The sequence below is a fragment of the Myotis yumanensis genome, unplaced genomic scaffold (genome assembly GCF_028538775.1).
Source record: "Myotis yumanensis isolate MYYU_CA2020_CCGP unplaced genomic scaffold, mMyoYum1.0.hap1 SCAF_22, whole genome shotgun sequence".
In the NCBI taxonomy this organism is placed as follows: Eukaryota; Metazoa; Chordata; class Mammalia; order Chiroptera; family Vespertilionidae; genus Myotis; species Myotis yumanensis.
The window spans coordinates 3851856-4130206 of NW_027223773.1; the positions used below are offsets into that span (position 1 = coordinate 3851856).

Genomic DNA, 278351 nt, shown 5'->3' on the forward strand with positions numbered 1-278351 from the left:
GCCACCCCAGCCTGGCCTGGGGCTCGCCCTGCGCACCCCTGCGTGGCCGTGGCCTGGACCGAGGAAAGAAGACAGATCCACCCAGGGCTGTGGCTTGAGACCAGCCTGCCCCCGACAGGAACTTCTTGTCCCGGGATCCCACCCCCGGAGCTTCCAGGACGAGCCGTGGGCTGGATTCTCGCGTCCGATGAGGATTCGGTGATTCCGAGGGCGCGGCCACACTTGCAGGTAGAGTCGCTGCGTTTCCCGGGCCTTAAAATGAGGCCAGAAAGAGGCACCGGTTCAAACGTTCAGTTTCTGGGGTCCAAGCGCAGGTTCCCGGCCCCTCTCATTCTCAGACGCAGAAGGAGCGGCTGCAGGTGCAGGCCCGGCCCACGCCTGCGCCCTCTGGGCTGCTCCTCTGCGGGGAGCCTTCTATTCTCCGCCGGCTCCGGGGGTCTAGAGGTGACGGGCAGCCCACACCCGCTCCTGCCTGGCCCGGGGTCTGGGCCGGGCTGTGTGATGCTCTGGGGGTGACAGGAGCTGCCACAGGCACCTGCCTGCCCGGACCCTGCTTCCCCAGCCCTTTCCCAGCTGCGGCCAGGGTCAGGGCCTCAGCGCAGCCGCTGGGGTGGGTGACCCATCCCACCTGCATTTTGCTTCTGGGCCTTTTGGTTTTTGGTTGTTTAATTGATTCCAGAGAGGAAGGGAGAGGGAGAGAGAGATAAACATCCATGATGAGAGAGAATCATGGATCTGCTGCCTCCTGCACGCCCCACACTGGGGATGGAGCCCGCAACCCGGGCATGTGCCCTTGACCGGGAATCGAACCCTGACCTCCTGGGTCTCAGGTAAACATTCAACCACCGAGCCACACCGGCCGGGCCCGACTCAGGACATTTCTAAAGAGCCAGGCCGGCTTCAGAAATCCCCTCGGGCCTCAGTGGGCATTTCAGAGCCCCCGGGAGGCTTCTGAGAGCAACCTGCCCCTCTGCGGGTTCCTGCAGTCGGGGCCCGCCCACAGGTGTAGACCCTACACACCCTTCTGGGAAGAACCCAGCCTGCGGCGAGGTCAAGGTCAAGCAGTTGGAGGAAGCGGAGGCCACGATGGGATGCGAGAGCCGGACCACCCTCCGGCCAGCTCACGGTAGGACCCCATCATCACTGTGGGCAGGTGACCCCTGATCAGCCACTGGCCCACGGTGGCCGTGCGATCATTAAACATGTCTTTGTTGGGGAACTAACTAATGTATCCGCAGAAGAAATGCCTTACGTCGAATCATGATTTAAGTGTTTGACAAATATGGGGGTTGGGGGGACGTAGAAATTACAGGAACCATGGAATTGAAGCTTTGAGGAAAGATCATAAGAGGTCAGTAGTGACTCATCCATGAAAGGTTCGGAATGAAAGCCGGTGGCATAGGAAGTGGCCGTCACCCCCGTAGCTGCGGGGCACGGGCAGATGAGAACCTGGTCCAGGTGTTAGTCATAAGAATGGTGGGTTCCAGCCCAGCCGGCGTGGAGTATATTAAAAAAACAAAAAAACCCAGCAGTGCGGGCGGGCGGGTGGCAGGCGTCTGTGAAACTCATAGGCCAGTGGTTCTCAACCTTCTGGCCCTTTAAATACAGTTCCTCCTGTTGTGACCCAACCATGAAATTATTTTCGTTGCTACTTCATCACTGTCATGTTGCTACTGTGATGAATCGTCATGTAAATATCTGATATGCAGGATGGTCTTAGGCGACCCCTGTGCAAGGGTCGTTCGACTGCCAAAGGGGCCGCGACCCACAGGTTGAGAACTGCTGTCATAGGCACTAACGTTTGGGTCAGGACGTGGAGGCTCCCCCTCCCTCTGGACGAGCGTGTGGACTTGGACCCGCAGAGACGACAAACCCCTGTGTGGACAGGAGCGTCTGTGACCGGGGCTTCCTGCTCCGTCCCTCTCTCTGCCACGGGCGCCGCTCTCAGAAGGAACCCCAGGACCACACGAGGGAGGCATAGGCCTCGCTGGGTTTTCAGGGCAGAGTGCGGACCCCAGAGGGGCCCGGAGCCCCAGGCAGTTCCTCTCTGGTGGCAGGAGCTCCTCTCTGGAGGGGTAGCAGGAGTCGGCGAGGGGAGGGTTGGGAGGCCTTGGGACGAAGACTGCGGAGGACAGACGTCCAGGGGAACGGAACCGCCGCAGCCTCGCCGGAAGCCGGCGCCCGGGACCTGGCGGCCAACCTTCTGCCACACGGGCCCTGCCAGACGGAGCAGCAGGCACAGCCACCCAGGCAGAAGACAGGCCGGTGAGCAGGAAGGGCAGGTGCCAGATGGCAGAGCCGAGCAGAGGCCCAGCCAGCACCAGCTGTGTGCCAACTGTCAGCAGAGGCCAAGGAGCACCAGGCTCCTCCGGTGTCCCGGGCCGGTGCCCCGCGTCTGCCCTGGCGAGCCCGGAAGGTTCAGCACGGGGAGCACTGCCCAGCCCGCGTGGCTCAGCGGTTGAGCGTCACCCTATACACCAGGAGGTCACGGTTCGATTCCCACTTGTGGGCTGGATCCCCAGTGTGGGGCGTGCGTGCAGGAGGCAGCCGATCCATGATTCTCTCTGCCCACTGCGGTTTCTAGCTCTCTCCCCCTCTTCCTTCCTCTCTGAAGTTAAAATATATACCTGTCCTGGGGGCATAGACATGAGTTCACAGTCCAGGACATCCTGGCCATGGGACCTTGAGCCAATGACGGGGGCTTTACTGCTCTAAGCAGGGGCTGTCGGGGACAAATGAAGTCACGTGTGCCGAGAGGATTTGCAGAACGCACGTGTAAATCTATGCCCACAGCCGTGCTCTGATGCCCCACCCGCCGCCTCCACGGCTGGAGGTCAGAGTTCACCTTGAACATGAACAACCTGGGCCCACTTAAAGCGGCTGGCCGGCCCTCAGCTGTGGCTCATGCGGAGGAGCAGCCCGGAGTGACCTTGCCTCTAACCTTTCGAAAGACGGCAGCAATTCAGCTTTTGTACAAATTTTTTATTTTTAATCGTTGATAACTAATTTTAAAAAGAGGCTGTTCAGGCCAACATGCTGGATGCCAGGGTGCCTGCCCAGGGGCCCCCACGCCCAGCAACTCTCATGCTGGCCACGGGATCTCTACGAGTTAAGGCAATAGCTACCCGGGCCCCACTGGCCCAAAGACAGGCATGAGCCAAAGTCTGCAGAATTGACAGAAAACATGGTTTAATATTGAACCGGCCAATCCGGCGAGATGGGGAGCGTGTGCCAAAGACCAGGTGACACGGGACAGACTCACAAGACACCGGGTTAGGAGCTCAGGGTGTGCGGGGAGCTGGCTGGTCGGGGCAGGAGGAGGGTAATCACTTGTTTCTTCGGGTCTGAGGACAGCGCTGAGGTCTGTCCCGGGGCCCCTCCGTCCAGTCTCACGGGGAGTAGCCAGGGGGTCGGTCCACCTTAGGGCTCAGGAGCTGAAACCCAACTGGGGCCAAGTCGTTACCTTCAGCTGCCAGCGGTCCCGGCCTGTGAGCATGAGTCAGGCCCGGCTGCTGCCTGCTGCTGCCTTGGGGGTTGATGACAATATAAATATAAATGTACATGTAAATGTAAAATAAGTGTAAGTGTAAAGCGAGCAGGGGGTCCTGGACGATTCCCTGTGGATACTGATGAGTCCATCCCTAGACTGGGCACCCTAGTCGGAGAGCCTTGCGCGCTGTCGGGGAGGGAGACGTCTCGGGGGTGAGAGGAGGTGAGGATCAGCTGTCCTAAAAGACAGAAGGGAAGACAAGGGAGGCGCTAGCCCAGTGGTTCTCAACCTCCTGGCCCTTTCAATACAGTTCCTCATGTGGTGACCCAACCATCAAACTATTTTCGTTGCCACTTCATCACTGTCATGTTGCTACTGTGATGAATCGTCATGGAAATATCTGATCTGCAGGATGGTCTTAGGCGACCCCTGTGAAAGGGTCGTTCGACCGCCAAAGGGGTCGCGACCCACAGGTTGAGAACTGCTGCGCTAGAGGCTGGAGCATCTACTCTCTAAACTCCTCCCACCTGGTTCCTGCTGCCACCTGCTTCGGGCAGACAGGGGTTTCTCCTGCTCAGCTCATTGGCTCACGGTCGAAGGCGGTTTCCTTTTGGAGGAACAGATGCTTCCAGAATGGATGCTACACAGACACGGCCTCCGGGGGGGATGGCCTTGATGGTCACGTTTGAAATCAAAAAGGACAGAAAAGATCTGAGCCCCGGCTGAGGGATGAGTGGAGGGGACAAGCATCCCAATTAACCAGCCTTCTCCAGGGCTGTTAGGGATCCCTCTGCCCCCTCCCTCTCCCCCATTCTCCCCTTCCTCCCCCTCCCCCTCCCCCCCCCACCTCCCCTCTTCCTTCCCTCCCTCCTGCTCGACCCTTAAGGGACAGTCACTGTTCGCAAGCCCAGCGTTAGGTGTGGCAACACCTTCCTTTTTGAAATGATGGTCTCGATATAGCCTGACTTATATAGATGCCGGCAAAATGATCCGTATGGAATACACAGTCACCAACCCAAGCCGGCAGCCAAAACGGGGAGACTGAAAACAACCCCCACACGAGAGAACAAGCGAATTCTGCAGAAGAAGAGGTGAATGAAATGGAGATGAGAAGTTTACCTGATAGAGAGCTCAGAATCATGATGGTAAAACAGCATGAGAAAAGATACAGTAACAATGAGAAAAGAGCCATCGGAAATAAAGAATGACATGGCACGAATAAAGAACGCATTGGGCCCGGCCGACGTGGCTCAGTGGTTGAGCCTCAACCTACGAACCAGGAGGTCACGGTTTGATTCCCGGTCAAGGGCACATGCCCGGGTTGCGGGCTCCATCCCCAGTTGGGGACATGCAGGAGGCAGCCGACCCATGATCCTCTCTCATCATGGATGTTGCTCTCTCTCCCTCTCCCTTCCTCTTTGAAACCAGTAAAAATAAAATTTTTTTTTTAAAAGACCACATTGGAAGGAATACACAGCAGATTGGAGGAAGCGGAGGATCAGATCAGGGAATTACAACTATTCACATGTCCCCAAATAGGAAGACGGCAATCTGTGACCCAATGAGCAATCCTGCCAACGTCGGGAACTTTCCAAGAAGCTGGTTTCCTGCACAGGCCGCGGGAGGAGAGCATTTGCAGCATTTATGTGAGCCCCTGGAGAAATCAGTCAGCTTTTCTGTGGGGGGAAACGATGTAGATCCTGGGAAACACACACCATAACAGTTTATGTCTTATTTAGCGGCAGCAAGGAGGCCCCCCAGGCCCCCCGACGGATCCTGGGGGGCTCTGGCTTCGGGCCTTGAAGGGGGTAGGAGACTCATCTCAGCCATCAGCGTGACACTTGCCCCCTTCCCTGCGGGATCGCTTCCTTTTGGCTTCGGGGACTTTGCGATCGCGGCTGTCAAAACACTCTGCAAAATTTAGTGCCGCCGAAACTCTGCGGAGAGATGCTGATTGCTGAGAGCAGGGAGCTGTCTGTGTGTGCGCGGCCTGACACGCGGGCACAGGCGGCCGCCCCTCTCTTTGTCCCTAAAGGCGCCTCTTTCCTTCCGGTTGTGTTTACGTGTGTACAGGCCGGAGAGAGAGCTATTAGGGCTGTAAATTGTGCCCGGTACTGAGATGAACAGCGATAAAAATGGTGCGCGAGGGAGTCAGGGGCCTGGGGTACCCATCTCTGTGGGGTTCCTACGCCAACGGCAGATTTCAGGGCTGTGTTGACATTGATCAGCCTGTAGCCACGAGGTCTGCGCTCCCACCAGGCAAGACGGAAGGTTCGTCCCAGCATCCAGTGCCCCACGCAGGCTGCCCTCACCCCGCCGGGCGTCGCAGGAAACAGTGTCAGGCGTGGCTCAGTGGTTGAGCGTCCACCTAGGAACCAGGAGGTCAGGGTTCGATTCCCGGTCAAGGGCACATGCCCGGGTTGCGGGCTCGATCCCCAGGGTGGGGTGTGCAGGAGGCAGCTGATCCATGAGTCTCTCTCTCATCATGCATGTTTCTATCTATCCCTCTCTCTCCCTTCCTCGCTGACATCAATAAAAATATATTTGAAAAATAAATAAAAATAATAAAAAAGAATCGCCCTCAGTGGATATCAGATGACAAAGCAACGCCTTTCTCTGCTTCCTCTACCTCTCTCTTCCGGTCCCCAAGGGCGGAATGCAGGCAGAGGCAGGCCAGAAAGCACTGAGGTTCCCCCCCCCCCCCCCACCCCCCGGCTTCCCTCCCTCACCCCGCTGTCAGCAGGGACAAGAAATGAAATCAGGAAATGCTCGCCGACAGGCATTCTCTCTGTGAGCCAGGCTCGTCTAACTAAACAGCTGGCTGAGGCAGTCACCCACGTCTCCTACGGTGGCGTTGAAATTTAAGCTAAATCCTGGTGCTTGAGGGATTGAGGGAGAGAGAGCTTTATATAAAAAAATACATATATTTTTTTTATTGATTTCAGAGAGGAAGAGAGAGAGAGAGGAGAGAGAGAGAAACATCAATGATGAGAACCATTGATCAGCTGCCACCTACACACCCCACACTGGGGATCGAGCCCACAACCCGGGCATGTGCCCTTGACCGGGAATCGAACTGTGACCTCCTGGTTCATAAGTTGATGCTCAACCACTGAGCCACGCCGGCCAGGCAGCCCCACCTCCTGATGCTAACGGCTGGCGTGTAAGTGAAATACCACTTTCGTGTCCTCTGGCCTTCGAGGACCCAGTGCTCGTTGACCTACAAGCTCTCCGAGGACTCCAGGCCAGAGGAGGCCTGGGAAGTGAAAATTACAAACCCAGCACATCCCATTCCGCCCGGCCGCCAGCGTGGAGCGCAGGCCCTCTCCCTGCCGTGTTAATAACCGAATGTGAAATATTTAAATGGCTGCGAATTGCATCAATTAAAATTGTTCCCATTCCAAGTGAGCTCAGATGGCTTGCATGCTTTGACCCAACGTCTTTTTTGTGTTTGAGATGCTTTCTTCATTAAAAAGTGTGCTATGATCAGAAGCGTGAGGAAATGGAACATAGATGTTCCTTAAAGTGAAAAGTAAATTTAAAAAAAGGGTGAGGTAGATTCTTTTTTAAATTTTTTAAAAAAATATGTTTTTATTGATTTCAGAGAGGAAGGGAGAGGGAGAGAGAGAGAAACATCAGTGATGAGAGAGAATCATGGATCGGCTGCCTCCTGCACGCTCCCCACTGGGGATCGAGCCCACAACCCGGGCATGTGCCCTGACCGGGAATCGAACCGTGATCTCCTGGTTCATAGGTCAACGCTCAACCACTGAGCCATGCCAGCCGAGCAGGTAAGATGTAGACTTTCTAACATGCACCAGCTTCTTAGGGGTGTTGGGAAGAGTAAGTGAATAAATATCGTGAACACTTAGAACACGTAGGACAGTGCCCAGCACGTAGTAAGTGCCGTGTTACCTATCACGCCTGCCCTTTCAGAATTTGCTTTCTGGGCAGATAAATACAGGACACGCAGAGGGAAAGGTAACTACTGGTGACATGTGATAAATGCCAAAGGACTCCAGTGGCCAGAAATACCGTGGGACCACAGAGAAAGGGGCGATCGCTGTGGCCTGGGCGTTTAAGAAGGACCCTCGCTAAGCTCCCTTTAAGCTCGAGTCTTGAGGCATGAACACTCGGTGGCCCCACTTTTGGGGACAATTGATTGGGTTGTAATCCTCTCTTGAGACCTTGGATTCTAAGGCACCTGCCTGACACTTGTGATCCCTTTAGATATGATTATTTTTAAATATATATTTTTTATTGATTTCAGAGAGAGCAAGGGAGAGGGGGAGAGAGAGAGAGAGAAACATCAGTGATGAGAGAGAATCATGGACCGGCTGCCTCCTGCACGCCCCACACTGGGGATCGAGCCCCCAACCCAGGCACGTGCCCTGACTGGGAATCGAACCGGGACCTCCTGGTTCATAAGTCCATGCTCAACCACTGAGCCACACCGGCCGGGTGATCCCTTTAGCTATTAAAACGAGGTTGACCAGATAGCCCCTCTCAGAGCGGCGGCGGCAGCAGCTCATCCCTTTCCTCATCATCATCACCATCATCATCATCACCACCACCATCATCATCACCACCCACAGAGCCTGAGAGGCAAGGTCCCATGGATAACGTTGCTTAGATGGAGATTTTAAACCTGTTTGTTTCCAGCTCCAGGTGGGATGGAGGAGAGCCCTTTGGAGAGGAAGGTGACCTCTTCCTGACTCACAGCTTGCCTGGCGGTCTGACAGTTCGGGTTGTGTTGTCACAACGCCCAGGATGCATTGGTGTTGGCTTTTGCGGAACAGGTGAGCTCTCTCCACCAGGAAAGGACCAAGATAGAAGATGATGGCTGGAAGGCGGGCCCTCAAGCATGCGCGCAATCCCATGTGGAACTGTGGGGTCTCCTCGCCTCCAGCCCCGTCCTGATCGCCTCTCCCTGGCTCTGGACAGGACCCCCCTTCCCCTGCAGCTCCCTCCCGTCTGGGATTCCCATACCAGATGCCCGGCCAGAGGCTGGCCGGGGCCACATCTTCTGAATTCCCTTCTGTTGTAAGTAGAGTCGACCTCCGCTGCTGGCTTCCTGGGCGTGGTGGCGGTCTGAGTCCACACGGGGGTGATTGGTGAGGCGCTGAGGACCGTCCCTTTGCCGTTGGGACACAAGAGCCGCGGGAGAGTCCCTGGAAGGCGCTGTGTGATGGTGGCAGCTTTGCGAAGGATGGCTTATTAACTCTGCCACGGGCATGCAGACACCCACCCATGGAGGTGCACAGGTGAGGATATATATATATATATATATGTATTGTCTACATGTGAAATGTTCTGTGAAGGCATCAGATGAGGTGGTACCTCCAAGAGCAAGGGAAAGATTGGCCCTTATTATGGGCTGTTTCCATGGTAGCTGACTCCCCCCAGGCACTACCCTAATGACGAGTTATTACTTTTCAGCAGAGACGAGTTGTAGGGAACCGATTAATAACATAACGGGCCTGGCAAAACAACAGGTTAATTTTTCTTTCTTTCGTTCTCCGATGGGAACACACACTGATATTATGTGATCATTTATCTCCACGGCTGACTCACTCCGTGAGCTCGTTCTTCACGGAGTTAACAGAGGAAGGGAAAAGGAGGGTATATGGACCCTCAGGCAAAATATACGAGTAGGTGGCAGTGTGACCGGACAATCCATGGGCCCGTGTTACCTGTCTCGACTTGAGCCAATGCAGCAGAGACAGGGTTGGGTCCTAGATGAGCGTTTATTCCAGTCCTGCCGGCAGCGTGGGAGAGCGGCAGGGCACCCACAAACATCTGCTCTGCCCCCCACCATCAGCCAGCTGCTTACATAGGGTAGGAGGACGAAGATGACATGGGGAAGTAGGCAAAAGGATTATGCTGAATGGGTGGTTTACAGTAATGGGGGCTGGAGATTTGCAAAGGCCTGTGGGTGTGCAAAGGCGGGGGATCTCCAAAGGGCTGGCGGCTCTGGTGTCTGCAACGAGGTTGTCGATCTTTCCGTGATCACAAGCAGCGCCCGGATGGGGAGGAGGGGCTGCATGTCCGGGTGAGCGCCCAGCCCACAGGCTACTCCCAGCCAGGTTAGGCTGTGCCTTCTCCAATCAGAACAACGCCATCGCGGCCAACAGAGCGTGATGCCTGTTCCTTGCCGTCCTAGCTGGTCCCCAACAGGCTAGTTCTGCCCCATCAGCATCTCAGATGCTGCCCTGAGAACCAGGGTTGTAAGCAGCGAAGTCCCTTTTAGAAACGCCACACCGAGCGCCCAGCTGCTCTCAGGGCCTGGCCTGGCCCTGCCTGTGGGGCAGAGGTGGGGACGGAGGTTACTACAGACCGGAGCCCAGGCAAGACCATGGCTGCTGCACAGCTAAGACGCTGATGGGATTCTCTCTGAGGAATTAGGGGTACACTTAGTGCAGTGATGGCGAACCTTTTGAGCTCGGCGTGTCAGCATTTTGAAAAACCCTAACTTAACTCTGGTGCCGTGTCACATAGAGAACTTTTTTGATATTTGTAACCATAGTAAAACAAAGACTTATATTTTTGATATTTATTTTATATATTTAAATGACATTTAACAAAGAAAAATCAACCAAAAAAAAAAATGAGTTCACGTGTCACTTCTGACACGCGTGTCATAGGTTCGCCATCACTGATTTAGTAGCTTAAGGGGTTAAATCCCCAGATTTCTTGGTGTTTCCACATTCCTAGGATTCCTTCCTCTCCCTCCTTCAGAATCCCACTCCCCAGGCACGTCTTGACAGAGGAAAGACGTCTAACTTAAACATCATCAACCCAGAAAAATAATCGGGAGATCGATTCCACATGTGTATGTGGGGATAAAACTGTTTTAATTCCCCAAATGTATACAAATCATTTTATCATCTTTGAAGTGAAGATTTTTCGGGCCACATATTCAGTAGGTATAAAGACTGTATAAGGGCCCGGCGTGGCTCAGTGGTTGAGCATCAGTCTGTGAACCAGGAGGTCAGGGTTCGATTCCCGGTCAGGGCACATGCCCGGGTTGCGGGCTCCATCCCCAGTAGGGGGGGTGCAGCAGGAGGCAGTGGATCAATGGTTCTCTCTCATCATTGATGTTTCTCTCTCTCTCTCTCTCTCTTCTCTGAAATCAATTAAATATATGTGTGTGTGTGTGTGTGTGTGTAACAAATGGCAGATAAAATTATAATAACTATTTTCCATCTGCCCCAGCACTGCTCATACGTGGAGATTGAAAATCAAGCAAATGGAAGCCTGTCATTATTTTCTTAGTTACCAACGACGTATCTTCCAAAGTGGTCATGTATATATGTTATGCAGCTGATAAAGTCGGAGAGTAGAGAATGTCAAATTCTATTAGTAGGTTTGTTAATATCGTAATCCAAGTCAGTTTAAAGTTCAAAAGTGAACCAATAGAGACTTTTGTCAACAAGTACTGTTTTCATTGGACCAAAGGATGTTCACGATTTTATTAAAATGGAACGGAGGGTTGTTTTTATAACAGCCTGTAAAGGAAGACGTGCCAAGGTAAGTGATGTAGAAATCGCTTCAAGGAGATCATAGAAAAGAAAGAGTAGTGACATGTGAGGGAGAAGGGAAGGGAGGGATGTGTTTACAGTAGCGAGAAGCACAGCTATTTTTTATGGAGCTGTAATGGACATAGATCACATTAGCTTCAGGTGTACAGCACGATTCACTATGATTTCTCACGCACTGATAAGGGATTACCTCGGTAAGTCTAGTATCATCCGTCATCACAAATAGTTACACTTCTGTGTGTGTGATGAGAACTGTCAAGATTTACTCTCTCAGTAACTTTCAAGTATATAATACAGTATTGATAACTGTACTCACCATGTTGTACATCACATTCCAGGACTTACGTTATAACTGGAAATCTGTACTTTTTAAAAAATATATTTTATTGATTTTTTACAGAGAGGAAGGGAGAGAGTTAGAAACATCGATGAGAGAGAAACATCGATCAGCTGCCTCCTGCACACCCCCTACTGGGGATGTGCCCACAACCGAGGTACATGCCCTTGACCGGAATCAAACCTGGGACCCTTCAGTCCGCAGGCCGACGCTCTATCCACTGAGCCAAACCGGCCAGGGCTGTACTTTTTGACCATATTTACCCACTCATCTACCCGCCTCTTCCTGTCTCTGGCAGCCACTAATCTATTCTCTGTATCTATGAGCTCAGAATTTTTGTTTGCTTTGTAGACTCCACCTATGAGTGAGATCCTGTGATATTTGTCTTTCTGTCTGACTTATTTCACTTAGCATAAGGCCCTCAAAGGCCATCCGTTCATGTTATCGCAAATGCCCTCGAACGGTTAAGGCAGACGGGGTCGCCTTCTCAGTTTACCTGGGACATATCCTGCAATGGGAGTCATGTGTCCCCGGAAATGCTCATTCCTGGGCGAACCAGGACTATTATCCTAAGTGAAATAGGAATAAGGTCACCTGACAATTAGATCAGAGAGGGGGTAGCTGGGGTTTGGGAGTGACAGGGTGGAAATAGTTACCCTGGCCGGCCGGTGTGGCTCAGTGGTTGAGCATCGACCTGTGAACCAGGAGGTCACGGTTCGATTCCCGGTCAGGGCACATACCCGGGTGGCGGGCTCGATCCCCAGGGTGGGGCGTGCAGGAGGCAGCCGATCCATGATTCTCTCTCATCATTGCTGTTTCTCTCTCTCTCTCTCCCTCTCCCTTCCTCTCTGAGATCAATAAAAATATAGTAAAAAAATCATTTTCCTGGCCACGGCCCTGGGACGCGCCACGGGCTGAGCCGCACAAGCCACCCGATTCCAGGCTCGCAGGAAAGAAGGCAGAGGGGTGATTTTTCATCACAGTTTCTGCAGAAAACAATCAGTGATGATAGAAAATCTTTAGCCACAAAGGCTCAGGGAAGACAGAGGAATCCGACTCGTGTCCCCAAAGAAATAAAACAGCTTTTGCCGATAGGTAACGGAAAGAGAAACATTCACACCGTTGCCCACACCACCCACCCTATCTCCGCCGCTCATCACAAGTCTCTGGTCGGTGAGCTTTATGGAAAGAGGTTGAGGAGATAAGATCGTTTCGGGGGGGAACCTTCCACGGAGAATTACTGGCCGTCCGTTAGTGTCTCTGCTGGCCTCGCTGCGACTGTAAACTGCTCCCTTGCTAAGGGCCCTTCGGACAAAGGAGCCCAGATTCTGTCCTCACGGTGCCTGGCTCCCGCTCCGACGATAAGTCATGTCAAGATAAGGAAATCCTGTCTCTTTCAAGTTGAAAAGCTGTGATTAAGCATGTCATTCGGGGGCTACATGAAAAGGTTTTCCAATAATCGGTTACCCCAAATAAGCCGAATTAGCGCCGGATACCTGCAGGGAGACAAACAGATGTTGGAGACAAGGGAGAAACAAGGCTGGAAATACCGCAAACATTTAAGTGCTTAAAAAAAATGTGCATTTGACTTGCGAGTGAGGGAGGGAGAGATATATGTTTATTTTTATTTTTTTAATGATAGCCTGATATTGCTTTGATAGGGCAGACTCTTTCCACATAACATAGACATGAGCGCTGTGAAATTATTTGCAAGTCTTCGAGGGAAACTATGAGATAGATCTGTGCTAATCAGGGCGTGTGACTCGCACAGAAACAGCATCTTGAAATCCTCAAAGCCTCAGATTAGAAGGCACAGGTAAGCTGTGTCCTGTCGGGGGAGGTGTGAAGGAGAAAGGAGAACTGAACCCATTTAGAGTCACAATGATTATTGGTAATTTTTTTTTGTTAATCCTCGCCCGAGGATATTTTCCCATTGATTTTTAGGGAGAGTGGAGGAGAGAGGGAAAGACAGCATCGATGGGTTGCCTCCTGCACGCACCCTGACCAGGGCCCAGGCCGGGAGGAGCCTGCAACCAAGGTATGTGCCCTTGACCAGAATCGAACCCGGGACCCTTTGGTCCACAGGCTGACGCGCTATCCATTGGGCAAAACTGGCCAGGGTGGGAACTCAGCCCATTTAGAGTCACGATTATTTTGTAGCACGTTCCCCCTGTCCTTCCTGCTGCTCTTCGCGGTGGGATATGGGGGTCTCCCTGGTGTGATGCCCTCACCGCGGCTCCAGCCCGGGCCCTGGCAGGGATGGGACTCGGGGTCCCTCCAGCCTCCGCCACGTGTGGGGTCTGCTGCCAAGTCACAGCCCTGGGTGGGCAGCTCCGTCCTGAGCCCGATCTCCGGACCCCACCATGGATGGAGCCCCGCCCTGCCCCGAGGGGCCAGCCTAGTTCTCCACCTGGTCCCCTGTTGGGATGTGGGGCACCCCGCGCCCATGGTGAGGGCTGTCTCTTGTCCACAGAGGTTTCCTCCTCCTGTTTCTGGGATGGCCGTGTGCTTCTAAGTGGGTTTTTAATCTCTTTCATCTGTGTTGGGGGGAAAGGGAAGTGACAGCCTGGGCTCCCTCCAGCATCTGGAAGCTGCTGTCTAGTTGGCTTTCTCAGAAGAGGCACTGAAGACCGACAGGCTGTCCTCCTTGTCTCCGTACACTCCCACAAAGCGCCCTGGCCAGTTTGCCCAGTGGATAGAGCGTCGGCCTGCGGACTGAAGGGTCCCGGGTTGTGGGCTCGATCTCCAGTGTGGGGCGTGCAGGAGGCAGCTGATCAAGGATTCTCTCTCATTATGGATGTTTCTCTCTCTCCCTCTCTTCTCCTCTCTGAAATCAATAAAAATATATATTTCTTAAAAAGAGGGTTAAAGCAAAAGTTCTTTTCTTAAAAACACGAAATAAAACATGAAAATAAAACCACATACCCAGCAAAGCTGGGTCATAACAGCAGTGGCACCGCCTAAATGGAAAAGGGTGCAGGGGGTCTGATGGACGCCTCCTGCGGAGCCCTGGGTGGCAGGCCGGGCCCAGAGGCTGGCGACCCGCCCTCCTCCCCCGTGTTTACCTGGTAGCCACCCACGACTGTCCCACGTCCCAGCCACACGACCACTCACGCCCTCTGAGAGGCGTCCCCGGTGTCTGCCCAGCCCTGGCCGTGAGCTGTGTTGCTTCACTGGGTCGCAGAGCCAGCTCGCGGGGCGGTTGGAAAAACCATGCCGAGCTCACTCCAAACCAACGCCCGCCCTGCAAGTTGGTGCAGGGACCGCTGGCCCTGCCGTGGGCGGGGGCGCCGAGAACCCGGCGGAGACGATGCATGACGCGTCTCCTCAAACGGGAAACATCTGTCAGAGGCATCGTCCGAGGGCAGGGTCGTTGGACGCCATTTACGGTTCGCAGGAGGGAGGTCTCCCCTGACAGCCACCTGCCCCAGGCCCTTTGCACTGGCTCTGTGCACCAGAGAGCTGGCTCCATCCCCCAGAGCAGCGGTCGGCAAACTGCGGCCCCTTGAGTGTGGCTCTTCACAAAACACCACGTGCGGGCACGCACGTCCAGTGCGATTGAAACTTCTCGGCCACACTCAAGGGGCCAAAGAGCCGCATGTGGCTCTCGAGTCGACCACTGCCCCAGAGAGAAGGGAGGCAAGCCGTGAACCCCCAAGCTGGCCTGTGGCGGTCAGGGCTGTCACTGGGTCTCTCTGGACAGTCTGTGGCAGGGACTCGCATGCCCAGTGCCAGGCGGTGCCCACCTGTGCCATCACACACAACAGGAAAGCACATGGCCTACCGTGTCGCCTGTGATCCTCACGATACGTTCGCGGCCTGCCGTTGACGCACTCCCCGTGGCTCAGGTGCGGGCGCCAGAGCTGAAATAAACAGGCTCCGTGAGCAGAGGGACCAGCCTGGGGAGGAAGGAGGAACCCCGAAAACAGAAGGCATGCCAAGCCACAGGGAAGGCGTGCTCTCATTAGTGTCTGATTTCGGCTGAGGGTGAGGCCCACGCAACGTCGCTCCGACACACGGATGCAGGGCCCTTCAAAGGCCCCGGCTTGGGATCGCGCCAGCTCAGCACCCCCGGTTCGATTCCGGGTCAGGGCACGTGTCCAGGTTTGGGGCTCGATCCCCAGTGTGGGACGTGCAGGAGGCAGCTGATCCATGGTTCTCTCTCATCATTGATGTTTCTTTCTCTCCCTTCCTCTCTGAAATCAATAAAAATATTTAAAAATATATATATTTTTATTGATTTCAGAGAGGAAAGGAGAGGGGGAGAGAGAGAGAAACATCAATGATGAGAGAGAACCATGGATCAGTGGCCTCCTGCACATCCCCTACTGGGGATTGAGCCCCAGCAACTCAGGCATGTGCCCTTGACTGGAATCGAACCCAGGACCCTTCAGTCCACCGGCCAATGCTCTATTCACTGAGCCAAACCGGCCAGGACAATAAAAATATATTTTGAAAAAACCATACACACACCAGACTTGGAGGAAAAAGAAGAGACAATATAAAAACAAAAATGAGCCCTAACCGGTTTGGCTCAGTGGATAGAGCGTCGGCCTGCGGACTGAAAGGTCCCAGGTTCGATTCCGGTCAAGGGCATGTACCTTGGTTGCGGGCACATCCCCAGTGGGGAGTGTGCAGGAGGCAGCTGATCGATGTTTCTCTCTCATCGATGTTTCTAACTCTCTATCCCTCTCCCTTCCTCTCTGGAAAAAATCAATAAGATATATTAAAAAAACAACAACAAAAACAACAACAACAAAAAAAAACAAAAATGAGAAATGAAGGTTCCTTTTCTTTGCTCAGGAATGAGTTAATCGCAGACCGTTGGAGTCACGTTTAGTGGCTAAGAAACGGAAGAAGCAAAGGGCGTGGGAGATGGGGAAGGAAAATGAAAATTAAGGGAGAGCAGTAAGGCTGATAAAGGGTTGGCTGAAAAAAAAAAAAAAAAAAAAGCCTGGATGGAGGGGAATTTGGGGCAGGAAGCACGGAAATGGGCATGTCTCCAGCAACCCAGCCCTGGGAAATGCTACTGGGCAGCAAACAAATGAGATTATTGTGTTTTTATTTTGCCGCAATATGCAAATGACTCCATTTAGCCGCTAACAGGTCGTTATCGAATTCTGAGAAATCCCTGCGTAAAATGTAATATTTTTGTGACAGGATTGTCAGCGGTGCCAGATTGCTTTTCTATTTCGGTTGAGCTTTTATCGGAGCCTCGTCTCCGTCACCGACGCCCAGGTTCCCGGGGACGGCTTTCCTGTAATTTTTGTGTAAGCGAGAAATAACAACGTACTTAGAGATGTGAGAAATGTGTTAACCTCCCCATTATTTTTCGGTGGCCCGAGAGAATTGGTGGGTGGGCCGTGGTGGGGGGATGTCATTATTTCTCGTGATGAATTCTTATCTGTGCTAATATCCCAGAAAGCCCACATATCTGTTATGAACCCCATCTGTTTGTGTGGCTCCCGTCTCCGTAGCCCCTGCCTCGAACCCTTCCGCTTTGAGAAGCGTTTGGCGTAACTGACAAAGACTTTGAAGGCCCCATGGACAAAGGACTGTGAAATCACACTGTCTACGACATATTGCTCCTCCTCGCTGGTCTCATTCCAGCCATCGTTAATAAAGGAACCCGAAATCTCGGTTGCCTACCATCTCTACCACGACTCGGTCAAAATGGAATTATGTTTCCTGAATTCCATATATTTCTCTTAAAAAAAAATTTTTTTTTATTGATTTCTGAGACAAAGGGAGAGGGAGGGAGAGAGAGAAACATCAATGATGAGAGAGCATCATGGACCGGCTGCCTCCTGCACGCCCCCCACTGGGGATGGAGCCCGCAACCCGGGCATGTGCCCCGACTGGGAATCGAATCATGACCTCCTGGTTCATAGGTGGATGCTTAACCATTGAACCACACCAGCTGGGCTCTTTCTTCCATGTTAAAGGTCAATGTTATCTCCCTGAATGGCACTGGTTTCATAACAGACTAAAGTCAAGCTCGATGAACACAGGGATTTTACGAAGCCGGGGCAGAACCGGGCTCGCCTTTGCTGGGACGGGAGCCCAATGGGATGCAGGTCCCAGTTCAACTCAAACGAAAGAGCCACAACAACTTCCTTTTTGGTGTCAGTATACGGGGCAGGGTTGGGGGCACACGGACGCTGAAATGACCCATCGTCGATCTGAAACTCGAGGTTCGCCTGGCAACCTGCTTGTTCTTATTTTTGCTCAGTCGGGCAGCTGGGCCTGGCCGCCGGGGCAGGGAGCACAGGGGAGACGCCCTGCCGGGCCCACCCCCAGCCGCGCGGGTGGCCCTTGCACCTTACTCCGCCCGGCGGTGCTTCCCCTCATCCACTGAGCAATGGGACAGGGTGGGCAGGTGGCCGCGGGCGCAGACACGTCCAGGATTTGTTTTCAAAACAAACCAGTCATGAAGGAGGAGGCGTGAGGCCGGACACACCCGTATTGGAGGAAGGATAGGAGGCAAATGAGTCCACGTGATTCTAAGGTCGTGATCAGTCCCAGGTGCCTCTCGGCTAAGGAGCCCCTGAGGCCTCCAAGACCAGCACCCCCTCCCTCGTCGGGGGGAGCGGCGGGGGCTTTCCAAGGAGTCTTCCTCACAAGGCAAACCTTGAACTTACTGAACTGGTGCCCAGGGGACAGGCCTTGTCTCTGTCTGTCTGCAGGGAGAGGAGCTCATTTAAAAAATATATATGTTTTTATTGATTTCCGAGAGAAAGGGAGAGGGAAAGCATCCATGATGAGAGAGAATCATGACCAGCTGCCTCCTGCACGCCCCGCACTGGGGATCGAGCCTGCAACCCGGGCATGTGCCCTGACTGGGAATCGAACCCGGGACCCTTCAGTCCGCAGGCCCACGCTCTAGCCACTGAGCCAAGCCGGCTAGGGCTCAAAGGGTCTCTTAGGGGATGAAATGGTTCTTGCGCAGTTGGCAATAGCCTCACAACTTGACAACACAAAGGACGAACCTTAACGAACTCAAATTAAAAAAGGAAATGTCGGGAGAGAGATTAAAAATGGCGGTGGGGTAAGGGGAAGCTGCACAGACACGGTCCCGGGTCCAAACTGGAGTGACAAACACACACTCACAGAACCCCCGCCCTGAACAACCCACGGAGGACTCTCCGGAGAGAACCCGGTCCCCGAGGATGGACAGTGGCCGCCACTACGGATAGAGACCTCTCCTTTTCAGAGGAGAAACCAACGCTTTCTTTAACGGATGCGCGTTGAGAGAGTAAATAAGGTGCTGAAGGCAGGGGCCAGACTCAAGGATTTCCAGGGATTCATTTCCTAATAAAAAGCCAAGACTCAGCCCGGCCGGCCGGCGTGACTCAGACCTATGAACCAGGAGGTCACGGTTCGATTCCTGATCAGGGCACAGGCCCGGGTTGCGGGCTCCATCCCCAGTGGAGGGTGTGCAGGAGGCAGCCAATCCATGAGTCTCTCTCATCATGGATGTTTCTATCTCTCTCTCCCTCTCCCTTCCTCTCTGAAATCAATAAAAAATATATATATTTTAAAAAGCTAAGACTAATTGCTCAACTTATTCCTGAAAAGACTTGGGTATGAGGGAGGGGTGCTGTGCTGTACATTCACTGCTTACAAACACTTTCTTCTCAAAGAATTTTGTCTCTCACTGTCTCCTCTAGGCAGCCGCCACCCCCACCCGCACCTACTACCTTCAGAGGAGTCATAGAGCTCAGCTCCGGGCTGCCTACCCGCACCCTGAGCCCTCCGTCCAGCCTCCCCTCCCCAGCGCACACTGTGGAGGGGCAGCTGATCTCGGGGGTTCCCGACAGATACCAGGAAAGTGCCCCTCCCCCCCCCGTCCCATCCAACAGAATGACACCTGAGGTTGGGGGCGGGTTGGAAACACTACAAAAAATCCAGGAATTCCGACGGTTCCCCACTTTGCTATTCTTTCTGAAACCCCTCCCACTCAGATCGGGGGCCAAGCGCTGTTTCTGCGGCCCGTAGCCCGGCGGGCGCGGGGATGATGAATGGTTCGGTGCCAGGACACGAGACAAGGAGGACAATGCGGGCGCACACAGCCCGCGGTGATTTATGGGGCTCCTCTCTCGGGGCCTTCTCTCTCCTCCCAACACCGTTTCCACTTCTCACTTGTCTGCAGTCACCGTTCCCACCCTGAGCGCTTGGTTCCACTCCTACCTTGGCAAAGTTTGTTTTATAAGAAACAACTTTCCCTCGCCCGGCCGGCCGGCGTGGCTCAGGGGTTGAGCGTCGACCTATGAACCAGGAGGTCATAGTTTGATTCCCGGTCAGAGGCACAGGCCCGGGCTGCCGGCTCAATCCCCAGTGGGGCGTGCAGGAGGCAGCTGATCCATGATTCTCTCATCGAGCTGTCTCACTGGCAATTGGGCTCAGCCACGGAGCCACGGAGCCACGCCGGGTGGGGCGGAGGCACCTGGATGCAGGGAAGGGGCCGTCTCATCAGGGAAACCTGTGTCCTCCAGGCTCAGCGGGGACGCGCCCAGGGGCAGGCAGGGCGAAGGCCAAGAGTGGGGACCACCTGGGCGAGTGCCAGGAACAGCCGGAAGTCACCATCCCTCCCCTGCCCCCCCAGAGCCACGCAGACCACACCTCCATCTCCCCAGGAAGGAGGCAGGCTGGCCCCGGAGACAGCTCCGGGAGCGGGGAGCCACCTGGCACCCCACATGCTCTGATCCGTGTTCAAGGGGCAGCGCTGGTCCCCTGCCTCCCGGGCCATCACCGCGGCCGTCCCCCATCTGTCTGCACCTTAGAAACGGCGACGAATCAAGCCCAAAAGATGAATGCCGTGGGCCTGGGTATTTATAGATGCGCCTTCCATGGAGATCCAGCAGGGGGTCAATCTGCCAGAACCCGTATTTAATATCTCCCAGGAACACCCCACCGACTCACCTGGCAGGCCCGGAAAAGGGGGTCGCTTGTCAGAGGAGCCCCACGCCTCGCAGACCATCGTCACCGCCCTAGACAGCAGCAATCCGTTTCCCTTTTGTGGATAAACACGGTGCGTGGAATAGGAGCCATGCCCTGGCCGGTGTGGCTCAGTGGATAGAGCGCCAGCCTGCGAACCAAAGGGTCCCAGGTTCGATTCTGGTCCAGGGCACGTACCTCGGCGGCAGGCTCCTCCCCGGCCCGGGCCCTGAAGCGTGTGCAGGAGGCCACCCATCGATGTGTTTCTCTCACATCCATATTTCTCTCTGTCTTTCCCTCTGTCTCCCACTCTCCCTAAAAATCAATGGAAAAAACCCGCGGGTGAGGATTTAAAAAAAAAAAAAAAAAGGAAAATGAGCCGAGACATCGCGAGGAGCCACACGCCTGCTGGTAATAACAGGGCTCCATTCCTCTATTTGTCATCTGCCCGGATCTGTCTACCTCGGTAGCTGGCACCGCTCCTGGGCTCTTAACAAGAGCGCTTGTAGGGCAGAGGGAGGAGGCAGAGGGAGGAGGCGAGTCACAGGGCGAGTAAAGGAAGCCGCCGAAAGCCAAGTCCCTCCTGGCCCGCTGGGAGGACACGGCACCCGGCCCCGGGGGAAGGTACTGGCTCTCTGATGTGCCTTGTCCCCGAGTAACCGGACTGAGATTTCCTGGGCCCTTTCCGCTTCCGGACCTTCGAGCCCAGTGACTGGCTGATCCGATTGTAGGGATGGGGAGGCGTTATTCCACCTCGTTGAGCGCAGCTGTCTGGCGTTGGCCGGCCATTTTCTCCAACAACGAGCAGCTGGTTCCCAATGAGAACATTCCAGAAGCTGGCTAGTGGCTTTCTGGGAGCAGGTGCACTATGTTTTTTTAAAATATATTTTTTGTTGATTTCAGAGAGAAAGGAAGAGGGAGAGGGAGATAGAAACATCACTGATGAGCAAGAATCACGGATCGGCTGCCTCCTGCACGCCCCACACTGGGGATCGAGCCCGTAACCCGGGCATGTGCCCTGACCGGGAATTGAACCGTGACCTCCTGGTTCCTAGGTCGATGCTCAACCACTGAGCCACACCAGCTGGGCCTGAGTCTCTATTTTTATCTCTAAAATGAGAAAACTTGAGTAGATGAGTGGTTTTAATTTTTTTTTTTAGACACAGAACTCTTTCATTAATAAAACGTTTGCCCCAAAAGGATATTAGTTTCGAATGAGACCCAAACTGAAGCCCCCAAAGCAAATTAGCACGATAATCCGACCAATTCCTAGTGGCTGTCTGGGACGGAACAGAGAGACGAATTCTGTGGCGCGAGAGACATCTATGATGAATTAGCGATGTCTGCCGGGGCGCAGAGGGCAGGCGGGCCTCCCGTCGAGTGCCGTCCTGTCTGGAAGGTAAATATGATGAACAGATGATTGCAGAAGGGTCCTGGGTTTGATTCCAGTCAAAGGCATGTACCTTGGTTGTGGGCACATCCCCAGTAGGCAGTGTGCAGGAGGCAGCTGATCGATGTTTCTCTCTCATCGATGTTTATAACTCTCTATCCCACTCCCTTCCTCTCTGTAAAAAATCAATAAAATATATTTTTTAAAAAAAGAAATAAAAAGACAAAATCCCTATATTTCTCTATTCCCCCCTCCCACTCCCCCCCACTTTGAACGGAAGCATTGTTATCGCTGTTCACAACAAAATGCTTATTGGACAGCTGGTATGTGTGGGCGCTCCGGGCACAGTGATGGACGGGAGCCACATCCTCAAGCCGGAGGGAGGTCTCCTCCCACTAAGGGTCCAGCATCTGCGATCAAACCCGGACAGATTCCCACGGCCCTGCCAGTGCCCGGGAGGCGGTCTCCACACCCCGAGAAGGGCTCAGAGCGGGTTCCCAGGCGGGATGCTGCAGTCAGGAGCTCGCTCGGCAGCGCCCATGGCTGGCTCGGCTGTTTGCAGAGTTGCCTTGGAAAGCTGTCTGGGCGGCTGGTTCTGCCCAGAGCTGCCTGGTGGAGAAATGCCCTGCCCGTGCCTGAGCAGCGTCCTCCTGCCCAGGGCACAGGCAGCCTGCAGAGAGGAGGGAGGGAGGGAGGGGCCCGCCCGGAGCTCAGGCCTCACCCAGGGCCTGCTGCTCCCTGAACCCGAGTCAAGTATGACGTCTAAGGCCTGGGAGCTGTAACGTCCCAGTGGCTCAAGTCAAAAAGATTCCTTCTTGTGCCCGGCCGGTGTGGCTCAGTGGTTGAGCATTGACTTATGAACCAGGAGGTCACGGTTCGATTCCCGGTCGGGGCACATGGTGGGGTTACAGGCTCCATCCCCAGTGTGGGGCGTGCAGGAGGCAGCCAATCCATGATTCTCATCATTGATGTTTCTCTCTCTCTCCCTCTCTGAAATCAATAATAATAAAAAAAGATTCCTTCTTGCTTTCGGCCCAGGCCCAGCCCTTGAGTGACAGCGGGTGGGGCAGCTCGCCTGGCAGGCGATCCCCCATTCCCAGGACCTCCAGGCCGGACCTGGTTGGGGGGGGGGATGGGACAGTATTTGCATAGTTGCTCTTTTAGATGTTTCCCACCGCTCCCCGCTTTACCCAGGGAGCTGGTTTACAGAACAAATAGCAACGGGTCTGGCCCGTGAGGTGGGGCAGGCGATGGAGGAGGAGGTCTGGGCTGGGATCCTAACTCACAGGATTACCCTGGAGGCGCCGGTGGCCTGTTGTCAGGCTGTTTGATGGAGCCCGAGACGCTGTTGCTAAGTGGTCCGCCACGCGGATCTTCACCCCCTCCTCCCGCCTCTGCCTCCACGCAGGGGTGTCAGCGGGGAGGAGGCCGTTCTCATGACCCTGAGCCCTGGGAGTTGGCCCGCCAGCTGGGGGTGAGCACCAGGCGGGGCGGCGGCGGGAAGTGGGAGTTGGGGAGCTCCATCCCTGCTCCCACTTTGTTTCCGGGGCTCCGGTTTCCTTCCTGATGATCTGCTCATTCCTCAGTGTCCCCAACCCTGGGGCTTGCCTCCCTGTCTCCTGGACCTCCTCTTTGGGGGCTCAGGGTTTGCCTCTTGGGGACACATCTCCTGGGCACTGAGCCCCGCTGTCCGCTGGGTGTTGCAGGCACCAGGCTGTGACCAATTCTTTTAAAATATATATATATTTCTTTATTGATGTCAGAGAGGAAGGGAGAGGGAGAGAGAAACATCCACGATGAGAGAGAATCATGGATTGGCTGCCTCCTGCACGCCCCACACTGGGGATAGAGCCTGCAACCTGGGCGTGTGCCCTGACCGGGAATCGAACCGGGACCTCCCGGTTCGCAGGTCACTGAGCCACGGGGCCGGGCCCTTTTCCCCTGTGGCAGCATTTTCTTGCCCCTGGTTCCCAGGCTCCTTCTTCCCCTGCTCCCTGGCGTCGGGTGTGTGAGCGCATCCAGCCTCGCGCTCCGACCAGCTGCCGCCTCTCAGAGCTGTGAACACGCAGGGCCTGGAGCAAACATCTCAGAGCCGCTCTGCCTCTTCTCTGCATTAATTACCAAATTAATCATTCTTCAGAGGCCTCCGTCTCCCGCTGGTCCCCCCGCCGCTCGCCGCGGCCTCCTGAGCAGAGCTTCCTGGGATGACGTCGCTTCTCTCCGAATCGGCCGCCATCCATCACCGCCTGGCCGCCCTTTAGCATCCAGAGGGCACTTCGGTGTGTTCGCTACTTCCCTGCACTGGGTCCCACAAGTCTCTGTGTTTGGGGAGATGAAGCTGTCTGGTGTCTCGGTGCTAATTGACCTCAAGTTCCCACAGATGGACTCATTCAGTCCCATCCCTGCCCTGTTCTTTTTAAAAATTTGATTTCAGAGAGGAAGGGAGAGAAATAGAAACATCAATGCTGACAGAGAATCATGGATCGGCTGCCTCCTGCACGCCCCACACTGGGGATGGAGCCCGCAACCTGGGCCTGTGCCCTGACTGGGAATTGAACTGTGACCTCCGGGTTCATAGGTCGACGCTCAATCATTGAGCCACCCTGGCTGGGCTGTGTCCTCTAATTCTTGATACGGTTTCTGCTCTCAAAACGGGGAGAACCCTGCACCGTGCCGTGGTCCCCTTCCCGCTGTGGCCCGTGCTCTGCCTCCTTTCTGACTTACGTTCGATTCGAAGTTATGGTTTACCCCTTCCTGGTGCTTTTTCAAATCCCTACAATTTTGTTACTTGTGTTTTCTTGTAAGAACACCACATTCTTTACTGATATAAGATTTTAATTAAACACACACACACACACACACACACAAAAGGTAAATACTTACCTGGAGCCTCAGTTTACCAAGCTGTAAAATGGGGATCCCACTGTCCGTGAGGACACCGTTAGGGTTACATGAGGTGGACGGAAGTGCAGGGAGCAGTGTCTGGCGCGGGGCAGCTGTAGTAGGAACCCGTCACTGAGCAGCATTCAACGGAGACCCCACGAGCCCGAAAGACACTCACAGCCACTCCTGTTGACCTCCCATCTGCATTCACCCGACAACACCGCTGCTTGTGTGGACTCTTTCAAACGTTTATTAAAAAAGCAAAATGGACGTTCATCTCGAAAGGAACCGTTAAAAACCAGAAAGCAATACGAAGGTCGTCTCTAGCAGCATCCGGTGGTGAGCCTGCGGCCTGGTGTCCGGCCGGCCGGGCGAGCCCCGCGCCTCCGAGCCTGGCGGCCTCCCGCACACCCTCTCAGGGCGCGGGCCACACCGCGTCCATAAAATTAACAAGTTCGGGTTAAATAAGCTTAAATAAGGGTGTTAAATACAGGACACTTCATCGAAGCCTCTGTACAAAGACGAGGGGGCCTGGTCCGCGTGGCCGCCGGCCCAGCGCGCGGGAGGTTCTGGCACATGGGCAGGCGCCCGCTGCCCGCGCCTGAGCTAAGGTCGGGGTGACTACCGAGCGAGCCGTTTACAAGGCGGCCGCCTCTTTTGATAAAAACCTCAGAACACTGCCAAGACCCAGGCACCGTTTGCTCCTGCAGATAAATGAGCCTCAGTAACTGCGTCCGAGCGAGTGTTCAGCATCAAGCGCACTTGACGCGGCTCCCCAGCACCCGGCCGCGCCTGTCTTATTGCTATGAGAGTGGCTGTGCGGATAAAACGACTGTACATCCAAAAAAATAGACCACCTTTCCATAGAGTATACGTCTGAGTATCTGCTCCGGGCTTACCCGGCCGTCTACAGCCCGGACTACGGGAGTCTTTAACATCTTAGCAGGTCACCTGGCACCCAGGAGGCTAGACTATATACACAGACCACGTGGTAGCGTCTACAGGGAACGTCTAAGCTGACACCAGGGTTACATTCATCTCGACACGAGTACATTCATCTTCACACCCGCCTGCCCGCTCGCGACGGCCGCGGAGAGAGCCCGGGCCCTCTGTTGGGGCGCGAGGGCCCCTCCTGGACAGGACGGCGGGGACGGCAGCACCGGCTGGAGGCACGGCTAAGCCCCCGCGTCTGCCTGCGACGACCCAGACCCCGGGCGTGTCCCGTGGCCCCTGGAGGGGGGACGGGCTAGGACTTCTTGTCGATGGTGCTGAAGAACCACTCGGTGAAGGTGCGCAGCTGGGCGGCGGCCGTCTGCGACTCCTCCTGCAGCCGCCGGTTGTCCTGGCGCAGGTGCCGCACCTCGGCCTGCAGGACCGCCTTGTCCTGCTTCTCCTGCGGGAGAGACACCGTCAGGCCGCCCGTCCGAGCCGCCGCACCCGCCCTGCCCCTTACTCTTCACTCTTTTTTTATTTTAAACAATTACCTTTTTTTAAAAAAATTGATTTCAGACAGGAAGGGAGAGGGAAAGGGAGAGAAACATCAATGATAAGAGAGGATCATGGATCGGCTGCCTCCTGCACGCCCCACACTGGGGATGGAGCCCGCAACCCGGGCATGTGCCCTGACTGGGAATGGAACTGTGACCTCCTGGTTCATAGGTAGACGCTCAACCACGGAGGTTAAAGCAAGTCCCCTGGACGAAGGCACAGCTGAGCGAACGTCCTCCCAGCACCAAGGTCGGTGCTAATGCGGCTGCTGACCCGGGCATGTCTGTAATCAAGCAAGCACGCCGGCCTCTCCCTGTGCCTACAGCTCTCCCTCACAGCACAGTCCCCGAATGACCTTCATAATGACCTTCCAAGGTTGCCATTAAAAACTAGCAATAGCAGAGTTTTAGAAGAATCACTGGAGTTTCTAATACACAGCGACAAGCATGTACAAGGCAGGCGCAGTCCTGGCTGCGGGGTGACGGGCCCCAGGTGGAGAAGGCTCCCCCCCTCGCAGATGACAGCAGCCAGCGTTTCTAACGGGACCTAACCTGACGGCTAAATCGGCAGCAGCCACGCAAACTGTGGGGACAGAGCTGGGGGGACCCGACGACGGCGGCCTCCTCAGGACACGCCCACCCCTGGCACGGCCCGCCCCGCCCATCCGCTTCCTGACCCTCCGGCCCCTGTACCACCCGCCCCAGGCCCCCCTCACCCCGAGGAGGCTTTGGTTAGAGCTGACTCTCCGTGAGGCCCCATCTGCCACCCCGTCCTCCCCTTCCAGTCACTGCAGGAGACCCAGCTCCTGTCACTCATCATGGGACCCTCCTCCCAACACACTCAGGGCTCCTGCGTCCTCCCCTGCCCTAAGACCCTCCAGCCCCTTTACTGTGACCCCTGGAGCTCATACTCTGGCCTGAACCTTCTAAACGCTGAGGGTCATTCCTGGAAATTTCCTTCATCTTCATGCAAATGAACCCTAGGACACTGCTTCCCCAGGTGTGGTCCCCAAAGCAGAGCCCGGAGGTGGGGCAGGGACACTTGGGGGCCCTGGGTGCAGCCTCACTCTGTGGGGGGGGCGGGGGGCTGCACGTGCTGTCGCGGACACCTCAGTACCTTCCTAATGCTTCGAGCTCCCACTCCCGACCACCACCTCTTCTTTAAAAAATATAATCCCTCCGTATCCCCTCCTCCAACAACCCAGTCCTTATCTGACACACCCACCTGCCTTCCCTTCCCTGCCCGTCACCCCGTGGGCCGTCTGTCCTCACCGCCTGGACGCGGTCCCTCCCTTTAACCCTCATCCCACGCTCACCCCGCGCCCTGCTTCTCGCGCCCCGTCTCAGTCTCCTGTCTGGACCCTGAGCTGGCTGAGCCGACGCTCCTCCATCTGCACCCGCTCCACCCTCTGCACCCGCGGCTGGTGGGGATCAGAGCCTTTCTCCCCAGCCCCGGACACTGTGTGCGGAGAGGCCTGATCAGGGACTGAGAGCCATGAGAGCGAGCGCCCAGGCATTACCTTGCGGAGGTCAGTCTGCAGCTGCCGCAGGACCAGCTCCAGCTGGTTCACCTTGCCCGTCAGCGTGGCCGGGGACGGCTCCCTGGCAGAGAGGACAGAGTTAGAGACCCCGCCCGCCCCGAGTCAGGCACCGCTCAGGGCGCTGCCCGTTGCTCCCTCTGCCAGCAGTTCTCAACCTGTGGGTCGCAAACAATGAAAATATACCCTGCATATCTAGCTGCCCTGGGTGTGAGGGACGGGGTGGCACCGTGGCAGGGGCTCCAGCTGCCCTGGGTCTGAGGGACAGGGTGGCACCGTGGCAGGGGCTCCTGCTGCCCTGGGTGTGAGGGATGGGGTGGCACCGTGGCAGGGGCTCCTGCTGCCCTGGGTGTGAGGGAGGGGATGGCACCGTGGCAGGGGCTCCTGCTGCCCTGGGTGTGAGGGATGGGGTGGCACCGTGGCAGGGGCTCCTGCTGCCCTGGGTGTGAGGGAGGGGATGGCACCGTGGCAGGGGCTCCTGCTGCCCTGGGTGTGAGGGATGGGGTGGCACCGTGGCAGGGGCTCCTGCTGCCCTGGGTGTGAGGGATGGGGTGGCACCGTGGCAGGGGCTCCTGCTGCCCTGGGTGTGAGGGAGGGGATGGCACCGTGGCAGGGGCTCCTGCTGCCCTGGGTGTGAGGGAGGGGATGGCACCGTGGCAGGGGCTCCTGCTGCCCTGGGTGTGAGGGATGGGGTGGCACCGTGGCAGGGGCTCCTGCTGCCCTGGGTGTGAGGGATGGGGTGGCACCGTGGCAGGGGCTCCTGCTGCCCTGGGTGTGAGGGATGGGGTGGCACCGTGGCAGGGGCTCCTGCTGCCCTGGGTGTGAGGGAGGGGGTGGCACCGTGGCAGGGGCTCCTGCTGCCCTGGGTGTGAGGGAGGGGGTGGCACCATGGCAGGGGCTCCTGCTGCCCTGGGTGTGAGGGATGGGGTGGCACCATGGCAGGGGCTCCTGCTGCCCTGGGTGTGAGGGACGGGGTGGCACCGTGGCAGGGGCTCCTGCTGCCCTGGGTGTGAGGGACGGGGTGGCACCATGGCAGGGGCTCCTGCTGCCCTGGGTGTGAGGGACAGGGTGGCACCGTGGCAGGGGCTCCTGCTGCCCTGGGTGTGAGGGACGGGGTGGCACCATGGCAGGGGCTCCTGCTGCCCTGGGTGTGAGGGAGGGGATGGCACCGTGGCAGGGGCTCCTGCTGCCCTGGGTGTGAGGGAGGGGGGTGGCACCGTGGCAGGGGCTCCTGCTGCCCTGGGTGTGAGGGAGGGGATGGCACCGTGGCAGGGGCTCCTGCTGCCCTGGGTGTGAGGGAGGGGGTGGCCCTGTGGCCGGGGCTCTAGCTGCCTGCAGTTATCGGATCCCCGCTGATCACTGGGCTGGGACAGCGGGGGCGGGGCCCGCGGACTCACATACCCCGTGGCGTCCAGGAACTCTTGGCCGCCGGGCTCCACGCACAGAGGCAGCTCCGGGGCGCCCTCCAGGCCCTGCGCGCGCTGCATGTCCGTCAGGGTGCAGAAGGCGGCCACCCTCTGGTCTGGGAGGGACGGAGGGAGGGGGTTAGCTATAGCCCCACCGTTCTGTGTGGAAAGGAACTTAAAACCTCCCTTCACCCCAATCAGTTCACAAAACAAAGCAAACAAACTCAGGCAAGCTGACCACCAGGAAGCACTTGGACCGGCTGCACAGCCCATGCACACAGCCCGACGCCAGCAGGCACAGGCGGAGCCGACGGCTTCCGCTTTCCGCACCCGACAGATGCCGACGGCGCTGGACCCAGGACCCAGGGGACCACGCTTCTCAGCCCCCAGCCCCGAGAGCACCGCGGGGCGCAGCCAGGCCCCGTCACCCAGGCGGCCCGGCCCTCGACGGGCCCATGCAGACGTGCACACGGGGATGCAAGGACAGGTCACAGACGCCCGGGGCCCGCCCCGCCAGTCACCTAGGTAGGGCGCGTGGTGATAGAGCAGCGCGAGCTCCTCGTCCGCGTCCAGGCCTGAAATAAGATCCAGAGTTTCCCCGTGAGGAGGCCGCTCCGCCTCTGGGCCCTGAGCCTCGGGCCCCCGTCAGGTCCCAGCGACAGGGGCTGCGAGGTACAGCCGTGTGCACGCACGTGTGTGCATGTGTGCGTGTGTGCGTGTGTGTGTGCACGCCTACGGTACATGTGCATGCTCTGCTACGCCGGGACTAGCTGAGAGCTGGCCTCATGCAGTGCCCAACAGTGTGGTCAGGGCACACATTTCACAGAAGCTCCTGGGTTTGCCTACATACCCGTCCATGGCCCTGGCCAGTGCTGCAGAGTGGTTAGAGCGCCGGCCTGCGGACTGAAGAGTCCCGGGTTCGTTCCGGTCAAGGGCACGTACCTCAGTTGCAGGCTTGATCCCCGGCTCCGGCTGGGGTGCCTGCGGGAGGCAACCAGTTGATGTGTCTCTCTCACATCGATGTTTCTCTTCCACTCTTTCTAGAAAAATAAAGTAAAATGACTCGCTCCGTTCAGGCAGAGGCAGCGGTGGTGACGGATGAGCTGCGTCATCTCCCCAGGAACCCACGGAGGGAGAGGCGAGGGCGCGGCCGCCACCTGGCCAGCAGCACCACCTGTCTCGCCTGGGCCCAGGCCCACTTCTCTTCTGGGCACCAGCAGCTTCCCAGTCAGCGATGCCACCAGGCAGGAAGGCGAACACAACATCCTCCTGCACTGGCGCCCGCTGGCCCAGCTCGGGGGGCTGAGCACCGGCCCGGAGGTGCTGACGGCAGGTCCTGCTTCCCAGCAAGGTGAGTGCAAGTCCCCCGCCCACCCCGCCTCTGTCCTCGGTGCCAGCAGGCGCGCGCCTGGACAGCGGGCATTGGCGACACGGCAGGTGTGGGAGGCGGCGGCGGCGGCGTTTTCAGGATGTGATTAATGGCTGAGAAATGGCACCGGGGTCCCCGTCGGGTGGGCTCTGCGCTTAATTGATCCCAGGTCTCTCTCTGGCTGCGGGACGCGTCTTCTAATGAGCTACCTGCCTGCCTGGCTTAGGGGGGGCACGCACTTCACTTCCCGCTAATTGGGAAGGATGGTGGAGGCGGAGGCCGCCAGGGGCACAGGAGGGAGAAGGGGCTGGGGGTGCCCATGGAGGCCAGGCCTCCCGGGATCTGTGCTGAGAGGAAGGAGGGACGGGTCTCGCAGGCCTCCAGCCTCGCATCCGCTTCCTGCGTCACACCTGGGGCAGGCGCGCAGCTGCCCTGCAGCCAACACTCCCCGTCTTCTAGGAGGTGGCCGCATTGTGACCAGACTTCCCGGACCACGCTGGTCCCAGGCGGGCTTGTGCCCAGGATGAAATACGTCGTGATGGGGTCCGGATGAACAGCTTCATGTGGGCACTGCCCACTTCCACACGGGACAGGAGCGCCAGCAGAGGCGGGCGGGCACCTGGGGGTGGGCAGGGTCTGGCTGCCTAACGTCTTGGCGTCCGTCTTTCTCGTACGTGAGGCTGATGGTCCAGCCTAAACATCCGAGTGACGATGTCTTCGCTGACTTCATCTGTGTTCACCTTCATTTACACAAGAGCCACGTCCCTGCCATGAACAGCCTGGCTCTGGCGCCACCACACCTCCCCCGGGAGAGCGGGGCTGCGGGAGCCGCGGGAGCCGGAGCCAGAGCTCGGCCGGCCACCAGCCTCACAGGGAGGCTCCCCTTTGGGTCTGAAAGGCTGGGGAGGTTGAAAGCAAACAGAATGGGACCTGACTGGGCACAGGCACCGAGCCGCTCTGTGAAGTAGCTCATCCCAGCGCAGCTCCCAGCGGAGGCTGCACCCCCAGCTGACTTCCGCGCCGGGAACACTCAGGAACGGAGCAATGACTGACACGGAACCAAAGGGCACAGACACAACTGTGAGGAGAGAGAGGCGTGGGGGGACGGAGTCCCCTGGACAGCTTGTAGGACACAGGGACAACCGCCCGCACTACACACACACACACACACACACACTACACATACACACACACCACACACACCCACACCACACGCTACACACACACACCCACACACCACACACACCACACTACACATACACACACACTACACCCACACACACCACACACACACCACACATACACACACACTACACCCACACACCACACAAACATATGCACACCCACACCACACGCTACACACACTACACATGCACACACCACACCCACACCACACGCTATACACACTACACATACACATACCACACATGCACACACTACACCCACACTACACACATACCACACACTACACCCACACCACACCCACACCACACGCTATACACACTACACACACACACTACACACACAGTCAGCAGGCAATTCCACAGCCACCGAGAGCTGAGGTGGCGAAGCAGTTGCCGGACCCAGCGGGGCTCAGGCGCTGCGGGGAGCAGGCAAGGCGAGCCTGGACCCGAGGGAGGAGTGTGCTAACAACTTGTCACTCACACCCCAGGGACCCGAGACCCCTCTCCCACCACCAGCTTGTAACTGCACCTTTCAAGCCTGTTTTCATTCAAAACAGCTCATCCCTTCAACCGATGCTCAGGACACACCTGCGTCCTCTTGTGACCTCACTGAGCAGGACTTCACATCCTTCACACCTTACATCTGTCCACCCGACAAAAACCAACGGGCTCCCCGAGGGTGACAGGTGATGACTGTGTCGTGGGACACAGTCCGCCGGGTGCATTTAGGACTTTGGACGGGCAAAGGGCCATGTCTCGCCCCCACCAGACAAAAGAACCGCGTGCATAAAACAGACCTGAACTGCTCACAGGACGCGGGCCAGGAGGCCCGGGCCCCACGGGAGGAGCGCAGGGCAGGGCAGGGGACGCACCTTCCCTCTTAGATCGGGAAGGCGGCCTTAGCCGTTAGACGGTAGCTCCCATGGTAGAGTGTGGTCATGTACTCACTTATTCATCACATTGTAATGATGCTGTGCAGCATTTCTCTACTGGAAGCTGTTTTTTTTTCCTTCCTTTGCATAATTTCCAGTAAGCAAGTTTTCAGGAATTAATTAGGTTTCTGGTCAAAGGGTGGGTACATTTTTTTGTCATCTTGCCTGAACCGAAACATGAATCATTTTGTAATCTTTGTAACGACACGGGCGGCGGGCATTCTTCATAGCTTCCCGGAGCAGCTGAATCATTTCGATGTTCGAAAGGTGTGAGCTGGCGGCTCCTGAGCGCGGACACTGACACGTGCGGTTGAACGTTTCTCGAGGAGTTACTCATTCTTCTTCTGTGGACTGCGCGTGCACGCACCTAGACCAGTGGTTTTCTATGTTCTAGATATGGAAGCATATCCATACATATTTATTTACTTCCAAAATGTACTCCTTTCTTCTTTGCTTGCTTTAATGTCAAGGATTCCAGTACACAATTACAGGACGTCGTCTCAAATGATACCTTTGGTTTCTGGGTTTATCCTGTTTTCCTATTAATTATTATGGAGCTATTTGGAATAGAGTAGATTTCTTTGATAAGCTTTGAAGGTATCTCGCAAATCTTTTTATTAGAAACTAGAGGCCTGATGCATGAAATCTGTGCAAGGGGCTCGGCCTTCACAGCCCCATATGTTACAGTAACATTGAAAACTTATAGTAACCTTTAAAATTTTCCAAATGGTTGAAGCTTTGTGCTTGAGTTTAGCTTCTATTTTCCTTACTTAGGCCTCTCCCCATGGCCTTGAGCTCAGAAACAAGGTATAGGAACGCCGAGGCGTGTGGCCTCAGTGAGGCTGATCCGTGGGGGAGGCACGTCTGCTCGGGGTGCAGCTGGACTTCTGGGTCCCGATCTCAACCCAATGGGTAAGGAAATGGAGGTCAAAGAGGAAAACGAACCTGCCCAGTCACAGCCGGTGCCTGACCTGGGACTCGGGGCGGGGCCCTGTGCCCATCTAGTGACTCGGGCTCTCCAAGGAGGGGTCATTAGCCACAGCGCCAGCCCCTCCCGCTCAGTTCCATCCTCACAGATGTGTGAGTGTCCACAACGTTAGCCCAGACCCCCCGGGAACAGAGGCGGTCCCCACGTTGCCGCCCCGGAGGCCGCGAGTCCTTACCTTCAAACGCCCGAGCGGCGTCCACGAGGTGGGACCAGTCCAGCCCCGTGCCCGCGTCCGGGAGGGGCATCAGGCCGGGGTCTGCGCACTTGGACTTATCCGACAGGGACCCGTCAGAGAACCAGAACTCGTCTAAACGAAACAAACCCAGAGTCAGGCAGGTCGCAGCTCGGGGCACGCCCGCCCCGTCGAGGGGCCGAGGCAACTTCTTGTTGAAGATCTCCCCACCCTCCCCGCAACCCCCAAAGACACAGCTGGACAATCAGGGGCCTGCAGAAACGTCCCGACCTCCAGACTCGCTCAGAGGTCAGCAGCAGAGACCTGGTGCAGGGGCCTGGCACTGAGCCTCGCACAGATGGGCACCTCACGGAGGTTTCTCCCGGGGCAGCTTTGCTGGGTGCCTCCCCCGAGCTCACCAGGACCAGCTCCTGCTTTCGTCTCTCTAACCGGGGAGTTTAAAAGCGTCCTGGAGTTGCCTAAGCTGATCACCACAAATCTAGCCGCCCGGGGTGCAGCCACTTTGAAAGGCAGGGAGACGCACTGCGTGTCCCTTAGCAACAGGCCAGGAGGAGAAGGGACAGCATTCTGCCTGCAGGGCAGGTCCTGGGATCGGTCTCCCTTTATCTGCACAAACTGGCCTTTGATGTTTAAACTTCTCCTAAAACTCTCACCGCAGGACTGAGTGGTACTAATGGAGGCCGGGGGCCAGGTGCCCGTGGTCAGGGAGGGAAGGGCACCCTGTCCTTTTGGTGTCACTGGTTACTGGCCTGGGAACCGTGCGCCCGAATGGCCACCGAAGAGGTTTTATCCTGAAACCCCCCGGCAACGGGCGCCGAGGCCCTGCCCGCCGGACGGAACCACCTGCCCGCCCGGCTTTGCTTTCACATCTCCAACCTGATGCACCCGCCTCAGTGACTTCGCAGGAAACGCACACGAGTCCTGGCATGAATTGCCCGAAACCCGCTGGCGAGGTATCTGTCTCCGAGGTTAGATTAGGATCTTGATCTCCGGAGAGCAAAGATCCCGAACAGGTTCAAGGCTGGAGCATTGAAAAGCTAAAAATACCTGCCCCGGAGGCCGGGGCTGTAACAGCTCCGCCTGGAGGTGCGGGGGGAGGCCTTCCGATCGCACTGGGGGACCAGACCCTAACTCCAAACCGGGGACCAGACCCGGACGAGTCACCACTAGCGAAAGGTTCTCTCTGAAGATCAGACGCTGCCTGGGAAGGCACACGTTTTAAAGTAGAAAAGGCCCGGCTGGTGTGGCTCAGTGGTTGAGCGTCAACCTATGAACCAGGAGGTCAGGGTTCGATTCCCGGTCAGGGCACATGCCCGGGTTGCGGCTCCATCCCCAGCAGGGGGCGTGCAGGGCATATAGCTGGGTTGTGGGTTGGATTCCCATTTGGGGCACGTACAGGAGGCAACTGCAACTGATCGATGTTTCTCTCTCTCTCTCTCTCTCTCTCTCTCAAGATATCTTCGAGTGAGGATTTAAAAAACAGATTTAATACAGGTTTTCAAGTTTTCTTCAAAATGGATAGCACTGTATTGCTTAACTTTTTTACAGTGTCCACTCTGGGGATTTTATCATATTATAAAGAAGCAAACACACCAGCAAATGCTACAGAGGAGATCATCCTCATGAGAAGATCATCCGAGGGCCCGTCGAGGCCCCGGGTCCGAGCCCCCCAGCCCCCACTCACTGCGCAGGCTGCCCAGGCCGGGTGCGGGCTGCGTGCGGGGCGGCAGGGTGCTGCGCTGGGGCGGGGTGCTGCTGAACAGGATGTCGCTGGGCAGGGCGTGGTCCAGGGCGGAGCTGCGGGAGCTGGCGAGGGAGGCGCCCCTCCGGTGCCCGCACATGCTCTCGTCCGAGAGGGTGCGGTACAGCGACCGGCGCGGGGACAGGTTCCCGTAGAAGGAGAACTAGGGTTCAAACACAGGGCGGGAGGACACAGACGTCAGGCAGCTGGAAGCACAGACTGAGGGGACAGTAAGTGGGGTCACAGCGCGGAGCCAGCCCGGGGTCGCCCCCCACACGTGGGTCCCTGGGGCAAAGGCAGGAGGCCTCCAGGCTCTATGGGATTTGCGTGCAGGAGGCAGCTGATCGATGATTCTCTCTCATCTTGGATGTTTCTATCTCTCTCCCTCTCCCTTCCTCTCTGAAATCAATAAAAATATTTTTTTTAAAAACCACTGGCACAAAGTCATTTTGTGAGATAGTGCCGTGCATTAGACACGCACAGCTTTCTCACTCTGAAACGCTAAATGGGGCCTCCCTGACCTCGGTAGTGGAGGGGCTGTCATTTCAGGCAAGATATCTGAGCCCACAAGGAACGCTTGGCTTGATGCTAATCAGAAACGACTCCATGTTGATATCAGGCCAATTCTGTGCCAATCAGCAGCCGGTGAAGTTCAATCTAATCTAAACGGTGATACACGGATTGTGAACGCTCGCCTCCCAGGCCACGCAACAGGCTACGAGAAATGGACAGGCTACGCCGTCCACCTGATAGTATCACTCGCAGGAGACAGCCACAGTGGCTGAAAACTTAATCTCAGTCGTCGATCATCACCAGCGGTAAAGGGACCATTACCATGACTGTGCATTAAAGCACAGATAGGGTAAGGAAAGTTCTTCCTAAAGAAGCAAGTAGTCAAATATTAAAAAAAAAGTAAAAATAAAAATAAATAAAATCTGGATTTCCAGCTACTTCAGCACACTGACCCACACTCCTTTGACATGAACAGCAAGAGCCAGAATGTTTGCATGAAATAAATATAGAAATGCTACTGACATGTGTGGATGCAGCCAGGCGGCTAAAAATACCCCTATTGTACGTGTCCCCTCAGTTGTCAGTCCGTCCCACTGAGGCACCGGCTGAATGTGTGACTAGAGTTAAATTTACACCATGAAAAGGAGGTGGTCCGCCTCAGAGGAAAAGCCCACACGTGTCAAGGAGACGTTCATGCCTATTAATAGAAAAGGGACTGGACTGTGCGTACGGCAGTCTGCACCAGCTCACGGCCCCGCATAAGCGACTGGACGCAAGTTAGAAAGAAAAGGCTCAGCCCGGCCGGCGTGGCTCAGTGGTTGAGCGTCGACCTGTGAACCAGGAGGTCTGGGTTCGATTCCCAGTCAGGGCACAGGCCCGGGTTGCAGGCTGGATCCCCAGTAGAGGGTGTGCAGGAGGCAGCCGATCCATGATTCTTTCCCATCATGGATGTTTCTACCTCTTCCTCCCTCTCCCTTTCTCTCTGAAATCAATAAAAATGTGTGTTATTTTTAAAAATCACTGGTACGAAGTCACGTAGCGGAGGTTGTCGGAGCCGGGATCTGAGGCCGGGCCCTCGGATTCCAGGCCCCCTGTCCGTGCGGGAAGCTGCCCTTCCCAGCCTCCAGGCTCGCTCTGCTCACTGACAGAGCAAACGGGGAATGGCCAGCCGTGCCCGGAGCTGCTGGTAGGATGGTGAGAGGTAACGCACTTGGAAGCACTCTGGGCATCCCCAAGTCTCCAACGTAGAGTTCCCTTTTGTTTCTAGAAACTCAGCCCCCCAGAGCCGCTGACCTTTCTCCTCCCCTCCTCCGCGAAGGGGCTGTCGGGGAGCATCAGCTTCACAAAGTCCTCCTTGGACAGAACGTGCTGAGTCTCCGAGCCGGCTTCTCCCGCCGCCGTCGGGTGCTGAGCTGCCGGGGACATGAGCTCCATCTCGGCGAACAGCCTGTCGGTGCAAAGGAGAGGGAGGTGAGAAGCGGTGCCCAGCCGTCTGCAAAGCGCCCGCAGCAGCCGTGAGAATGGACATCCCGTAACCAGACTCAACCACTACGCACGCACCACGCACGGCCCTGGACCGCTCAGTCCCATGGCGTCTGCTGCATCCGCTCCGTACCCCCCCGTCTGTGTGTGAAAGGAGTCAACTGCACAGTCAGACTCCTGCATAATTCAGAGACGAATCCCATCCCCAAGCCCCGAATGAGAAGAAACGCAGCCAGCTTTTACAGGAAGGCTGCGCTTCTCCTCCCCTGCCCGGCCGGTGTGGATCAGTGGTGAGCACCAACCTATGCTTCCCGGTCAGGGCACAGGCCCAGGTTGCGGGCTCCATCCCCTGAGTGGGGCGTGCAGGAGGCGGCCAATCGATCGATGATTCTCTCTCATCACTGATGTTTCCATGTCTCTCTCCCTCTCCCTTCCTCTCCGAAATAAATAAAAATGTTTAAAAAAAAAATAAAATAAGGTTGCGCTTCTCCTTCCCTAATCTGTGTCAGAAAACACAGTTTCAATCGTTCACCTGAGATCCTCGTGCTCCTGGGAGGACACACACCCCTGTGCTTCCCAGAGACCCGAGCCAGCCGGCCACACCCCGGATCTCGGGGACGCAGGGAGGGCCCCGGGAGCCCGGAGTTTGGGAGTAATCAATCCTGGCGCGTGCCAAGCAGGTTTTATCACCAGCCATTCCGCAGAGCTGCCGGAATAACTAAGGCAGCTGTCTCCCTTCATTATCAGCACATAAAAATGCATTTATGCGCAACAAAAGGCTGTCGGGCTGAGTTACTGCCTCAGCTCTTTTCCAGGAAGAAAGTCCTGTTTGAAGAGGTTTGCTCTGGAGACGCCATCTGAGCAACACAACCCCCTGCGGACAGAGTGAATGAATGGGGTCAGCGAGGCGACCGTCAGCCCCAGGACCGGAGACGTCACTCCGGGAGGCCAGGGTCGTGTCACGGGGACGAGGAGTTCCAACGCGAGGCGCCGTCAGTGTGACCGCTCCCTGGGAAATGATCGGATGAGAGACTCACAGACTCGCTCGGTGGAACAGCGATGCCTCTGGGAATCTCTAGGCTTTGGCTCGGTTCCGAGGTGCTCGGGGGGGTCCTGCAGCCTCGGACCCTGGAGCCTCAGCCACACGGACGTGAGCAGACAGCGGTGTGAAAAGCAGCTGTTAAAACGTTTGAAACGTGTTTGGAGACGTGGTTGGCCTGGGGGGTGGCCGGGCATGAGAAAGGGGCCACAAGACGCGCCCTGGCTTGGGGGGCTCTGCACGAAGCCACAGAGGGACCCACGGGGGTGTGATGATGAGGCTTCTGGGCAGCGCCCAGCTTCTGACCGGGACGTGGCGCTGGGAGGCGCTCCGGGCGCCAGGCCCAGGTGCCGCCAGTACCTGCCGAGTGAACATCTAACACCTAGACGGGCGGCCCTTGAACAGCACAAGGGTCAGGGGCGCCGAACCTCCACGCAGTCAAAAATCATGCATAACTTTTGACTCTGCCCCCAATTTACTAAGATCCTACTGTTGACTTAATTAGGTAAGCAACGAAGGTTTTGTAGGTTATATGTATTCCATGTTGTTTTCTTAGAGTGAAGTAAGCTAGGGAAAAGAAAATGTTACTAAGGAAATCGTAAGAGAAAATACGAGTCTGATACTGTACACATTTATTGAAAACATCTGCGTAGAGTGGACACGCACAGCTCCAACCCATATTGTCCAGGGTCAACTGTAACGCCTAATAAAATGCGCTATTCTAGTTTTCCTTCGTGCTGGCATGAAAATCAACAGCCTCTCCTGCTAAATTAGGAATTTTACTAAAACTGCCAGGTGATGCGACAGTAAACGTGCCCCCCAGGGGCTTACTTCGTGGCCATGACTAGAGGTGAGCACGGCGGATGCTCCGGAGGGGCCGGTCTGGGGTGTGCACATGCACGTGTGTTTGTTCATGTGTGTGCATGTGTGTGTGTGTGTGTGTGTGCGTGTGCATGTGCAGGGCTACAGATGAACAGTCCTCCCTCCCTGCCCCCCAAACCTAACCACTGAAGGGAAGTCACAGTCCTGCTGAAACTGGGTCACGTGAACAGCAACTCTAACGAACGCACTCGGACTCTGTGGGAACTCAAATTGTCCTTGAACTTGTTTATTCCCAGAGTCGATGCTGATGCCACCGACAGCGTATCACCGAGACGCCTCCACTGCGGGCAGCTTTTTGACTAGAAGTACAGAGAGCAGGGATTGCTTTTAAATTTATATGTAAAAATCAAGGAAAGAAAAGACTTTTAAAGAGAAATATAAATGCCGACATTTAGAGAGTTTTACAAAGATGTTTCTAGATTGTTCTTTTTTGTTCTTTAAAATATATTTTTATTAATTTCAGAGAGGAAGGGAGAGGGAGAGAGAGATGGAAACGTCAACGATGAGAGAGCATCACTGATGGGCTGCCTCCTGCACGCCCCACACTGAGGATCGAGCCTGAAACTGGGCATGTGCCCTGACCGGGAATCGAACCGGGACCTCCTGGTTTCTAGGTCGATGCTCAACCACTGAGCCACGCCGCTCGGGCTCGATTATTCTCTTTTTAGAAAATACATTCTGTTGGGGGGATACATGCGCTCAGCCCCGGCTGCCTGGAGGGGACCCGTGGTCACCTTACCCTGGACACTCAGGCACCTCGGCCTCCTCGGGCGGGGGGCTGCCTTCCGACTTCTTCCAGCCGATGACGTACTTGCTCACGGCCCCTTGGCGGTGGTAGGCCTTGGACATGGACCCGGGCACCGGCGGGCCGCCGCTGTGAGCCACGATGTAGACTTTGGACGTGTCCAGGGACCCGGTGCTTTTGGAACAGTGAGCGGAAGGGCTGCCTGAGTGGTGTGAGCCGCTGAGGAGAGGACAGACAAAAGGTGCCATGGAACTGGAGCTCAGGGCGCTGGCGCGTCCCCGGGCTCACAGCCGCCCGCTGCCGAAGCCTCCGTCTACGTCTGCGGCCTGTTTTCCTGTTCCATGTCCCTTGCGTGCGTGCAGCACCCTCCTGCCCCAGGCACGCAGCTTGTACTGGAGCATCCTTGGCCGGGGGGGGGGGGGGGGGGGGGGGTCGGGCGCTCTGACACGTCCCTGCCTCCCGCTGCTCGCAGAGGCGGACAGGCTGTGAACTCGGGACATGCCTGGTCTTGCTCTCAGAGGTGGGCAGGAGTGAGCACAAACACGTGGCTTGTTCGTGTGTAAATCTCACAATTCGAGACATATCTCACCTGCACCCTGTTCCTCTTTCAGGCTCCACCCCACCCCACCCCACAGGGGAGGCGCGGGGCCCAGGTGACCTCGCAGGTGAGGCGCCCGGGGCCCAGGTGACCTCGCAGGTGAGGCGCCTGGGGCCCAGGTGACCTCGCAGGTGAGGCGCCCGGGGCCCAGGTGACCTCGCAGGTGAGGCGCCTGGGGCCCAGGTGACCTCGCAGGTGCGGGCAGCGGGGCAGCAGGCACTCACCTGGAGTGAGAGGAGATCTCGCTGAGGTCGCCCGTGCTGCCGTCGGCGGCGCCACTGGTGGGGGCGGGCGCATAGCCGTGGACCGCGTACAGCTTCGCCTGCTCGTCCTCGGGCCCCGAGATGTCTCCGGAGCCTGCCCACGGCTCGGCCCGGCTGTGGATCATGGACCTGCTGCCCGGCAGGTGCCCGGGGCCCAGGCCCGCGGGGGGCAGGCAGGGCGCCGTGTCGATGCCGCTGTCAGTGGACGCCCCCTTCAGGTAGGTCAGGCCCAGCAGCTCGGGGTCCAGGTCCCCGGAGCCAAAGTGCTTGTCGTCGCTGGTGCTGGAGGCGCTGCTGGACAGCGTGGTGCTGCTCGAGGGGCTGGGGCAGCCCTTGTCCGCCATCTGCAGGGAGAGGAGTGAGGGTGTCGGGGAGCACGGGCTGAGCATCGCCACAGTGGGCACACACGCATCCTTGCGCCTGAGCCCAGCCAGGCTCCCAGTGCGCAAGGCTCGGCATTTAGCAATAAAGGACATTTTATTATTTTATTATTTATTTATTTATTGTTAATCCTCACCCGAGGGTACTTTTCCATTGATTTTTAGAGAGAGTGGGAGAGAGAGGGAAAGACAGAGGGAAACATGGATGTGAGAGAAACACATCGATTGGTTGCCTCCTGCAGTTGCCTCCGGAGCAGTAGGAACCGGACAGCATGGGAGGATGAGTGACAGGAGGAGAGTGGGCTTTTATCGAGAAAGTGCCTCGATGACAAATCACAGCGCCAGCCTGGGTCTGGGCGGGAGGGCGGGGGTGAGCCTCAGCGGGACGCTGCTGTCACTGCCCCGCCTGTGCTGAGACGCGGGGATCACAGGGTTAACTGGGGGCCCCCTGAGACCGTCTAGAGCAGTGGTTGCTAACCTTTCGGACCTCATGGACCACCGTTGGGGACCGCTGGTCTAGAGTGTAAGGGATGCTGTGGTCACAGGCAAGTGGAGGGCCGAGCGAGCTAACGGGGCAGGTGCTCTGTGGGGGAAGCTGTGGGGTCCCTGGGAGACAGAACAGAGCGATGTCCCTGTCTGTCTGGCGTGGCCACGCAGGCACCTTGCACAGCTGGGAACACAAGCAAGACCTGGGCACCGGCCAAGGGCTGACCCTGCAACGTGGTCTGTCACTCACAGCCATCGATCCCTCAGCGAATCCGATGTTTCTGTCACACAGCGATGCCCTCATGACTACGCCACCCGCCTCCCTCTGCTGAGACCGCTCAGACCTGGAGGTGGGATCAAGCGGCTACCGCAGAGCTGCCCAGACAAGGTCAGCCAAGGTCAGGCTCGGCCGAGGGAGGACGGTCCCATGTGCTAACGCTCAGCAACAGAGCTCGCCAATGACAGGGAGGGAGGAGGAAAGACAACTCAAGCCAGGAGCTGATCAAATTTCTACACCTTCCAGCTTTATAAAATAAGCTACTTCAGCGCTAGCCGGTTTGGCTCAGTGGATAGAGCCTCGGCCTGCAGACCAAAGGGTCCCAGGTTCAATTCCGGTCAAGGGCATGTACCTCGGTTGTAGGCTCCTTCCCAGCCCGGGCTCTGGCCGGGGTGCAAGAGGCAACCAATTGATGTGTTTCTCTCACATCAATGTTTCTATCTTTCCCTCTCTCTCCCACTTTCCCTAAAAATCAATGGGAAAATATCCCCCAGTGAGGATTAAAAAAAAAAAGCTACTTTAAGGCGGCCTTTCTTGGCAACAACCAACAATTCATGTTTTCGCCTTTAACTGGAAGTGTTCCCGGAACTAGTCACCTGTAAGCTCAGCCTCAGGGCCGGGCAGACAGTGAATGAAACCCGCTGTCATCCTGACCCATCGGGGCTGGCCCCACTGACCGACCGACCGGTGACCAGCGGCGGCAGGGCGCCCGACCACACGGCTGCACAGACCCTGTCAGTCCGGTGCCCACAGTGGAGACACCTCACAGGTCACGAGAGGAACACGATTTAGTGACTATCAGCGCTGGGTCGCAGGGTCAGAGGCTGACGGTGCCCTCGTGGCCTTGCCCGGAACGACTGTGACCTTTCTTCGAGGTTCTTCATGAATCAAGGAGAGAAAAAAACCTTGACTTTTATTTATTTTTTCACCTCGGCTCTGAGAGGCCTGCAGGGTCAAGGGCACGCCGTGGAGAAGCCCTGGCAACTAGCTAATGTGACGTGCGCAGAGGCGTCTGCGAGGCTGCACGCGACCCGTGTGCGGAGGAGGACTCAGGCGGGGGAGGACTCACGTGGGACCGCTTGCTGGGAGACTCCTTGCAGCTCCCGTCCTTCTGCAGGCCTCGGTCCTTGTAGGAGCCCAGGGCTTTGGAGGGTGGGCCGTGCCATTTGGTTTCTGTCACATGGAGAGAGAAGAGCTGAGCACCCGATTTCTGGCGTTAACAGAAGAGCCAAGAACACAGGAGCCCAGCACGTTCTGGTAAAAGTGAACAGGATGGTGGTTCTAGGACTTTCTGGTCTTACCAGCGGACATGCCCCAGGGGTGGCAGGACACGCGCCATAAAGGCAATGGTCCGGCCCGGCCGGCATGGCTCAGTAGTTGAGCGTTGCCCTATGAACCAGGAGGTCAGGGTTCGATTCCCGGTCAGGGCACATGCCCACCCAGGTTGTGGGCTCGGTCCCCAGTGTGGGGTGTGCAGGAGGCAGCTGATCCATGATTCTCTCTCATCATTGATGTTTTGATCTCTCTCTCCCTCTCCTTTCCTTTCTGAGATCAATAAAAAAAAATATATATTTTAAATTGTATATAAAAAAAAATAAAGGCAATGGTCCATTTCCATAGGCACCACCAGCCTGACCCGGCCCGATGACCTCGGAGATCGAGCTGACACCCACCAGCCGTGTGCAGAATAAGCGAGGGGGTTGGGGGGACCGGAGCTCCTCATTACCTGGGTGCCTGCCTCCGTCCATGGCGTCCTCCCGGTCCCTGGCTCCTTCACACTCCATAGGGCCCGGGCCCTGGTGCTCGAGCAGCAGGGGGGACTGGCACCTGGAGAGCGCACAGAGCTGAGCCGCCATCGCCACGTTCCCAGGCGCCCTGGAGCTCACCCGACCTGCGGGCACCTGGGCACCAGGTGAGCCCACGCTGCAAGAGTGGTCCTCAGCCCACTCGGGAGGCAGCCGTCCACTGCTCTCTACCAGGAGGCAGGCAAAGGGTGTCGAAGGCGGGCCCTGCCTGCTCTGCAATGTGAGGGGACATTTCCTAGGGCCCTGCCCAGAGAGCCCCCAATTCCCTCATGTCCACCTGCTCACAAAGACCTTATTATAAGAAAAAGCAGCCCAGCCAGTGGGCCTCAGGGGTGAGCGTCGACCTAGGAACCAGGAGGTCAGGGTTCGATTCCTGGTCAGGGCACATGCCTGGGTTGCAGGCTTAATCCCCAGTGTAGGGCGTGCAGGAGGCAGCTGATCCATGTTTCTCTTTCATCATTGGTGTTTCTCTCTCTCTCTCTCTCCCTCTCCCTTCCTCTCTGGAATCAATAAAAATACATTAAAGAAAGAAAAAGCAGGCAAGCTCGGAACACAGACAAATGAGCACTAGCTGCCTAGATAGAAACCAGGAGCCTCTGGCTGGACAGGCTCAGCAGGGCCCGCCTGACATCTTCACACGCCCTGAGGGCTGTGTATGCCGCAGCCCCTGAAACAGGCTCCCCCGGCTCCCGGGCCCTCCTGGGCCCTCCCAGGCCCTCCCCAGGCTCCTTGGCCCTCCCAGACCCTCCCTATGCGTACTAGCTCCTTCCAGGCCCTCCCCAGGCGCCCCAGCTCCTCCCAGGCCCTCCCCAGGCCACCCCCCCACCCCCAGGCCCAGCGGAGGGTGGAGATGGGCATACCCGTCGTAGCCCACTTGCGGTCTCCAGGGCCCACTCCCACCGGGTCCGGGGTCGCTGGAGGAAGACTGGTTGCTGGGCGAACTTCTGAAACGGGGACCAGAACCATTAGCTGGGCACCGAGGTCTCTGTGCAGCCAGCACCTGGCCGGGCTCGCTTTCCCAACGAGCCCACTGTCACAGGGAAGGAGTACATGTGGCAGGTGGGGCAGGGTCAGTGGTGGGCACAGAGCGAGACCTCGGGTGCTCACGGCTGGCGCTGCGTCACAGGAGAGACGTGGCCGGAGCATGTAACGTCGCCATGCAGACCATGTTCCCGTGACACATGGAAACACAGCCATGCGGCCCCAGAGGCCGGCGTTATGGACACATCACCACGACCGGGTGTGTGAGACCTCACACGAGACACATTTTGGTTCTGTATCTGGTTCTGTGCAGAGAGAAAACCCTAAACTCCACAAAAGTAATTTTAAATTCACCTCACTTTGCTTAAAAGGAGGAAAGCCAGGAAAAGCTCACGATGTGGGGCCCTCCTAACACACCGCCACGGGGAAGATGGGGTTCATCCCTGACGGGGCAGCCTTGTTTCTACTCAGCGCGGCTCGCATGGACCTAGAGCAGCGGTTCTCAACCTTCCTAATGCTGCGACCCTTTAATACGCCGGGTACTCGTATGTACTCGTATGTGGGCGTATCTGCATGTGGGCGGACCCGCCTGGAGACAGATAGAGGAGCGGTGTCTCGGTTCCTAAGACCATCGAAAATATGTGTTTTCCGCCAAAACCGGTTTGGCTCAGTGGATTGAGCGTCGGCCTGCGGACTGAAAGGTCCCAGGTTCGATTCCGGTCAAGGGCATGTACCTGGGTTGCGGGCACATCCCCAGTAGGAGATGTGCAGGAGGCAGCTGATCGATGTTTCTCTCTTATCGATGTTTCTGACTCTCTATCTCTCTCCCTTCATCTCTGTAAAAAATCAATAAAATATATTTAAAAAAAAAAAAAAAAAAAAAAAAAAAAAAAAAAAAGAAAATATGTGTTTTCCGATGGTCTTAGGTGACCCCTGTGAAAGGGTCGTTCGGCCTCCAAAGGGGCCGCGACCCACAGGTTGAGAACCGCTGACCTAGAGGGTCTGAGCTGACCCGGAGGACCTCGGAGGGAGGGGTGAGCGGGGCCCTGGTGGTGGAATCTGTGATTAGGACCCTCATTTTTCTCCTATTTATTTTTCAACTACAGTTGGCATACGGTATTATATTAGTTTCAGGTGTACAGCAGTGATTGGCCTTATGTACTTTACAAGGGGATGCCCTGAGGTTCCCAGGATGCACCTGGCACCGTGCACAGTCCCTACAATACTGCAGACTCTGTCCCCTACGCTGCAAGTTACGTCCCGTGACTGTCTTACACTCAGTCCCTCGCAAGGACCAGCGTGTCACCTGCTCCATCGCAGGGCCAGGGCCAGGGGGCTCCCGCATCCCTGCACCCCAGGCCTGCCCCAGCCCTGCCTGCCCACCTGTCCGAACAAGCCGATGCAGAACCCTGCAGCCCCATGGGAAGGCCCCCCACGGCCTGGCTGTGCCCGACGGGACACTGCGGCCATCGGAGGTGGTACCTGGTGCCGTCAGGCAGCTTGCGGTCGAAGGAGGTGCTGCGTGGAATGGCGGCCTGCGCCTGCGGGAGCAGCTGCTGGCACGGCAGCCGGTCGGGCGTGCCGGGGGCGGGCGAGGCTCTGGGCAGGGGCTGCAGGGCCGGGGTGGGCACCCGGTGCCACGTGGTGTTCCTCCGGAAGGGGGTCTTGTACTCGCAGGGGGTGCCCTCGCTGTCCAGCTTGTACTCCACCATGGGGATGCGGCAGAGCTCGGAGCAGCCCCTGCGGGGCGAGGGGAGAGAGAGAGAGAGAGACACTCAGGCATCGGCTTGGCTTCCTCGCAGCCCCGTGAGCTCGTCGGGCCCACAGACCAGAGGCAGGGCCATTGCATCCGAGAAGCAAGTCGCGGGGGTTCAGGGGACCCCGGGCTGCCGCTGCCTGAACGGGGCGGGTCAGGGAGTTTTCCGTGGAACCCACCAAGGTTAAAGGTCGCGGAGTCACATTCTGAACGGAAGGAACGTGAACCTTGCATCTGGGGAACGAAAGGGCCCCTGGCATCGCTTGTCTGGGTTTCCAGTTTATTAGGTTTTAGTGTACGAGGAAGAATAAACAAAGAGAAGACAGATGGCTGAGTGGTGCGGGCACTTAATTTATGCTCAGACTGGAGTCCTTAGTAAGTGGCTGTAATTTAGCTGGAGTCTTGGAGGAAGAAGGCGCTGTCAGTGCAGAGTCGGGAGGAGTGGGTGAGAGGAGCTACAGGGACTGCAGTGCGTGCGGCTGGAGGGGGCCAGGCTGGGATAATATTCCGTTTCCAGCCTCTGCACAGCCATATGCAAATGATTTTTAAATTTAAAAAACTGGCATTCTTCGGCCCTAATAAAAATCAGCTATTCTCAAAAGAAGGGCTTTTTATTTAAAAAAATTTTAAAAAAATTGTTATTGATTTTTATAAAGAGAGGAAGGGGGGAGGGGGAGAGAGAGAGAGAGAGAGAGAAACATCAATGTGAGAGTGGAAAGTCAGATAGGCTGCCTCTTCCAGGTCCCCTACCGGGGATCGAGCCCACAACCTTTTGGTGCACAGGACGAAGTCCAACCAACTGAGCCACATGGGCCAGGGCCAAAGAAGGGCTTTATTTTTAAATCTAAATTCATTTCGTTATAATGTGACACTTTTACAGCAACTACTCTTATAAACCGAGTATTTCCTTTTTTATTTCTGTGACTGAGACATCATAAAAATACTACTAATTATAATATGTCATCAAGCCTGGTCAACCTTAGTTCTGCTCCATATGTATGAGAAATTCCTTGAAAAAATGGGAAGATGCCTGGCTGGCGTGGCTCAGTGGTTGAGCGTTGAACTATGAACCAGGAGGTCAGGGTTCTGGCTTCCCCCACGGTTTTCAGTTTTCTTGCGGGGGGGCCGGGGGCGGGGGGGACACTCGGAGACAATAGACAAGGCTGCAGGGTGGCTTACAAGGAAGCTCTATAACAAATGAATATGTCATCTACTTAGGCTCCCAATTAGCATGCGAGATAGACATCAATAAACACTCAGCTGCAGGGTTAGAAATAAATGTGATTGTTAACTCTGGGGCCTCGAGCCAGCAACTGTCTGAGTCTAATGTGTCTGAGTGTATCCTGCGAGGCAAGCCATCTTGTCGACCGGGGTCACAGCAAATGTGCTGGTTGAAGATGCAACGCGACAGGACTGTGAGAATGACACGCAGCTCCACTGGCTAGAGCCCTCAGAGGATCTTACGTTCACTGCTTCGCTCTGACAACCTGCCCGGCCAGCGTGGCTCAGCGGTTGAGCATTGACCTAGGAGCTAGGAGGTCACAGTTCGATTCCTGGTCAGGGCACATGCCTGGGCTGCAGGCTCGATCCCCAGTGGGGGGCGTGCAGGAGGCAGCCAATCCATGATTCTCTCTCCTCATTGATGTTTCTCTCTCTCTCTCCCTCTCCCTTCCTCTCTGAAATCAATAGAAATATATTTTTTAAAAAAACACCCCAATACGTGCACTCACTCCCGGGACACGCGTGCATCCTCCTACCACAGGAAGCAGCTCCCACCCGCGCATCCTTGGGCCACAGCTGCTGCCGCTTCTGGCAAGGCCAGTGCCCAGGGGTGTCCGTTCCGCCTCACAGCTGACAGCACCCACACTCGCTGCCAACCCAGCACAGCACCCGGGCCCCTGAACCTCAGACACCCAGCGCGAGATGCCGGCAAGAAGGCAACAGGCTGCCCCCGAGGCCCATTCCCGGGCGGTGGCATCTCGTTTCCTGGGAGAACCTCCATTCACCATCACTAACTTGAGCGCTTGCAGGAGAGGCTGTGGGCGCCCCCTCGGAGCCTGACCCAGGACGGCCCTGCGGGCCCAGGGAGCTGAGCAGTTTCCTCTCCCCTCCCAGCAGGCCGCTCCACACCAACCACCTGCTCTCCATGAAGGAGAGTTTGCGCTCAGGACCCAACCCAGACCCGCCATGTGTGGCCCAGAAATGGAACAGCCTCTTGGAGTTCTTCTTTACATAGATTCCTATTGATTTCAGAGAGGAAGGGAGAGGGAGAGAGACAGAAACATCCATGATGAGAGAGAATCGTGGATCAGCTGCCTCCTGCACACCCCACACTGGGGATCGAGCCCGCCACCCGGGCATGTGCCCTGACCGGGAATCGAACCGTGACCTCCTGGTTCAAAGGTTGATGCTCAACCACTGAGCCACGCCGGCCAGCCAAGGCTTATTCTTTAAAAAAAAAATAAAGAAACAAAAGGCATTTGAACAAATTAGCAGGGCCTGGACCGCACGGCCACAGCCTGACCACGTAATTACCACTTGCGTCTGCTGCATTCTGAGGGGCCCGCTGGTTTCACTTCACTTGGCTGCATCGCAGAGACTCTTGAACGAAACCCAGCAATCAGAGGGCAGGCCTACAACACTCTTCAATGCCACCCGATTCCAACCCGCCACCCACCTCGTCCAGCCCTTGACCGAGTCCCACAGACACCACGGCACTGCCACTCCCACTGATGACTGAGGTGCTGCAGCTCCAATTCTCAGAGAAGGCTCAGAGAGGGCGGACAGGTGACACAGCTCATCAGAGACAGGCTCACCCTCGGACCTGGGGCCTCTGACTCCTGGCTATGTGCCCTTTCCAAAACCCGTGGCCACCTCCTTAGGAAACCACCAAAGAGCCCAGCCAGTATGGCTCAGTGGTTGAGCCCCCGGCCTGTGAACCACGGTTCGATTCCAGGTCAAGGGCACATGCGCAGGTTGTGGGCTCGATCCCCGGTAGGGGGCGTGCAGGAGGCAGCCGATCCGTGCTTCTCTCTCATCATTGATGTTTCTATCTCTCCCTCTCCCTTCCTCTCTGAAATCAATAAAAATATAGTTTTTAAAAAAGAGAGAAAACCACCAAAGAACAGGTTATGTGGCCCACGTGTGCCGTGTTTTCCACTAGGAGCTAAAAAAAAATAAAAAAATCTTGGAAACAAAGGCGGACAGATCCCTGGGAAGAACTGCCTGCTTCTTCTCCATTATTCACTTTGTGAAAGAATCCCTCCTACCCCTGGGGGTTAAGGCAATGGCTGATATTTTAATAGTTCTTTACATCTGTTATGCTAATAGCCTGCTAATAGCTAAATGACTCTTCCCAAGTCATCCAACAAGGTGACAGGGGGAATTGAAGCTCAGTCACTAGACTCTCCAGCTCTTTCTTCCTGATGCATAAAAACATCAAAAGCCTGTAACAGGGAGATACCACACAGGGCGGCTCCCCGGGAAGACTGGGGCGGTGTCGTGCTGGAAGGAGGCACTAAATGAAAGACTAACTCACTTTCCTACAAATGCCCTTGATTCAGACATAGAAAGACAGCGAGACTAGAGACCAGCGGTTCTCAACCTGTGGGTCGTGACCCCTTTGGGCGTCGGACGACCCTTTCACAGGGGTCGCCTAAGACCATCGGAAAACACATCTATAACGACATATTGTTTTTGTGATTCATCACTATGCTTTCATGATGTTCAATTTTTAACAATGAAATTGGGGGTCACCACAACCTGAGGAACTGTATTAAAGGGTCGCGGCATTAGGAAGGTTGAGAACCACTGCTATAGATAGAAAAAGAGACATCAGCCCTGGGCGGTGGCTCAGGTGGTGCGAGTGTAGTCCCATCCAACAGAAGGTTGTGGGTTCGGTTCCTGGTCAGGGCGCATACCCAGGTTGTGGGTTCGATCCCTGGACGGGGCACGTGCAGGAGGCAACCGATCGATGTTTCTCACATCGACGTTTCACTCTCTCACTCTCTCTCTAAAAATCAATCCATCTCCTCTGGTGAGGATAAGAAAAAAGAGAGACATCAGACCATAAACCCTTTGAATAAGGACTTGAACCGAAGGTGTCAGATGAAAGCAGCAATCGGCTGCCTGGATGTGAATAGCTCCTCAGCCTCCAGCCCTTCCTTCCTCACCAAGCACACGGGCCGACTGGTCTGCCCACTGGGCGGTACCCAGCACAGCATTTGACTCAAAGGCTCAGCAAGTTCTCCACGAAGCCAGCCATGCCCTTTTCTCCCCGAGAAAGCCCGAGAGCAGGAATAACATTTCATTGTGTGCGATCCTTCAGAGTTCACACAGGAGCTTCTCCACAGCCGTCTGATGCCTGAGCTATGAGGAAGGCATCCCCATCAGGAGAGCTCCGCTGGCTGTCCGTCCTCACGGCGTGGGGAACCTGTCAAGCTGGAGACAGCTCTACTTGCCCAGCTAACAGAGAGCCCGAGCTTTGCTGTCACCCCCTGCGTCCTTGTCCCAGGGTCAGTGACAGGACAACATCCTCCACTGCAGAACAGCGTGGACACGGAGACGCGGAGCACGCTTTCTGCGCAAGGGGAGACACGCTGTCCGGCAGTTGGTTGTTGCTACGGTTGGAGAAAAATGTTTAAGCAGCGAAAACATGAATGGGAAGTCCTGTACTGGAGAACGCTAGGGAGACAAACAGGAGCCCCTAAGAGTCAAGATTAGGTCTGTCCTATCTAGTGGGATAAGCCCAGACCCAGCAGTTTCTGGCACAAACTCTTTAAGAGCGTGAATGAGTGAATGAGTGAGTAAATGTGAGGCAAGCTACCTAACATTCCTTCTGTAACCCAATGCGCTTACCTCAAGCAGCGAGAGAACATTCTATACATTCCTTTGCAGGGACTCAGAAGGGTGAGTGTAGTTCAGTTACTTTGAGAACCTAAGTTCTGTTTGTTTGTTGTTTTTTCAGGGGCTATAAGACAACACTAAACGTAACTAATTTTTCTTCCCCATACGAATAAATTGAACCTCTAATCTAAAACCTCACTTTAGTCCAGCCCGGCCGGCGTGGCCCAGTGGTTGAACGTCAACCTATGAACCAGGAGGTCGTGGTTCGATTCCCGGTCGGGGTACATGCCCGGGTTGTGGACTGGATCCCCAGTGTGGGGCGTGCAGGAGGCAGCCGATCCATGATTCTCTCTCAGCATGGATGTTTCTATCTCTCTCTTCCTCTCCCTTCCTCTCGGAAGTCAATAAAGATATATTAAAACGTAATCATGCCCTAGCTGGTTTGGCTCAGTGGATAGAGTGTCAGCCTGTGGAGTGAAGGGTCCCAGGTTCGATTTTGGTCAAGGGCATATGCCTGGGTTGCAGGCTCAATCCCCAGGAGGGGGTGTGCAGGAGGCAGCCAATCAATGAGTCTCTCTCATCATTGATGTTTCTATCTCTCCCTTCCTCTCTGAATTTAATAAAAATATATTTTAAAAATTAGTAATAATAAAAAAACCCTCACTCGAGTCTGTCTAGATTTCCACTCACCATCTGCATGCACACACATACACACACTCACACACACACACTCACTGCTTACCTAACAGAAGTGAGCTCCCCTTCCTGCTTCGATTCCCACCCTCCCCTGTGCACTTGAGGGAGTTGAATGGCCAGGGCCACAGGCAGCAAAAGAGCCGACAAGTACAGAAAGCTCCACTCTTAGAGAATGATGAGAGAACCACAATTTGGATGCAGGACAACATGAGATAATTTCCACTGTTTTGCATTATATAGAAAAATATGTCATGTCAACAGAGGAGGAGAAATCACACAAAACAGATGCACCCCAGCAAGGAACTCCATTTCCATTTTTATTGGACATAGTGACTAAATCACTCGCCTTGCATAACAACTCATGCGTGATTCTGATGAGCTGTTACTTCCTTTCTATCCTCCTTTTTGAGTGGATTTGCTTTCCTGGAGATGACACTGGCAGAATGTCAGTCCCCTGGGCAGGCCGGGGGCGGGGCCCCACCAGCCGTCCCAAAGCCAAGGTTAATGAAGCGGCTTCGGCAACTCTTCACCTTGGCCCAGACACTGCCTGCTGGGGGGACGGGGGGGGGGGGGGGGGGGGGGGGGGAGGGGGAGGCGCCTCCTCCCTTTAACGTCGCTTCCATGTGAAGAGCGCTATTCCCAAGCCGCTTCCTGCCACTCATTCCCAATCCGTGTGAATCCACTCAGATCCAATCCCAGCAGGAAATCACTTAATAAGCTCCCCCCGAAGGAGACCCTCCCTGCCCGGGGTTCCCTGGAGCTCAAGATGAGGGGGGGGTTGGGGGGGCTGAAGGATCATCACCCCGAGGCCTGAGAAGGAGCCTGCAAAATGCAGGGTAGCTTTCGATTCCAGGGTGAATACTTTCCCAGCCAGAGACTTCATTATATCCGGCAGCTCCTGAGTCATAACAAACACCTGACCTCAGACAGCCGGGATTGGGGCGGGGGGAGCCCATGAGTGACAGGCCTCGCCCACTGCCGGCAGGAGCAGATGGGCTCCCAGGCGAGTCATCTCTCACTGATGCCCTCTGGACAACCATCAAGCTGGCGAAGGGCAGAAATGAACTGACGCGTTTTCACTTCCTCGTCACCGTGTTTATGAAGAACGAAATCTCTTGCAATCCATTCATGGGGCCATTTTGGTCACCCTTGTGGCTCTCTCACACACACACACACACACACACACACACACACACACGTAAATGCATGTCTTCCTCGTGCCCCTCCCCGACAAGCACCAAGAGCCAATTTGTAAAGAAAGACGGGCTAGTTTTCATGCCACAAGTCGAAGGTGTAGCTTTAGCTCGGAGCCTATGTTTGTACGTTTTGCTGTAGGACGGATGGTGCTAAGCTATGTTTCCTTGAAAAGATCTGTATTTTGATTTTTCAAATGAGTCACATGCTGCCCATTTCTCCCCTAAGGCCCTCCCTACAGTTTCTTTAAAAAAAAAAAATCTAACAGCGCAGAGGCTGAACTCCCGCCAGGGTGACATTGAAATGACCTTGCACACGGCTCGCCAGGATGGTTTGTTTCTGTTCTGGAAGCTGCCTGACAACAGTGCTTTATCGGGCTCCCAGGGAGCCACAGGCGGAGCGAGAGAGTCCCAAACTAACACGTGGATTTAAAAATGTACAAAGTCAAATTCAAGAAGACTGAATCGAAAGAATTTTAAATGGTCCAGGCTGGGCTTAAAACCTTCAAGACGCCGAAATGTGGATGGCGAGGCGGCCACTTAGGGAGGGTTGCTACTAGGCAAACAGCTAATTCTCATCCTGGCTACAGTTAAAATACAGAAAACACTTATTCCAGATTCGTCCAGAGGGAAATCTGTCTCTTCAGGGAGAAACATTACCAGGAAACAAAGGAAAAGCTCTAAATATCCTCAATAGCTTTAATCAGAGACTTTGCATTTGACACAAAGAAAGGATTAATTACGCACAGACCAAGCAGTTAAACAAGTCCTTGGCTTAAACAACAATAACAACAACAAAACAGCCTAAACTTGGAAATGGTAGTTTTTGTTTATTTGTTTTAGTTAACGATACTCAGTACTTCTTAGGAGATTCTACTTTCTTAAATCGTATGTTTTAAATAGCAAACACAATGGTAACTTTAACATATTTATTAACCGGATCTCTTGAATGCTTTAAGAAGTCTTACTGGAGGCCAAGGCAAAACATAGGAGAAAGATGTTTTTAAACTGAAGGGAGAGCCGGGTAACATTTTTGTCTAATGCTATGGTAGTACTCGACCTCTGGGACAGAGAAAAGGACTTGATTTTCCCCATAAAATTTACAGATCTTGAACTCTACCAGAGGAAGAAAGAAATCTTACTGTCTGGAAAAATGTCCTAATAACTGGCTTCAACTTGATTTTAAAAGACTTTCACTTATACACTATCTTGGCTTCCCGGGAATGTGTCCTTGATCGGAATCGAACCTGGGACCCTTCGGTCTGCAGGTTGATGCTCTACCCACTGAGCCAAACTGGCCCGAGCTGAACATCTGCTCGTATCACCCTGCAATGGCCTTTGCACCCCCAGGGCCACTACCTGGCCCCCAGGCTCAGCATGTCTCCCACACCTCAAAGCCCCTTCTCTCTCTGACTCGCTCATGCATTCCCACACATACGTGTATTAAATTTAGTCATTTTCTCTTGCTCATCTGTCCCGTGTCTGAGTATCAGACCAGCCAGAAGAACCTTGAGGGTAGAGAGAAATCTGTTCCTCCCCCACATGGGTCATTAACTCTTAAGTAATTACAATGAAAAAGTCATCTCCTCAGTCACACCGGCCACATTTCAAATGTGCAACAGTCACGTGAGGCCCGTGGCTACTGCTGTGGACGATACAGACAAGGGACATGGCATCGCGGAGAGTGCTGGGGACAGTGCTAGCTTCTCAGGTGGACGGCAGGGGCTGGAGAAACCGTAAGCAAAGTCCTGGCGCCACAGATAGAAGTTTAGCCAGTGGCAGTGGCATCTCGTGATCACTGAGTGAGAAGCATTTCTTTAGAGCAGGAGAAATCCAGTGAGAAAGAATCTTAGTGATCTCAACAAGACTCGGGTGCTGGTGAGGCCCGGAGGTGCTCCTGAACCCTCCTCTCATTCACCCTTCACAGCACAGCAGGAGCTGGCGATGTGATGACCCCATCTTCCAGGCACTGAGCGAGGCCCAGAGAGGCTGTGCCTCACACCCAGGGTCACACAGCGCAGGCCCGGATCCCTGAGCCCATTCTCTCTCTCACCACCAGAGCAGGGACTTCTGGGACGGAGCGGGAATGTGACCCGGGCACCAACAGACACAGCAGAAAGCCTACCAGAGCCAGAGGCAGCTTGTCCTTAAATAGCAATCCTTGTCCGGCCAGTGTGGCTCAGTGGTTGGGTGTCCACCTATGAACCAGGAGGTCAGGGTTCGATTCCCAGTCAGGGCACAGGCCCGGATTGTGGGCTCGATCCCCACTGTGGGGCATGCGGGAGGCAGCCGATCCATGATTCTCTCTCATCATGGATGTTTCTATCTCTCTCTCCCTCTCCTTTCCTCTCTGAAATCAATAAAAATATAGTAAAACAAACGAAAACACACAGTCATGCCTCCGTGTTAGGGAAGGGAAGCGCACAAACACTGCATTCAGGGAGGCTGAGCGGTGACACAGCCTCACGTCCAGGTGAGCCAGGGCCGCTCTGCAGCTCGGCGTGATAGCTCAGCTTGTACGTGGTCACTGTCCCGTTAAATTGCTTAGAAAATGACGCTTTATCGTGTACTTTACACTGAGAGCTGTCAGAGCCCTTTTTAAATTGCTCTGATGGCTGACAGCCAGGCGACGTGGTGGGGGAGCCCTGCGCCCGCGTTTTCCCAGGACCCGCAGGAGCAGCGGCCCCGCCGGGCTTACCTCCGGGGCGAGCCATCGCCGTGCGGCTGGATGATGACCACCTTCACGGTCATGGACGTGCGCAGCAGGTCGATCATCTGCTCGTGGGTCAGCGTGGCCACGGCCACCTTGCAGATCTCCACCAGGCGGCTGCCCTGGCGCAGGCCCGCCTTCCAGGCAAAGCCGAAAGGCTCCACGTCCGCGACGATGCCTTCGAAGTTCACGTGGAAGCCGAGCTGGCCCAGCCCGTTCCTCCTCAGGGTCATTTCCACGGTCTCACAGCCTCTGGTCACTATCTGAGGGGATAGGAGACGGTCAGAGACGCGGCTGTGGGGTCCCCGTGTCAGAGGTGCACACACAGGCCTCGTGCCCGCTCCTCCTCAGCCTCACAGTCCTGCCCTCGAACTGTCCACGTGACAGGGACACGTCTCAATCCAAGTTCAGCATCATTAACCATATGGGCATCAGGCGCAAACAATAACAAGAATTACGCAATGGTTTCATTCTGCTTTTTTGTTTTGGTTAACCTCACCCAAGGATATTTTTCCATTGATTTTTAGGGAGAGTGGGAGAGAGAGGGAAAGACAGTGAGAGACATCGAGATGAGAGAAACACATCGACTGGTTGCCTCCAACCAGGGCCAGGGCCCAAGGAGCCTGCAACCAAGGTACATGCCCTTGACTGGAATCGAACCCGGGGCCCTTTGGTCCGCAGGCTGACACCCTATCCACTGAGCCACACCGGCTAGGGCAATGGTTTCATTCTTCAAAGGCAAATCCACCTTGTCACAGGTGTCCTGCCTTTTCTCAGAAGCCCTGACCTTAGGGCTTGTGACCTTAGACGGTCTCTGATGATCCCCCCTCCTTTTTTGTGTCACCTGATTTGGCTCTTAAGCATAGGAACTGCATTGCTCCAGATGGATTGTCCTGGTGCAAAAACGACTCTTTTTTAAATATATTTTTATTGAATCAGAGAGGAAGGGAGAGGGAGAGATAGAAACATCAACGAGGAGAGAGAATCATCGATCATCGATCGGCTGCCTCCTGCACGCCCCACACTGGCATGTGCCCTGACTAGAAATTGAACCAGTGACCTCCTGGCTCACGGGTCAACGCTCAACCACTGAGCCATACCGGCCGGCCAAAACGATGACACGTTTCACCCGTCAAACACTAAAGCCTGTCAGACAACTTCATTCAACTTCAAAATGGCCCAGAGCACTTCCGAGCTAACGCTGAGCGACGTGCCCCCGGATGGGCAGCAGCAGCGGCAGATGCCAGGAAAGCGGGGGGTGCTGGCTCGGCACCAGCCTGGGGACACCTGTTCCTGCCCGAGGACCCTCCCCTGTGGATGGATGCCCTCGCTCGCCTGAGCGCTGAGGCCTCAGCTCTCATGTGCCCGGCCAGCCAGGCTCCCGGCACCTGCCACCAGGGCGGGGTGGGGTGGCGCTCCTTCAGCGGGCCATCTCTTGGGGGCCATGGGCAACCCCAGGCCAAGGCTCGCGGGCTCTGACACCCCGAGAGTATGCAGCAGCATCACAGAAAGGAAACGAAAGAGGCAGTTGCACCCCACTCCGTGCACTACGGCACCAAGGACTGGTCAGGGCCACCCCCAAAGGCCTTCCTGAGAACGGCAGGCCCTGCTTTCCTTCCAATAGGAACGCAACTTCTAGTTCAAATCCCACCTCCTCCTGAGGACGGAGGTGAAGGGCAAGCTTCTCCGGAGTCCCCACTCTGTCTGCTGCTGTCTCCTCCTGCACCTGCCATGTGCCACGCCCCACCTGTCACCTCCGACCTTTGTTCATCTGCTATTTCTTGCTTCTCAACATTTGCAAAGGCGGAAGGATCCTGTTCCCCATTGATCTGGAGTCCCTCACATCCTGACATGGACTCCATCATCACACAACATAGCCATTCATTCCCTGGGCGCCATTCATTCCCTGGGCGCCATTCATTCCCTGGGCACCATTCATTCTCTAGGTGCCATAACCACAGTGGACCGTGCACAGTGGAAGCCAATAGGAATCGGGACTGAAGGCCTCCGGACGTAGGGAATGCGGAACCCGGGGTCACTTACCCCCAGGCGCTGGACCATTTCCCGAATGTCCTCGGGGCAGCCGTCCACCGAAGAGAGAAGGATGCACTCGCCTCTCTCGTAAAACACCTTGATGCTCGTGAGCCCCGACGTCCAGCCGATGACGTCCCGGCAGGAGCAGTTGAAGACCACGTTCTTGGACTCCTTCTCGATCAGCATGACGAACTCGTTGGAGATGCCCAGCAGACACTCGATGTCGGCGGCCTGGCCGAAGTCCCGGGCCACCACGTGCCACATGATGGCCCCCACGCTGAACAGGTGGGCGTCCTTCCGCGGCTTGACCTTCTCCTTCTTCTTGGCGCCCAGCGTGATGAAGCTGAACTTGGCCGAGGGGTCCACGGTGGCCGTGGTGACGAAGTTCTCCGCCAGGTCCTTCAGGTACTCCTGCCGCGTCCGGGTGGCCATGGCGCGGAACTTCTCCGATTTGTGGGCCGCATTCTCCGCGTTGATGACTTTGGCTAAAAGGAAGTCCCGGAACACGGCGGACTTGGGGAAAGTGACGCCTTTGGGGATGGGGGGGCCGAACGGGGGCACGTCTTTTGATCTAGAAACGCCAACGCTGAGGAGGAAAGAGAGGCAAGATGAGCGGTGATGCCGAAACCCCTCCCTTCAGGAACCTGGCACAGACACCCTTTCAGCTGAGCCAGCTATTTGTAGCTTCCTGTCTTCCTCATTTCTGGATAAGTTTTTTTTTAATATACATAGTTTTATTGATGTCCGAGAGGAAGGGAGAGAGATAGAAACATCAATGATGAGAGAGACTCATGGATCGGCTGCCTCCTGCACACCCCACACTGGGGATTGAGCCCCCAACCCGGGCATGTGCCCTGACTGGGAATCGAACCGTGACCTCCTGGTTCATGGATTGACACTTAACCACTGAGCATCCCTGGCCGGGCTGGATATGTTTTTATTTATTTGAGTGGTTTGCACAGCCCTCCTGTCACAGAAAGCATAATGCAGTCCACTCTGCTTATAAGATCTATATTTATACCCCCAAAATTCCTCCCGGGTGATTTAATTAAAATAAAAATCCTGGAAAAAAATAGGTATTACGTCTGTTTAGGGTTTTTTGTGCTAATGAACCCCCTCATGATAGAAGCAATAAACTAAAGATAGAAAGAAACTGAAAAGACTTGTTTGACCTAAAAAACAGCAGCCAATAAAAATCAAACCAAATACAACACAGCCCTCGGCTGAAGTTTCCAATCCATTAGGATGGTTCACTTAAGATTATTTTTCATAATTACCATTCTTAGGGCGAGATCGCGGAAGAATCAGCAATTTACCATGTTTGCACCAACACTGTCTAGTCAAGTAGAAAGTTTATACAGAGCAGATACTACACTTCTTCCTTTTCCTTTTTTTTTTTTTTTTTTTTTTTTAGCATTAGTGAGTGGATCTGAGCATTAGGCCAGCGGTGTTTCGCTCGGTATGTATAAAAATCGGCGTGGGAGGAAGACCAGCAGGTGGCGGGCATGCTGAGCTAGCACACCGCACAGTAGGACCAGAGAATCGCCGGCTCTAACAAGCTGACTGTGAGCGTGGGCATGGGCTGGGGATGTCAACTGGCAACACCTAACGCACAGGCGGGTTTCTCTGCCTTCGGGAGTCCTCACAGGCCCCCGAGGCTCCACCCACACTGCGCCCCGCCTCGGCCCGTCGGCAGTGAACTGGCAGCAACTGTGTTCAGATGACTAAGGGCAGAGCCTTTGAGGGTTGCCAGGCCTCGGACAGTTGCTCTGCATCATTTCTGCTCTTTATCCTTCATAGGTACACATATGTCCTGAAGTAAATATGATTAATCCCACGTTTAAGAGAAGGAAGCAAAGGCTCTGAGAAATAAATAATTCATACCAAGCACCTCAACCTCAGGTCAAAGGCCCACTCTCTTCCCAGAACCCCACAGAAGATCAGCTCTTTCTTAGGAAAGAGTTGCCCAGCCCGGCCGGTGTGGCTCAGTGGTTAAGTGTTGGCCTATGAACCGTGAGGTCCTGGTTCGATTCCCGGTTGGGGCACATGCCCGGGGTGTGGGCTCCATCCTCAGTGCGGGGCGTGCAAGAGGCAGCCGATCCATGATTCTCTCTCATCATTGATGTTTCTCTCTCTTCCCCTTCATCTCTGAAATCAATAAAAATACATTTAAAAAAAAAAAAAAAAGAATTGCCCCTTACTTAGGAGGTAAGAAGAAAAACAGGCCTGGATGGAAACAGCTGGGAATTCTGAGGCCCATGGACAGCTGAGGGAAGTCACCCGGGCCAGGGCAGCTCCAGGTTCCAGCCTGCAGGAGCGCGTGTTCCCAGGAGCCAGGCTGACAAGCAGAGTTTTGCCCCTGTGATAATTTCTCCTCCTCAAGAAGCACTGACCCGGCCACAACCGCCGCCCCCCCCCCTCCCCCCCCCCCCCCCCCCCCCCCGGCCCCAGGCTGGGAGCAGTGACGTTATGGTGCTGGAGGAAGTTTTTAGGGGGGAAAAAAAATCAAGGGAATGTATCATGTATGATTCTGATCTGCTAGGCATTTCATTTTCTTCAAAAATGGGAAGGTAATTATTTCTTACAGAAGAAGCGCCCGCGTGAAGACACTGGGGAATATAATTAGACAACAGGGATAATTATGGGGTTAAAAATAGTAATTGGGATATAAACGATCCGGGGGAGATGCTGTGGAAGTGAGCCGGGGCGGGAGCCGTCGGGGAACCGGCTCACCTGTAGCACACATTCTCGGTGCACGGGTTGTGCACCCTGACGATGACGAAGACGTGTTGAAAGTGGGACCGGATGCTCTTTGGAGTGAAAGGAAGTGCTCCGGGCTCTTGGAAGACAATGGTCACGATGTCATTTCCTATATGCCTTTTCCTCAGGAGCTGCGGGCGGGACAGAGAACACACACACACACGCACACACGCAGTTACACACGAGGTTTTCTGTACAAACAGACTTTGTCAGTGGCACAATGAGCCCATCTTTCAGCAAAGGGAAGTCATTGAGAAGCAGGGTCCTCTGGGGAAGCCAGTTCCTGCCCGGGCCGCAGGACAGGGCCTGGGAGATGCAATCCCACGCTATGTCCTGCTCCTTCAGCTTGCATGCTCTCTCCTTTTACCTTTTATTGATTTCAGAGAAGAAGGAAGAGGGAGAGAGAGAAAAACATCAGTAATGAGAGAGAATTACTGATCGGCTTCCTCCTGCACACCCCACACTGGGGATCGAGCTCACAATCTGGGCATGTGCCCTGACTGGGAATCGAACCCTGACCTCCTGGTTCACAGGTCGACGCTAACCGCTGAACCACGCCGGGCCGGGCTCCTTTTATCTTTTTACCCTAAAACAATACACGTGAGAGATCAATATGCTTTAAGGAATTCCATGGGTTCAGCTCTTTAATTCAGAGGAGGAGACAGAATCCTCACTGTGGCCTCGCTCGCCTGCTCCCACAGTAAGGTTAAGTTTCTGCAACAAAAGTGCACCACCCTGCTACTGTGGTGCTAATATAGTCAAAGTAGCCAACTTCAATTTGGTGTTTTAAGTCTGATTCAGAAACACACAATTCCATCACAGTAACAGCTGGAAACCCAATAGTATGGAATCTTAAAAAGTACAGATGTCGCAGGAGAGGAGGAACCCCAACATTTCAACATGGAACACCTTCACTTCCCACCCCAAGTTTCTCCCAGACAGCTCAGGTCTCTGCTTAGCTATCAGCTCCTCTACAAGGACCGGCCTCTGCAAGCCCAGGCCAGCCTCCCCACACACACCCGGGCCTGCCTCGGAACACACTAAGAGCTGGCGGACTTCTACATCAGGTAAGGATCCCGTGAGGCCGGGGGGCGTCTCAGGGCTTTCTGATTTCCCAGCTTCTAACGGCCTGCCCAGTCCCAGCAGACTCCCACCGCACACTGCTAAATGAATGCACAAAGGAGAGGACTAGCCTGGCTGGTGTGGCTCAGTGGTTGAGAGTCAACCTATGAACCAGGAGGTCACGGTTCGATACTCAGTCGGGACATATGCCCGAGTTGTGGGCTCGACCCCCAGTGTGGGGCGTGCAGGAGGCAGCCGATTCCTGATTCTCTCTCTCATCATTGATGTTTCTCTCTCTCTCCCCCCCTCTCCCATCCTCTCTAAAACCAATAAAAAATATATATTTAAAAAAATACATTATCACGGCCCTAACACTGTGTTGTGACACTGTGACCACCTCGCTCACAGATCCATGCACGGGACCTCGATAGTCCAGGCAAGAAGCGCCCCTGACTGTGTGCTCACCGTGTGTGATCTGCAGTTTTAACAGACCCACTGAGCCTTCCCAAGGTGATGATGTCAGCTCGGGGCCCGGAGGATCTCAGGTAGTAAAGCTCTTTATTAGCAAAAACAAAGCGCCGAGCTTACTCTTCCATTTATTTCTTTGGCACCCACAGAGCAGACATCACTCACTGTGAAGAGCATTCAGTGCAGCTTGTAAAACCTTTAAACCCAGACGCACAAAGCTCTCACCGCCGGGCCCCTGACTCGAGATTTCACACAATGAAGGCCTGGGACGGTGGGAGGAGGTGTTCCCCTTCGCCAGGCTGAGTCACACCTGGGAAAATTCCTATTGAAGTCCCCGCGGTGAAGTTACAAACCCATGAAAGCCATCTCACCGTCGGTGAAGTGTTGAGACATATATGAACCTACATTCATACAAACCCAACGAGTCACCTGTATTATTTTTTTTTAAATGTTGGCTAGATACCGAAGGAAAATGCGTCACTTCGGATGCAGGTAAAAAGTCAGTGACAAACTAGGTCATGGCCACTGTGCTGCCCTTTAGCCCTATGACAGTGGACACAGACAGTAACCACAAAAAAGTTCACGCAGAGAGAAGAAAATGGAAGCAAAAGGTAAGTACCTAAAACAAACTTCCATAGAAAAGCTGAGCCCTGGCCAGTTTGGCTCAGTGGATAGAGCGTCGGCCTGTGCAGACTGAAAGGTCCTGGGTTCAAATCCTGTCAAGGGCACATGCCCAGGTTGCAGGCTTGGTCCCTAGTAGGAGGCGTGCAGGAGGCAGCCGATCAATGATTCTCTCTCATCGTTGATGTTTCTCTCTCTCTCTCTCCCTTCCTCTCGGGAATCAATAAACATATATTTAAAAAAAAATAAAGCAGAGGCTAAGGGAAACTTTAAGGCTAGTTACCTTAACAATAGTCAAATGGCCCTGTCTCTTTCTAAGCGCATTCTTTGTCTTTGTAAAGTGGGCCCAACATGTTTTTAAAAGTCAAGTGAGTTTTTAACCATGGTCACAAAATGCACTTTGTAGAAAAAGTCAAGTGTGTGTGTATGGGGGGCGGGGGGGGTGGGGGGAAGAGTCAAGGAGAGTCATTAGGAAGAATAAAATCTAAAACTCCTTGTAGGAGAATAAAGTCAGAAAAATTAACTCCCTGTCCATTAATAGGAAGCTTGAATTTGATTAGAGACTCAAGCAATATAGCATCTGGAAAGTTAAGCAAAACATTCCTCGCTACTGGCTAGACCTTATCAGACATTGGAGAAGGAATTTCTTGGACTTCTTACAAAAGGTAAGTGGCTTCCCTTGTGATCGGTGCTGGTTTTTTTTAACTGATCAGTGATATTCCGGATAATCAGAGTCTGGAAGGGGAAAGGGAAAGGTGTGACCGCCATAAACAAACGCGGCCCCGCAAACCCTGGGGGGCAGGCCCTGAGCGCCAGGCACTGTTTGCTCGGGAGTCAGGAACAGGAAGTGACACCCACTAGGGCTAACGTCTCCCTTCTCCACGTGACGCTCTCCAGTGCCAAGAGAACCACTCAGGCCCGGCCGGTGTGGCTCAGTGGTTGAGTGTCGACCCAGGAATCGAGAGGTTAGGGTTCGATTCCCTGTCAGGGCACATGCCTGGGTTTCGGGCTCCATCCCCAGTAGGGGACGTGCAGGAGGCAGCCGATCGATGACTCTCTCTCTCATCACAGATGTTTCCATCCCTCTACCCCTCTCCCTTCCTCTCTCTAAAAATCAATAAAAACATATTTTAAAAGATTTTTTAAAAGAGGTTACCCGTGCCAGGCCCCACACTTCCTGCATCTGTTTTAGACACTTAGTTTGCGGGAGAGGTTTCCCTGTCAAAGTGAAGCTTAGAGCCAATTTGTGGGGCTCTTTCCAGGGATGACACCCTGACTGCTCCGCTGAGATCTGTCCGCGGGACCAGCAGAAGGGAAACACCCCGGGGAGAAGGGCCTGTGAAAGGGCCTGACCGCCAACCAGGACCCGAGACCCCAGGACCCAGGAGGAGGGCAGCGCCCCAAGGAGGGCCCCTTAGCACGCCCCGGCCTGGCCAGCTTTTCTTCGTGGGTGTCAGACATTCCAAACACTGAACTCGTTTGCTGTGGTGAGTTCTCTAAAGACTTTTACTGCGTCTCAGAAGCAGCTCTCGGCTTGGTTTATTACAAGAACAAACATAGGGAATTCTGTCTGATGTGGACGAGTCTGGACCAGTTACGCAGTCACAGATGCCGTGGTGCTAATGAGACCGGAGTCACGGGCACAGCTCATGTGGAGGCCAGTTGACCGGGCCAAGTCCGGAGGCCGCCAAATGCAGGCACCAGCCCAGCTGCTCATTTCAGACATGGATGCCCTTGGGATTCACGCAATGTGTGGGCACGGGAGGGGTGGGTGAGGGATACGGGAAGAGTCAGCAGAATCCTTGGTAAATTAGGGAAGCATGTGTTCCATGATTGGATATGGCATCATTTACCTACGAACAGGATATTCTTTTTAAAAAAAATATATTGTTATTGATGTCAGAGAGGAAGGGAGAGGGGGAGAGAGAGAGAAACATTAACAATGAGAGAGAATCATCAATCGGCTGCCTCCTGCATGCGCTCACTGGGGATCTAGCCCGAAACCCGGGTATATGCCCTGACTGGGAACTGAACCAGCGACCTCTTGGTTCCCGGGTTGACGCTCAACCGCTGAGCCACACCCGGCTGGGCCAGAATATTCTGATGACGACACATGATTGGAAAATATTCAATGTCAAAGCAAAAGTAATTTTACAAAATTATTCATAAAAGAGCCCCTTACTTTCTTAACTATTCAGGCCTTGGTTTTTCATAACATCGTTGGGGTTGGGAACAGGAAAATAAAATGCAAATTAAGTCATTTAAATACCAGGCTTTGTATCTAGTCCATTATAAAATAAGTTACTACTACAACTTGCCGAGCTCACTGTACCAGGCACACTTCACGTGCTTATATGTATTAACTCACCTAACTCTAATTATCACTGAGGAAGGTTTCATGATGATCTCAACAGATGCTTAGAGACCCCTTACAATGGTTTGGGTACCATTCTAGGTGCTTAGGGACCCTTCAGTGAAAAAAAGAGCCCCAGCCGGTTTGGCTCAGCGGATAGAGCATCGGCCTGTGGACAGAAGGGTCCCAGGTTCGATTCTGGTCAAGGGCATGAACCTCGGTTGCAGGCTCCTCCCCAGCCGGGGCCCTGGTTGGGGCTCATGCAGGAGGCAACCAATCACTGTATTTCTCTCCCATCCATGTGTCTCTGTCTTTCCCTCTCTCTTCTACTCTCACTAAAAACCAATGGAAAGATATCCTCAGGGTAAGGATTAACAACAAAAAGAGAGAGATAAACATCTGTCTTGAGGGAGAGGGAGGGTGGAGAGGAAAGGAAAGCCTGGAAAAGCTGGCCCAAGGTCATGAGCTAGTAGCCTGAACTCCTACCCAGGAAGTCTGGCTCCGGAGTTCTTGCTCTTAACAACTCCATTCTTCTGCAGGAGCCTTTTCTTAGCGGAGAAGGAAGCCACAAAGAGGAACCGAAAGTCACAGGCCCCACACCGTGTTTCCAAACCGGGGGCCGGGGGGGGGGGGGGGGGCGCGGTTCTCAGAGACATAGCCTTTTTCCCCTCCGAGCCTGGGGCTACCCTCCAATCCTTCCCAAACCAGCACTCCAGGGCTGGAAACCCAGACCATGTCCTCATCCCCTAATAATCACCAGCTCTCGCCACCTCCCACGCCTCGCTCATGCCCTCCGCCTGATGCGTGTTTGCCCCCGGGGTGTAGAGTACACAGTGGTCCCCCTGATCCGAAGTCTGCTTTCCATGGCTTCTGCCACCCGCAGTCAACCACAGTCTGAAAATACTAAATGGAAAATTCCAGAAATGAACAATTCATAAGTTATCAATGCGCCCTGTTCTGGGTAGCGTGATGAAATCTCCCGCTGTCCCGTTCTGTCCCCCAAGATGTAAATCGTGTCTTTGTCCGGCATCTGCACGCGATGCATACAGCACAGCTCTGAGGGGCAGTGGTCACATACCTTCCATCACGGCGGATGGTTATAACCGGGCTATTTCATTATTAGGCATTGCTGTTCGTCTCTTACTGCCCTGAACTTATAACTTAAACTTTATCATAGGTATGTATGTGGAGGGGAAAAAAGTAGCATACATAGGGTTTGGTACTATCTGTGGTTTCAGGCATCCACTGGGGGACGACTATAGATCTCCAGGGATCCACATAAGGATCATACATATTCCATGTGCGGGAAGAGCAAGTAAAAAAACAAAGCAGTTTTGACAGTTTCCCACCTCTAGCTCATCAGCATAAGTTATCCCGTGTCACAGATTCTCACTCAAGTTTTAAAAAAAGGTAACCAAACAGCTCTTTAGGCTATGGAATTGGTAATGTATTGTCTAACACACAGGGATACATACATCTATTTTTATTCTATTTATTTATTTTAAATCTCCAGTCTGGGAAGTTTAAAACACCCATCCACCCCACCATCTCCCATCCCCCATCCCTCCATACACATTTTCTATGTGTAGGACTTTTTAAGGATAGTTTCACCGAAAAAAAAAGGAAAAAAGAGGGGCAGGTCCCAGGAACTCATAAACTGCAGGTGTGAATGGCTGTACAACACCGGGCACAGGGGGCGGGGGGCCGGGGATGAGTTCCGGGAACAGTCAAGCCAAGCAGACGTCACACACAGAGGCGGCCCGATGAGAGTGACGGGCTGATCCTGTTTGGAGCCCAAGGACTCCAGCGAGTAGAGAGCTGGAGGGCTCGGTGGCTGAATGCGGAGGGCCGGGCTCAAAGGCACTGGCTCCCTGCATGAGGTACTGACGTGCAGACAGATGGCCGTGGCCTGAGGAAGCGCCATCGGAGCGACCACTCACCCTGTTTATCACTAAGTGATTCAGCGGCACCTGGGACAGTGCGCTGATCTGAGTCAGCGTCTTCCCATCCAGTGAATCCTCTTTATGCAAATAAACCACCCAGCCCAGCTGGTGTGGCTCAATGGTTGAGCGCTGACCTATGAACCAGGAGGCCATGGTGCGATTCCCGGTCAGGGCACAGGCCCGGGTTGCGGGCTCGATCCCCAGTGTGGGGCGTGCAGGAGGCAGCCGATCCATGATCCTCTCTCATCACTGATGACTCTCTCTCTCTCCCTCTCCCTTCCTCTCTGAAATCAACAAAAATATATTAAAAACAAACAAAACATCTGCAATAATAATCCTTTTAAAGCCCAAATGATTCAAGAGTCAACGATTCTGAATGCCTTTCAAGAAAAACCCAATAATTCTCTGCAGATTCCACGGCGTGAACCGCCCCCCGGGGCTGGGCTGGCTGCGGTGTGAGCGGCGAAGGGGGCACGTACCTGCTGTCTGTTCTTGGGCATGTGCGGCAGCATGGTGGACACGTGGAACATGAGCTCGTAGTCTTTGTACGTGGTGTAGAGGGAGTGCGTCCCCGTAGAGTCGGCTAGAGACAGACAATTACAGAAACAAGTCAGGCAACTGGAAAGTGAGCGCTTGGACACTGAGAACGTCATCCTGACAGAAGGCGATTCCACTGGAGAAACAAACCACTCAACTACGCACAATGGCATCTTGATGGTCCCCCGCCCTCTCGCACCTGCTGTGTCTGCTGCTCTCCCAGCAGGTCTGCAGCCCGCCCTGCTCTCACCACGTGCCTCTGAGCCCTCGGCTCCCCCGAGGAGCAGTCACTCTTGCCCATCCTGCGAGCGTGTGCGTGTTTCCTGCCAATTCTTAGCTAGAACCCGGGCAAACCAAGGACATCTCAAGGCGGCAGGCCAGCGCCTCAAGGCGTGGGTGGTGGTTTGTGGGTAAGAGGAGCTTGCCAAGAAAAAAAGAAAATCAGAAAAGGCCTCACTGAACTTCATTAAAACATGTGGATATGCACAGTGGGGGTCTAAATGATTTCCTTATCTTCATGCATCTGAGGCGAGAGCAACATGCATTCAACGTAACAGCCCAACTCCTACTCCAGCGAGTGTGGAGGTCACACAGGGGCCCACACGTGAGCTAACACGGCTCCAGGTCCTGTGATCTGTCCTCTCCGTGACCTTCAAACCCAGACCTGGTGACAGGGGTATGAAGACCTGGCACCGCCCTGAGGTAGGGAGTCCCGGTTAATGGATGCTGGAGGCAGGGAGCTAGAGGCCCTAGGCCACCTGGTCCCAATGCCAGCTTGCTGCCGCCCCCACTCATCCCTAGGGAGCGGGCTGGCCGCCTTCCCAGACCCTGCCCTTCAGACTCTACTTGCTCCTCTCTCATGAAAAGGACAAGCAATCCACTGCTTGGTAAGAAGCAGAATTTTCCAGAATATACCCAATTCCTCTGCCTGGTATGGTAGCTGCACAGCAACCCAATAGCAGCATAAGCACGTGGCCCGAATATTTAGAATATTCTACATCGGATGACCTAACTCAGTGGTTCTCAACCTTCCCCATGCCGCGACCCTTTAAATACAGCTCCTCATGTTGTGACCCAACCATAAAATTATTTTTGTTGCTACTTCATCACTGTAATGTTGCTACTGTTATGAACCGTCATGTAAATATCTAATATGTAGGATGTATTCTCATTGTTACACATTGAACATAATGAAAGCATAGTGATGAATCACAAACACAATATGTAATTATAGATGTGTTTTCCGATGGTCTTAGGCGACCCCTGTGAAAGGGTCATTCGACCCCCGAAGGGGTCGCGACCCACAGGTTGAGAACCGCTGATCTAACTGAGGATTCGAGACAAATCGCACATTAGTGGACAGAAACCCGAGTTTTCAATCGGCCCGTCCACCTGGCACCCGAGGCGCCTGATGAAGGTCCTTGAAGAACAGGATCATCGGCTTTTCCATCGCAGCTCTGACTCCCTAGTTAACATCGTGAAACCACAACGGGACCGTGTTCATATGTCGACTGTCAGAAACGAGCGGAGCGCTCATCCTTGGTGAGCCAGAGCAGGGAGTGGGTTAAAAGGAAGAAGAAAATAGGAAAAGGTTCTCCCTGCTGGCATGACAGAGGAAGAGCTGGCCCCTGAGGTGTGAGAAACATACACCTGGAGAAAGGTGCGTCCCACGCATGTCGGAGGAAATCTACACTTGACCCCAAACCAGCTGGCCCGGCAGCTCCTGGGGTCCAGGCCAGAGGGCACGTGACCGCTGGCGTAGGTTTCCGGGGCGGCCCCCCTGGGAGAATGAGACACACGCCGCCATGAAGCTTACTTTTATTGTCCAGCTGAGCCCGGTACTTGCTGAACCCTTTGAGCCGCACGCGCTGGCCCAGCAGGTCGAGGAATTCCTCGAAGGCCGGGCCGGCCGTCTCGTTATTGTACATCTCCTCCTCCGTGCCCTGGCCGGCCCTGCAGTACAGGATCCCGATCTTGTGCTGGAAGCTCAGCTGAAAGGGGAAAGCAGTGCGGTTACTCATCACGGAGCTCAGACATGCTGACTCCCAGGAAGACGAAAATGGTAGAAGCTGAGCCTTCAGCCCTCAGGAAGCCTGCGGGACGGGGCCCTTGAGCAAATGAGCAAAAGAAGAAGTAATGGTGTGACCCCGGCTGGTGCGGCTCAGTGGTTGAGAGTCAACCTATGAATCAGGAGGTCATGGTTCCATTCCTGGTCAAGGGCACATGCCCGGGTTGCAGGCTCGATCCCCAGTGTGGGGCGTGCAGGAGGCAGCCGATCCATGATTCTCCCTCATCACTGACGTTTCTATCTCTCTCTCCCTCTCCTTCATCTCGGAAATAAATAAAAATATTTTTTTTTAAAAAGAAGCAGCAGCAGCAAATGTGGTTGTACAAACGGCCCCAAACCCAGGAACCCCGAAATACACGGAAGAAAAGGCAGCAACCCTGAGGAATTATGTAAGGCATGGCCGAGTGGGGTCCGCTAAGTTTCCAAAATGAACGGAATTAACTACTCAAGCATCTACTCCAAACTGTAACTGGAAATCCTTCATCCTGCACCCGCCACAGATTAACGAGCGTTATCTTCCCAGTCGGGGAGGAAAAAAGGCCACAGACTTTTAAAAGCTTTCTGTCGCTGGCTCCTAACGTTCCCTTTTTGTTGTGATTTGAACCATCATAAAAATATGAAATATGAAAGGCTGCAGTAAGAAAACAAATCAAACGAAGGCCAGGGAAGGCCAGCGTCCCAGTGGGCACTGTGATATATGCATATAAACAGAAAACTGTTTGGTTTCCATAAAAGTGACTCTGCCCGCGCAATTAAAGTCATTTCTACATTTCGACTATCTTGCAAAGAAAACATCTGTTAAATATACAAAGGCCGCGAGGAATGTTAATAGCGATTGAAGAGTTCCGGCTGTAACCCTATCCCGGGCACTCCCGCGCGGGTGGGAGCGCAGGGCGGCTTTCTCCCAGGCTGGGGGGGAAACGGATCCGTCTTTAGAGCCTCTGATTCTCCCCAAAGAGGGACCCCTTCTCCCTGGCGGTATCAGAGCACTCAATCTCCCTCGCAGCAACCTGAGCCTCAGAAACTGACAGATCAGCAGACGCGCCCGATTCTCTCCAGCCGTCAATCCGTAACGCGCTCGCTTTTATTCCCTCGCTGGGCAAGAGAGCGGCGGATCAGAATTCATGGCTGACTCGATCAGTGAAACGAGGCAAAATGAGACTCGACTCCGTTACCTAACGACGCCAGACAAACCGGGAGAGTAGGGGGGACACTCAGGGGCGGTGAAGGCCGGGAGGAGGGGGGGCGATGCGGACTGGAAGGGGGCGATGGGGGGGAAATAGGGGACATCTGTAATACTTTCAACAATAAGATTAAAAAAATAAAAATCCCAGGTCAGCCGTGCGCACGCTCGCTGGGACACACCCGACCTGGTAGAAGCCCGCAGGGCACGGCTCAGCAGGTGCTACACGACGAAGGCAGCATGTGTGTGAACCCAGAGAGAGGCATTCTGGGAAAAAGCAGCGAGAAAAGGAGTCCAGGTGCCAGAAAGAAACGATCCGAAAGGAAAGGTGGATGGGAAACGCCAAAGCATTGAGAGACAGACCCCCCCTCGGCCTCACAGGACACCCCCCGCCCCCCGGCCTCACAGGACACGCATCCCCTGGCCTCACAGGACACGCACCCCTTGCTCGTCGAGCTTGAGCAGCTGCTCGGGGACCCGGGGGGAGCTGGCGGCCTGCCGCAGGCACTGGATGTTCAGCTCGGGGATGACGTACTCCAGCACCTCCTTGAGGGGCAGGCCCCGCGCTGTGCCGTGCCGGGCCGTGGAGGGCACCGCGTCTTCCAAAATCGCTCCTCTCAGCGTTGTGAGCTGCAGGGGCGACACACGAGACCTCAGTTAATCTTTCTTTAAAATATATTTTTATGGATTTCAGAGAGGAAGGGAGAGGGAGAGAGAGAGAGAGAGAAACATCAATGATGAGAGGGAATCATGGATCGGCTGCCTCCTGCATGCCCCCCACTGGGGATGGAGCCCACAACCCGGGCCTGTGCCCTGACTGGAAATCGAACCATGATCTCCTGGTGCAGGGGTCGATGCCCAACCACTGAGCCACGCCGGCCGGGCCATCCATGGCAGGTTTTCAATTTTATTTTTTTAAATAAAAAGGTGCGGCCCTTTCAATGATCTGAAAGGTTGTAACAGTTCTCATTAAGAAACCAAGGCGATACTTTTCTGAAACAACCGAACGTGTGGCATCCCAGGCTCGGCCCAGGACTGTGGCCACGGGGCACCGTTACCTCGCTGGTCCTGAACGCCACCCGGTAGTTGAACTGCGACGCCTCCTTCTCCTTGGCGTCCTCCACCTTCTCCCTCCGGATGCTGACGGCCACGGGCCCCAGGTGCTCGTCGATCCCAAAGTAGTTCTGGTGCTCTGCGAGGGAACAGCGTGTGGTCAGAGGACGGGGCAGGGCGCCTCGAGGCTGGAGCGCCCACTCCGAGAAACCACAGGCCTCGGGGACACCGCCCCCCAAATGAGTGTGATCACACCTGGTTTCCAAACCCGATGTGCTTCACATGTCATTTTCTTTTCCTTTTTTAAAAAAATATATTTTTATTGATTTCAGAGAGGAAGAGAGAGGGAGAGAGAGATAGAAACATCAATGATGAGAGAGAACCATGGATTGGCTGCCTCCTGCACGCCCCACACTGGGGACGGAGCCCACAACCCGGGCATGTTCCCTGACCGGGAATCGAACGGTGACCTCCCGGTTCATAGGTCGATGCTCAACCACTGAGCTATGCTGGCTGGGCTCATTTTATTTCTTTACTGGGACAAACAGTGAAATCAGAGTGGGGTCTCACAAAGACAAGGGAGGCAGGTTCTGACAAGCTGCTGGGTGCCCTGCGAGACCTGCTTACTTGACCAGCAGCAAAACACAGGAAGTTTCTCAGTGAACGGCCACATCAAGCGTGAATTCCTCTTCCCAGGGAAGCCCAGTGCTCAGGCTCCTAGAGGGTACAGTCCTGGGCACGTTCCTAGAAGGCTGCGGGGTGGGAACCGTGGCCTCCCCATCACAGGAGGGGGGGGGCAGCCCACCAGCCCGAGCATTTCCCACGGCGGTCACAGGGATCGGACAACAAGCCACCAGGCTGCCAGTCGCGTGTGGTTGGGCAGGGCCTCCCTGCTAAGGGCCCTGGACATCAATGGGGCTCTGCTTACGGAGGCGAGATGGCCGGGCAGAGGGGGAGGCCTGAGTCGATGTGTCCGCTCGGGGAGGAACTTGCATCTTAGGACAGTCCTCCTGTTAGGAATAGCACTCAGTTCCCCCGATTGAATGTAATAGGGTCCAACGCCCTATTAATGTTCTTCAGTGACTGTATGAAACCAGGAGGAGGAAAAAGAAGCCACCAGGCGTGAAATCGAAAGCAAGGTGGCCTGTACCCGCCGCAGGGGGGTCCCTGGGTCTGTGAGGTGCACCCCACCCGAGGTGGCCCGTTAGCGAGACTTAAGTGAGCGGGAAACCCTTTCCCAGACTGCTTTCCCCGGGTTCGCTCAGCTTTGCCTCTTTTCATCTGTTAGCTATTAGAATAAAGCAGCACCTTTCCGACCCTGCACCAGCAGCGTGCGCAATGGTTTCTTGGGAGAGAAGTTTACTTAGGAGCCACCTGGGCGCCCGGAAGATGCGTGCTCGGTGCTGGGCACTCGTGGTGCTGGGTCCCCTAGAGGAGGTGTTTTTATTTGATCCCATTTTATAGGTAATGAACTGAGGCCCAAAGCCAGGACTTGTCCCCCACGGAGCTGGCACGTGAACCCAGGAGCCGGACTTTTCAGAACAGTCTGCACGTTTCCTCAAGTGAGGCCGCCTCGCCCGCCAGCCACAGGCCCCGACCACCGTGAGGGTGAGGGACGCTCCTGCCGACTGCAGCCAGCAGCGCCCCAGCCACAAGGCAGAACGTGGGTGCCAATAAGGGTGAGAGGAAAGCCCGGCCGGCGTGGCTCAGTGGTTGAGCTTCGACCTATGAGGATATCAGGGCTCCATTCCCGGTCAGGGCACATGCCCGGGTTGCAGGCTCGATCCCTAGTGTGGGGCGTGCAGGAGGCAGCCGATCCATGCGTCTCTCCCATCACTGATGTCTCTCCCTCTCCCTTCCTTTCTGAAATCAATACAAATATATTTTAAAAAACAACAAGAATTTCAACCTGCCTACATCCCTGAAATCTTGTGGAAAGAGGATGGGAAGGAGGAATCAACGTTCTCACGCTGGCATAGCTTTGTAAGAAACAGATAAGAAAGCCAGTGGCGGGAGCAGGAAAGAACCACAACACAGGCCTCTGAAGCAGCGGGCAGCGGGGAGAGAGGTGGCTAAACCACGGCCGTCTCGACCCACGCACACCCAGATCTGCCCGTGAAACCAATTCGGCTCCCCTACAAAGGGTTCTGAAAGATCTGCACTTCTTTTCTCAGGCTCGTTAATAGAAAATCCCAAGAAGAGATGAGTCAGGCACTGGGCCTTCAGAGCGCGCGGGGACCCCAGCACCGGCGGCATGTGACAGCCACGGCGGCTGAGCCAGCAGGTTTCGGGGGAATTCCTCGGAATGTCTGTGCATTTCCGGGAGGAGAAGACAGAGAGGAGATGGTAAAGCGTAACAATTCCCCTGCCTGGAGGTGCTGAGGACAACTCTCACGGCGGAGCAGGAGGGGTACGGAAAGGACCGTGCGAAATGGACCCTTCTTCCATCTGACTCTATTGAAAACACAGGGGAGCCGGCTGCTCACAGGAATTCAGGGACAGTTCAATGACGTAACAGCACTGTAGTGCTGGCCTTTTAAGAACTGGGTATGACTTCTTTTCTCTTCTTATTTTAAAGATTCTCAACGTAACATTCCTGACTTACACTAAAAAACGTTCACAAGCTGTTTTTAAGTGGTTGGTTTACAGAAAAGCTGCAACGATTGTCAAGGCCTCCTCCCCCCTCACCCGGTCGCCCAGTGGTTAGCACTTCACATCACGCTGGCAATTTTGTTCAATTCATGGACCCGCACTGACACGTCACTACCAATGAACTCCGAACTTTATCCGGGGTCCCTAGCTTTTCCCCAAGGCCCTTTTCTCTCCCGGCTACGGGGTGCCGGCTGCTCAGACCTCCCTGGTTTCCGGTGACCTTGGCCGTCCTGAGGGCTGAGCGGGGATCTTGTAGGATGCCCCTCAGCTGGGATTTGCCTAACGTTCTCCCTAATCAGACTGAGGTTCCCATCGTATCTAACCCTGTGAGCGCACTTACAGGCGTGGAGGGAAACTAACGCTGTCTGTCACGCTGATCATATGGTTCTTTCAACAATAATTTAACTCTTCCAATGCATCCCACAGCCCAGGAGGGGCTGTGAACGTGTACAGCTGGAGAGGTGAAGCAGAGGTGCGGGGAAAGCACAGGAAAGGCTAGAGGGAAAACCGGACAACTATCTACTGGAAACAGCGGGAGAGATTGTCCAGAGGAATCGGAGAGGGACAGAGTGAATCGGGGAAGTCGTCTTAAAAAGCGTCAATCTCGCCCGGCTGGCGTGGCTCAGTGGGTGAGGGTCGACCTAGGAACCAGGAGGTCACGGTCTGATTCCCGGTCAGGGCACAGGCCCGGGTTGCAGGCTCGATCCCCAGTGTGGAGCGTGCCGATGAATGATTCCCTCTCATCACTGATGTTTCTCTCTCTCTCTCCCTCTCCCTCTCTGAAATCACTGAAAATATATTTACCAAAAGAAAGCGCAAATCTCCATCAAGTCTAACACTGTGATGCTCACAAACTGGCCCAGAGGAAGAAAGAGGCCTTTGCACATGGGGGATCACAGATCAGCAAAGGCAGGAGACGGGGGTGTCTAGAGAGGAGACTGGTCTAGAGCGACAGGAACCAGCCGTGGACAGCGGGCCCTGGAGGAAGGTGCCGCGTCCCTGGTCCCTCCCAAGCGGCCCTGAAGGATGCCCGCCGGGACGCTCGCCCGCTCGCCCGCACGCCGGGCCCCTCACCTTTCCCGTAGAAGAACTTGCGGTAGTAGTAGGCCCCGAGGTCAATGTGCTCGATGATGTAGCGCTTGACCTTCTCCCTGTGAATGGGCTGGTTCTCTCGGGGCACCTCCAGGACCGACACGCCCGCATTCGTGCAGTGAGAGCTGAGGGAGGACTCGAAGGAGTTCTCCCCGGAGCCGAGGGAGGACGAGCTGGCCCGGGACAGCGCGATCCTCCGGTCCCCCTCCCCGCCCGTCTCGTTCCTAAAGTGCGGGCAGCTCAGGACGAGGTCGTTGCTCTTCCCGTCGCCCTCGTCGGCGTCCAGGTTCTCTTTGGAGTTGAGGTCCTCCTTGCTGCCCAGCGGGGACTCACAGGTGCCCGTCGGGCCCGAGGGCGCCTGCATCTGGGAGGCCGCAGAGGCCCCGGTGGTCATGTTCTTCCTTTTCCCCACGTTCGCCCGCGTGGCCATGGCTTCGTTGATGTTAAACAAAATGCTCTGGACGTCATAGTGTGCAAAACAGCGCTGGCAGCTCCAGGGACGGACGCCCCGCTCCGGACGGCCGTCGTCCAGGTCCGACGTGAACTTGAACGTCTCGTGTTCGCTTCTCACCGTTCGCAGCTTGCGGAAGAGGGACGTTTCCACGGACTCCGACTTCAACCTCCGCTTGAAAGGCTTGTCCCGGTCCCTGCCCCTGAGGAAGGCGCCGTCCACGTAATCGAATCCTGAGATGCGGACGAACTCTCCGCGGGAGATCTGCGCGGCGGCGTGGAGGCTGGGCGACACGCCGGGGTCGCAGGGGAAGAAGCCCGGGAACCCGAAAGGGGCCGCGGCCTTGTGGTCGTAATTCTCTACCCGGTACCCTCGGAGCATCGCGAAGAAGTTCTCCCCGGACAGGCCCTGCCGGTCGATGGAGGAGGTGCTCCCGTACTCCCGGTGCAGCGCCGCGCCCGTGTTGGGGTTCACCGCGTTCTGGTCTAAGACGTCCTCGGCGTCGATGTCGCTGATGGTGACGTCACTGTTGCTCCTCTGTCTTATGGGGTGAAGTCCCCTGTGGGGGGAGTGGACGAAGATGTCCCCGGCGGTGTACTTGGCCTCCGCAAAGTCCAGCTCCAGCTGGTCCTCGGGGTGACCGTCGCCCTGGCCGTTCTGCCCGTTGTGCACGACGGAGGCGACGCTGTCGTAGCTGCTCTGGGACTGGCCGCCCCACAGCGCCTTGCAGGCCAGCTCCTTGGGGCAGTCCTTCTTCGGAGGCCACTCCGACACCCTGGCCCGCACGCCCATCTTGGGCACCGCGGGGGTGCCGTTGGCCGGGCCGCCACTCTCACTGGCGTTGGAGACGCCGAAGGGAGCGGCGGGGGCCAGGCTCCCGTTGATGGCTTTGAACTTCCGAGCGAAGTAATCGTCGGACTGCATGGCTCTGGGCGGGTCCTTGAACTTGGCAGGGGCCCTGCCCAGCTTGTGCTTCTCTTCCTGCGGCTGCCGCGGGTCGCTCATGGCGGCGGGCAGAGCGCCGCGTCTCAGCGGGAAGACGGCCGCGGAGCCGGTCACATCGCTACGGGGCCTCGGCACGCAACGCAGAGAGGAGGCTTCTCCTAGAGCCGCCCTTGCTCTTGCTCCCCAGAAGCAAACAGCATCCTCAGAGCGCGGTTTCTCTGGCCCCGACGTGCGTCTCAGAGGTATTTTATACGGCCCCGCGCTTTTCAAAAGGATCCCTCAGGCATCCGGCCGGGAGTACTTCCTTCACCTGAATGACAGAACAGGAAATAGCGTTAACAATTACAGCTCGAGCTCAACGCGTGCTACATGCGTTTTCTCACCTGTCCTGCTCCCCGCCTCCCGCCCACCTCTGATTCCTCCAACGTCATGAAGTTACGTCTCCCTGCTCCCTGCCCATCCGCTCCTCCTGCGGGCACGCTGCCCGCACCGCCGACCTGGCTGATGGACGGCACAGCACATAGTCGGCAGGAGCGTCTCAGGGCCTGCCCGGGGCATTTGCGGCCCCAGCTGCCCCTGGACAGAGCTCGCCCCCTCATCCCACAGCCCCTGTCTGCACCGACCAGCACAGTGACCTCATCTTCCGAATGTCTCGTTTACCCAGCGGCCTCCTCCACGGCTAATTTCAAGCTCCGCTCCACGGGAACTATGCCTTGCATCTCTGTGTCACGTTACCGACTGATGTAGCCTGGCTTAAACCAGGTCAGCAAGCAACATTTCAATCAGGTATCTTGAGAGTCAGACGATGGGCGAGCAACTGCTAGAGTATTACCAGCGAGTCTTTGAGACCTGTGTTACGGTGAGTTATAACTGAGCACCTGCAGCAACTGGACTGGAAAACCACAAAAGGCACCCATTATGAGCCCCATTCAAGAAAACAAAAACCTGCTAAAATTACATGGCAGGCTTATCATAAAGCATAACTACCGTAAAAATGCTTCTTTTCCATATCACAGCCCATCATTTCTAATACTAACGTGCACAATTGGGCAGGGAATAAAAAAGAGGAACAAACCATCCCACAGCCACTGCCTCGGGGCCAGGGAGGTGAGCGAGGAGTGAGGAGTGCTCCCCCGAAGGCCTGATCACCTGAAATGCACTCCCCATAAAATTCAGGTATATTCAGCCTGGTACTGAGCGAAGCCCTGGCTATATAACCATAAAACAATCCATTAACTCCCACTCGCCTCACAGCAGACGACTAAATATGAGACAGTTTGATAAGTGGGCTATTATTAAGTAACAATGGCCATAAATGGATATAGATGTTCAATAATAATCACACTGCTGACTGCTTTTGGCAGATTCGGACATGAAAATCAGTTCTTAGGCATTTATCACGGACTAAACATTGGAGCAGTACCAAAGATAAATATTTGGGGGCGTGAGAATATTAAGAAAGAGCAAAATCCTCCTCCTTGGACTTCTATAACACAGGGGTAACCTATGGCTTGTGAAAGAACATATTTTCTTGGTGCCCTAGCTGGTTTGGCTCAGTGGCTAGAGCATCTGCCTGCGGACTGAAGGGTCCCAGGTTCTATTCCAGAGAGGAAGGGCGAGGGAGAGAGAGATAGAAACATCAGTGATGAGAGAGAATCATGGACCGGCTGCCTCCTGCACGCCCCACACTGGGGATCGAGCCTGCAACCCGGGCATGTGCCCTGACCGGGAATGGAACCGTGACCTCCTGGTTCCTAGGTTGACTGTCAACCACAGAGCCGTGGCGGCCGGGCTAATTGCTCATTTTTAAGTCAATTCGTTTATCAGTAAATATTCATTCATATATAGGAAAATGTTATAAAATTCATAAATCTGATTATTCAGCTAATATTTTTAGAACTTTTGATACAGAAAACAGGGAGGTAAACACGTTGCATCCAGATCTCATTGGATCTTTACAATGACCTATTGAAGTAGATATAATGCCACGGTCTCATCTGGCAGGTGGCAGAGCCGGGAAGCCTGCCGAGGGCCCAGGTGCAAAGACGCAGCTCTGCCTTCACGGTGCTCAGGGCATGGAGGTTAGTGACCAGCGAACGGGCTGCTGTAAGTGCGTGTATTTCTCCTACAGCAGATGGTCAGAGAAAAGGTGCAGGTGCCGGGGGGCCCCAATTAAGATACCTTAGGGCCGTGGTCGGCAAACTGTGGTGCGAGAGCCACATGCGGCTCTTTGGCCCCTTTAGTGTGGCCACAAAGTTTCAATCGCACTGTACGTGCGCGCCCGCACGTGGTATTTTGTGGAAGAGCCATACTCAAGGGGCCGCAGTTTGCCGACCACTGCCTTAGGGCCCACGCTAAGGTTTGAGAAGAGCCCAATATGTGAGCTGAGATCTGTCTAAAAACTCCGTTATTGCCCGGCCAATGTGGCTCAGTGGTTGAGCTTCGACCTCTGAACCAGGAGGTGACGGTTCCATTCCAGGACACATGCCCAGGTTGTGGGCTCGATCCCTAGTAGGGGGCGTGCAGGAGACAGCCGGTGATTATCTCTCATCATTAATGTTTCTATCCCTCTCTCCCTTTCCCTTCCTCTCTGAAATCCACAGAAATATATATTTTTTAAAATGAGCAATTACAATGAGTAAGATACATAACAGCCATCTGCAAGGAGCACAGTCATGTTTGGAAAATAAAATGTGGTAACTGCTGATGTATGTGAGAAGCAGAATGGCAACACAGAGCAGTAGTAACTGACTCGAAGCAGTTAAGCTGATTCTGCAGGAGGCCAACAGAAGCTTCCGGAAGGTGAAAGCGATGCCCAAAGCCATCACCCGGCAGGCGCTGGTCTCTTCCCAGCGAGGACTTCTTTTAGTACCGTCACTGTATTATAACGAGATTATCATGGAGCTTGTAACTTTTCCGAGTGTCAATAAAAAACAGAAGCCCATTCCTGCTGGGAAGTCACTTTCGAGCATCCATCCAGCCATCCATCCATCCACTTGGGGGTCAAAAGCAGGATAAACAAGGAGCTGCTTTGTTTAATGGGATATTTTGATCATGGAATTTCTCAAGTAGACAGAAGAGCAGCTGTGGGTACAGACTATTCCCAGGACACCCTCTAAACCAGAAAGAGATAAAAAGGGAGGGCCCTGCCCCCCATTCCCTCAGGAGATTATTAGTTCTATTTTTTAGCAACGTGGCCCTGAATTACAGATAACACAGTGGGAAGGCATGCCTCCCGATTAATAATTTAAGCCGAGGCATTTGCGTCTTAGGAAAACTCAGCAAGAGGAAAAAAAAAGAATTTCTATGAAGCGCCAACCGACTGGGGGCTGAACTTGTGTTGTTTTCATTTTAAAATCACAGGAAATAGGCTGTTCTATTATTTGGATGAAGGTGTGGTGACATCCGGTGACAAGGAAGGTTGGGATCTGAGCATTTTATAATAAAAACCTGGTAGGCTCAGGGCCTATAAAGCAATCTCTTCGGGGTCACACAGGGTAGAATCCTCTCACTGGCTTCTCACTCACCCTGTTGAGCACTAAATCCACAGCGAAAACACAAAACTAAAACCGATCAATAGTATTGAAAACGGAACTGAACATCCGCAGCCGCTGCCTTCAATGAGCTCTTTGTGGAAACGCACCCAGTGAGCCCACAAGCCATCAACTCGGAAGACGCTTCCTTTCTGCTCGGCACAAAGGCATGAAAGCGAACCTGCCAACCCACACAACAGTCTGGTGTCTGATTTCTGAAAAATAGTAATTTTAGCAGCAAATACAGAACGAACCCCATTCACTCACCACGCACTCAAAGCCATCTCCGCATTGTTGGCGTGTTTATCGGAATTGCAGGTTGGCGACTTGTTGGGCCGCTTTATGGGGTTTATTATCTGATACAAAAACCTTTTCTGGGTCCAGTATTCAGTTCCACTCCGCACTGTACTGGATGCTGGGCCTGGGGAGCGTGAACGATGAATGACAGAGCCTCCTAATCCGCACAGCTTAGCTGGCGAAGAGAGGCACACGCATAGCAAGGAACGAAGAAACGGAGTTAAAGGAACAGGACTCCACCGTGACCAGCACATGATGAAAGTGGTCCGAGTGCGTGTGCCCACACGTGTACGTGCTCCACGCAGCTGAGTCTGGGGATGGACTCCCTCGTGGTCAACAGGAGGCAAGAAAGCAGATCGTCAGAGGCCTGTGTACGACGGCGCAGGCCCTGGCCGGGGGCAGGCGATATGTCATTAGCAACGTGTGAAGCCGTATTTCACCCCCGACCTGGGACTTGGGAGAGGAGTGCTGGTTCCCGGACCTCAGCCTCAGTCTCACTGTGATGAGGCAGAAGCCCTCTGGCCCCGACACTGGGGTGACCCAGCCTGCTTTTCCTGTCTGCTCCCCTGTGGAACCAGAACTGGCATCCGGCTGCGGGAAGGAACCCCATTCACTGTGCCTGCATTCACAGTGCCCATTCGCAAGGCCCCAGGGGCAGGCAGGTCTGCCTGGCTATGTCCGAATCTGCACGCCTGCCACCTCGGAGTACGTATCTATTCCACAAATAAATGGAAAGACATCCCATGTTCACGGACTGGAAGACTTCGTGTTGTTAAGATCGCTCTATACAAAGCGATCTACAGACACAATGCAATCTCTACCGAAATCCCAATGACTCACTTTCCAAAAATAAAAAAACCCGCCCTAAAATCCATGGGATCTCAAGGGACATCAACCAGGGCAAACCATCTTGAAACCGAGGAACGAAGGTGGAGGTCTCTCACGGGATCTGGTTTCACAGGCTTCTACACCAGCGGTTCTCAACCTGTGGGTCGCGACCCCGTTGGCGGTCGAACAACCCTTTCACAGGGGTCACCTGAGACCATCCTGCATATCAGATATTTACATGACGATTCATCACAGTAGCCACATGACAGTGATGAAGTAGCAACGAAAATAATTGTATGGTTGGGTCACAACAGGAGGAACTGTATTTAAAGGGCCAGAAGGTTGAGAATCACTGTTCTACACAGACCCAGTGATGAGAACGGTGTGGTTCTGGCCTAAAGAGACGTGCAGACCAGCCTGTTAGACGAGAGAATGAAATGCTCCTGCACTTGGTGAAATGATCCTCGACGCGGGTGCCAAGACTCTTTGGCAGGGACAGGACAATCTGCTCAACAAATGGCACTGGGAGCCACCGGGTACCCACACGCGGAAGAATCAAGGTGGACCCTTCCCTCTCTCTAGACATGAAAATCCACTTCACACGCAGCACGTGGATCTCAATGTCAGAGCTACACGGAAACACGGGGCAAAAGCTACATGACAGCACGGCAATGGACTTGGTGATGGTCATTGGCTATGACACTAAAAGCACAGGGAACAGAAGCAGGGGTAAGCTGGACTTCCCCCCAACCAAAAACTCTTGTGCATCGAAGGACACTCTCAACAGAGTGATGTGAAAGGCAACTCGGGGGGTGGGCGAATGTGTGTGCAAGTGACATATCTGATGAGGGAGCTCCTACGGGACACAGCGTCCCACTGAGCCCAGCTGCTGCCTCCGGCGTGGACCCCATCACCGGAGACCCCATCACCGGAGACCCCACTGTGCGCAGGTCCTGCTCCAGCCAGCAAGGGTCCAGGGCAGGGGCTTCGGGAAGACTCCCCATCCCAGCCACCCAATGGCCCCCCATGACCACCCCCCCCCACCCCCGAACACGGGAGGTTCCATTTCTCACAGCTCAATCACTGCCCTCCTGGACTTGAACGGGGCATGACGCAGATCGCTCGCACAGACCCCTGCAGGCTTTGACGAATGGAAGACTTCAGCTGTAACTGGCAGCTTTAGACTCGACCGAAAGTGGCCATCGGCACTCATCGGTCTGATACAAGATGACAGCGCGGAATTACTTCCGCTGACAACTCAGGTTTGACCCCACGGGACTGTGTGAGATCCATCCGTCCAGAGAAAGATAAAAGGGGGCTGAACAGGTGGCTGGAGCATCAAGGGGAGAGGCTCCAGGCGGCCAGCGGCCACAAAGCTGGGAAACATCTGCCACACGTGTGTTTCTGAAGCTGTCACAAGTCAACGTCTCTCTAAACATCTACTGTTCCATCTGCCTCTCCCTCATGAATGTCTGGCTTCAGCTCAAATTGAGTCAACACTGCCATTAGAAATTCCTATTTGCACATTCCCACGGTGACCCCCACGCTGCCAAACTCGAACCCTAAGAGCGAGGAGAGAGCCAGTTTTCTGGAGAAGTAATTACAGAACCCACTTGTTGCAGACAAGCTGCTCTCCCCCGTGACGACTCCAGCAAAAGGAAAGTGAATGCGAGCGGGTACATCACTGCCGTGATCACAGTCACGCTGGTCACGAGGCTCCTGACAGGCTTTGCACACGGACCCTGGAGTGGGCGGTTGAGCCGCAGTGGCTGCCGCATTTGCAGGCTCACAGGTGAGGGCTCAGAAAGAAGATCAGACCCAGCTGAGGGCCACCATCCACCCCAGGGACCATTCCCAGAGACTACACACCACCCCATTCGCCTCCGCATCACCTCCTCCCCCGCGGGCCCCTCACTCAGCTCATAATTAGTGTGGAGCCCAGAATAGCTGTATTGTTTGGCATCCACTGTCCCACGATATTAAGGCTCAGAGCAGCCAAAACATTTGTGTGATAACCCCAAACAATGATCAGCTCAATCAATTCATTCATTTATTATTTCAACAAACACTTACTATACATGTCCTATAAGGCAGGTGACTCAGCGCCACAGGGTGCCCTGGAGAGGGACACGTCAGCCTCCCTGTCTGGTGAGAGTGGACACGCACACCTCCCCCCACCCCAAGGTCCCAGCTCTGACCAGGGCAGTGGGGACACATCACTGGCCTTCCAGCCAAGTCCTGGCGGGGATCACCTGGCCTAGGCCAGGTGAGAAGACAGGGCGTGGCTGCAGGCAGTGTGTGCAAAGGCCCGAGAGGGGAGAATGCCCGGTCCACGCGGGGGCTGGAGCAGAAAATAACAGCAAAGGAGAGGAGGCAGAGGAGCAGAAGAGCCCATGCCAGGGGCAGGAACCGCTGGAGGTCCCAAGGGGCCAGCATCAGGCCAGAGCAACAAATAAGAGTATTCCAAGGCCTGGTCGGCGTGGCTCAGTGGTTGAGCATCGACCTAGGAACCTGGAGGTCATGGTTCGATTCCCAATCAGGACACATGCCCGTGTTTTGGGCTTGATCCCCAGTGTGGGCTGTGCAGGAGACAGTCGATCCATGATTCTCATCATTGATGTTTCTCTCTCTCTCTCCCTCTCCCTTCCTCTCTGAAATCAATAAAAAGATAGATTTTTTTAAAAACTCTGATATGATTGCAACTGGCATGGTATTTAGTGAGAGCTTCCGTTACCTGGGAAATTCACTTCAGTGGGTCACGCTTTTCCTAATGACTGCAAATCTATGAGGGCCTGCTCAGGGCCTACATGCTGGGGCCTGAGGTCCAGGCGTGGGCGCAAATACAGAAGGAAAGGCTAATAAACCTGTTTGTATTTTTTTAGCTGAAAATCTACTAATCAAAATGCATTTCTTTTTCTTTTTTTTTTTTCAATCCTCACCCAAGGATATGGTTTTATTGATTTTTTGGGCGGGCGGGGGGTGGGGGGGGCGGGGAGAGGAAGCGAGAGAGAGAGAGACAGACAGACAGACTTCGGCTGGTTGCATCCTGAATACTCCCCAACCAGGGCTCGAACTCGCAACCTTCCGGTGTACAGAACGACACTCCAGCCGAGCCACCGGGCAAGGGCGAACATACATTTCAAGGTCAAACACACAAAAGCCACGACCACCAGCATGTCTCTTCTTGCTCACATTTCCACTTTTGTTTCTCTACGTCCTAACTCGCCACATCACTGCTGCCTCGGGTGACGGTGACCGGCAGACGCCCGGGCCCTGTGACGCCGGATGCACAGGGAAAGAGACGCTGAGGCAACACGCTTGGGCAGTAAGCACGGTGACAGCGACTCTCTCTTCGCTCCTGGGCAGGAGCAGGGAATACGCCGAAATGCCCGAGAAGACACCACGCTCCTAGCTCCCCATGACATGGAGTTCGGGACTTTTCTCATCTGCCGCTGCCCCCTCTCACTCTGGACTCTTGTTGTTGCATAAAACGTGTATTAGTGACGCCACTGCATCGCGGCACCGAATGACATCTTGCGGAGCCGGGAGGGTGCACATCCCTCACAGGCCCATCTGTCTGAGCTCAGCGGAAGGTTGAATCATCACGATCGGTGGAGAATGTGTGGTCACATGACAACCAGTCAAATACTGACACTGATCAGGGTTTTACATAGGGGCGTCCTCTCCAGCCGGGCCCCCAGAAGTCAGACTTCACCACCAAGCCAGGGTGGGGGTGTTCTTACCTCCTGCGTTTTCAGACCAACACAGGAGCTACAATACGAGGGCAGCTTTGACTTCAACAACCAGAGGCCGTGCGGAAATATTGAGGCGAGCAGTCCTGCTGACGGCAGCAGTATTTTCAACCAGGAAGGCAGTGACGCAGCCTCACACGAACCAGGCCACCGTTTGGAAAAACAGCCCGTCCTGCCGTTCCGAGCACTAAAAATTGCGGCCGTTGTTGTGGCCGCCGCTCGGGTCAAAGTCAGGAGTGGAGGCGGCTCTGCCAGGCCCATTTCAGGGCACCACCACCCCCATCTTCCTAGCCAGACAACGGGACCCAGGGCTGGGAAACCCTCCTCCAACCTCCTCCAGGGATGAAAACGCTGCTTCCAAATGTTATTTAAAATATTCAAGAATAGCCCTGGCTCGTTTGGCTCAGCGGAGAGAGCGTCAGCCTGCAGAGTGAAGGGTCCCGGGTTCGATTCCGGCCAAGGGCACATGCCCGCAATCCCCAGTGTGGGGCGTGCAGGAGGCAGCTGATCCATGATTCTCTCTCATCATTGATGTTTCTCTTTCTCTCCCTCTCCCTTCCTCTTTGAAATCAATAAAAATATAAAAAGAAAAGAAAGTAAATGGAAACCACTTAGGCAGGAGTGCCAGGAGCTAGGGGAGGGAGAAATGCTCTCAGAGAGCAGGCAAGAGGTGTGCAGGGCCCCAGGGATGGTGCCACGGTGTCTCTGTGGAGAGAAAGGGCGCATCCCTCCGGCTGTGCTCCGCCCGACATGGGGTGAGGGACACCTGGGTGTGGCTGGAGCAAATGATTCATCTCGAAGTGAACAGGAAAAAGCGAAAGCTGGAAAGACTAGTTATTTCAGCTGAAGAGTCGGGAGTGAGAAGCCGGGCCAAGGAATTTTAACTCCATCTTTTTTAAAATATATTTTTATTGATGTCAGAGAGGAAGGGAGAGAGAGAGAGAAACATCAATGATGAGAGAGAATCATGGATTGGCTGCCTCCTGAACGCTCCCTACTGGAGATGGAGCCCACAACCCGGGCTTGCGCCCTGACTGGGAATCGAACTATGACCTTCTGGTTCATAGGGTCTATGCTCAACCTCTGAGCCACGCTGGCCGAGCTTAACTTTACCTTGAAATCAACAGGTTTTAAAGTCAGAGAGAGGTTTCATTGATATCAAGTACTGAGCCCGGTGCCTGAGGAGTAAACAGTGATTACATGTGAGCTTTTATTAAAACATTAACAACACACGTATCATGCATTTACACCGCATCACGTTCCCCTTGACTCTTTTAGGCATAAACTTGACCCTGAGCTTGGCGGCTCTCGCTGACCTCTGGCACTGGTGTCTGACACTGCCCAGGGAACCAGGACGTCCTTGCTGAATAAAGGGGTGCACAGTGAATGGACTGTCACGGTGGGGAAACAGGCGGGGGGGGGGGGCCACTCCCACAGGGCCCATGGCATGGAGAGCGGGTTCCTGGGTTTGATAACACCTCCCGGGCACCACAGTGCGTCCTGCCCCGGGCCAGCTACACATGGGAACTGGCCAGACAGCCGGGGAAGAGCCAGCCGCCCAGGGTGCAGAGGGCGGAGCTGTCCCACAGCCTAGAATATTTATACTCCTTCCCCTCTGGGCATCTACTTAACGTTCTCCTCCTCTTATAGAATGTAGGTTTAACTCCTCTTCTACCACGAAACTCCTTTTAAATATTAACCTTTTCTGTGCTTTGTGGGTGCCTCCTGACCCAGCTATCAGACTGCGAATTCCTAGAACAAAACACATTTCTGTTCAGCATGAGTGGGCGCCATCAACGAGCCCATCAAAACCTTCTGGATAAGAACAAAAGGGAAACTTGCGGCAAGCCGTGTTCATTCATTCATCCGAGCACCCACTGCCCACTTCCTACCTGGCAAGGCCCCCGTCCTGACTTCAGGGAGCTTAGGGTCTACCCAAGGTGGCAAGCTTAAGCACAAGTCTTCCCACAACATTGGGGTCAAGTTCATTGCCAGGAAAAGATTTGTTTTTCCCACAGGATGACTATGAAGGACCAAAATGGATGCGTTCTATTTTAAATTTCTATCTTGATCCCTGTCTGTGGCCCTTGGAGACAGATGTGAAGAGGCACTAAAATCATGTGTGCATCAGAGGAGGGAGCCACAGTCAGATATAAGCCCGAGCACCCAGCAGCAGGAGTGTCTGGGACTCCTGAGGGGACCAGGACGCCCGCCACGCAGAGAGGGGCTCACCCCGGAAAAGATCTGGGAAGCAGCCCCGCTCAAAGAGGCTATGGAGTCAACTATTCACATTTAAAGTTTTATTTTTACCAAACTTACTTTAATCCAACCCCTTCAACAGGCAGACTCCCTCCCCAATGCTTCCCCCTGAAGAGTTTCCTCCTTCTCCCAGGAGACGGCCCTGCCACGTGCTGTCTGCTGAGGCCCAGACAATCCTCCTTCTAACTGGGCGCTACGTCTGCGATGCGCGCACATCCTGACACCCGGGTGCGCGTGGGGCGTCCGCCTCCTAGACATGCGATCTGCGCCCAGCGCGTCTGCTGTGCGCCCGGCCTGGCAGCTGTCGCCGCTGAGCGGGGTGCTGTCCCCAGGCATCCCCGCAGTCCGGTGGCTTAATTTTATCTACAGACTGAAAGGTCCAGCTATTTTTATTACAACAACAAGGAGGAAGCGATGTCCAGCAGCGCATGTCTCCGTGAGAGCACGTTTGCACACCACCGAGTCTGAGGCACAGCAAACAGCTGATGTATAACCCACCTTTCCCGCGGCTGAACGTAATCTAGTCCTTAGCATATGGAAGGCTAAAGGGCTGGACCGGGATATCAGCTTCACCGAAAACGGGCAGATGCGAAAAAGAGCCAACCTGCCCACTCAGCCTTTGGAAATTCCAAATAAACTGGCAAGGCTTGGCCAGTGAGGCTCCGTGGTTGAGCGGCAACCTATGAACCAGGAGGTCAGGGTTCGATTCCCAGTCAGGGCACATGCTCAGGGTGCGGGCTCCATCCCCAGTGTGGGGCGTGCAGGAGGCAGCCGATGCATGATTCTCTCTCATCATGGATGTCTCTCTCCCCCTCTCCCTTCCTCTCCGACATCAATAAAAATATATTAAAAATAAAAAAGATGTCATGCATTTAAACAGTCAGGCGGAATATCTTTAAATACATTATTATATTGACGGCTACAAAGCACCGCTGGTGAGGACCACAGGCCAAAACAAAGCGGCAGCTTCGTCGGAAAGGTGAGGAGTCCGAGCAGCATTGCTCCAACAGGGCCCTCCCGGGAGGCCCCTGCCCTGAGCACCCCTCTCACCGCCGTCCCCAGAGCGCCCAGAGCTCAGCAATCAGACGTAAACTTTATTTTTTTATTTTTTTTTTATCGCTTCTCGGCCTTTTGGCTAAGATCAAGTGTAATATTTTTTTTATTTTTAAAAAAAATATATTTCATTGATTTTTAGAGAGGAAGGGAGAGGAAGAGAGAGATAGAAACATCAATGATGAGAGAGAATCATTGACTGGCTGCCTCCTGCACACCCCCCACTGGGAATCAAGCCCGCAACCCAGGCATGGGCCCTTGGCCGGAATCGAACCTGGGACCCTTCAGTCCGCAGGCCGACGCTCTATCCACTGAGCCAAACCAGCTAGGGCCAGACGTAAACTTTAAAGAGCCTCCAGGTGTGCACGGTTGGACTGTCTCCCAATGCAGTGGTCGGCAAACTCATTCGTCAACAGAGCCAAATATCAACAGTACGATGACTGAAATTTTTTTTGATAGCCAAATTTTCTAAACGTAAACTATATAGGTAGGTACATTGTGATTAACTTAATTAGGGTACTCCTCAGGCTTGGGAAGAGCCACACTCAAGGGGCCAAAGAGCCGCATGTGGCTCTCGAGCCGCAGTCTGCCGACCACTGTCCTAATGAATGGCAACACGTCGTTAAGGAGAGAGCTTTGGTCAGGGACTGGCACATGGAGACGCCAGGATGCCGGAGCCGAACCTGGCATCCAGGGAGAGGGGCCCTCGGCCACTGGACTCGCTCCTGAGTCCAGGGATGGCCCCCGTCACTCAGCCCCTGTGCCGCCTGCACATGCGCCCGGCCGCCTCCAGCCCCTGCCCTCCAGCAGGCACAGCGCGTGGGGCTGAGAGGAGGCCGGCACTCAGGTTCCCACGGCGGTTATGTTTGTTTTTGTGAATGACGAGGCAGACCTGCTCGCCACACACACTCAGGCTAGTGAGCCCGGCTCATGGGATGATGGTCTGAGAGATGGATGCACGGGTAGCACACTGGAAACAAACAAAAAAAAAGGAACTTTCTCGAAAGCCACATGATCATCAGTGGTTTTTACCAAACAGGCGACAATTGACTGAGCAAGACTGGAGACAGTTGGGCTTCACCCGTGGGGCAGCCTCGGCAGGGCCGGGCCAGATCTCTGCAAAATGTAATTTGCAAAACCCAGCCCAAGGCTACCGTGACCTAAGATTCACTTGATGTGTTAATTTCACACTCTAGAGTCCTCATCCCACCAGTGGGCGGGTGATCTGCAGGGTGGGAGGGAGGGGTGGGCCTGGATTTACCCAGCAACACAGACCTCAGCCTCCAGCCTCCGGCGAGGCGGGCACGGCCTCCCTGCTGCCAGCCAGCGGGACAGCGAGGAACATTCTGGAAGCCGGCCAGCTGCGCCAATTATTTTCCCCATGCAGCACTTCATCACCGGCACCAGTGTCTCATGTAATAGACTCTTTTCCCCACATCTTTATACAGAGGGGATGCTTTCAATACGGGAAACAGCAGAACCTCAACACCCCAGCTCCATCGACCATCCACAGGGCTCTGGGCTCCCCGGCCAAGGCACCGGCCTGGGCACTGCTGGGAGGGACGGGGGGGGGGGGGGGTGGTGGTTGCCGCCCTCTGTGGCCAGGCCTGTGCCCCTGAAAAGAACTATGCCAGCATCTATAAAGTAAGTGCATTAAATGTTCTAGCGCAAAGATACTGTTTATAGCCCTGGCCAGTTTGGCTCAGTGGATAGAGCATCGGCCCTTGGACTGAAGGGTCCCGGGTTCGATTTCGGTCAAGGGCACAGCCTTGGTTGCAAGCTAAATCCCCGGCCCTGGTTGGGCATGTGCAGGAGGCAACCAATCGATGTGTCTCTCTCACATTGGTGTTTCTCTCTCTCTGTCTCTCCCCCTCCCTTCCACTTCCTCAAAAAAAAAAAATCAATGGAAAAATCTCCTCAGGTGAGGATTAAAAAACAAACAAACAAAAAAGATTCTGCTTATAAAGACATCATGGAAATAATCTGAAATAATGAGATGTGTAATGTTAGAATGCTTTAATAAAAGCACACCAAAAGAGAATATACAGCGAAGGCTCACAACTACCAGTATATAACGAAACCACACACCGGCACACAGACAAACCTATTCATAAAAAAGGATGAAGGAGCCGTAACCGGTTTGGCTCAGTGGATAGAGCGTCGGCCTGGGGACTGAAAGGTCCCGGATTCGATTCCGGTCAAGGGCATGTACCTTGGTTGCGGGCACATCTCCAGTGGGGAGTGTGCAGGAGGCAGCTGATTGATGTTTCTCTCTCATCGATGTTTCTAACTCTCTATCTCTCTCCCTTTCTCTCTGTAAAAAAAAAATCAATAAAATATATTATAAAAAAAAAAAAAAACGATGAAGGAAAGTCTCCAAAAATGCTACTGATTATTACTACCTTTCAGTTTGGGCACTTGGGGTGATTTTATGTCCTTATTCCTCACCAAGTATTACCCATGGAGTACACGTCACTTTTAATGGGGGTCCCTCCTATTACACAAACATCCATATCCTTCGACTTTGCAATAAACGAAGGGAACACTGCCCAGAAGACATGGGAGACGTGGAAACCAGGATCTCCCCGAGACAGGGCAGGTGAGGCTGTCCCTACAGGGTGACAGGCCCAACAGCTCTTGGCCAAGGAGAAACCTGAATCTGTAACAGCAACAGGAAGGGGTTCAATACTGCCAGTATTTTTTAAAATATATATTTATTGATTTCAGAGAGAGGAAGGGAGAGGAAGAGAGAGAGAGAGAAACATCAATGATGAGAGAGAATCATTGATGGGCTGCCTCCTGCACGCCCCCCACTGGGGATCCAGCCTGCAACCCGGGCATGTGCCCCGACCGGGAATCGAACCGTGACCTCCTGGGTCCTAGGTCGACGCTCAACCCCTGAGCCACGCCGGCCGGGCACAACACGTCTTTTTAGACAGAGGGGCAGAGTCAATAGCAGGAAAACGCTCCCCGTGTGCATTTTCCCAGCACCGCTCTCTGCGCATATCTTAGCACATTTCCAAAGGAACAGGAGACGGGACGGAAATTAACAACCTAGCAAACACCTGCGAGGCCATGTGTGTGGAGAGCGGGGCCATGGAGAGCCGCAGACATCTGGCATCACCCGCCAGACTGCCAACCGCTGCATCTCTGAGCGAGTCGGCCGCTTTCTAAGGAAGAAGCCAACCCGACAGGGCTGGGCTGCGAGGCGGAGCGCCTCCGTGGAAGGCAGACAGAACCAGGCAGCCTCAGAGGCTCACAGCCTTTTATAAACCCATTGTGTGGTTAGTGCCTAAAAATAGCATGGCTGGGGGGGGCGGGGGAGAAGTGGGGGGCAGATCCCACCGAGGAGTAATTCCTGCACACGATGCCGCCAAACAATAGACTGGGAGTGGGAAAGGATGCCAACCACCATAGCGGCTGCGCACAAGCCCCTGTGACCGCCTCCTGCCCTGGATTCACCCAGGCCCCTCATGGACACAGCAAACCGGACAGCCCATAGGGAGAGGGGGAGGGGCAGAGGGGCCTGAGCCTTGGGGTCCTGCCCCCCCCCCCATTGAAATAGACATGGAGGTGATGATCACACCCTAATAATCAAACTCGGGCCCTTGCGAATTTCCCGGACGGCAAAGCGTAGTTCTCGGCCCTCGCTGGCTCAGGTCCAAGGAAAGTGCTGTTATCGAGGAAAACCAGTTATTTTACTTCCGAATCAAAATCGCTCCTCGGCCCATTGTTCCTCGCTGAATGCTTCCTTTATGAAATCTTCCGCCGATGTCTCCCCCGGAGAAATGTTTAATAAAACAAACAGAGGAACGAAAACAAGAGCGCGCTGAGGCTCCAGCCACGAAATTGCATTGTGCTTTGTGAGCGCCCTGCCGGCTCCCAGGTTCCCGGGCGGAGGGGTGTACCTGCTCTCCCCCCACGGGCATGTGCAGAACTGCGGCTCTGTGATGCGGGCTGGGAGCGTTTTTCACCTAACAACACTGTCGGAGACACAAAACACTTGGCCTTGTGTCTTAAACACTCTGTGACATTAGTCACTGTCCCCTTTCCAAGGTCAGGCGGCATCACCACTTCAATTAAGAAGCTGCTGCCCGGCCGGCGTGGCTCCGTGGTTGAACGTCGACCTATGAACCAGGAGGTCACGGTTCGCTTCCGGTCAAGGGCAGAGGCCTGGGTTGTGGGCTCCATCCCCAGGAGGCAGCCAGTCAAGGATTCTCTCTCATCGTTGATGTTTCTATCTCTCTCTCCCTCCCTCTCTGAAACCAAAAAGCATAATATTTAAAATAAATAAATAAACAAACCAACTATGAAGCTGCTGCTTACGTTGAAGATTCAACTCATCAGGTAAAGATCCGGCCTCCATGACCCTCAGGGCCAATCACTGTGCTTCCTGCACATACTGAGTGCACCGCTCCCATGGCCAAGTGTGCTCTGAGGGGCTGGTACTTCCCGTGGGGCTTCGGGCCACAGGTAGGTCCGTCACCCAGCATCCACTTGAGTATGAGTTCTTGCCCACATTCTTAAAGCTCTGTTAGGATTCTGTCTGGTCTTACGGAATAGCAGTATGTTCAACTTTATGAATGGCCAAAACACGGGTATGCAGATGCTATCGGTGTAATTGTACAAACCCGTCTTTCTGGTTCTTCTCTTATCTGCCTGCAGAAAGTGGAATGGCATCCTCAAGTCTCGGTGAGATAAGACTACCCCATGACCTAACCTTCTCCTGACGTCACCAGCCCTGGGGGCGCAGGGTGAGGTCTGACAGCTTCTCCGGGCCCCACAACTATGTAACCGTGAGCAAGTCAGTTAACCTGCCTGGGCCTCCGTTCCCTTCTTTGTAAAACGTGCCCAGCAATACCTACCTCAAGACCTGCTGGGAGATTAACCAGGTAGGCGAGGCACTAAAATATTCTGCACCATCACATGAACAACCAAGGCTGTGGGAATAAAGACGATCAAGAGACCTAAGGACCGGACCCTGAATGGCAGGGGAACGACACGGTAAGGACACTCTGAGTCAGGTGACAACGCTGGAATGCAAATTATAGGTTAGGCAGAAGTGATGAACCCATATTCCAGTATCCTCACTTGGTCACTGAACTATTGTTAACTAAGTGAATATCGATGTTTTTGAGAAATACACACTGAAGGAAGTACTTAAAGGGCCATGATGCATGTAACTCATCCTTCAACGGTGCAAAAGCGTGCGTGTGTGGGTATGTGCGCGCATGTGTGCGCAACAGACAGACAGACTGAGAGGAGGATGGAGCTGAGCTTTGGAGAATCTGAGGCCAGAAACCAACTGCGGCAGAGGATGTGACTTCCTCACGGCTCCTTCCCAAGCCCTCCCACCTCCTTTGTTCTATGTCGGGGGAAGGTATTTAAGGTGACACCACTGGCCCCAAGCAGAGGCAGCTGAGTATCATCCAGGAGCCTCGGCCTCCTGCACCCCTCCATCCACCACCTTCAGAATGAGCCACCCCCAGCCCTGCCTCTGTGGCCTGCGGACTATTTTGAGCCAAAGGCCACTGAGACCCCGGGGCCCCAAGGGAAACTTCCGCCTCCTCTTCAAGACCTGGGAGGTTTTAAATCAGGAGCCCTGGCCATGACGATAAGAGCTATCGCCAGAAATAACACGTCTGACCTCTCCACAGGACACGGCAAACTGCTCAATATCTGACTGAGCATCTGCTCTTCTGCTGCCACGCCCCCCTCCCCTCTGCAGCCCAAGGTGACCCTGGGCCTTAGCTCACCACGTCACATACGCATCACTTCCCCTGTCTGTCTCGAACCTCCACGTAGGTGGGGCTCCCCAACATGCACAGAGAACGGAGCTGTCCTTTTCTCTTGTTCATCCGTCTCACGTAGGTCTGATGATTAGACCAGCCGAGAGGGCTCCGAAGGGAGCGGCGAGTGTGTTCCTGCCCTGCACTCTCCTGGCCGCTCTAAGGGCGGGCACCCCAGCCACGCCCACTCCTCCGCCAGGGCAGCAGCCTGGGCACCCTCCACTCACCTCTGCACTCACACGGTGGCCCTTCTATCTGAGGCACGAACGTGCAGATGTCCGAGCCAATTTTTAAAAGTCGTGTCTTGGCCCGGCCCGTGTGGCTCAGTGGTTGAGCATCGACCTATGAACCAGGAGGTCACGGTTCGATTCCTGGTCAGGGCACATGCCCGGGTTGCGGGCTCGATCCTCAGTAGGGGACGTGCAGGAGGCAGCTGATCAGTGGTTCTCTCTCATCATTGATATTTCTATCCCTCTCTCTCTAAAAATCCATAGAAACATATCTAGCCCTGGCCGGTTTGGCTCACTGGATAGAGCGTCAGCCTGGAGACTGAAGGGTCCCAGGTTCGATTCCGGTCAAGGGCATGTACCTTGGTTGCAGGCATATCCCCGGTGGGGGGTGTGCAGGAGGCAGCTGATTGATGCTTCTCTCTCATCGATGTTTCTAACTCTCTATCCCTCTCCCTTCCTCTCTGTAAAGAAAGCAATAAAATATATTTTTTAAAAAGAAAAGAAACATATCTAAAAAATAAAAAAGTTCAAGTCCTCCAAAGCATCAAAATTTTAGAACCCACTTTTTTCTCTAAAGAGGCTGTTTTTCTACCCTTTTATGCTGATGTATTAGAAAACCCCGGATGAGTTTACACAGGGAGCCTTTACAAGTCCTGATTCCACAGCCCGTTTCCGTGGGTGACCTGGTCCCTTTCTCTCCGGCCGCTGGAACCTTAAAGGATGCTTAAAGGATGCGGGAGCCGCACCGAGCACAGGACCTTTCCTTCCTCCCAGGCAGCAAACATCCTCTACACAATGGCTGCCCCCGGCTCCCGGCTGCTTTGTTTGCCCACAGGAAAGGGAACCACAAATTCTCCCAGTGGCTTTGCCCCGCTTCCTCCAGAGCAGGTGGTTTACATGAGGCCCCGAGCTATTGTCTTGGCCTTGTTGTGGCTTCAGAGAGAAAACTGAGTGAGCTCTGGGCAGCCTAAGGTCTTCTCCAGCAAGGAAGCTGGGGCCCTGAGGGCGGGGTGGGGGGAGGGCTATCCCTGGTCCCCGCTCCCTGCTGAGGGGCCCGCCTCACGCTCCCAGGGAGGCTCAGGCAGATGGGGTCTGGCCCCTCTTCTCACCAGCAGGTTCCTTAGCTGTTTTCCCAGCGAAGCACAGGGTTCGGAGCAAGTAAAGGCAAATATTTACTTTCCACTGAGAATAGAAACATTCCATCCAGCTCAAAAGACTGTTTCTCTCTTTTTCGTTTTAATATATTTTTATTGATTTCAGAGAGGAAGGGAGAGGGAGAGAGAGAAAGAAACATCACTGATGAGAGGGAATCATGGATCGGCTGCCTCCTGCACGCCCCACACTGGGGATCGAGCCCGCAACCCGGGCGTGTGCCCTTGACCGGAATCAAATCCGGGACCCTTCAGTCCGCAGGCTGACGCTCTATCCACCGAGCCAAACGAGCTAGGGCTGTAAAGCACTAAGCTACCGTGACTCCTGGGATGGCCTTGATGGGGTGCAGGAAAGTACTTCCCACCCATGAGATAAATCAGGAGGGCTCCCAGGAGGCAACGCCCCCTGCGGAACGGGGACGAAAAGGCCGAGACCGCCAGCAAGGACTGCAAAGCCCAAACTTTCCGCCAAGCCAGCCTCGCTGGCCGCTCCCTCCTGCCACTCGCTCACACCCAAGGGTGGTTCCTCCGCCTGCTTAGGTAGCGGGCGGAGCAGCAAAAGGCTGAGGTTGTCTGAGATTACACCCTCCCCTCTCCCCAGTGTGTGAAACACGACCGATGACACACTTTCAACGTGGGAAGCAGGAACACTGCCACCGGCAGAAGGATGCGCGTGGTGAATTCATGGGCATCGCCCCGAGCAAACCCCTCCGGGAAAGGAGAGGACACTGGATTTGGCATGCACCGCCGACTGCCTCCTCCCATCATTATTTATCGTCTCCGTGGAGACCGGCAAAACATCCCAAATAGGAAAACAGCGTCCCTGTAGTGGCGCACGGCATTTGTTACGCTAAGGGCGGACCACTGATCCGACCTGAGGCGCACCCAGGATCGGACGCGCGTCCTGGAAGCGCTGGTACCTGCACTGTCCGCGCAGGTGGAACAAAGTTCTGACACAATGGCGCCACGATGCCATTTTAAGACCGGGGGCCTGTTGTACACCTGCGGCAGTGTTCATCATGTCAACGAAAGGAAAAAATAAAACATTTTGTGGCCCGGCCAACATGGCGCAGGGGTCGAGCGTCAGCTTATGAACCAGGAGGTCACTGTTCTATTCCCGGTCAGGGCACACGCCCGGGTTGAGGGCTCGATCCCCAGTGTGGGGCGTGCAGGAGGCAGCCGATCCATGATTCTCTCTCACCGTTGATATTTCTATCTCTCTCCTTTTCTTTTCTTTCTGAAATCAATAAAAATATTTTCTTTTCAAAAGATCTTAGTGACACTGAGCAGATTCTGGATTTTAAAGGTAAGTACTAATAGCAACCGTGATAAAGTAGGCAAGTCTAAACGCAAACAAGTGACTACAGGTGTCCACAAAAGTTACAAACACCAGCTCGTCATGTGACTACTAGCGCTGTGTCCATTTTCTGCCACTGAGTGGGAGAGAACCCGTTACTGGGTGGATTTCTTGGATCACACTTACATATCATTAAGGCGAAACACAGATGAACATCTGCGATGAGCTGGCAGACAGACAGACAGGAGGAAACTGAGAAGGGGAAAATGAATTGGTAAAGATTTTCCTCTTCCGGGCCTGACCACAGTGAGGAGAGAAGAAAGCTCTACAATCACTCCGCTCGCTGTCTGCGTGCGGAAGAGGACGCATCCGCTGATGCGAAGTTAGCATTCAGTGAACCGTGAGGCCGAGTTTCCATTTCAGCTCAGATTTTAGACAATCGCGCATCCACTCCACTGCGAGGTACATCTTCACGTCATAGACACAAAGATAGAAAGGTAAAGCCAACTTATAGGACTGATACTCAATTTGGGGGAGGGGGGGAATACAATGAAACCATTTGAAATGGAATAGAAGAGAATAAATAACCATCCATCGCGGTTACCTGCTGTATTGGAGAAGCGTCTCGGTGTCCTCGGTACCTGTATCTTAGACTTTTAGTGACAATTCCATAAATGTAGGCAGCAAGGTACTGTTTTCCAGAGGATAATGCTGAATTTCTAGCTGGGACCCTTTATGCCCCCATAAAAGAAGATACTTTACAAGCTCATCTACGGACTCGGTCTCCCTATCGCCAAAGAGCAATGTGGGCCTGGTTACACCCGCACACAAGGAGCTTCAGTTTCAAAGTGAGTGGGGGAAGAGGCGGACAGGCCGAGGGTTAGGGATGATTTTGCATAAATGGACACTGATCAAAGACGATCCCTCTCTGTCATCCTCTCTCCGCCTCCCCCTTCCTTCCTGTTTCACTGCCTCCAAAACTCTTCCCACTCCAAGGCCACCAAGAGCGTGCTGCCCGAAGCTCTTTGCACACAGAGAAGATAAAGAAATACAACTATGAGCCCGGCCGGTGTGGCTCAGTGGCTGAGCGTCGGCCTATGAACCAGGAGGTCAGGGTTTGATACCCGGTCAGGGCACATGCCCGGGGTTGCGGGCTCCATCCCCAGTAGGCAGAAGGCAGCCGATCCATGATTCTCTCTCATCATTGATGATTCTCTCTCTCTCCCTCTCCCTTCCTCTCTGAGATCAATAAAAATATATTTTAAAAACGACAACAATGAAACACACATGGAGAATAAAGGAGCAGGTACCCTTACTCTTAACAACCCAACGAGGAGGAGAGGCAAAAGGCAGGCACTGAGCATGCACATGGCAGCTCCCGCAGACACGGCGGGGGGCGGGGCAGAAAGGCAGGTTGGGTGATGATACAGCTGCTCAGGCGCTTGAACGGAACGAAACCCTTCCCAGGCCTGAAGCAGGAAAAGTGTGATGAGCAGGCCGGGGAAAGGAGGCGCCTCTAACACAACAGCCATGAAAGAACACCAGGCGGGGGGGGACAAGGCTGGATTCGTATTTCAAACAAAGGCTGCAGGAAGAGGAGGCAGTGGTGGCTGCGCGTGGCTTCCTCGCTCATCCAGGAAAATCCCCCGTGGGCGCGGGGCCCAGGCCTGGCTCCTCCGAACTGTTCGCTGAGCGCGTGACAAGGCAGGGACGTGGGGCCCACTCGGGTCCTGCCCACACCACGCGGTCCTGATGGTTTTATCACAGCGAAGTCAATTAAAAAGACAGTCATAAAATAGATGTCTAGGCTGCTCTCGTCCCCAACGCGGGAGCAGACATCCAATAAAGTACTTATTAATATTTAATCAGACATTTTCATTTTACCCAGACAAGCCCTTCATCTCCACGGTGCCTCTGCGACTGGGGGTTTCTGAGGAAAAGAGCAGTTGACGGAAACCCAACCTCCTCGGCGGCTCCCTCCAACCTGCGTGTTTATTCTAAGTTCCCAGAAGAGCCCGCATAGCCGCACACACAACCAGAAAACCGGCCCGGCCCGGTGGCTCAGGAATTGAGTGTCGACCTAGGAACCAGGCGGTCAAGGTTCGATTCCCGGTCAAGGGCACGTGCCCGGGCTGTGGGCTCGATCCCCACTGGGGGGCGTGCAGGAGGCAGCCGATCCATGATTCTCTCTCATCATGGATGTTTCTCTCTCTCTCTCTCCCTCTCCTCTCCTCTCTGAAATCAACAAAAATGTATTTTAAAATATTTTTTTTTAAATCAGAAGACTGAAGAGAAAAATAAAATGGGGCAAAATACCCACTCCAGCTATCCCGAATACCTTAAATTTATAACCAACAAACCAAAAAGACAAAGGCGGCAGCTCTGACCCAGAAGCGTGTACCGTAGTCCGCACTACCCCCGAGATCAATTTATTTTAAGAACGAAGAAACACATTGACAGAAACGACAAGGTATTCTTTTAGGCACCAACACCTTTCCAAGCGGAACACATGTTCGGTACTTCACACAGAAAACAAAATAAACTGTGATGCAAAAAAAAAAAAAAATTGGGAAAACAGGGAACTAGTGACACCAACAGCCCAGTCAATTTCATACCCAGCCTAGTTCTGCCCTTAAACCAGGCACATCTCCCAAACAAGGAATCACAGGTCAGTGCTCTGAGCTAAAATCAGCCCAGGCTGCAGCAGTAACTGTCGGAGTAGCTCTGCCTGGTGACAGGGGCCTTGATGGGACAGGCAACAGGCCTACAAGGGCCAGGGCAGCTAAGGACGATTCTGGGCTCATGGGGTAGCGCGGGGAGGGGCTGCGCGGCTACGTGTCACACCTTTTTATTACGTTCCTAACACAAGGGAAAAAAAATTACCTTGATAAATCTGGCTTTTAAGAACCTACTAGATTTATAAGCGCTTCGCTCTCACTCGAATTATTCCGACTGCTACATCTATTTCTTGAGTGACGTGCCAGGCGCCGATTCAGGTGATGGGGACGCAGCCGCCGACACCCCCTGGAAGTTCCTCACTCGGTCCCTCCCCATCTCACCTGCCCTCCCCAATTTGTATGAGTGTCAAGAAGCCCGAAGAGAAGGACTGGAGAATCGGGACCTTCGAGTGAATGTAAGGAAGAAGGGCAGCAGGTGAGCTGAAGTTTCTGAGCCGTCGAATGACTGCACACAGCAGCCCCATCTTGAATTCCTGAAGCCAAATGCGCAGTGACGGTGGCTTCTCTTTAGGGACAGACACACGGTGAAAGCATTTACACGTGGGGGGGCTCCATTCATCTGTAAGGGTCCCGGACGACGAGCCTTGGGGGACACGGCAGTCACACCGTATGTAAATTCACCCCATTAGCTCACGCTGCTTGTGCACGCTCCCACATTCACTGCTCTGTCTTTGCCACCATTGGCTGGGCGACTTCTCACTGAATTATTGATTACCTGCCAATTAATTACCGGAGTGACATTCAGCTGGCTTAGCTCTGCAGGGTTTTTGTTTTTTTTTTCCCCAGCTTCACTTTGCCGTACCCTTCAGAGTACAGTCACAATAATTAGAAACCTAAGAGGAGCGACTAAATTCTAAAAATATCCCAGGAAAAATCTACAAATAAACCGGCTGTCAGACACGTCAATGGGCGAAGACCTGTCTTCCCCTGGATTTCGGACATGGATGCTTTGCGGCCCTCAGTTCCCTGTGAGGCCCACAGCCGCCCTGTGCGAATCTCAGGACACATCGGCTGCAGTAGATCTGAAAATATTCATCGCATCTCAGAACCCAGGAGGTGGCGCAGCAGGCAGGCGACCCTCTCACTCCCAGGGGCGTGAGGCCCAGGGACAATTTGAAGTCTCATTAGCCACAGGAGAGCACACGACCACATCACCTCCTCTCCCCGTGCCCACTCCCCCTCCTCTATCTCAGGGGTCTACCGGGCAGACTAGTCAGAGCAAGGGTTTATATCAAGGCCACCCAGAGGGTTGTGGGCTCGATCCCCAGTGGGGGGCATGCAGGAGGCAGCCCATCGGTGATTCTCTTTCATCCTTGATGTTTCTATCTCTCCCTTCCTCTCTGACATCAAGAAAAATATTTTTTTAGAGAAAAAACAGCAGCCCATAGGAGCGGGAAGGACTAGTCGTGTGTGTCCTCAGTACAGTTAGTACGAAATGTTGACCAAGTTAGCGGTCCGCTCAGAGGACAAGCCACTGAGTCAGAACAGGTTCCTATGGGGGGAGGTTTGTTTTGGGGGGTTGGGGGGGGGCAGAGTGCTCACCACCTCTCCTGCCCTGCCCGCCCTCCAACGCCCTGCGTGTGAGGCATCAGCCCCAATGAGAAAACGGTCAAGTGTGTTTGTGTGGAAAGACTTCGCAAGCCCGAAATGAGTAACTCTGCCTGTTACAAAAATATTGCCCATGTGACCCTCTACTTCCTTGGCCAAACTGGAAAATAATTCAGCTGTTTGTATTTCAGGGAGGGGGTTTAACGAGAGCACAGATTTTCCACACTGGGCAGCGGGGCGGGGACCAGTCCTGTCGCATGTGACTGACAAGGCCAGTGCTGCCACTGCTCTTCCTCGCCCCTGTGTGCTGCTCCTGGGGGGGAGGGGTGCCTGGGGGAGCGCTGGGGGGTCCTGGGTGCAGGGCAGCCGGGCCATGTGGGCGCTGGGGGGTCCTGGGTGCAGGGCAGCCGGGCCATGTGGGCGCTGGGGGGTCCTGGGTGCAGGGCAGCAGCCGGGCCAGGTGGGCGCTGGGGGTCCTGGGTGCAGGGCAGCAGCCGGGCCAGGTGGGCGCTGGGTGGGGGTGGAGCTCAGAGCTCCAAGTGGACCCCACAGGACAGCAGGGAGCCTGGGACCTGCCCAGAAGGCCCTCCCAGGCCAGTGGTCCCCGTCGGGGCGCAGGGACGGGCTGTGTCCAGCTGTGACTTCAGGCCGAGCTGGCTGGCCATGTGACCTGCGGGACTGCCTACCCAGCACGCCTGCCTCTGGCTTTTGTCTGGAAGCTCCTCCCTCTTGCGGCTCCTGCTGCCCTTCACCCCTGACGTGGCTCTCTTTCCGCTTTCCGCTCCCACCAGGAGCCACGAGAGGAGGAAGCGCTGGCCCTCATGGGAACGAGGGAAATCCTCCCGGGCCCTGGCGCCAAACCACTGCCGACCAGCTGCCAACAAACGGGTTATTTCTACCCGAGTGATTGACAGGAGAGAGCTGAGCCAACTGGGCCCCAAGACAGGACCCAAAGTCAGTGCTCATGGGTTTTGTTGTTGCTTGTTTGTTTTCAAATGTGTTTTTATGGATTTCAGAGAGGAAGGGAGAAGGAGAGAGAGAGAAACATCCATGATGAGAGAGAATCATTGACTGACTGCCTCCTGCACGTCCCCTACTGGGGATCGAGCCCACTACCCAGGCATGTGCCCTGACCGGGAATCGAACCATGACCTCCTGGGTTATAGGTCGACGCTCAACCACTGAGCCACACCGGCCGGGCCATCTCTCATGTTTTAATGTTTAATGTACTAGGAATATATTAAGAAATAAAACAACTAAGATGGTAACAGCCTGGGCCTCTAGGCAACACCTGCCACCAAGGGCCACTCCCAAGGGTGCTGTCGGGGTCCGGCCCTCTGAGTCAGTGACCTGGGCCATGTCTCTTCTCTCCCATGAATCCCTGCAGGAAAGGGGCGGCCAGGATCAGGGACAAGGAGGGCTGCGTTCTATTTCCAGTCACTCGCTCCTGAAAATAAACCACCCGAGCAAGGGAAGGAGAGAGGAATGCGGAATCATCCGTCCTCCGGCACGCGCGCACGCGGTCTGATAGCAGGAGGAATATTTAGCGCAGACATTCGCAGACACTTACTGTCTGAATTAAAACGGGAAGCGGCACGGATAGGAGCCGCTGAGGAATCGGCCGGCGAGATTCTCCTCCCCGATCTGCCAGCCTCAATCGCTTTCCCTCCTTCCCGGAGGTAAACACGGCTTGCCTGGCCCAGCTGTGGGGGAGGCCCCTGCCACTTGTTTTTAAAGGGTCTTTATTGCCCCGGCCGGTTTGGCTCAGTGGATGGAGCGTCGGCCTGCGGACTGGAGGGTCCCATGTTCAATTCCGGTCAAGGGCATGTACTTTGGTTGCGGGCGCATCCCCAGTGGGGGGGGGGGGGGGGGTGCAGGAGGCAGCTGATCCATGTTTCTCTCTCATCGATGTTTCTAACTCTGTCCCTCTCCCTTCCTCTCTGTAAAAAAATCAGTGAAATATATTAAAAAAATAAAAATAAAGGGTCTTTATTTTGGGAGAGGATCCTGCCCACCACAATGTTCACATCTCAACAATAACCGTCATATCTTCTCTCCGAAAGGAAGACAATGCTCCTACGGGTTGTAAATCAGAACCATTTCTGGTTTGCAAGTGACATGCGACAAAAGCTGAGTTAGCACACGGTCCCTGGACCGCTGGCCGCCAGGCATCGGGAGACAGAGGAGCTCTGAGTCATCAACACAAGGAATGTTCATTGTTAACCAAAACCTTGGTCACTGATAAGGTTCCTGGAATTGAAAAAAAAAAACACAACTTTTTTTTTTTCAGAACCTTTTTATTCTGTCCTTAGGAAACTGGCAACAAGACTAATTTCTTAATATGAAATAAAAATGAGCACTAACATTTCCAACTTCAGTTTGTGCTTCTCATAGGCTCACCAAAAAATGCCATTCTCTCCTTAAACCCTACATTTCATCCTTTTCTGTCTTAGCACAGGGCAAATGGAAGAGGGAGCAGGTTGGTTGTAAGTAATGAAGAAATCAATAAACATATCCTTAGATGAGGATTAAAAAAAAAAAACCTGGCCAGTGATTAAGCATTGTCCCATGGATCAGGAGGTCACGGTTCAATTCTCGGCCAAGGGCACCTGCCTGGGTTGTGGGCTCCATCCCCAGTGTGAGGCGTGCGGGAGGCAGCAGATCAATGATTCTCTCTCATCATTGATGTTTCTATCTCTCCCCCTCTCCCTTCCTCTCTGAAATCAATATATGTGTGTGTGTGTGTGTGTGTGTGTGTGTGTGTATTCTAAGTTTTAAATGACCTAGTTAAACTCCTGTCTTACAGTCAAGAAATGTTCCTTTGCCTCCTGGGAGGCCTGGTGCTGGGCCGTGTCTATGAGTCCGTGTGTGGCTGGGACGGGGCGAGGCAGGGAGACAGCCCCCACTGGGTGCACGTGACCTGTGGGCTGGGCTAACGTCAACCCAGACCCTCGCGCACATAAGCTGGACAGTATCTAGGGCGTTCCTGTTACGGCCTGACCTAGAGACCATCTTCCATTAAAAATGTAGCTCTGCAGCCCTGGCCGGTTTGGCTCAGTGGATAGAGCGTTGGCCTGGGGACTCAAGGGTCCTGGGTTCGATTATAATCAGGGGCACATGCCCGGGTTGGGGGCTCGATTCCCACTGGAGGGCTTGCAGGAGGCAGCCAATCAATGATTCTCTCTCATCATTGATGTTTCTATCTCTCTCTCCCTCTCCTTTCCTCTCTGAAATCAATTTCAAAAAAATATATTTAAATTAAAAAAAAGTATTTCTGTAGAATAAGGAATTTCAAAAAAATTCTTAGAGCTGATTTCCTGTCTCCAGGGTGCTTTTCATAAAATGACGTATTACGGTTTCGCTGAAATAATGAGAGGGAAGCGCTGCAAACAATCTGTAACACGTTGCTAGGCATCTCGAACGTTCGCAAAGTGGCAAGGATTTCCCAACAAGTTGTCAAAATAAAATGAGAAGACAGAGATTCTCAGCAACACGGAGAGCAGAATAAAGACATCCCATTAGAAACAAAAACCTCCGCGGGAAACCAGCAACGCGCACGGGGCTAGAACGAGGGTCTGTAGAAAAGCTGGCTTTCAGCGAGCCAACAGCTGGACCCCCTGACGAAGGGGTGCTCATCTCTGTGGGCACAGCGAGGCCAGGGACCCTGTCTGGGCGGCACCGTCTAGTTCATCTGATGGTCAATGCCAACCACCAGGCAAGCTCAGGCCCTCAGAAGGCCTTTCTCAGCTGCTTCCCTGACCTCCAAGCCTCTAGTGATCTCTGGCCCCCTGGCCCCCAGGACTGGGCCGGCCCCCCTGTTTCTCAAGGCCCAGCCCCTCCCATCTGTCAATGACCTCATCACATCCCTGATAAGAGCAGACGCACAGGGCCTGCCTCTCACTTCCCCACGCGCTGATAACATAAAAAGCGAAGATAAAACAGACCCAAGGAGGGGGGAACGCAGCCAGACTACCATGTGCTCGGCGGGGGAGGGGCTGCGTGGCGAGAGAGAGAATAAAAATGAGCAGCTGGTCCTGGGGGAGGTGAAGGCACAGGACCCTGGAGCCAGCCCGGGGCTGGGGTCCCCCTGGGGAGCCTGACAGGGGTCCTCACCCGAACCTCACTCCTCATCACGCGTCGAAGAGCTCCGTCTGCAGCGATGGTGCCCATCTCCTTTTTGTTCCCGAAAGTTCCGTCCTCATTCTCGTCCTGGGACGAGCACTAAAAGGAGCCACGTCCCATCCTGCCTCCCAGCCTCCTTCTGAGGTCTCAGGAGCATCCACAGGCTTCTACCCACCCCTCTGAGGTCTTGGGAGCATCCACAGGCTTCTACCCACCTCCCTGAGGTCTCAGGGCATCCACAGGCTTCTACCCACCCCTCTGAGGTCTCAGGGCATCCACAGGCTTCTACCCACCCCTCTGAGGTCTCAGGGCATCCACAGGCTTCTACCCACCCCTCTGAGGTCTCAGGGCATCCACAGGCTTCTACCCACCCCTCTGAGGTCTCAGGGCATCCACAGGCTTCTACCCACCCCCCTGAGGTCTCAGGGCATCCACAGGCTCTGAGTTCTCACCACAGTCTCGGCCGGGTCCCCCGAGTTAAAGACGCTCTTCCTGAGATGCAGTCAGAATCCCCTCCTGAAATCACCTAATGCCACCGAACCTCTGCAAAGTTCAAGTCCCTGAAATCCTGGGTAACCAGATGCTCCGAGGACAAGGGCGCCCGCCTCCCGCAGGTGGTCCGGCTCCCGCAGGTGGCCTGTGGGCAGGTGGTCCTCCCGTAAGTGGCCCTGCTAGCAGGTGAGGCGCTCAGCCCAGGCTACGGGTCAGAACCACCGAAGGGCTCTGGGAAGCGCCGGCCGCATGCATTCCACCTAAATGAGAATCTCTGGGCCGGGCCACCCCATCTGTGGCTTTTCAAACGCACCCCCCGTCTCCTGTGACGATGACGCCAAAGCAAGGCCACGTCTGGGAAGACACAAAAGAGACACCAGGCAGGTGCGAGTTCTGAGGGACAGGCCGGCTGACCTTGGCCATGGCTGGTTCCCATTGACTGTGGGAGTGTCGTCTGCCCTCCCCCAGCATCACCTGGCCGCCCAGTTCCAAGGGCCCTGTCCCTCAGCACAAAGCCGCCCTGCTGGTGGGAGCCCTGGTGGCGGCTAGCGAGGGGTCAAGCTGGGTCCCCTGTCTTCCCTGTCACTGCCCCTTTCATTCACACAAAGAGCCCTCGCCCCATCTCATTCAATTTCCAGTCCAAAGAGCACAAAGCCCGGGGCAGAGAAGGCCGGCCTAACTCTAAGGAACTGGCTAAAAAGGCTAAACCATAAAGGACAAAAGGGTCTGGGTCCCTAAGGACAACTGAAGATGTAGCAAAAAGTTTCAACCCAAAATAACATCCCCTCCATCCCTCCCACCCGCTCCACGGGGAGGGGAGCAAGCACAAGGACAGGTGAAGGTCAGAGCACACTGCTCCCCGCTCCGGTCACTGCTGCCACTGGCGAACCTGACTCTTTTCAGCTGTCACCTTCCCCAGGGAGGAGAGAAGGCGGGTCTGGACACTTTCTCCAGCGCACGAAGCTCGCCCCACACTCCCCTGGGCTGAGGTCTCGAAATCGCCTCCTTTTCCCTGCAGAATCCCCACGTTCAGATAAACCATCTAAACCAACTCCCAGTGGGGCAGGGACTACGTTTAGACTTAACGTACCCTCAGAATGAGAGCTGTGCAGGGAATGACCGTTTTCTTCCAATCAATATGCTTAAAAAAAAAAAAAAAAAAAAAAAGGGAGCCCAGCCGGTGTGGCTCAGTGGTTGAGCATCGACCTCTGAACCAGGAGGTGACGGTTCGATTCCCGGTCAGGGCACATGCCCGGGTTGCGGTCTCGATCCCCAATGTGGGGCGTGCAGGAGGCAGCCGATCCATGATTCTCTCTCATCGTGGATGTTTCTCTCTCTCTCCCCCCCTCTTCCTTCCTCTCTGAATAAAAATATATTAAAAAAAGAAAACCTGGCCTGGAACAGCATGGAGTTGGGGGGTCCTGGATTCGGATTACATACTCTGTTTGAAGTAAGAAACAGAGTTGCTGTGGGCAAGCCACCTACCGAGAAACAGGTGACAGCTCAAGGAGTCTCAAGCTCTCTTCTATCCCCGACGAACGCACCACTTGGCAGGAGGACTCGGGACAGCAGAACGCTGACAGCTTTCCAGGAGGCTCTGCCAGTGAGAATTCTGGCCCCAGGCGCACGGTTACCTGCTGCAGGAAGTTGCATCGTCTTCTGTGCACGATCAGATCCAACGTGTTCCCAGTCCTGGGAACCCCACCGGCCATGCTGCGCACCCCTCTATGCCTGCCCCCGTGGGAAGCAGCCGTGCTGGCTTCCGAGAGGCTGGGGAGGGTGCGTGGCCTGGAGCGGGGCTGCCTCCCGGGGGGCTGAGACCACCCCTCCGTGCCCCGCTGCAGCGCTGAGCAGAGCACATATCCGAGTTGGGCAAGGCCTGCCTGAGCCTCCCGCCGAAGGGACTGTCACCACAGGACACAATGACAGGGCTCTGCAGAGGCGCCGGGCGCGGAGGAACCCCGAACACCATTCATCACGCCCTATCTACCTCGGCATCTCCTGTCCGAGATAAGCAGCAGCTCCCAGAATGTGTGTGACTCACACTTATCAGATGGAAAAGTATAACAAGGAAAGTACGAGTGATTGGAAAGGAAACCCTTGCGTGTACGCAGGGCTCTTGCCAGAATCCTGGGCACGAATCCGCGCCCGCGTTTACCGCCTTCCGAGCGGCACCCTGGCCCTGAACTGGCCCCAAAGCAAAACCTTGGGCCCAGGGGGAGCTGGCCAGGGAAGTTGAGCTCTAAACATGATACCCACTCTGAGTTTTTAAAGGAAGGGGCAGCGCTGGTGACAAGAGTTAAAAAGAATTAAAAAGCATTTGTTTGCCCGGCCAGTGTGGCTCAGTGCTTGAACATCAACCTATGAGCCAGGAGGTCACAGTTCGATTCCCGGTCAGGGTACATACCCGGGTTGCGGGCTCGATCCCCAGTAGGGGGCGTGCAGGAGGCAGCCGATCCATGATTCTCTCTCATCATTGATGTCTCTATCTTTCTCTTCCCTCTCCCTTCTTCTTGAAATCAATAAAAATATATTTAAAAAATAAGACAAAAAGCATTTGTTTGCACATCTGTGCTGTGCTATATTAAGCAGAATAATAAAGTACGTCCTGAAAACAGAAATTTTGAAATCAACTGTTTTTTTGCCAGTTCCCCTCCCTAACAGGTTAGGGCCAAGACGCTCACTCCCTTTTAGGTTCAATCAAGTATTTCCAGCTTCTTCTGGTGACTCCACACCATGAGGGCAGGATTGCCTCATCCGGGCAAAGGCCGCGCCGGCTGTAACCAGGGGCTGAGTGTGACCTGGTGAGACAACTGGGAAGGCTGAGCACCAACCCCTTACTGTCTGGAGCTGGGGCTTTTGTTGTTTTTCATTGTGTGCGGTTTTTTGCCTGAGGGTCTCTGTTTATGTAATTTCCCAAAAGAGGTGACAACCTACGTTTTCCCCCCCAATATTCTTCTATTGATTTCAGAGAGGAAGAGAGAGGGGGAGAGAGAGAAACATCAATGATGAGCGAGCATCATGGATCGGCTGCCTCCTGCACGCCCCACACTGGGGACCAGGAGTCGAACGGTGACCTCCTGGTTCGTAGGTTGATGCTCAACCACTGAGCCACGCTGGCCGGGCACAACCTACATTTAACAGACGCCTGCTGATGACACAATGTGGCCCGTCTCTGAGGTCCCCGTGCAGCCACCAGAGGCTGGTCCGACGGCACACAAGGCGCCCAGTTCCCGAGCAGGTGGCCCGGAAACTCGGGGAATAAAGGGCCTCAGGATACCCGGGCCACAGCCACTGAGCCGGCAAGTGATGGCGGTCCCGTCCGTGTCCTAGAAAACGGGTTACATAAGCGTGATGAAACCCTGCAGGCCTCTATAAACAGTTATTGTTTTTCATGACAGAAATACTTCCACTCCTCCCCAAGGCCTAACTCAAGCAGCCTGCTTCCTGTGACCAGGGGGACCCGAGACTAACCTACTAAAGGGGAGGTGGCTTCAGAAGCAGCCCGCACTGCACCCCTAAAGCAAGGAGGGGAACCACAGGGGGAGGGGTGCCATGGGGAGCCCACCCTAGCCCAGCCCCAGACCAGGCCTCCCCCAGGCCAGGCCTGGGTCAGCCAGCGATGAAGGCAGTGCAGGCTTCAACCTGAGGCCCAGGGCCCTGCGCACAGTTCAGGGGCCAGGTAAAAGGTGCAGGGCGTCTCAGGAAACAAATTCTAGGTCCTCACCTACCTGCCCTGCTCCTGGAAATGATGGGCACCCCGTCTTCCCCCCTCTCCTCTCCCACTGAACCCTCACATGGCGCCTTGTTCCCAAGTTTAAAACTTATTCTAAGTTCCTGGCCAGCGTGGCTCAGTGGTGAGCGTCCACCTAGGAACCAGGAGGTCACGGTTTGGTTCCCGGTCAGGGCACATGCCCGGGTTGTGGGCTCGATCCCCAGTGGGGGGCGTGCAGGAGGCAGCCGATCCATGATTCTCTCTCATCATTGATGTTTCTCTCTCTCTCTCCCTCTCTGAAATCAATAAAAAATATATTTAAAAAATATTTTTAATAAAAAAATAAGAAGAGAAAATATGGGATTCTGATTCTCCAACAATGCACGCCGTCTTCTTACGCAATGGCACGTGGGCACTGGCTGTCCCACCATCGGACTCGGTCACTGCTGTCCGGCGCCGCAGGCAGAGCTCAGGGGACAGGGCCCATGCAGGCCACGCACCTGGCCTCGGACGTGTGATGGGAGCAAGTAACGTCAAGGACGTAACACTGAATCTGTTTTACAGGCAGCTCGGTGACAGCGTGAGGATGGCCCGCCTGGTCTAATACTTCTCAGCTACACGCACTGCAACTTGATGGATAGTAAGAGCTGACTTCAGGGCAGCTAAGCAGACGTAATTCTGAAGTCGTGCTTCCATAAGTCACATAGACGGACTCACAGAGAGACAGCCAGCCTTTGACACTGCACTTAATTTAATCAGCCACTTTGGCATCTTAATAGAGCCATTAACAGGTGCGAAAGAAGAATGAGCTGTCTTTTGAGACCTTAGAGCTTACAAATGAGCTAATTTCTATTTTTAATGTAAATGTCAAAAAGCATAATATCGAAGGCTAGCAATTATACTGCTGAAGAGATGGGGATGTTATGGAAGGCCAGGGGCCTCTGCCCTCACACATCAAAAGAGCATTCATGGTGTTTTTAAAGTAAATGCCCAGGTCTGTAATTTAACTCATGCCAACTGAGAAGGACGCCCCATTGAAAAGGATTGGAAGCTGTGAAGATTAAATAAAATAATGTATATAAAAGGAAGTCATTCAGTGCCTTACCAGTAAATTAGATTCATGATAAAAAATAAATTCCTGCCCAGCTGGCATGGCTCAGTGGTTGAGTGTTGACCTATGAACCAGGAGGTAACAGTTTGATTCCCAGTCAGGGCACATGCCTTGGTTTCGGACTCAATCCCCAGTAGGGGGCGTGCAGGAGGCAGCTGATCCATGATTCTCTTTCATCATTGATGTTTCTCTCTCCCTCCCTCTCCCTCCTCTCTGAAATCAATACAAATATATTTTAAAAAATAAATTCCTGAAATTAAATTATAAATATATATGCATTTTTCCTATGTAACAAGTTTGAACGTTAAAAAGGTTAAAAAAAACTATAGTGTTTAAAATCTAACATTCAAGATGGGCAAATAATTTTCAAAGGAGTTCTACCTACATGACAACTAGCTTGGATTATAAATGCTTTCATGGTAAAGAACATGTACCAAAAATGTATTTATCAGACATAAAAGGTACCTAACGTATGTTTGCTAATTACATGCCTTGAAAACTCCTGTTAAGTATAATCAAAAGAACAAATCAGGAAGATTACATAATAAAATAACCTAAACTATATTGAGCCAGGAAACTATACTGAAACAGACTAATAGTTTTTATTGGTTTTTAGAGAGAGAAGAAGGGAGAGACAGAAACGTTGTGTGAGAGAGAAACATCGATCGGTTGCCTCCTGTACTAGTACATGCCCCAACTGGGGATCAAACCCAAAACCCAGGCATGTGCCCTGACCAGGAATCGAACCCTCAACCTTTTGATGTACAGATGTCGCTCCAGCCAACCGAGCCACTGGGCCAGGGCAGACTGACACAACTGCGTCATATAACTCAAATATTTTAATGCCACACTTTTCCTATCACAAAATTCATACGTTCATTTTAAAAACACAGTAGAAGAAATGCAAAAAGAAGAGAAAATGGTAATTACGCATAACACCACCACAAGCAATAACCATTGTAATTTTTTACTGTATCCCTGTTCTGTTGATGCATATGCACATTTAATTTCCCCGTGAAATTGGGATCTATTATATATGCTACTTAGCGAGAAAATGTCTTCATTTAATATTCTGTGAACATTTTCCCCTGTCATTAAATGGCCTTATAAAACAAGACACTTAATTGACTTAAATGACTTGATCATATGGAGAATCATAATTTAATATCTTCCTGCCAATATTTTTCCAGTTTCTCACATTATAATTAATACTGCGTTGAGCACGCTCACACATGCATATATCTTTGGGGCCAAATGTGATTATTTCTCTGGGGTGAATGCCTCACCCCAAGTCCCCACGCAATTACTAACCTTCTCCTTTATTACAATCCGCAGAGCTTAACCTGGGAGAGGTGGAGTGCTGAGGGCAGAGGTCAGGAAGGTGCTTGACCCCTTCTTTCCTGCCCATCTATTAACCTTTGACCCCGTGCCACTGAAGAGCTGCATGGTTCCAAGTCTTCAGGGGCAGGTGTAGGCTCAGCTGGTAATCTCCCCACTTCCCCCCCCACACCTACCCTTCACCTCTGGAGGGAAATGGACAGAACCTGAAGGCAGTTTCTCACAAGAGCCCCAATGTCGGGGGGTGGGGGGGGCGATTGCAGGGAGGACTGGCCACCTGCAAGATTGAAATAACAGAAAACAGCCTGGCCGGTGTGGCTCAGTGGTTGAGCGTCAACCTATGTACCAGGAGGTCATGGTTCCATTCCTGGTCAGGGCACATGCCCGGATTGTGGGCTTGATCCCCAGTGGGGGGCGTGCAGGAGGCAGCTGATCTATGATTCTCTCTCATCACTGATGTTTCTATCTTGCCCTCTCCCTTCCTCTCTGAAATCAATACCAAAAGAAATTGTTTTTTAATAAGAAACGGGCAGCTGCTAAGGAAAAAAAAACAATTTTTCTAATGGTCTGTGTTCCACAGTGTTCATCTCCTTTCTCTGAAAGCTCCGGGGCAGGACACCCACCCCCAGGAAACCGGGGAGACCGGTTTGGCAGCTGCCGAACTGGAATGGTGACTCAGGGCCCATCGTGCCCTTCAGCGCTGGAACTCAACCGTGATGTGTTGCGGGCAGTTGTCAACGGTAACACAAAAGTGCACACATTCCAGACCCCTTTTGCTCATCAAAAGACAAACACGCGATGACCTTACAGAATAAATTGTTGGGCCTGGCCTCCAACGGCAGATCAAAGAGACCTTTGGAATGACATCACTGGGTTCTTTCTGATAAACGTTTAAAATGAATGCACTGAACTGGAGAGAGTGTTTTAAAATCCCTGCTTCCATTTCTAGCGCCTCATCAAACAAAACACAGAAACTATGGCGACGCGCGCTGGCCCCTGCAAACAGCACGCCGGCCACCTGGGCCTGACCCGGTAAGTCCATGTCACTGACCACCTTAGAGGCTTGACTGCCACACGTCGTATTCGTTCAAACTGCATTATTAGCGTGTCATGTGGGGAGCTGCTCTTTCACGCCCAGAACAAAAAGTTACGCATGTAAAGGTGACTCATGACATTAATCTCCTACCCGCACCATTTCTGTGAACTTACTGCACACTTCCTTAAGCGCCGGCCTTTCTTCCTATATTTCTTGTGATTATGCACAGGAATGTAATGTTATGTGTTAAAGCTAACAATAAAACTTTGGGCTTTGTTGTTGTTAATCTTCACCTGAGGATATTTTCCCATTGACTTTTAGAGAGAGGGGAAGGGAAGGGGAGAGACAGAGAGAGAGAGAGAGAGAAACACTGATGTGAGAGAAACACGTCGATTGGTTGCCTCCCACGTGCCCCAATTGAGCCTGCAACGGAGGTCCATGACCTTGACCAGAATCGAACCCGGGACCCTTCAGTCCCAGGGCCAGTGCCCTATCCACTGCACCAGCCCGGGTAGGGTGGGGCGTTTTTACTTTGTGTTATTTTAGCACTGAGAGTACTCACACCCAAAGGAAGTCAACTCAGAGTTACAGGTGTCAGGAAGCAACATCCTTGATTATCTTTGAGGATTTATTAATAAAATACATTTAAAAAAAATACTACTGCCAAGATGAACTTCACAATGTCTCACTCAGAGAAATGACTGAAAACACGATTCTTGTGAGTCCCTTATACGATGTTTTAAAGCCCCGCCTGATGGTCAAGCTGCAGAAATGCCAGACAGGAAGTCACAAGCAGTCACGGGGGCCTCCAGCAAGCCCCCACTTTTGCAAGGTTCTACACATCCTCTGGAACACGGACTGTCTTCCAGCCACTCTGGAGATCAGTTGGGATCTAAACATTCAGAAGAAAGCAGCCAGGACTAAAACCTCTGAACAAGCGAGAGAGACAGCTGGACAGCCAAGGTCAGGAGGGTCGGGCTTTTAGAAACGAGCCAGTTGTAATTCCAGAACCAAGAAGACACAATGGCAGAAAATTCTAGATGCAGGTCAACTTGGTTCACATCTCCATTCAGGGAGCAACAGAATATGAACTTTCAGGGGCCAAGTGCCTTTTTTCTTTTTTTAATATATTTTTATTGGTTTCAGAGAGGAAGGGGGAGGGAAAGGGAGAGAGAGATAGAAACATCAATGATGAGAAAGAATCATTGATGGGCTGCCTCCTACACGCTCTACACTGGGGATCGAACCCACAACCCAGGCATGTACCCCGACCGGGAATCGAACCTGGGACCTCCTGGTTCCTGGGTCCGACGCTCAACCACTGAGCCGCGCCGGCCGGGCGCCAAGTGCCTTTGAATCCAGAGAACACACCCAGCACCTGAGCGACAAGAAGCCAGCAGGGCTGGAGCACCACCTTGGACGAATCGCCCACAGGATTACAGGCTCGACCCGCAGTCCTTTATTCTGAGTCCAACAATAACAGAGACCCTGGGTGGGAGGGGCGTTTGGAACACCACTTCCAGGAGGATTTCTAGAATATTCGAAATTCTGCCCTAGCCAGTTTGGCTCAGTGGACAGAGCGTCGGCCTGCGGACCAAAGGGTCCTGGGTTTGATTCCAGTCAAGGGCAGGTACCTTGGTTGCAGGCTCCTCCCGGGCCCGGGCCCTGGTCGGGGCAAGTGCAGGAGGCAACCCATCGATGTGTTTCTCTCACATCGATGTTTCTCTCTGTTTTTCCCTCTTTCTCCCACTCTCCCTAAAAATCAGTGGGAAAATATCCTCTGGTGAGGATTAACAACAACAAAAGAATATTCCAAACTCTCCGGCAGCTCCTCCCCCTCTTCCCGTGAAGATCTGCCTGTGAGAAAACTTCCTCTTCTGCAAACATCCCCGTCTTCCTCCCAACTACCCAGCCCACAAACTTAGTATTGGGAGAATCAGGCCCAGGCTGCCTGCAGGGCTGTGATCCTTCTCATCACAGTGAACGCAGAAAAAGACGCGGGGACTGGGGGCTGGAATAGCGCTTTCCCAGGGCAAAGGTCAGGGTCAATGTTTACCCCTTCATAGAAAATCAGCGTGCACACATGGAGAGCCATGTTAACGCCGGGCCGAGTCCGACCCAGCACATCACAGGCCAGTCTCCCTCCCTACAGGGGAGCGTGATGTTTCAGCTGAGCCGCCCGTCCCCAGCACGTATGTAAACTTGACCTCGCTGATGAAGCTCGGCGCTGCTTTTGTTCACGACAAGCACAAAGATGTAAAAAACGCCCCCACGGCCACGGTGGGAGTTGCAGGCACCCCATCTGCAGCTGCTCGGCCCCAGCTTCTGCCCCCAAATCAAGTGAAGGCCCGCGACGCGTTCCCCTGCTCCCCGCCACCCTCAGCAGCTGGGCTCTTATCGCTCCGGAGGGTCCCCGCATCCCTCCACGCTTAAATTATTGGCAAAAATCAGCAACATCAGCATAACCCGTCTGTAACAGATCCTGAACAGACGACAGCAAAGGGAGGAAATGAAGGCAGCATCCAGATCACCCCGATGCCGCGAGGCACCGAATACAACGAACACCAGGCAGCCTTCCCATCTTCAGAAAATGTGAGGTTCATTTCTCCCCGCCGGGCATTTGCTCCCGGCCTTGCGTTTGTTAGTGGAAAGTGACAAGCCTATCGCTAAGTTTTACTCCCTGGCAGATCTTCATTGAAGAACATGGACACTCTGCCCAGCTGGCGTGGCTCAGTGGTTGAGTGCTGACCTATGAACCAGGAGGTCATGGGTTCGAATCCCGGTCAGGGCACATGCCCGGGTTGCGGGCTCGATCCCCCGTGTGGAGCGTGCAGGAGAAAGCCAGTCAATGATTCTCTCGTCATTAATGTTTCTATCTCTCTCTCCCTCTCCCTTCCTCTCTGAAAGCAATAAAAATAGTTAAAAAACGAAATAAATCATCAACTGAGAAAAGCTCTATTAGAAGATTCACTCTGTTGCCAGAATGAAAGCGTCATAAGAGCAACACCCCTGGGTACTCACCCCCATACCCTGCGTCCTTCCTACAACTGGGCGGGGTCCCCCAGAGCACGCAGTCAGCATCAGCATCGGACACCCGGATGCCCACGTGCACCTGAGCGCCCACAACCTACCAGGCAACCCAACGCCACAAGGCAAAATATTCTCTCCTTTAGGTTTATGACACACTCTATACAACCTTAAGCAAATCACAATGGTGAGGGTTGGGGATAAACTTACCAGACAGACAAGTTCATCACCACTTTGAAAATACTGCCCATCAGGTCTCCTTAATGTTGCTTTTACTGATAAAGCCCATTTTTTGAGTTGCGAAACCTAAACCAGTCAAGGAAGTAAGTTTGGTTTTAGGGCAGAGCTGGTTGACAGGGACAGTACTGCAAGCAGGAATGTCACTGCACACAAAGGCCACTCAACAAAAATGCAAATCCTCACCTTTTCCAAGGCCTAACCCTGCCCCCACCGGCCCTCCGCCGATTCCTGGCCGTGCAAACCCACCTTACGCTCAGGGACCAGGGAGTCTTTCCCTGAGGGAGTCAGTGCCATCCACCCGGGTCTCTGACACGGGAGTCTTTTGCTAACACACCGGACACACGGCCATCCGCCCGCCGGGACACTGACAGTTCACGGGAAGTGAGCTCACCCCCGAAGGAGAAGGAGCAGTCCAGCCTAAGGGCCTGGCTGTGCAAATGTTTCCGAATCCGCACAGTGAGGACGTCTGACTGCAGGGTAACTGGGAGGCACCTCGGAGGCCTGCAAGGCTGCGCGCTGGTAAATTTGCTGACTGTGCCAGACGCTTCCTGGGGGAGAAGATGGGGGGGAGGTGACAAGGTCCCTGCCCGCCGGGGCCTCACACCCTGGGCGCCCTGACTCACTTGGGAACCTCAGGATGCCAGAGGTGAAAGAGAGATGTCATTTCAGCCTGGATTACCCTCCCTGCCCGCCAAACAGGCCTCGGGCCACTCCGTCTTCTGCAACAGCAAGGAGATCCTACTTCTGTGCTCCCAGGAGTTTGGAGAAGTTCTCACCTCTCCCCTCAGGTTTCATTTCCCAGGAAAGGAGGAGGTGAAAGTTCAGCCTGAAAGTGGCTGAGGCTGGCCGGGCAGCACAGAAAGCAAGTCCCCGCTATGGTTACGCTGCTCCACAGGCTGGGAGCCTGAGTCACACGCCCTGCCCCCGCCACGCCTCCCAGGTGCTGCAGCGTGGGAAGGACACACGGGGCCGGTATCGGCTGATGGGATGACAAGGAAACAGGAAGATCAAAGGCAGCGTCCCCTGGGACCGTGCCTCCCATGACACCCACATACCCAGTGCCCACCGTGCCCCCCCACCCCCGAGACCCCGCTCCTGCGGGAGGGGCTGAGCGCCAGGGGGCCGGGCTGAGGATGCATTTAGAAAGCTCCCCAGCCCCAGACGTGCGGCGACAGCAGCCATCAGACATCACCCGGATCTGCCGGCCCTAAAATTAGCAGAGCAGTTACTGCCACGCCTGCGTCAGAGCCTTCCCATGGCCACTTACTCCACCGGGGACACGACACCCTGGAGCAGAGCCAGCAGAGCAGGTCAATGGCTGCTCCGCTCCCAGCCTGGCTGCTGAGGTTTTATAATTCATTGCCGAGGTGAGCAAAGTCCTAAGGGCTACACCTGCAATAGTGCGGGGCAAAGGAGGGTGGGCGGGGGGGTTGCAAGCACTTATTCTTTGGGTGAGTAAAGTACTGTGTGTGATAAACCCTTCTGAGTACTTTTTTCCTTTTTTTATATATATTTTTATTGATTTCAGAGAGGAAGGGAGAGGGAGAGAGAGAGAAACATCAATGATGAGAGAGAATCATTGATCAGCTGCCTCCTGCACGCCCCCAATTGGGGATTGAGCCCCCCCGCCACCCCCAACTGTGGATCAAGCCCCCAACCGGGGCATGTACCCTGACCAGGAATCAAACCGTGACCTCCTGGTTCATGGGTCGATGCTCAACCACTGAGCCACACCAGCCGGGACCTTCTGAGTATTTAAATGGCTAAAATTTATTTAAGGGCTCCCGTTCCACTAGCTTAAACAAAAATCATGCAAGTCTAGCAAAGTTTAAATGCAAAACAAAACCCGTTTTCCGCTGGTGGTGCTTCCTCTCATCTTGGCAAGGACTCGGGAGCTAAAGGAATGTTGTCTGCGCCATCACAGGGGAGCCCCCCCGCTCCCCAAGGAAGAACCGCTAACCCGAGTCAACCAGCAGGCCGCCTACCTGGCTGCAAAGTACAAAATTTCCCATGGACGGCAGACGGCCCACTGACAGACAGAACAGGGCATGTTTCAGATCAGGCGGCAAGCGCACTAGCCCAGCCCTGGGCCACCGTGGTCCCTTTCGGGGCAGTTGGCTGGGAATGCCACCATTCCCACATGCTGGCACCTTCTCTCCTCCCTCCCTCTCGCTCTCTCCTTTCATTCATTCCTTTCATGATTCAGGGAGACCAGCCATTCCTCACAAGGCAGCTGTGGGCCAGAGGAAAGAGCCCTGAGAACTAAGATTCAGAAAACCACGTGTTCTCTCTCATTAAACTTACTTTCTGCATCAGTAAAGGGAAATTCCCATCAGCCTTATAAGGTTCTCTCTCTCTTTTTTTTTTTTTTTAAATATATTTTATTGATTTTTTACAGAGAGGAAGGGAGAGAGATAGAGAGTTAGAAACATCTATCAGCTGCCTCCTGCACATCTCCCACTGGGGATGTGCCCGCAACCAAGGTACATGCCCCGACCGGGATCGAACCCGGGACCCTTCAGTCCGCAGGCCGACGCTCTATCCACTGAGCCAAACCGGTTTCGGCTATAAGGTTCTCTTTTATCAGAGCATCCATGAAAGTCAATACAATAGCTGTTTTTAAATTTACCTTGAACAATCTCACTCCCAAGTTCTTTATTCCGTTCCTAAGTCAAAAACATCAGCCCCCCTCACTCACTCTTCTCATCACTTAAAACTCTTTAAACAGGAAAACAGATCAATTATTCCATGAAAATGACTTACAATAACTCTTAAACAGTTAGGCGATTTTAATAATATTTAGGCTAATCTCTCAGCCTTCTCTACAGCTTTCACCATAGCAGTCCTTAATACCCAAATTTCAACAAACAGGAGTTAGAATGAAATTCCCCTAAATTCACATAACACAGGAATTGGTACGTCAGGATAACAAGAATAAAAGATGAAAACTAGGGTTTACTGAGCACCTACTACATTTAAGGCATAAGGAACATTCTAACGTCCTTGGGTGTCCTTAAAAGTACAGACTCACTGAAGGTACATGACACACCGCTGATGGGTTTTTAAAAACCATCATTTCCTGTAGAAATTATCGCGGCTCATGGGCTGGGAGATAAACGCAGGGTAATCATTGACAGTCGCCTGGAGTAACGAGTCCACAGCTGGGCTTTTCGGTTCCTGATTCCAACAGGGCAGCCGTTGTCCGTTGGGACTAGACTTTGGAAGCTGGGAAGGTGCAACCCACACCTTCCCGTGAACGTCAGGTCCCCCTTCTGCTCGGGGCACCCAGTCTCCCCACTTCCGCTCAGGGCACCCAGTCTCCCGGATCGACCCCGTCCGATGGCCATACTGGTTCTGATGGAACCTGGAACCCGGGGATCCCAGCTGGTACCTTCCGCAGAGCTGACGCACAGGCCATTTCAAATAACCCAGAAAAGACCTAACAGGTATAAAAGGTCCTCGAGTTAGATCCTTTACCACAGAGACAGGACTTTAAAGTGACACTACTTAGGTCAACAAAAGCCAGGTACCCGGCTCTCGCATGTGCAAACCACGGCTCTCAATCATTCCTTAAACAAATATTTGTCTGCTAAGAGCCTGTTCTGTGGCCAGAACCGCTGGAGACCAGGGAACAGGAGTAAACCAGAAACATCCCTGCCCAGACAGCACTTGTGCCCCATTGAGGACAGACAGAAGGTAAACACGCAAAATCAATATGCAACAGAAAGCCAGGCAATGGTGAGTGCGATGGGTTAGAATCAGGCTGCACACGGGGGCGGGAGCGTGCAGAGCAGGCTGGGGGGCTGGTTTAGTTTGCAGCTCTGTGCACAGAGGCGGTGGCTTGGCCTCCCCAGAGAGGGGGGGACCCCGCATCTCCCTCACACTGGAGGAGGCTGTGGGCTCCAGTCCTAGCCAATAATACACAAGCAGAAGTATACTATTACTTTGTACTTTCCAAGTTATACTTAACTTTTTAAAATATATATTCATTGATATCAGAGAGGAAGGGAGAGGGAAGCGAGAGATAGAAACATCCATGATGAGAGAGAATCATGGATCGGGTGCCTCCTGCACGGCCCACACTGGGGATCGAGCCCGCAACCCGGGTATGTGCCCTGACCGGGAATCAAACCATGACCTCCTGGTTCATAGGCTGACACTCAACCACTGAGCCATGCCAGCCGGGCTGTACTTTCTTTTTAGAAGCTTCTGGATGAGCAAATGATTAGTTAGGTCTTCCACCGTGACCCTGGGTCTGGTGTCAGCTCTGGATGATAGCACAGCGCTTCCTAAACAGCTGAGTTCAACCAGAAGCATTCCAAGAATAGCATCCCCCATTCCACTGCCCACCCCTCCCCGCCCCCTAATGAAACCTCAAGCTCACAACCCACAACCAGTTCTGGAAGAGAACGAGCCAACATAGTCATGTCCTCGGGAAAAGAACACACACAGCAAATGCTGGGCCCATTAAGGGAAGAGGGTGTCCAGAGCCTCCCTTACAAGAACCCCCCTCTCCTCCCCACCAGGAGCCTAGAAATTGCTTCCAAGTAGCCAGGAACGCCCACCGGAGAGGGTGGAAGAGCCGTGGTCCCCAGGCTGGGCCCGCCCATTTCAAAGGGTAACTCAGGTGCCCTTGAGGCCCAAAAGAAAATGCTCCGACTTCTGTTTGTTTATTGATTGAGTGATTGAGTGATTGATTAGTTCAGATTTTTTTTTTTTTTTTTTTGTCGAGGGAGAGTGAGAGAGAGAAAAACGTCGATGTGCACATCAATCAGCCACCTCCCGCACGCGCACCACCGGGGAATCGAACCGCGGGCAACCCCTCAGGGCACAGGGCCACAGCCAACCAACTGAGCCACACAAAGTACCACCCTTCTTAAAATGTATAATTTCATGTTTTATCCGCACTTTAGCACAGTAGAGTGATATGCACACATATGTGTAACATATTGTACATAGACACAAGCAGATATACGGGCACAGACATCCCTATGTGGGTGTTGCGCTGGGTGATTTTATACAGTGAGGATGCACACTGAGGAAAGTACAGAAACCGAACTACGAAGAAACAATTGCTCTTTGGATTAAGGCCTTACACACGTGCAACTACAGCATTTGTCCTGAAGGAAGAATCAAAATCCTTCTTACCATTAGTTATCAGACACGTCAATGCAAGAGCTATGCCTGAGCCACGTGACTAGGCACCATTCAACCGGGAACCCAGTGCGTTACCACAGCATCGAGAGAAGACAGAGCATCCCCCGCCGCTGCCCCTACTGCATGCGGGTTATTCAGAGCTGAAGACAGTGGAGGCTTCCCTGCAGGCTCCAGAGAGGCCTTCACCGCGCCCTTGAAGAATTTAAATTAGGGGCCTTGCCCAAAGTAAGAATTATCTCCAGAAATCACTTTTTATGGCCTATGGAGAGGGCAGGACAAGCTTCTAATGACTGGAAACCTGTTCTTCTTATCGCCCTGAGAATGACCTTCCTCCCACCTGAAGTCCCAAGCTGCCTCGCCTCACCCTTAGCTCAGAATGTCATGGGTCCCCCGCTTTCCCTTTCTGTCTCGGACTCCCCCACATACCTGGGGTTCCCCTATGTACATAGGTAATTACATTTTGTTTGGTTTTTTTTTTTTTCTCTCGTTCATCGATGTGTCTCCTGTAGACTGAATGATCAGACCAGCTGGAAGCACCTTAAAGGCAAGCGTCTCCCTCCCCCACATGGACCACGACGCAGGTTACTCGGCCCTAAGCATCTGTGGGAAATCTTCAAAGGCAACCAAAGAGCCTACTGTGGACGACTTTCATGTCTCAGACAGCTCGACCACCTGGGAGCTTCTTCCAGCAGGTGTAGCTGCGATGCAGAAGTGGGAAATTTGGAGTGAACAGAGAGGCCCCTAGGACTGTTTATTTGTGCAACAGGAAGAGGAAAGTATCAACTAATTAAAACACGGGGCGGGGGGGGGGGGTGATTATGGTTCTCTCCCCGCCCCCATATCTGTAAGCAACTCAAAATAAAGCCATACCAAGCCACCAAAACTAGTTTAAAAGAGTCCAACATCCTGATTTTTTTTTTTTTTTTACAATCTTTTCAGTGCCTAAGATCACAGATAACAGGGTGGCCCTAGTCATTCAGACAGTCATGAAATATTTCTTCATCACCAATACTGTGCACAGTATGGTTCGGGTTACTAGGGAAACACGAAATCTGACAACATTTCTTTCTTAGAATAACTTGGTCAGAAGAACCAGCAGAAGAGGTATGACATGGTCTTGGAGGATAATTATGTGGAAGAGGTGGAGCGATAGACTAGTTATAAGATATTACGTGCATGAATACTTAACTGTAACCAAAGACATGTGACTCCCTTGTAAACCTAGGAGGAAGTTTCTAGAGATACAATTCACAGTTCAGCCAGTTTAACAAAGATAAAAAAACACACACAATCTGATCGCCCTAGCTGGTTTGGCTCAGGGATAGAGTGTCAGTTCAAGGACTGAAGGGTTCTGGGTTCGATTCCAGTCAAGGGCACATACCTGGGTTGCATGACCCCTGGCCCTGGTCAGGGCACGTGCAGGAGGCAACCAATCAATGTTGTCTTTCTCACATCAAGGATTCTCTCTCTGTGTCTCTCCCCCTCCCTCCCACTCTCTCTAAAAATCAATGGAAAGACATCCTGGGGTGAGGATTAACGACAACAACAGAAAACAGTCTGATCTAATGTGCAAGCAGCATTTCTTGGGGAGGGCAGGCAAAGGTGCTAAATATTAGAATCGATCTCCAACAGGCACCATAGGAAGAATGCGCTAGTGGTTCTCAACCTTCTGGCCCTTTAAATACAGTTCCTCATGTTGTGACCCAACCATAAAATCATTTTCGTTGCTACTTCATCACTGTCATGTTGCTACTGTTATGAATCATCATGGAAATATCTGATATGCAGGATGGTCTTAGGCGACCCCTGTGAAAGGGTCGTCCGACCACCAAAGGGGTCGTGACCCACAGGTTGAGAACCGCTGCTAAGGTAAAAGGACGCACAGTGATGTTAGGCTGCAGTGACATTCCCACGAGAGGAGAAGGCGTGGCTTCATGGGGGCACGTGACTAAGGACCCACGGGCTGCAGTGAAGAGCCAACTCAGAGCCCGAGCAGCAGGACCACGAGAAAACGAATGCAAACTTGGACTCCATCAGTACAAGCAGGACACGCAAGGGAGGAAGGGCACCCTCCCCTACAAGGTCAAGTTGTAGAACGCGTCAGAGCGCCACCCAACCTTGACAGGGTTTGTTCCGTGGGCAACTGAAATACCTCGAGGAGACGCCTCTGTGTGTTGCAGACCACCAAGCGAGGAGAACGTGAAGAAGTGGGTAGACTGAGACTCAGTGCTACGGGCAAAAGAACCTTCTGGTCACCAACACGTCATAAAGGCCCAGCCGGCGTGGCTCGGGGGTTGAGCATCGACCCAGGAACCAGGAGGTCACAGTTCGATTCCCAGCCAGGGCACATGTGCAGGTTGCAGGGGTGCATGCGCATGTGCATATGGGGGTTCATACATGCCCATACGTGGAAGCAATTCCCACAAATGTCTCCTCTCCATGGGAAGACCTTCCAGTGGCAATATATCTCGATGACATGCATGGACGGTAGATAGTAATTGCTGTTGTTACTTTTCCATGCGGGAACGTCAAATACTGACAAATACGATGGTCACTACAATTTGCCCTCTGTGCTACAGGTGGATGAAAAGCCAAGGAGGAACAACACAGCCCTAAGGCCTGTCTCGTACAGAAACGCGAGGACTCGATGCCCCTTCTCCCAACGGCACCTTTTTTTCTTTCCTGTCACGGAACTTGGCTCTACAGTGTTCTACAGGGACATCAAGAAGCAACCTGGGTGACAACAAACGTGAAATCTCCGTGAACCAAGCTCAGAAAGTATCCAAACAATTTATCTCACGTGTGAAGCATTTCAATGCCTATCACACTCTTGTCCTGCCTTTAAAAGGAGTCGGGTTTTTTTTTTTTTTTAAAGGAGTAAAAGGATTGGAACAGAAAAGCTATTTCTGAGTCACTGACTTCAAGGTAAGCCAAGCATGAATGTTCACATACAAACTACCACAGACGCCAAAGAAAGAAAAGACACCATCATGAAAAATGTGTCCTATCTCAATCAGCAGTCATTTTCATGACTCTAAAACGTTTAAGTGTTTAAGAAACCTAAAATTTTGGTGCCGAAAAAGATCATGGAAATTCTCCATTCCAGACTCATTTGCAACAGGCAAACTGGTATTCCTTGCCCCTCGTTCCCAGTGCTCTTTCTGTCCTATCACTTGCAGAGGAATTAGGTACCTATATAGAAGTAGAAATCTGTAATATGGTTCCTGTATTCTTTAGGACTGCATGGCCTTTTTCATTCAAGTTCAAACAGATGGGGGCGGGGGAGGGGGGGTTAAGAGGGGGGGACACTTCGCTTTTCAGTTAACAATGCCTGAATTTCCTTCACATTCAGCATATCTATGAAAGGATTTTAATCCTAAATCCTAAATGCAAAGACTCGATGTCTTTCCCAGACTAAAAATAAACAACAAAAAAACACAACTTTGCATTGACCGTTATGGCGGGGGGGAGGGGAGCTATAAACACGGAGGCCTTTGCAAAGCAGGCAGAAAATATGCAACCCCTTTTAAGCTACTTTTGATGACCCAGCACAGCACTTTTTCAACCAGCTTCAATTACCAGACAATTGCCCTTCAGGACAGCTCACCAGTATTTCTTCACTTTCAAGAATAGATTTTTGAGATGAGTAACCCATTACCCCTTCGCCTCAGGTAAAAAGATCCCCCACTGGCAGACAGGTGTTTTACTGAGCTCAGGTCTCAAAAATTCTTCAAAATACCATTGTAGTCCTGGGATGGGGGGGTGAGGGATGGGGGGGTGGGAGTGGGAGGACTGACAAACCCATATCACACAGCTCTAACTGCCAAATCATGATGCCCTGATAATCCCCCTATGACATTCCATAAAAGTAAAGCTCTCGGAAAAAGGCTAAAATTTGAAAACAGAAGAGGCATTTGAGCTCAGCTGGCGTAGCTCAGTAGCTGAGCATTGACCTATGAACCAGGAGGTCACGGTTTGATTGTGGGCTCGATTCTCAGTGTGGGGCCTGCAGGAGGCAGCCGATCCATGATTCTCTCTCATCATTGATGTTTCTCTCTCTCTCTCTCTCCCCCTCTCCCTTTCTCTCTATAACTTATATATGTATATATTAAAAAGCATCTGATTAAACATATACACTTAGCCCTAACTGGTTTGGCTCAGTGGATAGAGCGGACTGAAGGGTCCCAGGTTCGATTCAGGTCAAGGGCATGTACCTTGGTTGTGGGCACATCCCCAGTGGGGGTGTGCAGGAGGCAGCTGATCAATGTTTCTCTCTCATGATGGTTCCCTCTCATCGATGCTTCTAACTCTCTATCCCTCTCTCTTCCTCTCTGTAAAAAAATCAATAAAATATATATTTTTAAAAATAAAAATAAATAAAATGATAAAAATATACACTTAGACCAGCTGGAGAAAATCGGGCAGCTTCGCCTCCATACCTGCAATTTATCTCCTGCTTTCTTTTCAGGCCCAAATGCTTACACGGCTTGTTATCCGAGTTGGCGGCGCCCCATCTATAGGTAGCATGTGGGTACTGATAAAAGCTGTTTCTCATTCCATTTCCCATTTCCCAGATGTTTGCTAGGGAGCTCTTTTTTTTTTTTTTCTTCCCCTTCAGCTATTTATGAATACGCTCTGATTTAGAACAAACAAACTCAACATGTTATATTTTAAGCTGAGCGAGACACACAATAAATGACAGCTTCCAAGATAATTGCAAAATATCTCTCCGGCTTATATAAATACGTTTGCCTACCTAGGCAAGATTTGGGCAGGCTGCCGTGGTCTTGCTTTAGGTAAAAAAAGCACTTATGATACAGGTAACAGAAGCAGCTGCTGAAATGGCCAAGTGCAGGCTATTGTACTTCTCATAAAAGGGATTGTGCTTTAAAAGCGAAAAGCCAAATATTAACTATCAGCTGAGGGGGGAAGAAAGCTGTTCCTCACGTGATTCTTGGTATAAATCATGCACACCTACGTCCACTACATCCCTTCCCCCAGATGCATCCGTGGTGGAGATTTCTAGCCTGAATCAATTCAATTAATGATGGTATCCAAAACTCAAGAGGGATCCTGCCTCCCCGTGAATACATTCTCGTCCACCTCTCCGAATCAAGCAGTGAACTCTGCAATCCAGGGGTCAAACCCCAGTGGAACTGTCTGAACAGAATGACAGATCTCGCCCCAGAACTCCGCATCCTTCCCATGAAGTCACAACCTGACACAGACATCCTTAAACCCTGGGACGTAGAGACGGGACCCAAGCTGCCTCTTCGCATTCATCTTTGGGGGAGGCCGACATCATAGGCCCCCTCTTGGGATCTCCATCAATACTGGTTTTACAGGGAAGTAACACAATTCTTAGAAAGTGACGCTCTTGGAGTTTTTGCTCCCCTCTCCCATTATTAATTATAAAACTGGAAGGAAAAAAAAAAAACCTGATTGCAGAGACTAGGCAACTCGAAAGCTCAGTTGCCTCCTCGCCTGTCATAAGAAAGCCATCTAGTGTTAACATTTAGCAATGAGAGCTGCAGACAAAAGAGGCAGGGAAGACTTGTCTCTGAGCGACTCATTTGGAACTTACTGAGCAGACCTAGGAGAACCGCCAAGCCTCTTTGTTTTTTTAAAAAATATAAATAAAAAAAGGCCACCCATCCCAAAACCAAGTCCAAACCCGAGCAAAAATCCAAAATCTCTGCCATTGCGCGTTGACCCGGACCCCGTGTGGAGGCCACGATGCTGTCTGTGCGCCCAGCGCACTGGAGGGAGGTTTGCAGCCTGCGCGCCGGAGCCGGAGCCGGGCGGCGGCGGCGGCTGGATTCATTGAACCGGAGCCGGTTAATGATGACAAATCCCTCCCCGGGGGGCGATGCCAACTTGTGTCCCTCCCCGCGGAGCCCGGGCTCCCGCTCCCGGAGGAGGCACCGAAATGGATCGCGCGGGTTTGCCGCCCGGTTGCAAATTCACTGGAGGTGCCCGTGGGGACCCGACCCGGGGCCGGGCGCGGAGGGCGCCGCGATCCTGGGCGCCCGGGCGGCGGCGGGGCGTCCGACTCCCAGGGAAGGTCGCGCCCAGTCCGAGGGTCGCCGGCCACTCGGGGTCCCGCGAAACTGGGGATGCGGGGGGGTGCCGGCGCGGCGGGGGCTCGGGCACCGGCTCCCAGGGAGGGAATCGCCGCGGCAAGTTCGGCAACAACCCCGCCCGGGCGCCCTTTCCCCTTCCCTCCGGGGTTAGTCACCGAGGAAGCGCCGGGCACCCCGAGGGGGTCCCCCTTCGTGCGCGGGTCAGGGACGGAAATAACCTTCCAGCCGATCGATCGGCAACTTTGGGAGGTCGGAGCGGCGGAGGCTCCGCTTGCACCGGCGGGACCCCAGCGAGCCGGACCCCAGCGCCCAAGCCCCCCCAAAGCGCCCCGCCGTCAGCTCCCCGAGGCGCCCAGGGGCAGCCCCTCCCCGCGGGGCAGTCCCCGCCGAGCCCGGCCCCAGACGCCACCCACAGGCTCCCGTCCGCTCGCCCCAACACGCACCTCAGAGACGCGGCCGCAGGGACCTACCGGGGCCGCAGCCTGGCCGCCCGCCGCCGCGCTCTGCCCATCGGCCCGGACTCGGCCCGCGCCGGGCTCCGCGAGAGGCGGCCGGACCCTCCGGGAGGCGGCGCCGGAGCTGTCGGCCTGCGATCGGGCGGCCGGGCGGCCGGGCAGCCGGGCAGGGCGCGCGCGCTGCTCCTCCCGCGCCGCCGCCGCCGTCCGCGTCCTCCTCGCGCTCCGCCGGCTCTGCCCGGACTCCAGACGCCGCCGCCGCCCGCCCGCCCGCAGTCCCGCCCCCCGCCCGCGCCGCGGCCTCTCATTGGCCGCCGCTTGCAGGCCCCCTCGGCCCCGCCCTGCCATTGGGCGCTGGCGCAGTCCGTCCCGCGGGGTCTGGGGCTTCGGGAGCAGCTGGTGCGCGGTTCCCAGACCCCGGAGCGGGCGGGAGGGGAGGGCACCGGAGCGGCTCGGCCCCGGCCGCGGGCCCGGGCTGCGGTCTCGGGGACGGGGAGCAGCCACCCTGGGCCTGCCCCCCAGAAAGCCGTCGCCGTCCTCCTCCGGACCCCTTCGCCTCTCCCGCAGGGAGACGTGAACCCCGAAGCGGGCCCCCGACCTGCCCCCTGCGCAGTCGCGACCCCGCCAGCACCCTTGGGTCGCTCGGGTCCTCGCGCCTCAAAGCTCTGGGTGTCGCCGCACATGAGACCCAGGCAGCCGCGGGCACTGCGCGGGGACCTGCCCTGGACGCCAAAGGGTCACCTGTGACCCCAAGAAGAACTGCATCACCGTGTTCACCAGACCGCAGAAGGGCAGCCCTACTGTGTGCCAGCTCCTACTGTGTGCCAGCCCCTACTGTGTGCCAGCTCCTACTGTGTGCCAGCCCCTACTGTGTGCCAGCTCCTACTGTGTGCCAGCCCCTACACTGTGCCAGCCCGGAGGACCAGGCAGGGAGCGCTCTCGACCGCCCAGGCAGTGCCCCTGTGCACCTTTGGCTGGGGTGGGGGTTGCACTGAGAAACCCATAAATAAATAGAACTTTAGAACGAGGTTCTGTAGGTGGCAGTGCTCAGAGACTTTAGGAACAGGAGACCTTTCGGGGTCAGGAGGAAGGCACGCAGTCCCCGCGCCCAGGCCCTGGCCGCCCACCTCGCCCTCCAAGCGGGCCTCAACCCCAGGAAGCAATGCTCCTGGATCTTTATTCCGACCAGGAAATGAACAATGTATACCCGTCCTCTCTATCTTTTAAAAGTATATTTTTACTGATTTCAGAGAGGAAGGGAGAGGGAGAGATAGAAACATATAATGAGAATCATAGACGGGCTGCCTCCTGCACGGCCCATCCTGGGGATCGAACCCACAACCCAGACATGTGCCCTGACCAGGAATCGAACTGTGAGCTCCTGGTTCATAGGTCGATGCTCAACCACTGAGCCAACCCGTCTAGGGCCCCATCTTCTCCATTTTCCTTGAAGGTGTCGCTCACCCAAGGGGAAGCATGGCCTGAAACGATTCGTTGTAGGTGGTTTCACACTTGCTTTGGTTGTGGAAACGTTAGGCAGGGGTCCTCAAACTTTTTAAACAGGGGGCCAGTTCACTGTCCCTCAGACCGTTGGAGGGCCGGACTATAGTTTAAAAAAAACTATGAACAAATTCCTGTGCACACTTGCATATATCTTATTTTGAAGTAAAAAAACAAAACGGGAACAAATATAATATTTGTATTTGCATGTGGCCCGCGGGCCGTAGTTTGAGGACCCCTGCGTTAGAGGATTGTAAGCTAGACTGGAGCTGATTCTGCCTACATGGTCCAGGGGGGTCCCAGCCCCCCAGCAGGAGTGGCCTGGTATGGGCAGCTCTCACTTACCTTCCAGCCCCACCTAAGGGGTTCCTAAGCCGGGTTTAGGGGGCGGGACGCTGAGCTTCCTGAGACTGGACTGGGGTTTCCAGTTCCTCCCTTTCCAGAGGCAGACTTCTTCCTGCAGATGTAACGCCTGTCCGTGCCTGTCACACACACACGCCCAGATCATAACCCGAGAAACGTTAGAGGCGGCCCCTCCCCCGCTGTATTTCTCCCTGATCTAACGCGTGAACAGATTGTACAATCTTTTTATCTCTTTATAAAATACTAGAGGCCTACTGCACAAAAAGATTCGTGCAATAGGCCTTCCCTTCCCCTGGCTGCCGGTACCGGTTTTCCTCCGGCACCCGGAACCCAGGCCTTTGCTCTGGCCGGAGCCGGCTTCAGTCTTCGCTCCGCCGCTTCACGCCTACATATGCCTACACCATCGTTGTTGGCGGTTAATTTGCATATCTCGCTGATTAGCCTATGGGAAGTGTAGCGAAGGTACGGTCAATTACCATGTTTGTCTATTATTAGATTAGATGGGTACAATCCATGGGAATGGGGATAATAAAAATCTGCCACAGAGCAAGGGGACAACCTGGGGAAATTCCTGCATTCTCCGGGTTTGGATGGGCACCCAACTGTCCCCCATCATTCTCAGCATCTACAAGATTGTCATTTCCTCGTTCAACAGTTGTGGAGACCGGGGGATGTTCCAGAAAGTGCTCGGCACAGCAGATATAAAGCTACATAGGACGTAGACCCCGGGCTCCAGGAGCTCACAACGGGTGGAAACGAAATCCCGCAGGGACAGCCATGGAGGGACATACTTCGCGCCACGGCCAGTATCACCCGCACATCTCACACTTCATGTAATTGCACGTGTGGCATTGTCTTTCCCACTGTTCTGTCTCAAGGGCCACCACAAGAATAGAACTACAGCCCTGGCCGGTTTGGCTCAGTGGATAGAGTATCCGCCTGTGGACCAAGGGTCCCGGGTTCCATTCCAATCCAGGGCACGTACCTCGGTTGCAGGCTCCGCCCAGGCCCGGGCCTTACAGGAGGCAACCCATCGATATGTGTCTCTCACCTCGATGTTTCTCTCTGTCTTTCCCTGTCTCTTCCACTCTCTCTGAAAATCAATGGAAATATATCCTCGGGGGAGGATGAACAAAAAAGAACAGAACTACATGTCCCACAGGGTGCTGACTCCTGAGGCGGTGACTGCCTGACTCCATGGCTTGTCCCTGTGGTGGCAGCTACCATCGTCCATTGTCTGAGAAGCACATTCGGCGTGTCCCCTGATGTCCCGCACAGAATGAGCCGATCAGGAAGTCCCGCCAGACACTCTCCATGATCACGTTGCCTGCAATTCTCTTCCTCTCCCCGCTTCCCACTCTCCTCTTGGGGTTTGCAAACTACGGTGGAAATATCCTAAGTTCTTTGGCCACTAGCAACGTTGGTGGCATTTTGTAAAAGTCCATGAGGGCTTCTGAATTTCTCAGAACCGAGGACCCATGCTACCCTCCGTCATCAGAATGTTCCCCCAGCCTGCGTGGCTCAGTGGTTGAGCATCGACCTATGAACCAGGAGGTCACAGTTTGAATCCCAGTCAGGGCAGGTGCCCGGGTTGCAGGCTTGATCCCCAGTGTGGGGCATGCAGGAGGCAGCTGATCCATGATTCTCTCTCATCATTGATGTTTCTATCCCTCTCACCCTCTCCCTTCCTCTCTGAATCAATAATAAAAAATAAAAAGGAGCAGGAAGGCCAAACCAGTTTGGCTCAGTGGATAGAGCGTCGGCCTGCAGACTGAAGGGTCCCAGGTTCGATTCCAGTCAGGGGCATGTACCTGGGTTGCGGGCACATCCCCAGTGGGAGGTGTGCAGGAGGCAGCTGATTGATGTTTCTCTCTCATCAATGTTTCTGACTCTCTATCCCTCTCCCTTCCTCTCTGTAAAAAATCAATAAAATATATATATTTTTTAAAAAAGGAGCAGGGAGGAGGTGTCTGGACCACCAATCAGTGGTGCCCACAGGGAGAGCAGGGAGGCCAAGGGCAGCCGGCAAAGCTTGCCTCAATCGGGGAGGCTGCACCCCGCATCTCAAACCTGCCTGGCGAGGAAGAGAAAAGAGGGCAGAGCTGGAGAGAGGAGGCACAGTGGCCAAAGAGCAGGAACCAACCAAGCCAGGCGTGCGTGGGAAACAGCCGTGCCCTTTGGTCAAACATAAGCTTGTTTGCTGACATAACCAGCACTTCCATGGTGCTGGGTCCACGCCGGTCCGGTTTTCTGCTTAGAGGGGCGCTTCTCCCACATGGATGAGCCCACAGGCCCGGCCGCATGTTTCTTTCAAAACGGAAACCTCTCGCCCGGCCGGCGTGGCTCAGTGGCTGAGCGTGGACCTTTGAACCAGGAGGTTAGATATAGTTCAATTCCAGGTCAGGGCACATGCCCGGGTTGTGGGCTCGATCCCCAGTGTGGGGTGTGCAGGAGGCAGCCAATTCCATGATTCACTCTCATCATGGATGTTTCTATCTCTCTCTCTCCCTCTCCCTTCCTCTGTGACATCAATAAAAAATACATTTAAAAACAAAAACGAACAGAAACAGAAACCTCTCACCATAGAAACATGTTAAGATATGATCTTGTGCAGTAAAAATAGGTAGCCAGTTCTGCTGCAATTTTATTTTTTTAAATTTAATTTTAAAAAATATGTTTTTTTAAAAAATATATAATCAACCACTAAGCCACTCCGGCTGGGCATCTGTTACAACTGGTTGAGCTGCAGCTGAGAAAGCCGGGCTGCTGGGCCTGGTATAGCAGCAGCCCTGATGGAAATGAAGCACTGGTTCTTCCCCATGCAGCCCCGTGGACTCATGGAGGAGTTGCTACACAATGTACTAAATATCACATCGTCTCCGCAGGAGCCCAAGAAGAAACCCATCTAATAAAAAAATCAATGCTGCAATTATATGTGAAGGACCACTGAGTGCTCAGTTCTGCTTGGGGATGCGGAAGATTATTCCGTCTAAACATCCAGACCATCCTCAAGGAAGCACAGTGCGCTGAGCTGGCATCTTTCCATCGGAGATGATTCTAAGGACAGCGCAGCCCTCGCCGGTGTGGCTCAATGGATAGAGCCGAAGGGTCCCGGGTTCGATTCCGGTCAAGGGCATGTACCTCGGTTGCAGGCTCCTCCCGGGCCCAGGCCCTGGTCAGGGCGCATGCAGGAGGCAACCCATCGATGTGTTTCTCTCACATCCATATTTCTCTCTGTCTTTCCTTCTCTCTTCCACTCTCTCTCTCTAAAAATCAATGGGGAAATGTCCTCGGGTGAGGATTAAAAAAATAAATAAATAAGAACAGTGCAAAGGTGCTGCATTCACATTTTAATTTTGTCCAGATGAGTGCCGTGGACATCTGGAAAGGCGGTGTTGATGGAAGGATCAGAGGTCAAAGACTGATACCTCTCAGATAAAAATGGTTTCTTATTTTCTTTTTTTTTAAATAGACATTTTTATTGACTTCAGAGAGGGAGAGGGGGAGAGAGAAAGAGAGAGAGATAGAGAGAGAGAGAAACATCAATGATGAGAGAGAATCATGGATTGGCTGCCTCCTGCACATCCCCTACTGGGGATGGACCCCACAACCCAGGCATGTGCTCCGACTGGCAATCGAACCATGACCTCCTGGTTCATAGGTCGATGCTCAACCACTGAGCCACACCAGCTGGCCTCACCTCACCTCACTTAAAAAAAAAACAACCTCAACTGCATGTGATTCAAATGCATCTTCCCCCTCTGTCTTTCCCTCTCTCTTCCACTCTCTCTAAAAATCAATGGAAAAATATCTTCGGATTTTCTTAGGAGCCTTTTGGTGTCAGACACTCCTGGTTTGTTTGGAAGCTTCTTAGATGCACGGTTGCATTTTCCTCGTCTGAAAATGGGGTTTCCTTCCCCGAGGGTGGCAGTGACAATTCCACGTGACTTGGTCTGCAGGGCCTGGCACAATAGCTGGCACACCGTGGTCCTCACTGCGAGTCACCATCTCTCCCTCTTCCACGCGGGACCCAAAGGGAACCTGACATGGGGGAGGGCTTGCTAAGCAACTGGTGAATGAGTGAAGGAGCAGGTGGAGGGGGCGCGCTGAGATAAAGCCCAGCATTTCCTTTCTTTCTGCCGGAGGAGATTTATATCTGAGTCCTCCAATGATTTTTTTTAGCCAGAGTGGAATGGAGGGGGAGAGACAGAGCGAGAGAAACATCGATGTGAGAGAGACACATCCACTGGTTGCCTCCCATGACCGGAATCGAACCCGGGACACTTCAGTCCGCAGGCTGACGCTCTCTCTACTGAGTCCTCCAGATTTTATTCCTACTTGGGACTTAGCGTATCCTTGAATCAGCGCTTTCGGCTCTACTTTTAAGAAATAAAACAGGGTGATAGCATGTAAATTGAATTGATCTCTGAGCGCTGCTATTCTATACCACTAGGTGGCGTCTATTAATAATAACTCAAAACTACCGCATACTAAGCTGGGTAACAATTCTAAAGAAATTAATGCAGAAAAGGCCAGGCATTGAGCCTGCAACCAAGGTCTGTGCCCTTGACCGGAATCGAACCTGGGACCCTTCAGACCGAAGGCCGATGCTGTATCCACTGAGGCACACCGGCCAGGGTCCCCTTGGGTGTTTTTGTCTTTAAGTGTGGACCACGGTCCTAAATGAGCTCTTTGTTTTCTGCGTCCAAACCACCGGGGCACACACTACTCCAAACAGACTTCCGGTTCAAAACCCTTCCTGAGTTCCGAGCCTATATTCCCCTCCGCGGGCTGACATGAAGACCTCCCGCCATCTGGCTCCGTCAGCTCCCTGCCTCTCTCGGTAACAGTGGCCACTGCAGACTCAGCCCAGACCCGCAAACAGCACTGGCACATCGGTGGCCGTGCCCTGCGGGAGGTGGCAGAAGCAGCAGGGCCTGTCGGGGGGCCTGGGGCAGGGAGGAGGGGGGCCAGAGAAGCTCAGGAGGTGTTGGAATGGGACAGGTGTGGCTTTACCCAAACCCAGAAAGGAATCTGCGGTCCTACTGGCTGCAGGGGCCCAGGAGCTGCCATGCAGAGACACCGGTAGAATTGGTCTTCTGCACTGAGGTCCACCCCTTGAACTTGCCCATCATGGTGTACAGGTCGGGGTGAGAGCCAAAGCAAGACCTGTGAGCCCGGCCAGCGTGGCTCAGCGGATGAGCGTCAACCTAGGAACCAGGAGGTCACGGTTCAATTCCCGGTCAGGGCACATGCCCAGGTTGCGGGCTCCATCCCTAATGTGGGGTGTGCAGGAGGCAGCTGATCAATGATTCTCTCTCGTCATTGATGTCCCTATTCCTCTCCCTCTCCCCTCTCCCTTCCCCTCTGAAATCAATAAAAATACATTAAGAAAAAGGAAGGGAGACCTGTGATTATCTGAGCATGGCCCTCTGTCCCTGAAGACAGCCTGGGCATCTGTGGTCACGTTCAAGTTGAGTGTCTGTGTCTCCAAGTGGTGTAGATACCATCTCCAGTTCCTTGTTATCACTGTAACAGGTACAATCCACGTCTCGTTTCTCTAACCACATTGGATACGAGACGGAGACAGATCTGTCAGAGCGGCTGGCCACTGCTCAGGAGCGCTGAGGGCTGCTGTGCGGGCCTGATTGGTTTTTGAGAGGACAGCCTCTGAGGCATCAAACCGGGAAAATGCAAATGGGCTTTTTAAAAAAAATTTTTTTAAATATATTTTATTGATTTTTTACAGAGAGGAAGGGAGAGGGATAGAGAGAAACATCAATGAGAGAAACATCGATCAGCTGCCTCCTGCACACCCCCTACTGGGGATGTGCCTGCAACCAAGGTACATGCCCTTGACAGGAATCGAACCTGGGACCCTTCAGTCCGCAGGCCGACGCTCTATCCACTGAGCCAAACCAGTTAGGGCACAAATGGGTTTTTTGGTGTGTTTTTTTTAATCCTCACCAGAGGATATCTTTCTATTGATTTTCAGAGAGAGTGGAAGAGAGAGGGACAGAGAGAAACACCGATGTGAGAGAAACACATCGATTGGTTGCCCCCTCCACGCACCCTGACCGGGGCCTGGTCTGGGGAAAAGCCTGCAACCGAGGTACGTGCCCTTGACCAGAATTGACCCCGGAACCCTTTGGCCTGCAGGCCGACGCTTTATCCACTGAGCCACACCAGCTAGGGCGGCCAGGAAACCTTTCTAATGTTAGCGTGTTGGTTCAGACCGCTTCTGATTGCCTAGGAATCGCCCGCCGAGGACCGTCTCTGTAGCTGGCGTTCTCCCGGCAGGGAACAGACGTGGCACCTGAAGTTCGCAGCAGCCCCGGCGTCATCCGACACCCGACATCCCACGGCCGAGATCATCAGTCAAGTGCCCCAAACATGCAGCCTGGCCATTCACCACCAGACCCGCCGTTGACTATTACTCAATAGTCTCCCCGAATAAAGCCCCACCCACAGAAGAATATTATAACCATGTTTGCATCTGTCTATATAGCTACACACACACATTCGTGGCTCAAAGAAGACACCACAGGCCGTTCCATCGCCCTCGCTCAGCGGTTTCTCAGCGAGGACCTATCCCGCCACGACTGACAACATACAATTATCACCGTCAGGATCCCTGCTTGGAAAATTGACTGGTATTCACGTGGAACAATAAGATCAAATTTGCTGGCACTTGACTCCCAATCATGGCTATAAAGAGGGAATCGGACGCAGGGCGGTCATTGTGAAGGAGACGGGGCTGAAGGGAGAGACTCCGAAGAGGGGAAGTGCTTCGTGCCAACTGTAAACATGTTGTTTCAGCGCTGAGCTCCTTTGGCCCAAACGTTCTGTTTCCCCCTTTCTGGAAAGTGACACCCGCCATCTCGGTCTCCTACGTGCTGTTTGGAGATGAGAGGATCCCTGTGGCATCATCACTCAACTCTAGGCGTGTACCAATAGCATGTGATGGATTGGTGGACGAATGGGTGTATACTGAACACTTTTTTTTTTAATACATTTTTTAATTGATTTCAAAGAAGAAGGGAGAGGGAGAGAGAGAGAGATTGAAACAGCAATGATGAGAGAATCACTCACTGATCGGCTGCCTCCTGCACGCCCCCAACTGGGGACCAAGCCCGCAACCAGGGCATGTGCCCTTGACCGGAATTGAACCCGGGACCCGTCAGTCCACAGGCTGACGCTCTATCCACTGAGCCAAACTGGCTAGGGCTATACTGAACTCTTACTGTGTGTTGGGCACCCTCTTGGGAAGAGGGCTGTAATGCCCGAGGTCCAACTCATAGTTGAAACTGGCTCACATCTAGCCCTAGCCAGTTTGGCTCAGTGGATAGAGCGTCAGTCTGCGGACCCAAGGGTCCCAGGTTCCATTCCGGTCAAGGTCACGTACCTCGGTTGCAGGCTCCTCCCTGGTCCAGGTCCTGGTCAAGGCACGTGCAAGAGGCAACCCATCTATGCGTTTCTCTCACTTCGATGTTTCTCTCTGTCTCTCCCTCTCCTTTCCACTCTCTCTCTCAAAAAAACAAAACAATGGAAAATATCCTGGGGTGAGGATTAACAAAACAAAACTAAAAAAGAAACTGGTTGACATCTAGAGTCTGGGGATGTAAAATTCCAAAATAGCGCAGGGCACGTGACAAGGATGGAAAGCGAACTGGGACCCGTGCCCATTCATTCATTTTCTTCCCTTCACCCAGCCACCCATTCATCCATCCATCCATCACATCCTCCCGGTACACGCCAAGCACTGTGCCAGGCGCTGTGGTTGCAAAGATAAAGGAGAGCTCAGAACATTGTGGGAGAGACAATAAGTAGACGAATTCTCCTAAAGCAAAAAAAAAACGTTGCGGGGACTTGAGTCCGTTCCAGCAGCCGGGAAGGGGTGGGGTGCTAAGTCAGCTCCCACGTCAGCTATAAACAGTGCCAGGTGCCGACCAGGTGGGGAAGGAGCCTGCTTTGGATTGAGCCGCCCTCCCCAGGTCCTCTGCAGCTGTCACTTTTCTCTGCTTTTCACCGATTCACTCCCTGACTCTGACAAAGGCAACATTTCCCCGAATTTTAACTTTTCCACTGGCCGCGGCTCAAGGTTATTGTATCGCAAGGTCGTTTTAATGAAATCCAGTAAAGTGTTTTCTAGTTTAGAGCTAACTCGAAAATAATTCTTCTACTCTTTAAGGTGAAATCTCCTTAACCTAACTCGACGTGTACCACTTAAAGGTTTTAAGCTGGTCTTTTTTATCTGAAATGGTTGCTTCACTAAAGGATACATCTTTTAAATATATATATTATTGATTTCAGAGAGGAAGGGAGAGGGAGAGTTAGAAACACCAATGAGGACAGAGAATCATTGATCTGCTGCCTCCTGCACACCCCATAACTGGGGATGGAGCCCACAATCCTGGCACGTGCCCTGACCAGGAATCGAACCGTGACCTCCTGGTTCATAGGTCGATGCTCAACCATTGAGCCAGGTCGGCCGGGCAGGTTACATCTTTTTTTGTTGTTGTTTTATTATTTCTCCCACTTTTACACTCCGACCGCAAAGATGAGCAAGGAACATTCAATTTAATTGACAGATACGAGGAAATGTGAAAGTTAAAGTCTCTGAATACCACATAAACCCATCTATGTGGCGTAGACATAATTTTCAATCCTCCTTAAATTCTTCAATACCATCTGATCCTTTCAGTGATTTCAATCTGAATAAGCATTTTTCTTTCACTGAAAAGCAACCTGAGCATAACCACTTGACCTTGAAATTTACAGTCAGCGTTTGTACTAACGGAGCCATTGAACTTTATACAGAAATTCCGTTTGAGAGAATACAGATGTTATTATCACTCTTGTGTGCAGGTTCTACTGATGTGTGCCTACAGAACTTTAACCCGCTCTCCTGTCCCCCTTCAGAACATAAAACTTGCTAACCAAGCCTTTATGGCTTTTTCCAAAGGAAACAAGACGTTATATCAAAACATAATGCAAGCCCGGCTGGTGTGGCTCAGTGGTTGGGCATCAACCTATGAACCAGGAGGTCATGGTTCCAGTCCCGGTCAGGGCACATGCCCGGGTTGCAGGCTTGATCCCCTGTAGAGGGCGTGCAAGAGGTAGCTGATCCATGATTCTCCCTATTCATCGATGTTTCTATCTCTCTCCCCCTCTCCCTTCCTCTCTGAAATCAATAAAAATATGTTAAAAACAAACAAACATAATGCGGTTTGTGGCTGCTCTAAGAAAATAGTCCCAGGTATAAGTAGGAACATAGATACGGCTACTTTTTTAAAAAGCATGTGAAGGAAGGAGGCTGCAAATCTGAGTTCTCACTTGGGAATGGCTTGGACACCATTTCACAGAGAATGTGAAAATATTATCCGTCTCTGTTGCCGCCCAGTGATTCACCAGCGACCATTTTCACTCCCACGATTATTGCTCTTCATGACAGAACATTCATCATTCAGGAAAGACGGGTCCTACTGCCAAAAAGTTGACAATGAAGACTCTCCTACACAAAGTCCCAAGTTTGCCTCTGAGGGAAGATAAAGCCATTCCGTCCACCTCATGCGTAATCACCGTATTTGCCAGGCGATGCATTACTTCCCCCACTGAGCTGGGAGCCAGTGGTCCAGGGATTAGCTCGGCTCTGCCACAGACTTGCTGTGGGATTTGGGACTTCACTCTATCACCCAGCACCTCAATTTGTTTTTAATATATTTTATTGCTTTCAAAAAAAATGGGAGAGAGAGAGAGAGAGAATCATTGATCGGCTGCCTCCTGCACACCCCCTCCTGGGGATCAAGCCTGCAACCCGGGCATGTGCCCTGACCGGGAATCAAACCCTGACCTCCTGGTTCATAGATCTATGCTCAACCACTGAGCTATGCTGGCCGGGCTCAATTCTATGATTTTATCTACTCAGCTCTTCTATAACGTAAGTGAGCACATGTGATTACTAGAATGCAACAACCAAGTAACGATGAGCATGACCAGCTGATTTCATAAGACACCTGCCAATCGACTGTATGGCGCAAAGATGGCTGCAGCTCCTACCGGTTCCAGCTCCTACTTGCTCCACCCCTGCTAGGGATGCCATTTATGCCCATTCCTCCGGAGCCTGGGCAGGTGTTTGTGGCTGCCTCGATGCGTAGAGTGTGGTGGCATGGGAGGCTGGATGGTACAAATGCCACGCACCTGGCCCTGGTTCTCTTGCTAACGCTCCCCCTTGGACTCCAGCCGCCATGTTGTGAGGAAGCCCAAGCAGCTGCAGAGAGACCCACACGAAGGAGAACATAGGCCCCACTCTTGCCCCCACAAGGGCTCCCACAGCCAGTCATGTGAGTGAGTGAACCATCTTCAGTGTGTCCTCCAGTCGCCTACTGAGCGTCTCAGCTGACACCAGCTGGAACAGAGACAAACCAGACCCACAGAGCCGATCCATGATTCTCTCTCATCATTGATTCTTCTCTCTCCTTCTTCCTCTCCTCTCTTTTTCTCTCCCTCTCCCTTCCTCTCTGAAATCAAAAAATATATATATATATTTAAAAAAGGACAAGAAACCGAGACCCTGAGAAATAACAGAACTTGCCCGAGGCACGCGGTCAGGCAAGGCCATGGCCACCGGGCTCTTTGCTCCCTTGGCAGCCGTTAACCCGTACGGGTTCTCTCCAGCCCCAGCACATCTGCTGGCTCGGAGCTGGGCATCTGTGTGCTAACCAGCTTCCCAGAGCGTGTCGACTGGGAGCCAGTTGGATGGAAGTACAAAGAGAACAGAAAACTCTTTTTCCTGGGCAGCTGGAAAGTTTCACTGGGCATTTATTTTTAGCATCGCGTGCGCACGCGGGAGCAGCCATAGCAACAGAGGCACCGGAAGAACCTGCTGGAGACACTCACAGGGACAAGGGACGAGCACAGAGCACTGGGGGAGGGTGTGTGTGGGGGGGGAATCGCTGGACACGTCCCGCCACTAGGAACGCCACCACCAAGGAAGAGTCCACTCAGAATCAGCAGGACTCACCTCCATTTAGGCCAGCGGTTCTCAACTTGGGGGTCGAACGACCCTTTCACAGGGGTCACCTAAGACCTTCGGAAAACACATCTATAATTACATACTGTTTTTGTGATTCGTCACTATGCTTTCATGATGTTCAATTTGTCACAATGAAAATACATCCTGCATATCAGATATTTACATGACGATTCATAACCGTAGCAACATTACAGTGATGAAGTAGCAACGAAAATAATTTGATGGTCGGGGGTCACCACCACATGAGGAACTGTATGAAAGGGTCGCAGCATTAGAAAGGTTGAGAACCGCTGATTTAGGCCGTAAGTGACTGATGAGATCATCCATGTGAAACTCCCTCCCCTCCCTCCGCCCCTCCCCCCAGCACCAAACCACGTGGAAATAAAGCTAAACCAGTGACCTCCGACCTCCAGGTCTGATCACCTGGCATGTGTTGTTACCTGCGGTTCCCCATGCAACTTCTGGACCACGGAGCATCAGGAGAGGCAATGAACCCTTCAGGACGGCGGCCATCCTTTGGTGAACTTGGCAAAGGCACGCACCATCTCCCTCACCTCATCCAGGATGAGCGCTAGGCTCCCTCCCTCCCCTCAGGGCAGGTGGCGGGACAGCTGAGGGGCTGAGAGAGAATCTGCAGCTCAAACAGACTTTGCATGTGTCTCTTTTCCCGCATCAACCTCTACAGTTACTCGTGGGAAAGAACCCGGGCCCATTCGGGAAATTCTCCAGTTCCTGAATTTCTCAAACACGGACAGACCCAGCCTGTGGTCTGTCAAGGTCACGGTTGGTATGTTTGGGGCTAGATTCTAGCTTCCTAACCTTCACACCTAAGACCCACCACCGTGCCATGACCGCTTTGGGGAGTTAGCCACAGTCACTGAACCCAAGCTACGCAGCTGGCGAGCTGGCTGAGCCCATGAAGTGGGATCTACTTCAGGCCAAACTTGCTCATTTAGCATTTCTCTGCTTGGGCGCTTTTTATGATGACTTTTCAGAAAACCTTGAGCCAGGCCGGGGTAGCTCAGTGGTTGAGTATCGACCCAGGAACCAAGAGCCCACTGGTTCCATTCCCAGTTGGGGCACATGCCCGGGTTGCGGGCTTGATCCCCTGTCGGGGGCGTGCAGGAGGCAGCTGGTGCCTGATGCATCTCTCACCCATGTTTCTCTCTCTTTATCCCTCTCCCTCTCTCTCTAAAAAAAATCAATAAAAAACATCAAAAAAATAAAAAGAAAACCTTGAGTGTTTCTAATTAAATTTGGTTCCTTTCCAAAAGATAGAAAGATAGGAATTACGTTGAACTTGTGCTTCAGGGTTATCTTGAAACAAGATCGTGACTCATAGAATGTTCCTCATGGACATGTCTTCTATAATTTTAAACGCATTTTGGTAAGAACCTAAGTGTCATGGGAAGAGCCCTGCACGGAGGCCCCACACAGTCCTCTCATTCAGTCGCATTCAAGACCCGGGGACAGTGTTGCTGACAAAGAGGCATTTAATAAATAATAAATAGAGCCGGCAAAGAAGCCCATCATTATAGTCACGTGGCGGGGAAACCTCTATTGATCTTGACTTCCCCACAAAAACCACATAAATATATAATGGGGTTATTGAACCAGCTTCCTCTGAGCAAATGAACTCTGGCATTTCTCAGGAGGTATCCATGGATATCATGGAACAATATCCTAAAAATAAAAGAAGGAGACATAGAAATAAAATAAGACGTCTTTTGTTCTCTGAGCCCCAGAGGAGCAGGATGGGAGGAAGATGTTCGATGTCTTTCTACTTGCTGTTCCTAACAGATTCTAGGAAACATTGTCAGTGCTCAGAAGGGGAAGAAATCCGCAAAAGGAATATTCATCATTTGTTGATCCCCCCATAAATTTCCAGACACAGAGTATAAACCCTGTGTTCTACTAGGGCGAGTCAATTGCCAATTTAAGTTTCTAGTCAACTACTGTGCTCATGAGAGGCTAAGCCTGGATCCAGAGCAAATAAAAAAATATGTTTTTAAAATTGATTTCAGAGAGGAAGGGAGAGGGAGAGAGAGATAGACACATCAATGATGACAGAGAATCATGGATCGGCTGCCTCTTGCACGCCCCCTACTGGGGATCGAGCCTGCAACCCGGGCCTGTGCCCTGACCGGGAATCGAACCGTGACCTCTTGGTTCATAGGTCAACGCTCAACCACTGAGCCACGCCAGCTGGGCTTGTTCTTGAGCGTGGCCAGTGTGCCTAAGTATTACCATTCACAGCGGCTCCATCCCAGGCACAAATCTGGGACAGTAGGCCACCGGGGCAGCAGCAAAACAGAAGCATTCAGCGGAGGTTCCACGTCAGTAGGAACCATGGTGTTAAGAGAGGAGCCTGTTGTTAATTTAGAATATTCGCAAGTGTCTGTATTAGACAGGAAAGCTGTGAATGGAAAGCAAATTCCCCTACAGATGGCAGATTAGGAAATGGCCACCAGATACCCTCTCCACGAAGGGGATGAGACTGCATTTTAAGTCGTACGGTTCTGTCTGCCAAAAACCAAAGCCTTCCTTGAAACAGATTTGTCTCCAAATAGATAGTGTACAACTTTGAATTCGACATAAAACAGTTGTGGAGCCCTAGCTGGTTTGGCTCAGTAGATAGAGCGCCGCCGGCCTGTGGACTGAAGGGTCCCGGGTTTGATTCCCGGTCAGGGCACATGCCTGGGTTGCAGGCTGGATCCCCAGTGTGGGGCATGCAGGAGGCAGCCGATCCATGATTCTCTCTCATCATGGATGTTTCTCTCTCTCTCTCTCCCTCTCCCTTCCTCTCTGAAATCAATAAAAACTTTTTTTTTTAAAGGCCTGACTGGAGACAGTGGTGTCTTCTCACCTCCAGCTGATGGAGGCCACGCTGCCGAATGCTACCAGAATTCCCCATTTTTCAAGGACAAGCTATGACCGCAAGGGTTTATGTGAAATCTCGTGAGTTTTCAGGGTGAACTGCCATTTCGTGTCTTTGCGACCTCTGCGATGGGTAGCTCCGGTATTTTGTGGTGACTTACATTAACTGGGATCTCAGACCATGAACATATGTGGTTTAGTCACCGACGATGTCTCAGGCTGGAACCGAGTTGTCTGCCTGACTCCACTCGCCCTCCAGCATTCTGCAGGGTTTCTGCGGTGCAGCTACCATTGAGTTGAAGCCGATTCTAAATAATGCGCTGCCTGGCCAACAGCTATATTTCATTGTAATGGACAGAACCGTCCCAAAGATGAAGTTAGAGATATTTACCTTCCTAAACTCAGGCACAAGCCAAGCCACGTGACTTTAATAATAACAAGGGAGTGGTTATCATTTCTGCCTCGAGTACAAGGCACTCGGGAGAGAAACGTGAGCTTTGAAATTGCCCGTGTGGAACTTGGCAAGCCTCTTGGAGAATGCTCAGCGTTGGGCTGCGGTAGCCAACACAATCGATTGGCGTTCCTGGTAATGAATAGTCCCTTTCCACGTCTACGTGCTGTTGCTCTAGCGCAGTGGTTCTCAACCTTCCTGATGCCGCGACCCCTTCATACAGTTCCTCATGTTGTGCTGACCCCCAACCATCAAATTATTTTCGTGGCTACTTCATAACTGTCATGTTGCTACTGTTATGAATCGTCATGTAAATATCTGATATGCAGGATGTATTTTTCATTGTTACAAATCTAACATAATTAAAGCATAGTGGTGAATCACAAAAACAATATGTAATTATATATGTGTTTTCTGATGGTCTTAGGCGACCCCTGTGAAAGGGTCGTTCGACCCCCAAAGGGGTCGCAACCCACAGGTTGAGAACCGCTGCACTACTGCTTGGAGAGACAATCAAGGACCACCCAGCCAGTGTGGCTCAGTGGTTGAGCATCAACCTATGAACCAGGAGGTCACGATTCGATTCCCGGTCAGGGCACATGCCTGGGTTGCAGGCTCATCTCCAGTGTGGGGCGTGCAGGAGGCAGCCAATCCATGAATCTCTCTCCTCATTGACGTTCCTATCTCTCTCTCCCTCTCCCTTCCTCTCTGACATCAATAAAAACATATTAAAAAAATAAAAGACAATCAAGGACCTCCAGCAAAGGTGCCCTGCTGTGTGTCCTGGGGGGCCACCTTCCCACCACGCACAGAATGACAAGCACGTCTGACATGAGGCTGGTGGACACCGAGCCCGTGATGGCCTAACGGTGAAGGGTCTGCTGCGAGCGGCCGTCTCGCCATCAGTTCTCATTTAGATCCAGGAGTTGACCTCCCTGGAGCCAACTGGAAACGCACACGGCATGTGATTTATGTTAGGGGCAGGGAGATGGGGCGGGGAGGGAGCCCATTAAAGAAGAGAATAATTGAACCCAAGTGCTGTAAGATTGGGGGCGACGGCAATTATCTCATGTTGTCCCTTTTCTTCTAGAAGGGCCGATTACTGCCATGTAATTTATGGGCCCAGAGAGAGCCATAAAACCACGGAGAAGAGAAAACAGATGAATCCGGGCTATTAAACAACGTGAGGTAAGGCTGCGTGTGGATCCCCATCCCCTACTTTTGTCAAAGCTCCCTGGAACTTAAATACAGGGTAGGGGAAGACAATGGCGGCTCATTATAAAGACTGCTCTGTCCTCTGCGCACGCGTTTTTACCGCTGAAGGAAAACCACGCCATCCCTCCAGCCCTTTTCTTAACTGAACTCTGTGTTTCCATATCTTGGACAGTGGGATGATAACAGCCTGCCATCCATACCTTTTAATAGGGCCTGGAAAAGGGATGTTCATTTTATAGACTTGAAAACCATCAGCCAGAAGACGCGGCGGTGTCAATATTCCCGTGTCTACGTTGGGGAGTTATTAAAAGTGTTTTGCAAACACATGTCCCGGCTTTCCACCGCACCTCCCCACCCAGGGCGTGTGGGGAGGAGGGAAGGCAGGCGTCTACCAGCTGCAGCCACAGCCCGCGGAGCCAGAGAGCAAATACCAAATCGCCTCTAAGAGAGAATATCAAGAGTCGGCAGATAAGAAACAGAAGAAGGAGCCTGGGTTGGTTTGGGGAAGCTCGAGAGTGTGGGGGTCTCGGGGTTGGAGAACCAAGACAGGGGCCTGGGAATTAAACAAGGGAGAGTGGAGGGAGTGGCCGTGCGATGCTTGAGATTGTGATTAGTACTTTCCACGGGGAGGAGTCTTGGAAAGGGAACAAGATGGAAGAAGCACTGTATTGGTCATGTTTTTCTTCTACGAGGCCTGGAGCATGCCTGTCTGCTATGTTTTTGTTTTGTTGTTGTTGCTGTTGTTAATCCTCACCCGAGGATATTTTTCCATTGATCTTTAGAGAGAGTGGAAGGGAGAGGGAGAGACAGAGAGAAACATCCATGGGAGAGAAACACATTGATGGGTTGCCTCCTGCACGAGCCCCAACCAGGGCCCGGGCCAGGAGGAGCCTGCAACCGAGGTACATGCCTTTTGACTGGAATTGAACCCAGAACCCATTGGTGCCCAGGCCGATGCTCTGTCCATTGATCCAAACTGGCCAGGGCGCATGGCTATGTTCTAGAAGAGCCTGCTCTAAAGCCATTCTCTCTAGGAGTGTTTTTCTCCTCAGCTCTCTTGCATTTGGCCTAAATATGTATTGCTTTGTCTCCTCAACATGAATGTACCCAGCATGCATCACCTAAATCATTGCTCAGTTCAAAGTTTATCAGAGTAAGCATGAGTTAGCTATCAGACATAGGTATATTCTGAGCACAGACATTCTAGATTTTTCCATATTGTCTTAAGATACGCGGATGTAAAAACTATTATTCTACATAAAAGCACAGTGGACTTAAAAGCTAAATAAAAGCACATTATGTTTTTCCTTTCTGGAAAAGCATTCTGCTTCATTCTGTTGTTTTATTTTCTTCATGCTTTTAGAATTTATTATTATTTTTCAAAGCATCATACTCTCATGTAAGCGCAATACTGAATTCCTTCCTTCTTTCCTTCCATAATGAATTAAAAAATATTTTTATTGATTTCAGAGAGGAAGGGGGAGGGAGAGAGAGGTAGAAGCATCAATGATGAGAGAGAATCATGGATTTGCTGCCTCCTGCACGCCCCACGCTGGGGATCAAGCCCACAACCTGGGCCTGTGCCCTGACTGGGAAACGAACCGTGATGCTCAACCACTGAGCCACACTGGCCGGGCTCCTTCCATATCTAAGTGAATATTTATTCTACTTTAACTATAGACTTGCTGTATGGGTCTGTATGGATGTACATGGTAATCTTTCTCAAGACTTATGAAAGTGTGGTTGGTCTTTAAGAAAGAGCCAAAGTAGCATCAAGTTATTTTTTAAATAAGCAAATGTGTACTCTAACTAGGTTATAAGCTCCCGAGGACAATTAAAGGCACATTCTACACATGTTGTATTGTTAGAATCTAGTGCAGTAGGATTCTAATTCCAAATAGGAATTATGTAATAAATCAATGAACATTTATTGGTGAATGCATTGAATATGTGACCGTGCTCTTGTGTGTGTGGTGTGGTGTGTGCGTGTGCGTGTGTGTGTGTGTATGTGTACATCTCCACATGCTGTAGGCCTCCCTTCTCTCCTCTGAATTCCTTATATTCCTGCCAATCAGGATTACTTATTGTCACCTAATAACCTCATACCTTCTCTATTTTTTTCTTTCTTTATTCAGAATTTCTTTTATTCAATCAGTTGTTTGCCCAAGAAAATGGTTCTATTTTCTTTTCTTTTTTTAAAATATATTTTATTGATTTTTTACAGAGAGGAAGGGAGAGAGATAGAGAGTTAGAAACATCGATGAGAGAGAAACATCGATCAGCTGCCTCCTGCACATCTCCTACATGGGATGTGCCCACAACCCAGGTACATGCCCTTGACCGGAATCGAACCTGGGACCTTTCAGTCCGCAGGCCGACGCTCTATCCACTGAGCCAAACTGGTTTAAGCAAAGGTTCTATTTTCAAAGTGCTGAAAGAAAGTATCCAGTAAAAAGGTCTTCAAAAATTAAAATAATAGCCTAGCCGGCGTGGCTCGGTGGTTGAGCGTTGACCTATGAACCAGGAGGTCACGGTTCCATTCCTGGTCAAGGGCACATGCCCGGGTTGCAGGCTCCATCCCCAGTGTGGGGCGTGCAGGAGGCAGCCGATCCATGATTCTCTCTCATCACGAATGTTTCTCTCTCTCTCTCCCTCTCCCTTCCTCTCTGAAATCAATAAAAATATATTTTGAAAAAAGAGAAAGAGGAGGGACAGGCTGTGGCTCCCCCAGGATGGCCCTGTACCAAGGAAATTAATGAAGTTCATCGTGAATATGGGGTAAGTTGGAAAGGCAGCACGGATAGTGGAGATAGTGTGACAACTGGTTTTGAGGATTTGGGATCTGAATCCTTATCTTAATTTGATTCCCACGGGGCCACGTGTGAGTCTACTCCGGCCATTTCCCTGATACGATCCTGTTTTTTTGCCTCTGGCCATGTCTTGCTTCTTTCTGGTTGTGATCCTGATAAAGATGGTCAAGCGATTTTTTTTTTTTTTTACTTCTGTAGGAATTTCTTCAAAGATTAGGCACATTATGTTTGATTGAGCCAGGAAGCAGCAGAGAAATGAGGAGCAGATGTTGACGGTTGATTTCCAGTTGGTTCATTCTCCATCAGCTGGCAACCTACGCTCACTCTCACTTCGGCTACAGTTCCCCTCTCAGCCAATGCTTTGAGTTTTAAAAAATATTAGCAATGTAAATGAGACCAACACATCTGGATATTAAGTAAATTGGCCAGATGCTTTGGTGGTTTCTCAATAAAAGCCAGAAAGGAAAAAAGGGTAAGAGTGTAGGCGGGGTAGCTAGCTCCCCACACAGATCCTCCACCTCCTCCAAGTCCGTGGGAAATGACACTGTGTGAATCACTATTGACAAGGTGCAATGAAAGGGATCATCAATTTTGGAACTTAGCCCTGAGCCAAGACAAGTGGCCTTCCTTGTATTGAGGACAAAGGGAAGGTTGCGTCAGACTTTTCTGTATCTAGAAATTATTGCTCAATTACTCATAATTTTTGAATTATATTTCTATGTTTTCTTGGAGCCAAGCCAAGGTATCAGTTCTCGGAGCGAGCTGGATACTTTGCCAAATTGGAAATAGATTTGTTTTCCATGTTGGGATTACTAATGAAAATCGCAGGCATAAATTCCCGCCCCTCCGCCCTCCTTTAAAAAAAAAAAGGGTGAAATACATCTTGTTTTGTCCAATTTCTTTCTTTCGCAACACAACACACGCTATTGAATAATTCTCGAACAGTTTTGGGGACAGGTCTCATTTGGGGATAAGTTTGTGTTCCCATTCAGGCTCTTTGCTTTTTAGCTTTGGGCAACTTAACCTTTGAAAGCTTCTGTTTTTGCTTCTGTGAGATAAAAATAATCATAATGACCGTGTACAGTTATTTTGAGAAATAAATGATTTCACAAAACTCCAAGCACCTTTCCTATGGACCCTGCTCTCTACTGTCTGTGATTTGCAGGTGAGTAAGTCAGTTGGGGGTAATGACCACCCCCCAGACCTAAACATCAGGTTCACCAAAGGTGGCTGTGCTGGATTTAAGCAGAAAGAAATGAGATCAGAATAGAAAATTATGCTGCAGACTTGGGGTGGTGAACACAGGATACAATATACAGATGATGTGTCGCCCTAGCCAGTTTGGCTCGGTGGATAGAGCGCCGGCCTGCAGACTGAAGGGTCCTGGGTTCAATTCCGGTCAAGGGCCCATGCCTGGGTTGTGGGCTCGATCCCCAGTAAGGGGTGTGCAGGAGGCAGACGATCCATGATTCTCTCTCATTATTGATGTTTCTATCTATCTCTATCTCCCTCTCCCTTCCTCTCTGAAATCAATAAAAATATATATGTATTTTTAAAAAAATTAAGTCCCTAACCAGTTTGCCTCAGTGGATAGAGCGGTGGCCTGTGGACTGAGGGGTTCCGGGTTCGATACCAGTCAAGGGCATGTACCTTGGTTGTGGGCACATCCCCAGTAGGGGGTGTGCAGGAGGCAGCTGATCGATGTTTCTCTCTCATCGACGTTTCTGACTCTCTATCCCTCTCCCTTCCTCTCTGTAAAAAAATCAATAAAATATATTTTAAAAAAACACATTAGGATGCTCAATATGAAATTACATTAAAATCAGCTCGATATAGTGAATACCTGGTATTGGGAGTGAAGTACAAATGCCTGTAGGCACACAGACGCCCTGCTGAGATTTGAACTCACTCCCTCACCTCTGATGCCCCAGGGCGGTGCCCCAGGCTCCCACTGGAACCTGCCCAGCTCCCTCTGCTGTGCTGCCTTCTGCAGGCGCAGCTATGCTCCTGGCCTTGCTCATTGCCTCTGGCACCTTCTGGGCCCTCTGCCTTGCCTTGTCCAGGGCTCCCCCCGCCTGCCCACATCCGCAGAAGGTGGGGTCCCCAACTAGCTCCCCTGAGAGTGGCCCGTCTCAGCTGGGACCCAGTGACAAGGAGGCAACCTGGTCCCCCCTTCCTGCAACTCCTCCATCAGAGCGCCCTGCACACCGCCAGGCCCTGAGGGACCCGGACAGCTCAGGTTTCTGCCAACACAGGTTGTTTCAAGAGGCCAAGCCCTTTCCTCGGAACATTTTCAAACACACGGCACCAACAGAGCAGCCTTTAAACAGAGCAGGAGAGCGGTCTCCTCACACCTCGGAGAGGCTGTGGGCAGTGGGTGAGTCAGCCGCCCACTGGGAGGTGGGGAGCTGGAATCAACAGCTCCTGTCCCCCCAGGCCCTGCGGGCTCCGAGGCTGGGACGCCGTTCCTGCTGCCACAGCCTGTGTGTGCCTTGCGCTCCGCTCAGGAGCGGGTCTGCAAATGTGAGTCACCCGTGTGCGAGCGCTGATCGAGTCCCCGGCCAACCGTGTCTTCCTGGCTTGGCAATTAGCTAATTAATTGAGAGCCAGGGTAAACAGTGGAGTCCAACGTCTAAACTGCATTAATTACTGTTTATAGAATCCCAGGAAAGCCTGCGGGGCAAGGTACGATCTAACTGGAGGTCCTTGTGATTATGGCCATGGTGGCTGCAGATGCCGGAGGAGGGGAGGGGGGCAGGGAGAGTTCCAAACAAAACACTCATCGGGGGCTGGCTTCCCAGCTGTGCCAGGAACTACACTTCTGGAAAAAAAATATACATATATTCTCTGTTGATGTCAGAGAGGAAGGGAGAGGTAGAGAGAGAGAAAGAGAAACATCCATGATGAGAGAGAATCATTGATGGGCTGCCTCCTGCACGCCCCCTACTGGGGATCGAGCCTGCAACCCAGGCATGTGCCCTTGACCGGGAATCCAACCGTGACCTCCTGGTTCATAGATCGATGCTCAACCACTGAGCCACGCCGGCCGGGCCCAGGGACTACACTTTAAAGGAAGTCACTTCATGTGTAAATCTAACCCAATATGCAAAAAAAAAACCTCCAGCCGAAACCGGTTTGGCTCAGTGGATAGAGCGTCGGCCTGCGGACTGAAGGGTCCCAGGTTCGATTCCAGTCAAGGGCATGTACCTTGGTTGCAGGCACATCCCCAGTGGGGGATGTGCAGGAGGCGGCTGATCGATGTTTCTCTCTCATCGATGTTTCTGACTCTCTATCTCTCTCCCTTCCTCTCTGTAGAAAATCAATAAAATATATATTTTTTTAAAAACCTCCAATCAAAATACTTAAGATTCTCGGTCTGAGGCCTGGGATGACCAGATACCAGAAGTGCGTCAGTAAGGCGGCAGCGGGGTCATCGCCTTCCTGGTGTCCAGATGAGGAAGGTTTGAAACAAACAGCACATACACTGCCATGCACCTGAGGCTTGTCCTTTAGCTGTACCAGGGGGCTTTGCCGTTATTCAAGCCAGCGCAGTGGACATTTATTCAACGCCAACTGCGCTGGGCACTTACAGGAAGAAAAAGAAGAGAAAAATACTCATTTGTAGGCAAGCTGCACTGTAGCGATGAAGCTGAGACATGGACACAAACAACTAGGCCCTGGGACACATGCTAGAAAGTGCTAGAAGGTGCTAGGATTAAGGTCCCAAAAGAGACTAAGATTGCCAAGGAAGGAGGCTGGCGGGAAATTTGGCTGAGGCATGACCAAGGTTTTGTGAAAGAGTTGTCCATGGATAAAAGCTCTGAAGGATGGTAATACGGGTGTGTTTTTTGTTTGTTTTTTTGTTTATTGTTGGGGGTTTTTTGGGGGGGAGGGGGGTACAAGGGGGAAATGGGAAGCGATGTAAAATGCCTTCAAATCAGAGGAAGCAGAAGATACCATGGCGTCCGCCAGGGACTCTGTGAGGCTTTCCCTACTCTTCCTTCCTTCCCCCTTTCCTGTCCCATCCGGGCCTTCCCCGCCCATGAAGTGTTGAGTGAAGTCCCGCCACTTCCTCTCTGGAAGGCAGTGTGTTTATCCGGGTGTAGACCGCGGCGAGCGAGGCGAGGCGGCTTCTTGGATCCAGAACTGGAAGGACTGAGACGGAGGCGGGTTTGGCCAGCGCTGCCAGTGTAGGCAGACAAAGGGTCAGTGTGTGCAACCGATCCATCCACTTCTTTTTCTCATCCAACAGACATGTGCTTAATACCTAATGCTTTTTTGTGTTGCTTTTGTGTGTGTGTGTGTGTGTGTGTGTGTGTTGTTTTTGTTTAATTTTTTTTTTTTTAATTGATTTCAGAGAAGAAGGGAGAGGGAGAGAGAGAGGTAGACACATCCATGATGAGAGAGAATCATGGATCGGCTGCCTCCTGCACGCCCCGCACTGGGGATGGAGCCTGCAACCCGGGCATGTGCCCCGACCGGGAATCGAACCGTGACCTCCTGGTTCATAGGTCGACCTTCAAACACTGAGCCACGCCGGCCGGGCTCTGTGTCACGTAATTTACCTGCCGAAGAGGCGTGAGCAGATCCGCGTACTTGACCTCGAGATCTGGACCTTCTTGGAGAGCAAACTTCCTTTACGTTTCCTCCGGCGGCTTTTCCTACGCGTGGGCCCGCGAGGCTGCCAAGTGGAGTGACCATGAAGAGGCCGCGGAGTAAGCCACGGAGCAGAAATCGAAGAAACACCCCCGTTTTCTCACTTTTGGAAAGCACAGCCCCGGTTTTCGCACTTTTAACAAGTTGGGAACTTGTTAAAGCTTCTTGTGATGTGGCTGGAAGTGCAAAAACTGCTTTCCGTGAGAGGAGAGAGAATCACAGGTCCTGAGCCGGAAATTCTTGCTGCTGCCCCTCTAGGCCATGCTTAGGTTTTGTGACGCTCGCCTTCGGCGTAGCCTGGAGTGTTGTGTGTATTGTTTCCCATATACGATGGTGGTCGGAGGGTCTTTAAATCTCCAGGCCCTGCCCTGGCCAGTTTGGCTCGGTGGATAGAACATTGGCCTGCGGACCGAAGGGTCCTGGCTTCAAGTCTGGTCAAGGACATGTATCTAGGTTGCAGGCTCCTCCCTGGCCCAGGCTCTGGTTGGGGCTCGGGCAGGAGGCAACCCTTCGATGTGTTTCTCTCACATCGATGTTTCTCTCTGTCTTTCCCTCTCTCTTCCACTCTCCCTAAAAATCAATGGGAAAATATCCCCGGGGGAGGATTAAAAAAATAAATAAGTAAGTAAGTACATCAATCTCGAGGCCCTATCGCCCCGATGGGTATCACCGCGGAGGTTCATGGAGCTCCGCACTTTTCTCTGAGCAGGGATATATATTACACTGAACTTCTGCTCTTGGGTGAAGATGAATATTAATCAACATAAAAGAAACTGTTGCCTTTGGATTTCCAAGTTGTCTTATCTATAAATCTCCTATAAAAAAAATTACTCCTCTGTTGACATTTGCCAGGTCCTACTTACCCCCATCCACACACCAAAATAAGAATTTTGTGTGTATGTGTGTGTGTGTGTGTGTGTGTGTGTGAGTATATTTTTATTGGTTTCAGAGAGGGAGAGAGACACATCCATGATGAGAGAGAATCACTGATCTGCTGCCTCCCGCACGCCCCCTACTGGGGATGGAGCCCAAAACCCAGGCCTGTGCCCTTGACCGGGAATGGAACCGTGACCTCCTGGTTCATAGGTCGATGCTCAACCCCTCAGCCACGCCGGCCGGCGAAACTGCGTTTCCTTTGTTTAGCCTGGTGTCTTTCCAAGCGTGGTTAGCACAGATAACGTGAAGATGAATATTAATCAACATAAAATATTGATCATCCCGGGAGCGAGTCTCTCTTGGTACCCACGTTGGGAAACGTCGCCTCGCGAACCTCCCCCTGGGAGTTTATGGGACCCCACACCTCTCTCTGCAGCAGGAGGCCTGCCTGTTGCCACAAGATGAGCTGATAGCTCACGACAGCTCAGCCTCCTGGGAGCAGACAGATCGATGGGTTCCCGTTTGGGCTGTTTCTCCACTTCAGAAGGCCCCGGGCCCGAGGCAGCGGCTCTTTCCAATCTGCCTCCAATCTGGCTTTCAGGTAAAGCGGGGATGAAAACAGTCTTTTTTTCCATGGAAATCTGCCTTTTATAAATGTCTGCCGTTTTCTGGCTCCGGATCAATCAGAAATGCCCCGACAAGAGCTGTCTTTGGAGTCTTTGGGGGTTTTTCATCACCGTCTCCGGAAAACAGCCTGAGATGTGACTCCCAAGTCGACAGAGCTTCAGGTTGGTTTAATTCCATCTCTTCGGCCCTCCTTCCATCGGGGAGAGGGAACTGGGAGAACGGGAGCCTTCGGAGTCACATCTGGGGAGCAGAGACGGGAGACAGAATCGCACTCTATCGAGGAATCCGCACAGCGGAACCCCCAGAGGAACTGGTGCCTCTGGTCACCTCTCTCAGGGGGGACTGGGGCGGGACTGGGGGCGCAGGCGGCCCCTCCTCCACTGGGCAAGGCCTGGGGAAGCAGGAGGAGCTATTTGCAGCGTACTTTTTCTCCTGACAACCCTTCACATCCTGTAACTTCAAATTCCTTCCGTGGCCCGGCCAGCGTGGCTCAGCGGTTGAGCATCGATCTATGAACCAGGAGGTCACGGTTGGTTTGATTCCCGGTCAGGGCACAGGCCCAGGTTGCAGGCTCGATCCCCAGTGTGGGGCTTGCAGGAGGCAGCCGATCCATGATTCTCTCTCATCATGGATGTTCTCTCTCTCTCAGCCTCTCCCTTCCTCTCTGAAATCAATAGAAATTTATTTTAAAAAATAATAAAATAAATGTCGGCAGTCCCTAAGGTGAATGATGAACCCCTGCGGGGTCCAGGTCCAAGGCGAGGCACACGTGCCAGGAAGTGAGACAGGGTCTCACCTGGAAGCATTCCCGGGGGGAGGGGAGACACTGGCGAGCCAGCGCTGTCCTGCCTGTCCCCCTCCCTCTCCCGCCCCCCCGCCCCCCCGCACACCCCTGGGGAAGCTGTCTGTCACCTTGTAACTCGCAGGTGTGTGTTCGTCACTGCTCCCTGAGCGTTGGTTCTGGATGACGAAGCACAGGTGTTGGCTGCATCCTCTGCTTCTCACCTCCTCCTCCTCCAGCCTCGGAGGATGTCTCACTGCGGGGCTCCCGGGAACCACCAGGGCAGGAACCAGACAAAAGAGCTCACCCGAGGGGCTGTCCTACGCTAGTGCAATGGGATGGGGGGCCCCAGCCTCAGACCTGTGATACGGTGGATCTCCTCAACTCAGCAGCCCCCAAGTCCAGCTGCCTCACCCACCCCCCGCCCACCCGTAACTCCAGCCAGCCTGCCAGGACCTCCTGCTCTGATCAGCCCTGTGAGACGGGACCCCTGGGAGGTTTCTTGGTGTGTGTTTTTAAGGAAGGTTTTTTGTTGTTGTTTTTTAATCCTCACCTGAGGATATTTTCCCATTGATTTTTAGAGAGAGTAGACGGGACAGGGAAAGACAGAGAGAGAGAGATATCATGTGAGAGAGACTCGTCAGTGGGTTGCCTCCTGGACCGCCCTGATCAAGGTCCAGGGCCAGGGAGGAGCCTGCAACCACGGGTCCAGGCCCTTGACCGGAATCGAACCTGGGACCATTTGGTCCACACACCCACGCTCTAGCCACTGAGCCAAACCGGCCAGGGCTAACGTATGTGTTTATTGATTTTTCAAGAGAGAGGCAGGGAGAGAGAGAAACATCAATCAGTTGCCTCCCGCACGCACCCCGACAGGGGACTGACCCTGAACCCAGGGCATGAACCCTTAACCGGGAATCAAACCGGCGACCGGTTGGTGCACGGGACGATGCTCGACCGAGCGAGCCACACTGGCCAGGGCTCCCTGTACACTGTTCATCTGACGCCTGAGCGAGCGTGGCATCCTGGCGAATGATTCTATGTTAATCCTTCTCCACTTGTCAGCCAGCACTGCTGTCGGGAAAGACTGATGTCCGTGAGCTGTCCAATTGCCCGGGAGCACAGGGGGAGCGGGACAAATGTTGGACCCTTTGCCAGTTTTCACAAGAGCGAGTTAGTTCCCAGCATCTGCCAACGGCAGCCGACGGCGGTTTTCCTCTTCGGTCATGCGGTGCCCTCGGGAATACTAAGGTACCGAGGCCCTTCCGTTCTTCGCAGTTCTTCTTCGTTTTTAAAACCAACCTGTCCCATCTTGGGTGAGTGATGGCCTCTGTGGGCTGGATCCGAGCCCTCGGACCCGGGTTCGGGGGTCTGAGATGGATGTTCGCGTTGTCTGGGGTAAGAGGTCCCTGGCTCACCGTGTCCACTTCCTGGACCAGCTCTGAAGCAGGGATTTCCCCCAAGAGCCGGGCAGCAGGAAATGAAACTCGGGGATGACAATATGAGCAGAGGGAGGTCCGTTCCTCCCGGCTGTCCTTGTTCTCCGGCTCTGTCAGTAGACAGAGCTGAGAAAGAGGCATTTTAAAAAGAGAAGAGCCATGAGCATCATGCGGTGGCCAACTGAACTGAAAGCGAGAGTCTTTTTTTAAAAAAATATTTTTTATTGATTTTTTACAGAGAGGAAGGGAGAGGGATAAAGAGTTAGAAATATCAATGAGAGAGAAACATCCATCAGCTGCCTCCTGCACACTCCCCACTGGGGATGTGCCCGCAACCAAGGTACATGCCCTTGACAGGAATCGAACCTGGGACCCTTGAGTCCGCAGGCCGACGCTCTATCCGCTGAGCCAAACCAGTCAGGGCTGGAAGCGAGAGTCTTAACTCCCTGGTTTTGTATTTGTAACTCCAATCGCTTCTGATGAACATCTTGATCCCAGAGACGTCAACATACTTACTCATGTGTGTTATCTAATGTGTGTTCGTTTCAGAACATCGCTGGGTAGACTCCTCTCACCTTTTCCCACAGGCCTTGGCCTTCCTGGGTTTGTTTTAATATATTTCTTTATTGATGTCAGAGAGGAAGGGAGAGGGAGAGAGAGAAACATCAATGATGAGAAAGAATCATGGATCGGCTGCCTCCTGCACGCCCACCCATTGGGGATCGAGCCCACAACCTGGCATGTGCCCTTGGCCAGAATTGAACCTGGACCCTTCAGTCGAACCGACAGGCCGACGCTCTATCCACTGAGCCAAACCGACTAGGGCATGGACTTTCTGGGTGTGTAACTGCATCATTCCAGTCTGTCGTCACGTGGCCGCCTCTTCCTGCGTCCGGCAGGATCCTCGTCTCTTCTCCTGTCATGTTGGATGGAAGAAGGGCTCCCTGCTCCAGTAGGACCTCATCTGAACAAATGACGCTTGCGTGACCCTGTCGGCGATCCAGGTCCCATTCTGAAGTGCTGGGGGTCAGGACTCCAAGCCATCATTTTGGGGGGGGACACAGTTGACTCCATCACACCCTTCTTCCTCTGTGGTGGTGGCCAAGGATCCTGGCTGATTTCTGTGTTCTCACTGCCCCCTGTTGGCCATGTTGGCTCTTCCAGCACCTTCCTACCGAGTTGCGAGGATTAAATTCCTTCCCTCGAGCTCCCTGGGGTGGGCCGTTGCTGGTCCTTTAGGCACGATGGAAACGGTCTCTCTGTGGGTTCACTCAGGTGATTGGAGTCCACACTGAGGTCTCTTTGGTTCCAAAAACAATGCTCAAGTCACTGGGGTTCAAGGGCTGGACACTTCAAATAGTACTTCAGTAACAGGAATGTGGTTCTGGAAAATAGGAAGGGTTAGAAGAGAGAGAAACTGGAAGCAGAAAACACACTCCACTGGACACTTGCTGGGTGTCACCTCCACCTGGCTGGCCACCCTGATTACGTGTCTCTGAATGAAAGTAGATGGGACATATGCCAACTGCTGCAGTCATTAGAAATTATTCTTGTGTGTATTCTGTTAATGGTAGTTGAGAGAGTATATATATGTGTGTTTATATATGTATTATATATCATATAATAAATGGCATTTTCTATAATATGATATGTAATAACTTTTATGTATACATAATAATTTGTATATATACATATACAGTGATCAAACTTTTTTAAAAATATATTTTTATTAACTTCAGAGAGGAAGGGAGAGGGAGAGAGACAGAGAAACATCAATGAAGATAGAGAACCATTGATCAGCTGTCTCCTGCACACCCCACGCTGGGGATTGAGCCTGCAACCCAGGCATGAGCCCTGACCGGGAATCGAATGTGACTTCCTGGTTCCTAGGTGGACGCTCAACCACTGAGCCCTGCCAGCCAGGCTACAGTGATCAAACTTTGTATCGCCAAGGCCATTTGAAAAGATTGTCCCTGTTTGCCAGGCAGACTTCTGGTAAACCTTCCTACCGGGAGAAAAACCGAGTCGCCGGAAGCAGAGCCTGGAATGGTTTACACTGCAGGGGTTCTCAACCTTCCTAATGCCGCGACCCTTCAATACAGTTCCTCATGTCGTGGTGACCCCCAATTTCATTGTTACAAATGGAACATCATGAAAGCATAGTGATGAATCACAAGAACAATATGTCATTATAGATGTGTTTTCCGATGGTCTTAGGCGACCCCTGTGAAAGGGTCATTCGACCCCCAAAGGGGTCGCGACCCACAGGTTGAGAACCGCTGGTTTACAGAAAGCCCTTCACCAACCACATCCCTTCTCCTCCGGCCCTCGCTCTCCAGGTCGGGGATCTACAGTGAGTACGTTTACAATGTGCTTAGCTGCGTGGTTTCCCATCCCACAGAAGATGACAAGCGGGAAGTTCAAAGAGAACAAAGGGTAGCACCGGAAGTCGGAAACTAAAAGCAGGAGAACTGCCTGCCGTAGCCAAAGAAACACGGAAATCACGAAGCCAGGCACCAGGTGACCACCGAGAGGGGCCCCCGCTGGGCGTGGCCCGAGGCACAGGGGCTCATTAGGTGGCGTGTCTCCACTGAGAAACCAGAGACGTGAGTCAACCTGGTCCGGCCTTTATTTTTATTTATTATTATTATTTTAATCCTCACTTGCGGATATTTTTCCATTGATGTTTAGATAGAGTGGAAGAGAGAGGGAGAGACAGAGAGGAACATCCATGTGAGAGAGACACATCGATGGGTTGCCTCCCCCATGCCACCCCGACCAGGGCCGGGGAGGAGCCTGCAACCGAGGTACGTGCCCTTGACCGGAATCGAACCCGGGACCCTTCAGTCTGAAGCTGACGCTCTATCCACTGAGCCACACCAGCCAGAGCCCCAGCCTTTTATTTTTGAACTAAAGGCCCAGTGCATGAATTCGTGCACAGGTGGGGTCCAGGCAGCCCTCCCCGATCGGGGCTGATCGAGGGGGGCTGACCTGGGGGAGGGGTCGCAGGGTGGTTGGCCAGCCGGCCCTGCTCCCCGGTCGAACTCCCGGTCGAACTCCCGGTCGAGGGGACAATTTGCATATTAGCCTTTTACTGTATAGGCCAGAGAAGGTTTAATCAGTTAAACAAGTTGCTGGAGGCAAAGAATTTCTTGCCTAACTCTGCGCGGGTGAGTGCAGGGCATGAGGAGGGTAGACTAAGCGCAGATGCCTCCCACCCCGCGCCTCCCCTCCCCCCGCCCCCCCCCCCCCAAATCCTTTTAAGTGACGGGAAAAAGAAATCTTTTCAAGACGAAATTCCTGACAGCACGGGGAGAACTGGGGTGGCACGGAGGGGTCCTGAACTTGCGAGGAATTCCTGGAAGACAGAAAGCAGATGGGATGAAATGGACACGGACCGAGGAGCCCACAGCCCAACACATGCACAGAAAAAAAACCCTACGAGGGAGATAAGAGCAGATGCAGAGGAACCCCCAGCTCCGTGTCGACAAATAGAGAGCAGCCCTGGCCGGTGTGGCTCAGTGGATAGAGCGTCAGCCTTCGGATCAAAGGGTCCCGGGTTCGATTTCGGTCAAGGGCCTGCAACCGAGGTACGTGCCCTTGACCGGAATCGAACCCGGGACCCTTCAGTCTGAAGCTGACGCTCTATCCACTGAGCCACACCAGCCAGAGCCCCAGCCTTGCAGGCTCCTCCCCGGCCCGGGCCCTGGTCAGGGCGTGCGCAGGAGGCAACCCATCGATGTGTTTCTCTCACATCGATGTTTCTCTCTGTCTCTCCCTCTCTCTCCCACTCTCCCTAAAAATCAATGGAAAAATATCCTCAGGGGAGGATTTTAAAAAATGAATAAATAATATAAAATTCATATGGCATCTCAAGGGACCTCGAATAACCAAAACAATAAATAATAATAATAAATAATAATAATAAAACAATGAGAGCAGAAGGGCCCTCAGCAACCACTGGGGTTATGAGAGGACCACACATGGAAGTCGTTAGCAGTGGCTCCTCCTCAGGGAAGAACAGACCCTCACCGGCTCCTCCAAGCATTGATCAGTCTCATGCTTCCCCTCCAGATGTATATGGACAAGCAAGGACCCCACACATGAGGCGTGGAGACCATCACAATAAAAAGGAAGGCGGAGCCCAGCCAGCGTGGCTCAGTGATTGAGCGTCAACCTATGAACCAGGAGGTCACAGTTCAAATCCTGGTCAAGGGCACATGCCCGGGCTGTGGGCTCGATCCCCCGTGTGGGGCGTGCAGGAGGCAGCCGATCAGTGATTCTCTCTCCTCATTGATGTTTCTCTCTCTCTCCTGCTCCCTCTCCCTTCCTCTCTGAAATCAATAAAAATATATCAAAGAAAAAAGACACTTCCTTGGTCTGCATTGTGGTAACCATCTTGTCTTTAACCTCACACCAGGGGAAAAGGTGGAACAAGCCATGTATGTGCCATAGTTGTACGTCAGAGGCAGCCTCCAGCACATAGGCTAGCTGCCCTTGGATTAGAACGCCTTGGGCATCGTAAGAATTTGTGAGACTGCGGTTTCCAAGACTATCATTGGGAATAAGACGGGGAGTCCTGAGAGATAGGCTTCTCCTACTGTGTTCCTGAATCTCATTGCTGCCTTCCCTTTTGTTCTGGTCTGGTTTGGTTTTGAATCTTGGCTTCCTAGACAGAACGAGGATTTTCTTCAACGGACAGCGGAGTAAGACCTTCCCAAACCATCCTGCTCATGTTCCATCCAGCAAATATTTAGAAGCAAAACAAATTTCCTCCGAGATTCCATTCTCCAGCAGTTCTTTCCTGGGTGGATGCAAATAGTCTGAAGATGTAGGAATCCAGTTCCCCAGCCTCGCCTGGGATTTGCTGAGCCTGAACTCCCCCCCCCCCCGCCCCCCCCGCCCCCCCCCCTCCCCACACACACACACAGCCTCCGCCTCTGTGTATCAATTGGCAAACAGACCTCTCCTGGTGACAGGCCCAACTACCTGCTGTTTTCAATTACTTCTCGCTTGATAAATGCAGGGGAAGCGGCTTGTGTAGTTTCTGCAAACCCCGTGCAGGGCGGGGAGAAACCTTCAGGCGTCGCCCCGCTGTGGGGGGACTTTCAAAGGCATCTGCCCTGACTGTGGGGAGGAGGGCCTGGGAGGGATTTCGTGTTAATAAAGTTGTCTTACAAGAGATTTGCTCCTGGGCCCTGCTCTCCCCACCCCAGTTGCTTCAAAGTGGTTTCTATTTTGGGGATATTCACTCTGGGGTGACCAAGGAGACCTATATGGGGGGTCTCCGGCGAGAACTTCTGTTTCTGAAGCTAATCTAGACCCTCCCAGGAAGGGGGTTCGGTGGCTCGTTGGAAGTGTCTGTAGAGGGCCTTTGCTGCTGTTAGTTTGAACTCCTTGAGTTTTAAAAAACATGATAAAACATTTGTGTTTCCCCTTCGGAGAAGGAACTGCCAAGCGGATAGAGAAAAGGGAAAACTGGTCTGGCCGGTGTGGCTCAGTGGTTGAGCTTCGACCCATGAACCAGAAGGTCATGGTTCCATTCCAGGTCAGGGCACATGCCCGGGTTGCGGGCTGGATCCCCAGTAGGGGGTGTGCAGGAGGCAGCCGATCTATGATTCTCTCTCATCATTGATGTTTCTATCTCTCTCTCCCTCTCCCTTCCTCTCTGAAAACAATAAAAACATATACATTTTTCTTAAATGGTCATCTACATCCTGAATCATTTTTATGTACTATTTAGTCCAGTTTAATGTGCTTTGTCATGCACAACACACATACTAAAATTTTAAATGATCCCATGAAAATATGTCTAATGGGATATTCTGATATCGCCCTTCCTCACCCCAGTGGGTCACCCCAAGGACACACCCATTTTGGCATCAGCAGCCTCAAGTGTTTGACTGGCTTGCCCATGGTCACGAGAGGGAGAACAGAGCTGGCACCGTGGTCTTCCCATTCCAGGTGGCATTGTTTGCTGCTACAGTGACCTGTCTCCTTCCAAATATATGCTCCCGAGAACTGGGCCACGATCGGCTGGGTTAATAGTTTCCACTCCTGTAAACTCTACCCTTTGAAATATCTGGTTACCACAAATAGCTGAACTTTAGATTTCAGGCTGACATGAAAGGCACACGTTGGCTAAACTTAGAATCCCTGGAAATGGCTTTCAGGTTATTTCAGAGGCAAAGCTTTCACTTATGAATTTGCTGCCAGGCTGGTGTCACCCTGGCTGAAACCTCTGGTGTATTCTTAGAAAGGTCCCCCACCCCACCCCTCCCGCACGGTACTGAACCAAGGTTAAAAAACCTAGAATCAGCCCAGCCGGTGTGGCTCAGTGGTTGAGCATCAACCGAGGAACCAGGAGGTCATGGTTCAATTCCCAGTCAGGGCACATGCCCGGGCTGTGGGCTCGATCCCCAGTGTGGGGCGTGCAGGAGGCAGCCGATCGATGATTCTCTCTCATCACTGATGTTTCTCTCTCTCTCCCCGTCTCCCTTCCTCTCTGAAATCAACAAAAAAAATTTTTTTTAAAAAGCCTAGAATCATAACACAAAGACCCTTCTTTAGAAACATAACTTTGTCTTCTTGTTTTGGGCGGGAAGAAAAGCCGGCAGGGGAGGGCCGTTGGGGGCGACCAGGCCTGCAGTGGGTTTTCCTAACCCACCTTCCCCCAGTTGCAAATAACCTTACAATCCCATCAACGGAATCTCTGAAATGGACCGGATCTGACCAGAATTCTAAATGAAATGTCTTAAGCCTGGAGCGTTTATACTTTAGAAAGTGCTGAGAGGGTTCCTGGACAGTTACTCCCTTGACACTTGGTTCGGTCTGGCTCTGTGTCCTCATCAGAAGCCCAGGTGCAGCACGTTTTCTGTCTCATTGGCTCTGGGTTTCTCTTTATTTTTAAAATATATTTTATTGATTTCAGAGAGGAAGGGAGAGGGAGAGAGAGAAACATCTGTGATGAGAGAGAATCATGGATCAGCTGCCTCCTGCACGCCCCCTACTGGGAATCGAGCGTACAACCCGGGTACGTGCCCTGACCGGGAATCAAACCGTGACCTCCTGGTTCACAGGTCGATGCTCCACCACTGAGCCACGCCGCCGGGTGTGATGGCACCATTTTATAATCCCACCCACAGTGCACAGGGTTCCAATTTCTACACAACCTGGCCAACACCTCTTTTTATTTTCTGTGACAGCAACAGTAGCCATCATAATGGGTGTGAGGTGTGACCCTGCCCCTTCATGGGGGGCCTGGGGTATGAGCTGAGAGACCAGCCCTATATATCCAGTCTCTCTATTGATGGCAAGGGGTGCTGCCCCATCACTGGCCAGGCTTTGCAGGGGGGGAAGCAGAGAAACAAAAGAGAAGGCTGAGGTTGCAAAGAGAGGGAGGGCTGATTCCAGAAAGTCTAGGCTACGTGAACACAGAGACTATTTTTAGCGGGGCCGGATCCCTGCTTCCTGCTGGAGTTGCATACATTTCCAATAACCGTTGAAAAGAAGCAGAGCTCACAATCGCAGGGTATCGTGGGCAAGCCCAGCTGTGGCTGCAGCAGGGCCCGCCCCCTGCCGTCGGGTGGGCTCCCCCCCCCCCCGCCCCAGCCCTCCTCAGGGAATGTTCACACCCGCTGCTCCCCGAACAAAAGGAAACCCGCAGAGACCCCGCGTCACAAAGTGGTTCTGGAGAGAACAGCACTTAATCCTGTTTCCTTTCATCTAACAACCGAAGGCCACGAATCAGTCAACCGTCACTGCGCAATCTAAGGGCCATGGGACGCAGTGGGGTCTCTTTGAAAAGGCCCATGAGTTCTGTGAAGTTGTCTTCGGCTTCATGAAACTCTACTCTGGCCCTCACGGGTTTGGCTCAGTGGATAGAGCGTCGGCCTGCAGACTGAAGGGTCCCAGGTTCGATTCCGGGCAAGGGCATGTACCTTGGTTGCGGGCACATCCCCAGTAGGAGGTGTGCAGGAGGCAGCTGATCGATGTTTCTCTCTCATCGATGCTTCTAACCCTCTATCCCTCTCCCTTCCTCTCTGTAAAAAAATCAATAAAATATATTTAAAAACAAACAAACAAAAAAATTCTACTCCGCACGGAGCAGGCTGCACATGGGGAGGAATCAGAGCTTTCTTGTCAATATTCACATTGTTTTTAGCTCAGATACTCCCCAAACTGTGTATTCTACACAAGCAAGGCCTAGAAGGGATTAGATTCTTCATTTACACATACACCACATATGTACACATCCCATGGACAGAAGCAATGCGCTGTGTTCCCTGTAAGAAAGAACGCTATCAAGGAGCTTATGGAGAACCAGGGCCATGACATGTGCGTGAGGACAATACTACAGAACAGGGAAAGGTCACTCCAGCCAGGACGACCAGGAAAGGACTTCAGAAAGGCTTTGAGTTAGCCTGGCCAGTGTTGCTCAGTGGTTATATGAAAGGGATAAAGAGGTGGTTCTGCATAGTGACAGCAGAGGCCCCTCCCCCTCTCCTTTTGTATGTATGTATTATGCATATACTATATTTTTTTAAAAAATTTTCATGCCCTTGACTGGAATCAAACTTGGGACCCTCCAGTCCACAGGCTGACGCTCTATCCACTGAGCCACACCAGCTAGGCTGTATATAGATTGCATTTTAATTGACTTCTCTAACTTTCCACCAGCTATTTTAGGGGCACAGTTTACATCTAAAGGTGATTTTTTAAAATTTAATTAAAATATGCATGTATTTATCATGTCTTGAGAATTGGCTCTGTAGGTACCCTTGTCACCTGGTAACACCATGATATATATACATATTATAAAATAGTGAGTACACAGTGACCCCATGTTTAAATAATACAGGAATCTCTAAGACCAGATCCCAGTCAACTTCCTCACCCTTCTTTCTTTTTTTTTTAAGTATGTTTTTATTGATTTCAGAGAGGAAGGGAGAGGGAGAGACAGAAACATCAATGAGGAGAATCATTGATCGGCTGCCTCCTTCATGCCCCCTACTGGGGATGAGCCCGCAAACCAGGCATGTGCCCTTGAATGGAATAGAACCTGCAACCCTACAGCCCACAGGCCAATGCTCTTTCCACTGAGCCAAACCTGTGAGGGCCTCACCCTTGTTTCCAGCATTTAAATGGAACCATGTGCTCTTTCCTCCTTCATACATGTGGTTTCCTATTCTCGGGGCTGGATTTACAGCTACTTTCCCTCCGCCCAGAATACTCTTCCTCCCACAGATCTCAGGCTTGAGCTCTCTCTTTAAAGTTTCACTCAAGACCTTTTCAAATTTTAAATATATATATATATATATATATATATTCGATTCCAGAGAGGAAGGGAGAGGGAGAGATAGAAACATCAACGATGAGAGAGATCATGATCATCTACCTCAGTGCTACCTTCATTACCCAGACGGAGGCGACTGCAGACAGTTCACTGACCCTCTGTAGCCTGGGGTCTGGAAAGGGAGCCCCGATTTAATATTTTTCAGACAGGTTTGACCTGACACCAAAACTTGCACGGGGTCTGCAGTGCTAAAAGCATGACGAAAGCAAAAAAATAAAGCATGCTTTTTTGCGGCTGCCACTCGGGGCCTTGGTATTAACATCAGCAATTGCACGAGGACAGGTCTGCAAGGCCAACGACATTCAGCGGCGAAAATCCCCGCAACACCCACAGCGCAGACCTCCGGGCGGCCCCGCCCATCTCAGCAGCCCCGACGCGCATGCGCAGGCGCCGCTTCTCCCCGCTCTCGCGAGACCCGAGGTTTGCAGCGACGGCGTCAGCGTCTCCCAGGGCAACAGCAATGGCGGCCCCCTTGTCCGAGCGGCTCTTCTCTCTGGAGCTGCTGGTAGACTGGGTGCGTCTGGAAGCCGGGCCGCCGCCGCAGCCCGTAGTCGAGGAGGAGGAAGAAGAAGAAGAAGAGGAGGAGGAGGGGGAGGCATCCTCGCGCTCCCTGTGCCCCGCGGTGGCCTTCCGCCTGCTGGACTTCCCCACGCTGCTGGTGTACCCTCCCGGGGGCCCCGCCGCCGCCGCCCCGCAACCCAGGCCTGGCCTGCTCAGCTTCGGTCGCGGCAAGTCCTGCCTCTTCCGCCTGCACCCCGCCACCCTGCGCAGCCGGCTCCTCGCCACCCCGTTGTACACCCTGCTGCTGCGGCTGCCCCCCGGGCGCCCGACTCCCGCCCCGCGGCTCCTGGGCACCTGCAGCGTCTCGCTGGCCGCCGCCGCCCTCCAGGTCCTGGGGCCGGCCGCCTCCTGCTGCTCCCATGGGCATCGAGGACGCTTTCCTCTGCACAACCACGTGGGGGAGCGGGTGGGCGACATTTCGCTGGCCTACCGCCTGACGGACCTGGGCAGCAGCTTGCTGGGCCATCTGGAGCGGCCAGTCCCTTCCACGGCGGGTGGGGTGCAAGATGGGGGGGTACGGAGGGCCGTGGAGGGCAGCTCCCCAGCCCAGCAGGAGAGACAGCTACCGCAGCCAAACTCGAACCCACGTCCAAGGGATCCTGATGGGCCTCCGAAGAGTTTTCACAGCCGGGAGGCACAGAGGGATTTGAAGAAAGTCGTTTTCCACCATGAGGCCTACGCAGGTAGCACGGGGTCTGTGGAGAACGGCAAAACCAAGGCTGTCAGTTCAAATGCTAGCGGTGTGGGCAGGATTAGCCCCCCAGACCAGGAAGTCACAGACTTGGACCTTGAGACGAACACAATTTGCCCTCCTCCCCTGTATTACACCCACGTGACCCCAGAAAAAAGGCCTCCCCTACGGGGTACAGTCACCATTAAGCCTCAAGCGAATGGCTCTGAGGAATTGGATGGTACTTTTCCAGAAAAAAAATTTTTCAATCCCCCAACACATATTCATGTTCTAAACGGTACAAATTCTGCAGCACTTGAGACTCCTGTGGCGCTTAATCCTCCACGTGCTCAGGACGTAGAAGCAAGTCATCAAAGCACAGGTCACCCTCAAACCGAGCAAAATAGAATGAATACAATAAGGCAGTTGCCTTTGTTAAATGCTTTGTTGGTTGAGTTGTCCTTGTTATACAACCAACCTGTTGAAAGCCCTATGCATATCCACCCTCACTTAGCCTGGTTATATAGAACTGAGGATAAGAAGTCACCAGAATCTTCTGCCAAATCCACAGCTAAATCTGAATCAAAGGAAGAGAAGTTTCCTGTCGGGGGGGATGAAAAGCCAGTGAGCCTTCAGTACAAAAAGAACCAAGATGAAAATCTTAAGACAGGTAAATATTTTGAAAAGAACCATGGTGCTCCCTCCAAAAAGGCTCCCAGGGGTAAGCTACTCTATGGTTTAACAAATACACTTAAGCTACGTTTAAAGCAAACAAATCCCAGTATGTTGGTGGTACATGAAAAGCGAGAACAGTATAGAAAGATGCAAGTGCAAATGTTCGGTGCAAAACCCCGAATCCCATCATCCAAAGTTAAAGTACTAGGCTTTGCAGAACAACATCAGAAGCCACACCAATTGCCTAAAGATAAGTATTTAGAAGCAGATACATCTCTCGCTGAAAATTTCGATTCTTCAAAGCTAATGAGTGGAGTTGTTGATGGCCCCAGCACAACCAAAGAAACGCAACTGAAATGTGCAACCGAAAAGACAGTTGACGGTGGTGAAAATCGAACCAATGATGGTTCATTGGAAGAAATTGTGAGTCCTGCAAATCCCATCATTCCAGAAAGATTTGCTCAGACAAATATTTTGGAAGGAAAAGTGGACGTGAAAGTCCAGAGTCCATTTGTTCTCCAACAGGTTGCAGCTGTTGACAAGATTGTAAGAGATAAAGATACAGAAGACAAAGCCACCGATAATGACGTTCTTACTGCTGATGCGGATGAAAGTCAACCAAGTAAATATAGTCGCTCTGAAAGCATCTCAGAACTAAACTATTCAGATGACTTCACCAGCCCTTGCTACTCTGAAGATTTCTGTACTGACGATACCAGTAGAATTTTACAGGCGCATGATAGGAGTCTGTCAGCCGAAAATCCAAAACATAGTCAATATAACAGTAAGTCTAGTGCAACGAGATTGTCCATAAGGAAAAACAGCCACGAACGGAGTTTTATTCCTACCCCACCTTTTTCAGCTGGATCACCAGTGCACTCATCTAAAAGATTTCCTATTTCGAAGATTCGAGATGAAAGTTTGGAGGAAGCGTCTACTATCTCTACCAGTGACTTATCTTCATGTTGGACTGAGGAAAAAGAAAACCAGTCAGACCAAAATAGCGTGAATCCTTCTAAAGTTACAAAGACGGGTGAAGACAGCCCTGTGAAAACAAGAACTGATTGCAGGTCTTTAGAAAGAAGCCAGTCAATTCGGACATCCCAAGTGAGTTCTTACCTGCCATCGAATTTGTCAGAAGGCAGTAAATCCGATCGCTTTGAAGAAGACAGCGATGAAATTGCTTCACTAAATATTTCCGAGCAATGCAAAGATATTTGCGAATTACTAGTAAATAAACTCCCAGGATATACGGTGTAAAATGTGTTCCTTTTTATTTTAAAGCATTTAATTTTTTATAACCTATGTGTATGGTTTGTGAAACAATTTTTAATGACTTTATTTTTAGCCCATAAATAATGTGAACAATTCTTTTTAAGAGATATGTTTGTCATTTCTTTGATTTTTAGTGTTCTGCATTAAATCTGACAATGTTGATCATGAATTCACCCTATAATCTGGTAATACTTAAGTTGTTTATCTTATCAGAATAAAAGTATCTATTTTCCTAAACTATCTCTCTCTTCTTTTTTTTAAGTATGTTCTTATTGATTTCAGAGAGGAAAGGAGAGAGAGAGAAAAATATCAATGATGAGAGAAAATCATTGATCAGCTGCCTCCTGCACGCCCCCTACTGGGGACCAAGCCCACAACCCCAGGCATGTGCCCTTGGCTGGAATTGAACCTGGGACCCTTCAGTCCACAGGTTGATGCTCTATCCACTGAGCCAAACCGGCTATGAGGCTGTACCCTCTTTGATGACAGAGACTGACAAGCGTCTCATTCCCCATCGTGTACCCAGCTTTTCACACAGCTCCGTGTATTCGGGTGCAGCTACACTTGATAAATGTCTGTTCGACACATAGATACTTAAATAGTCAAGTGGGGAAGAGCGAGTCGTATTTGCTTAAGAGGTTCACAATAAGTGGCAATGGAAATGGAAGGAATCATCTTCTTAGAGAGGGAGAGAGAATATATATTCCTTTCCCCCGGGGAACGATCAGCATTCAGATGTTCTTACGCTGGGGAGGATCCAGGAAAAACACTTTGCTTGAGAGGAAATTTCAATTACACGGTGGAGATTAGAGTTTCAGCCCTTGGGGATAATTACAGCCATGTTTCCCATTATATATGCCCAAGTAAGACAAAAGAAAGACACGAAACCCCAACGGGAAAGCAGTGCAACTGGTAATCAAATGGTTGCCTTTATTGCAGTCCCAGGAAAATCATTTCAAAGCCTCAGTGCTTTGCTCTAAGACCCGAAGACTCATCGCTTAATAATGTGGTTAAAAACTCAAGTCTTGCCTCCCCAAACACTTGGCTTGGGCAGGAATGTTTTCAGCTGTCAGGCTATTACTAGAACCATGAAACACAGGGATGATGTCTGGCTAACACACAGATAAATGTGTTATTTGTACAACTTGCCACTTGGTATTCATAGCCTTTCATTGCTTATTCCTCACTGCGGTGTGATACATTCTGTGGCTAGAGATGTGCTTTACTTATTTATTAAATACTAGAGGCCCGATGCACGAAATTTCATGCACTGGGGGGGGTCCCTCAGCCCGGCCTGCACCCTTTCTAGTCCGGGACCCCTTGCTCCTTACTGCCCACCTTCAGCGGAGGCGGGAGAGGCTCCCGCCACCACCACTGCGCTCACCAGCCTTGAGCCAGGCTCTGGCTGAGTGGCGCTCCAGGAGCGCACTGACCACCAGGGGGCAGCTCCTGTGTTGAGCGTCTGCCCCCTGGTGGTCAGTGTGTGTCATAGCGACCGGTCATTCTGCCGTTCGGTCGATTTGCATATTAGGGTTTGCAAATCCCTTATATAGGATGTTTTTATTGATTTCAGAGAGGAAGAGGGAGGGAGTGATAAAAACATCAATGATGAGAGATAATCATTGATTGGCTGCCTTCTACACGCCTCCTACTGGGGATTGAGTCTGCAACCTGGGTATGTGCCCTGAACAAGAAGCAAACCGTGACCTGGTTCATAGGTCGACGCTCAACCACAGCCACACTGGCCGGGCTAGAGATGTGCTTTAAACTTCTTTTTTATTGCCTAAGTAACCTTCTAGAAGGCTGTGTTAAACATCTCTTAATCTTGCTGCTCAGATTCCATTTATTTTCTTTGGGTGACATGTTTATGGTAAAGAAAATATGTCATAATTTATACAACTGTTTTACTTAAATATTTCTGTTTCCTTCTAGGACGAAGCCGGAAGGAAATCAAATGCAGTCAGATCATCCGATGGGACAGTCCCTGTTCATTCCTGGGTTATTCCAGCGAGAGAAAGAGCCCGTTCTCCCGTCAGACCCCAGCTGCCTTTATGGTGAGTCTGTGGAAGAGAGAGGGAAAGACAGAAACATGGATGTGAGAGAAACACATTAATGGGTGGCCTCCAGCACAAGCCCCAACCAGGGCCCGGGCCGGGGAGGAGCCTGCAACGGAGGTACGTGCCCTTGACCGGAATCGAACCCGGGACCTTTAGGTCAGCTGGCTGACGCTCTATGCGCTGAGTCAAACCCTCCAGGGCAGCTGAGGATTCATGCAAATACAGTCTTAAGTTAAATGAGGGAAAGATAGATATACATACTTGCCAAAAGTTGACATGTTATTTATGATGGTATCCGTGGTATAACTAGGAGTAATAGATTAAAATGAAGAAAAAGACATTTTTCAAAGAAGTTAAGAAAAATTCCCTAGACAGCGAGACCTACTAGACTGTGAAATAGGCTTTCAAGTGCAGTGATGGAAGCACAGGCCCCGGGGACATTCTAAACAAAGGATGCTGGCCGGGCAGTCCTTTGCCGAGAGGAATTCTGCCTGCAGACCTGGAACAGGAAGAGGGCTGGGGACAGGGATAGGACCCTGTGGCCACACACAGGCCGTGTGGTCTGCAGGGAGGGGTGGGGAGGTAGGCTCAGGTCCAAGGGGGGGAGAAGCAAAAACTGTGTCGCCAGGGGGAGGGGGAGTACAAGAGTCAGAATGAACACGGACCGCAGGCGACTATGTCCAGGTCTGTGCAAAAGGCAGCTGGAACCAAACTTTGGCAGTGGAAACAGTTTGGATGGAGACAGTAGATCCAGATCCAGAGGAGCTTGCTGGATTAAAAGCGTTTAATGGTGCTGCCCGGTGTGGCTCAGAGGTTGAGCGTTGACCTATGAACCAGGAGGTCATGGTTCGATTCCCGGTCAGGGCACAGGCCTGGTTTGCAGGCTCGATCCCTAGTAGGGGGCGTGCAGGTGGCAGCCAACTAGTGGTTCTCTCTCATCATTGATGTTTCTATCTCTCTCTCCCTCTCCCTTCCTCTCTGAAATTAATAAAAATATATTTTTTTAAAAAGATGATAAGCTTTGCAATAGACTGCAGGACAAGTCAGAGGACAGAGAGGCTAGAGTTGGGGCAACCCTGGAGGAGCCTCTGAGAGCATGACGTAGCGTACTGGCTTTCCAACATTCTATGCAAGTAGGGGATATGTGTCATGTGATAACACACACACACACACTCCCCTACACATGCACATGGCTGCCACAAAACAACATACAAAATAATGTCATGTTTGATGTGGTTGAAATTACTTTTGTATTCTGTTTCTTTCTTTCTTTTTTAGAGATAGGGAGAGGGAACGACAGAGAGAAACATCAATGTGAGAGAGATACATCGATTGGTTGCCTCCTGCACGTGCCCGGACCCGGACTAAGGATTGAGCTTGCAACTGAGGTGCGTGCCCTAGAGCGGAATCGACCCCAGGACCCTCCAGACTGCAGGCCAACGCTCTATCCACTGAGCCAGACCAGGTAGGGCTGTTTCATTCCTTTCTAATGCTGGCTGGGGTGCACATCATTGATTTCATGACCGTGTGATGGCCCGGAGGTGAATAAACACTACAGTCAGACAAGGCAGCGAGCAGGATGCGTGCTTGAAGAAGGTGGTGGAGTACAGCCTTTCTTAGGTGGGGAGTTTCCCGAGGCCGACCCCCGGAGTCAGACCAGGGGGCCGCAGTCAGTCACGTGGAGCAAAGGCCTTGTGACGTCAGAGAGGCCTCGTGACCTCCGGGAAACGGTGCAAATTGCCCATTGACACCTGCCGGGGTCTTCGTTGTTCCTTCCAAACTCAGGACTCACGACGTTTTTTTAGGAAAGTTGCTAGGGACACAGGGTGTGGGAATTGGTTAAGTACTTGCTGGATTGTTTTGATAACTCAGGATAACGCCTGCACACTCCAGAAATCTATACCTTGGGCAGGAAATATACGGGGAGCCTTCTGATCTAGGACGCGGTCGGAGGGGTAAACATTAATCACACCGAGCTTTTCACATCCCAGACTGTTTGCTCAGTGACAGTCTCCTCTCGCGATCTTTACAACTCCTGGTAGCCCAAGCCTCTCGGATAAATGTCTTTATAAATGGTTCTACTTTCCCGTGGCTCTTCCCCCGGCAGACATTTCCCTGTCTTAGCTTCCTAATGGGCTTGTTGATCTAATTCTCCCTTCATTTCTTGATGGGTTTAGAACGATCCTCTCTGGGACTCATTTTTCTCCTGACAGTACAATAAAAGGGCATTTTCGTCCCTTTTTTCCCTCTGGCTGGCAATAGCATCTTCTTTTCCTTTCTGGTCCTTTAATTGGCGTTGTTTATACCCGCAGGGACCCCTCTGTTCCTCTCCCTTTCCAAAAACACTGCCTCTGCTCACACCTCATTGGTCTCGGGAATTCCCCCGTGAGCCCCTGCTGGCAGCGCTCGGTCCCTTGTGCCCTGGAAGCTCATGTTCAATCTTGAACGTTGGCTTCCCCTCCGGGTCTTCATTATGCGTTTCTGAAAGTTCTTCAGCTTCCGTCCGTGTAGACGTGCGGACGGCAACCCAGGGGTTTCCATGAGCGGACCCTCTCGGAAAGACCTGCATAAGCCTTTAAAGCTGTGGCTCTCAACCTTCTGGCCCTTTAAATACAGTTCCTCATGTGGTGACCCAACCATAAAATTATTTTCGTTGCTACTTCATAACTGTCATGTTGCTACTGTTATGAATCATCATGTAAATATCTGATATACAGGATGGTCTCAGGCGACCCCTGAGAAAGGGTCATTCGACCGCCAAAGGGGTCGCGACCCACAGGTTGAGAACCACTGCTTTAAAGGGTTTGTGCTTTTTAAAAGGCAAAACGAAGCAGTTGTCCTAGGGAGCAGTGTTGGTTTGCTTTCTGGCTCAGTGGGACCAGGTTGCCCTTCACCAGGTGACAGTGACAGTGCTGGGTCTGTGTGGACGAGCTGGACGAGTTTGAGTTAGAGGTGGACAGGCTTGGCTTTTATTTTGTACTAGAGGCCCGGTGCACGGATTCGTGCACTGGTGGGGTCCCTCGGCCTGGCCTGTGCCCTCTCGCAATCCGGGACCCCTCCGGGGATGTCGGAGTGTCAGTCTCAACTTGATCCCCACAGGCCAGACCAAGGGACCCCACTGGTTCGTGAATCCATGCACCAGGCCTCTGGTATGCATATAAGATCTTTGATTAATCTCTTCCCACCCTCCCCCCTCTCCTCTTCCCTCTGAGATTCATCAGTCTGTTCCATGTTTCCATGCCTGTGGATTCCGCTCCTGCATTGAGCGTCTGTCCCCTGGTAGTCAGTGCGTGTCATAGCTACCAGCCGGTTGGACGGTCAGACAGCCGCTTAGGCTTTTATATATATAGTTTTTTTTTTTATTTCAGAGAGGAAGGGAGAGAGAGAGAGAGAGAGACACCAGTGATGAGAGAATCATGGATCGGCTGCCTCCCGCACGCCCCTCACTGGGGATGGACCCCGCAACCCGGGCATGTGCCCTTGGCCCGAATCGAACTGTGACCTCCTGGTTCATAGTTCTTTCTGTGAGTATTTGGGGCCGTTGAAAATTATAAAACAGCCCTATACGAGAACTACTGTGTGGATTAGACAAAAAGAGAAACGAGCCTGGGAGATCATGAATTAATTTTGGCAAACCATTTTGTAGAGAAATGTTTAAAAATGGCAGAAAGAGAGTGAGGGAGAGTGAAGCACTAAATAATAGAACACAGCAGAGGACTATGGATTGACATATGAAGACTTCGTTTTAATTAATATTTTAGATATTTTATTTCCCGTTCTTGATCGAATATGCAAGTCAAGTCTGAAATTGGGAGGGTGTAGCAATTGTACACAAATTGCAGTGGAATGAACTGAAACATGCTAAAGGACTGTCATTCTGTAATTTTCTGCTTTTGTTCTCTCGGGATGGATTTGAGGATGTTTGCCAATAGGGTGGGAAATCACTTGTAATGGCATCTGGGGGCGGGCGATTGGCTCTCCCGTGAATGGGCGGGGTCAGCAGGCCGCCCTGGCACCTGCAGCCACTGCACCTGCCAGCCCTCCTCCTGGAAAGACGCCCTGAGGCCGGCTTTCCACACTCCGCTGCCTGTGAGAAGCTCTGGGGAGTGGTTACAGCTGTCAGTGCCTGGGGCCCACTCGGCACCAATTACATAGCACCTGGGGGGATGCGGGCCAGGCATCCATCGCTATTTTCTCAGATCTCTCCAGGTAATTGTGATTTACAGACAGAGTGGAGAGCCATTGCCCTTGGGAGAAGCCAGCCAGTAAATGAAATTGCCTGTGAGCCTGACAGGGACGAAAGAACAGAGAGGGGACCAGTGGGAAGAGGGGCCAGAGGAAATGAATACGAGAGAGAAGCGAGCAAGATGGGCATGGTGGGTTTTCAACTGAGCAGCAGAGGATGCTCACATTTGGTCCAAAGTGGGAGAGAGACCGGAGCATCGCTTTCTCTGACACCTGAAGCCCAGAGATCCAGCGAGGAGCTGGGCTGCTGGTGGAATTCCCGGAGCTGAGTGGTCCCTAAGAAGTTTTATTTTTTAAAATATATTTTTATTGATTTCAGAGAGGAAGGGAGAGGGAGAGGGAGATGGAAACATTGATGATGAGAGAGAATCATGGATTGGCTGCTTCCTGCACGCCCCACACTGGGGATCGAGCTGGTAACCTGGGCATGTGCCCTGACCAGGAGTTGAACCGTGACCTCCTGGTTCATAGGTCGACGCTCAACCACTGAGCCATGCCGGCCGGGCCCTAAGAAGCTTTAAAGCACAGTGGGCAAAGGGCCCTTTAGACAAAGATCCTGAGAGTCTTTTTAATTCCAAAGAACTCTAGCCAATGGGCAGACGAGTGAAGCTTCTGAGAGCCAGGATTTCTCCACAGGGGCGTGAGGTCCCCAGGAGGCAGACCAGGTTTCTCCTGCAGGAGGCAGTGAGGGAGGGAGAGGAGCCAACCCCCCAGGCAAAACTCTCAGTAATAGAGACCCCAGTGATCTTCAAAAGGCATTTATGGCCCAGCCAGTGTGGCTCAGTGGTTGAGCGTCGACCTAGGAACCAGGAGGTCACAGTTCGATTCCAGGTAAGGGCACATGCTGGGGTTGCGGGCTTGATCCCCAGTAGGGGGCGTGCAGGAGGCAGCCAATTGATGATTCTCTCTCATCATGATATTTCTATCTCTCTCTCCCTCTCCTTTCCTTTTTCTGAAATCAATAAAAATATTTTTAAAAACACGCCAGGAGAGGATCGTGTCTGTCAGGAGTGAATGCTAATAACTCCTCTGGGAAGAGGCTGGTGTGTTCAGTGGAGGTGGAAGAAGGAAGCTAAATAGAAGGGGAAGGTTGACAAGATGGCCAGATAGTAGTCCAATGGGATCTCCGGGGTATGGGCCGCTGTTCCTAGAATGGATTCTGCAGACCTGAGCGGCCTTGGAGCCTCCAGGAAAATGCCAGGTGGTTGTCTGTGCCGCTGCTGCTCCTCCCTAGGGGGCAGGCCTGTGCCCATTCCTTTCAGCAGGTAGAGGTTCTCTGATGGTGGGTGACCACACACAGGGCGGTGTTTTCTCGACCAACAAGATAATGTTGGCAGAAGGATTTTGCCTCCTAGGAGCAAAGGTGACGTGCGGACATGGGCATGCATTCCCAACCACGGGGAGCTGATCCGATGAACTCATTAAATACCATGAGGTAACCGCTGGCTCCCAGTCCTAAGACACAGATCCCAGCTAACTCACCTAACACGCTAATTTTCTGTCCCGATGGGATCTTTGAAATGAGTTTTTAATGATTATTTTCACAAAGCACCTACAGATCTTCAGATCTCAGGACACCGCTGGCTTGATTCTGTGTGTTTGTCAGCCAGCATGATTGCGCATCCCTGGCAACGAGGAGCCCTGAATTCCCAAACTAGTCAAGTCCCCCATTTTCGACACCCGCTCTGCGTTTGTCGGTATCAGCCACGGCCTGTCATTCTCCACGGAGAGCGAGTTTGCTGGTCCCCTGTCAGCACTCACACAAACAAGCATCACTCCTCCTCCCGGGCTCATCCGTCCAGGCCTTCTCATTCGTCAGGCAGCTGTCACCAGGGGCAGCCCCGTTCACAGCCTCTCCCGGCTGATTCTGGACTTAATGTGCCCACACTCTGTCACTCTGCATGAGGGGATGATCCCGAGGTGGACATGGTCACCTTTCGTCCCCTGCTTCCAATGGACGTTGGTCCTGTTATGAAGTCACTGGTGGATAGCATTTGTTCTTGCTGTGACCTGGTAGACAATTGTACGTTAACATTGTAAACTGACAACAACTGGCACCCAAATTGCAATCCTCCTGTTATGTCCCAAAGAGAAAAACAAGCCAGGCTGGCGTGGCTCTGTGGCTGAGCATCGACCTATGAACCAGGAGGCCACGGTTCGATTCCCGGTCCAGGGCACATGCCCGGGTTGCCGGCTCCATCCCCAGTAGGGGGTGTGCAGGAGGCAGGCGATCCAGGATTCTCTCTCATCATTGTTGTTTCTTTCTCTCTCTCCCTCTCCCTTCCTCTCTCTGAAATCAGTACAAATATATATTTTTTTTTAAAAAAGAGGAAAACAAAAGGCAAATGTACCAGGAAACAGTGGGAACAAAGGGAAGATGTCCGTTAGTGGTGAGTGGCCAGCACCGAGCGGGGCTGGAATTCCAGGAGCAACAATTAGCTCTGAACTCAGCCAGTTGTACTAAATGCTTCCCTTTGGGCTCATTTTCGTGGCGGGAGTGACAGCCTCCTATGTGTTTTCTGGGCCGTTTCTCTCCAAGGCAGCTGCCTGCCTTGTTGTTTCCATTCATGGTGCCTCTGGGACTCGAAAATAGATTGAGTCCTAAGGAGACATGGGAAGGGACGTGGCTGAATGGCAGCTGCGTTGTTTGCAAGGCCCCGAGGTGAGAGCTGGGCATGATGATCGGTCCTTCTCCGCACGAGCCTCGGGGATGCAGCCACAGGCAGCACTTGCAGCTGGTGGTGCTACTTCCTGGGTCAGCAGTGTTTGCCCATAGTCAGGACGCTTCTCACAGCCACAGAGGGTCAGCCCTGGAAGAAACTCTAAAGACCACCTAGTCTAGCTGGTTGTTATTATTATTGTAAATATATTCTTATTGATTTCAGAGAAGAAGGGAGAGGGAGAGATAGAAATCAACGAAGAGAGAGAATCACTGATCGGCTGCCTCCTGCACGCCCCGCCCTGGGGATCAAGCCCGCAACCCGGGCCTGTGCCCTGATCGGGAATCGAACCATGACCTCCTGGTTCATAAGTCCACCCTCAACCGCTGAGCCACGCCGGCTGGGCTATACCTATATTTCTTGACGAGCTAAGAGTGACTTGCCATTGAACAGCCCCCGTGCTTTCTCCTCTCTCAGCATTTGGACGAGAGGACTGCAGCCCAGGGAGGCCTCGCAGGCACACGGAGGAGCAGGGGGCTTTCTCATGTTCCAGGTGAGGAAACCTGAGATGCATGGAGGCGACAGGATGGCCAAGGTCAGACAGGAGCCGAAGTGGAAGTGGACGAGTCAGCAAAGTCCGGGACGGGGAGGAAATGTGATGGGGGGAGAAGGGGTATTAGATACACCGTCCAAGCAGAACCACGCGAATGTGCAGCGTAAATTCTTCAAATTATTAAAAAAACACACACGCAAAAAAATTCCCTGATTGACACCTAATCAGGAATGTATTGTGCAAGCTGGACACTGGAGTCGAGGCTTTGGAATTAATGCTGCAAATGTCCCTTCGCCTGCCTCCTAAAATACAGCCAGCCTGGCCAGTGTTGCTCAGTGGTTGAGCGTCGACCTGTGAACCAGGAGGTCACGGTTCGATTCCCGGGGCTCGAGCTCCAGTGTGGGGTGTGCAGGAGGCAGCAGATCAATGATCCTCTCTCCTCATTGATGTTTCTATCTCTCTCTCCCTCTCCCTTCCTCTCTGAAATCAATAAAAATATATTTTAAAAATAAAAATAAACAAAAAGCGCTCTTCTCAGTAGTGCTGTTTTGTGAATTAAATGAGATAATGCCTGCAAAGCATTAAACATTGAGCTCAACATACAATGGACTCGGTTTCTGAACTGGTATCAGAAGCTTCTGGTTTCAAAATGGAAACCATAGTGAGCTAGAGAAAAGCACTTTATAAAAGTTATCAGAAAAATACCACATGATCTCACTCATTTACGGATAATAAAGACCATTATAAACTGATGAACAAAAATAGATACAGAGGCAGAGCAGCATTAAACAGACTGTCAAACGACAGCAGGAAGGCTGGGGAGAGTTGGGGGGGGGTATAAGAGATCAACCAAAGGACTTGTATGCATGCATATAAGCATAACCAATGGACACAAGACACTGGGGGTAGGGGAGGTCAGGGGAATGTCAAGGGGGGGGGGGGGAAGGAGACAAATGTACCACTCTTTGTAATATTTTAAGCAATTAAAAAGAAGCAAAAAAAAGTTATCTATCCCTTTAAAACTTCTCCCCAAGTCCCAAAGACTTGGGGGGTTGGGAAAGCAAGTCTGAGGGCTTTAAGGGAAGTGAATTCAGGGGAGGACAGTGGCTCCTCTTTGAGACATAAGAAGAAAGGGAAGATTAATTTTCTCCCCAACTTAAAACAGTGCCTTTGTTTGTGTAATTAAACTACCGCTTGTTTGTGAGACCTGGCAGACAGGCAACACGTGCACGTCCCAAATTTGCAGTGGAACAAAATATGTCCTAAGTAAAGCAAGGAAAGCGTGAATTTTAAGTCTGCTTGTTTAAATTACAGTAGGAGATGATGAGGAAGTTTCGAAAAGCTCATCGGTTTTCTAAGGAGGACTCCAGGCTTCGAGTTCGTGAGAAGCTTGCCAGAAATTAATATCCATGGAGGCTGACACGGGTGCTCAGAAGCTCTGAAACCCGGGGACCTCCGGCCCCATTCACCCTGGCCCAGAGGCAACGAAGTCAGCCCTTACGATATGAAGGGGGACTGGGGAGCGGACATCCTGTCCAAAAGAACACAGAGATTTAGAGCAAAAGTGCCTATTTCTGCCATTTTCCTTGGCACGAAAGGAGCCTGGGAAGTCCTTGGAAAGAAACTCACAGAGCTACTGATTTCTGAGCCCCGTGTAATGTCAGTCTCCACCCCTCCTTCCTTTGTTTTCTCCGCTTTTTTCTCTTTTTTTAAGTGGAGCTGGGATTCCAACTCAGGAAGCTTTGTCTTCAGAACCTTGTTCTTTTTTAAAATAGATTTTTATTGATTTCAGAGAGGAAGGGAGAGGGGGAGAGAGAGAGAGGGAGAGGGAGAGAGAGAGAAACATCAATGATGAGAGAGAATCATTGATTAGCTGCTGCTTACATGCCCCCTACTGGGGATCGAGCCCACAACCCGGGCATGTGCCCTGACCGGGAATTGAACTGTGACCTCCTGGTTCCTAGGTTGACGCTCAACCACTGAGCCACACCGGCCGGGCACATCAGCTGCTGTTGATTGCAGCTTGTATGAAAGTGAAAGATGAACCTGGGTCAGTGATGGCGAACCTATGACACGCGTGTCAGAGGTGACATGCGAACTCATTTTTTTTGGTTGATTTTTCTTTGTTAAATGGCATTTAAATATATAAAATAAATATCAAAAATATAAGTCTTTGTTTTACTATGGTTGCAAAGATCAAAAAATTTCTAGATGTGACACGGCACCAGAGTTAAGTTAGGGTTTTTCAAAATGCTGACACGCCGAGCTCAAAAGGTTCGCCATCACTGCCCTAGGTGCAGGGCCCTACATTACCAGTGATGCCTTATCAATGTTGCAGAGATGCTGGTGATGGCTACATGGTACAAGTCTAAATGTTTGTAGACGATTCCTTTTTAAACAGCAAGAGACAGAGGCCACCTGACCGGTGTACACGGTGGGCCCTGGCGGTCCCATGTGGCCACAAACCAATTAAGTCGCGCTCTCACTGAAATTGCTTTCTCAGCCAGGATGGAGAATGATTGATCACAAGTCACGCGCTACACGTGTTAGGCTGAAAGAGTTTGCAGGTAAATCTGGCCCCAGGCCACGGCCACTTCATCGCGCTGGCGGAAACGCCGCGTTGAGTGGCTACGTGAGGGGGAAGCCGCTTCATTCTTGGCACGGGGAGATCCCCCAGCTGGGTCTTGCGTTTGTCCACGCTCGGGGCCTGGAGGCAAGAGGGGGACCTGGTCTTCCTAGCAGAGCTGAAGAGGGGACTCAGCCAGATGAGCGTTCTCAACCCCTGTGGATTGTAGGAATCGCCAGTTTGGGTTTTCTTGGCTTTTTTATTTTTCAATTGCAGTTGACACTCAATAGTATGTTGGTTTCAGATAGCGCAGTGGTTAAGACATTTACATACCTTACGCAGTGATCCCACCTGGCACCATACGTAGTTATGGCAGTATTACTGGCTATATTCCCTAAGCTGCACTTTACATCCCCATGACTGTTTTGTAACTGCCATTCTGTACTTCGCAATCCCGGCACCTTCTCCACCCCATCCCCAAACTCCCTCCACTCTTGCCAGGGGGTGGTGGTGAATATACTGTTATTAATTTCAGAGAGGAAGAGGGAGAGAGAGAGAAACATCAATGATGAGAATCGTGGATCGGCTGCCTCCTGCACGCCCCACACTGGAGATCCAGTCCACAACCCGGGCGTGTGCCCTGACCGGGAATCGAACCGTGACCTCCTGGTTCCTAGGTCATCGCCCATCCACTGACCCAGGGCCCGATGGGCTTGCCAGGGAGTTTTGAACCAAGGAGACCCAGATGCCCAGAACTCGCCAGGACCAATGACTCTGACGCTGTGCAGGTGCAGCCAGGCATGCGCGGGTGCAACCAGGGCATCCCCCTTCGCAGCTGTGGCTGACTCGGCGGGGCAGGCAGTTGGAACCCTTGGCAAGGCCGCCTCCTGAGGAAGCTGCCGGGACCCAGGCCTCCTTCAGGGCTGGCCCGCAGGCCCCAGCCTCGGGACCAGCAGCCCGCAGGCCCCAGCCCTGGGCAGAATCCGCGCCGGCGCTCGCGCGGAGCAGCACTGGCGTCGTCACTAACCCCCCACGCCCGCCTCCTGCCAAACACCCCACCGGGCCCAGCACCGAGGCTGGGGCACATGCACGCGCACGGGGCGGGCCACCACCTTCCAGCCCCGCCGGCGCGCCCCTATCCCCGAGTCTGAGTGCGCATGCGCACACCGAGGCCCGGGCGCGAGGAAAGCGCTTAGGGCGCCTGCGCAGCGAGGGGCGGTGCTTCCGGCCGGCGGGGGTGGGGCCCGCGCACGTGGTGGGCGGGACTTAGGCCGCGACCCTTTCCGGGATTGCGTCCGTGACCCCGAACCCGGCCGTGACCCCCCCTCTGGCGGCGTCCTGTATGGCCCGGCACGTGTTTCTCACGGGGCCCCCAGGTAACCCCGCCTCGTCCCCGCCTCCCGGAGGCTGAGGTGTGCGCATGGGGAGGGGGGGAGCGCGCACAGGGGCGTGTGGGGCGGTGGGGGTGCGCACAGGGGCGTGTGGGGCGGTGGGGGTGCGCATAGGGGCGTGTGAGGTGGTGGGGGAGCGCGCATAGGGGCGTGTGGGGTGGTGGGGGCGCACACAGGGGCGTGTGGGGTGGTCGGGGCGCACTTAGGGGCATGTGGGGTGCTGGGGGCGCGCATAGGGGTGTGTGGGGTGCTGGGGGCGCGCATAGGGGCGTGTGGGGTGGTGGGGTACACTTAGGGGCGTGTGGGGTGCTGGGGGTGAGCATAGGGGCGTGTGGGGTCGGGGGGTGAGCATAGAGGCGCGCGGGGTGGTGGGGGTGCGCACAGGGGCGTGTGGGGTGGTGGAGGTGAGCGTAGGGGTGCCCGGGGTGGGGGCTGCTGGCCTGGGCTCTGGGAGCTGGCCATCTCCCTTCTCGGATTATGGATTCTGTGAGTGCCCACGTGGGTCTCCTGGGCACTTAGCATTTCTCCCAGGGTCAGCTGTCCCCATTGGACTCACCTTGGAGGCCGTCTCTGCTCCCGGGAGCCCACTCTGCCTGCACACGGGGCAGGTCTGACAGCCAGGGACTCAGTGGGGTTTTCTTTCTTTCCTCAGGTGTTGGGAAAACAACTTTGATCCAGAAAGCCAGCGAGGTTTTAAAGTCCTCCGGGGTGCCCGTCGATGGGTTCTACACGCAAGAAGTCAGGCAAGGAGGCCGGAGGATAGGATTCGACGTGGTCACGTTGTCCGGCCTGCGGGGACCCCTGTCTAGAGCGGGGTACTGAGATTTCTCCTCTCGGGTGGTGCGTTCCCCCTGGGCACAGGGTTGAGCCACGTGCTCTCTCCTCCCTGGAAGAATCTCAGGCCCTTGGAATTCTTAGAGCAAGAAAACAGGTTGAAGTCATCATCTGAAAAACAGTATAAAAATACCGCCTTTCACTGAGAGCTTATTCCACGGGCTCATGAGCTCTTCTCGCCTGTGATCCTAGTCCCGTCTCTCGCGATGCTTTCCAGGGCTGGTCGGTGCTCCCCGGAGCCTGGGGGTTGGTCCCATCAGGCCCGTGGCTGATGGTGGGCACCCTTAGTGGTAGCCCTGCTCTCAGCTCTGCACATTTCTGCTGTTTGTTTATTTTGAGAGAGAGGGGGGTGGGGAGGAAGTAACATTGATCAGTTGCCTCCTGTATGCACCCTGACCAGGGATCAAACCCGAAACCTAGGTGTGTGCCCTGACCAGGAATTGAACCCCCAGCCTTCTGATGCACGGGATGATGCTCCCATCCCTGAGCCACCTGGCCAGGGCTGGGGGTGGGTTTAAGGATGACGTGGCCTCCATGGAAGGTCAGAGGTCAGTGGGGTAGCCAACCCCCAGAAACCCGTGCCGGGGCCTTTCAGCAAGACTCACTGTCTCCCCAGGGCAGGGCCTCCGCCGGGAACACGGGAGTGCCGGGTCGGGCAGTACGTGGTGGACCTGACGTCCTTCGAGCAGCTGGCGCTTCCCGTCTTGGACGTGAGTGTGGGTTCTGCTCCTGGAGCCTGTCTGTTGCGGTGCATTGTGGGAACTGCTGGCCCAGGACCGCAGGGGCTTCGTGCTTAAGGAGAGGCCCGTTTAGCATTTTACAGTTTAAAAGTCTTGCCCTGGCCAGTTTGCTCAGTGGATAGAGCGTCAGCCTGTGGGCTGAAAGGTCCAGGGTTCGATTCCAGCCAAGGGCGCATGCCCGGGTTGTGGGCTCGATCCCCAGTAGGGGGCGTGCAAGAGGCAGCCGGTCAGTGGTTCTCTCACATCATTGATGTTTCTCTCTCTCTCTCCCTCTCCTTTCCTCTCTGAAATCAATAAAGAAATATATTTTTTTAAAAAAGTCTTCAAGCGATTGAGCCTTGGTAAGGATCCGCCACATAATTTGCTGTCGCTCTGAAGTGTAAGTGGGTTCCTTGTCACGTAAATTCAGCCCTGGCCCTGCGTGGGCGGGGGCTACACAGGGATGGGAACCTGAGGAGCTGGGGGTCATTGGGACTCCTGGCCCCACCCCTGTTCCTAGTGGGTTTTTTTAAAAATATAGTTTTATTTCAGAGAGGAAGGGAGAGGGAGAGAGAGAAACATCAATGATGAGAGAGAATCATGGATCGGCTGCCTCCTGCACGCCCCACACTGGGGATTGAGCCCGCCACCCGGGCATGTGCCCTGACCGGGAATCGAACCGTTCATAGGTCGATGCTCAACCACGGAGCCACGCCGGCCGGGCCCTAGGGGGTTTTTCAAGGACACAGAGTAAAGTCATCGGAAAGGGTTCCAGGATTTAAAGGACACAACCCCGCTCACTTCTTTCTTTTAACCAAGACGCCTTTTCTTTTAATTTTTCCTTCTTTCCACTGACCCTCATGTTGCAGATTATGAGATACACAGGCCTCTGCCTGCAGCACCTGCCTCCCCCCGCAGACAGGGAGTCTCGTGCCACTCAAAATCGCAAAAGAAGAGGCAGGATTATTAAGAAGGACTGAGGCCTGTCTCATGGCTCTAAGCCTCAGGCACTGGGCCCTGCCTGCTTCCTGGGTGTTTATAAACACACAGTGTGGCTCCTCCTGAACTGTCCTGGGGGAGGACCAATTGCCCGGAGAACCAGGAGGGTCAGGAGTTGGCTTTTCTGGGTGGGACAGTCTCCAGGCCAGAGGAATTTGCAGCGACCTGTCCGGGGTGGACTTGTGAGGTGCTCTGTCTTCCTGGCATAGCTCACTCCCTGGTGTGATGTTGCTGGGGGGCGGGGGGCAGGGGGAGCGGGGCTGCTTAATGGGCCTTGGTTGGGTCCCATTGACCGACCATCTGTCCTCCCAGGCAGGTGCCCGCAGCAGCCCGGGGCCGAGAGTGTGCGTCATCGACGAGGTGGGGAAGATGGAGCTCTTCAGCCAGCCCTTCGTGCAGGCTGTTCGGCAGACCCTGGCCGCCCCGGGGACCGTGGTCCTGGGCACCATCCCGGTCCCGAAAGGGAAACCGCTGGCCTTCGTGGAGGAAATCCGGAGCCGGGCGGACGTGCAGGTGATCAGTGTGAGTACCGCCGCCGCCGTGGCTGCGGGCGGACTGAGTGGGTGACCTGAAACCGCAGTGGCTCTCAGTAGACCGTGGCTTTGAACGGCCCCCCTTTTAGCTCTAGGACGGAGTGTGGGTGAGTCTCCCTTTCGAGGGCTTGGCCTCCACTCCCTGTGCAGACCGACCTCAGGGAGGCCTCGGGCCCAGCTGGCCCTCCGGACTGAGGCTGGTTCTCAGACGGAGCAGCCTGGATGCTGAGGAGCCCGTACCTCACCCCTGGCTCACCCCTGGGACCTGGCTCATCATTGGTCCCTGGGTCCTACTTCATAGCATACCTCACCCCTCCCGGCCTTGCGGGCTCTTGTTCTAGAACAAGCGTGTCAAACTCAAAGGCTAACACAGGCCAAACAAACAAGGCAGGCGGCCCGTGGGCTGCGAGTTTGACATGCTCGTTTTAGACCAGTGGTCGGCAAACTCATTAGTCAACAGAGCCAAATATCAACAGTACTTCTTCAAAATAGACTCGCCCAGACTGAAAACCGACTTCTGCGCATGGGCCACGAAGTTTCAATCGCACTGTACGTGTGCCCGCACGTGGTATTTTGTGGAAGAGCCACACTCCAGGGGCCGAAGAACCGCATGTGGCTCTCGAGCCGCAGTTTGCCGACCACAGTTCTAGACCATTGACTGCGGGGGGGCAGGAAGGGAGGAAAGGGGCTCTGAGGCCTCCTGCTTCCCCCCCGCAGGTCACCAAGGAGAACAGGAACCACCTCTTGCCGGATATTGTGAGGTGCGTGCAGAGCGGCGGGAAGTGAGTGATGGGCACCGGGCCCCCCGGCTCTGAACCCGTGTGGGTTTCCGCAGGGAAAGCCTGCAGCTGTTTCCCATAAAGGGTTCCGAGGGCGAGTCGGCCTGCACGCTGGCCCGCCGCAGGACTGGTCACGGCCGTGCGTATCCGCGGCTGTTTATTTCCTCTGCGGTTGTGCGTCTGATTGGGGTAAATGCTGAGATGAGGAAGGTTCCGGCACCAGATGGGATCCGCCCCAGTGAAGCTGATGAATGTGTGTGGGGGGAGGGGAGTTACTGCCTCATCTGTTCTGCACTTCGCGGACGTGAAGCCCTCCCAGGTGCGTCCGCATCTCGTGCTGCCTGAAGCGTGAAGTTACTTGATCTTTAAAAAGGATTATTTTGAAAGAAGAGCCCTTGGGGCCCTCCCCCCACCATCTTTTACTGTTTACTTGTTTGCTTATTACTTTATGAAATAAAAGGAGCGTGATGGTTGCAGACACGTGGGTGCTCGTGTGGAGGGATACAGCATGGAGCCGGCCCCTTGGTGCTCGGCAGGTGTGGGCGGGGTCAGGGGTCAGACCAGGGCTCCACCTTGGCCCGGTCCTTAAACCTTTCTGTGCCTCGTTTCCCGCCCCGAAAACGGGAAATGTGTCGTCACAGGGGGAGTGTGGCCACCGTGGGAGGGACCATTACTCCCGCTTGCTCCCCGGGGAGCCCAGGCCAGGCCGGGCTGTCAGTTGGCGGTGGAGAGAGGCACAGCCAGCAGCCGGCACGGAGGAGCCACTGGTCCCCGGAATCGGAGGGTAGCACTGCCCTGGAGTGGTCGGTGCACTGGTGTGATTCAGTTTCGTGTGATTTCTGGTGAAGATCTAGGACTTTCTGGGACTTTCTTAGCAATGAGCATTAGCTACGAACCTGGCCGGCAGCCGTGCCGGGTGTGCAGGGCGGAACTGTGTAGACTGTTTCTAACTTCAGGGCTTCTAAGTACTGCTCTTCCGAAGGGAGGCTCCTGGGGAGCAATGGGTCCCTCAGGGCGGAAGCCGGCCTGCAGCTTGGCCCTGGGACACGGTGGCAAAAGTTTCAGGATCGGCCCAAATGCTCCTCCCGGGAAAGGACTCATTTTAAGAAATGACAAGTTTCGGCAGAACGCAAAGAACTGGAAACAGCAGTAACTACAAACCCTTTAATTCCAAAAAAACAGGAGTGTGCAGGTGGCCCGGGACCCGGTGGGGACCCCTTGGCCTGGGGAGCAAGCGTGTGTCCCACGAGGACCCGGCCTGGTGGCCTTTGGGACGCCGCTCTGGCATGTGGGGCACTGCGTCCCTCCCCAATGGTGTCCGTCCGCCGGCTGCACGTCCAGCTCTCACGCGGGGATGTGGGCCGTCACACGGGGCCGTGGACAAGGCTGCATGCACGTCACCATTCACACGCACCTAACATCGGCGTGAACGCTACAGAGCAGTGTGTCTGTGCGTGGACGTGACCTCAGTGCCTGGCCCGTGGCTGGTGAGGTGGTGTGGCCACTAGCTGCTCTTTCTTGGTGACGGGAGTGTGCAGAGGTCAGCTGGTCAGCATGCAGGTGTCGGATTTCCGTCGGGCCGGGAGTGGCGGATGGGCTCTTGGCTTTTGTTTGAATCCACATTCTGTAGATTTTTGTGTCTCATTCCACTGTGGGGAAGCGGGCAGGAGGCCCGGTCCACTGGTTTTGTCCATCGTGTGAGATATTGTTCAAGAACCTGAGATAAAGTCAGTTTCCACACCAGCTCACACTCGTCCACGGGGAGGGCCCACGTGGATGACAATGTTGGCTGCTTTTGGTTTTGGGGGGAGAAGGGAGAGGAAGGCAGGCGGAGCCGTGGGGGACTCGGTCTCTCCCACTGCGGGGCCCCTCCTGGCCCTACTGCTCGTCCGAGGCGCTGTGCTGGGAGCCCGTGTCGTCCAGGCCCATGTCCTCCTGGCTGGCCCTCCTGCAGACCACGCCGAGGCCCGCGGCCAGGCGCCCGCCACGCTGCCCCTGCTCGGCGGCCTCGGTGGGGTCGCACGGCTCGGAGAAGTGCTTCCGGGGAGAAAAGAGAAGCAGGCGGCTCAGCAGACAGGTACGGCCACTTCCCACTCGCGCGCGATGCTGCCCGCCCCAACCTGCTGACCGCCAGCGGCAGGGGGTGAGCACAGGGGGACCCCAAGGGGATGAAGTGGGGGCCTCATCCACCTCCAGTAACTGCCCCGGGGCCGTGACGGAGCCTGTAGCCTACAGTCTGACACGGATGTGCGTACCCCCATGTCTCCCATGTGCCCTGACGCCTCCCGTGTGCCCGCCCTGCCCCGGGACAGGAGAGGGCGGCCGGGTGCCGGGCACACGTCTCCGTAGCTGGCTGGAACCCTGGCTGATGGCAGTCCCTTGGGGGTGTCCTCGGAGCTCTCTCTAAAGTGTAAGCAGACAAGTAGGCGGCCTCGGCACTGAGCTGACCTCGCACGGGAATCGGTGGCGATGGAACCCAGTGCTGACGTGCGCCCTGCCCTGTCCCTCTGGCAGGGCGTGGTTTGAAGAGAACGAGGTGGCCCCTGCTCCCGCTGCTGGATGAGGGGGGACACCCCCAGGTGGGCGCAGGCTCGGGGACTGAGCTGTGATACCCGCCTGCCTAGCGTTACCCAGGGCGTGACTAATGTTTGTCAGCCTCTGCGCAGCAGACGCCTCCTGGTTCACCTGTCATCTGTCACTATGGGGGGAGAAGGGGTCTGGGGCAGCTGGACGGGCCACCAGCCAGGATCCCGCCCACCCCGGCCCCCTGGGCGCCCCTTACCCTGGTGGCCTGGCCGGCGGCCCGGGCCGAGGGGCCGAGTGCCAGGTTGACGCTGCTGGAGGACTGCGTGTCGCTGGTGGTGCCCCCCTCGGCGGCCGAGAGCCCCGAGATAACGAGGGCGCTGGAGAAGCTCCTCTTGCCGAAGAGGAAGCTGAGGGTGGAGCTGCTGGAGGAGCCCAGGCTGGACCGGACCAGGGCCTCAGCCCGTTCACGGACGCCCAGGTGGCCGGTGGTGGCGGGCGGCGGCTGCGAGTGCAGGGACGCGGCCGAGGAGCGCAGGGAGAGCCGGCTGCCCTCGAGCCGGGGGGCCAGGCCGTGGGCCGACGAGGACGTGGGGAGGAAGGCCTGGCGGCTCTCCAGGATCGGGCCTGACGAGCTCAGGAAGGGCGGCCTTGGGCTCAGCGCCCCGTGGGCCTGGACAGACTGGCTCCTGCCCTTCCTCCTGCCTTTAAAGGAAAACAGTGCAGGTTGGCATGCGGGTGGGCACCCATGTCAGTGCCAGGCAGGGGGGTGGGTGTTCTGCTCTGCCTGGGCCCCACGGACTTTCCTGGCTTTGACACTGAAGTCGCCCGTTCCTGGGAGTCCTGGTCCGACACGCCAGCGGCGTCACCCACCCTCGGTCACTAACCCCTGTGCCAGAGCCTGGGCGCCTGTGCCTCCCACACGCAGTGACAGAACCATGAAAGGGGCCGCCCCCACGGAGCTGCCTGGCCCGCTGACCTGGGGTTACTCGCACTGGGTGGAGCGTGGCCGCCCGGCGTGGGGGTGTCACGGGGCCAGGCCCCTCTGCAGAGTCCCTACTGATACTCGGACAAGTTCCCCTCACGGAGGAAGGGGAGGGAGGAAGGGAGCCGGCGAGTGAGAATGGGGACAGCGAGGTTAGTTTCTCCGCAGCCGGGCAGGGCCAGGCATCTGCTGTGGTTTACGCAGCGCGGGCTGTGCCCCGAAGGCTCGGCCGTCACGGCAGGTCCGTGCTGCTGCCGCTGAGGGAGGACCACCTGGTGCCCAGCGCATTCCAGACACACATTCCGAGCCTAAAGCAAGACGGGCCCTGGGGGGCCAGGGCCCCCCCGGCCTCTCAGCAACACGGCCCTGGGGGGGGTCATGGGGCCCCCTGCCTCTCTCAGCAACCCCAAGTCCCACTGCACCCACCTGTGCTCCGTGTCCCTTCCCGGGGTGACCAGTGGTGGGTCCCCTCTTTTCCGGGCTGCTCCGTGCCGCCCTCCTGACTGCACCCACTCGGGGCGCTGCCGCCGCCAGCAAACGGGGCCCCCCCTCCGTCCCCGTCCTCAATGTTGCCGCCTGTGCGCTGCTCAGCATGGCAGTCCTTGCGCATCCTGTGATGGAGAGACGCTGCGGGGGTTCTTGCTCCCCAGGACACTCTAACATCCCCCAACGCCCCACCCACGTCCAGGCCAGGAGGAGCCGCACTGCGGGTGAGCTGCACGCCTGGGCGGCAGGTGGAGAGAGGGCTCTGGTGCCCAGATCTCAGTCTAATGAGGAAACCCCCGCACCCGAGAGCTCTGGCCTCAACCTTCCACAGAACCTCATGGAGGACAGGGGCCACATTCAGACAGAACTTCCTCGAATTCACTCCAAATAACCAGTGGTCACGCGTTGACCTATGAACCAGGAGGTCATGATCATATGCCAGGTCAGGGCACATGCCCGGTCCCCAGTACGGGATGTGCAGGAGGCAGCTAACTGATGATCCTCTCATAGTTGATGTTTCTCTCCCTCTCTGAAATGAATAAAAATAAAACAACCAGTGACTGACACAACCAGGGGAGGAGACTGACTGAGAGGTGAGTGAGTGCTGGGGGGCCCGGCCTGGTGCCTGCGGCAGGTGTGGGTCCTAAAGACCCCGAACCTCTGCAGCTGCGAGCGCTCACGCAGGCGCTCAGCGTGGGAACGAGGGAGAGAACGGACGCCCCTCTGGCTGAGCTGCTCGCCGACCAGCCCTGAGACTGCTGACTGAGACGTGTGATCTGTAGGTGGCACTTGGGGATGGTGGCTGTAGCCACATGAGAACGTGGCCATGGCCGTGGCCAGGAAATCCCAGCTGGAAGCCGAGCGCTCGTGCCGGCCCCTCTCCAGCGTCCAGGTGATGGTGTGGGGCCGGGACCTACCTGAGCCACTTGGTCCAGAACCAGGCCCTGAGGCCGTCCAGCGTGACGGGGCCGCACCAGAGGCCCCTCAGCTGCCGGTGGGTGCCCAGGTAGGAGGTGGTCAGCGGGGAGACGTACATGGGGTAGCCCAGGGGCTGGTCGCAGGAGGAGCAGATGAGGTTGCGCAGCACCTGCCGGTTGTTCTGGATGCTGCCGCGCTCCGGGTTGCGGTTGCGCAGGAAGATGAGCTCCTGCTGCTGCCCGGCCCACAGGCCCCGCACGCACTCCTTGTTCACCTGCGGGCGGAGGAGGGGGCAGAGCAGGTGGAGGCGGCTGCGCCCTGGGCCCACCTGCAGCCAGAGCAGGGCTCCGGTTTGATACCCATGATGCACCGCTTTGGCCCAGAGCTGTCTGTCTGTGTGGCCGGGCACCATAGCAGGCCTGCCCTGGGGAGCGATGCCACTCGCAGGGCAAACTCGGAGCAAAGGAGAGGAGGTGAGTGTTTTAGCCAGTGGCCAGTGGTTGGAAGATTACGGAAGGAAGAGCCCTTGGGAAGGAAGTTCTTGTGCCCAGGAGTAGTTCTGAGAGAAAGATCTGGAATTTTAGGAGATTAGAAATATCAATGATGAGAATCATTGATCGGCTGCCTCCTGCACGCCCCCCACTGGGGATGGAGCCTACAACCCAGGCATGTGCTCTGACCGGGAATTGTATCCTGACCTCCTGGTTCATAGGTCAATGCTCAACCACTGAGCCACACCGGCCGGGCTTTAAAAATAAGTAGATGTGCCTCTACCAGGGCTTGCTGAAGCCCTCGCCTGCGCACTGGTCATCGGAGGCGGGAGTGGCCGCTCTGGACTGTCTGTGAACAGACGCCCGTGCCAGTCCCCCTCCTGCTGCTCACACCCCCGGGCCCGGGCGCCGGGACCTGCTCGGTACCTTGATCACCTTGAAGCTGAGGAAGCTCCGGTGCAGCATGATGACCTTGTACTCGTCGGCGCCCTCGTCCACCACGTGCCGCAGGGTGAGCAGCTCCGCCCTGTTTGCGAGCACCGCGCCCCGCCAGGCCGGGTCGCCCTCGTGGCAGATGACCACCGTCTGCTCGAAGGACCGGATGGCCTCGAAGAGGACCGTGGGGTCCTCGTACTCGTCGGGGCAGGTGAACTGGTCCTGGGGGAAGGACGGGGCCGAGGCTGGGGGACGAGGCCAGGACCCTCGCGGCTGGTCCACTCCCAGGCCTCACCCCTGCTCTTTGGACCCTGAGCTGGACAGAGGACGCCTCGTCCCACCATCCCAACCGCTGGACTTGCCCGGGGAAGAGCTGCGTGGATCACATTCCCAGGACTTCCCAGGACCGTGGGGCGCCTCTGGTTGGTCCCCTTCTCTAGCCAACTCCCCCCCCCGCCCCCCCCCCGATCCTCGTCAGCATCCCCACCCCTAACCGCTCTGCAGGGCAACCTGCGCTGGCCGGTCAGGAGCATGCGGGCTCCCTCGGTGCTCCGTCCCTGAGTCACAGACCCCCTCGTGAACATCGAGCGAGGAAGGGGACCTTGTTCTCAGAGCTGAATTCCTCTCGTACGGCTTCAGGCTCGTCCTTATAAAGGAGGGTGCTGACCTGGTGGAGCTTGAGGGCCATCCTGATGGCCGGGGCCACCACCTTCTGCAGCAGGTCCATGTCGGCGAACACCCACTCGTCCCGGGCGGCGACCCTGAAGTCGCCCTTGAAGAGGGCGTGGAGGCCGTGCAGGAAGGAGTCCAGGCTGCAAGACAGGGTTTCTCAGGGAGTGTCCGTCGGAGCTGTGTCACGGTCAAGTCAGGATGTGTCCCAGTGAACGAAGCAGAGCTGTGCCTACGCTGGGCTGCCGTGCAAGGCTGACCTGGGAGTCAGTGTTCTAAGTCACCTGGTATTTTTTCCAAAGATTTTCTCATGGGTTTTGAGAGAGAGAGGAAGGGAGAGGGAGAGAGTGAGAGAAACCTCGATGTGAGAGTGAAACCCATTACCCGCCTCCTGCACGCCCCACATGGGGGGATAGAGCCTGCAACCCGGGCACGTGCCCTGACCAGGAAACGAACCAGCCACCCTTCAGTGCAAGGACGACACTCAACCACCTGAGCCGCACCGGCCAGGGCCATCACCTGTCCTTCTTTAACATTAAATATGTGAGAATCACTTGTTAGGTCGCATGGGTACACCTAAGGGCACACTTCTGATTTTAAAATTACACAAGGATAGAGTACACACACACACACACACACACACACACACACACCATGAGCCGCTCACGCTTTCAACATAACTATAAACATTAGCAAACTGAATCCATCGTTACAGAAAAAATAATGTATCATGACCACGTACAGCTTATCTCAGAATGGTAAGGATGTGGAAATTAAACATTTCACTCATAGATTTAAGGAGAAGAATACCACCGGAATGTATGCCCCAGATTTTGAAAGATTTCACGTTCTTTCCTGATAATATCATGAGAATAGCTCCTAAAGATCAGTATCTAACCAACATGGGGAGAGCATAGAAGTGGGCAGGCAATTCACGGGGGAAAAAATGTGCTTATTGACCAATAAACATGTAGGCAGTCTTACACCCTCGCTGGCAATAATGGAAATACAAATGAAGGAAGAGGGAGATACAGGATCTTACCCAAGAGACTAGGAAAATGAAAAGGATGAACTGTCCAAAGGTTAGTGCGGCTGTGACACAACACCCTTGGAGAGCGTCCAACCTGGGGCAGCCTTTTGGGGACCACTTTTGCTGGGTCTCTTTTTTTTTTTTTTTTTTTAATTAAATCTTTATTGTTCAGATTATTACATTTGTTCCTCTTTTTTCCCCCCATAACTCCCCTCCTTCCAGCTCCCACCCCACCCTCCACCCTCACTCCCCACCCACTGTGTTCATCCATAGGTGCATGATTTTTGTCCAGTCACTTCCCGCATCTCCCACACCCCTTTTTCCCCCAAGAATAGTCAGTCTATTCCCTTTCTATGTCCCTGATTCTATTATAATCACCAGTTCATTCTGTACATCAGGTTATTTATTCACTTGATTCTTAGATTCATTTGTTGATAGATGCATGTTTGTTGTTCATAATTTGTATCTTTACCTTTTTCTTCTTCTTCCTCTTCTTAAAGGATACCTTTCAGCATTTCATATAATACTGGTTTGGCGGTGATGAACTCCTTTAGCTTTTCCTTATCTGTGAAGCTCTTTATCTGACCTTCAATTCTGAATGATAGCTTTGCTGGATAAAGTAATCTTGGTTGTAGGTTCTTGGTATTCAGCACTTTGAATATTTCTTGCCATTCCCTTCTGGCCTGCAAAGTTTCTGTTGAGAAATCAGCTGACAGTCGTATGGGTATTCCCTTGTAGGTAATTGAGCCTCTTTCTCTTGCTGCTTTTAAGATTTTCTCTTTGTCTTTTGCTCTTGGCATTTTAATGATGATGTGTCTTGGTGTGGTCCTCTTTGGATTCCTTTTGTTTGGGGTTCTCTGCGCTTCTTGGACCTGTAAGTCCATTTCTTTCTCCAGGTGGGGGAAGTTTTCTGCCATTATTTCTTGAAATAGGTTTTCAATATCTTGCTGTCTCTCATCTTCTGGCACTCCAATGACTCTGATATTAGACCGCTTAAAGCTGTCCCAGAGGCTCCTTACACTATCTTCACACTTTCGGATTCTTTTTTCATTTTGCTTTTCCAATTGGGTGTTTTTTGTCGAATCTTTTGTTTGATTATTGTACTCCTCTGGTCTGCTATTGGGTATAATATTCTTTATTTCAGTCTGTGTATGCTTACTTTCTAATTTCTTTATCGTAGCATCGAGGGTCTCATTAGTTTTCGTGAGGCTCTGCACAAATTTATGGCAAGCCCTCAAAATTGCGATTCTTAGCTCCATATCCTCCATTTCTGTCATGTTTTTTTGTCTCCGCATCTTTTATGCTTTCTTGGTGCACCCCCTTGTGGTCTCTGTGCGCAGTCTTGTTCTAGCCAAGCCTTAATTGTTGTAGTTAACACTAGAGGGATTTGACCCCCAGGCCGACTGGCTATAGGAATCAGCTGTAAGGAAAACGTCTGCCTTCTGGGGAGGCGCTAATCCAGCCTTTGCCTGAGGCGATCGGCAAATGGCTGTGCGCAGGCTTTGGGCGGGGCGGGATCAACAGGGTGGGCGGAGGGAGCAGTTATGGCCACGCTCAGTCCCGTTCCCAGAGGCTCTGCTTCTCAGAACCCCGGCAGCCGCTGCAAACCTCGGAGAGAAAGCTGCCCTCAGGTTCCAACTGATGCCGGATAATCCCGCTTCTCCCGTTTGAGTCTGGGTCCCTAGAGACTCGCCCGGATCTGGAGCCCAGAGTCTGAGACTCACTCCCGACAGAAAACGACAACCGCGCCCTCAGCCACCAGCCCGCTTTGCGCGCGCACCTCGGTACCTTTGTATTTTCCACACTGCGCCGCCTCTGAGCCTCGATTTGCTGTTCTCTTTCCTTCTAGTTGTAGAGTCTCTCTTCAGCCAGCCTTCCTGTGGTTCTGGGTGATGTCCGTTCAGTCTTTTAGTTGTATTTTTGAAATGGTTGTTTGCGGCAGCGGTCTCCGGTGTTTACCTACGCCGCCATCTTGGTCTCTCCCCTTTGCTGGGTCTCTTAAAATGACGCTTAGAAATCATTTGAGTGCCAGAATCAATCCTTTGCAAGCATCCCCATGTATTGAACTTTAGCATATGAAATTCAGGGCACAGCTGTTGGGTTGAAGCAGAGGTGGGGACTCGGCGGGGCTCCAGCCTCCCTCACACGGTGGGCCTCCCGCCCCCACGATCTACCCAAGAAATCAGAACCTCGTGGATCCGAACACTGGCTGGGGCAACATGCACAATCAGTTACCTCCTGCAAGTCACTGCTGCACTGAGATTGCGGGGCGGGGCTCACAGGGGTGGGCCCCCCGGAAAGCGAACCTCCCCCCAAACCACTGCATCGCTCCCAGACTGATCTCATCGCCGCCTTTGGAACGCGAGGGGCTGTCACAGAGGATTAGGAGCTGTTTGAAACCCAGGAAATCCCATCAAAACCAAGCTCGGAAAGCAGCTGGAACGCATGGTGCTTAATCAGGGAAAATAAATAAAGCCGGGCAGGCGAGGAACACCTGGTCAGGGACCTCGGCGGAAGCTACGCCAAGAGCCGGCCCGAGGAAGCCTTGGGAAAGCGCTCAGCTCAGCCCGCCAGAGTGAAACCTCTGCGGCCTTTGGTTTGCAAATTGTACAGGAAATTGAAATTCCTAGAAACCTGCGAATCGAGCGACGTGCAGATCACGGCCGGGGTGCTGTGACTCGAGCCGTGAGCCCTGTGAACGGAAGGTCAAGGGCTCCCCAATGGGTCAGAGATCAGACCTGGGTGACAGGGTGAGAGGCCGGGAGGGTCAGGGGAGCTTTGTTTTGCTTTTGTTCTTTAAGAAGAGAAACTTGGGGGCTGTTTTCACGCAGAGAGAGCAGGGCTCGTGGAAAGAGTGTTTGAACAAGCAGCAGGGGCCTCCATTTGGTAAGGCCGCCAGCCAGGCAGAGCAGGGTGCAGACGGGAGCAGGGACGTGAGAGACGGTGGGAGGAAAGGGACGTTTACTGAGCAGGGACCTTGCCGGGCTTTCATGTGCACGATCCCCTCGCATCTGCCCAGCAAACCTGCACGGACCCTGCAATACAGACACCCAGGGTTCTGGGGTCTGGACTGTTCCCCGTTAACGCCAGGTTCAAGTCTAACGCTCGAAGGGGTCACTGATCGGTTTGCCGCAGGCCCTACAGGGTCACTATGGAGGGACCGTCTGAATGACGCGGGAGCAGCCCACGTGCAAAGTAAAATGAAAAGGTCTGTCAAAGCCAAGCAGTGCCGGTGCCTGTCCACCCCCCGCCTCCCCGTGTACCTGAGAGCCACGCTGTGCGCGGCCGTGCCCAGCGCTCTCCTCCCCAGGATGCAGAGGGCGAAGGCCAGGGTCACCAGCGGGGAGTCCTCGTCGCTGTCCAGGGTCTGCGAGGCCTGAAAGAACAGGGATGTTACTTGGCCCGTCACAGCTGCCCGCGTGCGCCACGGCGTCACCCATGTGCGGGCCGGGGCACGTGAGGTCCGATCAGCGTCAGCAGCCTCCGCCGTGAGCGGCTCTGGGCCGCTGCTTCCTGCCTGAAGGCGTCTCTCAGGTGGTTCACATGCCAAGGAAGCTCACGTGAGGGCAGAAGAGCTGGCATGTGGCTTGCTGACCTCGTCGCCAGGAAGTTTGCATATGGCACCTCAGGCCATGAAGATGGTCAGAGATTAGAGTCAACCGAATGCCCACCTTCACCCTGTCTGTGCCCAACTTCACACGGTCCATGCCCACCTTCACACGGTCCATGCCCACCTTCACACTGTCTGTGCCCACTTCACCCCGTCCATGCCCACTTCACACTCTCTGTGTCCACCTTCACCCTGTCCGTCCCCACCTTCACCCTGTCCGTGCCCACCTTCACACGGTCCATGCCCACCTTCACACTGTGCCCACCTTCACCCTGTCCGTGCCCACCTTCACACGGTCCATGCCCACCTTCACACTGTGCCCACCTTCACCCTGTCCGTGCCCACCTTCACCCTGTCCGTGCCCACCTTCACACGGTCCATGCCCACCTTCACACTGTGTCCACCTTCACCCTGTCCGGCCCCACCTTCTCCCTGTCCGTGCCCACCTTCACACGGTCCATGCCCACCTTCACACTGTGTCCACCTTCACCCCGTCCGTGCCCACTTCACCCTTTCTATCCCCACCTTCACACTATCCAATGCAAAGAGGCTTTCTGTTCTCCCTCTGACGAGAGCCACTGAACTGACCAAAGTCCACAATCGGCAACTAAATTATGCAACTCGCCCGAGTCGGCTTTAAGAGGCAGCAGGAGGGGACGGGCAGAGGGCATTTAAAGCCCAAGTGTCTTTAGCAAGAAAAGGAAAACGAATGATCTCAGGAACCAGCTGAGGGGAGAGGGGAGCCGTCCCGGGAGCAGGCGACAATCTCAACAGAGGCCCTTGTGGTTTCCAGTGAATTCCCCTCTGAAAGGCCAGCGCCTGGCCTGGAGAAGTAAACTGAGGCAGGAAATGAAATCCAGGCCCTGATCCTGAGCACGGAGACGGACCTTCAGGCTCCTCCATCGGAGCTACGGCCAGTGAGATCTTTCCATGGCTAACATTTACCAGATGCCAATGCTCTTCTCGCCTCTATTTTATTAGTCTACCAGGGAGGACAGGAGAGACCGGCTGTACAGTTTTCCTGGTTCACTTTTTAAAAAAAACATGATTATTGATTTCCGAGAGGAAGGGAGAGAGAGAGAGAATCATCAATCATCAGCTGCCTCCTGCACGCCCCTCACTGGGGATAGAGCCCACAACCCGGGCATGTGCCCTGACCGGAATCAAACCGTGACCTCCTGGCTCATAGGTCGATGCTCAACCACTGAGCCACACCAGCCGGGCAGTTTTCCTGTGTTTTTTTTTCACTCACAGTCAAGGCCCCAGCCCGCCCGCCCCCCCCCTCCCCCGCACACACACACCTCCTGTGTCCTCCGCGCGCAGTGCTGGATCCACTCGAGGTAGACGCTGCAGTAGCTGGCCCGCGTGACGCCCTGCAGACACGGCACGTAGTCCTCGTCGATGTTGATGTTGAACACGGCGAGGTCGCGCTCGATGTGATGCCACTTGGCGAAGGGCTGCAGCGCCGTCAGGAGGGACGCGTTCTTGATCCAGGAGAGGAGCTTGGGGGACGTGACCAGGTAGTAGATGATACTCTGTGGGGAGGAACCAGGTCTGAGCCCTCGCAGCCGCTCCGAAGCCAGAGGGCTTGTTAGTCACTGGGGCTCCTGACGCCAGCGGCGGTCAGAGAGGCAGGGGACACGCGATTGCCACGTGTGTCCTGTGTTTCCTGCGGGGGTTAGTGACAGAGCCCACGGGAGACATTCCCAAACCTCTCTAAGGGCCCCTGCGGGGACGAGGGAAGGGGGAGAACAGGATGTCACAGACGGACAAGGACCGACTGGGGGGGGTGGCGGGGGAAGGACAGCCAGCCCTCTCCTGGCTGAGATGCACACAAGACCCTGGCTTCTGTGGGCGCCAGGCTGGGCCGATCCCGCGGAGATGGGCGGACCCTCCTCCAGTCCTGCCACGCGGTGTTTGATGGACTAAAACAGCAAAGCTGCACCCGGCTGGTGTGGCTCAGTGGTTGGGCATCGACCTATGAACCAGGAGGTTATGGTTCGATTCCCTGTCAGGGCACATGCCCGGGTTGTGGGCTCCATCCCCAGTGTGGGGCGTGCAGGAGGCAGCCGATCCATGATTCTCTCTCATCATTGATGTTTCTCTCTCTCCCTCTCCCTCTCCCTTCCTCTCTGAAAGCAATAAAAATATATTTTAAAAAAATAGGTCGGCTCAAAGTTACAAGCAAATGAGGCTCTGTGACCGTGGCCAGAGTGCCCACGTCTCAGCTGACAGTTACAGGGGGAAAGAAGTGTGTGTGTCCACACATCTGGCTCCAGCCCACATCTGGCCTCGTTTCCCCAGTAGGTCCTAATCACGTGTCCCCGACAGGAATAACAAACAAATCAAAAGACGATCGTTTCGCTTTCCACTCATTTCCAAGGAATTAAAATACCCTCCACGGATGAAGTCAGACTAGTTAACGAGGACTTTGACCTCCAGAGGTCAAAACCCCTTCCTCTAGTTCTGGCAGAACCTTACAGCCTTGACTTTGGAGCGTGACCCCAGCCGGGTGCTCAGCTCTCCCGGGCGAGGGGACGGGGGACCGTCCCTCTTCACCAGGAGGAGAGGGGACCACGCCAGCTGGCTTCAAACTGTACCCCATTTCCACTTCATTTAGGCAGAAATTCCGTCCGGAACACAGATGGTGTGAACCCCCCCGAACCTGTCATAACTCGATGGACGGGCCGCTGAGTGAAACTGACAAGGAACCAACTGCGCGTGAGAACCGACTGCGTAGACCCCGATCCGGGCTGGAGGCAGGACCCCTTCTGGCAGGACCCTCCGGCTCCTCATTTTAAATGCAGATCAGCACATCCTCTCACTCCTGGAGGGGCCGGGCAGCAGACCCCCGGGTCCCTGTGGGCCCTGCTGCCAGGCCAGCGATAAGCCATCTCCTTTGTCCGGAGACAATGGCACCAGGACCCAGGCGCCTCGGGAAGCCGCGTCTGGACCCACAGGAGGGTTTTAGACCCGAGCGAATGGAGAGATGGCGGGGACCCAGGGGACCCTCCGGCCCGGCGAAGAAATGACTTCAAATAGATGCATGGGGGGCCGGGAGCTGACCCGGTTCACTGGGAGATCAAACAGCCCTTTTGTGTGAAGGAATCAGCCTACGCTTTCCTCCCGCTCCGATCTGCCTGCCAGTGAAAAACAATACAGAGAATAACACGGACCCCGTGAGAGCTGAGGCAGTTCAGAGCCACAAAGGCGCCTGCAGTGACCAGGAACCAAAGAGGATGTTCCTCACTTTACACCCCACAACGCTGCTCCTTCTAACGGCCGCGCAGCCCCCCGAAACCCTTACCTCCCGCCTCCGGGGAACAAGCATGGGGAAGGACAGTCCCGAGACCCGGACCCCGAGGTGGCCTCACGGCGGAGGTGGTGAGGACGAACCACGCGTGTTTTAAAGATTCCACCACGGGAAAGGGCGTCACAGCACTCCTGGCTGCAGTCACGTCGGGGTGTGGTACGCGTTGTTGAACCTCCGACCTCACAGTCTGTCTCCTGTTTCCTGTCACTGTCAGCACACACACGCTGGGGCGCCCTGGGGCAGCCCCTCCAAATCTCCAACTGTCCTCTGAGCTGGTGAACTCCCGACCCTCCGCGCCTGGGGTTTTTGTCTTGTGTTTCCTCGTTGCTGCCTCCGCCTCAGCTGGCAGGGTGTTTGGGGTCCCAGGTGAGTGGGGGTCCTCACTTGGAATGGCTCTGAGGATGCTCCCGCCATGCAAGGGGCTCCCTCGGAACAGGAGCCACCCCTGGGCTGTTCTGAGCCGTGGCTGACCCGCGGGCCCCTGGGAAAACACCTCCACCCCGCCCAGCTGTCACCCTCCGACCTGGGTCCAGTCTCACTCTCGTCCTCCAGGGATCTGGGCCCAAACCGGCCCATTTTCCGAACTGCATATGCACTGGGCAGACGGTACCGAGCAGGTAAGTGATGGGCGCTCAGTCCCCGCACGCGGAGGAGAAGGGCTGCTGCGGCTAATCGGGAACGGGTCGCTTAGCTCTGTTTTTGAGTTCAGTTTAGCTTAGGACGTCATTCTGGTCATTCTCAAGGGCAAATGCGCAGAGCATCCAAATCGACACTTGTGACGTGTAAACGGCTGGGTCATGTTTCCAGGATGTTGCCGTTCATCACCACCAGCATTACCATAACGAGCTGTGTTAGAAGCGAAACAGCCCCGCCGGCGTGGCTCAGTGATTGAGCATCGACCTATGAACCAGGAGGTCACGGTCTGATTCCCGATCAGGGCACAGCCCGGGTTGTGGACTTGATCCCCAGTAGCTGGTGTGCAGGAGGCAGCCGATCAATGGTTCTCTCTCATCACTGATGTTTCTATCTCTGTCTCCCTCTCCCTTCCGCTCTGAAATCAATAAAAATGTATTTAAAAAAGAAGTGAGGAGAAAGACCTGGGTGAGAAGCGACTGCCTGTGAGAACCTGACTCTGGGCCTGGACTCCGGCTACCCCACGGCCTCGAGGGTTTTTCACAGGCCCGGCTGGGCCCTGTGGGTCAGTTACCTTGACGTAGTAGCGGATGAGGATCCTGCGCAGGTCGAACACCTGCAGCATGGTGGCCGCGTTGTTGTCGAGGACGCTGTAGCCCTCCAGGATGTACTGCGTCCGCGTGACCTCCCAGGTGAGCCAGCGCAGGTGGAAGGCGGCGTTGCAGGACAGCAGGTGGGGCAGGTGGCCGGGCTGGCAGCAGCAGCAGCCCCGGTCGTCCTCGTCGCCCTCCATGATGGCCTCCACCTCCCTCTGCTGGCAGTAGGTTCCTGGCGGAGCAACAGACGTGAGTTTTATACAGAGGCTGGGGGGAAAGGTAGGGGAGCCTGTGCTGAGAAGGGAATTCCCTCCTGCCTTTTTTTTTTATTATTATTATTGATTTCAGAGGAGAAGTGAGAGGGAGAGAGAGAGAGAAACATCAGTGATGAGAGAGAATCATTGATTGGCTGGTTCCTGCACGCCCCACACTAGGGATCAAGCCCACAACCCGGGCATGTGCCCTGACCGGGAGTCGAACCGTGACCTCCTGGTTCAGAGGTCGATGCTCAATCACTGAGCCATGCCGGCTGGGCCCTCTTGCCTTTTTTGAGGGACGATGAGCACTTATAACTGGATGAAGGCAGCTGGGCCATGCTAATTCTCATTCTACCAGCCAGGCGTGCAGTCCTTCCTCGTTAGAGGGGACTTCCTAAGTTTTATGTGATGATAACTCAAGTCACTGACTCCCAGCAACCTCCACACCCAGGCGATCCTCACCTCGGAATTCCAGCCCGCGGAGCTGGAAGGTGACGAGGCCGTTTCCGACCTCGATCAGGTGGACGAAAGCGTTGAGGTAGTCGGAGGCCAGGATAAAGCAGTCGCCGGAGCTGTAGTTCCCCCAGCGCCCGAGGACCAGGTCTCCGCAAAGGGACTCCTGGAGGGACCGCGTCAGGTGCTCGTAGAAGATGGAGTTGAGGTTGTTGTCATCGCTCGCTGAAAGACGACGAGACACATGCCAGGTGAGTGCTGGGTTCTGCGCCCTCAGAGCCAGGAAGCAGAGCTGTCATGTGATCAGGGCTAAATCAGGCCTTTCAGATGCTTCGCCATCTCAGTGGATGTGGTGGACCTGCCTGTTTTTCCCTGACACATGTTCTACGCCGTCTCATCTACACAATTGGCCTGAAGTCGAGTTAAATGCAGAACACCTACAAATCCGTGTCTCCTGCAGGGACCCCCTATCTGAGCTCTAGACCAGCGGTTGCCAACCTTTTGGACCTCAGGGACCACCAGTGGTCCATGGGCCACCGGTCGGCGACCGCTGCTCTAGACCTTATACCCACGTGTCTACTTCTCCTGTGTGTCTCAAATGCCTCACCTTCAACATGTCCCAGGCGGGCCCCTCTGTTCCCCGACTCAGTCAGCTGTAACCTCTGGGCCTTTGTTCCCGCTCCTCCACACCTCAGCCTCTCCCTTTTCCTTTCTTCTAACATTTTCCCCATCTTCCTACCTCCCTCCATTTCCAGGACCTCTGCCCTCTTCCCAGCTGCATGATTGTCTTAGGTGGACACCCACACCTGCCAGGTGGGTCGCCTGTGTATCTTCCCTGGGACCTTATCTAGTGGATTCCCTACACCCAGGCTGGGTCGGCTTTTCAAATCGAACAGCTGGGCGTGCTCACACCCAGGACTTCCCAGCCCATTCCTGAAGACCCTGGTGGAGAATCAGTGCTCTTAAGATAGTGATGAGCTTTCTTTTCTTTTTCTTTTTCTTTAATCCTCATCTGAGGATATTTTCCCATTGATTTTCAGAGAGTGGAAGAGAGAGGGAGAGACAGACAGAAACATCGATATGAGAGAAGCATATTGATTGATAGCCTCCTACACAAGCCCCAATCAGGGCCCGGGCCAGGGAGGAGCCTGCAACCGAGGTACAGAGGTACATGCCCTTGACCGGAATCGAACCCAGGACCCTTCAGTTCCCAGGCTGCTCTATCCACTGAGCCACACCGGCCAGGGCGAGACAAGATTTCTTCACATCACCTGTCATAGGGGCCCATGTCACTCATCATCCACGTGGGCTGAGCCGTGTCATGGAGTCGCACGAAGCGTCAGCACGCTTGGTTTCTATGCAGAAGAAGCTGCCTGACCTCCATTTCATTCCTTTTCTATGATGATTCTTAGACACTAAATAGAGATGTGAGTCTCTGGCAGTTTTAAAGGAAGGGCCTGAATGAGAAATTTAACTTTTGCCTAGTTGTCCAAACGATTTGATGTTTAAATGAAACAAAACAATTTAATCCACCCAAAGTGATCTCCTCAGAACACACTGACTACATACCTGCATAATTAGATTAAAATGAGATAAAATTATGCATAATTAAAGGCACAGTGCACACAGGACACTGTCCATCTGCCCAGTATCAATGGCCCTGGAATGTCACCGCGTCCCACAGCCGCCCCGAGAGACAGCTGTACCCACCCCCAACTTGTACTGCCAGGAAGTTCAACCAAAAGGAAACCTCTCTCTCCAGGTCTTTTCAAATTTCATGATGAGTTTCAATTAGTCATGTACACGCAACTCAAATACAGATAATGAGCGACCTACAATTCTCCCCAAACAGAATTCCTTGCCCGGGGGAGGGGGAGGTGGGTAAAAATAGAAGTTAATATTTGCATTCTGATAGGAGAAATAAAAAGGAGGCGGAATGATTGCAAATTAGATAGATTCTGGAAAGGAAGAAAAAAAAGTGCAATCATGTTCTAGCAGGTAAATCCTTCCATAGCTTCATGTTGAAGGAAAGTTCTGGAGGCCTCTGGACCCTAGAGCGTGGATGGTGGGATGACCTGCCTTTAGGGACAGGCCACCGTCCGAGCCTGCTGTGTCACCACATGATGGTTCCTAAGAGACCAGGCTGCAGCGTCTGTACGTGATGTTTATCGCACAGACACAAACATGTCTGAACGAACAGAGGTGTTCGATGCTGCGTTAATTCTACGTGACGATGAATTCACTCCCACACAGAACCGGCCCGCGTGCCCCGCCTGTCTGCTCAGCTTTATCTTTACGTCGGCGTATTGACCAAGACGCGAGTGGTCTCCACGGTCATTTCAAAGAGCAAGTACTTCATCCCCTGGTTGGATCGAAGGGCTCCACCCACAGGACAAAGGACATCGTCTGAATGAAAGAGAAGGAAGGGAACAAACATCTCACCTGGGTCCCTCTCCATCTGGGCGGCCAGCCTGGTGTTGGAGTTATCCACTCGCCTGGTGCTGTCGGGGCCACAGAACAGGGAGAAGTCACGGTGAGACCCCCGCAGGCCAGAGAGCTGGTTTGCAGACGTGGCCGTGCGGGTGGGGGATGCACGGGAGGTGGGGCTCACATGTGCGTGTGAGGATGATGGCTCCAGTTTGACAAGGCTGCAGCGAGGGGTCCCAGGGAACAGAGGGAGGGAAACGTACAGGAAACACGTGGAGGGAAGAGATGAGGAGTTCTCAGGGTTAGGGAGCCCCGCCTTGTGCCTGCTCAGCGTGGAGCGCCCGATCCAACCAACAGAAGCCGGCACTGGACTGCCACCGGAGTGTCCGTCTCAGAACTCGGTGCACCGTAGCGCCTTTCTTTGCCATGGATTCCAGAGATCATGGCAAGTGCTCAACGTCTCTGCCACTTGCTTTCGAGAGTTAGGGGGCAGCCCAGCCAGTGTGGCTCAGTGGTTGAGCATCGACCTACAAACCAGGAGGTCATGGTTCGATTCCCGGTCAGGGCACATGCCCGGGTTGCAGACTTGATCCCCAGTGGGGGGCGTGCAGGAGGCAGCTGATCCATGATTCTCTCTCTCATTGATGTTTCTCTCTCTCCCTCTCCCTTCCTCTCTGAAATCCATAAAAATTTATTTAAAAAATAAAAAGAGTTGGGGGGTGTCCTTACAGGCCTTTCTTGGGTTGGACCACAAAACAGCTCTCACCAATTTAGGAGAAGACGGATTGGTGGTAGCCATGGTAACAAGTGGCCACCAGAACCAGTTTAAACCTCTTCAGTTATGAGCGCTCACTGCAGTCACAGCTTCCATAAGCCGGCCAGTCCAGGGCGGCCCCTTGATCTCAGAGCCATCAGGTGAGGGACAGACTCAACCCAGAGGGGTGACCTGCCAACGACAGTCTCCCCAATAACTGCCTGTGCAGACGGTGCCACCCCACCGATGCCCCTAAAACGCCACCAGGCCTTGAGTTTCCCATGTCCCCGAGCCCCTCTGCTCAGACAGCCGCCAACCCCAACGCGCTGTCCTATTCCCGCTTCACGTCGCCTTTGAAATACCCTCAGATCAGCCTTGGAGATGAGAGAGCCCGGGGGGCAGGAAATAAAGCAAACAACAAACTCTCTCAAATGAAGGCCCGGATCCCAGGCCGACACAGGGAGTCCCTAGATGGAATTTTAATTTCACCTTAAGACCTAGGACAAATGGAATTTTCAGCAGCGGAATCAACAATTTTTAAAGTGGGACTGAGCTCAACGGAAGTCATTTACCAAACTCCGCGGGGAATTCCAACACCTAACGCAGCGCTAACGGGAAAGCTGTCTCCCCAGGAGGCGGCGGGATGCAGGCGCTTGAGATCTGAGTGGTCATCCGCTAAGCTGCCTGTGCGCCCAGGGCTCTGCCCCCCACCAGCCCCCACATACACCCCTGAGAAGGGCCGGGGTGTCTGAGCTCTTCTCAGCACTTTCCCTGCACATGTGGGGCCCCCCACTCACAGGTGCCAACTAGCTCAGCAACTGTGTTTCTGCCCGACGGCCCCACGGCGTGAGTGTCCATGCTGCTGCCCACAGAGCGAGTGGGCTTGCTGTCTCCTCCCGGACCGCAGCGGGGACAGGGTGCGGGGCCTGCTATCTGACTGCACTGTTTGACTCGTGAACACGTGGCCCTGTGGCCCGATTGTAAAATCATAAAGGCGATAGTATACAGTCATCCATCAAACCACCCACGTCTCCAAACAGGAAGCCGGTAATACACGCGCTGTTTTCTCATCGAGGGCTGCGGCCCTTAACAAAGCCCATCGCCAGGGACCTCACCCTTCCCAGGAGGGCGATGGTGACAGCTGGGAACCTGGGCCGGGAACCTGGGCTGGGAACCTGGGCCGGGAACCTGGGCTGGGAACCTGGGCCGGGAACCGGGGCGGGCCCCAGCAAGCTGTGTTCTGTCAGGAGCCCGAAGCCCCTGGGCTGAGCCCCTGAACTGGGGGCCCCCATGAGACACCTGCTCCCCGCCGCGTCCCCCTCCCCCCAGCAGAGCAAAGCAAGGAGCCCGGGCCCCCGCCGAGAGGAGGCCCCAGGAAGCGCCAAGTGCAGGAAGCCAGCCCGCAGCAGCGTCAGGGTCTTACTTGTAGTTCTTCTCCCAGAACTTCACCGGCCGGACGTAGGACGTGATGAAGAGGACGCTCCCGAGGAACGGGCTCAGCGGCGTGGAGAAGATGGACGTGGCCAACGTCTGGAAGAAGAGCAGGGCCGAGTCTGGGAGCCGGGAGCTAAGGCAAGTGGTCTTTTCACTGTTCCGTTTCTAAGCATCACCTGAGATTCTGACCGGCTTATAGTCCAGCCGTCTTCTCACCCAGAAAGGAAGATGGCCGTGGGGTTTCATTTAGGGACGACCACTGAGACACAGCACGCTCGGGGCAAGCAGGTAAGACTTGACCGTGGTCGCTAAGGGGTGACAGGGAACTGGGGCTGAGACAGCGGGCACCTGCACCCTCCTTTTTTTTTTTTTTTAATATATTTTTATTGATTTCAGAGAGGAAGGGAGAGGGAGAGAGAGAAACATCAATGATGAGAGAGAATCATGGATCGGCTGCCGCCTGCACACCCCACACTGGGGATCGAGTCTGCAACCCGGGCATGTGCCCTGACCAGGAATGGAACTGTGACCTCCTGGTTCACAGGTCGACGCTCAACCACTGAGCCACGCTGGCCGGGCCACATACAGCCTCTTTATGTCCTACCGACAGAGCCAAGAGGTCAACCTAACAGGTCCCTGGTATCACCTTTCAAAGCTGCCTTGGACCCAGTACATTTAAAATGACAGAATCAACGTTAATACTTAAAAAAAAAATAATCAGCAGAAGCTCAAAAAGAGTAGAAAGCAGCCACCCTAAGATACACTCTTAACAGATCGTCCTGCTGCATCTGGCTACTCATCCGCAGGCCAGGGTCTTACATGGTCTCCACACGTATTACAGGGGCGAACAGTCTCGTCTCTCCCTGGGGCTTACCGGCTCGGAAACTGACAGAGGCTCCCGAGAGAGGAAACAGGCCGGAACTGGAAAAAGCAATTTACCAAACAGCACCCCGCCAGCCCGAGAGCGAATTCAATTCCCCAGTGGAGCTAACCAGCCCCCTCCCCGCGCCAGGATGGACCCGCAGGTCCTAACAGAGGGATACAACAATGAACTTTTCAAAATGACTCCAGCACCCAGGCCTGGCATGCAGGGGCCTGAGAGCTGCGTCTGGAGGGCCTATCTGTCCAGTTCCCTGAACCATCTATCCCATGACACCCTGCTCGCAGGGCACTGGGCTCCACCCTGGCAGCCGATCGAGGCTGGGAAGGTGACCGTGGCTAGCGGGGGTGTCACCAGAGAGAGAGCTTTAGGAGCCAAGCACGGAGACTGACCGAAAACGACTGCAGTTCCAGGAAAGGGCCGTGCACAGGCTTACACTTTAGCCACATTCCCCCCGTACCTTGTTCTGCCGAATAACCTTGAGGAACTTTAGAAATCTCAGTGCCGGTCTAAGAATAGACACACAGAACAATGTGCACTGTGAGCCGGCTCGTGGTTTGCTTAGAAGAGGTGTTTTTCACACATAAATCTGCAGGAGGGCATTTTAAATTAAAAGAAAAAAAATCTAGAAAAGCCCTGGCTGGTTTGATCAGTGGTTAGGGCATCGGCCTGTGGACTCAGTTCCATTCCCAGTCAAGGGCACGTACCGGGAGCAACCAATCGATGTGTCTCTCTCACATCAACGTTTCTCTCTCTCTCTCTCTCTCTCACTCTCCTCCACTCCTCTTCCCGCCCCTCCACTCTCTCTAAAAACAAAACAAAAATGGAAAAAATATCCTCAGATGAGAATTAAAAATAAAAAAATCTAGACTACGGTATCACTTAATGATGAGCCCAAGTATTATTCCATCTCTGCACACGGAGTTCAGGTCCCAGGGGCTCCTTACAAACGTGTGTGCAAAAGGAAGCCAAGCCGTCCTCAACACGAGCCAACGACGGGCTGCCAGGGCCTAGATTGGGTCACACACATCGGGGAGGTACGATCCACCAGGGAGGCTTGCGAAGGTGGGGATCCCAGGGTGCACCCCTGAGATGGGATGTTAACGTAGGTGCCAGGCTGAGGGGTCTATTTAGCAAACTCCCCCAGGGGTCCCGGTGCAAGTAGCCCGGAACCACATCCTGGGAAACAAAAATGTAGGAAGTATTAAATCAGATGGACAGCCCAGTCAGCGTGGCTCAGGGGTTGAACGTTGACCTGTGAACCAGGAGGTCACGGTTCGATTCCCGGTCAAGGGCACATGCCCGGGTTGCGGGCTCGATCCCCAGTGTGGGGTGTGCAGGAGGCAGCTGACCCATGATTCTCTCTCATCATGGATGTTTCTATCTCTCTCCCTCTCCCTTCCTCTCTGAAATCAATAAAAATATATTAAAAAAAGAGAAAAGCTTACATCCAGGAAATGTAGGTAAAAATAGCAGCAGAAAGGATACGAGGGACTGCAAAGAGCTGAGCAAACACGTGGAACGACGAGCCCCAAGCCATCTGCCAAGGAGCCACATACGCCATGACGAACTGTAACTTCTGGAGCAGGTCCCCGAGCTGAAAGTAGAGGAAGGAGATTCATCAGAGGTGACGACCATGGTGTAGGGGCGTCAAGGTCAAGCACACACGGGTGTTCCGGCTGGGACGGGGCAACTACTGCTGGTCCCTCCCTCGTACCTCCCCTTGTCCTACATCAAGGCACCTGCTAAGAATAGGTTAGAACAGCCCGGCCAGCATGGCTCAGTGGTTGAGCGTCGACCTATAAACCAGGAGATCATGGTTCGATTCCGGTCAAGGGCACATGCCCGGGTTGCGGGCTCAGTCCCCAGTGTGGGGCGTGCAGGAGGCAGCCCATCCGTGATTCTCTCCCATCATTGATGTTTCCCTCTCTCTCTCTCCCTTCCTCTCTGAAATCAATAAGTATATATTTAAAAAAAACAATAATTAACCTGTGACTGATTGCAAGCATAAACAAGATGACCTCTCAAATACCCTAAACAGGAAGTTACGGAAAGTTACTCCCGCTGGGTTCCAGGGCAGGACTATGTCCTGCGAGGTTTCCATCCGCCTTCTGAGAAGGCCTGGAAGTAGGTCAGGCCGAGCAGCCACAGGCAGACAGGCGGCCCCGTCTGCCCAGCTAAAGCTCTAACAGGTCCCACTGCGCGGCACTGTGATTGCACGCATCCGTCACAATTACGTTTTGCTGAGCTCGGTGGCTGGTATTTCCACGTAAGCAAAGCCAGGAACGAGAGACTCATTCTCACGCTCCGACGCAGCCGAAGTGAGAGCCGCCGAGAAAGGGCAGACGCTGCAGGGAAGGTGGGGAGACCCTTGAAGGGCCTAAGGGAACAGGTTAAGGAGCTCAGCTGGGGTTAAAGCCAGAAGAAAAGAACTGGGGAAAACTATCAGACATTTTGAGGGGAGTAGGAAAAAGAGCAAGAAGGAACGGGTGGACATGGATTCATGGCATGAAGGGACCAGATACACAATATTCCATTTCCAAAGCTCTAGAGGGAAAAGGGGACCGAGGAAGGCCCATGCTGGTTAATACAAGATAAGGAAGACGGAGTGGGGGAGGGGGAGACAAAGAAAAATCACAAATATGCAGCAAAAATACAACAAAAAGCATCAGCGATCACAGTAAATGTAGACAGATACAACCTGCCTATTACAATATAGATTCTCAATCTGGATTAAAAAGAAAAATCCTGCTTTTATAAGTGCTTTTATAATAAATATTAAAATAACTCAGAAAGTTTTAGATAAGAGAATTTTTAAAAAGACACCAGCCCTGGCCAGTTTGGCTCAGTGGACAGAGCACCGGCCTGTGGACTGAAGGGTCCCAGGTTCGATTCCAGTCAAGGGCACATGCCAGGGTTGCTGGCTTGATCTCCAGTGTGGGGGCATGCAAGAGGCAGCCGATCAATGATTGTCTCTCATCACTAATGTTTCTCTCTCTCCCTCTCACTTCCTCTCTGAAATTAATAAAAAAATATATTTTTAAAAATTAGACAAAATAGACTTTTACTCTAAAAAATAAAAAAAGCAGTACATAATGATAAAAATGAAGAAGGAAGAGTTACCAGAAAGATAAAATAACTGGAATGAATATACTTAAACACATAATTGCAAGATATCAAAAACAAAGATGGACAAGATTAGGGTAAGATGAACAAATGTATTATAATAGGGAGAGAGCTTAAGACATACATCTCAGAAAATGATAATTTAATAAATAATCACATAAAATCGCTTGCCAACAGAATCGATAAGCTTTAGCTAAGAGATAAGTATATTAGAACCTTGCAGCTAACCAATGAGAATTATATAATTTTCAAGCATATGTACATTTACAAGATATAACTTCCTAAACTAAAAAAAGAAGTCTTAACCCAGGCTAAAAAAAATGATACCATGTAAATCTCTTTGCAATTAAATTAGAAGTTAATAGTAAAAAGAGGACAAAATAGCAATAGCCATAATAACCACAAAGTTTGCATTTGGATATAATAACAAACACAAGACTGAACTGAGAGTAAATGGTAGTCAAAATGACAAAATATTTAAAAATGAATGACAGTGAAAAGCAGTAGTACCAATCCTAACCTGTGGGACTCAGCTAAAGCAGTTTATAGAGGAAAATGCATAGCCTTCAAATGCCCATCATAGAAAAACTTCACGGTTCACATTGGGAGAGTATTCTTTCATATTAAAGTGAACAAGAATAATACACATGTTCTCACCTATTAAAATAAATGCAAAATTCCTCAATAAAATGTTTACACAATGAATCTATAAATGTACAAAACATATGATCAAGTTTGGTTCATCTTCAAATGTTTGAACATTAGAAGAAATGTCAGTATATTTTAAAAATGAAGGAAGTAAAAAAAGAAAAACCTTATGATGCTCAATGAATGCAGGAAGAATATTGGAAAATAAATTCAGCTCACTCACAAAAAGCCGCTTGCACCCCCGTAATAAGAGCGTTTTCCTGAAGCCTGATGAAGACTGTGAGTGCTATATGGCAGTAAACACCATATTTACTAATAAATGCAAAACCACAGCAGAATTTTTCAGGCAAGAGGCATCAAGCAGTAGGAACCCGATTAGCCTACTGCAATAAAGTGGAAATAAAACCTGAAGGGCAGGAAACACCGAGAGAGGAGAGAGCCACCAGGGTGACAGTTTGTCATCCGTGAAGTGCATTTTGGAAAATTGTAACGAAAAAGAGAAAGGGGGCTGCAGAGGGCATGAGCGTGCCCAGCAGGAGAGAGCTACTTAGGCAAATGAGTGGGAGCTAATGAGGGAAGTGCGAAGCCTGGGCCTTGATGAGCCGACCTTATGCAGCCAGACAATTCAGACCCCAACGGAACGGGACAGGAAGCCTCAGCCAGGGTCCTAGCTCAGAGCTGCTCGTTAGCGTATCCGTGCATGCAAATGAAGCCACCAGGGCACACGGGCATGTTACAACCGCCAGGAGGCAGGAGCACACACCTCTCACAGGTCCCGTGGGGACCCCCAAGAATTAGGGGTTACATGGAATCTGTGTCGGTGAGCGTTTCTGGCTGTGCACGGGGTCAGGGGCGGGTCCCCTGAAGGAGGCTAGGGTGGACGTCCACGGGAAGAATCAGGTGATGGTGGAAGAGAGCTACCTTGTTCTTGGGGTGCAATGTGATAATAATAGGGTTTATGCAGCGCTCTGCCTTCCTTCCAGTTCCTTCATCCTTTACATCCAACTTCTCTCTCTCTGAGGCATGTTCCCCATCCTTGTTTTGGGATTTTATTTAGACTTTTCTTCTCTGTCTTTTTTTTGTTTTTGTTTTTGTTTTCTTGTTGTTGTTAATCCTCACCCGAGGATATTTTTCCACTGGTTTTTAGTGAGAGTAGAAGGGAGAAGGAGAGACAGAGAGAAACGTTGATGTGAGAAAGACACATCGATTGGTTGCTTCCTGCATGAGCCCCGACCAGGGCCCGGGCCGGGGAGGAGCCTGCAACCGAGGTACGTGCCCTTGACCGGAGTCAAAGCCGGGACCCTTCGGTCCGCGGGCTGATGCTCTACCCGCTGAGCCACACCGGCCGGGCCATGTGGTTCAACTTTAGTGCAGGACTTACCACCTGCGTCAGAAAACCAAGGAAGAGGCCATCCGGTAAGAAATGCGCCTTTGAGACTGAGTGAAGGGAAGGGCCACGGACTTGCCTTGCTGAACAGGATGGACACGAGGAAGAAGTCCAGCAGGAAGCTCTCGGACAGGCCCCTGCAGTCGAAGTGGAAGAAGAGGACGGCGAAGCCCAGGGGCGCGAACTGGCGCCCGGGGTGGCAGAAGGAGGCGCGCAGCAGCTTCATGCCCGCCACGATCAGCAGGAAGCTGTCCCAGCTGCGGGCGGAGACGGAGGGCGGTGAGCCGCGCCGGCGTCCAGGGCTCCCGGGATTCGCATCCCCTGCACCTACTGCACCTGGTCAATCGGGGACCACCCTCCCCTGACAGAGCAGGAACCGGCGTCTCGGGGACTGGGGTCCCCTGTCTCAGTGCTCGAGGGGCGGAACTGGGATTACACTCAGCCCCGAAGGGATCCCCAGCAGGGGCTGCCCCTCGAGGCGCCTCCATGGCCCCCCGAGGCCTTGGATCACCCCCTCCTTCGGAAGGACGGGAGCTTATCTGCAGGCCAAGGGCAGCGACAGGCCTCCGCAGTCCCAGCGTCCGCCCTCCTTACCCAGCGAGGCTCACTGTCACCCCTCGACCGAAGCCTGGGATTCTAAGTACCAAAGACGTGGCCTCTGGCCCTGGCCTCCCCGAGCCAGGTCTGGACCGGAAGGCAGGTGAGGCAGGAGGTGACGGGGCCATGCATGTCAGTGTCTGCCATGCGTGACCAGGAACCTGCTCAGATCCCAGGACTCAGAGGCCTTGGGGCTTAGCCTGCTCGGCCTTTGGCAGATATTCCGGATCCATCCTCACCCCCTGAAAGGAAGAGCAGGAGGGGCCCCGCCCGCCTGGGATCAGGCGTCAGGGTTGACCTGGGCACATAACGTCTGAGCCACGTGGCTCCTGAGCAAATCTGGGAGTGTATCTCTTTCCCAGCCTCCTCCTCCAACAGCTCATTGGACCAGAACCCCTTAGGCCAGTGATGGTGAACCTATGACACGCATGTCAGAGGTGACACATGAACTCATGTTTTTGGTTGATTTTTCTTTGTTAAATGGCATTTAAATATATAAAATAAACATCAAAAATATAAGTCTTTGTTTTACTATGGTTGCAAATATCAAAAAATTTCTATATGTGACACGGGACCAGAGTTAAGTTAGGGTTTTTCAAAATGCTGACATGCCGAGCTCAAAAGGTTCACCATCACGGCCTTAGGCAGAAGGACAAATCCACAAATGATCCGGTGGATTTCCGGCGGTGAACCCAGTTAATCTGCATGAATGGAACCAGTGACTCGACTGCGCGTCTCCTGACAACAGCGAGCAGGGACACCCCGCCAGCACTGAACGCCAGCGCACTTGCTGAATGAAGTGACACGAGGCAGGAACTCGGGGAGCCCCGGCCTCACGCCTTCCCGTGAGCGCTGTCTACGCTGCAGGATGATTCTCAAACCCGCGGACAGTCATTCCCGACACCACTTCCAGCTCCGCCTCCATCGGCACCCAGGCTGCTCTGCAAATGCCTGCCCGCCCCACTCTGCGCTCTGCGAGGTGGGGAACACCCCACGAACCCCACAAAGCCGACCTCCCGTCTAGAGAAAGTTCACTCGGGCTCACCAAGGTCGTGAGCCCCGCCGGGAGGAGAATGAGCCATCGCCCACTTACTGGGTCCCGAGCCGCCGGTAGTTGCTGATGGAGAACGCATCGATGGTGAGCGCGTTCAGGATGATGGCCGGGTACAGGATGTACTTTTCAAAACACTGCAGCCGCACGTAGAGCCTTTCGAACCACATCAGGTGGGCGGCGTCTGCGGGAGACACAAACCCGCCCAGGACGGCCACGGATCAAGTATTTGTGGGATATAAGCAATACCCCCCCTTTAATTCATAAGGAGTAACAGGTCGCCGTAACATAAATGGTGACCCAGCAGAATGCCTCCCGATCTAGAGTCCGGGCTCAGTAAATGTCCATTTTTATTTCATCCTGTTCAGGGGCCGGGGAACTGGGAAGAGTGAAATTGAACAAAGAGGAACTAAAGTGTAGCCTATCAGAATGATGTTGTGGATTACAAAACCAAAGTCACCCTCACGGTAACATTCCCCATGTCAATCGCTCCTAAAAGACAACCAGTTAGATCAGGCTTCCTGCTCTGCAAAACCCCTTTTTCTGACTTCTCAGTTTAGAGGAGCTCGACGCTGTCCGATCGGGGCCGTCACAGCCAGTGCGATGCAGCCGCTTAGGAAATACGTGGACAGAGTCCTGTCGACATCTGTCACCAATTCAGAGACACACGACCCCCTCAGCCAGGTCGCTGCAAAAATATGGAAATTAAGAGGAACAGAAGCTGCCCTCATCCGCAGCGCTGATAGGAAAACGCCGACTTAAAGGAGACCTTTGAGCTGCTCCTGGCCAGAGAGGCCCTGGGGACCGGGGGTGGGGGGGTGCGATCGGACTTTCAAACGCTGGTCACACTGACTTTCAGGACAAGATGTACAGGGTGTCCCAAAATTCACGCAAGATTTGAATTTTGCGTGAGCATTAACAACAACAACAACAACAAAATAAAAGCCTAATTTTACTTGGTTTATTGAATCAGATGCTAATATCTGTTGCCCTTTGATGTCAAACCCTTCCATTCGATAAGCATGACCAAGTACCAGTGATGGCCCAGGGGCAGGGACAATGAAGACCAATGAAGGCCACGGCTTTGCGGATGTGCCAGCAAAGCCGTGGAGGCCATTGACCCGATGTGCTATTCCACACGTAACCCTATCCTGTATACTTTATGAATCAATTAAAAAATTACTATTTTTAATTATAAACCTGTGTTTTCTATCAAAATTACTTCTTGCGTGAATTTTGGGACACCCTACAGAAGCAGCTGCCTGACTCCCTCTGGGTCTGAGCCCCCAGCTGAGAGGACGGCGGTCACCTCTCTCCATGTCGCACACACCAGCCTCCCGGCGACGCGCGCTGCGTTCGGGGAAAACATCTGAGGCCCAGGTGCGCCGCACGGGAGCCCGTCACTCACCCGTCACTTCCCGCTGCAGGTACTCCCTGCTCCTCAGCACGGGGTGTGCGAGCCACATCCACGGGTGGTGCTTGCGGAGCTGCGGGAGCAGGTAGTGGGTCACGAAGCCCACGGCGCCGGCCAGGGCGAACAGCACGAGGCTGAGGAAGGGCTGCAGGACAGAGGGCGTGACCGTGAGCCGGCTCGGCCCCGGGGCAGGGCCGCCCAGGGTGACACAGGCCACTGGCCACCCCCGTCCCCCTCAAAGCACAGACGCAAGCTCAGGCCTCGCCGCGGGCCTCGGAACGGTGCCTCCTTCATCACGAGCCCCAGCTCTGGGCTGAGAACCACCCAGAACCAAGAAGGCGGGCGGAGAACCGGCCCGTGGAAGTCGTGAGGCCCAGGGGGTTCTGGCCATGGAATACTTTAAAAAAAGGAGATTGAAGAATAACAAAACTGCCCGGCTGGCTTGGCTCAGTAGTTGAGCGTCGACCTATGAACCAGGAGGTCACGGTTCGATTCCCAGTCAGGGCACATGCCAGGGTTGTGGGCTCGATCCCCAGGAGGGGGCGTGCAGGAGGCAGCCGATCAATGCTTCTCTCTCATCAATGTCTCTCTCTCTCTCTTCCTCCCTGAAATCAATAAAGATATATTTTTAAAAAGAATAACAAAACTAGCTAATGGATTCTGCCTCATTGAAAGAATTCATAAATATATAACATTTTTATAGAGACAGCAGCTGCCCGTCAGAAGCTCAAGCCGCCAATCCCACTGAGATTTCTCTGCTTCTGTTTCTCTACTGAATCTCTCTGGCGCTGGTGCTGTGACCTGCGTGTCACTCGCTGGGGCCTCACTCAGGCTATCCTATTACTACTGACCCACCTCACGGTGGTGGGGCCCACAGGCAGGCAGCAACACAACTCCCACTGGGGGAGAGAAAGGGTCAACAAAGAGCCAAACCCATGCCCTGGCCGGAGTGCTCAGTGGTTAGAGAGTCGGCTCCCGGACCCAAGGGTCGCAGGTTTGACCCCCAGTCCTGGTTGGGGGCATGCAGGAGGCAACCAACTGATGTGTCTCGCTCACATCGATGTTTCTCTCTCTCTTTCCCCTCCCTTCCTCTCTTTCTAAAAATCAATGGAAAAACTTGGGTGAGGATTACCCCCCTCTCTCCCCCTAAAAAGAGCCAAACCTGCCTGCAATTGTGGGCCAAGCCTCAGCCGGGACCCAGTCCCCACTGCCCAGGGCCACCCCCCAGGCCTCCCAGCTGGTCCTGCTTCCTTCCTCTGGTTCCCCGTCCCCTCCAGCCTGCGGGAAGGGGGCCAGCGCGTGGACACGTACCCGCAGGGACAGGAACACGGTGCTGGCGCTCACAGCGAAGGACAGGACCGCGGCCACGGAGCACAGGAGCAGGTCCGACTTCAGGACGTCCTTCTGGGGAGAGAAAGCGGCCGTCAGGGTTATGTCTCTGTGTTTCCCTCGGCAACCCTGCCACCAGGCAAATCAGGCCCCAGCGCAGGGACCCTGGACAAGCTTCCCAGAGGGGAAGTCTTTATAATATACTATTAAATCTCAAAGAGCTAAGTTCCTCTTTCTTATACTGCTTTTTCAGATTTTTAAAGCTTTTAGCTGCTATTCTTTTTTTAAAAAATATATTTTATTGATTTTTTACAGAGAGGAAGGGAGAGGGATAGAGAGTTAGAAACATCGATGGGAGAGAAACATCAATCAGCTGCCTCCTGCACACCTCCTACTGGGGATGTGCCCGCAACCAAGGTACGTGCCCTTGACTGGAATCGAACCCAGGACCCTTCAGTCCGCAGGCCGACGCTCTATCCACTGAGCCAAACCGGTTAGGGCATCTTTTTTATTATTATTGATCTTAGAGACAGGAAGGGAGGGGGAGAGAGATAAGGAAAGAGAGATACAGAGAGACTAGAGAGAAAGAGAGAAAGGCAGAGAGAGAGAGAGAGAGGAAGAGAGAGACAAAGAGAAAAAAGAGAGAGAATAAGACGGCCAGAGAAAGACACAGAGAAACAAATCCAGACACAAGGAGGGAATCTTATGCTCACATTACAGCACAAGAATATTATGCATCAAACCGTGAAAGCTGAATCCGATGGTCTCATTAAAATATTATAATTGGGCCGGAAGCCTCGCAGAGAAGGGCACACACATCACATGAAATCCCCTACCAGGACGGCTCTACCTCATGCCGAGACCCAGGCAGGCAGGCCCCTCCCGGCACCTCCAGCCACACGCACGAGAGGCCATCGGGCGCCGCTGGCCGCAGCTCACTGCTCCACGTGTGACTTGTGCCACAACAAAGCAGAGAGCGCGGCCACCAGTCCCGACACGGAGGACCCCCCGGGGGAGGGGGAGATCTGGGGCCGCGGCTGTCACAGGCCCTGGCGTGGCCATGCCAGCGCGATCCTGCGTGTGTGGCTCCCCGCGTGCCATGGGGTGCCCGGGCTGTCCCCCGGTGTCTCACCACCGAGTCTCTCATCTTTCCCGGGAGAGGGTCCTCCGCCAGCTCCTCCGGGTCCGGGAGGGAGCTCTTAGGAAACCATCTGCGCCGAACGAAGGACCTGGAAGTGGGAGGACACGCGTTTGACTGTTGGGAACATGTGGCTGTGGCCATGGCGAGACCTCAACGCGGACCCCACACTCACAGAGACGACACGAGGCTCTCTCCTTCCCCATAAGGAAAACGGCCCGCATTCGAGGCAGCGGGGCCACTGGCTGGGTGCAGAGAGGGTCTTGGCTGAGGCGGGCACTTCTCAGATGCTCGCCCATGGGAAAGGCCAGGCAGGCTTGGGCTGCGGGCTACCCACTCCCTTCTCACCTCCCCCTCCTGCACCCCTCCCCCACCCTGCACCTCTCCCCCACCCCTGCACCCCTCTTCATCCCTGCACCCCTTTTCCACCCCTGTACCCCTACACCTTCCCCCACCCTGCACCCCTCCCCCACCCCGCACCTCTCCCCATCCCTGCACCCCCCACCCTGGCACCCCTCCCCCATCCTTGCACCCCGTATCCCCTGCACCCCTGTATCCCCTGCACCCCTGTATCCCCTGCACCCCTGTATCTCTGCATCGTGTGCTTGTGAGCTTTACTCGGGAGCACAGAGGCACTGGAATGTGTGCTGGCAGCTCAGGGGTTTCTGGTCAACCTGCAATTCCCTCCTCCTCACCCCCCTCACCCAGGGACCAGCTAGGAAGAGTGCGACCCCCCGCCCCCCACCGTGAGAGAGCAAGGCTGCAGGGACCCAAGCACAGTGTGTGTGTGTGTGAAACTCACACACGTGTGCATGTTACAGCACAGTCATATTACTCATCGGTGCGTGTGTTACATCACAGGGCATGTGACTCACACGCATGCGTTAGAGCACGGGTGTGTACAGATGTATGTGTGTGTCCCAGCACAGAGCGTGTGTGTCTCAGCTGTGCGTGCGCTGCAGTGTGGAGCGTGTTTCTAGCGCAGGGAGTGTCTGCCTGCGTCGAGCTCGGGGCGCGGTACTCACAGGAGCACGGACGGGTCGCTGCTCTGCCGGCTCAGGTGGAAGGACAGCGAGACCAGGAGGCCGCAGAAGGCGGAGAACAGCGCGGGGATGTGCTGGGCGCTCCAGGGCTCCTGGGGGGAGACCGCAGAGCCCATGGGTGAGCTGCTCATGGGGCTCAGAACCAGATTCACGAGTGGGCGGGTCACGGGTGCCCACAGGATGGGCGTGACTCTCCGATAGGCCGGCGAAGCCAGCGCGGCCCTGGGCAGAGAGCCATTTCACGCGCCAGCCTCACTTTCTTAGAAATGAAAACGCATCTCCTGCCCGGCCGGTGTGGTTCAGTGGTTGAGGGTCACCCTATGAACCAGGAGGTCAGGGTTCGATTCCTGGTCAGGGCACATGCCCGGGTTGTGGGCTCCATCCCCAGTGTGGGGCGTGCAGGAGGCAGCCGGTAATGATTCTCTCTCATCATTGGTGTTTCTCTCTCTCCCCTTCTCCCTTCCTCCCTGAAACCAATACAAATCTATTAAAACGCATCTCCTTTCTCCCCCACAGGGAAGGCGCAGGGTCCCGGGAGCAGCATCTGGCAGGGAGCCGAGGCCCAGGGCCTGCAGCTGGAGAGTCGGGGGGAGTCTGGCTCCAAGGCCCGTCCCCCCACCAGCCCCGCTGAGGGCCGCCCGAGAGCCTCTGACCACCCTCGTGGGCCTTGGTGTGACCCTCACAGGTCACCGAGTCTCCACTATCCCTCTGTCGGTCCCTCCCCCTCCCTGTGTCCAGTTGGCCAGGCTCCCACGGTCTCGGTCAGGACTGCTGCTCACAGATGAACTGACGGTTGGCTTATGAAGCGAATGCAGGCAGAGCACATTCTCACGTTGCGATGCCCTTCGTATCAGCTTCGTGCACTTTCTAAGGGAAAAGGAATCCATTTTCCTTACCCCGTTAAACAGGAGGGCATTTCTGCCCCGCCGGCGTGGCTCAGGGGTCGAGCGTTGGCCTGTAAACCAGGAGGTCAGGGTTCAATTCCTAGTCAGGCTCGTTCCCCAGGGAGGGTGTGTGGGAGGCAGCCAATCAATGGTTCTCTCTCATCACTGATGTTTCTCTCTCTCTCTCCCTCTCCCTACCTCTCTGGAATCAATAAAAATTTTTTTTTTAAAAAAAGGACATAAGGTCTGGAGTCTGGGGAGTGGGATGCTAACGAGCCACTTCATCTCTCGGGATCCTCGTTTCCTTGTTTTCAAAGATAAAATTGAGGGGTTGGATTAGAGGATCTCTCAGGTCCCTGCCAGGACTCAGACGATCCCAGGACGAGACGCCTGCCCCAGGTCTGCGGTTAGGGTTTAGATCCTGAATGCGGGGGAAACGCCCTACCTGAGCTGCGACCCTGCGGCACCTGGGAGGGCCTGGCAGTGGCGAACCAGGCTCGGAAACCCCGAATTACAACGACGCGCCTCCACCTCTGCGTCCCCCGCCGCCGTCACTAACACAGAACCTCCCGGCCAGGGGCGGTAAAACAGACATCACGGCGCGTGGGACACCCAGCCAGTTAACCACCCAGACACCTCTCCCGGGAGCAAAGATTCCGGTGGCTTCTGTCCATCACTGTCAACTTGCTACCGTCTCGGATGAGTCAAAGGGAATATGCAATCAGGAGAGGAACCAAATGGTCTCCTAATTAACATTCCAGGGAGCAAAATCCACTCCTAGTCCCCCGATCTGCCCTCTATCGAGCGACAATAGTAAAAATGCAAAAAAGCACAGCCGACATGCTGACATCGGCGGCAGGGCCCCTCCGTCCACCGCAGCGCAGGGATGGAAGGAAAAGTCAGTCCTGGGAAGCGGAGAGCAAGGAACAAAAGGCAGAAACAAAAGCCTCGTTAAACTGGCAGCAGGACCCCGGCTCCAGGTGAGGCAGCGAGATTTCCTTCATCCGAGGGGCCCCCTTGCGGATTGGCTCACCTCGTTCCTTCAATTTGCAGCATTTAACAGGCGTTGCACTGAGAGTGAGAGTCCATCTGTGACTATCCGGAGCCTCAGGGCTTACGCATGAGAAGGGAGAGATGCAGATGGCTCCATTTTTACCAAAACGTTTCAAAATACGGACAGAACGTGAAGGATCTGGAGCCACAGGCCAGATCGCTTCTTGCAGGCGGCAGCTGCTCTGTGCCGAGCCAGGGGACGCAGGGCCACCCTGGGGTGCCAGGACCGTTCCGAGGCGCCCAGCTCCGTCCGGTTCCAGGCGTGTTTCAACCCGTAAGTGAACCCCAGAGCCTCTGCGTGCGCGCCCATTCCCGGCACAGAGCTGGCCGTGTCGCTCCAAGCAGAGCCCACTTACGATGGCCCGACGGTCACTTACATGGACAGCACGTCTCAAGCCAGGATGAACAAAAGAAAAAGCGATTCCAGCAACAAAGCCTTTATCTCCTGGCCGACCGGGCCAGAGACGCCTGTGGGGCAGGCCCGGCCCGGTGGGCCCTGTGCGCCCAGGTGTCTGAACACCCGGCCTCCCTCCGCTGAGGCCTCCCCGCCGGGCCTGCTGCCCCTGATGCTCGGAGGGTCCCTGTCTGTCCGACCTGGAGGCCACATCTGATTCCAGGGACCATCAGGGGGCACAAAGTGCTGGGAGAAGACGGGGGGGGGGGGGGGGGGGGCGTCCGCTCACCTACCTTCACGGCGCTGAAGCAGAGTGCGTGCAGCGCGGTGGCGGCGGCCACGCTCCGGGCCACGCTGCAGACGGCCGACGTCATCCCAGAAACAGCTGGAACACACACAGCAACAGGCCCTCCTAGACCTCGGTCCCCACAGCCAGGGCGCGGGGTCAGGGCGCGGGGGAAGGCTGTGTGTTCAGGCATCAGGGCCTGGGTCCCCATCTCACCTGCTTGGCCCAGAGGCCCTAGGAGGGGCAGCCACACGTGCCTGCACGGGGGCACACCGACCATGCATGCAATGGCACAGCCCACGCTCGCATTCACACGCTCCGGACGTGGCCAAACGCACACGCGCCACCCTGACACCCACTCACTCTCGTTCACACACCTCCCGGCGTGTGGATTGTCCAAGGAATGGCCAGCGGGGCCCCCAGCCCCCTCCACGGCTCTGAGAGCACACCCCTCCCTGGTTCCTGACTGGCTGGACCCAGCAAGGTGGGCCCCTCTCGGTTGGGCCCTGACTGAGCTGACCGGAAGCAGGTCAGGCGCTCACGTCAACGAGAAGACACCGACCGGGTCCTGGGAGTTCCAGCCCGAGGCTGCTGGGCCGACCGGGCACCGGAGGAGGAGGAGGAGGAGGAGGGGGAGGGGGAGGGGGAGGGGGAGGAGGAGGAGGAGGAGGAGGAGGACACGTACCAGAGCCCCCGAAGACCAGCATGTCGACTTGTTCCAAAAGGTAAACGCAGAACGTGTTGATCTGCGGGAAGAGGCCCAGGAGGGACATGGCCGGGAAGCAATACAAAAACCCTGCGAGGGCACAGACAGAGGGGCGGTGAGGGGGCGCCGTGCCTGGACCCGCCGTGGTCCCCCTGCCCGCCCACCACGTCCCTCCCGATCGCCCGGGACCCCGCGGGCTGTCTAGGCTGAGCCCAGCGTGTGCAGTGGAAGCCAGAGGCTGCTCCGAGACGGAGCCTGCAGAGAGGCCCTGGCCGCCCGGCCTGAGCGTGACCTCGGGATGCTGGGAGCGGGCTGGCCTTCAGCTCACCAGGCGGATGTGAGCTCAAGGCAGACAAGGGTGGGAGAAAGCGGACCGGGAAAGTGACAGGAACATGGAAACCCCAGGGTGGCAGTTAGGGGGGCTCTTCCTGGCGGGGACGGAGGGAGGGGCAACAATCGGAGCCCAGGGGGGGCCCTGCTTTGCGTGTCTGTCCCTGGAGCCCTCGAGTGGCCGAGAGTCCTGAACACTGCAAACGTCCGCTGGAGCCCGGCCAGCGTGACTCAGTGGTTGAGCATCGACCTATGAACCAGGAGGTCAGGGTTCGGTTCCCGGTCAGGGCACAGGCCCGGGTTGCGGGCTCGATCCCCAGGGTGGGGCATGCAGGAGGCAGCCGATCCATGCTTCTCTCTCATCATTGATGTTTCTATCTCTCTCTCCCTTCCTCTCTGAAAGCAATAGAAAATTATTTAAATAAATAAACAAACATCGGCTGGAGACTCAGAGTTCAGTCTTGACTCCAGACTCCACAGGGAGGCGGGGAGACTGGTGATGAACTAAGAGACTCCACACACTGACGAGGGGGCACGGAGGGCTGCCTCCCCCAGCCATCGACATGCACTGGATAAAGCATCCATGTGCACACAGCTTGGCTCTCTCTCTCTCTCTCTCTCTTTCTCCCATTTCTGCTGGGTTTCACAGAACCACAGAAACTCGCGTTAGTAATGCTAGGGCGCATCTGTCCTCCTTGCCGTCTCAGTGTATTGGGTAGAATGTCAATGGAGTTGGATCCTGGTAATCCTCAATAAAACAAAGGAAATTAGATTTGAAACCCAATAAGCCAAACACAGGGATTATGTCTAAACCCTATACATCAACTAGTCAACAGCGGGAGTAGATGCCGGGGGGATAGGGGGCAGGCGGGGGGAAGGGGGGGCGTACAGTTATTGCTGAAAAATCGGAAGTGCAGGCTTTCCCGGTGAAATGGTAGGAACGGGAGACTTCCGTGTCCTCCTCTCGCTCGCAGTGGGTTAAAAGCAAGCACGCGTGGGACGAATCCCTCTAGAGCAGGGCCGAGAGCTGGGCCAGCTTCGTGACGAATGTGGCCATGAAAAGTGGGCCTTCGCTCAGCATGGGGTCACAGTTGGATGCTCACGGTGAATTCGTTGCAATGTTTTCAGTGGCGAGATCTGAACCACCGTCACCGGCCAAATAATGACATTTTGGCCAACAAAGGGCCACATCCGTGACGGTGGTAGAGCCGCCAGCCGAGGTGTGTGGGCTACACTGTGGTGGCCGATGCCATCGCCTGAGGACACTTCTCAGGGCCAATCGCTTCCCTATGTGGCACTTGGTACAGTGTGGGGCAAAGGCAGGTTTACAGTTGTTGGTAAGGAAAATAACGCCATGATTAATACATAATAATACAGCCCGGCTGGCGTGGCTCGGGGGTTGAGCGTCCACCTGACCGGGAATCGCACCGTGACCTCCTGGTTCCTAGGTCGATGCTCAAACCCTGAGCCACGCTGGCCGGCCGGGATCAAGACCCTTTAGAACGATCCGGCACTGGAGGCTGCGGGGCTCCGGCACCCACGGTCCCCCAAAGGTGGGCAAGCCCAGAGGAGAATGCACAGCTTCACCCCATACCCTCGTGGGGAAGTCTCTTCTGTCAGGGGGTCTCTCAGAAGGGACACGGAGCCCAGACCCCCCACTCCCCCGCATTCCCGCCCACACCCCCCCGGAGGCGCTCACCCAGGAGGAAGTCCCTGGCGGACTGGAGTGACCCCGGGGAGCACAGCTTCAGGCCGTACACGACGTAGGTGGGGGGGTGCCTGGCTTTGGCCCCTGCATCGAGAAGCAAAAGAAGGCCACACAGTACACAAAAATAGATTGGTCTGCTGTATGCAATGATTTGGTTGTGTCCCTAGAAAACAAACACAGTGTCTGGATGGCACCTTTCCTTCTGATTAAGTGACAAAAATCTCACAGTCAATTGCTTATCTATACTAATAAAAGGGTAGTATGCTCATTAGACCGGACGTCTTCCGGACGACCTTCCGGACAAAAGCCACGGTGGTGGGAACAAGGCAGAAGTGGTTAGGGGCGATCAGGCAGGCAGGGGAGAGCAGTTAGAGGCAATCAGGCAGGCAGGCAGAGTAGTTAGGGGGGATCAGGCCAGCAGGCAGGTGAGCGATTAGGAGCCAGCAGTCCCGGATTGCGAGAGGGTGCAGGCCGGGCTGAGGGACCACCCCCCCACCCCCACCCCCGTGCACGAATTTCGTGCACCGGGCCTCTAGTACCATGTAAGACGACTTACACCATAACACCCCCCCCCCAACAATTTATACATGGGAAACACCAGGAAAAGGGGGGGAGGGGGAAGGATGCTGATTCTGTCAAATAAGAATATCAAAAAGCATGTTTGACCTCATGGATTCCGCAAGTTTACCTGGAATTTTAATTAGCACCTTTGGATACAATCTAGATCTCATTCAATGCTTTCCTAACACTGAAGGCTCCCTTGCATTGTTCTTCGTGTGCAAGACTAGTTTAAACCGTTAAACTAGTTTAGACCACTAACTTCACTGTTAATAGGAAATGGAATTGCACGTTGTGGGCTTCCTTCTCCTATGTCTTTGAAAGTGAGACTACGCCCTAGCTGTTTTGGCTCCGTGGATAGAGCATCGGCCTGTGGACTGAAGGGTCCCGGGCTGGATTCCGGTCAAGGGCACATGCCCAGGTTGCGGGCTCGATCCCCAGTAGGGGGCTGCAGGAGGCAGCCGATCCATGGTTCTCCCTCATCACTGATGTTTCTCTCTCTCCCTCTCCCTTCCTCTCTCTCTAAAAATCAATAAAAACATATTATTTTTTTTAAAAAATGAGGTAGGGAGAATACCTTTGCAATCCATGGACGCCTTTGCGTATAACAAACAGAGATGAAAGGGATAGGGTTTCAGACGTGAATTTTTAGCCGCTGCCTCGAACGTGTTATATTTAGAAATGCAATTTAAATCGCCGCTGCCGCTGTCATAGCAGCGGCCCTATTCCGAGACCATCCTTTAATAGGAAGGGGGAGGGGGTGGGCTGTCCGTGGGGGCTGGCGAGGCTGGGCCCCGAGTCCCGGCTCGGTCTTCAAGGAATAGCTGCGCGCGTATGAAATTTCCTTTTGGATCCGCGTAGGTCATAGGTTAATGGGTGTGGGAATACCGTCTCAGCATTAAAAAATGGAAAGCAGCCCTGGCCGGTTTGGCTCAGTGGATAGAGCGTCGGCCTGCAGACTGAAGGGTCCCGGGTTCGATTCCGGTCAAGGGCATGTACCTTGGTTGCGGGCACATCCCCAGTAGGGGGTGTGCAGGAGGCAGCTGATCGATGTTTCTAACTCACTCCCTCTCTTCCTCTCTGTAAAAAAATCAATAAAATATTTTTTTTTTTTTAAAAGGAAACCAAATCCCAAGTTAAACCCGAATGGGTTTCTCATCGAGCGAAGAGCAGAGTGAACGGGTTGGCACAGAAAACCGCTCGGTGTACGAACGCACCAGCGCCTGCGAGGCTGCTCCCAACCGACTCCGCTGAAGAAAAATGTGATGAGGTCACCCCCTCCCACCGGCCCTGGTGCCCCCTTTCACGAAAAGGTTAAAAATGAGACCTTCGAGGACCTGGAAGCCTTTGGCCGTGAACAAGTGCGAGACACCGTCTGGGATTGGCCGCGTCACACCTCATTTACTGGGCGTGGGAACCCTGGCTTCGCATTTGTCATTTCTGAGACGAAACCCAAGGCTCCCTGAGAGAGAGGCTGCCCTCGCCACCCTCACGCTTCATCTCCCTTCCCGGACGCATCTGGGTCCCCGAACAATTCTGAGAGCACCGCCAGCACACGCCTGTGAGTCGCCGTTATCTGCCTGGGCCCCTCAGCGCACCTGCTAATAACAGTTCCCTGCTCCCCTTCCTTCCTGCCTTCCCAGGCAAATCAATCACTGAAAGCCCCAGGTGGACTGTTTTCATATACATATAAATACATATTGATTTCAGAGAGGAAGGGAGAGGGGGAAAGAGAGAGAAACATCCATGATGAGAGAGAATCATGGATCGGCTGCCTCCTGCACGCCCCCCGCTGGGAATGGAGCCCGCAACCCGGGCCTGCGCCCTGACCGGGAATCACACTGTGACCTCCTGGTTCATAGGTCGATACTCAACCACTGAGCCACACCAGCCGGCTCTCTTTTGCCTGCTGAGTCGATCAGCGGTTCTCAACCTGTGGGCCGCGACCCCTTTGGCGGTCGAACGACCCTTTCACAGGGGTCGCCTAAGACCATCCTGCAGATCAGATATTTCCATGACGATTCGTAACAGTAGCAACATGACAGTGATGAAATAGCAACGAAAATAATTTTATGGTTGGGTCACCACAGGAGGGACTGTATTTAAAGGGCCAGAAGGTTGAGAACCACTGGAGCAGATACTGGCCACTCCCTGTCTCCAACCCACGCAGACAAGACAAGCAACGTGCCTCCCTGGACACTCACGTGGATCGGCGAGGCGGGGTCGGGCTGGACGCTCTGGAACACAAATCAGAAGGGGCTGCGTCAGCACCTCGCGGGCTCCCGTGCGCACAGTGGGGGGGGTTCGGGGGGGCGGGGGGCTTGCCTTGAGCAGGGAGTACTGGCAGCTGGCCATCACCAGGCAGAAGAGCAGTACCCACAGGTCTTTGCAGAAGCCGCGGCTCAGCGTCACAAAGCCCAGCAGCGACACCAGGACCACCAGCGAGACCGCCAGCACGTTTTCCTTGACGTCCTCCGTCCTGTGTGGGGCGGGGAGGTACAAGCAGAGGGGGGACACGGTGGGCGTGTCTGTCTGTCACCAGGGAACCCCGCGTGCTCCAAGCAGACAGAACCCCGCCAGCCGGGCAGCTCTCTCTGAGCCTTCACACCTGGGCTCATTTCTCCCATTTGAATTGCCAAGCGACCATGTCTGTCCTTGTCCGGATCTCACTGCTCTGACAGGTTTGCAGCACAGACGTGTGCTACCTGCACGTGTTTCCGAGAACCTCAGCGACCGTGTCCCCCTGACCGGCGTGCACACGCGCCCGGCCACGCGCCTGCAAGCTCGGCCCCTTACCGGTCCAGCAGCGCCAGCAGGGCCAGGCGGTCGTACCAGACCTTGATCCACTTGCCGGGGAAGATGAGGAACTTGTAGAACTGATCGCGGTTGAACTTCCCTGGGGCCGAAGAGCAGGACAAGGCCTCCAGGTCCTGACTCTGGTGCTGCCAGACCCGGAGAGAAGCGAGAAAGACGGTTCACACCGACCTGCTGCTGCCGTAGAGGCTCCTCGTCATTGAAGACAGGGGTCCTCAAACTTCTTAAACAGGGGGCCAGTTCACTGTCCCTCAGGCCGTTGGAGGCCCGGACTATAGTTTAAAAAAAAACTACGAACAAATTCCTATGCACACTGCACATATCTTATTTTGAAGTAAAAAGACAAAACGGGAACAAATACAGTATTTGTATTTGCATGTGGCCCGCGGGCCTCCCACTGGAAACGGGGCCCAGACGCCTGCCTCCACGAGGCTCCTGCACAGCCAGGGGGGACCTACCCGGGGGGCGTCGGGCTGGGTCCTCTGCGCCACCATCAGCAGCAGCTGCTGCTGGAGCGGGCTCACCGAGGCGTCCCCCGAGGAAGGGTCGGGGCTCCCTGAGCTGGTGCTGGAGGAGCTGACCGGAGCGTCTCTGGGGGCGAGACAGAAGCTGGGTTACCCTCTCCTGTTGTCCTGGGGTCGCGTCTGTCACACACAGCGGGGGGCGCTGGGGCCCCCGACGCGGGCAGTGAGGCCAGGGATGGACGTGTGTGTGCAGAGCCTCTTCCAGGACAATCGCCAGGGCTGTCGGGGTGCCTGGGCCCCCAGGGCCGTCTGGGGTGACAGCCTTCATGTTCTTTATTTTTTTTAATATATTTTTATTGATTCCAGAGAGGAAGGGAGAGGGAGAGAGAGAAACATCCATGATGAGAGAGAATCATGGATCGGCTGCCTCCTGCACACCCCGCACTGGGGATTGGGCCCACAACCCAGGCATGTGCCCTGACCGGGAACCGAACCCTGACCCCCTGGTTCATAGGTGATGCGCAACCACTGTGCCACACCGGCCGGGCAGAAAGGTGCGCTTTTGTTCGGGCAGAGCTGGGCCTCACACTGACGGTGACGACATCCCACCACACTGCACTCCCGGGGTTTCATCCAAGTAGCAAATAATCAAAACACCTCTGCTTCTGTATGTTCCCACTGATGTGGAAATAAACACCTGAAATGCTTCATCTTCGCCAGATCTCAGAAATCACAGCCCGCCAGCCCGAGGGAGGGAGGGAGGGAAGGAGGGAGGGAGGGAGGGAGGGGAGGAGGGAGGATGGGCCTTGTGTCCCTGCTGACTCTGTCTTGTGTCTCAAGCTGTCTCGGGCCTGACATGGAGCTGGCCACCCAGGGGACAGGGCAGAAATGAGAGTCAGCCCAGTGCTCACTGTGCAGGGCATCTCAACAAAGCAGCCCCGTTTTGAAACCCCCGGCCTCTTATTTAGACTTTTAACAGGGATTCTTGTTTTACAGTCTGCAAACAGCTCTTCTTTCCGAGGTCAGCGATATCCATCTGTGCGTCGGAGATGGAGGAACAGCAGAGGGGGAGCCGGGCAGGGCCGCCAGCACGGGATCTGGGCGCCACCAAGTGGCCGCCGGGGGCTGTGACCACCAGAGCGGAACCCCACTGCGTCAGGGCTTCTTCCCAGGGGGGCAGAGGAGGTGACTCCGAGGACAGGAGTCTACCCAGAAGCGGCCTCGGACACCTCCCACCCTCACACCTCCTGCCTGGGTGAAGACTGAGCCTCGAAGGCGTGAGAAAACAAAGCCAGGACTGCGGGGGGGGGGGGGGGGGGGGGGGAGGTGCCGAGGGCAGCCACGGAAACGGAGGAGAGGGCACGGCATCGGCATCGGGGTGGTAGGAACCCCTCAACCGCTCACAGTCATCTTTTTTTTTTTTAATATATTTTTATTGATTTCAGAGAGGAAGGGAGAGGGAGAGAGAGAGAGAGAGACAGAAACATCAATGATGAGAGAGAATCATGGATCAGCTGCCTCCTGGGGATCGAGCCCACAACCCAGGCATGCGCCCCGACCAGAATCGAACCCGGGACCCTTCAGTCGGCAGGCCAACGCTCTATCCACTGAGCCACACCAGCCAGGCCCAGGGATTATAATATTAAAGTGCCTCCTGTACTAGTAAAAATACTGTAGAGGCCAAAATGCTGGGACACAAGTTAGCAGGGAGGACAGAAGGCACTTAACCACCTTAAAACCCCAGCAAGTGGGTCGTGAGCGTGCTCCGAGGGGCTCCCACCTGCCCGAGGTCAGGGTCTCTGCTCTCCAAGGTCATTGGGAACGTGAGTCCCTGCCCTGCCAGCTACCCTCAACCCGGGCGTGTGCCCTGACGGGGAAGCGAACCGTGACCTCCTGGTTCATAGGTCGGCGCTCAACCGCTGGGCCACGCCGGGACCAGGCCAGATCTTCCTTTTTTTCACACAAAACCCACACGCTTAGACACCGACCAGTGGCCAAGCACATCCACATCCTCACCTCGGCGACAGTCAGAAGCAGCCTCGCGGCAGCTCCCAACTCTGAACGCGGAGCGCACTCACCCGGCCGGAGAGAGACCGTCGTGACTTGATGGCTGGGGCGGGGCAGGGCCATCTTTCTGATTTCCAGACTTTAAATAGCAAGATCGAATTTCTCCTGTAAAAACACAACATTTCGGCAAAGAGTATTACACTTGATGATCTGTATATGGATCATTTCGGCTTAAACCGTTTCCAAGTTAGAGGGGACGCGTTTTGAGCTGCTTGAATAAAAACTGTGCCCCGGTCAGTGTGGCTCAGTGGGTTGAGCATCGCCCCATTACACCAAAAGGTCACAGGGTCAATTCCAGGTCAAGGGCACATGCCCGGGTTGTGGGTTCGGTCCCCAGGAGGAGGCAGGAGGCAGCCCATCGATGTTGCTCTCTCACATCAATGTTTCTCTCCCTCTCCCTTCCTTTCTCTCTAAGATCAATAAACACTTTTTTTTTTTAAATTGGCAATCTAGGTCCATTCCTTACATTTCTGCACAGAATGTGCAAGTTAATCCATCTTGTTGTACTTCTCTGATAATCCTTCCTTCCTTCCTTCCTTCCTTCCTTCCTTCCTTCCTTCCTTCCTTCCTTCCTTTTCTTTCTCCCATGTTAAATCCTTTTTATAACAAGGCACCAAAATATATCAAGGCCGTATTTTCAACATCTATCCAAAATTGCTGACTAGGTCCTGGCCATTGCCTTCCTGGAGTTTACCACTGTGAGGGGGGAAATGCCCTTAATCGCACGATCTTTAAGTCGGTAAAGAATTACAAGCTGTAAGAGGACCCAAGGAAGATGAGAAGAGGGTGTTCGGGGAACAGGAAGCAGGACCCCACCAGGTCCAGGGCGTTCAGGAACCATTTGCCTGGGGAGCTCTCTTTGGACGTGAGATCTGAAGGGTGAACAGCGCATGGTGGGCGTGGGGACACAGCGAGTGCAAAGGCCCTGGGGCAGGAGAGAGCGCGCCCCGTTCTAAGAACCTTCCACGTGAACCATCGTAGGACTACGTCTCCCTGTCCCCAAGCCTCGTGCTCAGGCCAAGGGACCACGTGGGATCCCACCGAAGCCGCCTGCTTGCCCCTCCCTCCTCACGAGGCACGCGCTCCGAAGGCTCACCGTGCTCGTCGATGAAGACGTGCATGGCGTCCCCGGAGCTCTCCTCTTGCACGGACGTCTCGGGCCCGCTGATGACTTGCAAGACGGAGCTGTCTTGCTGGGACGTGACCCTGTAGATGATCCGTCTCTGCCGGTTGCCCTGGAAACTTAACAGACACGCCAGGTTCAAACGCTGGCAGGAAGGGGACGCCGCCTCGTCCTCGGCAAAGCATGAGAGGGCGCGGCCGGCGAGCAAGGCCGCCTCTCGCCGGGCCCCCGTGCGCAGCTAGACCAGAAGCCAGTTCTCCTTACAGGGCCGTGACCTTGGCGGGCTCCGTGCGTGCGGGGCTGGGGCTGGCGAGCTCTTGACTCTGCACGTCCGGTTTCCCGTGCTTGGCGCTGCGTCCGCTTTCCGGGATTTCGTTCTTCCTCTCCTGGGAGCCGTTATCTGCAAAGCATGGCTTGACGTGTTCATGTAAGATTGAATGAGAAGTTCACGTGGAAGCACATGGAAGTAAGTTACCCAAACCGAAACGAAGGGTAGAGAGAAAATCTAAATGGTTCCTGTGAATTCAGAGTGTGTTTAAAATACGCCTTTGGCCCTAACCGGTTTGGCTCAGTGGATAGAGCATCCGCCTGCAGACTCAAGGGTCCCGGGTTCGATTCTGGTCAAGGGCATGTACCTTGGTTGCTGGCACATCTCCAGTGGGGAGTGTGCAGGAGGCAGCTGACCGATGTTTCTCTCTCATCGATGTTTCTAACTCTCTATCCCTCTCCCTTCCTCTCTGTAAAAAAATCAATAAAATATATTTTAAAAATAAAATAAAAAATAAATAAATACGCCTTTGGTTGACTACGTAAATACCTAAACCAGCGGTTCTCAACCTGTGGGCTGCGACCCCTTTGGCGGTCGAGCGACCCTTTCACAGGGGTCGCCTAAGACCATCCTGCAGATCAGATATTTCCATGACGATTCATCACAGTAGCAACATGACAGTGATGAAGTAGCAACAAGAATAATTTCATGGTTGGGTCACAACATGAGGAACTGCATTTAAAGGGCCAGAAGGTGGAGAACCACTGAAATGTATTTGAAAACAGCGTATGCGATGGAGGCATGATGTAGACGTCGCCCAGCACATCTGCTTCCCGTGCAGATGATGCAGGGACGCCCTTGACATCGCTCCCGGGACCCTGGCTCCCCCGGCTGAGATCACCCACTCAGGTTCCTTAGGCACCAGTGGGCAGCATCGGACGAAAACCGTCACATCCACAAACCTGGCCATTCCGGAGCGAGGCCCCATTTCCCATTTAAAAAACGGATCCGTCTTTTCCCCTCACGCGTTCTCCAAATCGAAGCTTCCCAGCTAACGTAGACTGGGTCCCTCCAGGAGGCAGGCACCGGTTAGGTGCTGCCGCTCGGGGCCGGCACCTTCAGCAAATCCCAGCGCCCGGCGGTGGTCCCACTACACGCAAAGCCAAACCAGACCACACGGAGACACCCCGCCTGCCCCGGGGTGACTCACCTCCAGGAAGCCCGCCGTCCTTGCCCGGCTCCGGGGGACCACGCCTCTGGCCGGGCGCCCCCACCTTGGCGGTGCTGATGGACTCCAACAGGGAGACAAACTCCAGGAAGTTGGACTCGTTGGGAGTCTGTCCCTCCTTCGCCTCCAGATCGGACTTGGACGTGGGCATGGCTCTCTCCTTCTCGGGACCAACCTCGGCGGGGCTCCTGCTCAGGAAGACCTCGGTGCCGCTGTCCACGCTGAGCACCCGGCCGTGTCGCTTCTCCTGGCTGCTCTTGCACGACGAGGGGTCGAGGCTGGCCTGGCCAGCCCTTCCCTGCTCACCCTCGGGGGCCGCCGAGTCACAGGGGCGTCCCGGGGAAGGACTGCGGGCCTCGGTGGCATGGCCCTGGTCCCCGGACTCCCAGCCGGTGCGCTGGGCAGAGGGGGCCTCCACCATCCATCTCTCAGGCGCCCTCTGGTCCCCGTCCTCAGACAGCTCGAGGGTGATGACGGGGACCCTCGGCTCCACGTGTGGGGGACCGGCCCGCCCCGGGGTGGCCGGCGGGGCTCCGGACGGCAGAACGGTCCTCCCGGGGCCGACCCCCTGCAGGTGGAGCGAGCTCTCCAGGTCCGTCACGGAGCCCCGGGCGCTGCTCATGGTGATGATGATCTTAATGGGCTCGTGCAGGCTCAGCGGGTCTCCGGGCTCAGAGGTGTCAATCAGAGTCACGGCCACCTCACCCTCGGAGACGTCCCCTTGCAGGTTCAAGGGCGGGTCCGCCTGCTGGGAAGCGTCCCCCGGCGGGTGCCCGGGGTCGGTGATGACGGCGTGACACTGCGGCCAGCTGCGGCTCAGGCTCTCCGACTGCTCCCTGGCCGAGCCCTGGGCATCATTCCCGGGCTCCGGAGTCAGGACTGAATTCTCGCTCCCCCACGGCTGGAAGGAAACGCCTGTTCTCAGGGAGGTCTTCTCCTCCAGGCCGCCCTCCGACCGGTGGCGGAGAGGGGGCTGCCCCCTGCCCCCTCCGCCCCTCCCTCTGTCGCCTGGCTTCGCTGGGACGGCTGGCAGGGTCCCGGCTCCCGGAACGGGGGCTTTAGAAGGAGGGGAGCCGTCCGTTTTGACGCCAGGTGGGGTGGGTGCCACGGGTGCCACAGGCTGGTCTTCTGCCAGGATGACACCTGCCATCAACAACAACAGCAACTTTATTGGCGCTGGAATTGGATGGAGAATGGTCCGGGCCAAGACCTGACAACAACAGAACTAAAAACAGCACCAGGGCCAAAGCGAATGGACGCTTATTTGAAAAATGTCACCTTCGCCTCGAAAGTGTTCTTGAAATCTCTATACTGAAAAAATATACAGTGGGGCCTTGACTTAAGAGTGTCCTGACTAACGAGTTTTTCGAGATATGAGCCGTCTCTCGGCCGATTTTTTGCTTTGAGTTGCGAGCTAAAATTCGGGTTACGAGCCAGCTTCAGATACCCCGCCGCTAGTTGGCGCAGCGCACGTCACAGCGAACGCCACAACATCAGCCCAGCATCACGTGTCTCACTCGTTCCCTTTATGGTTTGACATACGAGTAATTTGAGTTAGGAGCTCCATCACGGAACGAATTAAACTCGTAAGTCAAGGCCCCACTGTATAATAATTCAGACTTTGTTTAGCTTCTGCTGTTTTGTGGCCTTGGGAGCCAGGCTGGGAACGGCCACCCTGGCTCGGTGGTTGAGCCAATTTCAAGTCTGTATGTTGATGATACGCTTACTCTACTTTACGCCTGCTGTGACGCGCCCTACGGAACGAGGACCGAACTGGGGAAGGGACAATGAAATATGACCGATACAACGTCACACTTTGAATGCAGACGTGACATACAGATTCTAATGAGAAACCATTAAAATGAAGAGTAGCCAAAACCGGTTTGGCTCAGTGGATAGAGCATCGGCCTGCGGACTGAAGAGTCCCAGGTTCGATTCCGGTCAAGGGCATGTACCTGGGTTGCGGGCACATCCCCAGTAGGAGATGTGCAGGAGGCAGCTGATCGATGTTTCTCTCTCATCGATGTTTCTAACTCTCTATCTCTCTCCCTTCCTCTCTAAAAAATCAATAAAATATATTTTTTAAAAAATGAAGAGTAAAAGAAATGTAGTAAAACTATAACTATGCAGTCTGAGGCATTTCCAATGATTACACGGGGATTCTCTTTGACGGCATTGTTTTTCACTTCTCGGAGGATCGTGCTGAGATAAAATATTAAATGATGACCACAGACACCCTACCTTTGAGATCTTCCACTGTTTCCTGTGCCGGCAACTCCTAAGTAAAGGAGAGAAGGATAATCAATACATGACTCAGCTCGCTGCCCACTTCCGGGCAGTCAGCAACCACTGCCCTTGTCAGTGACGCTGCTTAAGCTTCCAATAAGATGGGCAGCAGAAAAGAAAAATGCAAAATCATCCGCATGGAGACACCCACCTACGACCACTGCCCTGTGATAAAAGGGAGTTCTCTAGCGAAGGGCCACTCAATCATCCCTGGGCATCCCAGGGAGGAGGTGCGTGCAGGAATGTAGCATAGGGCCTGGCCGGTTTGGCTCAGTGGATAGAGCGTCGGCCTGTGGACTGAAGGGTCCCTGGTTCAATTCCCGGTCAGGGCACATGCCCGGGTTGCAGGCTCGATCCCCAGTGTGGGGCGTGCAGGAGGCAGCTCGCTGATGTTTCTATCTCTCACTCCCTCTCCCTACCTCTCTGAAATCAATAAAAATAAAAAAATAATTTAAAAAATTTGAGTTTTCTTTTAAAAAAAAAAGAATGTAGCATACGGAGAAGAAATAATGTCCTACTTTATACTACAGTGACTAGAGCCCAATAAAATTAATCTAGAAAAGGGGTGATTTATGCCCGGCCAGTGTGGCTCAGTGGTTGAGCGTTGACCTATGAACCAGGAGGTCACGGTTCAATTCCCAATCGGGGCACATGTCCGGGTTGCAGGCTCGATCCCAAGTAAGGGGCGTGCAGGGGGCAGCCGATCAGTGATTCTCTCTCATCATTGATTTCTCTCTCTCTCCCTTCCTCTCTGAAATCAATAAAAACATATATTTTTTTAAAAGGGTGATTTAATGACCTTCTAACAGAAAGGGGTGGATTAAGGAGGAGAGGTGGGGCTGACTCCAGGAGAAGGGAGAGGGGAGGAAGGGGAGTGAAGGTCTGCAGTGGGCTCTTCCGGCCAGAGCGGCAGGCTGGGCAGGTGGGTGTTCCCAACACACGACCGGGTGTCTCTCCTACGGTCCCAGCATGGCCCCAGGTCACCTCCTCGCTCCGAGACGTGCTATTCCACAGGCTCAAGGGCCAGGGTCCACAGCGAGGAGCATGTAAGCTCCATCACAGTGCACGCGCCCAGTCCCGGCGGGTTCTGCACCCGGCACCGAGGGTGGGACGGGGAAGCCCACACTCACCAGCAGCCCAGAGGAGCGGTGAGAGCCGGAGTTCTGCCCCTGGGAGCCGCAGCGCAGGGGGGGTGTGCAGCAGCTCCGGTCGGCCTCTCCCTTCTTGCCATTGCTAGTCAGCTGGTTATTGCTAACCCAAAAGGAGAAACAGGAGAGCAGTGAAATTAGCAATCAGAACGATGACACTTTCCGTACTGGTCCCCGGACAATTTTTCCCCGGACTCCATTTCGTCATAATCACTGTATACAAATTAAGTTTTTAAGACAGAGTAATAAGCATGACTTTAAAATAAGACATGTGCCTGGCTGGTGCGGCTCAGTAGGTTGAGTGTCGACCTGTGAACCAGGAGGTCACGGTTTGATTCCCGCTCAGGGCACAGGCCCGGGTTGCGGGCTCGATCCCCAGTGTGGGGCGTGCAGGAGGCAGCCGATCCCTGATTCTCTCTCATCATGGATGTTTCTAGCTCTCTCTCTCCCTCTCCCTTCCTCTCTGAAATCAATGAAAAAAATATATTGTAATCAAGATGAAAACATTTAAATGGTGAGCTGATGCGTGAGTCGGCCGTGCTACCTCGGGGTTTTGTGGTTCGGTGTGTGTTCGCTGTGGGTCTCTCTGTGTTTGCTGGGCTTCTCTTTCTTTCCGGAGGGCCTCCGCTGAATCGCTTCTCCTTCATCGAACATGAGGTGGAGGCGGTAGCTGACCAGTTTGATTATTGCGAAGAATATAGTCACTGAACTGCAGTAGAGAAATACAGTGACGGCGCTGGGAGGAAGAGCCTGGAGAAGAGAGAAGAAAGGAGAAAGTCACGTGCTTATAGGACCATCTTTCTTTGAAATCTGAAAGCATTTTGGACTATTTATGGAGCATAAATTGGACAAGATTTCAAAGGATCATTCTTAGAACTTTTCCACCTGCGCTACCTGAGGAGAAAGAGCTGCTACCCTTTCCGTCTTTTTACAGTCTTTCTTAAAGTTCCTCAGGTTCTGACATAGTCCATGCTGCATTGAAATCAATAAAAATATATTTAATATAAAAAAAAAAGACTGAACAAGGTTGCACTGTGTGTATGTAGCGCATTTTGCTTATCCCTTCATCGGTCAATAGAAATTTGGGCTGATTCCACAAGACCCTGCTTTCATTTTTTTTTTTTTTTTTTTGGATATATAATCTGATGTGAAACTGCTGGATCCTATGGTCATTCTGTTTAATTTTTTTAAAATATATTTTTATTGATTTCAGAGAGGAAGGGAGAGGGAGCGAGAGAGAGAAACATCCATGATGAAACAGAATCACTGATCGGCTGCCCTCTGTGTGCCCCCCACGGGGGACCGAGCCCGCAACCCGGGCATGTGCCCTGACCAGGAATCGAACCGTGACCTCCTGGTTCCTAGGTCGACGCTCCACCATTGAGCCACGCCGGCCGGGCCTGTTCAATTTTTCGAGGACCTGCCATACTGTTTTCCACGTGACTGCACCACTTTATGCCACTTCAGGCTTATTCATAACTGATGGGTATGACTCGCCATCGCTTGAGCAGCCTGGAGAGATCAATACTGAATCCCCGAGGACTGGCTATGAATAGCACGGTGCCCCAGTGAGAATAAACCGCTTCCACGGGGACCAAAAAGGAATATCCTACTTCAAACTGACAAATAAAGAACCGTGGGAGGCCCGGGTCCGCACCGCCAAGAGGAGGCCGGGCCGGGAGCAAGGCCTTTCAGCATCGCCCGCTGCCGCCGCTTCCCGCAAACCCCACTGTCTCAGGCAGGTGCGGGCAGGAGGCAGCAAGTTCAGAGTCAAGTGAATGACGGAGAAACTGCAAGGGACGGTGCATCTCAAGGTGAGCATAAAGGAGGCCCCCAGAGCTGGGAGGGCCAGATTCGAATTTAGAGAAGGAAAGCATGGACCACATCCTTCCATGGCAGAAAAGGCCTTTCTCTCTCTTTCTTTTTAATTTAAATATGTAATTTTTTAAAAAATATATATTTTTATTGATTTTCTACAGAGAGGAAGGGAGAGAGACAGAGAGCCAGAAACATCGAATAAAGAGAAACATCGATCAGCTGCCTCCTGCACACTCCCCACTGGGGATGTGCCCGCAACCAAGGCACATGCCCCTGACCGGAACCGAACCCGGGACCCTTCAGCCTGCAGGCTGATGCTCTATCCACTGAGCCAAACCGGTCTTGGCAATATCTGTAATTTTTTAAAATTGATTTTAGAGAGGATGGGAGAGGGAGACAGAAACATCCATGATGAGAGCAAATCATGGATCGGCTGCCTCCTGCACACCCCACACCGGGGATCGAGCCTGCAACCCAGGCATGTGCCCTTGACTGGAATCGAACCCAGGACCCTTCAGTCTGCAGGCTGTCACTCTAGCCACTGAGCCACACCGGTGAGGGTGCCAAGGCCTTTCTTAGGAAGAAGATGAGTACAAACGCGAGGGCTGACCAGGACGAGAGGTGCCCTTTGAGAACCAGTGACATGCCCAGCAGTAAGCAAAGGAACCACACCCACGTGGGCTGGCCCGTCGGCCACGCAAGGCTGAGCCGGCTGCTCCCACTCAGACGCCTCCAGGTGATGGGGTCAAGTGGGGGCTGACGTCCAGTCCCCAAGTCCGAGCCAGGAAAGAGTGCCTTTAGCGAAAGGCCACCTGTCCATCATTCACCATACTTCATGCAAAGGCATCTTGCTTGTTAGAAGTGGGAGTGGAAGGAGGGGTGGCCAAAATACACAAAACCTAGCCCGGCCGGTGTGGCTCAGTGGTTGAGCATCTACCTATGAACCAGGAGGTCATGGTTTGATTCCCGGTCAGGGCATATGCCTGGGTTGCAGGCTCAATCCTCAGTGGGGGTTGTGCAAGAGGCAGCCAATCAGTGATTCTCTCTCATTATTGAAGGTCCCTCCCTCTACCTCCCTCTCTGAAATCAATAAAAACATTTTTTTAAAAAAGAAAGGAAGGAAGGAAGAAGGAAAGACAGCCCTAGATGGTTTGGCTCAGTGGATAAAGCGTCAGCCTGCGGACTGAAAGGTCCCGGGTTCGAGTCCAGTCAAGGGCACATGCCCGGGTTGTGGGCTCGATCCCCAGTAGGGGGCGTGCAGGAGGCAGCCGATCAATGATTCTCATCATTGATGTCTCTCTCTCTCCCTTCCTCTCTGAAGTCAATAAAAATATCTTTTTTAAAAAAAAAAAAGATACAAAACCTAAGGAAAACTAGTTATGGACCCAAATGGGGAGTGGCTAGACCAGCCGTGGGCAAACTACGGCCCGCGGACCGGATCCGGCCCATTTGAAATGAATAAAACTAAAGAAAAAAAAAAAGACCGTACCCTTTTATGTAATGATGTTTACTTTGAATTTATATTAGTTCACACAAACACTCCATCCATGCTTTTGTTCCGGCCCTCCGGTCCAGTTTAAGAACCCATTGTGGCCCTCGAGTCAAAAAGTTTGCCCACCCCTGGGCTAGACTATAGCAGTAACAGCTGCTATGCATAGAGCGCTCACTCTATGGCTGGTGCTACGCCAACAGTGACAGGTTCTCCCACTTCGTTATAATTAGAAACGAAGTGGCTGCTGACCAAGCGAATCTCTGAGGCTGAACCAAAAAGGAGAAGTGGGAACAGAGCAAGTCTGGCGGGAAGGGAAGGGAACGTAGCTACAGCGCCCAGAGGACAGGCTTTCAGTGTGAAAATCGCAGAGGACGTGCCCTGCCTGGGTGGGGGCTTGGAGAATGGGAAGGTCCCACCCATTTTTTCCAGGGCCCACCTCTTCCTCTGACCAAGCTGCCAGGGGATAACCAGGTCCCACTCTGTGTGCCTCTACTGTTTGGGGGGTCCACGTGCTCTCGTGTGGAGCAGCTCAGGCAGCACCAGTCGGTGGGAAGGCCAGAGACCTGGACACCCTGGGAACCCCAGGACCTCGGCTAACATTCTCAATTTTCCCATCATTCTCTAGATGGCCGTGGCCAGGCCCTCTCCCTGGGCGCAGCCGCTAAAGCTATTAAGTGAAACCCATTATCCCCATTTCAGAGGTGATACAACGGAAGAAGTGCCCGGCCGGCGTGGCTCAGTGGTTGAGCGTCCACCTATGAACCAGGAGGCCAAGGTTCGATTCCCCGTCAGGGCACATGCCCAGGTTGCGGGCTCCATCCCCAGTAGGGAGAGTGTAAGAGGCGGCTGATCCATGATTCTCTCTCATCATGGATGTTGCTATTTCTCTCTCCCCTCCTCTCTGAAATCAATAAAAATATATTTTTTAAAGAAAAGTGGAGAAGTGAAGTGACTCACACAAGGTCACACCCTTGGTAAGCACTAGCCAGGCGCCGTCACAACTCATTCAGGGTCAGAGTCATGGCCGGGTGTTTCTGCCCTAAACCTCCACAGGGACCTCCGTTATCTCAGACAGGTTAAGTACAGAACACGTGTAATAAATCAAAGCTTAAATGTCTCTGATGACAAATGCATCGTTCAGTCTGTGCAAAAGGGCACGAGGTGTGTGCAAGGGCACACACCTCGCTTGCAGGCTCCTCCCCGGCCCGGGCCCTGGTCAGGGCGTGTGCAGGAGGCAACCAATCGATGTGTTTCTCTCACATCACATCGATCGATGTTTCTCTCTGTCTTTTCCCTCTCTCTTCCACTCTCCCTAAGCCCTAGCCGGTTTGGCTCAGTGGATAGAGCAGGTGGACCAGAGTTTGATTCCGGTCAAGGGCACACACCTCGCTTGCAGGCTCCTCCCCGGCCCGGGCCCTGGTCAGGGCGTGTGCAGGAGGCAACCTTGTGCAGGGGCCATGCTAATTTTCTCTGGATCGTTCCAGTTTTAGTACATGTGCTGCTGAAGTGAGCTGGGGTGTGTGTTTTGAGCATTTCTCATACATATAGAGTTTATGAATGTGAATAAATTACTTTCCACCATATCAACCAAAGCTAAGGCAACTCTAGGGCGTAGAGCTAAGTACTAATACAATTTTAATGTACACAGTCCAAGTCCCTACAGCGAATTCTCCCTACAGTGGGCTGCCTGGAGGGAGCACACTCAAGCTAAAATTGTGCAACACCCAGAAAGGTTCCAGGCCCCTCAAATCACAGAACTCCGAGTAAGCCCCCGCTGTCAGCAAGCAGCAGATATCCTTTTGGGCCCACGTTCTTGTAAATTGAACAAACCGAAAAAGAAATTAGCAGCCCTAGCCGGTTTTGCTCAGTGGTTAGAGCAGGTGGACCAGAGTTTGATTCCGGTCAAGGGCACACACCTCGCTTGCAGGCTCCTCCCCGGCCCGGGCCCTGGTCAGGGCGTGTGCAGGAGGCAACCAATCGATGTGTTTCTCTCACATCGATCGATGTTTCTCTCTGTCTTTTCCCTCTCTCTTCCACTCTCCCTAAAAATCAATGGAAAAATATCCTCGGGCGAGGGTAACAACAACGACAAAAAGAGTGTGGCCCTAGATAGGCCAATTACCAGGTCAAACAGCTAATAAGTAGCCAAACAGACATTTAAACCAGGTCTGCGTGCAATTCCAGGTCAAGCCAGACAGATCCATGGCTTTGCGAGTGGCATCTCATTTAAGCCCCCAAATAAACACTGTACATCTGGTAGTGTGATTTTTCTCGCTTTTGAGATCAGAAACTGAAAAGTATCAGACAGGGTAAGTAACCCCCAAGGCCACAGAACTTGTGGGAGGCGGACCCACAATTTAACCCAGCGGCTGGACTGCCGAGCCACGGTCAAATTATGTTTTCGGAATAAAACCTTCCAATAGGCACATCGAAATTAGATTCTGGGCATGTGAAGGTTAGTAAGTCCGTGGGGCTTTTCAAATTAACCGCTGTTTCCAGCAGGTGTCTCCAATATGCCTCAGAAGGTCATCCCTCAGCAGGCACCCCGTTGCGGGAGCCCTACTAAGCCGGCAAGCCCCACTACGTGCCGTAACACTTTGCTCAGCATGAACAACGTTAGATGTGCCCGTGATCCTATTTGTGAGGTGTCTCCACACACAGTGGTGTGATAAGTTGAGCCGCTCCCCAACTGAACCTGTCTCCTTAAAGCAAAACGGGAAGGGAGGCGAGTGGGAGAACGTCAACGGCTCAATAGGTTTGAACACTTCATTCTGCCTTTGGGCCACCGTGCAGAATATTTACATCCAACACTGGCCCCCACTAACCAGCCAAGAGGCCCAGCACAGGCCCCCCACTCCCCAGCTCCCAGCAGAGGCTGACTCATCCTAACAACCAGCATCACAATCCGTCAGGACTCCAATGCACCCAAAGTCCTTTCCCCCTCTTTTTCTGCCAGTGAGTCCTGGTCCCCCTTTTCTCCTGCCCTTTCCCTCCTAAATTCCTGAGGACTTTCCCCATCCCACCTCCTGAGTATCGGGGCCAGCCCTGTCCATCAGCAGGCAGACCCACCGGCTTGGGTAGCTTTTTCCCTCATCCTGTCTTCCCTCCATCCAGTCCCCGCTCCAACCCGTCTCCCCTCCACCTGTCTCCCCTCCACCCAGTCTCCCCTCCACCCTGTCCCCGCTCCATCCTGCCTCCCCGGCCTTAGGCCGCCCCACTCACCAGGTGCAGGGCCAGCGGCAGCAGCAGCAGGAACAGCCACAGGTACAGGTGGCAGCTGTTGGTGAACTTGCTGTGCTCGGGGTCGTGGTACCAGCCCCCGGTGAGCGCGGCCCACACGCCCTGGCGGAGCAGCTGCAGCACCTGGGACCCCATGCCTGCTGCCCGGGGGTGGGGGCCCCGCTGCCCGCTGCTCCCAGGCCCAGGGCGCGCTCAGCTCTAACACCAGGGCCGCCGGGCCGCGCCCCCCGCCTTCTCCGCAGCCCCCTCCGCCTCCCCGCGCCCCACCACGGAAGCCCGAGCCGCCTTCCTGCCCCAAAGCGCGGACTGCGGCGCCGGAGCCGGCTGCTGCCGCCGCCGCCGGGCAGGTGAGCGCCATGTCCGCAGGAGGAAGGATTTTCCCATGATGCGCCGCGCGGCGGCTGGGAGGATGCTCCAGAGGCCCCGCCCAGTGCCCGCCCCATCGCGCACAGCCCTGCCCGGGGTGAGCCCCTCCTCCTATTAGGGGGCGTGAGGGCGGGTGCGGGCTGGAAGCGGTCCCTGGGGAAAGAAGGGACATATGTAATACTTTTTTTAATTTTTCATATATTTTATTTTTTACAGAGAGGAAGGGAGAGGGATAGAGAGTTAGAAACATCGATGAGAGAGAAACATCGATCAGCTGCCTCCTGCACACCCCTTACTGGGATGTGCCCGCAACCGAGGTACATGCCCTTGACCGGAATTGAACCTGGAACCCTTCAGTCCGCAGGCCGATGCTCTATCCACTGAGCCAAACCAGTTAGGGCTGTAATACTTTTAACAAGGAAGATTTAAAATAAGTAAGTAAATAAGTAAATAAAAATCTATCTCTGGCCCTAGCCGGCTTGGCTCAGTGGCTAGAGTGTCGACCTGCAGACTGAAGGGTCGTGGGCTCGATTCCGGTCAAGGGCACATGCCTGGGTTGTGGGCTCGATCCCCAGTAGGGGGCGTGCAGGAGGCAGCCAGTCAATGATTCTCTTTCATCATTGATGTTTCTAACTCTCCCTCTCCCTTCCTCTCTGAAATCAATTAAAAAAAAAAAAAAAGAAATGTTTTTTAAAGCAGAGTGGTCTTTACTCAGTTGTAACACTGGGTGGCACCAGAACACTGCTCCTCATACAGTAAAAGGCAGAACCTTTGGTCGTCTCACAAAGCAGGAAAAGACTTTGCACAAAGGGTGGATTCAGGACTCCAGAAAGCTCGCCCCAAATGACAGCGCCACTGTTCCCAGATGACACTGCTCTTGTCTCGTGAAGGTCAGTGTGTATTGTGTGTGTGTGTGTTTTGTCGGCGACTGTTACTTATTTTTTAAATTATTTTTTCTAAACCTTCTTTACAAATGAGTGTCCCTGGAGAACAGATTATACAAAAACAGAAAATACAGGCAAAGCAACTGAAATCAATCGCTTCAGAATCCTGGAAATTTAACCAAAGCCAAGGGCTGAACTACAAATCCTAATTACGGTACAACACACTGTGGGTACAACATAGCTGTTAAAAACAGTGAGGCCCGGCCGGTGTGGCTCAGTGGTTGAGCATCGACCTATGGACGAGGGGGTCATGGTTTGATTCCGGTCAAGGGTTGTGGGCTCGATCCCCAGTGGGGGGCATGCAAGAGGCAGCCGATCCATGATTCTCTCTCACCATTTATTCTCTCTCTCTCTCTCCCTCTCCTTTCCTCTCTAAAGTCAATAAGAATATATTTTTAAAACACACACACACACATGCACACACACACACACACGCACACACATACACACACATACACACACATACATACACGCACACACGCACACACACACGAAACATTGGTTGAAACAAGACCACAGGGCTACAGAAAAGGTCCGTGGTGTAAGTTTGACTTTCGCTGTGTGTCCCAGTCTAGTTTAGGGACCTTACATCCCCCACATGGAGCTGGTGTGCAGGAAATCGCCATGGTTTTCATGGCGATTAACCAGCATTACCGAGTAAATCCGTTCAGAGTAAAAGTCAACGGGGACCCATGAGTCCACGAACTGGACAGTGTGGTCAGGAACATCAACTTACTGTATGTTTTCTCATGTGACTAGCAAGCTGCTGGCACTTAATAAAAAGTAAACACAGCTCGTTTATTCACTATCATCTCAGGAGGATGACCTGCTCTGTTGCTTAATCATCTCTGTCTTGTGTCCGCTGTTTAATATGTCTGGCAGGGTCTGAAGAATTAGTGATCGGATTTGAAAAGAGTCCAGTCAATGACAGATAAAACCGAACGGAACAGGACAAAAGGTGCAAAAATGGCAACCCAACGGGGAAGAGCAACCTTCCTATCTCGGGTCCAAGGTCATGGCTCTGTGGCTTTGCTTCAGGAGGCCTATCTCCAAGGGTGTAAACAGGACCTTGGATTTCTGGGAGCGCTCAGATATTTACATTGTTATATTACTCCCTGAAGCGGCTCATTGTCCCCGCGAGCAGCCCTGGCCGTCATCTGTAACGGGAAACATGGGCGGGCAAAACTCCAGTCTGGTCCGCTGATTAAAGTTACAGAAGTTCTGAAATTCACGATTACGCTGTCCAGCGCTGAACGCCAGCTGGAACTCTGAAGATAAACAGCAACTGGACACACAGACTGAATTCAAAGCTGCCACACGTACAATCCGTGCCGCAAAGTGTTAACTTACTGTTGCTGTGTCATTAATCGTCGTTATTCTTCGCTTCACCCACATGTTTATTTTTTTAAATATATTTTCATTGATCTCAAAGAGGGAGGGATGGCGGTGGGGGGGGGGGGGGGGGGGAGAGAAACATCAATGATGAGAGAGAATCATGGATCGGCTGCCTCCTGCGCACCCCCTATTGGGGATCGAGCCCACAACCCGGGCATGTGCCCTTGACCGGAATTGAACCTGGAACCCTTCAGTCCACAGGCTGACGCTTTATTCATTGAGCCAAGCTGACTAGGGCCAGTCCTTTTTTTTTTTTTTTTTTTAATGCTATGCACACTTCTTTTTTTAAAAAAAAAATGTTTTTATTGATTTTTTAAATTATATGCTAAGCACCTTCCCAAGCCTTGACATGTATTAATTCAGTCTTCCCAACTGCCCTAGGAGGTTCACACTATGTATTATTGTTCCCATTTTACAGATGAGGGGACTGAGCCACAGAGAAGTAATATAACTTGCTCACGGTCACACAGCTACTAAATGGTATAATTGAAAAGATCCGAAGAAACTGGAAAGGTCATACATTTCTCTTTCCCTGATTCACTGTTGGTGGTCGTGAAGAACCCACACGGCAGGGAACTCTGGCCGACTACCGGCTCATTTCTTCAGAGTTTTTGTCATTATTTCTCTTCTATCTTTCCAGCCGCATCTGGCACAGGAGTCTCATGACCCCCAGCCGTTCCCTGAGCCACCACTGGCTGCATCTCCTGCCTTTGCCCACGCTGCCTGGAATGCCCCCTTTTCTGGGAGTCTCAGTCACACCCAGCTCCAGTGACGCGCGCAGCACCCCCTAGCGACCGGAGGCATACTAAATGGCTCCTTCCCTTTGAGTCCAGGACACTTGGCTTATTCTTCTGCACTGGAACTTTATTCTCTCTCTTTTTTTAAAAAAAAAAATTATATTTTTATTGATTTCAGAGAGGAAGGGAGAGAGAGAAAGAGAAACATCAATGATGAGAGAGAATCATGGATCACTGCCTCCTGCACGCCCCACATGGGGGATGGAACCAGCAACTGGGGTGCCCGACTAGGAATTGAACCGTGACCTCCTAGTTCATAGGTCGATGCTCAACCACTGAGCCACACTGGCCGGCCATATGCATAAACAGTAAAGATAAACGCGGGGAATAGCGACCTCTTCTCTGTAAAGCGCGCTGCTGGGTGATCTAGTCGGTCTGGCTACCTGTGGCTCCAGTGCGCGCGGCCGGGCACACCGGGCTGGGACCCGCTCAGGTTTGCTCAGCAGCCCGCACTGGGAAGGCTGTGCCCCCCGCCCTCCAGGGACGCCCTCCCGCCACTGCTCTTTAGGGACGAGGGGACTCCCAGAGCCTCGCCCGTCGGCTTCATTTAAACTTTCCCGCAACATTTCGGTGCCCTGGGCGGGCTCCGCCTCCTGGCCACGTGGGCGCGCGCACCGGAGTCCCGAGCTGGTATTGCACCTCCGGTGGCGTGGCTCCCGCGCCCGGGGTGGGCGTGGCGGCCCCGGCGCTGGGGGCGGTCCCGGAGGGGGTGTGACCGGCCCGGTGCTGCGGGCGGGTCCGGCAGGAGAGGGGGCGGGTCCTGAGGGGCGGGCGCAGGCGGCGGCCAGGGCGAGGGAGCGGCAGGCCCGCCGCAGGCCCAGCGCCACCATGGAGCGACGGCGCCCGCGGGCGCGGGGACCGCTGCGGCAGCAGAGGCGGCCGAGGCGGAGCGGTGGCTGAGGCCGGGGTCCCCGCGTGGGCCCGCGATCCCCTGCCGCCCCCGAGTCCCGATCCCTGCTCCCTGTCTTCCCGGGGCGCGGCGGCCACCCCGCCGGACGATGCGCGCCCGCGGCCGCCCCGGAGGCTGAGCCCGCCGCCCGCGCCCTCGCGGCCGCCCCCGATGGCCTTGCCGGGCGCCGAGGGCGTGGCCGACCGGCCGGGATCCCCGGACCGCGGCGCCCCGGCCGGCTCCGCGTCGTCGTCGTCCGCCTCCTCGGGCGGCTCGGCCTCGGCGGGCACGGGGCTGTGGGCCGCGCTGTACGACTACGAGGCGCGCGGCGAGGACGAGCTGAGCCTGCGGCGCGGGCAGCTGGTGGAGGTGCTGTCCCAGGACGCCGCCGTGTCGGGCGACGAGGGCTGGTGGGCCGGCCAGGTGCAGCGGCGCCTGGGCATCTTCCCCGCCAACTACGTGGCGCCGTGCGCCCCGGCCGCGCTGCCCGCGCCCCCCGCCCGCCCTCCCGCCGCCGCCGCGGCCCGGCTCGCCCGTGCACGTCGACTTCGAGCGGCTGGAGCTGAAGGAGCTGATCGGCGCGGGCGGCTTCGGGCAGGTGTACCGGGCCACCTGGCAGGGCCAGGAGGTGGCGGTGAAGGCGGCGCGCCGCGACCCCGAGCAGGACGCGGCGGCGGCGGCCGAGAGCGTGCGGCGCGAGGCGCGGCTGTTCGCCCGGCTGCGGCACCCCAACATCATCGAGCTGCGCGGCGTGTGCCTGCGGCAGCCGCACCTCTGCCTGGTGCTCGAGTTCGCCCGCGGCGGGGCGCTCAACCGCGCGCTGGCCGCCGCCAACGCCGCCCCGGAGCCGCGCGCCCCCGGCCCGCGCCGCGCGCGCCGCATCCCCCCGCACGTGCTGGTCAACTGGGCGGTGCAGATCGCGCGCGGGATGCTCTACCTGCACGAGGAGGCCGTGGTGCCCATCCTGCACCGGGACCTCAAGTCCAGCAACAGTAAGTGACTCGGCGGTTTGGGGGTGGGGGGAGGGCTGGGTACAGAGGCCATGCCCCGCGCGGCCCACCCCAGTGCCCGAGCTGGGCGGGCCTCCCCCGGCTCAGTGCCAGGTGGAGGGAGGCGGGAGGCGGGGGAGGCGAAGCTTGGCTGCCAGCAGTACCTCCTGGGCAGGGCTTCCAGGACTCAGAGGTCCAGGTAGACCTTAGGTGACCTGCTTGGGGCAGGTGACACACTTACCTTGACTTTTGTTTTGGGTGCCTTTTTCAAAATGCACATCAGCCCGGCCGACGTGGCTCAGTGGTTGAGCATCCACCTATGAACCAGGAGGTCACAGTGCAATTTCCAGTTCAGGGCACATGCCTGGGGTTGCAGGCTGGATCCCCATGTGGGGCGTGCAGGAGGCAGTGATCCATGATTCTCTCTCATCATTGATGTTTCTGTCTCTCTCTCTCTCCCTCTCCCTTCCTCTCTAAAATCAATAATAAAAAAAAATATGTATTTTTTTAAATAAAAATGCGGGTGAGGCTTGCTTGCACACTGATCACGTGTACCATATCAGCGTCTTCTAGAAACTTCATGGTGCTGCTTGGCCTTTAGGTACAAGGGTGGTTCGTTCATTTGGGCAGAACTTTGCAATCCCTGGCCTTCCTGGGATCGTGCGGAACCTTGGCCCTCCGTCTGGCCCAGCGGCCTTCATGGAGCTGCCTCTTCCTTCAGTTTCCCAAGTGGGCATTGCGGTGGCTCGTCTCCCATGTGAAATGCCTTCTGGCCTCTGAAGTTTCCAGGTTTTCCTCGGCCGCCTCTGCACGTGACGTGTGGTTTTCTTACTGGTTGGGTCGCTTTGAGTGTCGGGGAATAGTCTTACGACAAGAAACACCAATTTGCCCCACAGTGCACGGTGCATGTGTGGGTCGATGACGGGCGAGTTCGTTGTCCTTGCGCAGCGGCTCGACATGCTGAAGACCTGGCCTGTATGATTTTCTTTCTAAATCTGGGTCCAGTTTCCCGATGTGCATAAAGAACTGGCAGTTGAACTGAACACAAATTCGATTCTATTTCACCATCTAGAAGAGCTAATAGCTCTCGCCGGTTTGTCTCAGTGGATAGAGCGTCGGCCTGCGGACTGAAGGGTCCCAGGTTCGATTCCGGTCAAGGGCACACACTTCGGTTGCAAGCTTGATCCCTGGCCCTGGTCGGGGTGCATGTGGAAGGCAACCAATCCGTGTGTCGATCTCACATCGGTGCTTCTCTGTCTGTCTCTACCCTTCCCTTCCACTCTCTCTCAAATTCAATGGAAAAATATCCTCAGGTGAGGATTACCAAAAAAAAAAAAAAAAAGCGAATAGAGTTGCTGTCTTCAGTTGGTTCTTCGAGATGGGAAATTACTCAATATTCTTAGGATGAGATGAAATCTTAAAACAGATTAGAAGATACAGTCAGAACTGGCATTGGCCGGCCACGGCTGCGTGCGTCCCAACCTCGTAAAACCTGCTAGGACAGGAGCTAACTCAACTGGAAACACTGTCCTCCTCCAAGTTGCGGAAGGAAGAGGGGCGAGGAGAAACAACACGCGTGTTGTATGTGTGTGTAGATATTTTCCCCATTCAAAATCCTTCAGCCCTGCGATTTCCTTGAAAACGACTACTTGGCATTTGGATGATGGGAGGTATACGTAATTCCTGGGTGGGTAGCTACATGTAAGCATCGAATAATTATTTCTTTTAGGTTTTATTTTATGACTCCCACTCACCTCCCCCCCCCCCCCCCCATCTTGTAGTTTAGATTGCTTAAGAGATGAGAGCAAAGTCTAACAGAATAGGGCAGAGAAAAGTGGCCCCGGCGGTTGTGTGTATCAGAGAATGACAGAGGCCGCATGAAGGGCGCTAGAATTACTTACCTTTGGCCCGTGTATAGTAAACATCGGACATGTTTTTTGTTGTTGTTGTTTATTTTTAAAATATGTTTTTATTGATTTCAGAGGGGAAGGGAGAGGGAGGGAGAGAGAAACATCAATGATGAGCGAGAGGCATGGATGGGCTGCCTCCAGCACACCCCGCACTGGGGATGGAGCCTGCAACCCGGGCATGTGCCCTGACCTCCTGGATCATAGGCTGATGCTCAACCACTGAGCCACACCGGCTGGGGCTAAATGAAAAACGTTGAAAGAACTAATACTATTGCCCTAACCGGTTTGGCTCAGTGGATAGAGCGTCGGCCTGCGGACTCAATCCCGGGTTCGATTCCGGTCAAGGGCATGTGCCTTGGTTGTGGGCACATCCCCAGTAGGGGGTGTGCGGGAGGCAGCTGATCAATGTTTCTCTCTCATCGATGTTTCTAACTTTATCCCTTTCACTTCCCTTCTGTAAAAAAAAAAAAAATCAATAAAATATATTTTTTAAAAAAGAACTAATATTATTAAATAGTAAAAAGAAATAACATGACCCCATGGAATAATAACTGCAGTGAAATGGTTTTTATTGACAGTGGAACAACTTGAACAGGGGAGCCATCTCCTTCTGCGTCCATGGTCGGTAGTATGTCATTTGAAGGTGATTACATGCTGCAGCTTCGTTTCTGAAAGTCTTTTTTTGCCGTCAAAATGAATCGCCAGACTTCCCGGAGCATTTTAATTTCTAGAATTGTCCGGCAGGGTTGCCTGTGTGTTAAATTTCTGCACTTTTAAGAAGACCTGAGTGGCTCGGCCACTCGCCAGGCCAAACGTTTGGTACAATGTGGCTATTATTATAGCTCCTGAGCGACGGTGACACGGACATTTTGAATAGGGGCCTCGGATGTGCCGATCACAGTGCCTGAGACCCGGCTTATCCTGTGGGGACACTGGTGCCTCTTGGTCAAGGAATCAGTCCAGATACTTCGGTGCTTTCTCGTGTGCGGGGCGGCCGTCACTTCTCGTTCTATTACAGAATGTTTTGTTTGACTTTATTGGTTGTTTGCTCATGGTGGGAGGGAGTTCATGAGAGTGTCAACAAGGTTTTGAAAACCAATATTGAATTTTTTTTTTCTTTTTCACTCTGTAGTCCACTCGGGTGACGAAGAGTCAGTGTAAGACTCCTTGGAACCAAGTGAGTGGGAGCCGTTGCTTAAAAGAAATGTTTAGATTTGTCGGAGGGAGATGGGGCTCTTGACAGATGTTCTCTTGACTCTTTTCTCCTCCGTCCTTCTCAGCGGTCTCCTCTCGCTTGAGACCATGTTTATGTTGAAACAATAGCCCAGATATTGTGATGGTACAAGCCCTTCTGTCCCTTTTCTAACAGAGAGAGAGAGAGAGAGAGAGATTGCACGTTGAGCCAAATTAGCAAGTGTTAAGCATTATTTGTGTTGTTAAAATATGCTAGGCTGTGCCCAGCTGGTGTGGCTCAGTGGTTGAGCGTCGACCTATGAACCTGGAGGTCACGGTTCAATTCCAGGTTGGGGCACATACCCAGTTGCGGGCTCAGTCCCCAGTAGCGGGTGTGCAAGAGGCAGCCGATCAATGATTCTCTCATCATTGATGTTTCTCTCTCTCTCCCTCTCCCTTCCTCTCTGAAATCAATAAAAATAAAAATAAATTTTGGGGAAAAAATAGAGAATAGAGCGTGGTAAGGGGCAGAGTGATGGGTGCAGGATGGAGCTCAAGGGAATCGGCTCTGAAGATGTTGCACAAATGGAGATATGGACCAGTGGTCGGCAAACTGCGGCCCCTTGAGTGTGGCTCTTCCACAAAATACCACGTGCAGGCATGCACGTACAGTGCGATTGAAACTTCGTGGCCACACTCAAGGGGCCAAAGAGCCGCCTGTGGCTCGCGAGCCGCAGTTTGCCGACCACTGGACTAGGAGGCAGCATGTGTCAAGCCGAGATGCAGGCAGAGGCAGCTGAGCCCGGGAGAGGATGGAGTCGAGGTGGGAGTGGAGAGCGAGGGCCAGGTCAGCATAGTGGGCTGTCCACCTGCAGCCACCTGAGGGCCTTCCTGAGAGCTGGTCCAGGGCGGGAGCCTGTGTACAGAGGAGGAGGGGGAGGAGGAGGAGCGGGAGCAGGAGCCTGGGGTCTGATTTCTGTGTTGACAGGATTACTCTGGCTGCTCTGGAGGACAGACTGGGAAATGGCCTGAGTGGAGGCCACTGAGGTTGCCCAGGCCAGAGCAGACATCGAAGGCCGCCGAGGTGGTCCCGGCTGGAGCAGGCGTTGGCGTGGCCGAGCGAGGCAGCCGCGGCAATGGTTTCCAGAAAGCTCCCCGGGAAGAGGAAGGTGAAATCGCAGAGGATGGTTGGAATGATTAGGATGTCGCCGACATGCTGTATTTATGTTGGCACAATTCAGGGTGGAGAGGAGACGGCATGGCCTTGCTGTGGTTCCTTATTGTTATTATTTTTAAATATTGCCGCATGGGTTCCATCTTCTCTCTAAAAAGCAGAAAGTAGACATTTCATGAGACTTGGAGCCACAGGTTTCGGTAGCCACTTGCTTGTATCATTTTTCTTTCCGTGATTAAGCAGTTTTTATCCTGCCTATGTTAGCGTTCTGGGAATCACTATTACCTATATCAGAGGTTCTCAACCTGTGGGTCACGACCCCTCTGGCGGTCGAACGACCCTTTCACAGGGGTCGCCTAAGACCATCCTGCATATCAGATATTTACATGATGATTCATAGCGGTAGCAACATTACAGTTATGAAGTAGCAATGAAAATAATGTTATGGTTGGGTCACAACATGAGGCACTGTATTGAAAGGGCCAGAAGGTTGAGAACCACTGGTCTATATTATTATCTACCAGAGCATCGACCGTCTGTAAATAGATATGTATTATGAAATGCAATTTAGAGCTCTCACTAAAAAAAGAAAATTACAGCCCTAACTGGTTTGGCTCAGTGGATAGAGCGTCGGCCTGCGGACTCAGGGGTCCCAGGTTCGATTCCGGTCAAGGGCATGTACCTGGGTTGCGGGCACATCCCCAGTGGGGAGTGTGCAGGAGGCAGCTGATCGGTGTTTCTCTCTCATCGATGTTTCTAACTCTCTCTCCCTCTCCCTTCCTCTCTGTAAAAAAAATCAATAAAATATATTTAAAAATAAATAAATAAAAATAAAAAAAGAAAACTACAAAGAGGATTTAATTTTTTTGGCTTTTCTCATTAATACAATGTAAATAAAGGAACTATTTGAGAAAATTATAGCAAATGTAATCTCTCCGGTGTTCCCAAAGCTTTTAAGAGCCACTTGGAGGAGCTATTAATTAAGCTCCGATCAGTTAGCAGACTGCATGGTCTCCCTTCTCCCTCTGCCCCTTTCCCTCCGACGTGTAGGTTCATGCGCCCCCCTCCCTCCCCGCCCACTTCCTGTTCCAGGGCCACGGGCAGAGCAGCCCAGGTACCTCAAGGGTTCCAGAGAGCAAATCTGCTTCTGAAACAGAATCAGCTCAAGGGCAGGTTTGTTGTTGCTGTTGTTGTTTGTTTGTGTAAATATGTTTGTATTGATTTTTTCAGACAGGAAGGGAGAGGGAGCGATAGAAACATCTGATGTGTCATCGATCGGCTGCCTCCCGCACGCCCCCGACTGGGGATCAAGCTCGCTACCTGGGCATGTGCCCTGACTGGGCATCAAAACCGGGACCTCTTGGTCCGTGGGACGGTGCGCAGTCCACTGAGCCACACCAGCTGGCAATCATCGGTTTTTAGAAGAACCGGGATCACAGAGGGTCACCCCTTCTTCCCCTACCACCTTCCTGCTTGCATATTAAATAGGCCACTTCTCATGTTTTAAGTGGTGAGGGAGCAGTGATATAGCTGTGGGTTATGCAAACCGTGTGGGTTTTTTTTTTGTTTTGTTTTTAAATATATTTTTATTCATTTCAGACAGGAAGGGAGAGGGAGAGATAAAACATCCATGATGAGAGAGAATCACGGATCGCCTGCCTCCTGCACGCCCCCCACTGGGGATCAAGCCCACAACCCGGGCCTGTGCCCTGGACCAGAAATCAAACTCCTGACCTCCTGGTTCCTAGGTCGGCGCTCAACCACTGAGCCAGGCCGAGCGGCCAAACTTACTCTCTAGTGGACATTTCCGCCGTCACTGGCAAAGCTTTCGGCTCAGTAAGGCAAGAGGAGAGGGAGGCCTCCCTCGGTCCGGAAGGCTGTCCGTCGGCCCTGTCCTCACCCGGCGGGCACACGGTGAACTTTTCCAGAAGGCTCCGTTCCTGGAAGGACCGTCGGCTTTCCCGAAGAGAACAGTTACTGGAAGTCACTCAGCCCCGTGTTTGAATATTGGCGGCGTCATTTCCGAGCTGTGTGACCTTGAGAGGTTATATAACCTCCTTGGACCGGAATTTCTTGATTTCTGATCCGTCTGCTGAGTCCCGCTCTTGGGGATAGACAGAGTCCCGTAGAAAAGAAATCTATGTCTTGTTTCCTTAACCTTTCGAAGGCAGTTGGGTAAATACTGGCATGGTTTTTTTAAAAATCTATGCATTTTTATAGATTTAAGAGAGGAAGGCAGATAGAAACATCAGTGATGAGAGAGAGTCATGGATGGGCTGCCTCCTGCACGCCCCACACCGGGGATCGAACCCTGACCTCCTGGTTCCTAGGTCAATGCTCAACCTCTGAGCCACAGCAGTCGGATGGAGCCTAGGGCTTTTTTAGGGAACAGAGAGTAGCCGGGGGTGGCTGGGATGAGAGGTAGACAAGGGGATTTGTGGGCAGGAAAAAGGCATTGATCCTGTGCCAGACAATGAGGGCCTTGATTCGTGCAAAGATGTGTCCACTCTCTGAGGGCAAGAGTGAGCCAGGGAAGGTTTAAGGGGGAAGGCGGTCAGATCTGGGAAAGATAAACATCAACAAAGAAGAGAAACCCTAGCGTGGGGTCATTGGCTGTATGACCGGACCAGCCTAGATCAGCAGTGGGGCTCCGGAACACAATATAAAATCCTTACGCGTTGGTTTGACGTAAGTTGTTTATCATTTATGACCGGGCCCGGTTTTTACAGTCGCTGTTTATTTAGTGATCTCACTTTAGGGCACTTTCTCCCTCTGGCTCATCAGAGTTAGAAAATTATGACCAGCTCAGCCACGGTGGCTCCGTGGTTGAGTGTCGATCTGTGAACCAGGAGGTCACGGTTCGATGCCCGGTCAGGGCACATGCCCTGGATGTGGGCTCGACCCCCCAGTCGGGGGCGTGCAGGAGGCAGCCGATCCATGATTCTCTCTCATCATGGATGTTTCTATCTCCCTCTCCCTTCCTCTCTGAAATAAATTTTTAAAAAAATACATATTTTTTTTAAAAAGATGGTATGTAAACAAATGAGTGCGTCTGTGTTCCAATAAAACTTTATTTACAAAACAGGCATTGGACTGGATTTGGCCCAGGAGACACAGTTTGCTGACTCCCAGCATATGTCAGGACATTTAATAAACTGTAAGACAATCTAAATGTAAGCTGGTGACAATATACTCATTTTTATATATTGCTTAGAAACACTTTGAGTATTTATTCTTTGTGTGTATATATATATATATATATATATATATATATATTGATTTCAGAGAGGAAAGGAGAGGGAGAAAGAGAGAAACATCAATGATGAGAGAGAATCATGGATTGGCTTCCTCCTGCACACCCCACACTGGGGATCCAGCCTGCACGCCGGACATGTGCCCTCACCGGGAATCGAACCGTGACCTCCTGGTTCCTAGGTTGACGATCAACCACTGAGCCACGCCGGCTAGGCTCACTTTGAGTGCTTTAAATATTTCCTGATTTTTAGAGTGTGGATTCACTGATACCTGAACGTTGTCTAGGATGCTTTATGACCTAGGAACACGATCATTAGTCCTTCTGCCGAAGACCGTGCCGTGCGATCACATATGTATTCAGCTGTGGGGGAGGGGGCAGGGTCCTGGCAGTTTGGCTGACTTGCTGGATCGGGCCAGGCAGCAGGACCAGGAAACAGTCCTGGGCTTTGTTCTCTGTAGGAATGCGGCCACCTGCGTGCTTTGGCAGGTCTGCTGGTACCTGGGGGGGCGGGGGGGGGGGGTTGATAAGTGGAGGGTCAAGGAGGAGGCACCAAGCACTGAATTGCTACTGTAACTGTTTCATTCCCAGATCACCTGCCAGTTGGGGAAATACCTTCATTGCACATAATCCACTAGTTGGTGATTATTATCCACAGTTAATAATAACTATGAATGAACATGCTTTCAAATTTAAATTTTACGAGGCTTAATTTTATGTCAAGGGGCCAGATACATATATATATGTGTGTGTGTGAATATATATATGTATATATGTGTATATATGGTAATGTGATTACCTCCGAAAAAAATTCTAGACAACAATTCATTTTAGTAACATGTTATCAAGAAATAACATTCATCGTAGAGACTTATTGGGGCGATCACTTTGTAAGTTATATAAATGTCTGATTCACTATCTCAAACTAATATAATATTATATGTTGCCCGGCTGGTGTGGCTCGGTGGTTGAGCGTCGATCTATGAACCAGGAGGTCACGATTCGATTCCCAGTCAGAGCACATGCCCGGGCTGTGGGCTCGATCCCCAGTAGGGGGCGTGCAGGAGGCAGCCGATCCACGATTCTCTCTCACCATGGATGTTTCTATCCCTCTCTCCCTCTCCCTTCCTCTCTGAAGTCAATAAAAATATATTTAAGAAAAAAAAAATTTTTTTTTTTTAAAGAAGAAAATTTGGTGCCATTTGATAAACTTAGGAAGTTAGCATTTATTCGCTGTAAGTGGTTGCTCCGAGTTGAAATTCACGGAGTCACCTAACACCTCAGACTGGGGTGATTGTTAAATATGTCGCGTTCCCTCCCTTGTCGCTTTTCTCAACGAGTTTTTTTTTTTTTCCTTATGACTTTTTCTTGGTGATAATATATTCGTGGTTAAAGATTAATCGACAGGATCCCATTAGGCTCCAGTGGAATTTGGACACAGCAATCCCATAAATGTTGAGAAAATAGAATGGAGACATTGTAATTGCCTTTTGTTAAAAAAAAAACACACAAAATAATATATACACCTTAGAGGCCATAATTCTGGAAATACCCAACTGAAACTTCAAAGGGAGCGGGAAAATCAAGTGGCTCATGGTTGAGCGGGTAGGCCCGGTGCGAGGGCGTGAAGGCTGATTGCGGAGAGCAGGGGTTCGAACACTGCTCGCCGGCTGACTCCCAGGAACCTCCCATTTCTGGGGCCGACAAAGTTGGATTGCCTGGCCTGCGAGGTATACCTCCCGGTGGGCAGTCCTCCCTGCCAGTGGCAGGAAGCGGAAGTTGGCACCCACCCTCGCGTCCCGAGGCTGAAACCTGGCCAGCTGCCCCATTCTGCTACCTGTCGGGACACCTGGCTTTTTTTTTTTTTGGTTTCGGTCACTTTGCCCAAAAGATAAGGAATGCCAGGAATTTTGCTGAACACCTCGGAAATAGGCTCCGAGACACAATGGGCCTTTCACGGGGCTCGACGCTTGGCATTCGGAGTGTGACTTGAACGTGTTTCCTGTTCGTGCCGAGGGTGGCAGCGCTCGGCTCCTATGGAAACTTCGGACCTGGGAGGGCCAGGTGTCCCGAGCCATCGGGACAAGGGACGTTGTACCACGACCTTTACTTAGAAATGCAATGAGTTTTACGTGTTTAGGTTCCAGTCCTCACTTTTCCTGGTGTTTTCACCTACTTTAGAGCTGCCTTTCTTTGGCCTCGGCTTCTCCCGGGCTTCCCTCTGTTAAGCAACACACTCACGCCTTCCTGCGTAGGAGAACATCAAACACAAGAGCACTTCCTCGGTATTGGCGACGTGGGATAAATCCTCATGCGAACATCTCTCTGGTTTAAAGAGAGAACCGTAGCCCGGCTGGGGTGGCTCAGTGGTTGAGCGTCGACCTGTGAACCAGGGGAGGTCATGGTTTGATTCCTGATCAGGGCACATGCCCGGGTTGCGGGCTCGATCCCCAGTGTGGGGTGTGCAGGAGGCAGCCGACCTATGATTCTCTCTCATCCTTGATGTTTCTCTCTCTCTCTCTCTCTCTCTCTCTCTCTCTGCCTCTCCCTTCCTCTCTGAAATCAATAAAAATATATGTAAAAAACAAAGAGAGAACCATACAAAGTAAATGAGAACCTGAGACCACTTCCAGACCGGTTGATAAAAGTGTGTGTGTGTGTGTGTGTGTGTGTGTAATCCTTACGAAATGCTTCCTGCGTTTCACTGTTCTAAGCACTTACATGAACTCACAAGATACTGTGTTGGGTGATATTGGGGGAGACCTGGGGGGGCTATATTATACATTCCCTCCTCTCTCCCTTCTGATGTACATACGATCAGGGTTCCCACACAGCGAGGAGACAGCAGTACAGACCCCACCCCACCCCCAAGCCCGGGAGCCTGCCCTTCGTCACGCTGCCTCTGTATGGACCGGGGGATACTGGTCCAACGACAGGAAATCAGAAAGGAGGAGATGGGCACCGGGCTAGAGAGAGCTCTCCCGAGGATGGAGGGTGCTCTTGTGAAAACTGATGCACCCGGTTGGCTGAGCAACGTAGACAACATGGACCCCAGGACCATGAACCCTGGGGTCAGACTGCCTGAGCGTCCCTGCTTCTCAGCTGCGGGACCTTGGACAGATGACCAACGTGGCTGGTTTCAGTTTCCTTATCTCTCGAGTCCAGATCATTAACAGTGCATACCGATAGCATCAGAGCTGGGTTCCCTGATCAAAATACCTGTGAGCGCCCGGCTGGCGTGGCTCAGTGGTTAGTGTCGACCTGTGAACCAGGAGGTCACGGTTCGATTCCCGGTCAGGGCCCATGCCTGTGTTTCAGGCTTCATCCTCAGTGTGGGATGTGCAGGAGGCAGCCGATCCATGATTCTCTCTCATCATTGATGTTGCTCTTTCTCTCCCTCTCCCTTCCTCTCTGAAATAAAAAGGGGGCGGGGGGCGGGGGGCGGGGGGGAAGAGTACTGAGCTGAACTATGTCTGTGGATTTTTTTTTTCCCAAAAACTTGAAACTTCAGGCACCAAGGACCCCCTAGCGGTTATGATATCAGTGATGTCAGGAAGCTAAAACTCAAGTTCATTCTTGTGTGTTCTCCCCACCGCAGGGAAGATTGTGTTGAACATGCCCCGGGGAACAATTGTGGCGGGAGAAGACGATAAAAATCACGAAAATATCTGACCTTTGTGTTGTTGTTGTTGTTGTTTTTGTGTGTTTTCAGTTCTGCTCCTGGAGAAGATCGAGCATGATGACATGTGCAATAAGACGCTGAAGATCACGGACTTCGGGCTGGCGCGGGAATGGCACCGCACCACGAAGATGAGCGCGGCGGGCACCTACGCCTGGATGGCCCCGGAAGTCATCAAGTCGTCCCTGTTCTCCAAGGGAAGTGACATCTGGAGGTGAGCCCCAGGCCCTTTGCTTTTGCAGATGTCTGCAGATGGGTTGCTGTCCATCCTTTCCATGAGCCCCAAAGTCCTCAGCGATTCTGAGCATGACTCAGCGATTCTGGGCATGACTCAGCGATTCCGGGCATGACTCAGTGATTCCGAGCATGACTCAGCGATTCTGAGCATGAAGGGCGGTGGAGGCCTTTTGGGATGGGGTTTTATAGTTTTGATCGTATCATCACAGGGGAGCAGGTACCTTAAGGTTTTGAATGTGTGTGGCTTCCATTTGATAAGAGAACCTTCTATGGGAGGTTTGATTAAAACCGGTTATAATTGGCTTCCGGCGTGGCTCAGTGGTTGAGCGTCGAACCAGGAGGTCACGGTTCGATTCCTGGTCGGGGCATATGCCCGGGTGGCGGGCTCGATGCCCAGGGTGGGGCGTGCAGGAGGCAGCCGATCCATGATTCTCTCTCATCATGGATGTTTCTATGTCTCTCTCCCTCGCCCTTCCTCTCTGAAATCAGTAAAAATATATTAAAAGAAGAAAACAAAAAAGAAAGAGAACAACCACATTCGTTCACGTGGGGCGTGGGGCTGGCCCCGCCTGGTTCGGTCATCGCTGCCCCTGAGCCCTCCTGCTCAGTAAGCAGCTGAATGCCTGTGCTGGAGGCTCTGCTGATTTCTGGGGTGCACCACTGATTTCTGGGCACGCCTGTGTTTGGGACATTAGCCTCTCACCTGGGATGAGGGCCGCCGCTTTCTAGGAAGAGCAGGTCCCTGGGAACCGCTGGAGGCGGGTGCGGATACCTTGGTCCCCCAGCTGTGTCCCAGTGACCTTGATGGCAACCTTGCTTTCCAGCTACGGAGTGCTGCTGTGGGAGCTGCTCACGGGCGAGGTCCCCTACCGCGGCATCGACGGCCTCGCCGTGGCCTACGGGGTGGCCATCAACAAGCTCACCCTGCCCATTCCGTCCACCTGCCCCGAGCCCTTCGCCAAGCTCATGAAAGGTACGTGGGCACCCTGTCCCTGTGGGTCTGTGGGGGCAAGGGGCGTCCTTCATTACAGCATATATATATTTTTATTTTTTTTTAATTTATATATATATATATGTATGTTTGTTTTTTAATCCTCACCTGCGGATATTTTTCCATTGATTTTTAGGGAGAGGGAAAGACAGAGAGAAATATTGACGTGAGAGAGACACATCGATGGGTTGCCTCCTGCACGCGCCCCGACCAGGGCCCAGGCCGGGGAGGAGCCTACAAGCGAGGTGTGTGCCCTTGACCGGAATGGAACCCGGGACCTTTCGGTCGATAGGCCAGTGCTCTATCCCTTGAGCCAAACCGGCGAGGGGAAGCATTCTGTATTTTTTTTCCACCAAGAAATGTCTGTGGTTCTAATTTTCAAAGGCTTTACGTACTCATACTATCTTGGAGTTTGAAACCTTGTCTTTGATCTAAGATGTCAGGTCACGGTTCGATGAAGTAAGTGATGTAAGAACAGCCCCGTTTTTATCGGTGACTCACTGAGGTACAGAATTCAACTGAACGGTAATGAAGGTTCCACCAAGAGCACTCGTGGAATTCAAAGACAGCGTTGAGTTGGCCCCGAACCTGCTATTTTAAATCTAACCTGACGATCGAAAGCGTTTTACAGTCTGAGCTGGTGTGGTTTTCCATGACCTGATATCTTTGATGCTTCTCTCTTAAAAATTAACTGACTCTTTTTGTAAGCGGCAAGTTCTTTTTGCTTAATAATTAGGCTACTTCTTAGAACCCTTCTTGCGATTATAATGTTTTAGAGGAGTGGTTCTCTCAACCTTCCTCACTCATGCCGCGACCCTTTAATACAGTTCCTCATGTTGTGGGGACCCCCAATTTCATTGTGTCAAATTCAACATCATGAAAGCATAGTGATGAATCACAAAAACAATATGTCATTATAGATGTGTTTTCCTATGGTCTTAGGCGACCCCTGTGAAAGGGTCGTTCGACCCCCCAAAGGGGTCGCGACCCACAGGTTGAGAACCGCTGTTTTAGAGGCTTTGGTTTTCTTGAGCTGAGTTATAGAACGCTCTGTCAGTAAGTCATCTGACCAGGGCAGCTTCATGGCCGGGCATCCGTGCACATGTCCACATGTTAATGTCACATAAGAGAGACAACACGAGCCTTATCTGGTAGTCATTATTATGCATGCCACTGGCATGGTCACTAAAATAAAATGTTCAACATCATGAATAGGCTTGCCCTAGCTGGTGTCACTCAATGGATAGAGCGTCGGACTGTGGACTGAAGGGTCCCGGGTTCAATTCCTGTCAAGGGCACATGCCCGGATTGCGGGCTCGATTCCCAGTAGGGGGCGTGCGGGAGGCAGTTGATCCATGATTCTCTCTCATCGTTGATGTTTCCATCCCTCTCTCCCTCTCCCTTTGTCTCTGAAATCAATAAAAATATATATATTTTTAAAAAGAACAACCTTTAAAAAAAAATCATTAATGGATTTTTAAAAAAACCTTCAAAAAATACTGTCCGCAGGGGCTGGCCATCTGAACTATGCTGAGGGATGGTTTTGATGAGACCCTTGTTTGTTGTAGAATGCTGGCAGCAAGACCCTCACATCCGCCCGTCTTTCGCCTTAATTCTCGAGCAGCTGACCGCCATCGAAGGGGCGGTCATGACGGAGATGCCCCAGGAATCCTTTCATTCCATGCAGGACGACTGGAAGCTGGAGATTCAGCAGATGTTCGATGAGCTGAGAACAAAGGAAAAGGTGAGAACATGCATTGAGTTGCCTGATACACGCACACGCACACACGCGCACACATGCATGCACGCACACGCGCACACGCACACACACACACACGCACACGTATGAAGCTGATGGAGGACAGGGGTCATGAGCCATCGCAGGCATTCTTCTAAAATGTTTCCGGACATCAATATTTATTTATTTATTTATTTATTTATTTTTAAATTTAAATATATTTTATTAATTCCAGAGATGAAGGGAGGGAAGAGAGAGATAGAAGCACCAATGATGAGAATCACCGATCAGCCTTCTCCTGCATGCCCCCCACTGGGGATTGAGCCCACAACTGGGGCATGTACCCTGATGAGGAATCTAACCATGACCTCCTGGTTCATAGGTCAGTGCTCAACCACTGAGCAACACTGGCCGGGCTCCCCAAGCATTCTTTTTTTTTTTTTTAATATTATAATAAGTATTACCAAGGGTATTACATATGTGTCCTCCCCGCCCCCCCCCCCAATATTTATTGATTCCTGCTTTCTGGTTAAAACAAAACAGAGCTGTACTAGAAATGTGTGATCGGCAAAGAAAAAAGTAGCCCCGGCCAGTTTGGCTCAGTGGATAGAGTGCCGGCCTGCGGACTGAAGGGTCCCAGGTTCAATTCCGGTCAAGGGCTCATACCTTGCTTGCAGGCTCCTCCCCAGCTCGGGCCATGGTTGGGGCACGTGCAGGAGGCAGCTGATCAATATTTCTCTCTGTCTTTCCCTCTCTCTTTCACTCTCTCTAAGAAATCAATTGAAAATACTAGTATCCTCAGGTGAGGTTAAAAAATAAAATTTAAAAAAGTATCATTCTGGCCAAAACCGGTTTGGCTCAGTGGATAGAGCGTCGGCCTGCGGACTGAAAGGTCCCAGGTTCGATTCCGGTCAAGGGCATGTACCTGGGTTGCGGGCACATCCCCAGTGGGAGATGTGCAGGAGGCAGCTGATCGATGTTTCTCTCTCATCGATGTTTCTAACTCTCTATCTCTCTCCCTTCCTCTCTGTAAAAAATCAATAAAATATATTAAAAAAAAAAAAAAAAGTATCATTCTGATGGTATCCAAAAACTCAACTCCACAGTAGCCGGAATAATGATAAGAATGGTTGCTGGTCTCTCTCACCTGTTAAAAAACACATCAGGCCCTGGCCGGTTTGGCTCAGTGGGTAGAGCGTCGGCCTGCGGACTGAAGGGTCCCGGGTTCGATTCCGGTCAAGGGCGTGTACCTTGGTTGTGGGCACATCCCCAGTGGGGAGTGTGCAGGAGGCAGCTGATCAATGTTTCTCTCTCATCGATGTTTCCAACTCTTTATCCCTCTCCCTCTCTGTAAAAAAAAATCAATAAAATACATTTTAAAAAATAAAAATAAAAAACCCATCGGGAGCCCAGGAAGAAACTTGGCTCAGGCTTCGTCCGGGTCTTTATCGGATGCCTCCCATGTCCTGTACCTTGCACTTTGGTCAGTGCCGCGGGCGAAAATGACCAAGCCTGAAACAGTGTAGCGCGTGGACGTGTTATCTAGCAGGAAAGGCAGACGGAGGACCATTAAACAAGCAAGTAATAATACTAATAATAATGACTCAGTCCAGCCAGCAGAAGGGAGGCGCAGGCTCCTAGGACAGGAGGTTATCTGGTGCCGCAGGCAAGGGGCCTGAAGGACTGAGAGCGAGGGAGCCGGCGACCGGGGGGCTGGGAGGGGGCATGATCTCCACCAAGGACACACTGTGTCCCAAGGACAAGGGTCAAGGGCACGGGGAGGAACTCACAATGGCCGGGGACACAGCTCACATCACCTCCTCTGTTCTCCGGCCGCTGCACCCCGAAATGTCCCGGGACAAACACTGTCCCAGGCAGAGGTGCCTGTTTCTGAGTAAAATGCTGAGTAAGGGTTAAGCGTTCGCCTTAGAACCAGGAAAGTGGTGGCTCTGGGTGGCGTGGGGCCGGCTCCAGCCGCCACCCCCACTCCCACCCCCAGCCGGGGCCTCAGGAATCAAGCGATCCCAGGAAGTAACCTTCCATCCTGCGTTCTCGGAAGGATTGTTATCAGCGATATGATTCACGTGTTTCTTGGAAACTTGAATACAGTTGGTTGACTTAAAATGAAACAGAAAAGACTGATGTTTTGGGTGTTTTTTTGTTTGTTTGTTTGTTTTGCACTTCTCCTAAATTGTTTTCAGGAATTCTAAAATTAGACGTTTCATTGCGAAAATTAAAAAAAAGAGAGAGATTTGGGGGAATGGGAGAGGACTTGGAGGGTAAAATGAGAGTTGAAATCACAGAATTTAAAATTTGGGAAGCCATGTTCATAAATCATGGTTACTTTAAGCTACGTTATTGCATTACTTTTAATGAATGATCATTGTCTCAATGGAGGTGTATCTGGTGGGTTGATTCTCATTCCGTGTGGCGTAAACATCAGAAAGCACGCTTTGTAGGGGATGCCCTCCTGCTCCCTTCTGAGGTTTTGTAGTAGTTCCTTTGTTACCCTTTGAGCTCACTTTTTTAAAAATTTTTTTATTGATTTCAGAGAGGAAGGGAGAGGGAGAGAGATGGAAACATCAACGATGAGAGAGAATCATGGATGGGCTGCCTCCTGCAGGCCCAACACTGGGGATGGATCCCGAAACCTGGGCATGTGCCCTGACGGGGAATCGAACCGGGACCTCCTGGTTTCTAGGTTGACGCTCACCCACTGAGCCTCGCTGGCTGGGCTGTGCCAACCCTGTGCCCTTGCTTGTTCTCATGAGATGTGCGCAGTGCCACCTGAAATACGGCCTTGATGGCGTCCGTGAGTCTTCGGTTCACAGTGAAAGCCTGTGCCATCTTCTTTTTTCTTTTCTCTCTCTCTCTCTCTCTCTCTCTCTCTCTCTCAGAGGTCTCCAGCTGCGTCCTCTGGCTGGAGGGCGGCCGGGTGCGTGCTCTATCTCCCTTTCTCCTTCGCTGATTGCTCAGGGTGGGAGGCGTCCGACTTGGGATTAATGGCCGGTCCCTTGGCCCAGCCCGTGTTACTCAGTAAACGGCAGCCTCCGCAGATACCAGCTCCTCCCTGCATTCCTGGCGGCTGATCTCTGTGCGTCTGCCTCTGTGTGCCGGGCGCACACGGTGTCTTTGAAGGCCTGGCACCGTTAATGATTAACATCTGCCCCCGAGTCGGGGTTTGCCATTCGAAGGGCCTGTGCCAACCAGGCAACTCCACCAATATGGCTACTTGGTCATCTCAGCAACCAGGAGACGCTGTCGGTGCTTCCCAGGTTCAAAGCACCGCAAGGGGTTCGAATACCCCTGATTTTTTTTTTTTTTTTAATTCTTTCTCTTCTGAATGTTTAAAATTCATTCAAAGGAAGAACATTCTGGCTGCTTTCCCTCTGACCTTATTTTTTTGCTCTTATGAAGTCTTAGGCCAGTGATTTTTTAAAAAAATACATTTTTATTGATTTCAGAGAGAAAGGGAGAGAGAGAAACATCGATGATGAGAGAGAATCATGGATCGGCTGCCTCCTGCACGTTCCCCATTGGGGATCGAGCCTGCAACCCCGGACATGTGCCCTTGATTGGGAATCGAACCGTGACCTCCTGGTTCACAGGTCGACGCTCAACCACTGAGCCACGCCGGCCGGGCTCGTTGGCTTTCATTTAGAATGGATCATGCGCATCTGTGCTATGTGTTCATGGGCATTTGGTGTGTCAGGTGGTTAGAAGGGCAAGAGGTCGGAGAGAGCAGTGTGGAAATCGAGTTTAAAATATCTGTGGCCCTAGCTGGTTTGGCTCGGGGGATAGAGCATCGGCCTGCGAACTGAAGGGTCCCAGGTTCGATTCCGGTCAAGGGCATGTACCTTGGTTGCGGGCACATCCCCAGGAGGGGGTGTGCAGGAGGCAGCTGATCGATATTTCTCTCTCATCGATGTTTCTAACTCTCTATCCCTCTCCCTTCCTCTCTGTAAAAAATCAATAAAATATATATATTTTTAAAAATATCTGTGATGCCTCTCTAAGTTGGTGATGGGCCGTACAGGCTGCCGGCTGCCGATGGCGCCTTCCCCTGAGCCCGCGGTGACCGGGTGTCTGGGCTGCAGAGGCGGCCTCTGCCGGGCCATGACCTGACGCGGTGTCGCGGTGTCGCCCTGTCCCAGGAGCTGCGGTCCCGCGAGGAGGAGCTGAGCCGCGCGGCCCTGCAGCAGAAGTCGCAGGAGGAGCTGCTGAAGCGGCGGGAGCAGCAGCTGGCGGAGCGCGAGATCGACGTGCTGGAGCGTGAGCTCAACATCCTCATCTTCCAGCTCAACCAAGAGAAGCCCAAGGTCAAGCGGAGGAAGGGCAAGTTCCGGAGGAGCCGCCTGAAGCTCAAGGACGGGCACCGCATCAGCCTGCCCTCAGGTGGGCCCGTCCGCAGGCCTCCCCGGGGCCAGCCGCTCGCTCGGCGGTGTGGCCTGGGCCCCGGGAAGCCATGGGGAGGGAAGGAGGTCCCCAAACATGGAGCATCTTCGGTTGCTTCCCGCAGTGCGTGGTCCTCGTGCCGTCAGCCACGAGCTGCCGCGTGAACCAGAGCGTGGCACACGAGTGTGTGTTTTATTATATTTTTAAAAATATATTTTATTGATTTTTTTTACAGAGAGAAAGGGAGAGGGAGAGAGAGTTAGAAACATTGATCAGCTGCCTCCTGCACACCCCCCACTGGGGATGTGCCCACAACCAAGGTACCTGCCCTTGACCGGAATCAAACCTGGGACCCTTCAGTCCGCAGGTGGACGCTCCATCCACTGAGCCAAACTGGCTAGGGCTGTATTTTATTATTTTTTAAATATGTTTGTATTGACTTCAGAGAGGAAGGGGGAGAGAGAGAGAGAGAGAGAGAGAGAGAGAGAGAAACATCCATGATGAGAGAGAATCATGGATCGGCTGCCTCCTGTATGCACCCACACTGGGGATGTGCCCGCAACCCAGGCATGTGCCCTGACCGGGAACCGAACCTGGGACCCATCAGTCTGCAGGCCGACGCTCTATCCACTGAGCCAAACCGGCTAGGGCTGGATGCGAGTATTTAACTCTCCGGTAATCTTGCTTGTAGGGGTTAGTGGGTTTTCTCCTTGTGAAACCAAAGCAGAATTCCCATGCAGCTGGTCGCACAGACCCCGCATGGCGTGGAGAAAGTCCGGGACAGCTGTCGCTATTTCATCGTTAGGGTTATTGCTTCCTGGGGATCTTTAGTGTCACATGGTCGTTCGGGGCAGGGAAGATGCCGCCAGCACCTTCGACAAGATATGTCAAATAGTTTAATTACTTCCGTCTGAGGGTTTAAAGTGCGTTAGGTATAAAAAAGAACCAGGAAATCTAGGGAAGCTTTTAAAAATGTTCTTTTTTTAAAAAATATATTTTATTGATTTTTTACAAAGAGGAAGGGAGAGGGATAGAGAGTTAGAAACATCGATCAGCTGCCTCCTGCACACTCCCCACTGGGGATGTGCCCGCAACCAAGGTACCTGCCCTTGACCGGAATCGAACCTGGGACCTTTCAGTCCGCAGGCCGACGCTCTATCCACTGAGCCAAACCGGTTAGGGCTAAAAATGTGCTTAAATCATTGTGATGGGAACATGAAGGGATTACATGTGTCAGGAGATGCCAAGCAGAATAGAAAATAGCACAGAGCCCGACCAGCGTGGCTCAGGGGCTGAGCTTTGACCTACGAACCAGGAGGTCACGGTTCGATTCCCGGTCGGGGCACACGCCCGGGTTGTGGTCTCGATCCTCAGTGTGAGGCGTGCAGGAGGCAGCCGGTCCATGATTCTCTCATCATGGATGTTTCTCTCTCTCCCTCTCCCTTCTTCTCTGAAATCAAAATATATTTTTAAAAAACCCCACAAATACTAGTTGATTCTTTAAGGTAATAAAGTAAACTATGGTTCTGCAAATATAAAATGGACATGTGTCAGAGATTTTACTCAACTCACTGGTGAAGGAGGGAACCCGTTCCAATTGGTTCGATAGAGTTAGCGGGACCAGGTCTTCTTTATGGGCCATTAGTAAAGGAATGTGAGGGTTCGATTGCTGGGTTAAATACCAACCTGGTTAATGCCCGGAAAGGCAATAAACCGTAACCTTTGGGACTGTCTTTCTGGCCAGACAGAAACTATTTGCATCATCTCTTTCTCTCTCTCTCTTTTTCTCTCTCTCTCTCCCCTTCCTCTCTGAAATCAATACAAACATATTTAACCTCTGCCCCTCCTGAGCTGTAAAAATACCCCAGTCACTCGAAAATCAATCAAAGACGAAGGCAGAACACCCAGGATGTCCCTTACTTGTGTCTGAGTTTTAAATATATATATATATATATTTTTCACACTTTACTAAGACAGTCTCCCCTTCCATCTGCTACTATTGTTCTTTCTTTCATATATTCCCATAGTTCTTTGCACAGCTCTGTCGGGACCCCTACCCTCCCGTACAGGTAGGTAATGGTACCTACCATTTGTAAAGTGCTGTGACCACAAAGTACTTTTATGTTCTTTTTTGTTAATGATTCTTTTTAAAAAAATATATACTTTTATTTATTTTAGAGAGGAAGGGGGAGGGAGAGAGAGAAACATCCATGATGAGAGAGAACCATGGATCGGCTGCCTCCTGCACGCCCCACACTGGGGATGGAGCCCGCAACCCGGGCCTGTGCCCTGACCGGGAATCGAACCGTGACCTCCTGGCTCCTAGGTGGACGCTTCACCCCTGAGCCCGCCGGCCGGGCTCTCTGGCAGTTTTTGCTCCGATTGCTATGTGCTGAAGACGCGGCTGTGAAAATAACTTCAAACCAGGAAATCTCAGTTCTTTCTCTCCCGTCTGACAGATTTCCAGCACAAAATCACCGTGCAGGCCTCTCCCAACCTGGACAAACGGAGGAGTCTGAACAGCAGCGGGTCCAGCCCGCCCAGCAGCCCCACCGTGATCCCGCGGCTCCGGGCCATACAGCGTGAGTGCCACCCTGTCCCCCCGGCCCTGTGTCTGTTTCTGTCATTGGTTCAACTGGTTGTAACTGAGCATTTGACATGGAATAGGTGTCACAACTATTGGGAAAACAAAATTTAGTCTTACATTCCTAAATCTAGTTTTCTTCCATTGATAACATTTTTTAAAGTATACTTTTAGTGATTTCAGAGAGGGACAGAGAGAGAGAGAGAAACATCGATGATGAGAGAGAATCATTGATCGGCTGCCTCCTGCACACCCCCTACTGGGGATCGAGCCCGCAACCCGGGCATGGGCCCTGACCAGGAATTGAACCGTGACCTCCTGGTTCCTAGGTTGATGCTCGACCATTGAGCCACACCGGCCGGGCTTGGCTCTTTATTTCCCCCCCAATACAGTGAAATTCTAACTGTCACAGAATGTCAAATAGATAAATAAATAATCCAATCTTTGCTACTAATTTGCCTAGATTTTGTACCTTTTCTTCTAATTTATTTCAATTATTGTGCTAATTTTCTCATTAGAGAAAGCTCACCATCGGTAAAGTGAAAGAAATCATTTGTTATTTTTATGCTTCTTCATTGTTTATGAGTTTTGAGCAAGGTAGTTTTTTTGTTGTTTTTGTTTTGTTTTTTACAAATGATTTGATTCATCTGACTTTAAAGTTTCTTACTTGATGAGTGAGTGATTCTCCCTGTTTAGTGACTTCGGATGAAAGCAACAGAACGTGGGGAAGGAGCACCGTCTGCCGACAGGAAGAGTTTGAAGATGTAAGAAGGAATTTCAAGAGGAGAGGCTGTACCTGGGGACCCAGTTCTATCCAAATGAAAGAAAGAACTGATTGCAAAGAAAGGTACGTGTGCGCCCCCTGGTGGCTCCAGTGGGTACTGCGACAAATGGCAGCACCCTCTCAAGTACAGCATTGGCCAGACTTAACTTGAAAAAAAACAATTAGACTTCTATGTGGAATCGAATGAACAAAATAAACTGATGAACAAAATAGATCCAGAAACATGGAAGCATAGAACAGACGGACGAATCTCAGAGGGAAGGGGGCCAGGAGGACGGGAAGAGATTAACCAGAGAACTTACATGTATAGATGCATAACCTCTAACCCATGGACACAGACCACAGTGTGGTGAAGGCCGGGGGAGGAGGTGGGAGCGGGAGGGGGGAGTTAATGGGGTGGGGGGGGGGGACCTGTGTAATACTTTCAACAATAAAGATAAATTTTAAAAGTAAATAATAATGCCCTAACCGGTTTGGCTCAGCGGATAGAGCGCCGGCCTGCGGACTGAAGGGCCCCAGGTTCGATTCCCGTCAAGGGCATGTACCTTGGTTGCGGGCACATCCCCAGTAGGGGGTGTGCAGGAGGCAGCTGATCGATGTTTCTCTCTCATCGATGTTTCTAACTCTCTATCCCTCTCCCCTCCTCTCTGTAAAAAATCAATAAAGATTTTTTTAAGTAAATGAATAAATAATAAGATAAAACATTTAAAAATTAGGATACTGTAGAGCTATCTGGATATGGTTTCCATTTCTAAAATGAGTTTATCATACGCATTCATTATTATTTAAAGTTAAATCTCCGTCATATTATCTGTCTGATTTTTAAGGTTTTATTTGTGCTTCGTTAGCTCCTCAACACCTAATTGGCTATGTGTTTCTATCACATTAAAATAAACATCTTGCCCTAGCTGGTTTGGCTCAGTGGTCCAGCATCGGTCTGTGGAGTGACGGGTCCCGGGTTCGATTCCTGGTCAAGGGCACGTACCTCGGTTTGCAGGCTCCTGGCCCAGCCCTGGTTGGTAGCATGCAGGAGGCAACCGATCGATGTGTCTCTCTCACATCGGTGTTTCTCTCTGTCCCTCCCTCTTCCTTCCACTCCCTCTAAAAATCAATGGAAAAAAATATCTCCGGGTGAGGATTAGGAAGGAAGGAAATAAAATAAGTGTCTTTCTCTCGTAGAATAAGACCTCTCTCGGATGGCAACAGCCCTTGGTCAACTCTCTTCATAAAACATCACAAAACCATGCCGTTGGCATCGTTGTTTGTGGACCAACCAGGTACGTGCCTCAGAAACAGAATTTGCTTCACCCTCCGCTCCTGGGGGTTGTAGAAGCGGTCCAGCAGCCTTAGCATATCATTAGCATATTACGCTTTGATTGGTTGGACAGCCGACCGGTCGACCGGACACTTAGCATATTAGGCTTTTATTACGTGGGGCTGTCTGTGCCTGTCCAGACAGAGGGAGTCCTCCGAGAAGCCTTCCTACTTCTTTCTTAGAATCTTTTGATCCCCATCACTCCTCCTCCTAGAGCAGTGGTTCTCCACCTTCCTCATGCCGCGACCCTTTAATACAGTTCCTCATGTGGTGACCCCCAATTTCATGGTTACAAATGGAACATCCTTAAAGCATAGTGATGAATCACAAAAACAGTATGTAATTACAGATGTGTTTTCCGATGGTCTTAGGCGACCCCTGTGAAAGGGTCGTTCGACCCCCAAAGGGGTCGCGACCCACAGGTTGAGAACCGCTGTCCTAGAGGAATACCAGGACATATTGGGCTCACTCCGTGCGGGCACCATTAAGCTATGGATTTCATTTGACAACAGCATCTCCCCTCTTTCCTGTAGATACTTTGGGGTTTGGTTACCTATACTAGGTGGTCAGTGCACTCAAGGTCATATGTTTTTCCATTGATCTTTTAGAGAGAGAGTGGGAGGGAGGGGGAAAAAAACAGAGAAACATTGATGTGAGAGAAACACATCGATTGGTTGCCTCCTGCACGTGCCCTGACCAGGGTCCCGCAACCGAGGTACGTGCCCTCGACCAGAATGGAACCCAGACCTTTTGGTCCACAGGCTGACGCCCTGTCCACGGAGCCAAACGGGCGCTAGGGCTATTGTGCGTGTAGTTTAAAGGACTTTGCCTGGAAGACGCTCCTCCTTTGTGCATCTCTGCCTTTCTCAGGTGCTTGCGAAGAACCCAGACCCTCTGCGGACGGATCAGAGCCCAGAAAACCACAGCAGATCAAACCCTCAGCGCCAGCCCCGGCGGACCCGCCTCTGGGCAAAGATGGACAGCGAGAGAGCCCGCCGGAGACTGAGAACTGGGAGGAGGCTGCCTCAGCCGCGGGCACCCCTCAGGGGACCCCGACCCACACTCTGAGCAGGCCGCTCCCCAGGAGAAGGACGGAGGGCGCCCTGTACAGCTGCACCGCGCTGTTGGCGGCCGTGGCCCTGGGCCTGGACATCCGAGAGCTGCCCCGGGTGCCGGCCGCGGAGGAGCCGGGGCCCAGGGAAGAAAGGAAGAAACGCGAGGGCATCCTGCAGCGGGCACCCTGGCCCCGCGGGGCCGCCGATCGCCCCCGGGCATCGGCCACGCTGCCCCCGCCCGGTGCCCTGGGTCTTCTCTCCAGGCCTTCCCTCTCCACCAAGTGCCTGCTGCAGGCGGAGGGCGGGGATTCCCTCGAGGGCGGCGCGCACAGCATGCGCGCCCCCGACGTGCCCACTCCGGGTGTCTGTCCTGCCGCAGGAGGGTGCCAGCCAGGCTCCCCACCCAGACGCGAGGCCGAGAGCGGGGTGTGGAGGCACCTGGGTCCCCCCTCCTCGGAGCTGCCCCGTGGGATCGCGCCTCCCTGTGCTTCCTTGAAGAAAAGGGCAGCGAGTCACAGGCGGACCGTGTCCGATGGCAACGCCTCTCTGGCCCCAGGTAGGCGCTCGGAGGGCAGGTATGGACAGCACTGTAGGCGGCAGAGTGTCACCCCGCATCTGGGTGCCTGACACGTGAAGGCATTTCCCAGTGTCTCCATTTACAGCTGTGTTTCCACCAGGCACACAGGCCTTCGAATTCTACCCTACGCCTTCCTTTCACATCATCTCGATTCTGGGAAAAGGATAATTAAGTGTCAGCCACTTAAATATGTAATCATTAATAGCACCTTAAATCAGAAAGCCCACGCGAGCCCAGCTGGTGGTCAGGTTTCTGTTTTTTCAAAATATATTCTTATGGATTTCAGAGAGGAAGGGAGAGGGAGAGAGAAAGAGAAACATCCATGAGGAGAGCGAATCATGGATCGGCTGCCTCCCGCACGCCCCCCACTGGGGATGGAGCCCGCAACCCAGGCATGTGCCCTGAGCGGGAATCGAACCGTGACCTCCTGGTTCCTGGGTCGACGCTCAACCTCTGAGCCACGCGGGCCGGGCTGGTTACTTGTCTGATATGCATTGTGTCGGACGTCCCAGTCTCTGATGGCACTGTCTTTGCTTTCTCAGCAGCTGCTGCCGCAGGAGCTCCAGGACTGCTCCCCCAGCGGGTGTGGGGACCCCCCTACCCCTCCTGGCCTCACAGGAACCTACCCCTCCAGGCCCTGCCACTGGAGGCCCCGCCGGGAAAACACAGAGCCTTCACCCCTGTGCCTCCCCCCTCCGCCCTCCCAGCCCCCGCGGACGCCCCCCAGGCCTTCCCGGGGAGGACAGAGCCTCTGCCCGCGCAGACCGACCCTGGCCTGGGCGGCAGGGCACCGACCCCTGGCTGTCCCCTCGCAGCCCGGGACAGAACTAGGTCGCTCGGGCCCTCCTTGCTGGACGCCGACGTGCAGGGCCAGAGCCAGGACTGCACGCCGCCCCTGTGCCGGGTGAAGAGCGGGAACGGCCGGCCGGCCGTCTACCAGCTGGAGAAGGAGTTCCTGTCTTAGTGCCTTATGTTATGCAAGCATTTCTCTCTTTTGTGAGGTGGACAATTAAAACACTGCGTCTGTCTCTGAGTTGTTTCGTGCTGCTGGGTCTCGCAGAGCGGCGGCCCCGAGCCTGCAGCGGTCATGAGTCCGAGAGGCACACGGACGAGAGCGCTGCAGGCCGGCCGTCTAAGGAGACGGTGTTGCCGCTGGATTCCTGCTGCGTGACGCGGAGCACACTCCAATGTGAAAGTGTGTGGCCACGCAAAACGCACAGCTCTGCTGGGGAGAGTTAGGGAAGCACCGCGTTTAATTCCGCTGCTCTCCTGTCTGCTGCCTGTTAGCTGATAGCACAGGAAGTGGTGGGTCACCTTGTCCCCCTCCCTCCCTCCCTCCCTCCCTCCTTCCCTTTCTCCCTCTCCTGTGTTTTTTTTCTCCTTTCCTTTCTTCTCACCTTTCTTTCTCTAACTCTCTCTTTTGTGCAACAAATAGCCAAGAAGAGGAATGTGCTATTAGTAAGTAAAGGTGCCTATTTTTTAAGAAATATATTTTTACTGATTTCAGAGAGGGAGAGAGAGAGAGATAGAAACATCCATGATGAGAGAGAGTCACTGATCGGCTGCCTCCTGCACACCCCACACTGGGGATGGAACCCACAACCCGGGCCTGTGCCCTGACCGGGAATCGAACCGTGACCTCCTGGTTCATAGGTGGATGCTCAACCACTGAGTGACGCCGGCCGGGCAAAGGTGTCTATTTTTTTTAAAAAAATGGTAATCAGAATAGATACAAAACCCTATGTATCCAACAGTAGGGTTATAATGGGTAAATACATCCAATTCTCACCTGAACTTTGCACTATTTCTCTCCTGGAGGAGAATCTACTGAATGTAACTTAACACATTTTACCCATTCGACGTCCAAAGCAGATGTGCACACGCTCAGACCTTGGCGTTGGGCTCAGCATGATGCGTGCCCCTGAGACGTGCCTCCCGGGTCCTCCCCGTAGAGAGCGGGGCTTCCAGCTCCAGTAGCCAGGGGTTCCGCAGTGTTTCTCTCCTCTGTTTCAATGCGTCGTTATCTGAATCGCCCCGAGTACAGTTGGAGAGAAACACTGCCAAGTGCAGAAACAGCAGCACTGTTAGGATTCAAGTGCTGTGTAGCTATTTCACAGCTCATTTAATTCTGGATTTTTCCCTGAAGAAAACAACCTTGTGTGTTAAGATTTCTCGCAGCGGAATCTCGAGTGCTTCTTCTGTGTTACCGTCCCTTCTACGATTCGGCTTTACTTTAGGGCGGGTGTTGAATTAATGCCTGGAAGAGGCATAGAGAAACCACAGGTTCAGTTGTGTTTCTACCAAATTACTGGGGCGTGGGGGGGTTGTGATGGCTGTCCGTCTGTCTTGTCCCTGTCTTCCCGTCCTGTTTTCTTTTTCTAATATGTACTTTTAGTGACTTCAGAGAGGAAGGGAGAGAGAGAAACATCAATGATGAGAGAGGATCACGGATCGGCTGCCTCCTGCACACCGGGGATCGAGCCCACAACCCGGGCATGTGACTTTGACCGGGAATCGAACCGTGACCTCCTGGTTCCTAGGTCGACGCTCAACTACTGAGCCACGCCGGCCGGCTTCCTGTTCCCGCTTAGCTTTATTTTAGTCAACTCTGTTTTAAAGACTCTAGAAGGGAAGCCATTTAAAGAGATAATTACAAGAGACGCTTTACGCTGTCACGTCTCTGCAGATAGCTCTATTCTCACTGGGATCTCTTGTACATTGGCGATTCTCTATGTGCATACTGAGCAGAAGCTGTTATTTATTTTCCTGTAGACCCGTAGCCCCCTGAAAGATAAATGAACCCGATTCCTGTTAGTCAACAATGAAGGTGCTCTCCCTGCCAAGACCCAAGGCCCGGGCCTGTGCGCTGTATTATGAAGCCTCGCGCGTGGAAAAGGTGTTTATACGCGTTGTCTATTTTTTTAATAAACGTTTTTTGATGGCTAATCTCCCTGCTCAGTGGCTCTGATCGGATGACTGTAGTTTGTAACCGTTTTATTTGTATTCAACTAGGAAAGGTACGTTAATAAAGATCTTTGATGCTGAATAAGCCGGGTATTTCTCCGTCTTCTGGTCTCGGGGCTTCAAGGGGATCTGGGGTGCAGAGGAGCTGGGGTGCAGGTGTAGCTGAAACTCAGGGCTGGATGGTCCCAGCTGTGGTCAACCTGGCGCCCAGGCAATGCCTTTCATTGGGGACCGGCTGATGAGGGCCGGGTTCTGGGAGCCCGTCCCCTTTTATTGATTTCAGAGAGGAAGGGAGAGGGAGAGAGAGAGATCAAAGCATCAATGATGAGAGAGAGTCATTGATTGGCTGCCTCTTGCACGCCCTGTTGGGGATCAAGCCCACAATCTGGGCATGTGCCCTTGACCGGAATTGAACCCGGGACCCTTCAGTCTGCAGGTCGGCGCTCTATCCACTGAGCCAAACCGGCTAGGCTATTTTGGAACATTTTGATGGTTCCTGATTCTTCATGATCTCACATATGTGTGTGTACATGTTTTATATGTGTAATATGCATATATATTGTTTATGAAGTCTTGTCTGTAAATCTTGGCCTCTGCCTCTCTGAT

General features: G+C 53.4%; 5 protein-coding genes, 2 long non-coding RNA genes and 2 pseudogenes across 12 annotated transcripts; 4 read left to right on the forward strand and 5 right to left on the reverse strand.

Moving 5' to 3' along the window:
• Window positions 1–10066: 10066 nt before the first annotated feature.
• Window positions 10067–20824, reverse strand: LOC138999313 (uncharacterized). The gene is made up of 3 exons (XR_011469360.1): window positions 20291–20824; window positions 15153–15231; window positions 10067–12864 (listed from the first exon to the last, which is right to left on the reverse strand). It is a non-coding gene; the product is annotated as an uncharacterized lncRNA (long non-coding RNA).
• Window positions 20825–24805: 3981 nt separating this feature from the next.
• SIPA1L2 (signal induced proliferation associated 1 like 2) lies at window positions 24806–128660 on the reverse strand. Of its 3 annotated transcripts, none has more exons than XM_070401421.1 (22): window positions 128556–128660; window positions 75876–77599; window positions 72155–72288; window positions 71538–71726; window positions 69662–69836; window positions 67788–67891; window positions 60835–60992; window positions 58111–58687; window positions 56056–56330; window positions 46350–46607; window positions 44747–44830; window positions 43808–43908; window positions 43151–43254; window positions 40900–41282; window positions 40072–40296; window positions 37223–37376; window positions 35360–35579; window positions 33658–33789; window positions 29531–29584; window positions 29005–29125; window positions 27586–27667; window positions 24806–25971 (listed from the first exon to the last, which is right to left on the reverse strand). In XM_070401421.1, the coding sequence occupies exons 2-22, from the start codon at window positions 77347–77349 to the stop codon at window positions 25825–25827; spliced, it is 5151 nt and encodes a 1716-aa protein (XP_070257522.1). In that variant the 5' UTR covers window positions 77350–77599; window positions 128556–128660; the 3' UTR covers window positions 24806–25824. The 3 variants fall into 3 exon arrangements, with proteins under 3 accessions (XP_070257522.1, XP_070257521.1, XP_070257523.1); XM_070401420.1 differs by having other exon boundaries at window positions 128529–128659; XM_070401422.1 differs by lacking the exon at window positions 29531–29584 and having other exon boundaries at window positions 128529–128659.
• LOC138999404 (U2 spliceosomal RNA) lies at window positions 89074–89188 on the forward strand (annotated as a pseudogene).
• A 38325-nt stretch (window positions 128661–166985) lies between the features above and the next one.
• Window positions 166986–169886, forward strand: MAP10 (microtubule associated protein 10). The gene has a single exon (XM_070401132.1). The coding sequence runs from the start codon at window positions 166986–166988 to the stop codon at window positions 169689–169691; it is 2706 nt and encodes a 901-aa protein (XP_070257233.1). The 3' UTR covers window positions 169692–169886.
• Window positions 169887–183032: 13146 nt separating this feature from the next.
• Window positions 183033–201771, forward strand: NTPCR (nucleoside-triphosphatase, cancer-related). Of its 4 annotated transcripts, none has more exons than XM_070401105.1 (5): window positions 183033–183163; window positions 183831–183993; window positions 184629–184722; window positions 186043–186252; window positions 200810–201771. In XM_070401105.1, the coding sequence occupies exons 1-5, from the start codon at window positions 183130–183132 to the stop codon at window positions 200840–200842; spliced, it is 534 nt and encodes a 177-aa protein (XP_070257206.1). In that variant the 5' UTR covers window positions 183033–183129; the 3' UTR covers window positions 200843–201771. The 4 variants fall into 4 exon arrangements, with proteins under 4 accessions (XP_070257206.1, XP_070257208.1, XP_070257205.1 ...); XM_070401107.1 differs by having other exon boundaries at window positions 186047–186252; XM_070401104.1 differs by lacking the exon at window positions 200810–201771 and adding an exon at window positions 186981–187518.
• On the reverse strand, window positions 188206–244697 carry PCNX2 (pecanex 2). Its single transcript, XM_070401103.1, has 34 exons — window positions 244519–244697; window positions 238531–238736; window positions 237969–238089; window positions 236794–236830; window positions 234535–235695; window positions 233321–233456; window positions 233030–233175; window positions 231945–232038; window positions 229861–229993; window positions 229385–229530; window positions 228914–229067; window positions 228793–228825; window positions 226022–226193; window positions 223972–224082; window positions 223294–223385; window positions 220652–220761; window positions 219621–219717; window positions 218471–218563; window positions 217154–217304; window positions 215788–215929; window positions 214177–214354; window positions 210425–210533; window positions 208046–208175; window positions 205884–205942; window positions 203451–203666; window positions 202710–202963; window positions 199491–199724; window positions 197843–197955; window positions 193548–193692; window positions 192872–193102; window positions 191954–192228; window positions 190977–191161; window positions 189825–190270; window positions 188206–189079 (listed from the first exon to the last, which is right to left on the reverse strand). The coding sequence occupies exons 1-34, from the start codon at window positions 244669–244671 to the stop codon at window positions 188921–188923; spliced, it is 6222 nt and encodes a 2073-aa protein (XP_070257204.1). The 5' UTR covers window positions 244672–244697; the 3' UTR covers window positions 188206–188920.
• Window positions 242736–242808, reverse strand: LOC138999391 (U6 spliceosomal RNA; annotated as a pseudogene).
• Window positions 244698–248876: 4179 nt separating the features above from the next.
• MAP3K21 (mitogen-activated protein kinase kinase kinase 21) lies at window positions 248877–277727 on the forward strand. Its single transcript, XM_070401175.1, is given in 11 exon segments — window positions 248877–249419; window positions 249421–249919; window positions 261139–261319; window positions 262167–262315; window positions 263902–264077; window positions 268226–268466; window positions 270926–271048; window positions 271747–271897; window positions 273014–273111; window positions 274020–274760; window positions 275324–277727. Coding segments are annotated over 11 exon segments (3102 nt in total). The 5' UTR covers window positions 248877–249098; the 3' UTR covers window positions 275746–277727.
• LOC138999078 (uncharacterized) lies at window positions 252379–256173 on the reverse strand. The gene is made up of 2 exons (XR_011469313.1): window positions 255965–256173; window positions 252379–254323 (listed from the first exon to the last, which is right to left on the reverse strand). It is a non-coding gene; the product is annotated as an uncharacterized lncRNA (long non-coding RNA).
• Window positions 277728–278351: the final 624 nt, after the last annotated feature.

Coding starts and splice junctions, on each gene's coding strand:
- SIPA1L2 (XM_070401421.1), bottom strand. CDS start 77,349: ATGAGCGACCCGCGGCAGCCGCAGGAAGAGAAGCACAAGCTGGGCAGG. Junction 69,837..71,537: donor TCAAGCTCGACGAGCAAGGG/GTGCGTGTCCTG, acceptor TTCCCCTTTCAG/CTGAGCTTCCAGCACAAGAT. Junction 56,331..58,110: donor AAATGGTCCAGCGCCTGGGG/GTAAGTGACCCC, acceptor CTATCCCCTCAG/ATAGTGACCAGAGGCTGTGA.
- MAP10 (XM_070401132.1), top strand. CDS start 166,986: ATGGCGGCCCCCTTGTCCGAGCGGCTCTTCTCTCTGGAGCTGCTGGTA.
- NTPCR (XM_070401104.1), top strand. CDS start 183,130: ATGGCCCGGCACGTGTTTCTCACGGGGCCCCCAG. Junction 183,164..183,830: donor GTTTCTCACGGGGCCCCCAG/GTAACCCCGCCT, acceptor TTCTTTCCTCAG/GTGTTGGGAAAACAACTTTG. Junction 184,723..186,042: donor TGGCGCTTCCCGTCTTGGAC/GTGAGTGTGGGT, acceptor CTGTCCTCCCAG/GCAGGTGCCCGCAGCAGCCC.
- PCNX2 (XM_070401103.1), bottom strand. CDS start 244,671: ATGGGGTCCCAGGTGCTGCAGCTGCTCCGCCAGGGCGTGTGGGCCGCG. Junction 224,083..226,021: donor CGCCAGGGACTTCCTCCTGG/GTGAGCGCCTCC, acceptor GTGCCCTCGCAG/GGTTTTTGTATTGCTTCCCG. Junction 220,762..223,293: donor TCTGCTTCAGCGCCGTGAAG/GTAGGTGAGCGG, acceptor GTCTCCCCCCAG/GAGCCCTGGAGCGCCCAGCA.